The sequence below is a fragment of the Pan paniscus genome, chromosome 4 (assembly GCF_029289425.2).
Source record: "Pan paniscus chromosome 4, NHGRI_mPanPan1-v2.0_pri, whole genome shotgun sequence".
Classification (NCBI taxonomy): domain Eukaryota; kingdom Metazoa; phylum Chordata; class Mammalia; order Primates; family Hominidae; genus Pan; species Pan paniscus.
The window spans coordinates 110340998-110629355 of record NC_073253.2 but is presented as its reverse complement, the minus strand read 5'-3'; the positions used below and the strand labels follow the sequence as shown (position 1 = coordinate 110629355).

The window sequence follows — 288358 nt, the reverse complement described above, 5'->3', positions numbered from 1 at the left end:
AGAAAATACCTAAAGGGAGTTTATTAAGAAGAGAAATGATATGTTTCAGTTCTTGCTAGCAGTCTAGATGCTGGTGAATGTTAGGCCACCACCGTCCATATCGTGAACTCTCTGAGAGACAACTCTGTCATGGCAAATGACGTGTGATCATGTGCATTGACTCATGCAAATATAAGAAAATCATTGAGAGCTCAAGACCCTACTTTCAGAAGATTCATGGGAACTGCTAACAGGACCTTCCGGGTACCCTGCCAGCTCACACCTGTTAATTATGTACACCTGCCCAGGGCCAGCTGCCCATGTGGAAGGTTCAGAGGCAGGTCAAAACTCCACCTCTTTCAGCTTCTTCCGGCTGCTGAGTAGCAGGAACTAGCCTAATTAATCCTGATGCTTCCTAAGCATTTAGATTAGAGAAGTAAAAGGTATCAGGAAGTCAAAAGGTTTCTTTGGGGTTTTTTGTTGTTGTTGTTGTTGTTTTAACTTAAAGGTCCTACATAAACTGATGTTGAATTTATAGAAAATTTTGCTTTGGAGATTGAGGTGAAAAGAGTCTGATTTCTGAGGTCTAATTATGACTAATCAAACCGCCACAGGCACTAGATCAGAGGAATGCATACCTCGTCAGCATGAAAGCAGCAGTTGGAAACAGCTGTTCTGTGCAAATTTATCTGGACTGATCACAGCAGAAGAAAAGGAACTAGGTTTATGTCAGGACCTGGGCCAGAGACCAGAGTGACTTTTTTTCTAGGAAATGGCAACAGTGCCAGCAATCTTTTAGCACAAGGTATAAGAAAAACTAGTCATGCTCTACCTGAAATAACTTTTTAATTCATAATATTATTTATTCTGTTACTGGAAAAATAGAGATATTCTTTCTTTCTTCACTAGCTGTAATTTATAGCAGGCAGGAAGAGAGTGCTGGATTCCTAAGGGTTCTCTAAGGAAGTCAACTGCAATTCCCCACTTTTGTGCCCATAAAACAGCATAACATTAAACAGTGGACAATATAGGGACTTTCAAGATCATGGTTCACAAACTCCCAACTTGATCACACATCTCATTCTATATATTTGCCTGGAAGTCCACCTCTTAGACTATACTGTCTTTTCTTGAGCCATTTTTAAAGTGAAATTTTAACTGTACCTATGTGGAATTTTTCTGGATTTCTTCCCATCTACTCAGTATCAATATCTACTCCATATCCATCTACCCAATATCTACTCAGATCCCTGCCTTGGAAATTGGAAAATGGAAGATGGGAGTGGAAAACAATATCAATTCTTAGTTTTTGGAAATGAACCAATTTGCTCAAATATTCATTCTTCCAGAACAGTCTTGGAAATAACCACTAGCTACTCTGTCAGATAGTTTGTGCTGCAAGATAAACTACCCCAAAACTTGTGGCTTAAAACATTCACTATTTATGTAGCTAGCAATTTTGCAGATCAGCAATTTCAACTGAGCCTAACTGGGCAGTTCTGGTCTTGACTAGGCTCAATTATGGGTCTGCCGGGTTGACTGGGACCCATAGGGTGGCCTCTTGGTCAACTTGTTGTTTCTTCATGTGGTCTCCTCACCTTCCAGCAGGCTAGCCCAGGCTTTTCCACACTGGGGCTGGCTGGGACACTAGAGAGAGAGCAGAAGTGTTCAAGACCTCCACAAGGCTTACCTTGGAACTAGCACAATATTATTTCCACCACATTCTATTGGTCAAGTCACAAAGCCAGCCCAGATTCAGGGCCAGCCTACCACTTGATGGAAAGAGTTGCAGGGTCACATTACTAGGGGCACAGATGCAGGGAGTTATTACACTGTAGTCATCTTTGCAATCTACCACACATGTAACGGAGGAAAAGGGGATCCAAATAATTTTATCACAGGTGAATTTTCCATAGAAGAAAAATGAGCTGATAAATAAATTATATGGATTTGTACCTTTAAAATAGTAATAAGCAGTCATTCTTGCTAATATTAATGCCATGAAAACAAAAACTACAGGGGCAAATTCTCAGCTTAGTTTTAGTCTGGCTTCCCAGATTTTATACATGATAAATGGAAGACCTCTCCCCTTAATATAACTTTCATTGTCAATAGTTTGTATAGATTCTTATTGCAGGCTGGGTTTTCTGGGAAGTAGACTCTGAGGTGGAGTTGAGTGTAAAAAGTGTTTATTAGGGATTGTCTCTGGGATCAACACCTGTGGAGAAGTGAAGAAGGAGCAGAGGGAGGAGTTGAATGATCAGGCAGGTCCACAGCCTCAGTGGACCCTGTGAGAGCTCTGGATCTAAATGCCCTGTCAGAGTTGTCCCAGGTTAGGCCACTGTGGCTGGGCCTTTATAACCAACCCTTCCTCTGTCAGTCACTGGATGTGGGCCTCTTCTGGAAAGGACATAATCTTAGGCAAGGTGGCTTTCTGCATCTAAGGCATTTCCTGAAGGTGCCCACAGATGCTGTCTGCTAACAGCAAATTCTGGGGCTGAAGGCCCTTCCTTCCAGATCCATCACAATGCTAGTAGAATTATGATGAGAGTCTAGCTACATGCAACTAATTTCATCTGCAGGAGAAGCTACATGACGCATCATGTGATGATATTTATTGACTCTGTTGTTTTCCTCAGAGGGTTTCAAATAGCTTCAAGAAGTGTGGCTGACTCATAGTGCTGTTACCTTCATTTTACTGCTGGGGCTGAGCAATAAGTAGTAGGCTAACTGAGGAATTTATCAGCCATCCATGCAAGTAACTTTCATGCATATTTCAGGCTTCCTCTTCTCCCTCTGAAAAGAGCATTAATTTCTGCCATCCTACCCTCTGGCCAAGAATTTCTGACTTGGTGGATAGGGATATGGCTCTTTCTCCCTCTTCTGTCTGGATCACAAATTACCTTCATCGTCATGAGTGAGTGAATTTGTGCTAAGGGAGGACGGGGGCCCACAGATTATCCCAACTCTAAGGTAGTCATACATATAAAATGCTAAGCTTGGCAAATAAATCTATTGGAACTGATTGTGTACAATAGTATTACTTTTTTCTTTTTGTGAAGAAATGAAGCACGCTCCCTTGGTGAATTTAGAATAGGATTTGATTTTCAAAAACTGATTTACATACAACCTTTCAATCATCTTCTGTACATGTGGCTGGATTAAGAAAGCTTTAGTTGTACTTCCGGTCTGATTATGGGATTGCCCTTGTAAGGGCCTTTAAGTAGTCTTTGTTAAAGTTTGACCAGCCATAATGAGAGGCATAATTGTTTAGTGGTTAAGAGGCCAGGTTCTGGAGTCAGACAGACTTAGATTGCAATCCTCTCTCTGACGCTTTCTAGATGTGTGTTATTGGACAGATCAGTCAATCGCCTAAAGCCTCAGTTTCCTCCTCTATACAATGGGCATCATAATAGCTGCTCCCTCCTAAAAAGATTCAGTGAGGTGATGCCCACAAAGAGCCTGGAACGGTAGCTTACGCCTGTAATCCCAGCACTTTGGGAGGCCGAGGTGGGCGGATCACGAGGTCAGGAGATCGAGACCACGGTGAAACCCCGTCTCTACTAAAAATACAAACAATTAGCTGGGGGCGGTGGCGGGCGCCTGTAGTCCCAGCTACTCGGAGAGGCTGAGGTAGGAGAATGGCGTGAACCCGGGAGGCGGAGCTTGCACTGCAGTGAGCCGAGATCTTGCCACTGCACTCCAGCCTGGGCGACAGAGCGAGACTCTGTCTCAGAAAAAAAAAAAAAGAGCCTGGAACAGGCCCCGGCACTATCAATCTTAGTTCCTTTAGGATGAAGATGACAATGACGGTGAGACATTTGGTCTTTGCCTTCTGCTACATCCCCACAAACACTCCTCTTTATGGTCATCTTAATCTGGTGTTTCTTAATTTGTCTGATGCAGGAGATCTGAAGCAATAGGTAGCAGGTAGAGGTAAAAGAATATAGAGCAGACAAATGTATATTTGAAAATATATATTGAATAGATTCACCTTTCAAAATAGCAAGATAGCATAGCATGGCTAAATTCTAGGAGAGTTACATTTTAAAAAATAGCTATGACTGTTTCAGTGCTACCTGAAAGCAGGCACCTAAGGGAACATAGGGAGGGGTGTGGGGGTGCAGTGCCAGCCACCATGGGAGTGAATTTCTTGGGTTCAGGAGCGGGGTCAGGGAGTCAGCAAGAGAACCAAAAGTCCAAAGTTTGTGGGCCTGTGGGAGGGACACAAAACCACAGGCTTCTTACGCCAGATCCACTGGTGGCTGCCAGTAGTGACAGATTGAGAGGGCTGACAATACACAAGGCAATTTGAGAAGGTTTCTAAATATAAGGACTTTTGACGTCATCCATGTAACCTCAGCTGTTCTATAATGAGGCTTAACCTTTGTCCACTCTGGCACAAGACTTCATATGTCACAGCAGTTTGTCACAGAGAGGGACAATGCTAGATTTACAAACTATGAAGATATTTCAGGCTGGGCCTGGTGGGTCACGCTTGTAATCCCAGCACTTTGGGAGGCCGAGGTGGGTAGATCACCTGAGGTCAGGAGTTCAAGGCCAGCCTGGCCAACATGGTGAAACCCCCTCTCTAATAAAAACACAAAAATTAGTTGGGTGTGGTTGCACACACCTGTAATCCCACCTGCTCGGGAGGCTGAGGCAGGAGAATCACTTGAACCTGGGAACTGGAGGTTGCAGTGAGCCAAGATCACACCACTGCACTCCAGCCTGGGCAACAGAGTGAGACTCTGCCTCAAAAAATCAATCAATCAATCAATCAAAGATACTTCTTAGATATGAGCTTAGTATTCTACAGTGGAAGAGAATATCTCCAACTTTGGCCATAGTGATTTATTCATGCATTTCTAGTTTTGGTATACTCTAATTTAGTTGGCAGTGAGAGGAAACTGGTATGTTCTATTTTACCAAGCTGTTTCCTACGTTCATACTCAGGTTACCAACTTTCAAAGAGCTGGTTACCAACTTTCAAAGAACTGGAATTCAATGAAATGCATTAACATTGAAGCTATTAATTTATTCTTTCTTTGGCAATTTAGAAGAGCTTTGGGATCTGTTGGGATCTCATTGTTTCGTTATCACCGTGTAGTTCTTCAGGTTTAGAAGATGTAAGCAGCTGAGCCCAATATATGTCCAGAAGCTATCTTGTGAATATGTGCCTAGTATCTGATTCTAGACTTCATGCTACTTTCTCACAAAAGCACAAGCTTAGGAGCTACCGCTGGTCATTTGAGTCTTCTCCTTGTCTGGATTCAGAGTCAATAGGCTTCTCCCATTGAAGTAGCCCTCATTTTATGCCATCCCCAAGACATCTTAAAATGGAGCAACAGGCAGTACTCCTCAGGAAGGGAAATGTTGATGGCAAATGCTTTGCCTGGGGATCTCAGACCCACACGCCATCTCCAGGCCTTGTGACAGAAACCCTGGGCTTGAATATGGCCTGCCTGGTGTTTCAGTCTGATTCTGATAGCAGAACAGTGAAACTAGTCTGAAGGATTTCATTTTAAGCCTTCAAATAAAATGTCAATCACTTTCAGCTAAGCAGTTTACAGTCACAAACAAACATGACCCGTATCTTCTAAGGTCTTTTGTATCAAAGTGTTTTTGTTATTTTTGTTCTAGCTGTCTTATTACTTTTCAAAAGTAGAAAAAATATGTAATCGAGTTCTTGATCCTGCAGTGTGTAGAATTTAACTATAAAGTGTGATACTTATTTTCTTGGATGGCTGATAAATGGACTGATTTCAAGTGGGAGTCCTAGGAGGGATTTGAGCAACACACCAAGTGTACAGTCACCTTTAAAAAGGTATGGTTTGCCAAAACAAAGATCTTAAAGGACTATACCACCTATCACTTGGCTTGTACACCTACTGAGAGCTGGCCAAATTCTTCCCCGGCTAGATAGCCAATAGGAACAAACTTCTCAGCTCCCTGCCTTGGTTCCTGACCTATCACCTGGGCATCTCATCTTGTCCTATTTACTGCTCTTCCCCTAGCTGTTGACCTTCTAAGCATCTTAGCTATTGCCTTGCCTGCAGTCTCTGGCCTCACCTTTGCCCATCAGACCTGGTGCTTGATTGCTTCTCCCATTCCCTTGCCACCTACCTGGGACTCCAGTTTACACTCTGCTTGGATGACAGCTGCCCTCTGCTGCCTGTGGTAACACTTTCACCCAGTCTTTTCCCCAAGGCTAGTACATTTCTGGGGGTTGAGGGGTGCGGAGGGTACTCTTGGTTCAGGAAAAAGATACGGCTAAATTGGTTTCATCACAAAAATCTTTTAATGGATTCTAAACAGCTTTTACTTGTTCTGCAACATGTTTATTGTGAATTGAGTAGGTCCAACATTTTTTTCTTATCCACCGATTGGCAGACATCTAATGAGACCTACCAGGTGGCCAGTGCTAGGTTTGGCATTGAGAAGTTACCGTGTGATCTTAAACCCTGAGGAGGATGTAAGGGTGATCCCCTGGCTGTGAGATCCGTCTCCCCACATATGGAAGAGTTGACTGCACTTATCTTTACGGTTGGCAGACAGTCTATTTTCCATCCCTAGTCCCTGTGGGCATCTCCTGAAGCTGTCAAAAAAGAGCCAGCCTTCCCAGATAGATGGTTCCTGCATAAAGTGTATACACAACGTCAAATACAAAAACATGAAATAGAACTTTACATATAGTGTACTTAAGTCAGTTGCTAAAAATCAAGGGAGAGACTACATATATCCACATGGTACCTCTGAAAAACACCCAAGAAAATGATAACATTGGTTGCTTCTGAAAGGGAATTGGATAGTTGGGAGTCAGGGGAAGAAGGGAAAATTTTCACTGTATATTCTTTTGTACCTTTTGAATTTTAAACCATGTGAATATTATAGCTATTAACAAAACAAAACCGATTTTTAAATGTTAAGTTCTCAAAGAGGAGGGCAGGGGAGTGTTGGAATAAGCGGAGCTGCAATCCCTTCTTGTAACCTGCAGTCTTAAGCAAATTGATGAGAGATACCCAAGTGTAGATACACAAGGTAGATCCCTAGGAAACCATTGAACAAGGAAGCAGAACTCAGCCTTACGAATTATGCGTACTTTTTTTCCTGAAAAAAATATATCAAGATATCCCTCATGGATGTGTATGTGCTCAGGCCCCTTCAGCCCATGGCTGGGAAGCAGACAGGCATGCAGATGACGGGCTCAGGTCAAATGGTAAGGGGAAGCACCTGAAAGCCCTGGTGACACTGAGTGATTCAGCCAGAAGAGATAACCATCTGCATTAAATTCTGCAAAAATGCATGTGTGGGTTTCTGTGATGGCCACCACCAATTAGGGTGTTTAATATTTAAGGCGTGTTTAATATTGTAAGGCATGTTTGAACTTCAGGCCCAAAGATATTGGATTTTGATGATACTTTCACAGCATCTTCCTTAATGAATGAAATCTCTGAACTATTCTCAAGACAGAATAAATTTGTGTTCCCAGGTGTAAACAATAAATAATGTACACAGAAAGTGCCTTACAATATTGGATAAGGCCATGTCTGCAATCTGCTGTTTACACTTGTATCACTTTTTATTGGTGACATATGAGCTTAATACAGTAAAAAGCTGCAACTGAGTCCTGTGCAGGCCACAGAGGGTAAGTCACAATTCACCAGACACCTGTTTTTTGTCAAATTTTCAAATCAACCACAACAGGCTACCAGCACTAAAACTCCTCAGATCAATACACAAATATTAAAAATTTACATTTACTTAATAACTACAGAATGATGGTGCTGAAGTAGCTACTATGCACAATCTTTAAAAATAATGTTTTTTAAGAAAAGCAAAATGCAAGATTTCTTCTATTGATTGTGTTTGCTGGGAATTTAAAAGGTTCATGTGGGAAGATTCATACTGCAATTTCAAATCATGGAAAATTGGAACAATGGCAAATTCCTAAGATGGGCGGAACTCTCTAGTGAACTATAACCAAATGAGCCACCCCTTTCAGGATCACAAACCAATGCTGAACAGCAGAGACCTTCGTTTGCTTTCTCTTGTTACAGTCAGGTTGAACATATTTGGCTGCTGATTTATCTTCTCAGCTTAAGCAATTTACACAGATTACATCATTAAATCTTCACAACTACTGCTTGAGCTATAATTATTCTGTTTCATGGATGAGGAAGCTGGAACACAAAGAGGATAAGTCATTTATACAAAATCACTCAGCTGGTTGATGGTCAAATCCAGCCAGCAAAACTTCCAAATCTGTGTTGTAACCATCCCATTGTACTGCTGCTCTGAAGAAATATACTAGGTTCAATGGGCCATTTTATACATTCTATGTTTAATAGAAAAGTAATAACTTTATGCTTAAATATTAGAAGAAAAGAGAACTGTAGTAAACTGTGGCTGCCATGTACAGTTGTACAGATGAACACTGCCCAACCATAGGGCCCTCATCCATGTTACAGCCCCTAGAGGGGTACCTCTTAGATCTGGGCAGTGTATAATGTACACCAGTGTGTGCCATGGCCCTGAGTAACCTGAAGGGTTGATGAAAGTTGTATAAATGTTTCTTTACCACAGAAATATTATTTCCTATATTAGCCCTATAAAATTAGAAAAGTAGTTTATAGAAAAAAGAAAAACAAGGGAGGGCAAGAGATTATATAAAGCATTAAGTTGGCAAATTTATTTTTTATCTATATGCTTCAAATTTGACAGGCTGAGTTAAGTCATTTTGCTGAGACATATAATAATTAGAATTATCACCTATCCACTCACATTGCTTCTCTTTATCCTCTGTTTTTTTGTTAGTCATTTTATTATACATGATCAGGATTCATAATATTTACAGTCTATTAGGAATCATAATTTCCACAATTTCTGACATTAAATCCCACATCTAAATAGACCACCAGACCTTGTATCATGGCCTCTCAGTTTTTAAATTCATATTGGTTAATTTCTTAATTGGCTCCAAAATTATCACCGGGTACTAATAATTTTATGATTTTGTTTATTTCTGTGGGATAGATTCCAAGTGTTGGGTAATAGGGTATAAGCATTTTTTAAAATTCAGAGGCATTGTCAAATTGGCCCCTAAAAAGGCTGGATTAATTTGTGTATTCACTAACAGTCTATGAGAATATCTATATTCTTATGCCCTCACCAACCCTAAATACAATCACTGAAAAAATGTTTACTTATTTGAAGAATTGAAAAGACTATCCTCCCACAGAATCCAAGTCAGAGATAGTTACTATTAATGGTTTATTATATAGTTTCCATAGCATCTTGCTGTTATAAAACAATAAAATATAGACACACATTTGTAACATAAAAGGGCACTTACTATGCAAACTGTTCTCCACCTTGCTTTTCTCTCCATTACGGATCTTATAGAAAATCCCATATCAGCACATATTCAGCTAATTTTTAAGAGATGTACAGTACATAGATGTTCCATTTTACAGGTGTTCTAATATTGATTTAATATTCTGTTAATGGACTTGTAGGCTATTCTAGACTTTGATTTTAAATAATGCTTCAGTTACTATCTTATATCTTTCCACACATACATGAATATCTGTTGAGTAGATTCCTAGACGTGAAATTTCTGAGCGGAAAAGGCATGTGCATTTAATGTTTCGACTGATGTTGCCGACATCACCTCTAAAGAGGCTTCATCATTTGCAGGCCTACCAACAGTGTCTGAAATCGCCTGTTTCCCCATAGCCTCTGTAAAATAGTGCTCTGTCAGACTTTAGGAACACTGCCAATCTAGACATTGAAAGATGCTGTCTCAGTTTGATTTTAATGTCTACTTGTCTTATTATGAGTAGCAACGGACCAACTTTTTAGTATGTGTAAGAGGTAGTTGTACCTATTTTTCTATGAACTCTCTTCACTCATCCTTCACCCATTTTTCCACTGGTTTTCGGTAACTGCTATTTCTTTTTGATTTGTAAAACTTATCTATATATGGAGTAAATTAGCCCTAGCCATCTGTTTTGTTAATAATAGCTCCTAGTTGTAGTTTGTCTTTTGTATTTCTTTGAAGTATTTTAGGCTGCGAAGAAATTTTTTTACACTTACGTAGACAATTTTATCCATTGTTTGTGTTTCTATGTTTTATTTCTTCCTTAGAAAGGCCTTCTTCATTCCAAGATTGAATTTCAAGATTATTTTATATTTTCTTCAGGTACTTTCACTGGTGCTTTTTAAAAAATTTTATTTAAACATCTGACCCATCTGCTACTTATTTTGCAGTAAAAGGTAGGCATCCAGATTCTTTTTTCTCATTAGCCTATCAAATATTGAATAATCCCTCTTTTCCCCACTGTTTAGAAATACTGCTTTCAAGAAAATTCCAGAATTTACATCAGAAAGGTCCCAAGGAAGACACTGAGCTTAGTCATTCCCACACGGTGACTTGCAGATTGGTGCTCTGTGGGTCTCCTCAGGGTCTCACAAAGGTCCCACCAAAAATACAAGTTCCTGCCCCAGGAGCTTCAGATTCTCAGAGAGAGTTCAGGAAACTGTCTTTTTGCCTCTAGCTGTTTATTTTAAAATTTTTAACCCAACAGAAACATTGTTACAGGATCCTTGGGGTGTCACTTTGTCAGCTGGAAACCTCTGTGGCCAGTGGTTCCCCTGTCCGAGTTTTGCTCGGGCCCACTGGGTTCATTCTGCCCGCTTGGCCTGGCAGGCTGTGCTCAGCTCATGCTACCGGCCTGGATCCTACACCTGCCAAGGGCAAACCAGGCACAGAGCAGCGAGGAGTGTGTGACCGAGGGTGGGGTCCAGCCACTGCGCATAGCCAGACATGTGGGCTGCAGTGGGGTGGCCAGATCCAGGCACTGGCACAGGCACAGGCTCCCTGTGAGGCTGCAGCTGGGCTAGGCATACAGCAAGCAGCTTCCACGGCTGACACCGGGCAACATGGTGGTGCCTGGAAGCTTGGAGATGCCAGGAACCACAGAGCCCTAAAGAAGGTGTCACAGCCCTGGCTCCAGGAGCTCCTAGGTCTGGGCTCCCCAAAGGGCTGCAGCTCTTCTCTCCTTCTTGTCACCCATAACATGGTGAGCAAGGGCTCTGTTTCAGCCCTGTTTGGTTATAGCTCTTTTAGCCCTGCCATTTGGTGGGTCCTGAGTTCTTGTCCTACATCCAGAAAGAATGAGGTATGCAGACAAGTGGAGGGTGAGCAAGACAAACAGGAGATTTACTGAGCAATAGAATAGCTCAGAGGAGACCCACAGTGAGTAGCTCCTCTCTGCTAGGCAGGTCGTCCCAATGAGTGTTCAGCCCTCAGCAGAGAGGGTAGCTCCTCTCTGCAGACAGGTTATCCCATCATCTCTTCAACTCTCAGCCAAGAGGGTAGCTCCTCTCTGCAGCTGGTCATCCTCTCATCTCTTCGAATCCAGCTGAGTCTAGAGCTTTTATATGCCTCAGAGGGGAGGAAGTGCATGCAGATTGGTCTATGGATGGCTATGGGTGGGCCCGGAAAAAGCACCAGAAGTTCCCACTTGGGTCTGCGTGATTGGCAGCCTGGCCCCCAGGCTTCAGGCCTTCCCCAAATTGAAGATGGGGCTTCACTGAGGACCTGCCCCTTTCTGCCTAGGAGCCTGTCTGCCTCCTTCCATCATCCATGGTGCCCAGGCTCTTTGTGCTGAGGGGCACTGGCAGGCCAGCACTGAGCTGCCTTTAGCACCTCCTTGGCTTCCCTCCCATGCTCGTTGGCACCCAAAGTCTGAAGGGAGCCAAGGAAGAAGGGGGCTGGGATGTCAGCGCTGTCCCAAGTGTCTGTACACCTAGCCAGGTTGTGACAGCACCCAGGCTCAGCCTCAACTTGCAGGACACAGGGTTCCTACCACTGCCAATGCTGCTCCCACAGCCACTCCTGCTGCCACTGTCCACACCTCACCACTGCAGCCAGCATGATAGTAGTGGCTGCTCCAGATGGCCCGCCACTGCCATCATCATGAAAAGTTCAATTAAAAAACTGTATAAACTTTACCTAGATTCACTGTCATTAACATTTTCTCACATTTGTTTTATATCTCTTTATATATTTATGTGCCTATACACACACACACACACACACACACATACACACACGCACATCTATATTTTTGAATCTTTTGATAATTAGTTGCAAATGTAATTTCACTCCACCCTTATATGTTGACACATTTTTTTCTAAGAAAAGGATATTGACACATTTTTATTCTAAGAACAAGTATATTCACCTGCATAGCCACAATATAATTATCATGCAGGAAATTTAACAATGTAACAATACTACTATCTAGCAATCCATGTTCAAACTTTCCCAGTTTTCCAATAATATCCTTTGTAGTTGGTTTTTCATTCAGGGTCCAATCAAGAATCTGCAATGCATTTAGTTTTCATGTCTTTTTAGTCTCCTCTAACCTAGGACAGAACCCAATCTTTTCTTTTTTTCTTTAACGACCTTGACATTTTTGTTATTTTGCCGAACATCTCTCAATTTGGGTTTGTTTCCTCATGATTAGATTCAGATTGAGCATTTTGGGCAAGAATGCTACAGTATAATAATGATCTATGTCATACTAGGAGACACATGATGTCAGTTTGCCTCACAATTTGTGATGTTATGTTTAATCACCTTGTTAATGTGGTGTCCATCAGATTCCTAGGCAGCTATAATTTCTAGGTGCTACCCATGTGATTAGAAGTAGAACCTGGTTTAAGAGTCACTAGGTTAGTCAAATATCCTATTTAGAGATGGCATTCTCTTCTATGGTGTCTTTCAAGGCTGGGCATTTTCCAGAAACTTTATTAGCCCCAGTAAAGGAGAATTTATACACTTCAAGGGCAGACAGATCTTTCTTCTAGTTAAGTTCATTAGAAAATAGATTTAATGCCCAAAATAAAATAATTAGAAGCAGTGACTCAAACAGATATTTGTACACCCATGTTCATTGCAGCATTATTCATAATTGCCAAAAAGTAGAAACAATCCGAATGTCCATTGATAAATGAATAGATAAATTGAGTATATACATAAAACAGCATATTATTCAGCCTTTAAAAAGGAAGGAAATTCTGACACATGTTATAATGTGGATGGACCTTGAAAACATCATAATGTTTGATGTTCTTAAGTAAAAAAAAGCCAGACACAAAAGGATATATATCATATGATCCCATTTATATGAGGCAGCTGAAACAGTCAAATTCAGAGATAGAGAAAGTAGAATGGTGATTCCAAGGGGCTGGGGGAAGGGAAATGGGGAGTTATCATTAAAGGGTACAGAATTTCTGTTTGGAAAGATAAAACCCATGTAGACATGGATGGTGACAATGGTTGCACCACAATATCAAGGTACTTAATGCTCCTGAATGTGCTCTTATAAATGGTGAAAATTGTAAGTTTTATGTTATATATATTTTACCACACTAAAAAACCCTTTTTTACAAGCACACATTTGTTTATACCAAGAAAAAATTGCCGCTTTCTAACTCTTCTTCCTTTGTTTTGGCTTCTGGAACAATACAAAATGCACTTTTTCCTCTCTTCCTTATGATATCCTTCCAACTTGTCTCCAACCCATGCCTACACTGCCCCTCCCTGTCCACCTTCTCAACCTAGTGGGAAAAGTATAGACTTGAGTGGAAGTTTTACTTCTTCTAGATTCATTATTATTCTTTTTTAAAAGGCAGAATGGTTTAGGACTGCCTTAGGATGTTTTTCTTCTTGAGAAAAGTAAAATTAAACATTCTAGTACTAAAGTGGTCCACCAATTTCAGACATAGGACAACATGTATAGTACTTGCCCACAGCTCTCCTCTTGTCCTAAGCCTGCATTCCACCATGTGCCTGCAGAGGATTATGCAGCAGCTGCTTGAAAGTGGGATGCATGTGATGATTTATATCCAGCAAGCTGTAGAGAATGCCGAGGTCTTTTATCTCCTTGAGGCATTGGGGCAGACAGAATAGAACTTGGCCAACTGGAAACAGCTTGACATTCCTTGATAGGCTCACATAACAGTTCATAGGCACAAAGACAGTTACACTTTGCCATAGCAACAAACTCATTTCCCCCAGTGAGGTAGGCCTTGGCAAGGCTGTTAGCTGCCCTCATAGCTTAGCAGACACTTGGCCACTAGGCTGCAGGCTCTGTGTGAGGTGCCCCATGCAACTCCAAATTCAGGCCCAATGAGCTCTTCAATGTCATCAGATTTCAAGCTGATCAATGGGCCCAAGGCCTGGTACTATCATAAAGAAGTCATGGAGCACATGGTGGGATGGTGGGTCTCCCCCACTCCCTCAATGGTGATGTTCAGCTCTGTGTATTTCTGGGGAGGCTCCACCAGCCTACATTTACCAGCACTCCTTGGAGGAGTTTTGTGTCCTTTCATGGAGCAGATAGGAGAAAAATAATCAAAAGAGAGGAGCCCAAAATGAGGAGAAAAGGAAAGGATAAGGGATTCCGGAGCCTTACATAGGAACAAGTCTTTTTGCTTCTCAGGCCCTCCTGCATACACCACCTTGCAGAAAAGGCTCAGGGCTGGTGTATTAGTAAGGGTTCTCCAGAGTGACAGCCCCAATAAAATGGATGGATGGATGGATAGAGGGATGGATAGATAATGGATGGATAGAGAGAGAGAGAGCACAGCCCAGGGGTGAAGAGGAAAGGGTAGGCCTTTAGCATTAATTGGAGCCAGGCTGATCCTTCAGACCCAGAGATCTAGAGTCCAGTTTAAGTTGGAGATCAGACCTTTAATGGAGAGCTCCAGACATGAGATTAGGGAAAAGAGGCCCAGTATCCTGAGAGTAAGAACCTCCTCCTCCACCCAAACCCACCATCCTCTTTCTTACCGTCATCCTAGGCTGAGGTTATACTTGGTGAATTGGAAAGTTAAGATTCTTTACAAAAAGGAGAAGAGGCCACTGAGCAGGAAAAGAATTGAGGAGATGACACCCTGCACCCTGGTGGTATATTTTCCTTTGGTCCATCTAAAATCATGCAAGCATTCCTTCTTTATTTTCTTTGCTTATAAATCAACTGTCTGCCCTATAAGATGGTACTTTTCTTCTTGTGACAAGCCTCCTATGTATTACTCCCATCCAGGTAACCATCACCTACTCAACTGGAGGAGACTATTTTTGTGCCCGATTTGCTTGCTGGAAACTGCAGAACTTCAATGTCTGCAGTGAAAATGGAAAGAAAATAAAACCAGTTGTCTGCCTTGTTGATGAGAGCAGAGAGTCAAGAGCAGCAATATAGGGAGCTAACAAGCATTTAATGGTGAGGGAACAAGAGAAGGGAGGAAAGGCAGGGGGCTCAAGGTCATGGCCAAGATATGTTTTTCCTACTCAGAATTAAGTCTGGGCCTGACCATGTTCCTATAGACCAAATTCTGTCCTCCAGAAATAGGTACAGTGACCCACACATAAAAGGCATTATAAGCAAATGAGGTGCCTCTTTAATTCTTTGATGAGCTCTAAAAGTTATCTTTACAGGTTAGTTATAGTCAGAGCAACTGTTAGAGAACCTTGGTTTTTTTCCCAAAGAAAAAGAGTTGCCACTGTGAGAAATAACTGGGATTTCCTGACATTAAAAAATAATAACAGACATATTAGTCCCTTTATTGTTAAGTAAATGAAGGAAATGGGTAGGAACCACTATGCATTGAAAAGGAAAGTATTGAGCTTCCAAATATATCCTGGGAAACATGTAATACTTCCCTGAACATAGGGAAATGTGGCTGAGATTCTCAGCACAGAAATATGTTTGCCACATGCAAAGCACATAATAGAAGTGATAGGGACAGGGCAGAGAAATTCTAGGCAGAAAAAGATGGGTCCCCAGGGAAACCCCATCCTTATGCTGAAAAGCCTGAAACCACAGTCCAAAGTGGGAACTTATACCCCTGTTTTCCTGCTCAAATGTTGTCTTTTCCTAAAACCACCCATGGCTCCCACTCCACCCTATCCTGTGCCTATAAAAACCCCAGATTCAGCTGGTAGACAGGGCTACAGCTGGACATTGGAGAGAAGAAGCTTGACTTCAGAAGGACAGCTTGACAGCATATAACTTCGGAGAAGCATCCTGCTGGAGATAGCTGGGCTTCAGAGGAAGATTACCTACCCACTCCGTCCCCTTTTCAGCTCCCCTTCCCACTGAGAGCTACTTTCATTGGCAATAAAGTCCCCAGCATTTACCATCTTTCAGTTCATTCATGCAACCTCATTTTTCCTGGATGCTGGACAAGAGCTCGGAAGCCACAATTGTGCATACAAAAGGCAGTTGCACTGGCACTCTGCCCTCCATGGAGCCTGCACAGAGTTTGCTCCTGCCAGTGCTAAAGCATCTGGCCAGTTCCTGCACCTGCTCACCTTGCACTCCCTCCCACGAAGGGTGGAACACAGTGGGTCTGAGTGAGTAGAGTTTTATCTCATGGGTGCTGAAGCAGTGGCTGTTTCCAGTGCTCATTTGGTCCAGTTCCCACACTCATTCGCTTGCATGCTTCCTCCTGGGGGGAGTTGAGAGCGACACACTGAGTAAATGAGGCACTCCTGTCGTGAGTCCCACAAAGGGGCCAGAGAAATATCCTGCTTCAGAAAGTATCCTGAAAATTAAGTGAACAGGAAGCCATGGAGACCTCTCCCAATTACTCATTGTTCTAGTAAATACTATGAGATAATGTTCTGAGCATAAGCACCCTTAAGTGACACTGCCCACCATCTTGGAACATTTAAAGCAGTGCTGGTGGGAAGTTCGGAATGAGCTGGAAAGTCACCTTCCAAAATAGGAGCACTCCAGTCCTAGACCACTCCCACTGCCCTGCACTAATTGACATCAATGCCCCCACACTGCACTCTGCTGAGGCAAGGGGGAGGAAAGGGGGTGACACTAGCCATGAAGGAAATTCTGATTTCCTTCATGATATCTATCTAGGAACCCACGAGCTCTGCTGAATGATCACCAACAGGTGAAACCATGAGACAATATGTTGACAGGAAATTGCACAAAGTGGGGATCAAGATGACCTTACCTGAACTCACTGGAAACTCAACATCTCTAAGAGCAAGAACCACTAGACATGGATCTCCTGGTGTGGTGCCGCATCACCGATCAGATATTCTTGCCAAAACAGTTTAACCTAAATTCAATCAATCTTGTAGATCTAACTTCCAGTTTATATGAAATACATGGGTAGAGGAACGATTCCACCAAGAAGTAGTCAAAGCCATGCAACAGAACATTCTGCAAGACAACTGACCTTGTTTTTCCAATACATCATTGGGATTAAAAAGTAAGAAAAAGAAGTAGGAGGAGGAGGAAAAGAAGAAAAAGATGAAAGAGAAGGGTTTATTCTATATTAAAAGATACTTAAGAGACATAATACCCAAAGGCGATGCACAGACCTTATTTAAAGTCTGACTACTCCAAACTGATGGGGTGGAAGGGTTGTAGTTGAACTGAGGCAATCAGGGAAACTTATACATAAACTGCTATCAAATGATACCAAGGAATTGTTAATTTCATTGATTAAGATATTGGCATTGCAGTCATATAAGAAAATGTCCATAGTTTTCAAAGAGATATTCCAAAGTTTGCAGGATTAAATGACAAGACACCTGATATTTGCTTTAAAGTGCTTCAGGGAAATTAACAAAAAAAGGATAGATTAAGCAAGAATACTCTTTAGAATTCTTTTTTTTTTTTTGAGACAGAGTCTCACTCTGTCACCAGGCTGGAGTGCAATGGCATAATCTCAGCTCACTGCAACCTCTGCCTCCCGGGTTCAAGCCACTCTCCTGCCTCAGCCTCCTGAGTAGCTGGGACCACAGGTGCGCACCACCATGCCCAGCTAATTTTTTGTATTTTTAGTAGAGACGGGATTTCACCATGTTGGCCAGGATGGTCTCAATCTCTTGACCTCATGATCCACCCACCTCGGCCTCCCAAAGTGCTGGGATTATAGGTATAAGCCACTGTGCCCGGCGTATTCTTTAGAATTCTTATGAGAGATGCTTTTATCAAATTGTTCCTATATGAATATACATCGTGCACGAGTAAAACAACTTTGTTCTGTGACACACACATACTCCCACACACAACTGGAAACATATTAGGCCTGCTAGCACTCACGAGAGGAGAGTAAGCATTCTTCTAGTAGCCAGAAATGGGTCTGTTCTTTCTCCATCTTTTAAAATAACCAAAACAGAATGTTTTTAGGACAGAGACAGGCAGCTCATATACGAAGAAATATGTATGGCTTTTAAAAAATGATGATTTCTTTGAAAACCCACTGATTTCAAAGAAGCTTAAAGAATATTTATCTCAGATTGGCCACTTGGAACAAAATGGAGCTGGAGTCTTCCTGGTGCTCCAGCTTTCTCCAGGACAATACAACCTACTTGTCTTATTGAGCTTCACTTTATTGTATGTTGCAGATAGCGCTTTTTTTTTTTTTTTTTTTACAAACTGAAGGTTTGTGGCAACCCTGCATCAAGCAAATCTATCAGTGCCATTTTTTCCAACCACATGCACTCACTTCATGTCTCTGTGTCACATTTTGGTAATTCTCACAATATTTCAAACTTTCACTATTATATCTGTCATGTGATCTGTGATCAGTGACCTTTGCTGTTACTATTATAATTGTCTTGGGATGCCATGAACCATCACCATATAAGATGGTGAACTTGATTGATAAAATGTTGTGTATGTTCTAACTGCTCTACCAACTGGCTGTTCCCCCATCTCTTTCCCTCTCCTTGGGCCTCCCTATCCTGTGAGATACAATAGTGTTTAAATTAGGCTAATAAATAAACCCATAATGGCCGCTAAGTGTTCAAGGGAATGAATGAAATTCTTAATGAATTTCTTGAATGAAAAGCTAGAAATGATTACATTTAGTGAGGCAGGCATGTTTAAAATGAGACAGGCTGAAAGTTAACCCTCTTGTGCCAAACAGTTAGCCAAGTTGTGAATGCAAAGGAAAAATTCTTGAAGGAAATTAAAAGTGCTACTCCTGTGAAAACATGTAGGATGAGGAAGTGAAATAGCCCTATTCCTGTGGAGACCTACTGCTCAGAAGAAAAAGATTCCTTTCAAAATATTGTTGCTGATTGACAATACACCTGGTCACCCGAGATCTCTGATGCAGATGTACAAGATTGACTCCATATTTGAAAGAAGTTCTACTGTGGGTAAAATGTTATAAAACAGGATTGCATGCTACAGAGAAATCTTTCAGGAAAGAAAAAGTGAAGTGATGTGGCAAACTTCACGTTGTCTTATTTTAAGAAATTGCCACAGCCACCTCAACCTTCAGCAGCCACCACCCTGATCAGTCAGCAGCCTCACTGAGGCAAGACCCTCCCCCAATAAAAAGATTACAACGCATTGCAGGCTCAGGTAATCACTAGCATTTTTTAACAATAAAGCATTTCCTAATTAAGGTATGTACATTTTTTAGACATAATGCTATATTGCACACTTAACAGACTACAATATGGTAATCATCACTTTTGTGTGTACTAGGAAACACCAAATGTTGTATGACTCACTTTATTGTGATAATTCTCTTATTATCTAGAACCAAACACACAGTATCTCTGAGATATACCTGTAGTCCTCAAAACATCGCTTGGGCACTTTTAGGAATGCAAATTCGCCAGGCCTACCCCAGATGTATAGAATCAGAAATTCTGGGTAGCAAAGCCAGCAATCTTGTTTTAACAAACCCTCGAGTGATTCTGTGCATACTTACAATGAGAGCCACTGCCCTAAGCAAAGGCAAGTGTTAAGAAGGACATCAATTATCCAAATACCTGAGAGGATCATTTAGGGCAATGCAAAAGTAATGCACTAAATGACTCATCACTCTTGTTTGCTAAGTGGTAGGAGTTTATCCAGTGGTAACAGTCTCAGATCCCTTCCCGTGAATATATCTCAGCTGCATAGCTTTGTTAGGAAGTATGGTTAACAATCCTCTTTTAATCCAGGCCTGGCCAGGAGGTTAATGTTTTCAAAGGGTTTTAAATCTGGTTGCCAACTTGTGTCCATTTAACATGGAGCCGTTTCATTCATTATGCACATCGCAGCTCCTGATTTGACTGGCTGGACCGTGAACATCATCTTCTAAGTGTTACTGAGTGTTATCAGCTGTAGAGTATTTGGTGGGTGCTTTTAGACTCAGAAGACTGAACTTAATCTACTCCTTAGCAGGCCTCCACTCAGGCATTTTTATTTATTCAACTAGTTGGTTTAGGCATAAATTGGAGGAAAATTAGCAGAGATCTATGCTTACAATAGAAAAATTTTCTTTCTCTTGATGTCTTTGAGAAATGGGAAATGTTTATTCTGCAAGAAAAATATCACATTATGCAAAGGGATTAGAAACTCCCTTTGGAAAATAGAGTTATACTTCTAAAGCAGCAATCATTTGATTGCTAACTACCAAAGCAGAAAAAAGTCACCTGCTGGTTTCATGGACTCATGATGTCAGGTCTGAGCAGGCTGAGGCTGTCACTGGAGGGTGCAAGGAACCAAGATACCAAGTCTTCACCTTGGAGGAAATCAATGTGAAACAATCTTTAGGTTTGTGAATCCAAAAGTATCTGAGACAGGTCTCAATCAATTTAGAAAGTTTATTTTGCCAAGGTTAAGGACACACCCATGACACAGCCTCAGGAGGTCCTGATGACATGTACCCAAGGTAGTCAGGATACACCTTGCTTTTATACATTTTTAGGGAGACATAATCTATCAATTAGTACATGTAAGATTGACATTTGTTCTACCTGGAAGGGCAGGACAACTTGAAGGATCAGGGAGGGCTTCCAATTAGAGGTAGGTAGATTTAAATATTTTTTGATTGGCAGTTGGTTGAGTTATTATCAGTAGAAAGGAATATCTGAGTTATGATAAGGGGTTGTGGAGACCCAGGTTTTATCATGCAGATGAAGCCTCCAGGTAGCAGGCTTCAGAGATAATAGATTATAAATATTTCTTATCAGGCTTAAGATCTGTGTCTAAGAATCCCTAAGCCTAGCTGAGAAGGTGACCGCATCCACCTTTAAACACGGGGCTTGCAACTTAGCTCACACCCAACCAATCAGGTAGTAAAGACAGCTCACTAAAATGCTAATTAGGCAAAAACAGGAGATAAAGAAACAGCCAATCATTTATTGCCTGAGAGCACAGCAGGAGGGACAATGATCAGAATATAAACCCAGGCGTTCTAGCCAGCAACGGCTACCCTCTTTCGGTCCCCTCCCTTTGTATGGGAGCCCTGTTTTCACTCTATTAAATCTTGCAACTGCAAAAAAAAAAAAAAAAATCTGTGTTGATGTTAAATGCAGGTCATCTCTTCCCAAATGCCAAAAGATAGAAGGGTAAAATGAAGCATGTTCAACCCCCACTCCCAATCCCCCATCAATTTTCCACCCTTGCCTGAACCAGTTTTTCAGGTAACTTTGGAGTGCCCTATCTGAGAGGAGGGAGTGCATTCAGATGGTTTGGGGTGGGGCTTAGAATTTTATTTTTGGTTTACAGGTTCAAAGACATTGTTGATGTTGGTGAAAAGAATTGAACTCTGTAAAACATTTGAAGAGATTTATTCTGAGCCAAATATGAGTGACCATGGCCTGTGACACAGCCCTCAGGAGGTCCTGAGAACATGTGCCCAAGGTGGTCACGACTCAGCTTGGTTTTATACATTTTAGAGAGGCATGAGACATCAATCAAATACATGTAAGAAATACATTGGTTTGATCTAGAAAGGCAGGACAACTCAAAGCCAGGGGGCTTCCAGGCTATAGGTGAATTTAAACATTTTCTGGTTGACAATTGGTTGAGTTTGTCTAAAGACCTGGGATTGATAGAAAGGAAATGTTCAGGTTAAGATAGACTGTGGAGACCAAAGTTCTTTTGAAGTCTTATAGTGGCTGCCCTTAGAAACAATAGATGACAAATGTCTCCTATTGAGATCTTAGTTAATCTCTTCAGTATTGGGAAGGTCTGGAAGAAAAAGATCTTCCAGCTATGTTAATAGAGATTCTTTACAGATGCAGATTTTTTCCCCACAAAGAACGGCTTTGCAGGGCCATTTCAAAATATGGCAAAGAAACATGTTTTGGTGTAAAATATTTTGATTTTCTTCCTTGTCTTGCAATGTTATGCCAGAGTCAGGTTGGAAAGTAAGTCATGATATATAGGGTTAAATAAAGCCCATCTGATGAGAATTTATTATTTGTAGGGCATGACTCCCCAGACCCCTTAGATAGGAATTTGGGCAAGATAAAAAAAAAAAATCAGAGTTTAGTCCTCAATGACTATGTAAGTCCAGTCTCATTAGGGCCATATCTGCTTGCCAAGAGAAGGCTGGAGAGAGGTAGTTCTAAATTTCTAAAAGTGGAAGCTGGATTTTTAGTAACATTTCACATGATGGGGTAAAAAGAATGTTGATCTTAAAACCTGACGGTACAAGTTTCAAGTCTCAGCTTAACACTTAGATCTGTTTGAAATAGGCCTGATTTCTTATTCTCTGAGCTTTCATTTTCTCATTTATAAAATGAGAATAATATAATAACAGCTAGTTGGCAGAGGTTATGTGAAATTATACACACATACAGACATACATTGTGTTCTGCTACAGTCCTATATATATATTTTTTTTGTTTGTTTGTTTGTTTGTTTTGTTTTGTTTTTTGAGATGGAGTTTTGCTCTTGTTGCCTGGGCTGGAGAGCAGTAGCATAATCTCAGCTCACTGCAAGCTCTGCCTCCCAGGTTCAAGCTATTTTCCTGCCTCAGCCTCCCAAGTAGCTGAGATTACAGGCGCCTGCCACCACGCCCGGCTAATTTTTTGTATGTTTAGTAGAGATGAGTTTTGCCCTGTTGGGCAGGCTGGTCTTGAACTCCTGACCTCAGGTTATCTGCCTGCCTCGGCCTCCCAAAGTGCTGGGATTACAGGCGTGAGCGACTGCTACAGTCCTATTTTTGTAAATATTAGCTCCTATGTGATTGCTAAAGAGTGGAATAATGGCAGTACAACATGGAAGTCATGTTGGACTTTGCCAGCCTATTAGTGTTCTCCTCCATGAGTAATAGTAGCTGGTCCCAGAGTGTACCCCCACAGCTGAACATGGCAAGTGAGGAATATAGTAGTGCCTGTGATGTCCATTCACCCCTTGTTTTTATTTTTGGCTCAGTTCTACCCACTGTTCTGTCTGGAAAGTGTTCATTACATGGTTTTTCCCAATCTTTGGGCATTTTGCCCTTGCCACCATAGCTCAGCAGCCTCTACACTGTGATTTTTTTTTAATTAGGAATTTAACTTTTTTTTTACTGTGCTAATATTCTTATTAGTATTGTTCCCATTTTTGTTGATGCCCTGGTTACAAATATGCATAGATTTTAAGAGATGTGATTCTAATATTATTTTTCCCATAGGCCCTGTTAATTTTAGTGTCAATGATAATTTTATGTTAATTTTGTAGAACACTAGATGTATCAGAAAGACAAATATTATAACAATGCAGAAATGGCATAATGCAAAATAAATATTCCTTTATGTATACAAATGTTCCTTGACTTACGATGGAGTTACATCCTGATAAACCCATTGTAAGTTGAAAATATCATAAGTAAAAAATTCATGTAATACACCTAAACTATTGAACATCACAGCTTAGCCTAACCTACCTTAAATATGCTCATAACACTGACATTAACCTGCAGTTGGGCAAAATCATCTAACACAAAGTCTGTTTTATAATAAAGCATTGAATATCTTCTGTGATTTACTGAATTATACTGAAAGTGAAAATTTGTAGTATAGTATGCCTACTCAAAGTATGGTTTCTACTGAATGTAAATCAGTTTCCCATGCCAAGAGTCTGGCATGGGAGCTAGTAACACCAAAACCAAGGGGCCAGGAGCTCTCAGTCATATCTGTCATGGCAATGTCAGTGCTTTGCTCCCCAGATGGTTGGGGTCATAGCTTTAAGCATTCTCTCCTGCAAAATCTAGAGCTAGATCTTCAGGCCTCACAATGATTCAAGAGCTACCCACTGTCCTTTCAGAAAACTTTTCTGCTTCATTCAGCCAGAATTAGCTCCTCTTGCTTATGATGATACCTATTTTTCTAGGTATCTGTTGGTCTGTTGGTGCATCTAACAAACTACCCCCCGAATCTCAGTAGCTTAACACAGTAATGTACTATTATATTTCATCATTCTGGGGTTGACTGGGCTCAGCTGGGTGGTTCCCTCTTGGGCTTTCTTACACAGTTGCAGTCACATGGTGGGTGGATCTGGAACCATCTGAAGACTGGACTGGGCTGGTGTTCCAAAATGGTTCCTTCACCTACAGGCCTGGCTCCTTACCCTCTCTGTTTACACACAGTGTCTCATCTTTCAGAGCCTCTCCACATGACCTGAGGCTTTTTACAGTAAGGGGATTTCAGAGTAGTCACACAGGCAGCTGGATTCTAAGAGGCAGGAAATTAACACTTAAGAGCCACACCTGGAATTAACACACTGTAACTTCCACATTCTATTGGTCAAAGCCCTCAGAGGGTCTACTTGGGTTCAAGGGGAGAAGGGCTGGAGTTGGAGAAATAGACTTCAGTTCTTAAAGCGGGAGTAGCAAGGTTATGCTGCCACTGCCAGAGAAAGTTTTGTGGCCATCTTTGGAAAATACAGTCTGCCACACTGTGTTCTAGAGGGTAGGTACCAACAGAATAATATAGAAAACATTCAACAATGTGGATTTTAAAAGGAAAAGTGCCCATCCTTAGGCATCCATGAAGTGATACACAAAATCTACAGTGGTATGGCTTTTAAAGGAAGGTGTAACCTCTCTGTGGAGACACTCCCTCTCTCCCTTCACACCAATTCCTAATCTCTAATTAGTGGCAGATAATCCAGTGCAATTTGGGGACCCCTAAAAGTTTAAAATCCAAGAGGAAAGTTCTCTCCCTGTTATTGGCTTTTTTCATTACTTGGGGAAATCTACCAAGTGAAGAAATTGATAAGCACTGTCCTAGCCAGCCAAGCCTTGGACCTGAGTATTTGAAAATAAGGAAATAAAAAAGACAGTAAATAAACTGCTGCACTCCAGGCCGTTCCCCGAGTTATGTGATACGTGAGAGTGCCATATAGGAAGAGGAACAGCACTTCTGAATTCATTTTAGTGGTTAAAAACTGGGACTATGTCTAAACATAACTTGATTGAACACAGTGGCTGTCCAAATAATGGTCTGTTTGCCTTCATACCAAGCAATCATTTATTTGGGTATACTTCAGGGATACCAAGCAATCATTTATTTGGGTATACTTCAGGGATGCAAGAGAGTATAACTTTGTCTCTGATATCCAATATTTCTGACTCAAAGTTTGTTTTTCTTATCATTTTGACATTACTGCTTTAAGGCAAGTACCTGACAGAATTACCTATACTGGTTGCACAAAGCTAGTCTGAATCTAGCTTTTTAAAAAATCTGTTCTTCCTGGGGCACTTGCAAGCTTGACCAGGAAAGTGCTCTACTGTTCTGGAACCTGAGGGGTTTAGTATTATGAACCAAAAATAAAATTCTAAGGCCTCCCTGTTAGGGACAGAAGGCAGAGAAAGTCTCGGCAGAAAAGGGTGGGGTCCCTGGTGAAGCCCCACCCTTAAGCCTGGAACTGTAGCCAAAAGTGAGAACAGGCATTTCTGTTTTTCTGCTCGAATGTTGCCTTTTGCAAAATTACCCATGGCCCACCCTGACCCCCGTCCTGGACCCATAAAAACCACAGGCTGGAGAAGGCTGGACTTTAGGGGAAGAAGACCTTTCCACTCCATCCCCTTTTCAGCTCCCCTACCCAATGACAGCCACTTCCATTAGCAATAAGATCCTCCACATTTACTATCTTTCAATTCATTTGTGTGACCTGGTTTTTCCTGGATGCTGTCCAAGAGCTCAGGATACAAAAGGCTGTCACACTGACCCTCTACCCTCACGAAAAGGCAGAGGGTTCACTGAGCAGTTAATCACTTAACCTATCCACGGATGGCAAAGCTAAAAGAGTGCTGCCTGTAACACTCCTTCTGGGGCTTTCAGGGACGCAGGTACTACCCACTAGACCCTGCCATGAGACCAGCATGGAATTTTGCTCCTCCCAGTGCCCAAAAGCACTCACTCTGGCTCTTCCACCCGCTCACCTGTGTGCTTCCCCTCCCATGAGGGGTTGAGAGCTGTGGGCTGAGTAAGCAAGGCACCCCTGTCTCAAGGCCCACAAAAGGGTCAAGGAAAATTTTGTTTCACCTCCAACCATCTGAATGGACTTCCTCCTCAGCCATGGCTCTTTTAAAATTTATCCTGAGAGACTGTTTCAGACCATGATGGGAAGTGGGATCAGTCATGCCTCATTATATCTCTCTGGCATTAACATCAACACAGACTGGTAAGAAGCATTTTACAACCTATTCTCTCTGAAGCCTAGTAGCCAAAGGTTTCCTCAGCAAATAAAAACTTGGGTCTCCACAATGCTTTATATTAACCCAGATGTTCCTTTCCATTGATCCCAGGTCTTTAAGTAAACTCAACCAATTGTCAACCAGAAAATGTTTAAATCTACCTATAAGCTGAAACCTCACCCCCTTGCCTCACCCGCTTTGACCCACCATTCTGGATCAAACCAATATATTTCTTTAATGTATTTGATTAAAGTCTCATGTCTCCCTAAAATGTATAAAAACCAAGCTGTGCCCCAACCACCCTGGGCAAATGTTCTCAGGACCTCCTGAGGCCTGTGTCGCAGGCCACGGTCACTCATATTTGGCTCAGAATAAACCTCTTCAAATATTTTATAGAGTGTGACTCTTTTCCTCAACAGTATTTTGTGTGTAGTTTTTGTTTCATATACCCCACTGGGGCCAAGGTTAATTCCATTTGGCTAACAGAGTGAGCCAGAAGTTCTAAATAATATTTCCCTGCACTCTGGCTTATTTGCTTCTGCTTTGCTTTTGTCAAGACAAGGTTCCTACAAAAACTGTAAGGTCTTAGTATCTGATATGACTTTTCCCTTCACATAATGTTTTCACTGGCTTCCCCCCTACTATATTTGTGTTATTATTATCAGCATTATCATTTATATAAATTAGTTCTTCCTTAGTTTCAAGCGACATAGAACCAAACTCAAATTGACTTGAGAAAGAAAGTAAATTCATTGGCTCAGGAAGCTGTAAGGCCCAGGGACTAGGCTGGCTTCAGACATGGCTATGTCATTAGGACTCAATTTCTCTCTCCCTCTTCAATTTGCTGCCCACTGTTTTGACTTCATTTTCAGTCTCCATTTAGTTTCTCTGGAAGCTCCAGTCTCTCTCTTCACAGTGACAAGATTGCTGGGACAGCTTTCACCCTGTATGTTCTCAGGCTACTGTTTGGGTGAAAAGAGAGAATCTTTTCCGGTAGCTTGTAAACAAGTCCTGAGATTTATTCTGATTAGACCAGATTAGGTAGTGTGCCATCTCTGAATCAATGATTGTAGACAGAGGAATATGCAACATATTCTATGCGTTAGGCCTGAGTCATGTGTCCTTAGAACCAGGTGAATGAAACCCCTGGGCAAGGGCTGAATCTGCAATCAGAATCAGGATCTGTTGTTAAAGAAAGGAAAAGGAGGCTGAGCATGGTGGCTCATGCCTGTAATCCCAGAACTTTGGGAGGCCGAGGCCAGCAGATGGCCTGAGGTCACGAGTTCGAGACCAGTCTGGCAAACATGGTGAAACCCCATCTCCACAAAAATGCAAAAAAATTAGCTGGGCATGGTGGCATGCACCTGTAATCCCAGCTACTCAGGAGGCTGAGGCAGGGGAATTGCTTGAACCAGGGAGGTGGAGGTTGCAGTGAGCCGAGATCGCGCCACTGCACTTCAGCCTGGGTAAAAGAGCGAGACTCTGTCTCAAAAAAAAGGAAAGGAAAAGGAATTCTAGGGAGGCAAATAACAACTATTTATATTATTATTATTATTACCATCATAATCATTTTTTAGCTACCATTATATATATGATACCATTTAATCCCTGCTGCCTGGCACATAGTAGCTACATAATACATATTGAAGGAATGGGTATTTTACTGATGATAAACGTTTGTTCAACCAAACTGCCAGACAGGGTTGCCAAGAGTCAGGTGCATAAAAGAAAGCATACATTACTTCCTTGAAACATACGTTATCCATCAGATTTTAAAGCAGTTCTTCTTCAGACCTTTATTATTGGTTTGGATTATACAGGCAGCATTTGCACATGTCATAAATGAAGTACATTTTATATTTCTATGTACATGGATAGTTTTAAGTCTCTTTCTAGGCAAGTGAATCTGACACATTTCACTTTGAGCTGAACTGGAATGCTTCCAAAGCACACTTTCAGATGCTGCAAATGCACCTCATTTCTGGTGCTTCACTGTCTATGCAGAAAGCCTTCCTCTCCCTGGGGGAAAGGGTGGAAGTGAGAGAGAGAAGGGAGAGGAGAAGAAACTGTCAAGTCAGTGTCAGCAGTGCAGAAGCTAGGCAATCTTTCTTTTGTTTTTTTCAATCCTATTGCTTACCATTTTTTAGCCTTCTGAATGGAGAGAACAGCTCATCACTATCTAGGGCCATGTTTTTGATAGAGGACAGGGCATAGAAAATTATGAGAGTGGCTATATCTAAATTCTCCCAAGGATGGTACTAAGAATGGCACATAACTAGTACCATTCTGGATGCATACACACAAGTTAATTCATAACTAGTACCATTATAGATGCATAGAGTTAATTCATTATATACAATAAATGCATTAGGGTATTAGAAAACAATTCTCTCACAGAACTGCAGTTAAGAAAGGCTGAGTCAGATCTTGGTGCTTAGTCATCTTGTTGATCTGAGTATATTATTCTCTATTGAAGAAAAAAGGTATTTATTTATCTGGCCATAGACAAGAACGCAAATCAAAATCCACCAAACATACACACACACACACACACATACACACACACACACACAAATGTATAAATGTGTGTATGACATTTCATCTATACAATATATATTATGTTCAATATATATTTTATATATAATATATAAATTCAATATCCAATTCCTATTATATATTTCAACATACATGTATACATAAATATATATGTATATACATATATATGTGTAATTTTTACATAAATATACATATATACATAAACGTACATTGATATGGCTTGAATCTGCATCCCCAACCAAATCTCATGTCGAAATGTAATCCCTAACTCTGGAGGTGGGGACTGGTGGGAGGTAATCGGATCACGGGGGCAGTTTCTCATGAATGATTTAGCACCATCCCATGAGTACTGTATAGTGATAGAGTTCTCATGAGATCTGATTGCTTAAAGGTGTGTAGCACCTCCCTCTCTCTCTTTCTCTTGCTCTGGCCATGTAAGATGTGTCTGCTTTCCCCTTCACTTTCTGTCATGATTGTAAGTTTCCTGAAGCCTCCCCAGAAGCAGAAGCCACTATGCTTCCTATACAGCCTGCAGAACTGTGAGCCAACCAAACCTCTTTTCTTCATAAATTACCAGTCTCAGGTTATTTCTTTGTAGCAATATGAGAACAGACTCATACATACATAGATACATATAGAAATACTCATATATATACACATACGTATAATTTTTTTTTACTTCAGGAAGAAATAAGAAGTGCTGCCTCCCAAGTATGAAGGAGAGAAAACTCCTTATTACTCATAGACTACCCCTTGGAGATGGCAGAAATCGCCACTGAGGAGCCTCAGAGCAGTCCAACGTGAGCAGGGAATGGCAGTGCAGTCAGCTCCAACCATATGCCCTGCACCATCATTGAACTATTTAGGTCTGTACAAAGAAGAGGAGGTGCTGCTTTCCCTGAGGAGAGCATCTGTGGGTGCCTCTCCTTGGTGGCTGTGGCAGGGTCTCCACACCTTAGGGAGGAAAGCCAGGTGGATCTCTTGGAGAGGCACCTTACCTGCCTCCTTCCTGCCCATGATGGCAGCCCTGGTAGCTGGGAAGAGACTCCCTCCATTCCATAAGAGGCTGAACACAAGCAATGGCTTTGTCGTTTCTACTGTCTTGCCTTTTGACCATGAGGTACCTGAAGAGCTTACTTCTATGTATCTATTTTCACGTCCCTGGAATGAGAGCTGTAGAGAAGAGAATAGAGCCAAGCAGGCTTCTGACAAAGTGATAGGAGGTGTCAGAGCCACTGGACAGAGATAGATGGTACCTTCTCCACACTTGGCCATAGCCCCAGAGCAGTAAAGGGTCTAGAAACTAATTAAAAGTCAGATATGCTGTAACTCCACAGATAAGCAAGTGGAGTAGGAGTAGAAGGATTCTCTTCTTTCTTTCATGAAGCTCACAGAATAACTCTTCCTTTCCTCTACACACAGACCAAAGATGAGTTGGGCACCATGAGTTTACACAATGCCTTTTGTCTGGATACCTCAAAACACTTTCTTGAAGATAATTTCTGAAAAGAAGGGTCAGAGAGATAAGTGGGAAATCAAAGTGTGGTTCTGGAGCCCCGCCCTGATTTTATTATACAATGAGGAGAAATGGTCTAGCATGTCAGTTCATATTTCTGGGCATTTGTTTCTTTTCTCACCATGACTGCCTCCCAGGGGTAACTTAGCAAAATCTAGCATTCAAAGGACTTAATCAGTCAGGGCTACTTTGTGAGATTTCGACTCACTGAAGGCAGCTTGGTGAGTAATTTTTCAAAGCTGATTTTTCATTAGAAAGAAGATGGGAAGTTGGGAATTAAGTGGGAACAAAACACACTGGCAAGAATATGTATTACAGCTGCTAAATCAGACAAACAATGAGTCATCTGGTCTCACCACAGCCCTTCTCTGTGGAAGCTGCCCATGGACTTTGCCACGTGTTTGTATTTGTGAACAGCAAATAGGTTTAGAAACATTATCTAATAAACAATAAATTCACTTTATTCTTGTTCTGTGTAACTAAGATCTAACCTATGAGTTGAACTTGGGGATGGATTTTATTAATAAAAATTGTTCAAATATTCCACAGTTAAAATATTTATTTAATTCTTCTTCCTTTTTAGCTAAAATGAAACTGACCTATATCACATAGCCCTGGCCTAGGGAAAGATAAAATGTACCTTCTATTCTGATGGTATTAGTGTGAAATATTTGCTTCATCGCAAAATAAACTCAGAGGGCATTTTGAAATTAGGTCAAATAACATCATCAGGCAGGTGAGTAATAGTCTTTTTCTCTACCCTTGCATCCTTTTTCTCCTGCCTTACATTTTCCATAAAGAAAAAAATGCAACAACAGAGAAAAAGAACAAGAGGAAACAATTTCTTTTTTTTGAGACAGCTCTTATATGCAGGAGTGCAGTGGCACAATCTCAGCTCCCTGCAACTTCTGGCTCCTAGGTTCAAGCCATCCTCCCACCTCAGCCTCCAAAGTATCTGGGACTACAGACACATGCCACCATGCCCAGCTAATTTTTGTATTTTTTGTAGAGGTGAGGTTTCACCGTGTTGCCTAAGCTAGTCTCGAACTCCTGAGCTCAAGCACTCTGCCTGCTGCGGCCTCCCGAAGTGCTGGGATTATAAGCATGAGCCACTGCTCCCATTAGAACATGATTTTTAAAAAGAAAAGAATTGTATGAAAATATGTAAAACTTTCCTTGACCAAACTATTGTTGTGGCAAATGTATCTGTGTGTGGGAAATACAGCATTTGTTCCTTCATTGATTTGCTAAATATGTATTACATACCCAGTGTGCAGCTGCTATAGGAGAAATGTAAGCAAAATGATTTGAGGTCATGGGTCATAAACTCAGATGGCTCTAGGACTGAAACAACTACCGTGAATCTGTGATTGTGACGAAGCAAACAGGAGAATCCTCGCCCCATTTAAAGCATTCACATTTAATTTTAAAAATCAACAAAACCTGCTTCCAGTTTTCAATCCCTGGAACATAGAGGAGGAAGTTAACTATTATGGAAGGGTAAGGCTTGAAGAGTGAGTAGACTGTCAATAAAAGAGAAAGAGCAGGAAAGGATATTATAACTTGAGACAATTTTACAAACAGAAGTCTGGGCTTCAGGGAGAGAAGAGCCTGGGTGAGTAGGATAAGTTCTGGGCTTTCAGTGTGAGAGGTTGAGACTTTAGTACAAACAGAACAGAATTTTTTCTTTTGGTGTGAATGGAATTCTACATCCCCTTCAACCTGTTCTTTTTCCAGAGTACTATGGCTTAAAAATGACACTACTATTCCTCCTGTCCTTCTGGCCAAAACCTAAGAACCATAATTCTTAATTCTCTTTACTCTCAGACCCTAGAGAAAGAGTCCGATTTTGTGGAAATTGAATTGTATGCATTAGTGGGGAGGGAGGGGTTCTCATTAAGTAAAAGACTACAAAACCAGATACAAAGATGCATATTTGGATGGGCTGGTGCAAATGGCAGGCCCTGAAGCCTAAGTTTCATGGAAACTCACCTCTGCAAACCCTACATGAACCCCCCTGGAATCTGATGCCTCTGCCTTCAAAAATATATCCCAAATCCAACTGTTCCTTCTGACATTCGCTGCTAACCCACTAGATGAAAGCACCATTAGCTATGGCATAGATTCCGGCAGTTCCAGCCCCCTGACTTGTCCTCTACTGACACTCTTGCTTTGCTGCAGTGTATTCCAAACACATCAGGAGGAATGATTCTTTTTAAATCTAAATTGGATCACATCATTCCTTTCCTCAAAATTCTTCAATGGCTACCCATCACACATAGGATAAAATCTAAAGTTATTCCTATGGACTCCTATTGAAGGGGGCCAGCCCCTCCACACCTGTGGATATTTCTCATCAGGTGGGATGAGAGACTGAGAAAAGAAATAAGACACAGAGACAAAGTATAGAGAAAGAACAGTGGGCCCAGGGGACCGGCGCTCAGCATACGGAGGACCCACACCGGTGCCAGCCTCTGAGTTCCCTCAGTATTTATTGATCATTATTTTAACCATCTTAGCGAGGGGAGTGTAGTGGGGCAACAGGTGGGGAGAAGGTCAGCAGGGAAACATGTGAGCAAAGGAATCTGTATCATAAATAAGTTCAAGGAAAGGTACTGTGCCTGGATGTGCACGTAGGCTAGATTTATGTTTCTCTTTACCCAAACATCTCAGTGTAGCAAAGAGTAACGGAGCAGTATTGCTGCCAGCGTATCTCACCTCCAGCCACAGGGCAGTTTTCTTCTATCTCAGAATAGAATGAATGGGAATGGTCAGCTTTACACTGAGACATTCCATTCCCAGGGACGAGCAGGAGACAGAAGCCTTCCTCTTATCTCAACTGCAAAGAGGCCTCCCTCTTTCACTGCTTCTCCTCAGCACAGACCCTTTACGGGTGTCGGGCTGGGGGACGGTCAGGTCTTTCCCTTCCCATGAGGCCATATCTCAGGCTGTCTTAGTGAGGGGAAACCTTGGACAATACCCGGGCTTTCTTGGGCAGAGGTCCCTGTGGCTTTCTGCAGTGCATTGTGTCCCTGGTTAATCGAGAATGGAGGATGGCAATGACTTTTACCAAGCATACTGCCTGCAAACATACTGTTAACAAGGTACATCCTGCACAGCCCTAAATCCATTAAACTTTGATTCATTACAGCACATGTTTCTGTAAGCACAGGGTAGGGGCTAAAGTTACAGGTTAACAGCATCTCAAAGCAGAAACAATTTTTCTTAGTACAGATCAAAATGGAGTTTCTTATATCTTCCTTTACTACATAGACACAGTAACAATCTGATCTCTCTTTCTTTTCTCCACACTTATGGGCTCCAAGGCCCTAATATGCAGCATCTGCTCACTTCTCAGACATTTTCTGCCACTCTTCCTGCTGATCACTCCACTGTAGCCACGCTGGTTGGCCTCCTTGCCATTCCTTTATCAAGGCCTTGGGGTCTTTGCATTTATTGTTTTCTCTGCCTAGAACACCTTTGCCCAGAATACTTTGATGACTCTCCCCCCTTACTTTATTCAGCCTTAGCTCAAATGTTACCTTCAAATCACCCAATCCAAATGCACTACTTTAACCTCTATTTCCTTACTTGATTTATTATTTTTTATTTACTACTACTTACTTTACCATTATTTACTCATTTGGTGTTGCCTATTTCCCCTAGCAGAATGTAAACTCCATGAAGGTAGGGATTTTGTCTATTTTATTCCCTTCTGTTTTCCCAAAGAATACCATAGGACCTAGCACAGAGAATAATATAACCCTTCTCTGGAGGAATATGACATCCTCCAAGGCCTCTATGATTTTTCAAACACAATGTACGGCATTTGATTAAAAAATAAAAAATTCCAGGCATGTGAAGAAACAAGACCAAAAAAAGAGAAACTAACAATAAAAATAGACCCACGGATGACCCAGTTATTGAGAATTATCAGACACAAACTCTGTATTAACTGTAATTCATATATTTAAGAAAGCATATGACAAGATAGAGAATGTAATCAAAGAACTTGTATCTATACAAGAAATGCAATAGAGATTCTAGAACTAAAAAACTCAGTACTGAAATTAAGAAGTAGATTATTTCTAGTATATTAGATTCAGCAAAAGACATGATTACGAAACTGAAAACAATAATGGTAGAAAATATAGAGGCTGAGGCATGAAAAACAAAAGAGGTAGAAAATACAAAATAGGGTAAACATATAGGACATGATGCAGATACATATGTGATGTGGTAAAAAGGCCTGAATAAGAACCACTGGACTTCAAAAAAGGGAAGAGAGAAGGAATTGGGTCGAAACAATACTTGAAGAAATAATGGCCAAGAATTTTCCAAAAATGATGAAAGACATTAAACCACTAATTCAATAAGTTCTCCAAACCCTAAGTGGGATAAATACAAAGAAAACTACAAATAAGCACATCAAAGTGACATCATAGTGACTGCTAAAAAAATGACAAAAATAAATCTTTTAAAAGAAAGAGAAAGTCAGGAAAGAACAAGACAGGCAGATGAATTGTAAAGAGATTCATTGAAAGTCAGAAGGCAATATAATGGCATTATTAAAGTGCTAAAAGAAAACAATTGCCAACCTAGAAATCTATACCTAACACACATATTCCTCAAAAATGAAGGCAAAACAGAGTAATTTCCAGACAAATAAAATATGACAGAATGTTTCACCCAGAGGTCTGCACTAAAAGAAATGTTAAATAAAATTATTAGGCAAAGGGAAAGTTACTTCAGACATGTCCACAGAAATGAAGAAAGGGATGATGAACAATGGTGAGGGCATGTATAAATGAATATTATCTCTACTAAGAAATAATAATGTCTTGTGGCATCTAAAATATATGAAGGAAGCTGGGCATGGTGGCTCAGTCCTGTAATCCCAGCTTTTTGGGAGACTGAGGCAGGTGGATTACTTAAGGTTAGGAGTTTGAGACCAGCCTGGTCAACATGGTGAAACCCTGTCTCTACTGAAAATACAATAAGTATTTGTATTAATATAAATAAATAAGAAGGAGTAAAAAGTTAACAATGATAACACAAAAGTGGGAGAGGATAAATGGACTTAAAGTGTTCTAATAGCTTATCAACATCTGGGAAGTAGTAAAATAATTTCAGTAGTCTCCCCTTAATCCATGTTATTATATGTTTCCTTATTATATGTTCCAAGACCCCTAGGGGATGCCTGAAACCACGGGTAGTACCAAACCCCACTGCCAAAATTTGGAATGTCTGCCCGTAAATTTAATACTTTTTCCATTTTAACAAGGCTCATATCATGCACTGTGACTGTAACTTTTGCAGTTTGAAGTGCAGGAGCAAAACTAGCACATAATTTCCTTATTTGGCTTATAAAACTAGCCTGTAAATTTCCTTATTTACAATTTCACAAATAGAAGATTTTTTCTTCATATAGATCTTAGTAACTTCAATGTACTGTATTTTTTTTTTTCCTATTCAATTGAGAACTTTCACCTTTTCACTTGAAGGAAGCATTTTCTGGTTTCTCTTTGGAATAGCTGAATTGCCAACATCACTATTTTTGCATGTTGGGGCCACTATTAAGTAAAATGAGTGTGACTTGAACACAAGCACTGTGATGCTCAACACTGGGTAAGATAACCCAGATGACTCCTAAGTGACTAATGGGTGGGAGCCTCTATATTGTGAACATGCTGGACAAATAGATGATTCATGTACTGGGCAGATTAGAGTGAGACAGTGCAAAATTTCATCATGCTACTCTGGACAGCACACACAGTTTGAAACTTAGGAATTGTTTATTTCTGGAATTTTTCTTTTAATATTTTTGGGCCTTGGTTGACTGCAGGTAACTGCAATCACAGAAAGTGAAACCCTGGAAGAGGAGGGACCACTGTAATTTACATGAGACTGTAGTAAGTCAATGATGCATAGTATAATCACTGGAGTAACCACTAAATGAATAATATTTTTAAGACACACACACACACGCCAGGAAGTAGAGGGGAAAAAATAGAAAAATAAATTTTTACTCTCTTCAAAACAAGGCCTGAAGGGGGAGAAAATGAAACACTGAACAAATGAGACAATTACCAAAGAAGTGTAAGTTAGCAGATTTGACGAAAACATATCAATAATTATTTTAAATTCCTGATCAGTCATATACTACTTATAAGAGACATACCTTAAATATAAAGAAGCAGAAAGGTTGGCAGTAAAAGAATGAAAGGGGATTTACCATGTACACACTAACTAAAAGCTAATATAGCTATATTAATATTAAACAAAGCCAACATTAAAGCAAGCCCGTTATCAATTTATTGCCTCTCAGCTCCAAAGTCACCCTGAGATATGTTTTGCCACAATGGACAGAATTTCTTTAAGCATCTCTCCTTTTTTTTAAATTTAATTTTCTTTTATTTTAAGTTCTAGGATACATGTACAGGACATGCAGTTTTGTTACATAGGTAAACGTGTGCCATGGTGGTTTGCTGTACCTATGAAGTCATCACCTAGGCATTAAGACTCACATGCATTAGCTATTTATCGTGAAGACATCTCTCCTTTTTAAAGAGCATGATGTTAACTAAGCTTTCTCAGTGGGCAATCCTAGAGGAACACTGCAGGAGGAAGGGCCTCTCCTGCTGCTTCTGGCTGTTCCATGGCAGGTCAGTGGCATTACGGTGAGGATATTTGGTAGAGCTCTGCCCCAGCTATGTGCCCAGAATGCCCAGTCCTCTGGTGACCTTGCAGCCTCAGCTTGGCCTGGGGATAACCTGAGCCACCAGGCGGCTCACCTGTGGCCTGGAAGGTTTCCTTTTTCTTTTTTATTTCCTTGTAGGAAAACTTTTAATGAACAATTGACCATTATAGATTTTCAGCCTTAGTATTTATTTTTTCCTATGTAAAATCAGATAATTAAAACAGCCTATCTCAAGTATGCTAGAAGACGATAGTATGAAAAAGAATAATAGTCATGTTTGCTCCTACTAGAGGGTTTCTTTCAAGGCCCCACTCCTTCTGCATATCCACACATCCAGTTGCTGATCCCCTGCCCTGCCCTGCCCTGCATTCTGAAGAGTTGCTCCCTGTTTTATCCAGTGAAATCTGGACTCCTTCCAAGTTTGTCCTTTCTTGGATATTCTCTAAGCCCTAGGGTGCCTTGCAGAGTTTCCGCACATTTTATAGTCACTCTTATCAGAGCATGAAAGTCTTTATTAAGTCCATTCACTTTATTAAACTTCCACTGCTTAACCCACTGATTGGACTCAGACTAATACAAAGGATTAGTATTAGTATGGAAAATCAGCAATGCTCTTCCAAATTAGGGTTAACCTTCTGAGGGTTGGGGCTTATTCTAAATAATGCTGCTTTTGTTTAGTGTAGTTCAAAAACATTTGCATTGAAACTATCTTTGGATGTATTGGTGGACTCACCCATACTAAAAACACAGCCTGATTACTCATAACTTGTTACTTTTTTGCTATGTCAGATATTATTCAACTAGATCTATGCCCCACCCCTGGCCCTTAATCACAATATTTAACAGAGTGACTTTTGCATATTTCCAAAAATGAAATACACAGTTAAAGTATGACCGTTTGGTAACGTTAAGGATATTTTTTAAATGCTCTGCTTTCTCCATCTGGCCCCTCTATACCTCAGTGTTCTCACATACAAAATAAGAGGGGTTGAATTGGAAGTTGCTAAGGGCTTTCTATCCCTTAAGATTGTATGAGTGGATGAACTCTTTGTGCAAATATTCTATTTTAATAAGTACGTTGACCCCTGAACAACACAAGTTTGAACAGCATGGGAAATACATGAAGATTTGCTATCCCTGAGACAGCAAGACCAACTCTTCCACTTCCTCCTCCTCCTCAGCCTACTCAACATGAAGATGATGAGGATGGAGACCTTTATGATAATCCACTTCTACTTAATGAATAAGAAACATATTTTCTCTTCCTTATGATTTTCTTAATAACGTTTTCTTTCACTATAGCTTATTTTATTGTAAGAATACAATATACAATATAAATAACATATAAAATATGTGTTACTAAATTGTTTAAGTTATTGATAAGCCTTCTAGTCCACAGTAGGTTATTAGTAGTTAAATTTTGGGGAAATCATAAGCTATATGCAGATTTTTGACTGTGTGGGATGTTGCCACCCCTAATCCCTGTGTTGTTCAAGGGCCAACTCTCTTTGTATTATAATATGTTACCTGTCAAAACCATCAATTTAACTAGAGGCGAATGTAACATCTTCATTTACATTGATCCTTGGTTAAGAAAAAAAAATGAAGAGTCCATGTCATTTTTTTTCTGAAGCAGTGACAAATGCTTGAACTTTGAGGTGACTGAGGGATGAAAAAGTAAATTTTCCCTGTACAGGCATCTAGAAGGTACTGTGATCATGTGAACATGCTGATGACGATGTTTAAGATATTCCTGGGATGAACTCAGAACTGGGTCATGTATGCTCTCAAGATGGTGTAAACGTGAGAGGCTTTTCCTGGAACAGATTTCTGGTCATCTACTCTGACTTCAGCAGTCATATCTACCACCAGTCATCTCAGTAAATAATTTGAACATCATATATATTCCATTATATTTTCCTTTCCCTATATTAATATTATTCTTCAGCTAGATGAGTATGTTTTTAGTAGGAGTGGGGAGAATTCTCAATGCATACAATAAAGAAACACCAGTCTCTTTGGATTTTTTCTTGGCATTTTTAGTCTTATTTATTATTTCTGATAAAAATGACCAAAAATTTAAATGCAGCCTTTTACAGTTTGCAAAAAACTCTTCTCATATTTATTTGGTACTTGGGAACACTATGATGCATCAGAAAAATCAAGATGTTTAAGCCAGGAAGACTTGACTTTCAATTCTATTGTGGCTATGTACTTGCTCTGAGTCGTTGGACTAGTTACTTAATGCTTCAGTGAATATTTTTGACTGTAAGTAGCTGAAATCCAGTCCCAAACCGGCTTAAATGAAAAGAGAATTTGTTGTCTATTAATTGAAAAAGCCCAGAGAGAGAGGACCGCTGTTTGGTCATCTCAATCTAAAGGCTCTCTCCATCTTTCTGTGACCACCTTGATTCTGCCCTCCTGTGTGTGTAAGCTTCTTCCTCTGACTGGGAATGAGATGGATATAGTAGTTTCAGGCATCACAGCTGCACACTGAGTATAACAGTACTAGTTACTAACATATTAAAATACTTTGGTACTAGTTGATAATTACCCATTGCCCTGAACCTGATGAGGGTTCCCAATGTCCAGCCACTGTAGCTTCCCTCCAGGACTTCCTCACAATCTAGTACATAAAGAGGCAATATATGAAATTCAGGAATCCAGGTAATATATGGAAGCAGGAATTTCAGACCCTGCTTCAGTATTATGTTCAGCACTTATTCTGGTAAGTATGTATCAAATATTATTGCTATCACCCTGCTGACACATATCAACATTCAGATGGAACAAGAGAGCCTATCTTTCCTTATGGCCCTATAAAAGAGTAAGAAAACTTTCCCCAATGTCTCTAGTACACTGTCTCCCAATTTGCTTTGCCCAAACTAGATAATGTTTCATTTCCTGAACAAGTCCTATGGCAAGAAGAATGTCATTCCCTTAGGCTCACGCCTTAATCTAGAGGAGGGGACAACTTCTTTGCTAAGTGAGAGCCTATATTTCTCTATGGCTCTATGAAACAGCAAGAAAACTTTCCCCAAAGTCCCTAGTACACTGTCTCCCAATTTCCTTTGTCCAAACTGGATAATGTTTCATTTCCTGACCAAGTCCTATGGCCAGAAGAATGTCATTCCCTTAGGCTCACTCTTAAAGCTAAAGGAAGGAACAACGTCTTTGCTAGGTGAGAGTAAATGAAACAGAATGCAACTGAGCCGAGGGAAATGGATACTAAGAAGCCAACCAACAATGTCCATTTTTTGAATCTCAGTATTATCATCTATAAGATGATCATAATGTTTTATAATTCACAACACTGTTATAAAAATTAAATGAGATAATATAGTACATTACTTAGAACAGAATTTGGTTCATTTATTTTATAATAGGTGCTCAATAATTTCTGGTTAACAACAATAAGCACAATAATAATAATATTGCTGTTGTGAAGAACTGTGAAGGAAGTGTCTGAGATTTTATACCTTTCACTACCATAACAAGTCAGCCTGCCATGGTTTAACAGATCCTAGAAAAAGACACAACACACCTGGGTTAGAGATAAAGAACTTTATTACTCATACGCAGCACTAGCAATAGCCAGAGTATCAGCATCTTTTTCCCACCAGTTCCTTGAGCCCCATTTTCCACAGGGTGATTCACAGACTGTCAGGTGACATCTGCATATGCAGTGAGCTGTATTACAGGAGAAGAACCCTGCAATAGACTGAGTTAATGTCCCTTCAAAATTCGTTTGTTGGAATCCTACCCCATAAGGTCATGGTATCAGGAGGTGGAGCCTTTGGAGGTGATTCTTCGGGAGCTGATTAGAATGGAATGAGTACCATTGTACTTGTAAAAGTGATCCCAGAGAAATCCCTTACCTTTTCTGCCATGTGAGGCTATGATGAAAAGACAATGAAGAAGTGAGCCCTCCAAACACTGAGTCTGCTGGTGCCTTGATCTTGGAATTCCCAGCCTCCAGAACTGTGAGAAATAAATTTCTATTGTTTATAAGTCACCCAGTTTATGGCATTTTATTATAGCAGCAAGAACAGACTAAGATGGAAGGCAAGTTTAAATCTTCTTACTTGTAGCATTTGACTAATTCTCTCTTAATTTAAGATTTACAGTGTGTATGATGTGTTGGTGGGGGACCAAATGTTCCTGTACCCACATCCACATAAGCAACGTCTTAATAGATGATGTGAAACTTATTATGTATAGTCATTATCCAGGTCCCACTCACAGTTAAGTGTTCACCAATAATTGGCACAGCTCTGTCTGGAATGTCTGAAGAACATTACTCTGTTTAGGCTGCTGAAGGTTAGCATTGGTTCTATCATATGCCTGTAAAACCCAAGACAGCTCTCAACTGGGACAAGATAATGTGTCCTCACCTTAAATTAAATGGACACTTAAGGCTTGAAAGAGTAAGAAGAAGGGAGGATTGGGGATATCCAGGAAGAGAGAAAGAGACTGTACAACAGGTAGGGCCACAGTTACTGAATCCTATTTACTTAATAATAAATGAAGAGATATAAAATTTTCTGTAAATGTATGACAGGAATGGATCTCTACTCAAGTACCATGGCATGAGTTGAACTTTGCACCATCAGTTCCTATATATGGGACTCCAATGAACTTTAGAGCCAAACAGATATTTCAGCCTCTGCTGCTTACAGGCTATGAGTGTAAGCAAGTTTCACCACATTTTTCTTACTTAACTGAGAAAATAGGGATAATAATAGCACCTACTGCATAGGGTCATTATGAAGAGTAAATTCTGAAAAGTGCATACCATAGAGTCTAGTACGCATCATCAGTAAATGGTAGCTGATATACTTGTTTAAAAAACTTTAGTAATGATTGACTTAATGATATATTGGGGAAAAACTTGCCCTGTCCTCCTATCTATATTTCTTGCCAGACACATGTAGGGCAAAGGGTCACTCCATAAACCATCTGTGAGCTTTCAACTGATCATCAGAATAATGAGCCATCCCCGAGACCAAGTGCCACCCCTGGGCCAAATAAGATCTCCCTGGGTAATGCATCAATCCATTTCCCAGACTTTGTACAGCCATAGAGACAGTTCCCAGCTCCAGGAGATAGGTGTAGGGTGCAATAATCAAATTACAGAAAGTTGGATATTCATTCTGGTTCCACCTCTTATGAGGCTGACTTTACATTTCATCAATACCTCAACAAAGAGTTGTTGTAATATTTAAGGAAAGCATGTCTATAAATTTCCTACTTAGCACAGTTTCTTGCACGTCATACATTTGATAATTATTTATTCCTTACTTTCCACCCTATTGTATTAAGGTGGAACAGATGTTGTCTCTAAGTTATTACGAAGCTGTCACTTTTGAGGGGCTAGGGAAGAGGAACAACTTCAGCAAACTTTAAACATTTTGAACTTCAGTGGGCATAAGGATCACTCAGGGAGCTTGTTAAAAATGCAAGATTGGCCCCACCCATAAACATTTTGACTAAATAAATCTGGGGTAGTGCCCAGTAACCTGTATTTTTAACAAGCTCTCTAGGAGAGTCTTCTGATGTAGATGATGTTGTAATCACAAATTGAGAAATGCTGTCTGCGTCCAGTGCTATTTTAGGCTCAGCTATCTACCTCATATTACTTATTTCTATTTTCTTTTTACCAAATTACACAATAAAAAATTGCTTTTAAAAATAAGATATAGAAAAATGGCAGAGAGGGTCATGGCCAGGGGAGTGGAGCGCAACTCTTCTCTTTTCACTTCAGAATCCTTACTTAGTTATCAGCTGACATATAAATAAAAGATGAATTTTCCAATGATTAGGAGACTCTGTCTTGGTTTTAGAGAAGATGAATGGAGGAATTTTCTGACTTTAAGGACACAGAAATACATGAAAGAAAAGGTTTGTCAAAGAATAATTAAAAGGATTTTTACTAAATAAAAAGAATATGGTTCATTAATGTGGTCAGTGAGGACTCAAGTAATTATACGAGTAATTTTTATATGTTTTCAGGAATGAAAATTGACTCCAAGGTTCTAATTATGTTAAACCACAACATCAATATTTCCTGGATTTGGGAACAGAAAAATCATGTGCAGATAAAATTAATAATGTCTTACCCTCTTCCATGATGTAATTAATGCATATGGAAGTAGGGGATGACTGTCAGTTCTTTTCTACAATGTAAGTTTGGGAACAACTTTGGCATTGTTGCAAATGCCCAGCTGGCTATTTCTAAGAAATGAAGTATTTGCATGACAGAGACTCTGTGTTCTTAAAGGAAGTTCCCTATTCATTATTCAGATCCATGCACATCCCTGGAACAGGTTCAGCAACAGAAGTTTCCATGCTTTAAGATGGTGAGATATAAATAGTTTTGTAAGGTTGAACACCAAGATCATCTCATAATATTGAGAATGTTGCAATGTAGCTGTGAATCAGGTTTCAAGTTGTTGTACCATTTATTGGAAATAAAGAGTATACTTCTTTAACTAATTCATCCCTCAAAGGTCTAATGAATTTTAATTGCTCCTATTTTGAGCCTGGCTTCAAACAGCACACCCATTTAACCTGGCTATATTTAAAGGAGGTGGGGAGATCATTAAATCACTTAAGAAGAAAACATTCAGAAACACAAGACTGAAAACGATGTTATTCTTTCTGGAGTCATCTTTCAAGAGAAGTGACCTGGAGGCCTGATATCTCCAGGCCACCTTACATTCAAAGGTGAACATGAAAACAGTAAAATAGAACGAATGACTTCTGGAACCAGGCGGAGGGAAGCTGATCTTGCAGCCCAGAGAGGGAACAAGAGCCTTTCTACTCTGTCTCCAAAATAGACAATATCACACTTCCCATGCCTTCCTCCACAACCTTCCCAAATGCCATCACAGAGGACAGTTTGTACATGATGAAATTCAGAAAGTTTCCTACAATATTTTAAATGAAGAAATCTTTTTGCCAATTGTTTTCAATCTATAAAATAACTGAATTTCCATGCATACCTCTTCTTCTTTGCCTTCACATAGTTATGCCGTCCAGCCATCTGTCCATCTTTTGCCTCCCACCCTCAGACTTCTTTGAACAGGAAGAGGTTACACTTTCAACCCTTTCCACTGCGGTCACTTACACATTTAACTTCCTACTCCCTCTGTTCAAAAATTATCAAAGGAGAGTGATGAAACTCAGAAAGCTGTAACACAGCTTCAAGATGCACCATAATTACTCTATGCACTCATGAAAAGCATTGGATTTGAAAAGACTGGAAGAATAAGCAGCTGGTACTTTAGGAGTGCTTATCATATGACTAGCCTTGTTCTAACTTATTTAATCCCCATATCAGACCTATGTTTATCATACTGATTTTACAGAGAAGTAAATCTAGGAGAAAGAAGGATGAGTAACTTTTCCAAGGCCACAATTGCAAGGCTTGGAGCTAGGATTGGAACCCAGAAGTATGGTTATAGAGTCTGTGCTTCTAGCCACTATTTAAACAAGATGAACCAAACAGTTAAGACCTTAAATGGACTATGATGAATAAAAGTGGAGAAGCATAGAGCACTGCTGCTGTTACTCAGGAGACCCAGCTTCACCTCCACTTGAGAACCCTCTGAAGTAGCTGACAAAATGTTAGGTGAGTCTCCTCAGACCTGGGCTCTGGAAAAGAGGCCTCATTCTTTCCTGAAACCACAGAGCTCTAAAAGAGCAATTGTCACCACGCTGAGCAGAAATGCCGCTAAGAGGATGCTTCATTGCCTTCTTAGGTGTCAAGACCCCCACCATGTATGTCTTGGTGGGGGAGGGGGTCACTATCTTCTGTCTTGGCTCCTTGGTCTTGAGCCTTCAGTCCCTAAAGCTGAGGTGCCAAAGCTCCACCTCTCTCATCCCTCTGGTTGGGCAGGAGTCTTTCTAAACTTTGAGGACTTGATGCAGATGGAGAGATTTTTCTCCTCTGCGCAAACAGGATCCTCAAGAACCTAGTTGTGGCAATGAGAGGTGCTCACCAGAGAGTAAGAAGACACACTTCTGTTGGGACCTGGTCCAAATGGCTCTTGGGTACTCACCAAGTGACATAGTCGTCTTTCCTGCAGTCCATTCTCTGGACACCTTCTGGACCACAGGTTCCCCTTTTTAAATATATCCTAGGATCAGATTCCAAGTGTAGAAAAGTGTGATAGGCTATAAGTTAAACTGTTTTAATCATATATATGATCAAAAGTGTGTATATATGTGTATATGTATATACTCAGAAAAAAAATGTATCGCTGATGCTTTTTTTCTACTTTTCCTTTCCCATCTCTGTCTTTCTCCCACATAATGAAGACTCAGGGTAACTTCTGCTATTTGAGATAGCAATTTATTTTGCTTGTCTCTCCTCCAATGTCTTAATAATAGTTCCTCTGATAATTTTTAAACTTAAATACAATGCAAATTTTGCTTATGTTGGACAAGTAGAAAATCATTTTTGCCGAGATAAAATCAAACAAAAAGCGCATATTTATATTTAAGTATGTTCATATCAACATGACAAAGAAAGATGATAAGTGTATACCCCAGGCTATGAACATTTGTTGTCTCAGAAAAAAGCATGAGAACAGAGGGGTAGCAATGGTAGTACTTTTATTATTTAGGTTTTATTTATGTATCTTTTTATTATTTCACCTGTTAAAGTAACATGCATTGTTTTCTAAATTAAATAAAAATAGAGAACATTTTAAAAGGAAAAGGTAGACTTCCCTTTCTAGGAAGCTGAAGTAGACACATTTTTCCCTATTCCTCTCATTAAGTATAACTAAAAACTTTGGACATTATGTAAAAAAGGAGGCCGGGCGCGGTGGCTCACGCCTGTAATCCCAGTACTTTGGGAGGCCGAGGCGGGCGGATCACGAGGTCAGGAGATCGAGACCATCCTAGCTAACACCGTGAAACCCCGTCTCTACTAAAAATAGAAAAAATTAGCCGGGCGTGGTGGCGGGCGCCTGTAGTCCCAGCTACTCGGGAGGCTGAGGCAGGAGAATGGCGTGAACCCAGGAGGCGGAGCTTGCAGTGAGCTGAGATCGGGCCACTGCACTCCAGCCTGGGCGAAAGAGCAAGACTCCGTCTCAAAAAAAAAAAAAAAAAAAAAGGAAAATAAAAAGACTCTGAAATGTAGAGAAAAGGCAGATCATCTAGGAACAACAGGAACACAAGAAGAAATTTAGTGTTGAACTCCTTGGGTTTTCCTTTTGTTTCCAAGACTTGGAACTGAAGAAGCCAGCCACCCAGAAAAGTCAATGTATACAGACAAAAAAAGGCCCAACAAAAGCCTGTTCTCTCTACCAAAGGACCAGGAAAAGGACAACATAGCAAGGCAAAAAACTGCTCCCCTCCAGCCTAACTGCACAGAAAAAACTGTGGCTCCCTCACCCATACCAGCAAATATTGAGTGGGGTGCCCAGACTTCCACCTTCCCCAGGCTATAGTGAGGTTGTGTCAAAAAAGGCCAAGAAGGAAGCTGAGACTTTCATCCCTGCCAGAATATAACAAGCCTCTCCCACCATGGTGTCAGTTGAGGCCATGTGGGAAGCCTGTAATTCTACACTCAGTGGATGGTAGCAAGACATCCTCCTCCTCCCCGCTGGGCTAGTGTCAGAAGAGGCCTAGTGGAGAGTCAGCACTTTCAACACCACCCAGTGGTTTTGAGGCTAACCTTTTATACCTCCTTAAGTGGCACAGTATCAAGGGAACTTCTACCCCCTGCAGCCACAGAGGCATCAGTAGAGGCCTCATGGGAGTCAGAACTTCCACCCGTATGTAGCAGTAATGAGGAGCACAAATTACAAGGTGTCAACAAAGGCCAAGAGAAGAACCTGAATTACCCCACCCAGCAGCAATGAGGTAGCAACTCCCTTTCACTTTTGGAGCAGTGTCTGGAAATCCAGATAAAACAGAAGGCTTAAATAGGATCCAGAGCCTTGTAACAAAATACCTCAAATATCCAAATGTCAATTGTACCAAAAAGAGTTCAAATTCAATGGAAAAAAAAGCCAACATTAAGATGACAGAGATGTTAGAATTAGCTGATTACATTTTAAAGCAGCCACCATAAAAAATGTCTCAGCAAGCAATTACAAACATGCTTGAAACAAACAGAAACTTAGAAAGTGAAGCAAAGAAGTCCGGGTGTGGTGGCTCAGGCCTGTAATCTCAGCACTTTGGGAGGCTGAGGTGGATGGATCACCTGAGGTCGGGAGTTTGAGAACAGCCTGACCAACATGGAGAAACCCTGTCTCTACTAAAAATACAAAATTACCCGGGCATGGTGGCAGGCACCTGTAATCCCAGCTACTCGGGAGGCCGAGGCAGGAGAATCGCTTGAAGCTGGAGGCAGAGGTTGTGGTGAGCTGAGATGGCACCATTGCACTCCAGCCTGGGCAACAAAAGCAAAACTCTGTCTAAAGAAAAAAAAAAAAAAAGGAAGTGAAGCAACGAAATGGACAATGTTAAAAAAATAGAAATTTTTTAAACTGAAATGTACAACAACCTAAGTAAAAAAACAACAACAACAACAAAAAAAAACCAACTCAGTGAATCAGCTCAACAGCAGAACAGAGGCAAAAGAAGAAAGAATTGGTCGACTGGAAAATAGAATTAGCTAATCTGAACAACAGCAGAGAAAATGGACTTTAAAATGATATTTGAGTAGATGAATATCCCAATTATCCTAATTTGATCATTACATATTGTGTATTTATATCAAAATACCTCATGTATCCCAGAAATCTGTACAATAATTTTATATCAATTTGAAAAAGAAAAAAAATGAGCAGAGCCTTCTCCTCTTTAGTTTTCTAAATCATGTTTGAGGATTGAAGCAAAAATTATAACATTGTCTGGTATGATTCTAAATGTGTAAAAAGGAAGGATAAAGTCATGTAAGGTTTCTACATTTCACTCAATCTAGTAAAATGACAGTACCAATAGACTGTGATAAGTTATATAAGTAATGTTACTACTTACAGCAATGACCAAAAAAGCTATATACAGAGGCTCAAAACACTAAAAAACACTACAAATATCAAAATGGAATTCTAAAAATTTTTCAAGTAATCCACAGGAATATAGGAAAAGGAAAATGGAAACAAACCAAACAAAAAAAAGAGAACAAAGAGGAAATAAAATATAGAATGGCAGACTTAGGTCTTAAGATATCAATAATTACATTAAATGTAAATAGTCTAAATATGTCATTTAAAAGACTGGCAGAATGGATTTAAAAACATGACTCAACTATATACTGTCTACAAGAAGTTTACTTCAATAACAATATAGCAGATTGAAAGTTAAAAAAAAGTATCACCGAGAAAGATACATCATTTGAACATTAGTCAAAAGGAAGCAGAAGTGACTATATTAACATCAAATAAAGTAGACGTCAGAGCAAAGAACATTATTATCAGAAACAAAGAAGGACATTTAGAGTAATCCACCAAGAAGACATATCAATCCTAAATGTGTATGTACCCAAAAAAAGAGCTGCAACAGAATCTAATCAACATTTATAGAACATGCCAACTAGCAACAAAAAAATACCCATTCTTTTCATGTGCCAACAGAATGTACACTAAGCTGGAGCACAGTGAACAAGTCCCATCAATATGCTTAGGCCCATCCTGAGTCAAACAACACACCTCAACATATTTAAAAGGATTGACATAATACAGAGTGTATTCTCTGTCCACAGTGGTATCAAACTATTGACCATTACAGGAAGATAAGGGGAAAATCTCTAAACATTTGGAAACTAAGCAACATATTTCTAAATAATCCGTGGGTCAAGGAAGAAGTTTTAATGGTAATTTTAAAATTACATTGACCTGAATGAAAGTGAAAATACAACATATAAAAATTTGTAGGACACAGCTAAAGCAGTGCTGAAAGGGAAATTTGCAGCACCAAATGCCTACCTTAGAAAGGAAGAAAAATCTCAAGAACCTAGAAAAAGGGGAAAACCCTAGAAAAACCCAAAGCAAGCAGAAGGAAGCAAATGATAAAGCTATACAATGACTAAGCTGGTAAAAATTAAAAAAAAAAATTGCTTAGTTTTTGTATAAGGAGAAAAACATTGTTTTTGGAAAATGAAATTAAACTACAACACTGAAATATTGGAATGAACTTAAGCTAAATTATGAGGATTTGAGCCTGGCTTCTAAATTTGCATATACATTTCTAATCTCTATAAAAGCTCCAGCATGAAACCATATTGGTCAAGGAAATCAGCAAGTGCCAGGCAAAAAACTAAGAATTATGCTCATTTTTTTCACTCTTATTTATTTATTTATTTATCTCAACTTTTATTTTAGATTTAGGGGATACATGTGCAGGTTTTTTACATGGGTTTATTGCGTGAGGTTTGGGGTATGAATGATCCTGTCACCCAGGTAGTGAGCACAGCACTCGATAGGTAGTCTTTCGACCCCTGTTCCCCTCTTTCCCCACCTCCAGTAGTCCCCAGTGTCATTATTTCTATCTTTATGTGCATGTGTACCCACCGTTTAGCTCCCACTTGTAAGTGTGAACATGCAATATTGAGTTTTCTGTTCTTGCATTTATTTACTAAAGATAATGGCCTCCAGCTGCATCCATGTTGCTATAAAGAACATGATTTCATTCTTTTTATGGCTGTGTAATATTCTGTGTGTATATGCACCACATCTTCCTTCATCCAATCCACATTGATGAGCACCTAGGTTGATTCCACGTCTTTGCTATTGTGCATAGTGTTGCAATGAATGTACAGGTGCATGCGTCTTTTTTGTAGAATTATTTATTTTCTTTTGTGTATATATCCAGTAATGGGATCACTGGGTCAAATGATAGTTCTGTTTTAAGTTCTTTGAGAAATCTCCAAACTGCTTTCCACAATGGCTGAACGAATTTACATTCCCACCAACAGTGTATAAGTGTTCCCTTTTCTCTGCAGTCTCACCAGCATCTGCTATTTTTTGACTTTTAAATAATAGCCATTCTGACTGATGTTTTTACTTTTGTTCATGAGATTCATCATATGGTTATTTACCTTACTGTGACCTTGCTGAAATGATACCTCCTCAATTCTAGGCCAGTGTATTCTAAATGATACTTAAAGTAACTGCTATCACACACACGTGTGTGTGTGTGTGTGTGTGTGTGTGGTTTTAAGGAGCGCAGAGTTTAATAGGCAAGAAAGAAACGGGAAGAAAGAAAGAAGAAGCTCCCTTGTACAGAAACAGAGGGAGGGGGGCTCCAAAGCTGAGAGACGGAACTCCACACTTAGCTAATATCAGCCAGCTATATTCAATGGCTGGAGGAGGCCGTTTCTGATTTGCATAGGGCTCAGGGGATTGGTTTGACTAGGCATGTCATTCACGTAACCAGCGGAAAAAACTGGCCCTCCTACCCTAGCCTTTTAATATGCAAATGTAGGGCACCATGATGTTCCACACACGTGGGGATATGTGGGGGTGGCCATGCTGCCAGACACATGTGGGGGCAAGGGCAAGAGGACAGCTGTGGGAATCGCCATGTTGAGTGGACCCAGTTTCTTTTCTTTCTTTTTTTTTTTAGAACAGAAAGAAAACTGTTTTATTACACGAACTTGAATGTGACATGCATCATAGTCAATCTGCTTAAGAGACTGCCGAGACAGAAAGATGGTCACCAAAATTAGTCCACAAGTAGAAGAATTTACAGCACCATGTCATACATAGTTCATCCTAAATTCACACGGAGATTGAAGAGGCTGTCTGTGTATGCTAATTGTTTATATTCAATGACAAAAAAACTTTTCACATCTTCATAACAGGAGGTAGTTTAGCAGCTTGAAGCCAGGTACTTGCTGAAGGTAGGCTTTCACTCTGCTACAAAAATGGTTGAAAAGCATTCTATCCTTTTGGCTATTTACCTTTTAGAGCGGTGGCTCTGTGCTCCATGGCTTTGGGCTACAGCACTCCTGCTTGCTTTTTCCTGTTGCTAGTGTCCTCTCTTGACCTCTATCATCTGCCACTGAGGCACAGCCTTGAGCACAGCTCAGTTTATGTGAACCACATTTCCCACAGCAGCACTCTAGTGTCACATCAGAGAGGAAAGCCTGAGCTGCAGGAGGAGAGCCTGCAGGCCTCGTGGGTAGAATTGCACCTTCACAATAATGGGAATGTGACCAATGTTTCAGCCCTGTTTACCCAGTTTCTAATGACTTGCATTTGCATATTAAGGTTGCCAGCCCAGCCGTGCTGGGTGGACCCAGTTTCTAACGGCTTGCATTTGCATATCAAAGGTTGCTGGCCTGGGTTTAAGAGCCAGGGCTTTCATGCTAGAGAAGAGCTGTAAAAAAATTTTCCAAGGACCCCTTTTTCCTCTCTACCTTTCTAAAATAATTTCTTAATAACTCCTACCTCATTTCTGCCTGTGGAGATATCGCCCCAACGGCTGTTAGGGGGTTCTGGGCGACAACTCTACCTGGCTACTTCCTGCTGAAAAGGGGCATTGAATGGGGAACAGCATCTAAGACTTCTCCTGGGGTTGATCTAAAGGTCCTCAGAACGGCGTGTCCATGTGTGGTTCAGTTTGCAGCACCATTTGGAGTTTGATTGATTCTAGGTGAGAAGAAACAATCGAGTTACAGTATTGAGTATACAGGGTCCAAATATTAATACAAGATATACAAGCAAGAGAGGGATTAATAAAGGGGTCAACCAATTCCACGAAGAAGACTGGAATTCATTAAGTAAGGATTGTAGCCACCGGGGGCTGAAGCCGGCATTTTCTCTGAGCCTGTCAAAAATTTTGATTTGATCTTTTAAGCACCTGTATATTTTCCTCTTCTTTACTAGAGGTGTTAATCTAGAAGCGACATGTTTCATTTGAAAGTGCACAGGTACCTCCTACTCCAGCCATAAGGACATTAAAGGCCTGTCTATTTTGTGTTACTACTGAGGCTAAAGAGACTATAGATTGCTGTCGTGCCTCTATGGCCCCTACAGTTTCCTTCCATCCTCGTTGCATCATAACAGAGATATTAAGTATTGATCTTTCAAGGAGAGGTATGTCTGCAGACCAGAATAGACCTCTGGCTATAGAATTTCCCATCCATGGATTCTTCTAAGAAAGGATTGTCATGTGCATGCCCTCCCCAGTCTGCCCTTTCAGTTAAATCTCCATATGAGGGCATAGAAATGATAGATCTTTTTGTCTGGTGTTTCGAGATAGTGCAGTTTCTAGAAAAGAGCCTAAGTTAGGGATGTCCCCAGATGATGCTGCCATCTCATTAGAACTTAAAAATAATAAGTCAGGAACTACTGCAACTGTAGTACAAATTCCCTTCCACTTTCTTGGGAGGATTAAGTGTATCCAGGAGCCACACAGAAAATATAGCCCTGTTCCTTGAAGAGATGGTTTTAAGTTGTGGCTTGTGAGAGACACTGGCAGATTTTTCTCATATCTCAGAAGTTTTCCTTCTTAACATATAATAAGGACATCCTGGGATAAGGATAACCATATTTAGGATAGTCACTTACAGTGCCATTTGGAATTTGACATGCCAAATGAAAAGGGTCCACCTGACAAATGGAGTTTCAAAAAATTAGAGACATAATATGCCCTGGCCAATATCTCAGATGATCCTTGTGGCAAGGGCTGTCGGTCCAGATGTCTCCAGTTCGCCCACATATTTGTAAGCCACTACTATTAGCAAATGTCATACAAGGGTTTGGAGTTCCATGAGGGGGCATGTTTGGAAAGGCCCATGTGTTATTCTTTACATTACAGTCAAGGTGGTTATTTAGAGCATGCCATTCCCATTGAGACTTCCAACCAATGGGAGCAGCTAGATTCTGAAAGCCCCCTACTAGGGCTTCCGATAGTTGTAGATTATGCTTGTTGCATTCTCTTCCCCAAATCTTTGAATTTCAGCAATTACAAGTGTGATGTTACAATACTTGAGATCTCCCAAGCATGGTCCTTCCCTTTTACTTCTAAAGCAGAGAGAGGCATTTGCTATTACTTGGTCCACTTTTCCCAGCCTGAGGGTATCACACATACTTTTTAAACTATGATACATAATGAGACTAGGAATAAGCACAGTAAGGAATAATATATTTATCTGAAATCTATTAATTAAAACTTTATTAAGTCTAGCACTTTGGTTGTTTGCAATAGTTGGTTTCCTCTATGTTCTTAAAACTTTAATTTTTAAAAAAAATCACACAATACATAAGTATATTCTATTTCTTCAAATTCAATCTACACAGAAGCATGTTAAAAAAGAATGTAATCATGGCTAACAGTTTGATATATATATATATCCTTCCAGACAATTTTATATATATTTACACAAATACATACATATATTTATAGATTTACATACAGAAAATTAACCACTGGAATTTAAGATAAGCAGAATTAGGCTTTTAGGGTTAATTCTACTACTTTTTAAAAGCTTTTTTAAAGCTTAGCACAGTGTCATAGACATCTGTACATGCTAGTACAGGATTTTAAATGCCAGTAGTTTTTTTATTTCCCACTGTTGTAAACATATCACATGATTGTATCATAATTCAGTCAATCCTACAATGAATAACTTACTCATACTCTTTGTGCATGTATACATGTATTTTTCTAGGGAAAATATATAGAAATTGAATTTTTCATACATTGTTTCCAGTAAGTCACAAACTCCCCATAGTGTGTGAGTCTCATTTGTTCACATCTGGAGTCCAGCGTCTCTGTGCTTGGATGTACCAGAACAGCTCCCACCTCTGCAGCAGTCCTCCCCAGCTGTGGTCTGGGCTGCTATGATTTCCTTTATCAACCCAATCCTAAGTTCTTTCTGTTTTTCAGGTAACTTTCAAAATTCCTAGTACATTAATGGCAGTCATTCTTGTTTTCCGGCATTATATGCATTTATTTATTTATAAAATATGTATTCTGTTAATTGAAAGGATTTGGAGAGGTAGGCATATGTGTTCAGTCTATCTTGTTCTCTTTTCACTCTACAAAAAGGAAAGATGAGTGGATCAGAATAGTCAAAAGAGAGAGACTTGCTAAGAATCTTTACATAGAAACTCTCTATAACATTTTCCTCTTTTTAGAACCTCTGACCCTGAAAGCTGCCAGTGGGCTCTGTGAAACATCAACTGTAATGTTAGTTTTTCTGTTGAATGCCTCCAGCTGTGGGTCATGGGGCAGAGGACATAGATTTTTATATCATCCCAATGGATTAATGGCTCAAAATCAAATCCTGGCAGAGTATCAAAGACTGACATCAGAAACGCAAGGGTGAAAGTTCTCTCTCTTGAACATGCATAACTTTGGGTTTGTTTTTTAAATGTTGAATATATTTATTATATTCTTTTAATCTAAGAAGCCAAAAGAAAACCACATGGTACAAAAGAAAGCAAGCCTCCAAAGAATACCAAATTATTTTGGAAGCAATAAAATCTACTTTAAAAGATTTGCCTGTTTTAAAAAGCGGCTGGATGACCTCATGTTCCATATGAAATTCTCAAATCTGGACATAGCCGTTGTGTTTTCTATTTAAAGCCCAGTACAAAAGCCAAGCAAATGCTTTGTGCAGCTTGTTTGTGCCTTGAACTGCCTCTGCTCTGATATGGTTTCACCTACTTGAATCAGGCAGGAAGGTTTCTGGACACAATATCACATTGAAGTCTGGATCTCAAAAATGTTGTGAAGCTGAGGGATTTTTTTTAGCCTGGTTTCCCAGTTTGGGCAATCTTTTGCTTCTTTCTCCCAGCTGTTAGCAACTTTCAAAATTTTAATTAAGATTTAGGTGCAAATGACAGACTGACTATAGCTTAAACTTTTACTCCTTTAAAAACACCTGCATTTTAACATCAATGCTCTAATTGTGGAATCCTGGTGTTAGCAAGCAGAAGAGGAGCAGATGAGGTGGGACCCTTTGGGCACCTGGGCCTTCCAAGTACTCAAGTAAGTGAGGTGTGACCTCCTTCACCCTGCTCACCTGGGTACCACTTCCATTTTCTCAACAGGACTCTCATTCCATTGCAGCCAAAAGGATAATGGTTTTGTGCCTCCTAGGTTCAGAGAAAAAACAAGAGTCAGCAGGGCTTGGTGCAGGAGCTTCTTAAATATGAGCCCTTCAGGGGCCTCCATGGGAGGGAAGTGGTGAGAACAGGTGGGACTGACTCCTTCCCTACTTTATTTTTCAAAGAAATTCCTTGCTTTTCCTTTTTTTCAGTGTAAAATGTTTGACAAGGGGTTTTGGCCAAAAGAAAGGTGGAAAACAAAGATGGAGGAGTGGAAAGGATCTGGGTTGTAATCCCTGCTTCCTGGAGCTCAGATAAGTTCAATATGCAGTGGCTAGAGTAAGCCTTGGTGGTACATTTGGCCAGAGAAGATTGTATCCTATAGTTGCCTCCCAGCTCAGCCTACACATTTGTAAGAGAGAGAATGTGTCCATTCCATCTTCAAGACAGGAAAGATAATATAGATGAGAAAGACTCTTTCAGTGAACATGGAAAATGACTGTTGTAAATAACATGTTATATTTTAACTCCTCAGTCCTCAGTTTCCTCATCTGTAAAATGGTAATGCTGAGAGTGACCTCACAGAGTTGTTGTGAGGATTGAGTAACATCTGCAAAACTCTGCCCAGTGTTCGGCCCACAATCAAGTGCATGTCAGCCATTGTCATTAAGTATCTGCCTTTCTGTATCACTCTCCAGTCTCTTCATGCATGATCCACTGCCTCCCAGCTAGACAGGAAGGGTTTGGGTGGCATTATATTTCTTATCCTAAATCTTTAAACTCCTATCTCCCCACAGCCCCCATTACAGTGTCTGGCATATAGTGGGTTCTCAACAAATATTTGTCAGTTGAGTCATGGATATTGCAGTTGATCATGGACTCTTTTTCTTCTGCAGTCCATGAAATTGTGTCACCCGTTGTCCTAGTTTCTGTTTGCTCCTTATATATAGAATCCTACCTTTATTTCTAAGCACATTCTGACTTTTTTTAAAGTTCTTGAAATTTGATCTTTTGATCTACCTACATACAATATAAAGGAAGAGAAGAGACAAAAATCAAGTTCTTCTGTGGTTTTTAAATTTTACTTTGAGCCAACCCAATAAGGGCTTCTCCTCTTAAACTGTATGTTATTGGAAGAATCTTTTGGTTTCACTTTATTTATATTCTCTATTTATGAAAAGAGGAAAACACATTCTGTATAACCTTGGAGTGCAACAGCTTTTTTATAAGACTAAAGAGGTAAACATCAATAAAGATCAACTACATAAAGTATATTCAATAGCAGAAGAACACTAAAAGGATTACATTCTCTTCCTCTATTAGGTTAATTTTACATTAAAAATAAATCTCTAAGATGAACTTTGTAATTTACCAAGTGGTAAAATAAACAACTTGATTAAATTTAAAAATACACATAATAAATATTGCAGTTAATATGAAATAACAAAAGTGTTTTATTATTTAACATATACTTTAGAAAATAAATAGAAATAAAATGGTACAGTCACACTGGAATACAATTTGGCAGTTTCTTTGAAACTAAACATGCACATACCATATGCTATGGTTTGAATGTATCCACCAAATTCCATGTATTGGAAACTTAATCCCCAAGTTTATATGATGATTAGAAGTGGGGCTTGGGGAGGTGATTAGGATGAGATAAGCTTATCAGGATGGGGCTCTCATGATGGGACTGGTGGCTTTATAAGAACAGGATGAGAAACCTGGGCTACCATACACACATGCTCTTGCCCTCTTGCTATGTGATGCTTTCCACCATGTTGTGACACAGCAAGCAGGCCCTCACCAGATGCCAGTGATATGATCTTGGACTTCTCAGCCTCCAGAACTAGAGGAAACAAATTTCTTTTCTTTATAAATTACCCAGTCTTAGGTATTCTGTTATAGCAACAGAAAACAAACTAACACACCATACAGCTCAGCAATTGCACTTTTGGACATTTATCTCAGAGAAATGAAAACTCATGTTCACACAAGAACCTGTACATGAATATTCATAGCAGCTTTACTCATAACATCCAAAACCTGTAAACAACCCAAACATCCTTCAATGGATGAATGGTTAAACAAACTGTGGTACATCCATACCATGGAATACTACTCAGCAATAAAAAGAACAAACTATTGATACATGCAACAAGATAGATAATGCATGGATCTAACAGGAACTATGCTGAGTGAAAAATGCCAATATCAAAAGGCTACATAAAGTGTGACACCATTTATTGTAACATTCTTAAAATAACAAAATTATAGAAATGGAGAACAGATTAACAGTTGCCAGATTAGTGTTTAGGGAGTGGGGACTTAACTATTAAAGGATAGCATGAGGGAGCCTTGTGTGGATGAAACAGTTTTGTATCTTGATTATGGTCATGGTTATACTAATCTACACATGTGATAATATTGCATAGGACTATGTACACACACACACACATGCACAATTAAGGACATATAAAACTGGTAAAATCTGAATAAGCTCTGTGTGTTTTACCATTGTCCGTTTTTTGGTTTTGATGTTGAGTTACAGTTATGCAAGATGATACAAATGGAGGAAGCCGGATAAAGGGTACTCGGGACATCCCTGTCTACACATTTTTTGTAACTTCTCATGAATCTATAATTATTCACAATAGTTATAATAATTATAATTATTTCAAAGCAAAAACAAAAAATAATAAATAGAAGTTCTGCACAAAATATATTTCCATTGCACACAATAGTGTTTTTTCAAGAGACATATATAAAAAGGGAGCCCTATGGAAGCACAAATGATGTATAGAGAGTGAGCACTGAGGGACCTTTAGATTCAAAAAAGTAATCCAAAGGACTTCCTCTTTGACTTAGCTTCTTAACACAGATGAAGTGGATTTTATCATAAAAAGTATGCTCTCTAAAATAATATTAAACTTTAACTCCAAATGTTGTTATTAATCTTTTAAAAATCAAAGAGTTCCTGGCATGGCTTTTAAATAACACATACTTATCCATATTTTTAAAGAAAGAAAGTGAAGCATAAATGTTCTCACTATATGCATACGACATGCTTCAGAATTTCTGTTATCACAGAAATTCTTAATTCTCCACAATTCTCTGTATTTCTTTCCCTTTTATTTGGTCCTCAAAATAATCGCATGAAGTATATAGAGGAAAAAACATAAGCAGAAAAACCACGGACTGATAATACTACCATTCTTCTAGGAACTGCCAAGGCCAACACACATACCCAGTCACAGGTGTTCAGTGTAGCCCAGAGACTTCAGGTATTTCCTCAAATATTATACCAAAAGGACACACAAATGCACAGTGACTTGACAACTCCTCCAAAGCACGGTGCTGATACAAGAATTGTGCTGTCGGTTCATTTCATTCCCCAACATTTTATTCTCTAACAATCCTATGAGGTAGACATCTTACAGATAAAGAGACCAGATAACATAAATGTGTCAATTAAGTCTGTGGGTGACTAAGTATGGGCTAGCCCTGGCCCAGCCACATTCACAGTGAGTCAGTGCTTGGTTTCTGGAGCCACACTGTGTGAGTGTGAACCTCAGCTCTACAATGTCTGAGCTACACTGTCTGGGGCCAGTTACATGACCTCTCTCAACCACAAGTTCCTCACCTGTAAATTAAAAATAATAATAACAATCAGGGTATTTTGAGGATCAAATAATTTCATATATGTCAGTCATGTAGATCAGAAGTCATCAAACTATGTCCCGTGGGCCAAATCCCACAAATCCTACCATCTGTTTTGGGAAATAAAGTTTTATTGGAGCACAGGCGCATTCATCCCTTACATAATATCTGTGCCTGCTTTCTCATTACAACAGAGTTGAGTACTTGTGACAGAGATCATATGGCTCACAGCACTGAAAATATTTACTATCTGGTCCTTTACAGAAGAAGTTTGCTGACATCTGATTTAAATGATGGCTTGGCGAAATCTAAATGCTTAGTAAGTGTTTACTATTGTTCTCACTATTATTATAAAAGTTCACCCTGATATCTTGGAGAACAAACCTCTCCCATCCATTAAGAGCCTGATACAGTCATATTCCAAATAGTTTATCCTTCCATCATAATTCTGAAGCCTCTCTCTTAGAAAATCCATACCTGTTTTAGGCCTGTATCATGAGGGCAGTAGCTTGGTAGAATAAGGCTTCTACTTTCCGGGAAAACTACAGAGTCACTTTAATTAATCATGTATAGCTGACCTATCAAAAGGTCTTGGTTTTTGGCACAGTTGTAGCATGGGTTTTCCAGGTCAGACAAACAAATATGTTTGCTAGGAATGCACGAAGCAATGGGCTGATTTTTCCCCTATTCTAGGTCATTCTGGGCATGTTCTCTGAGGATAGGAAAGATTATTACCTAAAAAAGCCCTGCTATTTCTGCAAGTCAAGTGTAAAGATAAAAAAGAATAATGGGAGAGATCATAAACTAATCTAGATTCATAATAAAATAAAAATAATAATTATTTTACTGACCCAGGTAGAACTACTGGTTTAATTGGTGTCAGTGCAAAGTACAAGGCTAAAATGGATCTATTCTCCATACAGTATGCAGAGTAATCTTTGAAAACACAAATCAGATTGAAAACACAAATCAGATTAGGTACCTCCCTTGACTAAAATCTTCCAGCAGCTTCTTATTTTAGCATAAAGTCCAAATTCCATGATCCTGCTCTAGTTCCTTCTCTGACCTTAATCTGCCACTCTTCTCCCCTCACTCCCTTGAGCCAAGCTCATAAGCCTTCTTTCATTCCTAGCACATGCCAAGCATGCTCTGCCTTCGGATGTTTGCACCTGCTTTCGTCTCTTCTCTCTGCCTGGAAGAGTGTGTCCGTATATCTTCACAGGGCTGACTCCTGCTCACATGCTGGTCTTGGCTCAAATGGCACTTCCCCAGCCAACCTTCTCTCAAGACCACCCACTCACACTCTCCATCACATCTTCCCATTTTATTTCACTCATAGCCCTCATCACTAGCTGAAATTATCTTGTTTCTTCATTTGCCTCCTTAATCTTTGTGCATCTCCCTCCATTAGTACATAAGCTCTATGAGAACCTGGAATATCTTCTTTTATATAATAGGTAGCTAATAAATCATCATTAAATGAACGAATGAATGAACCAGCAGGATTTTTACCCTACAACTATAAAACATGTCTGAAGTAGAAAATAAGAAATTTTTAGGGAAAATTAATTTAGGTCAAAGAGCAATATGCAGTCAGAATGCAAAAAATAAGTGTCAAGTAGTAGAACTATTCAGAATGTGCTTTTGAAATGCATTCTCCTACATGGGTCCTATCTCCTGCCATTTAGGCAACATACTTGGAAAGTCTATGGGAGGTATATTTTAACTAGTAATTACATTCTTTCTTGTCAATCTTCATCTACCTGCCATTAAGGCCAGCAAAAAAAAAATGAAATTCCCAAGTGCTGAGCTCACTTAAATACCTGGGGGTAATTTTTCCCTTCAGTGTCTCTGGGATCATGGTTAAAAAGTCAAGTCCCTCTTTCAGAAGAGAACAAAAATCACTTATAAACACTCTTTGAACATTTTGTTTATAGTTCCCTTTGTAGTTTTTAAAAAATGCATGAGAAGCTATTAACATACAAAGCCTAGTAGGGAAAATAGCCTTGTACCTTAAACTAGTTCTCCAATATTTTCACAAAAAATAAAAATAGACTTGTCACATGGAAGAAATGCTGTCATTTATCCTTGGAAAGACCTCTAACAGACATTCATCTGTACTGTTACTAAACTTAGACAAACACTCCACAATAGAATGACAGACCTAAACAGCCCCTTAAGTTACCTACACACAGATGAACTAAGGCTGCTGTTCAGCAGACATCATATTTTTCAGGATCAACTCCTAGGACAAAACATATCTCATGCATTAGGCAGTAGCATATGGATATTATCATTAAAAATGGACTCATGTGTACATACAATGTAAATGTATGCAGTTCATACATGTAAAAGGTTCTAGATTTAACTTTAGAGATGAAAAAGGGGGAAGTTAAAATAATTTATTGAATTTAGAGAAAAACTCTTATTGCATTTAAATGAAAGACACTTAGTCTGAATGCCAACCTTATTTTCTAGCTCAGACATTATTTTTATAGTTGAATAGTGAAAATCTTTTAATTAATTTATTCAACAATGTCTTATTAAGTACCTATTATGTACTAAGTGAAATTCCAAGGTTGCACAGAGCTTATGTACTAGTGGAGGCAAACAGACAATTATAAAGTAAGCAAATAAATTTAATCCAGATTTAAATCTGGTGGTTCTAAATGTCAAGCAAGATCTCTGAAATAATAGTCCTGACCCATCTTTAATATTCTTCATGTAGATTATTTTATACCTATCTGGACAGATCTAGGAAACATTAACTCTAGCAAGAATTCAGAATTTCATTAAGATACAGATTCCAGTGAGATATGTGGGGCAGATGAGAAGTATGTCTTCCAGTAGGATTATATTTTTATTGAACTGAAAGAGGATTCTACCCAGATTTTACTGAAACAAATTAAATATTGGACATTTGTTCTAATCATGTAACAAAATGCATTTTCTAAATGGAGTTTATAGAATAGCTTTTACCTATTTGGTGGATAAGAAAGATTAGTGTTCACGGAGTGACATGTATTGTTGTTTGCATGGAGAGCATGCCCTGAGACCATCTCTAAAGAACACACACATACATAGGAAGACTCTGGGCTCTACCTGTCAACTGCACAGTCTCTGCCCAGTGCCAGGAACCATTACTTCATTTAAACCTTGCGAACAACCTGACCAGGCAGGTAAGAAAACAGACAGAAACTCAGAGTTAAGTGATGTGTGAAGATTCACATAGCTAGTAGGTCAGTGGGAGAGCCTAGATTTTTATTTAGGTCTGACTTTAGAGTCCATAAACATTCAACCATTCCACTCGGGTCTCTCAGTTGAGAAATGTCATTTAAACATAAATCTGAATCTAGACAGTATTATGGTCCACTTGGCTATTTTCCTAAAGTGAAGTGCCTAGATCCACTGGACAAACTCCAGAGCATCTGAAGAACTCATTTTGACAATGCCCAGCAAAGATATTTGGCCTTAGTGCTTTTGTTTTTCACTATGAGCCTTAATGCAAAAGAAGTATTGACATTGAAGCATGATTTCTGTATCACAGGAGGGCTCCTGGACACTTGGGAGGCATTTACACTAAAGAGTCTTCTAATTTAAATTTTTAACTAGGAAATATTTCAAACAAATGAAAAAGTAAAGAAAAATAATGTAACAGATGCCTATGTAACCACCTCCAAGATTAAGGAGATGCTAACTGTTGGGGTGGGGATGGGGTGCATTTTAATGCACTCTAAGGTTTGGGAGCAAGAACTACTCATTTCTCTTGCTGTTTTCTTCCTTTTGACAGCATGCTTGCCCACAGGGTACATATGTTCTTCATTGCTTTCTGCCATGTGACAAGCTACATTTCAAAGGCCCCTGTGTGGGAGGGCTAGCCCTGTTGGTGACTGGATGAGCACTCCTGTGTATTTCTATGGGTCCAATATTTTGAATTCCAGATCTGAGCCACATTTGCATCATCTATTTAGCTAGTAATAAATGTGGCATTTTGTTGACCACCTGTCTGACTTTGACTGCCTTCTATTTGGTCCAGAACTTAGGTGAGAAGAAGGGTGCTATTTTGAGGGACTCCTCAAATTCCAACATTAAAATTTGTCCATACTCAGAACTCTCCTTTTAAAAATGAATAAAAGTTAACATTATAGCTAAAGCTTTCTTCCATCCCACACCTCATTTTCTTCTTCTTCCCCTAGGGCTACCCACTAACCTGAATGTATCCTTCCTATACATGTTTTGGTAATTTTACTGTATAGTTATATGTCTGTAAACAATCTTATATTGTTTTATGTGTTTTACAATTTTGTAAAATGGCATCATCCTGCACACATCCTTTTGAAACCCACCTTTTTCACTCCATGTTATTGTTCAGATTTTTCCATGTTGATACATACATAGATCTAGTCATTTTAACTACTGTATAGTATTTAATCATATGAATAACCCACAGTTGTTCTTTCCCATTTTATCCTCAGAATGAGCAACACTACAATTAATTTTATTGTATGTTTCCTTGTATCAGAATTTTTCAGTGGTAGATATCTAGATGAGTTAACAAATACTAGCTGATGTGGTAAATAAACTCTGAAATGTCAATGGCTTAACATAATGAAAATTTATTTCTCACTTAATGTAAAGCCCAAGTCAATGTGGGGAACAGGGAGAGACAACCATTTCACAGGGCCATCCAAAGATCCAGTCTGAAGGATGTTCTGCCCCTTTTCAAGATCAGCCTGTTTGTCAACATCTAGCCAGAAGGTGAAGAAAGAAAAAGCGAAGATACACCAGCTTTTTAATCTCTCTGGCTCAGAAATTTCACACATTACTTCCACTTACCTTCTCTTGGTGAGAAACAGTAGTACACTTAAATGCTATCCAGCTAAGAAATATTGACACTGATTGGGCAGCCTCATTCCCAAGACTACCCTACCCGTGGAATGGGGAACATAATGTTTACAGGATAGCTGACCATCTCTGCCGCAACACCTAAAAGTGGTATTGCTGGTTCTTTCAAAGAAGAGTTATTCACTATAAAGTTTTTATTCTCTGGCCTTTTCCTTGTACTAAAGGGTGTTGTTATAGGCTTGCGAGGCTTTTTGGCAGCAGAAATAGGTGGAATCACTACTAGCTTCTCTTTGTTATCATCAAATCTGCTGGTATGAGGAAAGAGAGCCATTGTTGGTTGTTAATTGTTGGTGGTGGGGTGAGGGAAGGGTAACACAGCAGACTCCTCTCACTGTCACTTTCCCAGACTTTGAATGAGACTTTGACAGAGCCTTCAATTACTGCAATGCCTGTGATCTCATTAGAAAAATCTTATTAAATCTAAAGAAATAGACCAGAAGAATATCAGATTGGTTTTACCAAAACATTATGCCAACAAAAGTTCCAAAGGCAGATTTTCTGAGGCCAATATAGCTAAAGAACTTCTTGGGCTAGGACAGAGATGTAGCTTGGATTCTTCCTCTATCCTTCCAAAACTCTGGCTTGCCTTTAGACCCTTGTATACTCTCTGGTCATCTAACTGAGTGAGAACAGGAAGCACAATCCTATTAAAAAGACCTGGGGATAATGTAAAACTAATCCTACACATATTTAGATGAAGTAACAATTGGTGCCAAGAGGAGGGAAGGTATTTGGGAAAAATGGAGTTTTAAGTCTTTCTTTTAAAAAGAGGCTTAAAAAATACAGGGAAAACTAAAAAATATCTCACTTTTAGCAAAGTACCTTCCAATCACCTATAGAAAGTCATTTTCTATAGAAAATCCCTCTTCCTACCCAAGTTCTGGACCAAATAAAAGGAAGTCAGAGTCAGATAGATGGACAACAAAATGCTTTTCTACAGGTAATTGCTATTTGACTAATTGCAAATGCTGCCACAATCTCTAATTATGGGTTGACATAATTAGAGTTGACAATTACATGAGACTAAGGAAAAAGTAACATAACTACAGTTAAGCTAAGAGATTGTCAGGTTCTCTCTTACAAATATTTTGCAGCCATCAAAAAAGAATATCGTGTGCTGATACAGAATTCTCTAAGATATTTTTAAATTTAAAAAGCATGTGTAAACAGTGTATGTATTATGTAAATATTTGTGTAAAAAGAAGATATATGTATATATAAATACCTACACATGTATTTGCTTATGTAGGAAACAATATCTCTAGAATTATTAAAAAAAAAAAAAAAAAAAGAAAGAAACCTGTAACAATAGTTACTTCTAGAGAGGGGAATGGATTTCAAGGCAGGGAGGTCAACTAACTCATCACGATACACTCTTTTATGTTTGAATGTGCTTTATAAATGTGTGCATGTGTGTGTGAATGTGTTTGTGTATTTATGTTGAAGCATAGAGAGGTACAGTAGTCAATTGCACACCCTAGTGAGAATAGAGTTTCAAATTAAGGATTTAAGTCTAGTGAAAGTAGACATAGTTATCATTTGAAATTAAAGGGAAAGGAAAGCCAAATATTATAAGGCCTATCCTCAAATTGTTTTAAGTTAATGCTCCTCAATCTCATTTTGGCCCCAAACACATTGAAGGATCCACATTGTTCATGAAGAGCCACTCCTCTTAAAGGTGAGTCTCAGTTTAGTGCCACATACTTCGTAGGTCTAGGACATGTAGCCTTAAACTTGTTCCAGGGGCCATTGGCAGAGAGGGATGGGAGAGTAGAGCATTCCCAAAAATGTAATCACAGAATGGTTTGCTTTAAAGGAACATATCCTTAGAAAACTATTAGACAGGCTTTTGAACCATTATTGTTTTGTGTTCCCCTATTATAACTAAGATAATTTCTACATATTATTTCTCTCTCTCTCTCTCTCTCTCTCTCTCTATATATATATATATATATATGTTCTGCTTAGTGCCATCTTGCCAGCTAATGCATTTTGCATTAAAATGCTTCGATCAGCCTCAGCTAAACCCAATATAGGACCCTGTTTCTTTCCCATCCTGATCTAAAGGGTAGCATATGAAAACCTTGGGGAAGGAGAGGGGTAATACTATCCTTTGGTGATTCTGATACCAAGTCCAATTTAACATCTATACTTACTCATTCAGGCAGCCATTCTTGGTGAATAAATTGTTCAGAATCAAATATCAAACTGGTGGCCCATTGGGTCATTATAGCCTTCTACTTGAGGGGGAAATTAAACTGAATCAAAGGAAAGTTTCACCAGATTCTTCTCAAGGTACTAAAAGGAACAAAAACTACCATAACAATTCTAAGAATTTGTGATCCTAGTATAATACAGCCATGACTTACTGGGACATAACTGAACACTTTATAGAGTGACACTTTCCAAAGATTCTTGTGAGCTTTTACTTAAATTTTTCCCATAAATTTACTAATCACCCTTATCAAAAGGAAATTCATGACATAGCTCAATGCTAAGAGTCCAGGGAACGAAGTAAAGGCTGGAAATAGTGACCTGGTTTCACTAGAAATTGCAGGAAAGTACTGGTTTATAGGTCACTGGTTTTTTTGTGCCAGAAATGTCTGACTAAATTAGGTTACATCCTGCAGGCCCTTCACCTGTCTCTCACGTAAATAACATTACCCAAGGGTGTCCTCTCAGCCCTACTCATGACTGGCACAAAGACATTTCAGCCCACATAAATTACCTTTTGTCTAGTTTTGTGAGAAACTTGGTTCCCTCAAATGGTTGTGATATGAAAATTCGCTCAAAGCCAAAGGTGAATGATAAAATAAAATGGGCTCTAAAAGGATACTTCTACATCTAAAATTCAAGAATTCTATGATTCTAGGATATAGTATAAAAATTAATGGAATCTGTTTCACATAAGCAAGCAGATTTAGGATTAGAAGCATGTCATAACTTGAAGGCAACCCAAAATTTATTTTTAGGCTACATGAATCTTTCAGAGTTCTTGATTTCAGACAATGAAACTCCCCCTAGGTAGTTTAGGCAGAAAAAGGAATTGTATTAAAGATTTTAAGCAGTTCTTGGAATCTCAGTGAGGGCTACAGAATAAACCATGGCTGCTCTGAGGCTGGGAGCCATATGAAAGTTACACACATGGTTCCAGGGGGCACTCTATTGCTGCTGTGCCTGGGCACAGACAACCCAGCTTTTGCCCCGAGTGGCGGACACTGGAAACTCTGCCTAGAACCTCTGGCAACATCTCTAGAAGGTGGAGCCTCTCCCTCTATCTGCCATGATGGATTCTGTGAGGTGCCTCACTCACTTCAGCATGGAGGTCTCAATAAGATGGGTCTAATTGGCAGAACCTGGACACTAGATCCTCAAATTGAAGATGTCAGGAGAGTTTCTGACTTCATCTTTGAAGAACGAACTCTCAGAAATCAGGAAACTCTCCAAATATAAAATGGGCTCAAAGGTAATGGGTGGCCATGCCCACTTCAAGTAGTATAACCTTAGCTTCCCCTGGGGACCTGGAAAGCCCGGGTCACATCTTCCCGGGGAGTTAATGCCCATGGGCAGACTCTTGACCAGGGGCATATGTAGAATGAAATGGACTGGCAGATAAATTGTTTTACCTTCCTCACCCCTGATGGGCTGCCTTGATATATAGAGTTCATTTGGCCTTACTGAGCACATCCCATGAGATGGAACATGAACTATACTTGTTGCCAACAAGAGGCTGACTCAAACTTCCCTCATGTTTGCCCCTTTTCCCTCACTTCTGTTTCCCTGGGAATGTAACTCCCAAAACAGATAGCAGCACATAAGCCTTTCCTTTAGGCTCTGGTTTCTACGGGTGCAAAAGCGTCTCATTGCAGATGCAAAGTATTCTTATTAGAGCCTTTGCCTGGTCTCTATGACAAGCTTCAATTATTTTTCCTAGAAAACTAGTAATAGAAGCTCATGCCAATTTGTAAGACTGCATTTGCCATAACTGTCGTTCATACTAAAAATTTCTTTTCTACTATCTTTAGTTTTGTCTTATGTGCAAAGAAAGAATTATTCATTGGGGTTCAGGTTGTGAGAGTGAGGAGTAGATGAATGAACTGGTCAGCTCTCTCAAATTCAGTGAGAGTCTCCTCGCTGCTACATCAAATGGCATCATGCTTTGTTATAGCCATGCTGAATTTCTTCTAGTTCCCTAAACAAACTATTGTATATCATTTCTCCATGCTCTCTATCTCAGGTTTTCTCTCCTAAGAAGCTGTCTTCCTTTCCACTATTACTACTGCTAATAGTGGAATTAATACAGCTAACTGCGTCTGGTCCTTGAAAACTAAGCTTGGGTGTCACTTCTTTAAGGAAGCCCTGCTGAAGACCCCTTCCCACAACTCTAATTTACACCAAACTGCATATTCCTATAATACCCTGTGCATTGTATTTATTTGAGCCAAACTGGACTTCAGCTATTGGTCTATTGAACTGTCTTCCCTAACAAGAAAGCTGCTTGAGAGCAAGGATCATGCCTCATTTGGCTTTGTAGCCCTAGCAGCAAGCACTGTAACTGGCACATAATGATCATCTAATTAAAAGCTGTTTGAATGAATAAATAATGTTTATGGAATAACTGAATTACACCAGTCAGGGTCCCTGTGCCATGTTGTGGCAGTGGCTAAAAAAAAATCTATCCAGCCGGGCGTGGTGGCTCACGCCTGTAGTCCCAGCACTTTGGGAGGCCAAGGCGGGTGGATCACGAAGACAGGAGATCAAGACCATCCTGACTAAGATGGTGAAACCCCGTCTGTACTAAAAAAAATACAAAAAATTAGCCGGATTTGGTGGCAGGCACCTGTGGTCCCAGCTACTGGGGAGGCTGAGGCAGGAGAATGGTGGAGCTTGCAATGAGCCAAGATCACATCACTGCACGCCAGCCTGGGCAACAGAGCAAGACTCCATCTCCAAATAAATAAATAAATAAATAAATAAATAAATAAATAAATAAATAAAACAAAATAAAAAATCTATCCAAGCCCTTCCCTGGATTGAAGAGTGCTTCATCCTTCCACCCACCTGTGAGATACAGTCAATAACTACATTGAGCCATCCCAATTGAAAAATCCTGTAATTTCCCTAGGAAAGATGGCTCAATGTCATGTTTTTGGTTGATTCCTGAGTGAGTGAGGATAATAAAAAAAAATTACTATTGAAAAAAAAATAAGTGAAATGTATATACCTAGGACTTGCCTTAGATGACCAGTGTTTTTGTCATCTCCATCTCACGTCACCAATGGAACAAAAATAGTTATTAAGAAATGACATTTAACTGTTCCCATATTTAGAAGTTATCTGTCCCATATATCTGAAGCTGACCCTCATTCCAAATACTTGTCCAAATATGTCCTAATTTTTAGTTTAGAAAATACATACTCATTTATTTTTTCATGGATCCATCTAACAAATTCAAATTGATTCCTAAGATGGGCTGCCTCAGGCATAGATATGCAATAGTAAATGGAACAAACATCATCTCTTGTGGAGTTTGCATTTGAATGGGGGAGGAGTATAAACATTATAACCTGTATTCAGGAAGTCTTTCCTTCAACAAATATTTATTAAGTGCTCCTATGGACTCCGTGCTGAATAGCAGAGACACAGGGGTGCCCCATGGAGGTTGTCCTCTAGAAGGGAAAGAATATTAATCAAATCATCACACAAATAGATAATGAATTATGACAACTGTTATAAAGGGGAAAAATCAGATTAGATGGGATCCAAATCTAGATGTGGGTGGAGGTGGCCAAAAAAGGCTTCCCTAGGAACTGACATTCGAATTGTGTCAGGAAGCGAGTGTTAGAGACTCCCTCCAGACATAACCACTAATACAGGCTAAGGGATGCTGGCATGTTATGAGAGTTAAAAAAGCCCAGGGTAGCTAGAGAACCAGGAAAGATGGAGAGAGAAGCAGGAAAAGTGGTCAGGGACCATATCATGCAGGGTTTTACAGGTCATTTAAGAAGTCTGTTCAAATACATTAGGGAATAACTAATGAAGGTTGAATGAGATTGCAGGTAAAAATCAGTTCATGAACTTCAAAATTGCTAGTATCTATTGTTTTGATTTATATTCTGGTATAAGTAATTGAGGTGTTTTTTTAAAAAAACTATTTGTATCACATAGAAATTGGTAGCATTAAAAACTATTCTAACCATTTTTGCTAAAAATAATTATTAGATTTAGTATAAAATTTTGGGAACAATCCATTTAAGAAGCTAAATGTCAGTTGACTGTATTTGTGAGTCTTAATATGAAAGTAAATGTTTTTATTTATCTGCCAGGATTTCAACTGGTTTGCTCTTACTTCTATTACTGATATATTATAACAAGAACATTCTAATTTTCATGCCTAAAAGATGAAAATATTTTTTTCTTTTGGAAAGAATCAAATATGAACTGTATGTTTTCTACTGTTGCTCAGGTGACATCTGGTGGATAAAAACTGAAATGCAATTTTATATAGTTTAAGAAAGGTGAGGTTCTCAAATTCCATTGGTAGGAAGTCATTAAAGAAGTTGACCCTTACTGATTGATGATTAATTTTGCTTATATTTTTGGCATCCTATTATTCTCAGTAAGTAGAAATTGCGATAGAGATTTGATGGGAGGAACACTTCAGTGCCCTAGTAGATTTGGTAGGCTTTGGGTCCTGCTCAAACCTCTGGCAATAAGTAATGGCCTGATTTAATTTTGTTTTTTTAGGAGTTTTCAAAGTGAGTAAACAGATTAGCTACAGATGGGACAAGAATCAGATTAATATCTGACTTCTCAGTGACAGTAGTAAATAGAAAAAACAAGAGAACAATATCTTAAATATTCTGAAGAGAATTTTTACTCTGTCTAGAGTTCTCTGCTGAGCCAAACTCTCCAACAGATGTAAAAATAAAGGCATTTTCAGACATGCATGGGTATGAAGTTAACCTTGCATGAGTTCTCTTTGAAAGAATTACTATTTAAAGTGCTATTTTTATCATTTACTCAATTGTCAAATGTTTCTACTTGGGGAAAGCGAGTGTATTCCATTAAGTATTTATTAGAGCATGCCCCTCACTGTTATTGGTTTATTTTTCCTGAAAATTTCTGGATTTTTCTTTACTTTTTATTATAAGCTATAGACCAGCTTGTCTACTTAAAATATTTATGTTTTCGTTGTATTCTTTCACATATTCAAAAACCATAACAGTGAGCAGGCAGGCAAAGTCCTTTCCAGAATGGAGCTTACATTCAGTTTTTTTTTTTTTCACTATGTCAAATTGGGTCTTTATTTCTATTATGTTTTCTAACTGCTTGTTGTTTGTATAGATGAAGGTGATTCCTTTCTGCACACTAATTTTGTACCCATCCATTTCACAAGTTCTCATATTGTTCACAACACATGTATAATTGAGTTTCTTGGGATTTCCAGGTATACAGTGATCTGTAAATAGTGATATTGTACCACTCTTCCAATGTTTATAACTCTTATGTCTTTGTCTTGTCCAATTGCATTGGTTAAACCTCCAGAACTACACCAAATAATAGTGATGACTGTAGATACAATTGTCTTGCTGCTCATTTTAATGGCAATGCTTTTAGTGTTTCCTCATTGAGCAGACTGCTGGCTTTTGGGAAATATCCATCTTTCCCCTTTATTGTGATTTTTTAAAAAATCAAGTATGGATGTTGAGATCTATTGAATGCCTGTTCAGCATATTTGGAGAAAATCATGCATAACTTTTTTCTTTTTTAATCACTTTTATCAGACAAATTTCAGTTGCAGAAAACAGAAGAGGGTTTTATACAGGGAATTGGCTGCATACAAATCAGTAGAAAGCTGGAGGAGCAAGCTGTCTAGTAGTGGCTCCCGGAACCATACGGCAAAACTGGCCCACCCAGGGATCTGCCCCCTCTGTCACAGTCAGGAAGTCATGCTCCCATCCCACAGCTCGTGAGCATGTCATCTTAAGGTGATCTGGGAATGACAGCCTGCCACCACAATTCTTAGCTCCAGGAACACACCTTCTTATCTTTCACCTCTGGATCAGAAAACTGATAAAACGACTACCAGCTCCAGAGTCTTACTGTGTCTGCTACAAGCTACCCTAGCAAAATGGCTGCCTCAGGTGCCACCAATTGTATTCTGAAAACAAGTCTCACACAAATGCATCTGTCTGATTGTCAAACGTAATTTACATTGAAGACCCTGGCTGCAAGGGAGCCTAGGAAATGAAGATTCTGAACTTTCCAGCCTTTATGGTATAGGATGTCATACAAAAGAGAGATTGGGGTAGACCCAACCACTTATTAAAATAGTGAATAATGTTAAATCATTCTTGAGACCATAGGGAAAAAATTCTTTTTCCCTTAATTATTTTAAGGTGCTGCTGGATTCTGTTTGCTAAAACTTTGGTGAACATTTTAAAATCAGTATTCATAAGTGATTTTTGTGCTGTCAGTTTCTGGTAACAAGCGTATGCTACTTTCATTAATAGAATTTGGAAGCTTTCCTCTTTTGCCTCTGCTCTGGAACAATTTAAAAAGCATTAGATGCCAGTCATGGTGGCTCACGCCTATAATCCCAGGACTTTAGGAGGCTGAGGCAGGTGGATTGCTTGAGGCCAGGAGTTTGAGACCAGCTGAACAACATAAGGAGACCCCATCTTTACAAAAAAAAAAAAAAAAAAAATTAAGAGATAGCTGGACATGGTGGTGCAGTGTCTATAATTCTAGCTACCTGAGGCGGGAGGATGGCTTGAGCCTAGGAGTTCAAGGCTGCAGTGAGTTGTGATCATGCCATTGCACGTTAGCCTGGGTGACAGAGCAAGACCCTGTCTGAAAAACAAAAAAATAGCATTACAGCCTATTTATTTCTTCCATAAAGATTTTGTAAGATTAGCCTTTGAAGCCCTCTGAGCCTGATGCTCTTTGGGAGCCTACCTCCTTGACAACTGTTTTCTTTTTATTTTTCTTGGACATTTAATATTTAATGTTTACATTTTTAATTCACCAATTTCAGTAAATTGTGTTTTTTTAGAAAAAGGATTAATTTCACCTAAATGTTCAAATTTATTTGCAGGCAGTTGAGGGAAATAGGCTCCTATGATTATTTTATTTTCCTTTGTATCTTTTTATTATGTATTTTTGTGCTTTCTTAATTTTATTCTTGACCGAGTTAGCTAGTAGTTTATCTGTCTTGTTAAATTTATTCATTGGGATTATCATTTTTCTTAGTTTGATTTTATTATTTTCTTTTATAATTCATTTTTCTTCATCTCCTTTTTGGTAGCTGTTTTTTTCCTCTATATTTTTTAGCTGGGTAGTTAATTCATTTACTCTTATTCTTTTGTGGTTATTAATACAATTATTGAAAACCACTGTTTCTTCTGAGGGTTGCTTTAATTGTATTCCATGGATATTAGTATGTAGTGTTATCAATATTTTCTAATTAAGCTGCAATTTTAGTTTTGATATCATCTTTGACTCGAGTTTTAAGAGAGTTTTAAAATTCCAGATAATAGAGTCTTTTTGTCTTCTCAGTTGATTTGCTTTGTGATCAATGAAATATATCCACATTATTTCTGCTTTTTGGCATTTACTGAGGATTTGGGGCCTAAATTTTTGTGAAACTGTTAGAAAAGAAGGTATAATCCTTGTTTTCAGTGCATAGAGTCAATATGTGTCAATTAGACCTACCTTATAAAACATATCATTTAGTCTACTCTATATTGAAACCCCACTCTTTATACCCTTCTTCAGGTAGTCTCCCCACAGCAGCCTTAAAGAAGATCAGCAATTCTGTGACAGGTGTCTAACAGCTATAGCTCCAACCTCTGCCAAGGGAGTGAATACTCCTGCCTCCAATATTAAGAACCAAACCTTGCAGAAATATTGATAGGAAGAGAAAAAAAAATCAAGAAGTCATTACCTCTCATTCATTTACACTGACTGGCAGCCAGGTCAAGCACAGGCTTGCATATTTATATGCATATTTGCATATTTATTTGCATATGTATACAAAAACAAACCTCCCTAACTACATGCACTTTTTTGCTTTCTCTTCTGATTCCACCAAGGTTTCCATCAGGCACTTTCCTCAGACTGACCTGTAATACCCTAAGCAGTCTCTCAACATGGGCTGCTTCCATGCCCAAATCAGGGTGGGACATCCACTTCCTTGTATTTCTCTGTAGTAGGCAAACTGGTTTGGTATCTGCAGTCTTAATGCTTAGTAACAGCCTAATGTTAGTTGATTTTCCTTCCAACATGAACAAGCTATAAAATGTTTTTGTGTTCCAGATTACACCCATCACTAGATATTTCCTTTTTCTTATATTTTATAGATCCCAGTTAATGTTAAACTAACAGTATCAGTTGGGATTATTATATCTCAGACTATGTATAACAAAAATCCAAAAGCAGTGGTTGAAAAAATAGTTAATTGCTTTTCTCACATAAAAAGCAATTAGAGGTAGTCAGTAAAGCTGTTAAAATTAGTGCATGATAATTGTGAAAAATTCCCAACATTACCTAAGTCCCACCCATCCACTGATGTTTTATCATTTCTTGAAGTACATTTCTTACCTTCTATATTCTTGAAGTACATTTCTTACCTTCTATATTTATATATAGGGACCTGGTTTTTATTTAAAATTCTCAAGCAAGGGTAAATAATTTAAAACTTATTTTGTACCTATGAGCTAGAAGTTTCTGAGAATTTTCCTGTAATCCAAGGAAATATGTAGAAAGATGATCTACTGTACACATTTGATTTTCTAACTGTAAAATAAATGACTCTATAATATAATAACTGGAATAATTTTTAAATGGTAGGTTTGTGGTCAATCATATAAGTTTGAATTCTCAAAGAAAAATACTATATTGGGACTAAGTGGTGTAGTCATAAAACTATCATCCACATTGAAGATTTTTTTATTTCTCTGAGGATGGTCTGAGGGGCGTAAACTGGATACTATCAGCAACAGAATAATCAACATCCATTCAAACACAATTGATTGTTTTGTTTTCTACTGGCCTCCAAGAAATAATTATTTTTCAGAAGAAGAAAAATAGACTTTGAGGGTTTGGTGGTTTAGGAAAATAAGTATTAATGATAAAGGCAGGTTCATGGTTGATGATTGGTTCTGCTATATTTTAGCTATGTTGTCTTAAAAAAATGTATTAACTACACTCTCATAGTTAATTTATTTACACCAAAAGGAGATTATCAGTGTTAATAAGAATGTTTGACACATAACAGGCAATCAAAAGTAGGAATTATTATTTTTTAAATAAATATTTAAACTTTTTCCTTTTATTATACCTGCCCTCAAACTATCTTATCTTAACAGCTACACTTGAAGATTCACGGTTGTTGCTGCAGCTGTTACAGTTGTTAAAGAATCCATCTTTTAAGGCCCATCTTTGGGGAACTATAGTCTGTTAGAGAGTGTCTGGTTAGGGAACTCTAACATTACCAAGGAATTGTAAAATAGAAGCTAAATGACTGGGAATTATTTAAATAACTGTCTCTTTTTCATATCCAGAAATATTGTTTAAACAATAGAATATTTTATATGGAAATGGTGAAAAGTTGATAGAAGACATTCAATTGTTTTTACCTGAGATAGAGAATTGTGGCGGGAGCTATCACCCTATATGTAATATTGCTTAGCTTGCATTGTGATTTCACTAGTCAGTGAAAAACAATTTATTCCTGCCTTGTCCATTTATACTGGTGAATTCTAGAGGGCACTGTAAAATCATCCATTTGTTGGTGTATTTGAAAGATTAATACAAATATTTTGTTATAATTAAGCCTTATTTAAAAATCCAGTCCCCAGGCATACGAAGACATTTGATTTTGTGTAACTCTCTGGAACAATTCCACCCATTTTCAGCAAATTATTCTGTGACCTTAGAATGAATCAAAACTGTCTCACCATCTGTTCAATTTGCAATAGTGATCCTTATGTAAGGATCACTTTGATTTGAAAATCAAATCACTAGTTGCAACACTGGGCAACAAGTTCATTAATTGGGTTGAACTTGTTTGGTTATAATTGGAAAATAGCCTCTTTTTTCCTCTTACTGATTGCTTTTTAAACTTAATCTGTTAGATATCTCTTCCCTCTCTCAGATAATATCTTAGGTGGAGCCCATATATTTTCTGATCACCTTGAGTACTACTCATTTTCAGGCACTGAAACATCAGCGTTCCCTTAATCACAACCATCATATCATGTCCAACTTCAAGCTTTTCCTTATTCCTGACCCAGAATCAGTAACCAGCAGTGGAGAAGACAGGCAGAGCCTCTTCTTTCACTCTCCTTGACCTACCCCCTTTCTGCATTCAACACACTGCTACTGAGTACTTCAGGATCAAGGAAGGTTTGAGAAGCTAATGAAAAGTCAGGAATTGGTGACAGTAAATGTAGAGTATATTTTTTTCCAAAAAACTGACAATGAAATGGAATAGAAAAAATAGAAGGCTGTGACTTGACTCACATATTGGTCATGAAACAACACTGAGTTATATGGTGCAGATGAGAGCCAGGCCTAAACAAAGTGATTCTAAAATGTTGAAACTACAAGGCTGGGCAAAGGCGTACCAGAATAAATGTGAACAAAAAGGAATCACCAGACAGTGATTTTAAATATAAGATTGAATTCAGGGCAAAAATAATTAAACAGGAAGTATACTTTACAATAATAACAGGTGTAATCCACAATGAAAATCTAAGTTATATATTCTATACCCTAAATAACACAGCATCAACATTCATTAGAAGGACTACAGGAGATACAAGAAGAAAAAATAGAAACATAAGTATCAGAAGACTAAGACAGATTAAGAATTCAAAAAATTAAGTGAAGATTGGGAGGGAATATATAATGTGCAGTAAAACTGACTATAAAATATTTTCAAATAGCATTTTAATAATAAGTAGACTTAGAGGAAAAATAGGCTTGCACCCAAGCCTATTTTTATTAACCTTATGAACCAAGAAACAAGAACAATTAAAAAGACAGGTTGGTATGGCAGGCAATGCTAGCAACTAACCCACTCATCCTCATAATAACCCCAATAAAGTATATTTTCAGGATGCTTTGTAGCTAGGGGTGGCTGTGTAATTCAGTTATAGTCAATGATACCTAAGAGGAGGGCATTGGGTAGGGAGGACTCATAGGAAAGCTTTTTTAAATGTGGCAGGTCTGCTGTCATCCTCCTTTTGCTCTTTGCCTTTGTAGCAACACATTGTAGATGTCCTGCCTCTGAGTTCACCCATCCACACTGACGGCCTCCACCTGTGTCCATGCTGTTCCGCTTCTTGACCTAACAGCTTTCTCTAGAAGCTTGTTTAGCCATTGTATGGGCAGCCTATAAAAGCTGGTGTTTAATGTCCCCACAGCAACGCTCAACCAGTGAGGTTTGGGATTTGGTAGATAGATAACTCAGCTTTCCCACCCCTTAGTAGGGAAACTCTGAGGACAGTCCTATAAGATTCCTCAGAGGTCCCCAGCTGGAGTGAGGCCCAGTTGCCCACAGCACTAACCACTAAAACACTCTCTGTTGGCTTTTATCCCTTTCCTATTTCACTTTCTCGACGCTGTCACTTGGCTTCTTGAGATCACCTCCCAAACAACCTATCTCCTGTACCCAAGTCCTTGTCTCATGATCTAATTTCATGGGAACCCAAACTATGACAGCCCTTTTCCTTCTTCCTGTCTAGAATGTAAGTCTGAGAAATGGATAGAAAGAGATAGCATGATATCTATTTTCAGAGAGTATATACTATAAATGGAAACCCTAAGATAATCATTCTAAAAATAATATCAAAATTAAGAAAAATGATCCAAGTAGCAATAAAGAAAAGCAATTGTCTTTATATATTCAAAGAAAAATAAGCTAGAAGATATAAAGGAAGAGAAAATCCAGCTTACAGTTGCAGTAAATATTGTTAAACTCAAGAATAAACTTAAAATCTTTAATTTTCAAAGATGCAAAAGTGGACTAGAACAAATGTAAACAAATGTAAATATGCTTTGTTCGTGGATAGGACAACGGCACCTAATACACAATATTAATTCTTTCCAAGTTAATAAATTTAATGTGATTCTAATGAAAATGCCAAGCTTTTTTCCCCAAAGTAGACTATTGATTCAAAGTTTCTATGGAAAATGAGCAAGCAGGGAAAGCTAAGAAAACTCTGGAAAAGAAGAATGAGAGAAACTAGTCCAATAAGCTATTAAAACATTTCATAAAGTCCTTATAACTTAAAAAGTATCTATTCATTAATACATAAGTAGACAGATACAATGATAGAAGAGAATAGAAAAATTCAGGAGAAATAGGACAATTATATATGAAAAGTTAAGTGGCACCAAAAATTACCACTAAACATATGCTTTTAAAGAATAATGTCGAAATAACTGGATAGTCATTTGGGTAAAAGTAAAAATTGGGTCCATATTTCACACTGAATATCAGAAAGAAGTCCAAATAATCCAGATATCTAAATGTGAAAGGTGAAACCACAGAAGAAAGCAGGAATTCACTTCATTATAAACTTGGAGTTTATAATAACGCCTTTCTAGAGATGATTACAAATCCCAAAGCATTGAAAAAAATAATAAAAGACTGACAAATTTGACTACATAAAAATAAAAAGAACTTGCTCAAAGCAAAAAAAGGAAAAGTCATAAAACAAATTTAAAACCTGAAAGAAATATTTGCAATTTATACCACAAAATATATCATAATCTCCTAATTAACAAACAGTTCTTAAAAACTGGGAAGAAAGGCACCAAATACCAGTTGGGAAAAGATGTAAAGAGACAGTTAAAAAAAAAAAAAAAGTAAGCAATTGTCCTTAAACTTATGAAAAAGGCTGACCTTCCTCATAATAACATAAAGGCATACAGACATCCCTCAGAAATATTGCAGGAAATATTACACACAAATTTAAGGTTTCCAAGTGCATATAAAAGTTATGTTTACACTATATTGCAGTCTATTATGTGTGTAATAACATTGCATCTAAAAAAGCAATGTACATACCTTAATTTTAAAATACTTTATTGCTAAAAATGCTAACAATCATCTGAGCCTTCAGTGAATTATAATATTTTTTGCTGATGGTCTTGCCTCTATGTTGATGGTGGCTGCTGAAGACTGGGGAGGCTGTGGCAATTTCGTAAAATAAGACAACGGAAGTTTGCCACCTCAATTGATTCTTCCTTTCACAAAAGATTTCTCTGTAGCATTCTATGCTTTCTGATAGCATTTTACTCATAGTGAAACTTCTTTCAAAATTAAAGATGGAAGAATGGTCAATTGGTGGAGTAGTCAGAATACACAAAACATTTATTAAGTTCGGCATGCCTCATGGTGTCCCAAAACAATTAAAATGGTAACATCAAACATCATTGGTCACAGATCACCATAATAGGAAACAAGTTTGAAATATTGTGAGCATATTTCGAGAAATACCAACACATTACCAAAATGTGACACAGAGACGTAGTGAGCAAATGCTGTTGGAAAAATGGCACCAATAGATTTGCTTGACACAGGATTACCACAAACCTTCAATCTGTAAAAAATGCAGTGCCTGCAAAGCACAATAAAGTGGAGCACAATAAAAACAGGTATGCCCATATTAAACTTACTGAGAGATACCATTTTTCATCTCTTTAGATTTTCAAAAATCCAACAACTTAAATACTAAGATCTCAAGCAATAAAGAAGCAAGTACCCTCACACATTGTTAGTGGCAGTGCAATATGGTACAACTCCTATGGAGAGGAATTTAGCAATATCTAACTAGGTTGCATTTGCATTTAATCTTTGACCTAGCTATTCAACTGAAGATAATCACTTTCCCAAATATGAAATACTTATGAATCATTACTTGCAGCAACAAAAGTTTAGAAATCACCTAAATATCTATTAGCAGATGACTGGCTGAATAAAATAATGGAGGATTATGCATTTAATTTTTAAAATTTAAGAAAATTTCTGTGAACTGACACGAAGCAAGTTCCAGTATATATTGTTAAGCAAAAATTTCAAGGTGCAGTATACATTGTTAAGCAAAAATTTCAAGAGTATAATACATGTGTTATCAGTTGAATTGTGTCCTCGAAACAGATATGCTGAAGTCCTAATCCCTGGTACCTGTGAATGTGACCTGATTTGGAAATGGGGTCTTTCCAAATGTAATCAAGTTCAAATGGGGTCATACTGCATTAGAATGGGCCCTAAACCAGTGACTGGTATTCTTATAAGAGGAAAGTTTGGACACAGAGACACAGATATGTGTTGTGCAACGATGGAGGTAGAAATTGGAGTAATGCTTCTACAAGCCAAGGAGTCTCAAGATTGCTGGCAATCATCAGAAGCTGGGAGAGGGGCATGGAACGGATTTTCCCATTAAGCCCCCATGAAGAAACCAGACCTGCCCACACCTTGGTTTTGAACTTCTGGCCTCCTACACTATGAGAGAATAAATTTCTGTTGTTATAAACTACCCAGTTTATGGCACTTTGTTATGCAGCCCTAGAACACTAATATAATATGCTAGATGTTTTTGTAAGAAAAAAAAGAAAAATAAAAATGTATTTGTCTATTTACCTTTTTTTTCTTTTGCAAATGAAACATAAAAGAACCAGAAATTAACACAATTATTTACCATAGAGGATTAGTTGAAAGGCCATGGAGAGGATATGTTGGGGAGTAAGCCTTCTTTAAATATACCTTGTCATAGAGTTTTGACTTTATACATGTTATACATAACTTACTTATTTTTTAAAAAAAGTAAATTGAAAGAAAACAAAACAAAAAAGGAAACATTGAAATTGAACACAAATGTAATCAAAAGAACTAAAATATATATCAAATTGATTCCATAGCACATAGAGAAAAGGGTGATTTCAGAAAACTTCTGAACACAGTACTCTAGATATCCAGTGCAGGATATACTCTAAAAACAATAGGAAGTGCAAAATGATCTTAGGCTTCTCTTTATTTTTAGTGGCAGTATTAAAATTGTAAAAGACCACTCAACTCAAATCGTTGGTTGACTTGTTTTTTTCTGAGCTGCAAGATAATTCTGGACTAATAATTACAGGAATTCAGACAGTGCTATAGTAACAGGGCTCATTTGGATAAAAGGTAATACAAAAATTAAAAAAGTTTTACCTTCTCAATACACCCAAGTGACTTACTTCCTCCTACTTCACACAGGGGTGGGGAGGTGGGGCCAACCATCTCCCTCCAAATCTTCCAACTACCTTGTGCTGCAACCCATGTATGTAGGACTCTCTGGCCTCCCCATAGTCCCCACCCACTACCTCCCTGTGTCAGAAGAGTCTGTGCTTCTATCAAAGACCAAACCTCCCACTTATGCTCTGGACTCCATCAGCCTTACTTTCAAGAGGGTCTGACTGCCTCTGTCCTGCAGCATCAAACTTCTGTTTCCACTAGATAATTCCCAGCAGCATGGAAAAACTCCTTCTACTAGTCCCTACCTTGAAACACAACACAACAACAAAGACCCTCTTTGATCACACATCTTTCCCCAGCTACCACTTCATTTCTCTGATCACCTGCACCACAAAATCGATCAAAATCATAGCGAAAAACACTGTTTCTACCTCGTCACCTCCATTATCTCCTCAATGCAGTCAGCCAGGCTTTGGTCTACCTACCCCATAAGCCCACGGCTTCCCTGTTGCCAAATGCAACCATCATTTCTTTGCTACCCCTTCACTCAGCCTCTAGGTAGTGAACCACACAGCTGACCATTTTCTCCTCCTCCTCCTTCTTCTTTCTTTTTCTTCTTATTTCTTCTCCTTCTTCTCTTCCTCCTCCTCCTTCTCCTCCTCCTGCTTCTCCTCCTCCTGCTTCTCCTCCTCCTCCTCCTCCTTCTCCTCCTCCTCCTGCTCCTCCTTCTCCTCCTCCTCCTCCTGCTCCTTCTCCTCCTCCTCCTGCTCCTCCTTCTCCTCCTCCTTCTCCCTTCTCCCTTCTCCTTCTTCTCTCTTCTCCTTCTCCTTCTTCTCTCTTCTCCTTCTCCTTCTTCTTCTTCTCCCTTCTTCTTCTTCTCCTCCATTCTTCTTCCTTCTTCTTCTTCTCCCTTCTTCTTCTTCTCCTCCATTCTTCTTCCTTCTTCTTCTTCTCCCCTCTTCTTCTTCTTCTTCTTTTTTTTTTTTTTTTTTTGTTGAGACGAAGTCTCACTCTGTCACCAGGCTGGAGTGCAGTGACACGATCTTGGCTCACTGCAACCTCCGACTCTGGTTCAAGCAATTCTCCTGCCTCAGCCTCCCGAGTAGCTGGGACTAAAGACACGCGCCACCGCGCCCAGCTAATTCTTGTATTTTTAGTAGAGATGGCGTTTCACCATGTTGGCCAGGATGGTCTCCATCTCCTGACCTCGCGATCCACCCACCTCGGCCTCCCAAAGTGCTGGGCGTGAGCCACCACGTCGGCCTCTTCTGCAAAAACTTCCCTCCACAGACTTCCGGTTTTCCTCCCTTCTCACAGATCTCTCCATATTGGTCCCCTTCTCCTTTTGTCCGTGGTCACCTTCTCGGAGTGGCCTAGGCTTAGTTCTCAGACTTCAATTTATACTCACCCTGGGTGAGCTCATTCAGTCTTATCTCAAATATTTTCTATAGGAAGGTCAAATTCGTATCTTTAGCTCTCTCTCTCTCCTGGGCTCCAGAGGCGTTTATCCCGCTGCCTGTTTAATACCTCTACCAGGATGGTCTCTGGAGTCAGGCTGTCTAGATAGGTATCCTATCCTCTACCTGTGTAGCCATGTGATCCTTAACTTTATCACTGAAATGGAGATGATAATAGTACCTACTTCATGAAGTTATTTGTGAAGATTAAATGCAAAAGTGCATATAAAGCACTTATAACAGCCCTGGCATAAAGGAATTGCTCAATAAATACCTATTTGTTTACTTGTTAAAGGTGAAGGAACCTTACCTATGTGTCTAATTCAACAATGAATTCCCAAGGCCTAGAACAGTGCCTGACATATGCTGGGAGCTCCATATTGACTGACTGAATGAATCGATTTCTATAAAGGGGGAAAAGGTAGTACCTACAGAAATCAGCTCAGTTGCCACAGGTTGTCTTGACTGGAAGCGTCATCTGTGGCTTTTTTCCAACTTCCCAGCACTGTATTTTTGGAATCTGTCTTCTCATTGACCAAGTCCTAGGAATGTAACTGTGGCATTTCTGCCTCTGATATCTGGTTCTGTGTAGCAAGCTGGGTTTTTTTTCTTTAAAAATCTAAACTATGATTTATTGTTAGAATCCATTGATAATGTTTTTTCATTTAGACTCAGTCTCAGCAGCGCTAAGTAGAAACCTAGAAAGCGGATGTATATTAGGTAAAAATATGTATATATTGACTATAACACGAATAAAATTTAAGGACGATGTAAGACAATGAATTTTCTTGATAGGTATGGGACTGGGCTGGCACAGTCGGTTAAGTGCCCAAAGGGTATATAAACCCGCGACAGGGCAGAGCGCAGCCCCCGCCCCGCCCCGCCCCCACACCCGCCCGCCCCAGAACCCCAGACCCGCCCCTCCCCTGCATCCCGGCTCCGCCCGGCACCTTGCCCCTCCCTCGCCCCGCCCCTCCCCGCCTGAATCCCGGCCCCCGCCTCGCATTTCGGCCCCGCCCTGCACCCCAGTCCCGCCCCTCCCGCACCCCCACACCCCTGCACCCCCGCATCTCAGCCCCGCCCTGCATCCCGACCCCGCCCTACATCTCGGCCCCGCCCTGCATCCCGGCCAAGCCCGCAGCGCAGGGAGCTGTCTGCAGAGGCCAGGGTGCGCCTGCCACGAATCCCCAGGCACCGGTGGCCGCCGCGGCCCGAGTAGCTCGGCGGGTAAACATGGCCGCACTGACGACGGTTGTGGTAGCGGCTGCGGCCACCGCGGTAGCCGGGGCTGTGGCAGGGGCGGGCGCGGCCACCGGGACCGGCGTGGGAGCGACGCCAGCGCCTCAACAGGTAAATCCGGGAGAACCGAGAGCTGCTCTGGCGGCAGGCGAGGGGCTGCAGGCCCTGGCCGAACAGGTGCTCTCTGCAGCGCCGGCGGGAGGCGCGGCGTTCGCCTCCCCTGCTCTGGGCCTGGCACGCGCTGGGCGTTGCTCTTTGTTGGCTTGTGCGTTTAACAGCTTTTGCAGAGCCGCCTCCATGTGGTTTCGGAGTCGAGGAAGACCTGGGTGGGAACCCGGCTCTGCCGCTTCCTAGCCGCGTGATAAGAACATATGCTGTCGGCGACTCACTTTCTTCTCTAAAAATTGGGAATAGTAACATGCACCTCCCGAGCTTTGGACTAACGTTATGTCTGGGGAGCCCCTGGCACAGTGCTTGGTTGGAGGGGGACTCTGTGCTCAGTAATTGGTGGCAGCTCTGTTACTGTACCGGCGCTGGGAACACAAGGAGAAAGACAATATGGGATGGTCGGAGGCAGAGGTGTTTCCAGTGATCGGCTTAGGACCGCTTTCTAGGTGGTGAGGACAAGGTATCTTTGTTCAGATGTTATCAGCTCAGCGAGACTTTCCATGATCTCCCTAAACTGAATCCCCTTACGCGGCACACCCAGTCCCTGTTTCTGGTTTTATTTTTCCCCATAGCACTTAGTACCATATATTATATTACATATTTTATTTCTATTGTTTATGTTTCTCCTCACACCCCTCACCCTCCCTCGCACCCCCATGAGAATGTAAGCTCCATGAGGGCAGAAAGTATTGGAAATTTTATTCTTTATTGTATTCCCAGCACCAAGAACTATGCCTGTTGTGTAGTGCCTGGAACGTAGTATGCACTTACTAAATAATTTGTGGATCAATATAAACCTGAAGGAAGGCTGTCATGAGCTGAGGAGAGGTTCCATGTTTTTCCTCCTTTAAGGAAATACAGTGTCTTTACTCGTAGACCTTCAGGAAATTCCACCTACGGCAAATTTTCTCACACATCCTCTATAATTCTCTTTATTATTCTAACTCTGGCCCAAGTATCTCAGGAAAAAATATAAAATATATAAAAATACATAATACATAAAGTATTTTTAAGTACTATGCTCAAAAAAATGTGTGACACCATGTTGCTGGCTTTCTCCATCATTTCTCTAAATTCTTGTAGCAATGTTCTATCTTCTGATCTGCATTTCTTGCGAGTTGCCTAATGTTATTATTGATGCACACTTTTGTGATGTTTGCCTTCTCAGGGGTTGGATCAGATCACCTGTGGAGCTCTTTCAGATATTTTATCAATCCCCTAGAGGATATCTAGCAATGTTTGGAGACATTTTTGGCTGTCAGAGTGGGGAGCAGGGGGGTGTTGAGGGGCTGCTAGCATCTAATGGATAGAGGCCAGAGAACAGCCACCCATAACAAAAATCGTCTGGTCCAAAAGTTAGTAGTGCTGAGATTGAGAACCATGGTGTATACTTTCTTACCACTTTAGTAGGGAAAGCAGAGCCTCATTGTTGAGAATCTACCTCAGCATAGTTAGGTAGAATTCTTCACGTGTGTTTGGGCTTTTTTAAAAAAACAAAACGAAACAATACAGAATTACTGCATGCTATATTGTGATAATGTTTAGGAGTTTACATGTTATCCATTTTTGTACTTCCCCCAGCATACCACACGCACATACCTATACACACAAATTCTACAGCCTAACACCGAACTTGAATATTTGTCATATGATTAAATGAACGAATATTCCTACTGACTTTAACACTGAAACCAACTAGTATTTTCTTGAGAAGAGATAATTTTCCTGGTGGCAATCTCATGATACTAGAGATGTCTACCAAAATATCTAAAGTTCCTGTCAGCTAGGGCTTCTATAACAAAATGCTACAGACTTGGTGGCTAAAACAACAAAAGTTTATTTTCTCACAGTTCTAGAAGCTAGAAGTTCAAGATCAAGTTGCCCTTAGGGTTAGTTTCTGGTGAGGCCTCTCTTCCTGGCCTGTAGGCAGCCACCTTCTCACTGTGTCCTCACATAGTCTTTTCTCTGTTACAAGAGGAGAGAAAGAGATCTCTGGCATCTCTTCTTATAGGAACACCAGTTCTATCAAATTAGGTCCCCACCTTAATGACCTCATTTAACATAAAGGCCCCATCTCCAGATAGAGTTATTTGGGGATCAGGCCTTCTACATAGGAATTTTGAGGGAACACAATTCAGTCCATCACAGTGTCTTTAAATTACTTTGGAGTAAATATCTCTGAAGTTTTAAAACTATTTTATATTGTATTTTATTTTACAATATCCTCAGGGCGTGGAATCTCATAAATTCCTCACTCATTATGAAAAGTTAACACATTTTCCATGCTTTTTAATATTTGTATATTATTTGTTCATAACCCCTCTTAGCTATTGCCTTTCAAAACTGAAGTCCACAAATGTCTATCCTCCTCTCCAATGTCATTTCCTTCTTGTTACCAGCTGTTCTCTTGATCATTGTAGTTGCTGAATTATGACTTTTTTGAAGTATCTTTAACAGTATCACATTAGTGTGATGCTGGTTTTGTACCAGCATAAGGCTCTGTCTTGTGTTTTGTTTCTAAGGACCTTCCCTCTGATGACCTGAATTTTATGTTCCTTGGCTGCCTGAAATAACCCTTCAATAATAACTATTTTCACCTGTGACTGTGTACTCTTACATAATAAAAGGGACTTTGCAGGTGTGATTAAGATAAATTAAATACCTTAATTATCTGAGTGGACCTGGTATAATCACAAAGGTCCTTATAACAGAGTCGCAGGAAGATCAGAGTCAGAAGTAGGAGATGTGATGATGGAAGGAAGAGGATGGAGTGATGTGAGGAAGGGGCCATTAGCCAAGGAATTAAGGTGGTTCTAGATGCTGGAAAAAAAGGTAAGGGGGTGGATTCTTCCCTGAAGCTTCCAGAATGAATGTAGCCCTACTAACACCTTTGTTTTAATTAACATTATTTTTAATTGACAAATCATAATTATATACATTTGTGGGGTACAATGTGATGTTTTGATATATGTATACAATGTGGCATGATTAAACCTGGCTAATAATTAACATATCTATCACCTCACTTATTTTTTTCTGGTGAAACATTTGAAATTTACTCTGTTATTTTGAGATACACAATACATTATTACTGAGTATAGTTAACCTACTGTGCAGTAGATCTCAAAACATTCCTCCTGTCTATCTGAAACTTTGCACCGTTTGACCAACTCCCTATTTCCTTCCTTGCCCTCCCCACCAGCCTCTGGCAACTATTGTTCTACTCTGTGTTAGATTCCACGTGCAGTTTAAGTGAGATTATACAGGATTTGCATCTCTGTTTCACTTAGCGTAATGTCCTCCAGGTTCACACTTTGATTTTAGACTAGACCTCCAGAACTATAAGGCAATAAATTTGTGTTGTTTAAGCCACTGCACTTATGGTGAGTTTGTTACAGCAGCAATAGGAGACACCAGGAAAGACCTAAGAAGCTCTCAGTCCTCATCCTTGTTTGTCTTTGAAACACTGTGCTGGCAGAAAGTAAATACTAAGGTAGGGTTGTAAACTGCCTGCCTGCATGTAGGAGGTATGCTTCAGCATGCATACAGACCCCCTTTCCCAAAGGTAGCAAAGGCTAGGACACATAGTGGTTCAATGCATCTAAGGAAATCTCTGACCAATTATTGGCTGACAACTGAGCTAACCAATCAGAGATTTCACTGCCACACCTGACCAAGACTACAGACTTTACAGAATTAGTTTAAAGTGACCAAACAAACAGCAACAAAACAAACCCTGCTAAGGGGAGAGAATCTCATTTTTGGAGTTGTCCATTATATTATTTTATATGTCCAGTCTTTAACAAAATTATGAGACATGGCAAGAAAGTATGGTTCACACATGGGGAAAACAGTAAAAAGGAACTGTCTCTGAGGAATACTGGCTATTGGACATACTAGGCAAAGACTTCAAAACAGTTATTTAAATATGTTCAAAGAACTAAAGGAAACCATATCTAAAGAACTAAGAGAAAGTGTGGGAATGAAATAGAAATCTTTAAAGAAATTAAACATTTAAAAAAGAATCAAGTAGAAATTCTGGAGTTAAAAAATGCAAGAATTCAAATGAAAACATCACTAGAGAGACAACACCAGATCTGAGCTGGCAGAAGAAAGTATCAACAAACCTGAAGATAGGTCAATTCACATTATCCAGACTGAAGAACAGAGGCAAGAAAAGAATGAAGAAAAATGAACAGAGTCTGAGATCTGTGAGATACCGTTAGGCATACTACCATGTGCATAATGAGAGTCCCAGAAAGAAAGGAAAGGAGAAAAAAGGAGGAAAACCAATATTTGAAGAATAATAGAAGACTTCCCAAATTTGATGAAAAACATTAACCTACATATGGATGGAGCTCAATGAACTCTAAGTAGAATAAACTCACAGAAATTCATATCTAGACACATCGTAATAAACCTGCCAATAAATATGGACAAAAAGTCTTGAAAGCACCAAGAAAGAAATAGTTCATTACATATAAGGAATTCCTCAATAAGATTAACAGCTGTTTTCACATCAGAAACCATGGACACCAAAAGGCAGAGGGATGACATAAAATAGAAAAAGACTGCCAGCCAGTTGTTCTTTGTACAGCAAAATTATTCTGTAAGATTGAAGAAGAATTTAAGACATACTGAGGCAAACAAAAGCCAAAATAACTTATCATTAGCATAATTGCCCTACATTAAAAGGAGTCCTTCAAGCTAAAATAAAAGGACACTAGACAGTAACTTGAATCCACATGAAGAATAATGTGAATAGAGTACTGCAAATATATAGGTAAATATGAAAGTCAGCATAAATGTATTTTTGTTTGTAACAAATGTTTTTCAGAAAATAGAGGAGGAGGGAACATTTTTAATGAACATTTCTCATTCTGTAAGGCCATTATTACCCTGATACCAAAATCAAACAAAAAACATCACAAGAAAGAAAAATACAGAATAGTATCTGTTATAAATACAGATGTAAAAATACTCAACAAAATACTAGCAAACATATCTAAAAACATGAAAAGGATTATACACCATGATCAATTGCAGTTTATTCCAGACACACAATGTTGGTTTAATATATGAAAATCAATTAATATAATACTACATATTAATAGAATAAAGGGCAAAACTGCATAATCATCCCAATAGAAGCAGAAAAGCAATTGACAAAATCCAACACCCTTTCATGAAGATAGGTCAATTCAGATTATCCAGTCAACAAACTGTCAATAGAAGAGAACTTTCTCAACCTGATAGAGGCATCATTAAGTAACGTATTACTTAATGATCAAATATGGAAAGCTGTTTCCATATGATTAGGAACAAGGCAAAATTGTCCACTCTTACCACTTTACTCACTGAACGTTCTAACTAGGGCAATTAGGCAAGAAGAGCAAATAAAAGGCATTCATATTGGAAAGGAAGAAGTAACATGATACTTATTCACAGATGACCTAATATATATTAAAAATTCTAAGGGATTCACACACACACACACAAAACTTACTAGAAAACTAATAAACAAGTACAGCAAGGTTGCAGAATACAAGATCAATATACAAAAGTCAGTTGTATTTCTATACACTAGCAATGGACAATTCAAAAATGAAATTAAGAAAAAATACCATTGATAACAGTATCACAAAGATTAAAATACATGGGGATGAATTTAACAAAAGAAGCATAAAACTTATGCTCTAAAACCTATAAAAATTATTCAAAAAATTAAAGGAGACTTATATAAATGAATACTTAATGTTTATGATTTTGAAGACTTCATTTTGTTAAGACGGCAATAATCCCCAAATTGATTTACAGATTCAGTGCAATCTCTGTAAAGATCTTAGCTGCCTTTTAAAAATTATTTTGCAGAAATGTACAAGCTGATCTTAAAATTAATATGGAAAATGCAAGGCACCCAAAATAGCCAAAACAGTCTTGAAAAAGAAGAACAAAGTTGAAGGACTTACACTTGTTAAATTCAGAATTTAACTTCAAAGCCACAGTAATCAAACTATGGTACTGGCATAGGGATAGACAATAGACATATAGATCAATGAGAGTCAAGACATACACCTACAGATTTATGGGCAGATGATTTTCAAAAGGGTGCCAAGACGATTCAATAAGAATAGTCTTTTCAACAAAAGTTTGGACAATTGAATAACCACCTACAGAAGCTGAACTACCTCACACCATATTTGAAAAAATATCTAATCTGATCAAAGATCTAAATGCATGTCTAAAAAACTTAGAATAAAACACAGGCATGAGTCTTCATGACGTTTGGTCAGTCAGTAGTTTCCCCTGTATGACACCTAAAGCACAAGTAGCCAAAGACTAAATAGATACGTTGGATTCCATCAAAATTAAAAGACTTTTGTGCTTTAGGCCATGTGCAGTGGCTCATGCTTGTAATCCCAGCACTTTGGGAGGCCCAGGCAGGAAGATCGCTTGAGGCCAGGAGTTTGAGACCAGCCGGCCAACATCGCGAAACCCCATCCCTACTAAAAATACAAAAATTAGCCATGCTTGATGGTGTGTGTTTGTGGTCCCAGCTACTCAGGAGGCTGAAGCAGGAGGATCACTTGAACTGGGGAGGTGGAGGTAGAGGTTGCAGTGAGCCGGGATTAAGCCGCTGCAAAAGAACATTGTTAAGAAAGTTAAGAGATAAGTCAGAGTATGGGAGAAAATACTTGCAAATTATATGTTGATAAGGGTCTTACGTCTAAAATATATGTTGAACAAAGTTACAACAAATTTAGTTCAATTTAGATCGAACTGGCTTTTATCTGCGATTCACAAATTGGGGCAGCATCCCATTCTATCAAATAGAGTAAGAATTTCCACAGGGCATGACAGAACAGTGGGTTCTGTAAAGTAGGAACAAAAAACCCAGAAACAATAGAAAAAAGTGGGGATCTCAGCCGCTGGGGTGGCAGGAGGAGTGGCAACAGCCAGGTAGCCCAGCTCCACAGAGGCTCACATACCAGGGCTTGCAAGCACTGAGCATCAGGCAGGCGCCTTTCCTGCTGCCAAGAAGCCCAAGCGAAAAGTCAGCTCAGCAGAAGGGGAAGTGAAGGAAGAGCCCAAGAGGAGATTCTTGCAATTGTCATCTAAACCTGCTCCTACAAAAGCAGAAATGAAGCCAAAAAAGGCAGTCATGAAAGGATAAATCTTCAGACACAAAGTGCAAACCAAGGGAAAAGGGGAACAAAAGGAAAACTGGCCAAAGTGGCTAACCAATAAACTAAAGAAGACTTATCTGCAGAAAAAGAAGAAACCAAAACCAAAGAGGGTCCTGCCTTTGATGAAGGCTGAGGGAAAGAAGCCAAGTCTGTCTGGCAATAAAATGAATTTGGTCTAAAAAAAAAAGGAAGCCAGTGTGATTAATATCATCTACTGGGTCTTAATAGTCCCTGTCTCCCTCCTTGTACAATCCAGAGGAATATTTTTATCAACTATCTTGTAAATGCAAGTTTTTTAGTCACTCAGGGAACATCTTTAAGACGGAGGGAATCCCACCTCATCCTATTTTTTAAGTGTAAATGCTTTAAGAGGTGAAATCATTTGCTGGTTGTTTATTTTTTGGTACAACCAGAAAATAGTGTGGAATATTCAATTATGGGAGGCTTTGACTGTCTTGGGTGTCAGCATAGCATTCCATAGATGGGGGTTAGTTCTTATATCTTCTAATACTAAGCATACGAAATGGCGATATGGAGTCACGGTCCTGCATTTAATGTCTTGAACATTTTAAATTACTTCCATTCCCATGTTATTTTTTAGTAGAATTGTTTCCTTATAAAAACCACTCTTTGATCATGGCTTTCCCTGTCAGAATTGTGTGCACTCTGTGACATCTTTGGTTATGGTAGTCCTATATTTTCCTAATAACATTGTTAGTGTGTTGTGAAAGACTGAAAATTAGAGTTTGTAGTGTATATGGTATTAAATTGTGAGTTGCTGGGATGTATTTAACAGCTTATCAACATGTGAAGATACTGGTACTTGATCACCTCTTAAGGAAAATTTCCCTCCAAATTTAAGCTGGAAAGTCACTGGAGTAACTTTTAAAAGTACATGGTGGCTGGGTGCGGTGGCTAACGCCTGTAATCCCAGCACTTTGGGAGGCCAAGGCGGGCGGATCACCTGAGGTCAGGAGTTCGAGACCAGCCTGGCCAGCATGGCAAAACCCTGTGTCTACTAAAAATACAAAAATTAGCTGGGCGTGGTGGTGGGCGCCTGTAATCCCAGCTACTCGGGAGGCTGAGGCAGGAGAATTGCTTGAACTCGGGAGGCAGAGGTTGCAGTGAGCCAATATGGTACCAATGTACTCCAGCCTGGATGACAAGAGCAAAACTCCGTCTCGGGGGGGGAAAAAAATGGCATTTTAGATTTTTGGTACCTATGTTAAAAATTGTGTGCAAATTGAAATGTGTGTGTACTGATTTTCAACACAACCAATAAAATCTCAATTATTAAAGAATACTTTGAAGCAAAAAGAAAAATAAAAGAAAAAAGCAGATTGGAGTTGAGCACAGTAGCATGTGCCTGTAGTCTCAGCTACTCAGGAGGCTGAGACGAGAGGATCATTTGAGCCCAAGAGTCCAACCTGGGCAACATAAGAAGACCCTCACCACTTTAATTAAAAAAAAAAAAGAAAAAAAAAGGAAAGAGGATTGGTTAACATCTGTTTACTTTGGGTAACTTATGAAGGTAAAAGCAGAGGGGCTTTTCTTATTACTCGGGCTCAGGTTGACTGGACCCTTTCTGATTGGTTGCTGTGCATCTCTTGTTTTCAGGAAAAATTGGTCAGTTGGGGAAATCTACCTCTTTCCTCGAAGTTTCATTTTAATCATGTGGCACTTAGCATGAGTGACTATATTTTTATTTTGTCTGGTCTGTTGGGGCCTACTGCAGGAGCTCTGTTCAAAACAATAGCCTCCCATAAAAGTTGAGTAACATAAATAACTGTTACAATTCAACAATAAATAGACAAATAACCAAATTTTTAAAAAGGGAAAGGATTTAAGTAGACATTCCTTAAAAGAAGTGGCCAATAAGCACATGAAAAAAATGCTCAACATCATTAGTCATTATGGACTAATCAGAACCACTGTGAGAAATCACTTCATACCCATTAAGATGACTGTAATAAAAAAGACAGACGATAGCAGTTATTGGTGAGCTTGTGGAGAAATTGAAACCCCCATACATTGCTGGTGGGAATGTAAAATGGTGCAGCCACTGTGGAAAACAGTCTGGCAATTCTTTAAAAAGTTTCAAATTTTGGGGCTTCGAAGGCATTATCAAGAAAGTGAAAAGACAACTCAGAGAATGGGGGGATATATTTACAAATCATATGTCTAATAAGGGACTTTTACATCCAGTATATAAAGAATGCTTCCAGCTCAACAATAAAAGGGCAATCCTTTTTTGTTGTTGTTGTTGTTTTTGAGACAGTGTGTTGCTCTGTCCCCCAAGGCTGGAGTGCAGTTGTGTGGTTATGGCTTACTGCAGCCTTAATCTCCTGGACTCAAGTGATCCTCCCACCTCAGCCTCCTGAGGTGGCCTTCTGGTGGCCTCACACCACCATGCCTGGCTAATTTTTTTTTAAGTTTTTATACAGACAGGATCTTGCTATGTTGCCCAGGCTGGTCTCAAACTCCTGAGCTCAAGCTATTCTCCCACCTTGGCCTCCCAAAGTGCTAGAATTAGAGGCATGAGCCACCAGGCCCCACTATGCCACCCAATTTTTCAAAATAGGAAAGTAAAAAAAAAAATAGTTACTTTATGATCCAGAAATTCTGCTGCTAGGTATATAATGAAGAGAATTGAAAACATATATTCACATTGAAACATGTACACAAATGTTCAGATTAATTTGGCCAAATAATGGAAACACCCCAATTGTCCATCAGCTAATGACTGATGAGTAGATAAAGAAAATGTGGTAGACCCATATAATGGAGTATTATTCAGCTGTAAGAAGGAATGGAGTATTGATTCATGGTACAACATGCATGAATCTTGAAAACATCATGTGAAGTGAAAGAAGTCAGACAAGGCTACACATTGTATGAGCCCATTTATATAAATTCTCCAGAATATGCAAATCCATAGAGTCAGAAAGTAGATTAATGGTTGCCAGGAGCTGGGAGGAAGGGGAATGGGGAGTGACCTCTAATAGGTATGAGGTTTCTTTTTGGTATGATGAAAATATTCTGAAACTGGATAGTCATGATGGTTACAAAACTTTGTGAATACACTAAAAACCACTGAATTGTACACTTCAAACAGACATATTTTATGGTCTGTGAATTACATTTTGACTTAAAATATATTTCCTAGATTTAGATTTAATACTTTGTTCTTTTTTGCTCCTGGAAATTTGAAGCCTTGTTTCCTTTTCCCCTCATCCCCCACAACCCATTTTTATTGCTCAGCAATCCCTCTCGGTGATACCTCCAAAATACATTGAGTCTTCTTTTATTTTCTATCAGCCCAGTAGTCCTGGACACTGTCATTCCTTGTCTCTATAGCTGTACTAGGTACCTCATTGATCTCCTGCTTCCAGTCTTGCCTCACTCCACCCCCACACCTCCCATCAATTTACTCTCCAAAAAAATAGCCAGAAAATTGTTCTTAAAGAGTTAAATGTATCATGGCATTTCTCTGCTCAAAACTCTTCAATAAAATCCAGACCCCCTAAGTGACCTAAAATATCTGTATGATCTGGCACATACCTGCCTCTCTACTTTCATCTCCTGCCAAGATCCACACCGTTACTAATCTCATGACACAATTGGCCTTTCTCTGCTTGAACTCAGCAAAGTCTTTCATGCTCTAGGGCTTTTGCACATGTGGATCCCTTTGCTTAGAACACACTTTCCTACTGCTCCTGTCATGGCTGGCTTCAATCTTCCTTAAAGTCATCCCCTCAAATAGACCTTCTGTGACCATTGTAACTGAAAAAAGCAAACCCTTTCTCTGCTTTCTCCATCTGAGCCCTAATATTTATTTTCTTAATAGCATTTATTGCAGCTGGTGGAGTTTTCATTTTATTGCTTGTTTACTCTTATCTCTTTAAATCTGTTTTTCCTCACTAGACCTTCAGACAGGGGCCATATTATTATAGATCATCATTGTTTCCCTAGTGTCTAATGTAGCCCGTGTCACTTCATAGTGTTCAAAACATATTTGTTAAATAACCGACTGAATGAATTAGATTATTTTGCAAATAATCCCTGGATATTTAACATTTCTTACTCAGTTTAGCATTTTAAGATAGATGTTCCTTCATTTGATAGATACTCCTTCTTCCACAAATGTACTTTTAAGAGTTAAGTGAGATTGGCCCCAAAATTATCCTTCAAGAAACTCAACTATTGACATTTTATCTCTCTGAAAAAATTCCACATTTATGTCTTACTATTTTCATTACTGTTAAGTTTTTCTTGTTCTCAATGCAGAGTGATGGCTGTTTTAGTACTTCAGGTGGAATTCGTCCTTTTCATCTTCAAAACTGGAAGCAGAAAGTTAATCAGACTAAGAAAGCAGAATTTGTACGCACAGCAGAAAAATTTAAAAATCAGTAAGTATAAGAATATAATCTTCAAATAACATTACTAACCATTTTATAATGGACAATAAAAAATTAATTCTACTCTACACTACCTAGGCTCACATTAAGTTATAAAATTGTAATCACTAGCCTGTCAAATATAACAAGAGAAAGACGGGAGGTATGAAATAATAGGCTGTTCAATATAAAGTTAATTGTAAGTAGAGTTATTTCAATTTTCTTTATTTTTACAATTTTGAATCTGTGTATTTCAAGGGAAAAAAATAGCTGTTTCTTTAGATTTTATATAACAAATAACAGACTTAATCTATTTTCACTTTATAACTAAACGCCTGGTAAATGTTTTTGAGGAAGCGAATTGTTTTTGTGTTTTTTTATTACGTGTATATGAAAGTGTTTTATAATGTTTTATAAATGATGAACATCATATATTTAAATTGCTCTTCTTCCTGTTTTACAAATGAGGATGTTGAGGATCATAGAGGATAAACATCTTTCCATAGGTTACATGGTTAATAAATGGTGTTTGAGGGACTCTTAGGCTGGCTCCAGCCACTCTGAAAGCCATTGTTCTTCTTACTAACCAGTGATGTTCACCACCAAGCCTATTTGAATATGTGGGTGTGATCTCACTAAGGAAGACAGTGAATCATTTTAATGAAAAGTCTGTGCTCTTACTTTTTTTTTTTTTTGAGTGACTTTTTAATTGATCTCAATTCCTTGGTTTCTGCTCCTTTCAGATCCATTTTGCCCATTATGACCAAGCTATTTGAGAAGCTTCCATTTATTTTAAATTTTCAATATATATGAACTTTTTCTTTAAACAACCATTGATATTTATTGAATGTTAATGTTGTCAGCAGTACCAGCATATAAATATGAAGAATGTTAAAAAGAATTAGAACTCAAGGCACCCCACTCTACCCTACAGTTGAGAGCTTTATCAAAACGTTGCTTTGAACCTACATAGTATCAATTTGCCAAAGGACATGAGAAAAGGAGCCTATTATAAGGAATGGTCTCTGGATCAGAATTGGTGGCAGTTCTCTATTTAGAAATTCTACCAATGAAAAAGTGTACTGTTAGAATTTTGAAAAGCTTTACCATATTGTAGCTTTTGGAGACTAAATTCTCCTTGCATTTACATAATACTTTTGTCTTTTCCCCCACCTTTATTGAGGTATAACTGACAAATAAAAATTATATATATTTAATGTCTACAGTGTGATGTCTGGATGTACACATACATTGCAGAATGATTACCACAATCAAGCTAATTAACATATCCATCACTTCACATAGTTACCTTGTGTGTGCGTGAAGGGTTGAGAATATTTAAGATCAACTTTCTTAGAAAAGTGAGCTGAGATTTTCATTATGTTAAGTGAAATAAGCCATACACAGAAAGACAGACAATGCATGATCTCATTTATGTGTGTAATCTTAAAAAAGTCAAACTCAGAAACAGAGAATAGAATGGTGATTACCAGGAGTCTGGGGGTGATGAGGTGGGAGTGGGGATAATGGGGAGATGTTGGTCAAAGGGTACAAGTTATAAAATAGAAAAGATCTAGAGACCTAATGTACAGCATGGTGACTATAGTTAATAATAACGTATTGTATGCTTGAAGTTGCTAATACCTATATCTTTAGTATTCAGAATTTGAAAAAATACAATTCTTTATAATTTCCACAATGCATTACTCTAGATAGAATTAGATTCTAGGTTAGAGGTTCTGTTTTATGTTTCTTTCTAGATAGGGTAATGTCCACCAAATGGTTAATATCCATAGCTGCAGCAACCAGTGTGTTTTACAGTTCTGAGAAGGCTTCTTCATCTGTTTTAGGGCATTGAAAAAACTCACTGAAAGAATATTAGAAAAACTCATTGTAAGAGTGTTTCTATCTAACAATTCACGTAAACACAAACAAAAAACCACAATCTATAATATCTTTTTTTAAATTTTTAAAATAGGCAATATATTTACATGGTTCAAGAATCAAAACAAATCAAAGGGTACCCAGTGGAAAGTCTCAATTTTACTCTTCATCCAAGCTACCCAGTTCCTTTCCACTCAGATAACCCACTAGTTTTGGTTTCTTATGTATCCTTCCCCAGATATTTTATGTGTTTATAAAGAAATATATATTCAGATTTTTCCTTTTTTGTATAAATGATAGCATACCGTCCACATTGCTCTGCATTTTTTTTTAAAGTGTATATCTTAGATAACAAGGAATTGTAGATTTTGCTAGGCACAATAATGGCATTATAGTTAGGTAAGTCAAATATCAGTACTCTCTAGAGGCACACACAAAAGTTTGTTGGGGTGAAATTGCATAATGTGATGGATTTACTTGAAAATACTTAAGCTAAGCTAAGCAAAGCAAAGGTAGATGTAATGGATTTACTTGAAAATACTTAAACTGAGCAAAGCAAAGATAGATGGATAAATGAAATGAGAGGTAAAACTGCTGAATCAGGGTGAGATAAAATTCATATCATATGATGGGCGTCAATTTACCATTCTGTACTTTTGAATATGTCTAACATTTTCCTACAAAAACTTTGTTTTAAAAAGAGGTTATCTTGGAGATCTTTTCCTGTCAGTATGTAGAACACAGTACCACTCTATCATATTTCAGTGTATGAATGTAATATGATTTATTTAACCTGCTCATATTTATGGACATTTAGGTTATATTCAATCTTTTTTTAATAACAAACAGTGCTGCAATTAATTACCATACCCACATAGGTCAACATTATTTGTTTGTAAGTATATCTTCAGGATAAATTCCTAAAAGGAAATACTGGGTCAGAGATAAATGAATTTGCAAATGTGATAAATATTGCTAAATTGCCCTCCATAGACAACAGTTCCACCAACAATGTATGAGAAGACATGTTTTTCTCACAGTTTTGTCAACAAAATATATTAAATTTGTGATTTTTTTGCCAATATGATAGGTGTGCAGTGTTACTGTGATATAGTTTTAATTTGCATTTCTTCTATTGAGGAGGTTGTTTTCATTTTTGTCGACTTGTCTCCATTAATTAGCATATTTTGAATATCCTTATAGGTTAATATTTCTAATCCAGGAAAAACAGAAAGTAAGTTGAGTTTGTGATGAACTAAAAACTGTTGAGTGATATAAAGTTGTAGCATATCCCGTGTCCATGGCAGACGTTTCTTTTTGTCATAGTAATTTTCCCCATCTGCAACCAGAGCCTAGATGAACTTCCCAGTCCTCAACACAGGGCTCAGTCCATTAGAGTTGCCAGGTGGGACTGAAATCTATTTGGTATCTTTGTCTACCCATTATTTCTTCTCACAAACAATAGAAGCTACCTAAACACACATGCTAAGACATGATCCCCTCAGCCTTTGGAGTAGTGTGGTGGGCTCTGGGGCAGTCTCATCTGTCTACCCCCATGTGTCTTATGAATATTAAATTTTTCTCTATGGGCGGTCAGATGCGGTGGCTCATGCCTGTAATCCCAGCATTTTGGGAGGCCAAGGCGGGAAGATTACTTGAGGTCAGGAGTTTGAGACTAGCCTGGCCAACATGGCAAAATTCTGTCTCTATGAAAAATACAAAAATTAGCCAGTCATGGTGGCAGGCGCCTGTAGTCCCAGTTACTCGGGAGGCTGAGGCAGGGGAATTGCTTGAACCAGGGAGGCGGAGGTTACAGTGAGCTGAAATCGCACCACTGCACTCCAGCCTGGGTGACAGAGCGAGAGTCTGTCTCAAAAAAAAAAAAAAAAAAAAAAAAATTCTCTATGTATGGCAAAGTGGAAAAGATTGGGAAACTCTACGGTATAGATAGTTGCCTCTCAGGTTGTGTGAATTAAGTAAATGGCCAGCGATGCTCCACCACTTATTAAATCCAAGATTAGTGGAGAAATATTCATATTAATTTCCACCTGGGAGAAAGAAACACATTAAGAAAATTAATTTTGGCTGGGCATGATGGCTCACGCACTTTGGGAGGCCGAGGTGGGCAGATGACTTGAGCTCAGGAGTTCAAGACCAGCCTGGGCAACATGGCAAAACCCTATATCTATCAAAAAAAAAATTAGCTGGGCATGGTGGTGTGTGCCTCTGTAGTCCCAGCTACTCAGGAGACTGAGGTTGGAGGATTGCTTAAGCCAGGGAGGTCAAGGCTGCAGTGAGCTGAGATGGCACCATGGCACTCCAGCCCGGGTGACAGAGCCAGACCCTGTCTCAAAAAAAAAAAGGTAATTTGAGAATTAATTTCTTCGCCCAATCAAAAAAGTTTCTCAGTAGTGTTTTATTTTATTTTTGTTTTCTCTTAGGGTGCAAACTAACAATGAGAACTCCTTACTGTTAGATAGACTAAATTCAAGGGGCAAAGATGTGCTGAAAGAAGCCCTGAAGTAAATGTAGACAATAGTCATTAAATACCCGAAATTTCCTGTCTTTGTAGATGGTTAGTCTCTCGAAGTTTTAGTTTTATTAATAATATTAATAACTTGCATTTCCATAGTATACTTGTACTGTACAGAGATCTCCCACATATATTTTCTCATTTGATGTGAATAATAGCCCTATTAGATAGTGGAGAGCTGTTATTATTCACATTTTAGTGATGAGGAGGTTCATACCTGGAGAGGTTAACCATCTTGGCTAAGGTTACAAAATTAATAGTATCTACTATTGAAAGCAGTCATCAGCAGTGATGGCCATTTTCAGGCTCCAGTGAGATTGAGTTGGAATCAATAGTCAAAAGCTTATGCATTTTCAAAGCAAATGTATATCCACATTTTCTTAAATTATCATTTTATGATTTACCTAGAAGTTCAAATTATAGTTGTGTTTGATTGAAATTAACTCTTCTAGCTATTATTTTGACTAATGTTTTGATTCCTTAGCCTTATTAACCAAAGTAATTATTTTTATTCCATAGATGAATTAATCCAAATATAAAATACTGATTATTGAGTGTCTTCATATTTTAAACTATTAAAAATATATTTAGATCATATTTATACTATTTGTTTCTTTTCCTAAAGAGTAATTAACATGGAAAAAGATAAACACAGTCATTTCTACAACCAAAAAAGTGACTTCAGAATTGAGCATAGTATGCTAGAAGAATTGGAAAATAAATTGATTCACAGCAGGAAAACAGAAAGTAAGTTGAGTTTGTGATGAACTAAAAACTTTTGAGCGATATAAAGTTGTAGTTTTACCCTGTGCTTTGTCTTTGTGCATTGACTGTATTGTGTTCTCTATCAATAGAGTCAGTTCTCTATTGACTGTGTTATATTCTCTGTATTTTAGTTGGTAAAATTTGTCTTTTAGGGACATGTTTATTCTTTCGGGTCACTATTTAGTCATACTAACTGGATTGTTTTCTGTTGTATATTTTTTCCAATTTAACAAGAAAGAGAGGATTTGGGGATTTTTTTTGTTGACACACCACCAAATGCTATTAAAATTTCTTAAAAGCAGAGTGATTTCTGGGCTGTCTGATGTTAGCTCATTACCCTGGCATTGTTGACTGAGCCCTGGACTCAGTAAGCATCAACAGATTCAAAGCTATAATTAGCAGTTGTGTGAAGTGATCAAGTCAGATAATTGCATAAACCTGAGTTTCCTTGTCTACATTCTAAAACTTGTGATTTCTACCTCAGGAGAGCCGTACTATGCATCTGATGAGATAATATATAAAAATGTACCTTATAGATAGATTGTACATGACTATGTTCTTTTGTTTGTTATGAATATTAATCATTGTCAATAGTGTACTGAATGTTACCCTTAAAGAATTTGAGAATATTTGGTTCATTGTAGCGTTAGATTCTGTATGTTGTAAAATCTTTATAATAAAAAAGCTGCTTAGCATTTCTTAAAGGAAAAATAATGGTTATCAAATAACTAGGCTTTATAAAATATTAAGACTTACTATGTAGAGATGAGACTGCTCATGATACTCCCTTATCATCAATTAAAATAAATTCTTAGTGATTTTTTTCTTTCAAAATACAAGGTTGCACTATTTTTTAAAAGAAATGGTTACACTACTTTAAAAAGTTATCCTTTGCCAAGCAGTGGCAGGAATCATTTTCCTTCTTTGATACATTGAAAAACCGAGACACCCCTGATTCAATATTTCTTTATTTCTCTCAGTTCTTTTGTAGACAACTGGGAGGCTGATTTTTCTATGTCTCAGTAATGCCAATAAGTAAAATTTTGTGCAAATTTTAGGTCACTTGATTTTCCCTTTATTATGGCAACTTTATTTGTACCAATCTATTTCCCTTTGTTCTATAGTTTTGCATATTTTTTAAGTTATTTTTATAAGTTTTGCTCTTATAAAGTGTAGTGTTACTACACTTTATGTTTTTCCTGTCTAGGAGAGTAAAGAATGCTTGCCTTAGTATAGAGAAGCTTTCCCTTCATATATTACAGCTGAGCAGTAGAAATACCTATTCCTTACCTCCAATATCATACCTCAATTTTAGTCTGCATTTATGTCATATTGTACTTAAATGATTTGTCTATATATCCAAATGAATAAATAAAATAAAAAGATTATCAGCCCTGTAGTGATATTTTGGTAGCTGATCAAACTAAGGCTAAAATGAAACAACAAAAAACACTTTCCTAATTACTTTACTAGAGAGGTTTCATGACCTAAAGTTCAACAGTAAGACCCTACAAAGTAAATTACAAAAAGTTTCTGCCTTTATGGAATTCTTGAATTTTAATGAAAAACACAGAACAAGCCAAAGTTGTCATATACGTATTAAGAGGTTTATTTTGGATATTCACACTGACTGCAAACCTATAGGTAAACTTTTTCTTAAAAAAATAATTACTTTTAAGGACTTTTGTACAGAGCCTTTGGTGCTTTGTGCTTATTTGTGGAAAAGTTGCAAAAACAAAAAAGAGGAGGGTGCATAAAATACCCCAAGATGGTAAAATAATAATATTACTATTATAAGAATGTGAATATTTTTACATTAGCCTAGTAATTTAAGTAAATATTAAAGTAAGATTATTCCTTCAGAAAAAAATATGAAAGAAGAATCCTTTATGCTGATAAAGACGATTTGAAAGAATCGTTGAGACTCTCATTTATTTTTCAGGCTTTATTGTGGGCCTAATATCTTACTCCAGGCTGGTCCTTTGATTGAGCTTGGCAACCTGTGGCATAGTATACCACTGAATGATACCTGAGGCACCTCCTCAGGGCCGTGCCAGTGATAACAATGAGTATCACCTGCCCCTTTCCTAGAAGATTTGGTTGGATGAAATTAATTCTCAATGGGAAGTTTCTCAGTATTCACAGAATTAACTGAATAGTTTTAATATTCCCACAATAGAGTTAAGACCAAATTCTATTTCCATAAGTTATAACAAATTAAAAAGAAATGAAACACTATTAAAGAACAAAAACTATGCTGAAACTGCTAATATTTACATCTAAAACAATGTCCAATAACTCAATCTACACAGAAGGGGAAAAAAAGACATTTCCTTAGCACGGGTTATAGTAAGACTTAACCCATTATGCTTTTAAATATTGGAAGATATCGAAGGATGCTTTATTTAGAACAAAGGTACTTAAAGTATTAATGTTTTGACATAAATATCTTTTGTTCTTTATTTAATTGCTCTTGGCTTTTACTAACAGTGATCAGTCTTACATGTAGAATCCTGAATTGTAACCACATTTGTCACAGAATTATTTTAAAGTGCATACTTCTTTCTTATAGGAGCAAAAATCCAGCAACAATTGGCCAAAATACATAATAATGTAAAGAAACTTCAGCATCAATTAAAAGATGTGAAGCCTACACCTGATTGTAAGTAAATTTAGATATTATAATCTTTCTTATGTGTTAGTATTTTCTGTTTGGCATTAATGGAGCTAAACTCTACTTTATTGGTTAGGACTTAAGTTTATTAATGGAGCTAAACTCTACTTTATTGGTTAGGACTTAATAAGTTTATTAATGGAGCTAAACTCTATCGGTTAGGATTTAGTAAGTTTACACTGGAGAACTATAATCGGGCATTTCTGTGTGTATCCATTAAAGTATTATCAAATCCTTAGAAATTATAAGGTAGGCAGAACACATACTAGTGACATTTACAGGATCGGGAATCTATGTTATAGAAAGGTTTAAAAACAGCTAATTAAGGGGAAAAAAGATTGATTTCCTTAATCCTGTCCCAGCGTTTTCCCTTCATTTGCTTTCTGAAATAATTATCTTTGAGAGGCATTTCTAATACATAAGGAAAGGTTAAACTGATTTAGGACAAGTGCTAGTTTTTGGAAAAAAATCCCACAAATTATATCCCTACCTCCTTGCTTACTGTAATATTCATTCCTGAGAATCAAAGCAACAAATTAAAGGTCTCAGGGTGTATGGACTTAGGAATCAGACAGGTGTTGGGTCAAACCTTTGATCTGTCACTTGTTAGCTATGTAATTTTAGGCAAGTTACTTGATATCTCTGAGCTTTCATTTCCTCAGCTCTAAAATGGAGATAATTATGATATGAGTATATAGGGAAAATGTCTGTAATCAGAAAAAATAGCAATCATAAAAATTCACTTTTGAGCACAAAAGTGAATGCCTTAGGCTACGAAATATTTTAAAATTAGGAGAACATTCCACTTTTTCTTCCTAATATTTAACTTTTAGCCATATGGGAAAATGGCACAAAATAATTTTCCGTGTTTCTTTTACAGTTGTTGAGAAGCTCAGAGAAATGATGGAAGAAATTGAAAATGCAATTAACACTTTTAAAGAAGAGCAGAGGTTGATGTATGTTTTAAACTCATTTTAATATAAAATTATTGACCTTTATTTTTTAATAACTGGCCCCAGTACGTTTTTGTGTATAATGCATTCTGTTATTATGTATTTGAGTCTTATACAAAAGCAATATAATATCTTTCTTGTTTTCAGTTTTAGGTGGCTTTTCATATTTAAAGCGAAATTTTGTTCATATTTAGTTACTATAAAATCCCAAATAAGAATTTGAAAGATTGTTTTTATCTCTGAGGAGACTCTTTTAAGGCTTAAATTTATAAATGTTAATAATGTTAAGTGGAGAAGATGATATAAAGAGTCAGGTATCTTAAATTTGATGGAAAATGAAGGGTTAATATGGATTGTCTTCTTATTCAAACTTTATTTTTAAAATTTTAGATATGAAGAGCTAATTAAAGAAGAGAAGACAACTAATAATGAGTTGAGTGCCATATCAAGAAAAATTGACACATGGGCTTTGGGTAATTCAGAAACAGAGAAAGCTTTCAGAGCAATCTCAAGCAAAGTTCCTGTAGACAAAGTAACACCAAGTACTCTTCCAGAAGAGGTACTAGATTTTGAAAAATTCCTTCAGCAAACAGGAGGGCGACAAGGTGCCTGGGATGATTATGATCACCAGAACTTTGTAAAGGTGAGAAACAAACATAAAGGGAAGCCAACATTTATGGAAGAAGTTCTAGAACACCTTCCTGGAAAAACACAAGATGAAGTTCAACAGCATGAAAAATGGTATCAAAAGTTTCTGGCTCTAGAAGAAAGAAAAAAAGAGGTAATAATTATAATAGCTATTATTCATTCCGTGTTTCTATGTTCTAGGCACTGTACTAAACACTTAACATGTCTCATTAACTTTACAGCAATCCCATGAAGTGTGTTTATAGTTCCCCGCCCCTGACAATGTAATAGAAGATGAAACTGAGGCATTGAAAGTTAAGTAATTTTAGCCAGGCACAGTGGCTTACACCTGTAATCCCAGCACTTTGGGAGGTTAAGGCGGATGGATCACTTGAGCTCAGGAGTTTGAGACCAGCCTGGGCAACATGGCAAAACCCTGTCTCTACAAAAAATACAGAAAAATTAGCCGGGCATGGTGCCATGCACCTGTGGTCCCAGCTACTTGGGAAGCTGAGGTGGGAGGATTGCTTGAGCCTAGAAGGTTGAGGCTACAGTGATCTGTGATTGCACCACTGCACTCTAGCCTGAGCGAGACCTAGTCTCAAGAAAAAATAAAAATAAAAAAAGGAAGTTAAGTAATTTTACCCAATTAATAGAACAACATTTGGACTTTCTCATAGCCAAACATGTCTCCGTCACAAATAACATAATGGGACAAAAAGCCTCTGATTATGGGTCCAGTCCTCCGTATCCACTTCTCAGAAATGTGAGCAATCCAGATCCACTGAGACTTTTGAAAAAAGTCATCTTACCAGCAAAGGCCACATTGTTTTGAATAGAAAAATCAAGAGGCAGTAGAAAAAATGCTTTGACTAGTAAACATTTCTTTGAGATTTTTAAACTTCAACCATATTGCTTATTTTAAAGACTCAAAATGTTAGCTACCCCAGAAAAAAAAATAACGCCTGATTGTGGCAGATACCTAAAAAGGTCCATTTTTACAAAAATATTACTCTGGCTTTGCATTAGATCAGGATTTCTTAACCTTGATACTATTGACATTTGGAGCTAGATAATTCTTTGTTGTGGGGGCCTGTTCTGTGCATTATAGGATGGCATCCCTGGTTTCCAGCGAGTAGATGCTTATAATGTCTCCTTAATTGTGATTATCAAAAATGCCTCTAGCCAGATGTCCACTGGAGGGGAAAAATAGCCCCTAGTTGAGAACCACAGTAAGTCAGAGTCTTTTTTTTTTTTTGTAGAGTTCAGCGATGACGAAGTTTGACTTACCTGGTTTAACAAAAAGGTTGTGTTTATTCCATAGATGGTATACCCAAGGAGTATTAAAGAAATAATTGAGTCCATGTTTAGTCTAAAGTTTTAGAGGGAATAGCTGCATTTTTGTTGTTCTTGTCATTCTCCTCCCTCCCCCCAGCAATAAATTGAATGTAGGGAAATTGACTTCTCGGGTTTTAAGAAAAATGTTTGAAACATAAGTCATTTGGGCTTTTTTCCCCAGAATACTGAAAACATGGGATTCTCAAAGTGGTCCACAGACCAGCAAAATCAGCATCACCTGGGACCTTATTAGAACTTAGCGGGCTCCAACTCCAGACCTAATTAGCACTGTGAGGGTAAGGCCCAACAATCTGTGCTTTACCAAGTCCTCTAGTTTATTCTGCTAATGAAAACCACCTCTTTAGGAAAAAGAAACAGACACACTGCTTCTCGTGATAAAAGTAAACCATTCAGATTCTAGCTTATTTTCCTTGTTCCCATCTGCTCTATTTCCTGATATTTGATGACTGATATATCATCAGTTTGATAGGATATGAGCAGGACGTAGGGGTGAGATAGAAGGGTTTGTGAAAGTGGAGGTGCCATTTACTGAAGTAGGGCATGTTGGAGGAGGAAAGGGAAGTTTGGAGGAAAATATCAGGAGTTCAGTTTTAAATCTATGGAGTTTTAAGATGTTGAGTAGTAAATTTACCATTTTTATCTCCCACTTCCTTTAATATGTCTTGTGTTTTTAATAAGTGAAGATATTATTCTGACATTTTCAGACATGCTCTGAACTTTCTGGCCTGAATGCCTTTGCTTATCTTGTTCTCACTTTCTGGAACCTCCATTCTTTCTTTCCCCCTCCAATCCCAGCTTATCAAAATTGGCCCAGATCAGATGTTGCCTCCTCCTTGCCCACCCAAACATAAGTAGCTTCCCTCAGGATTTCACTGACACTTAACACCTTTTATATGATGTGTTGTGGTATGCCCATGTTGAATTTCACCTAGAACAGTGCTGCTCAGACTTGGTCCATGGACTAAATATGGGTTTGCAAACTGTTACTGGTTTACAGTGGGATAAAATAGTTGCACCAGAATTAACTATGCAGTGAGCACTGTTTAGTTCAATTGACTTTTTTTTTTCCGTAGAAAATTTTCACATTGAAAGAAGCAGTGCAGTGATTTGCCTTTTAACACAAATTCCCGATATTTTTGCAGACTGGTATTTTGAGTAGCACTGTACTAGATGGCATTTGGTATAGTTTTAATATTGTTTCATTGTTCCTATCACATTGCCTTGTTTATAGTATATATACATACCATAAAGATTTATTGAGTGGAATGAATGATACACTATAAAGAAAGATGAGGAAATAGTTTCTTGACTTGGAGGGAAGGTAATTCAGTGAATATGCCCTAAATGGCATGGAGAAGCCTGCTAGAATTTGAAATAATTTTTACATACCCATATGTAAAGACAGCTCTGTAGCTATGGAGCTGTTTTATTTATTTATTTATACATACTTCGGAAGCACTATGTGCCAGACGCTAACTCATTTAATCTTCATAACAACACTGTGCAAGAAATACTACCTACCACTTTATAGATGAGCAAAATGAAGACAGAGAAGTTTAGTGGCTCATCCAACGCCACACCTAGTAAATGGCACTGCCAGGATTTGGTCCCAAATAGTCTGACTTCAGTGCTTATGTTCTTAACCACCCTACTCTTAATTCTTCTTCTGATATTTGACCAGATAAAGATCACTCAGAAAGTATTCTAAGCCTAGAAAGAGAATTTGGAAGCAGAAATGAGATGATCAGAGGAAAGGGATGTTGCCCATGAAAATAAAAGGAGCAGGTAGGCCTGGCACGGTGGCTCACACCTGTAATCTCAGCACTTTGGGAGGCCAAGGTGGGTGGATCACCTGAGGTCAGGAGTTCAAGACCAGCCTGGCCAACATGATGAAACCCTATCTATACTAAAAATACAAAAAAATTAGCCAGACATGGTGGCTGGCGCCTATAATCCCAGCTTTTTGGGAGGCTGAGGCAGGAGAATCACTTGAACCTGGGAGGCAGAGGTTGCAGTGAGCTGAGATCGTGCCACTGCCCTCCAGCCTGGGCAACAAAAGCGAAACTCTGTCTCAAAAAAAAAAAAAAAAAAGGGCAGTAAAGAGGAGAAGGATCATTCATGAGTTGTAGTCCTTTTGAACTTGATTAAGAGAGAAAGAGGAAGGCCAAAAGGATGACCCATTATTCAGAGTTTTAAGAGACAGCAATTTTTAAAAAACAGAAGTAGAAAAAAATTGCATTGGTTAAAACAAAGCTGAAAAACCTAAGCATCCAGCATCCTGCAATCAATATTCTTTCTGGAAAGATGGAATTGATGTATTTTAAAATACTTTTGGCTATTAAAAAATTTTTTCTCTTGCTTTCTTTTTTTAAAAAAATCATTTAGTCAATTCAGAGTTGGAAAACTAAAAAGCAGCAAAAAAGGGAGGAAATTTTCAAGTTAAAGGAAAAGGCAGACAACACACCTATGCTTTTTCATAATAAACAAGAGGATAATCAAAAGCAAAAAGAGGAACAAAGAAAGAAACAGAAATTGGCAGTTGAAGCTTGGAAGAAACAGAAAAGTATAGAAATGTCAATGAAATGTGCTTCCCAGTTAAAAGAAGAAGAAGAGAAAGAGAAAAAACATCAGAAAGAACGCCAGCGCCAGTTTAAGTTAAAATTACTACTAGAAAGTTATACCCAGCAGAAGAAAGAACAGGAAGAATTTTTGAGGCTTGAAAAGGAGATAAGGGAAAAGGCAGAAAAGGCAGAAAAAAGGAAAAATGCTGCTGATGAAATTTCCAGATTTCAAGAAAGAGTGAGTAAATCTATTTCCTAAATAATTTTTAAATGCTACACGTGGAGGTATTACTTCCAAATTCAGTTCAGCAAAAATTGAGTATTTGTATATTGGACCTATGTATAGCATTAGTATACCAAAATGAGTAAGCCGTGCTCCCTAACTTCTAGTAGGTTATAGTCTAGTGGGAAAGATATGTGGAAGTAGGAGATTCCAGTATAATGTGTTAAAGAGTGTGGTGATTGAGGTATGGACATAGTACTTAGGAGGGAGTACAGGGAGGGACACTACCACAGCTATGAGTGGCAGAGAGAAGGTAATACTTAGGTTGAGTCTTGAAGAAGGGAAGGAAAAATGAGGTCCTTCCTAGCAGAGGCAACAGCATGAATAGCAGCTTGAAAGAGTGTAACAGTATGGTTTGTGATGGAGACTATTAACACTTCAATATTCTTAGGGCATTAAGCGGGAGAGGGGAACCAACAGATGATGAGACTAGAAAAGTAGCCATAGGCAAGACTGAATGATTTGTCTTCTCTGCCAAACTGGCTGGCTTTACCATATTGATGACTTGCCTATTTGTTCCTTTCCCCACCATAATGTAGGCTCCGTGAGGGCATTAGTGGTGTGTTTGCATTAGTGGTGTGTTTTTTTGAACATCCTTGTACCCTAGAGTTAAGTGCATTGTAGAAACTTGTCTTCTTAAAGGAATCGAGATTATTGCTGGGTGGTCAAATTAAAGGTGATTTTAAACAAACATATATAAGAAAAATGCTAATAAAGACATACTGGCAGAATTCATTCCAAAAAGTATTAAGACAAGGAAGGGGACTTTAAAATGAAAAAGGGTGCAAATGAGATATAATTTATGAATTGTTATGTGCATCAAAATATATAGCAGCAATGTTTGTAAAGCAAAAACTAAGGGAGGTACAAAGAAAAATAACAGACAAAAACACAGACAAAGCACATTAATACTGAAAATTTTAGTTCATTTCTTTTAGTTCATATATAAAAATCTTCCTAAGTAACAAAAGTTCCCATTCCTCCTCATACACCCCAAAAATAAACAGGACACATAATAAAATAAAAAAATAAAACCCACAAAACAGAAAATATAAAATAATGAGAGATCTGAAATCAGACATACCTGCATTGATGAATGGAAATGGGCTTAACTCACCTATTAAAAGGGAGTTTTAGGTTGAACCTTAAAGGAAAACAAGAGATGCCTAAAATAAAATAATACAGAAGGGATGTGCATGTGTTAACATTTATATTCAGAGAAAATAAAGCTCTTAGGCTTTGTTGGAAAGAATTAATATTGAAGGAATATTGATAGGTAAGGTAATTTAATTTTACTTGTGAACAACTAAATTTTGAACAAATTCTAGTTCACATGCTTTCTTAATGCTATGGGTTTTTTTTTTTTTAAGGATTTACATAAACTTGAATTGAAAATTCTAGATAGACAGGCAAAGGAAGATGAAAAGGCACAAAAACAAAGAAGACTGGCAAAATTAAAAGAAAAGGTACTCTGCACGAGATTATTTTCATTGTTATTATCCTAATTCCTTGATTTGTAAGGATACTGACATCAAATCTATTTCCTTTATATCTCACCTTATTTCTATAACATCTACTTTAAATTTCGTACTTATTTACATATTAGCAAGCATAACTTGGTACAATTTAAGCAACCATTATTTGAATTCTGTCATTTTACCTTATGAGCACCATTTTCTTTCACTCTGAATTATTGTTCCCCCTACTTGTCATTTAAAAATTTGTTTCTATATGAACCTTTATTTTAGATCAATGGCAGCTATGAGCATTGCTTAATCTCTCTTGCAGTACTCAGAGCTAAAGAAGTTGGTGACCCTCATGGATAAAACGGAAGACTTATTGGTAGTTACTTATCCTAAATTTGTTGTCTGGCTATATCACTAGCATACTTAGCTGCATTACATTTCTCTCATAATAGAAATAGAAAAATAGGAATAGAATAAAATAATAGAACTAAAAGAAATAAACTAACAGTTTATGAATAGATTGATGTAGTCTAAATTTTCTTTTAGCTATATGAGCCCAATGAGAAGTTCACTGAGGTTATTAATGGTTTTATTAGCCAATATCAACTATGTCTTTTAAAACTGCACTAAGGCTTTTACTTATTTACTAGTACAAACTGAGTTTGTATAATTAACTGGTAATATTTTACTTCTGATTACAGGTTGAAAACAATGTTAGTAGAGATCCCTCTAGGCTTTACAAACCCACCAAAGGTTGGGAAGAACGAACCAAAAAGATAGGACCAACAGGCTCTGGGCCACTTCTACATATCCCACATAGGTAAGAAAGAGTTAGAATTGGTGTTCATTTAGTAATTTAATTGCTGCATGTTTATATTTTATGCACTTACTATATGTAAATTATATTTTTCATATATATATGAAAATATAATATATAAGTGTGTATAATATATAAATGTTTTTTACCTAAATCGTTTTTTATATAAATATATAACATATTTATATAATATATAAGAATATATAATATCTATAAATATACGTATTTTTTCATATATATATGAAAAATATATATATATATTTGCCTTTCAGGTCACTTTTATTTAAAAATAAACAGTAGATAAAAGTAAAAGTAGGTCGGGTGCAGTGGCTTACGCCTGTAATCCCAGCACTTTGGGAGGCCGAGGAGGACGGATCACGAAGTCAGGAGTTTGAGACCAGCCTGGCCAACATAGTGAAACCCCATCTCTACTAAAAATCCAAAAAAAATTAGCCAGGCATGGTGGTATGCACCTGTAGTCCCAGCTACTTGGGAGGCTGAGGCAGGTAGAATCACTTGAACTTGGGAGGCAGAGGTTATGGTGAGCCGAGATCGTGCCACCTGTGTAACAGTGAGACTCCGTCTCAAAAAAATAAATAAATAAAGTAAAAGTAGTACCTGATGCCCTATATTACATTCATGTTAGTAGATGCCATTTTCTGCCTTTTTCACATTAATATTTATTTTTATAAGGAGAGTAGTATTGAAAAAGAATGAATGAAAGATTGATAGATTAATAAGTAGATTAACTGATTGGTTTGTCTGTCAATCAGTTTGAGAGCTAGAGCTAGAAATAAAACCTTAATGAGGGTTGCAAACCTACATGCCCATATGAACCAGCCAAACAATATGCAGGGTAGGTTATATATATATTTTAAAGTTAGCATTTAATCAGATAGGGTTTTTTCTTTTTAATTTCCTACATATTTACAATTGCTTTTCTCTTTTTCTCCTTAGGGCTATTCCAACCTGGAGACAAGGAATACAGAGAAGAGTATGAGATAATGAAATTGCTACTCAGTTGATAAGAATGTTAACATACTAAGTTATACCAGGGAGAGAGTGACTAACCACATTCTTTAAATATCAATAGCTTAGTCAGATTGATTATTGTGCCGTATTGTGAATTGAGAGGTATTAAGTTTCATGAGGCTTTGTCATTAGTATTCCTGCTTCTACCAAGAAGGTATTTAATATATGTGTTGGCCTATTATTGATGTAAAAGTTATTTAAATAAGTTAATGTTAGAAACATTATTCAATTTAAATACTGAAAACATTTCAAAGAGATTTTGTTTTTGTTATAGCATAGCAAAATAAATTGGAACAATCATACAATGACATTTTTTAAACCAAAATTTTGTAACTTTTATAACTTGGAGTTAAGTTAGCTTGAGTAACAAAAAGGTAAAGTGGTTTTTGTTTAGAGTTATGAAATGTTAGTACTTTTTCTATGTTTAACAAATTGGCAGTTTGTCAGTTATGACATTTTTGTGTAATAAATATTTTGTACTTGTTTGAAGCATGCTTTGTTTTATATAGAGAATATTTATTTAAAAAATATGTCTCTCATATACCCTATTAATTGTATTATTGATATAATCTTTTTGGTTTCCTTCAGCAATTCCAAATTTTCCTTCAGCCTTTCTGGATTTCACAGATTTATAAAATCTTTGTGTCTTTCACATCTTCCTGGCTAATGCAGTTTTCTTTTCTGCTTCTGTTTGCCTCAAAATAGGAAAATTCTTTGTTCTGAAACATCATCTGAAATAAGCCAGCTTTAAAATACTGTGATTTCTCTTGATGGCACTTAAAATGTTTTAGGTGGGGCATGGTGGCTCATGCTTGTAATCCCAGCACTTTCAGAGGTCAAGGTAGGAGAATTGAGGCCTGGAGTTTGACACTAGCCTGGGCAACACAGGGAGACCCTGTCTCTACAGAAAAAAAAAAAAAAAGTTTAATTAACTGGGTATGGTGGCACACACCTGTAGTCCCAGCTACTTGGGAGGATAAGGTGGGAGGATCACTTGAACCCAGGAGTTCCAGGTTGCAGTGAGCTACGATGGCACCACTCTACTCCACCCTGGGTGAGAGAGAGACCCTGTCTCTAAAATGAATGAATGAAGGAATGAATGAATAAGATCTTTTTAAAGCTGTTAGATTAACATATTTGGGCAAAAGAGTTAGTTCTTAAATTTCTAAACTTTTATACATGAAAACACAATGTAATTGAATACAGTTCAACTTTTCATATTATAAAATATTCCTTTCTAACGTTATTTAATTTGTTCTCATAGGAAAGATACTATATACATAAAAACACAAGAAATTTATCTCATAAATCTTTTTTTATCTTAATCTTTCATTGTTTGTCTTTCATTGTTAATGGGATGCATTTAGGTTAAATGACTCAGTTAGAAAGGTACTATGAGTAGCGGTCAAAATCTTTTCTTATTTTACAGTTAATATTCAAAATAGATGGCTTCCAAATTTTAGAAACTGAATTCTGATTTGTACAGTTATTAGTGCAGAATGAGAAAGTTGACATAAAAGATCCTTAAACAGCAGTGCTGATTTTGTTATCCAAAACTTTTTTGTAATGATTTGAAGTAGTTCAGAGATAAAATATAGAGGCTGGGTGCAGTGGCTCAGGCTTGTAATCCCAGCACTTTGGGAGGCCAAGGTGGGCGTATCACTTGAGGTCAGGAATTCAAGACCAGCCTGGCCAACATGGTAAAACCCCATCTCTACTAAAAATACAAAAATTAGCCTGGTGTGGTAGTTCACGCCTGTACTCCCAGCTACTTGGGAGGCTGAGGCAGGAGAATCGCTTGAACCCGGGAGGCGGAGGTTGCAGTGAGCTGAGATTGTGCCACTGTACTCCAGCTTGGGCAACAGAGTGAGACTCCATCTCAAAAAATAAATACATAAATAAAACATAGAGCAAGATGAGGAAATTAAAAGCAGAACTGAGAAGCTACAAGATACAGAAAATGTTTCTTACATATTGCTTTTTTATGTGTTGCTTTTTGTTGCACCGAAATGCAGCTTTCAAATTCCTGTATCCAAGGTAAGCATTCTGGATGATGTGATTCTTATGGCTTTGTTTTTTTATTTTTTTTTTAAATAAAGAAAAGTATGGAAGTTCCTCTGAAGAAATCAGTTTTTCTAGCTGAATCTGAAATAAATGATGAATTTATTATATAGATCCTTTATATAAAAGATGTAAGATAAACACAAATATCTTCAGTTACAGACTTCATAGAAGTTACAGGTTCATAAACAAGATGTCAAATAAATATTTCTTATACTGGTTTAAAAAGTACATTAGCTTTTTCTCTGAGAAAACACCAAATCGCGGATGATGCCGGTACAGCGGGGGACCTGGGAGGCCCGGAGGCCCGGGGGGCTCTGGGATGGGGAACTGGGGTCTCAGCCGGCCCTGGGATGGGGAACTCGTGTCGCGGCCATGGACGGGGCCGGGGCCAACTGCAGAGCTCGTGGAGGCAAGACCAAGGACAAGGAGTAGATGGTTGTCACCAAGCTGAGCTGCCTGGTCAAGGACATGAAGATTAAGTCCCTGGAGTAGATCTATCTCTTCTCTCTGCCCATCAAGGAGTCTGTGATCATTGACTTTTTCCTGGGGCCTCTCTCAAGGAGGAGGTTTTGAAGACGTGCCAGTGCAGAAGCAGACCCGCACCGGCCAGAACACCAGGTTCAAGGCGTTTGTTGCCATCAGGGACAGTGGCCACACTGATCTGGGTGTTAAGTGCTCCAAGGAGGTGGCCACTGCCATCTGCGGGGCCATCATCCTGGCCAAGCTCTCCGTTGTGCCCATGCGCAGAGGCTACTGGGGGAACAAGATCGGCAAGCCCCACACCATCCCTTGCAAGGTGACAGGCTGCCACGGCTCTGTGCTGGCGCGGGTCATCCCTGCGCCCAGGAGCACTGGCATCGTCTCGGCCCCCATGGCCAAGAAGCTGCTGCTGATGGCAGCTATCAATGACTTCTACACCTCAGCCAGGGGCTGCACTGCCATCCTGGGCAACTTCGTCATGGTCATTTTTTATGCCATCTCTAAGGTCTACAGCAGGCTGAACCCTGACCTCTGGAAGGAGACTGTATTCACCAAGTCTCCCTATCAGGAATTCACTGACCACCTCCTCAAGACCCACACCAGAGTCTCCGTGCAGAGGACCCAGGCTCCAGCGGTGGCTACAACATAGGGTTGTACAAGAAAAATAAAATGAAGTAAGCCTGGAAACAAAAAAACTACATTAATAAGAAATATAGAAAAAACACTAAAGAAGAAATGTTATAAAGTACCCATAATTCCAGGGTAACTTTTTCAAAAAACATACCTACATATTTTTAAATTGTTACAGTCATATAGTACATATTAATTACTATGCTATAATTGCATTACACATTTTCGTACATTTCTACCTAATTCAAACATTATCATGTAATGGCTAAATAACACTCAATTATATAGATGTTCTATCATTCCCATTCTGTTATGCACATGCCAAAAATCTTGTATGGATAAAATCACTCATGGAAAGCCTTTTACCGACCTAGGAGGCATTCTGTATTATCTCTGAATGAGTCCCACATTGCAAATTTTTCCTCTAGATTTGGATCAGATTGCTAGTCCTTGAGCTGAGAATCAGATGAAACATTTGGCTTCCCTAACTTAAGGGCCATGTTTATTAGAATTAATTTTCTGAGAATGTATAGAGTGTCCATAGCTGATTCCAGTAAGTTAAATGTGTATAAGACTCCACTTTAAAAATCTTCAGGCATTTGGGGGTATGTGTGCTAAGTGAGAGATCTTAATTTTAATAACAGTGGAAACTCCAGACTGGGAACACCTGAAGGGCAAGGACTGTGAGCTCCGTATTTGTAGGGAAGTACCGAGGACAGCCTAGAATCCGTCTGTGGCTGTTAAATGCGGTATTTTGTAAAGACATGCAGGAATACCTGTGAATAAGTAGTTAATAGTACCAAAAATTATTCAGAGCACTTTGGATTGTTGAATAAGTGTAAGATTACCCCAGCCCATAGAGTATAAGAATTACATTTTCTAAGAAAGCTAACAAAATTAAACCCAAAATTTTATTAGGTAAATTGATCACAGGGAACCTAGTTTAGTTATATTATTGGGTGGATCCCCCCACCCGCTACTCAGGAATGCCTCATGAAAGTTTAAAGGGCATAGTATAGCGGCTAAACAACTTAAATCCCTATTTTTGGAAAAAAGAACTAGAAGCATGTTTAAATTTTTTAGAATGCAGGTAATTGGAGAAGATATTGAGCTTATTTTGCTGTTGCAGATTGATGCACCATTGATTCTTGATAACACGTCGACTCAAGCAAAGTAAAATCTGTAAGATTTGTGAAAGAATGACGCAAGCAGTCATATATAGGTATGAATATGCATGTTGTATATGTTTGGGGGCATTATACACAGATTTTTAAGTGATTCCTGGTATCCAGAAAGGATTAAGATTAGGAAAGTCTCTGAGCTTTTGTAGTGTCAATAAACATTTATCTCCACTGGTTTGTTTTTCTGTTTCCCTAACCGTTCGGCTTAAAACTGGCCCTCCAAAAATGAATCTGTTAGCAAGTTTATACTGATCCATCCTCGTTTTCAGATATACCATCCTCAGGTTCTACAGAGCCAGAATTGTCTCAAAGCGTACTTGATGCTTTTGACCTTGCGCTTCCCAAGATAAAAATTCTGACGGAGGGATTTGTGGACTTGATTTTCACAAGGCCTGCGAGGTGTTTACAAGCCTCGAGGGCTTTGAGTAGAAAAGGTAGGGTCATGCGCTAGCTAGGGAGATATCGGAGAGTGGAAGTGCTGCACAGGACCCAGATGATAGCGGTTTCAAATACTGGCTTAGTCTGCGGCGGGCGCAGGTCCCCTAACCCGGCCCCTCTGGTTCAGCACAGGGGGTTTCTTTCTCTCCGCGGGCACTGATTCCGGGTCGCGGCGGACGTCGCTTCCGGAGCAGCATGGCGGCCACTGAGGACGAGAGGCTAGCAGGGAGCGGTGAGGGAGAGCGGCTGGATTTCTTACGGGATCGGCACGTGCGATTTTTCCAGCGCTGCCTCCAGGTTTTGCCGGAGCGCTATTCTTCACTCGAGACAAGCAGGTAACTCGTGGCACAGTCAGCCAGGCTGGCACAAGGCCCGGGCTCCAGCGGAAAGGCGCGGCGGAGTCGGACCGCAAACTGGGCGCCGGAAGGGGGCTGCGCGGCCGCCCACTTGGCACTGACTGGTTTCAAGTGGGCTTGAGGTTACCCCCACTCTCCCGCCGTACGGTGGGAAGGTCTGGAAGGCTGTAGGTCGAGGGCTGTAGCATCTCCAGTTTCCGGCTTTTTCACTTCCCTTTTCTTCTGGCAACTCTGAGCTGCTTTTTTACCCGCTCCCATAGCCTGTCACTTTGCCTCATTACTTCCGAGTGTAAAAGGAAAAGGACAAAGTTTGTCGTCGTATTTTTAGATGAATACTTCTGTGCATCCTTGTCCTCTCTAAAGTCATTAACTCTTAATAGAGTGTCTGTATGGTGTTTTATGTGTAGGAGCGGCAGAGAACCTCTAAGGTCTTAGAAACTTTGTGGGAACTATAAATCTAATGGTAGGCGAAAGAGGTGCGGTGTTGCGTGAAGCAGCCTGTTAAAAGTATTGCAATAGCTGAAGAGTGTGGTGCGGCAGAGACTAAGCGACTTAATTTACAGTAAAAGCTGGGGATGAGAAGAAAGAAAGGAGAAGGCAATCTTTGCTCCGCATTGCTGTGTTTTGAAGTGAGGCTCAAAAGCTGCTTGAGACTGGATGGGAGGAAAGAGCGGCTTGTTTTTGCTGTGTTCTCTCCCCACGTTTTCCAAATTCTGATTTGCTGGTGTATTTTGAACACTGCATGACCGGATCAGTTTGGGGAGCTTTGCAGATTACTTCTGCACACTTGGTCAAGAACTACATTATGGTAGGTGCCAGAGTACAGCTGAACAAGACAAGCATTTGTATAGAGTTCTGTGCTATATGTTAGTGTAGTGTTCATAGGAGTATATAGACAGGCATGTACATAATCCAGATATCTCTAGAGAGGCCTTCCTTAAACACCCTTCCTAAAGGGACCACTTCCAATGACCACCTCACATTACGTATGTATTGGTTTATTTGTTTAATGTCTTTCTATTACACTGGATTATAAACTTCACAAAGGTAACATTTTCGTCTATCTTGTTTACTTCTATACTTAGGACTGGGCTGCCCTGTCCAATCTGGTAGCCACTAGCCACATTTGGCTATTTCGATTTGAATTAATTAAATCAAATTAAAAATTAAGTTATTCTTTTGGTAGTAGCCACCACATTTCAAGTACCCAGTTGCCATATTGGCCAGTGGCAATTGTTTGTATTTCAACATTTGCAACAGCTTAGTCCTTTTGGTCAACATTGCACTAGGATCTTAAATAGTACCTGGTATCTGAGAAGCACTAAGAAATATTTGTGAATAATGTGAGCTGAGCCCTGAAGGATGAACAGATTCTTACAAAAGAAAGAGTGAAACGTTTATATTCCTTCCTCCTCTCATAGGTGTTGATCGATTAGCAGAGCCTATATCTTCACTGAAAGATTCAGATTTCCAAACCGAAAGGTTATGATTGTAGTGATATGAGATGTTTTAAAATGTTGATAAATCGTTTATATCTTAATAGGGATTAATTTTATGTGAATTCAAAGCGTTTAGATAAAAAGTCTTCCATCCTGTTTTTGTTATTGATACATAATGTGCATATTTATCATATACATACACTGCTTAGATACATGCAGTGTATAAGTCCTGTGAGCTGATTAAATTGTGATTGTTAAACAGTTGAACTTTGCTTGCAGCTATCACTATAAGTCTGTGATTGCATTTTCAAAATGCCAATGTGTTTGGCCTGTTTTATAAAATTCCAGCTTGGACAAATCCATATAGAATAATGCACATTGGCATTAAACTGTGTAATTCTGTTCACAGCATAAGTAAAACAGCACAAATTTTCTGACTTATTTAACTTTAGTATGAGCATAGGATCGACACCAGGTGTTATATAACACCTTGGTGCATTGGTTAAGCAATATTGTGTCCTTTTTTGTCTAATGTTTGTCACATGAATAGAATTTTTACATCATTTTGGTTTTCTTATAGCCTAGTTAACCGCATTTAAGATAACTGCATATGTCAGTTTCTGTAGTGATTTTAAGTTTTTCTCTTTCCTAACTCACAGACTTTATTTTCTTTAGCACTAAGTTCTTTTGTGGTGCATGTGATTCATAACTGACTTTAAAATGCTTGTGAAGAAACTCCAACCTTTTCAGCAAAGGTGACTGGTCACAAAGTTTCTGCTGATTTTTAAGACAAAACAGTACATTGGGCAAGCCACAACTCTTACCTGGTATTGCAGTTAAATTCCACAGTCATTCATAGAGTGCCTCCCCATGTGTCTAGGTACAGGTATACAGTGTTAAACTAATGATTCAGGTGTTCCTCTGTTCGTTTCTTTTTACCAATAGGTATGAAAAAGCTTTGAGAAGGCTAATATTAGACTGGATATTTAGACACTTATTTTCTGATTCACCATTTTGGCAAAATTTTATTTTCCTGTTTCTTTTAGCCTGACCAATAGGAATAATTTTTACTTTTCTAGTGACAATGACTTTATGAAAATAAAAAGTGTATTGTCTGTGGTTTCATCAGAGATTTTTCTTTTATATTGACTTCTTAAAATGATAGTTACTAGTTTATAATCCAAGTGAATATTAAATCTTGGGTTGGGAGCTTTGTCAATTACCAGGTTTCTTTTACAAGTAGTTTAGGGAGTTTAGTTTGGTTATGAGTTATTGTTGCCATTTGTATTGGGGTAATAGGAATTAGAGTAGTCCTTTTTATTAAGGAACAAAGTAGTGACAATTTTCTGTTATTTTTACAGTCACTTCTTCTAGAAGAAGGGTTTAGGCAGTTAGCTTTTATTTCACAAAGCATTTACAATCTAGCTAGTCTTTGTATTCTCATGTCCCTCTCTTTTCCCCTGTGTATCCTGTGTTGTAACCTCTCTGCTGCCTCCCATTCTGCAACTACTTTGTTCTTTCGTTTCCTCCCTTATCTTTTTTTTTTTTTTTTTTTTTGAGACAATCTCACTCTGTCACCAGGCTGGAGTGCGGTGGCACCATCTCTCCTCACTGCAGCCTCCGCCTCCTGGGTTCAAGTGATTCTCCTGCCTCAGCCTTCCAAGTAGCTGGGACTACAGGTGTGTGCCACCACGCTCAGCTAATTTTTTGTATTTTTAGTAGAGATGGGGTTTCACCATGTTGGCCAGGATGGTCTTGGTCTCTTGGCCTTGTGATCCGCCCGCCTCGGCCTCCCAAAGTGCTGGGATTACAGGCGTGAGCCACTGTGCCCAGCCCCCTTATCTTAAATATATCACAGTCTAGCAGTACATCTTTCAAAGTGTAGTGGTGGGAGACTCTAAGTAATGGCTTGTATGTGCTTATAAAAATGCACATACCTGGGCCCCTTCCCAGACCTTCATTGGATCCTGTGTGGGCCTTGAGAGTCTGCATTATAACAAGCATCTCAGGTGGTTCTAAAGCAGGCTAAAGTTAGAGACTGTTTGCCTTATAGGAGAAACAAATACGCAGTTATTACAGCAGTGATTCCCAACTCTAATGTGTATGTGAATCACTTGGGGATCTTGTTAAAATGCAGATTCTGATTGCATAAGCCTGGGTCATTGTATTTTTAGATGAATACTCCTGTGCATCCCTGTCCTCTGTAAAGTTATTAACTCTTAATAGAGTGTCTGTACGGTGTTTTATGTGTAGGAGCAGCAGAGAACGTTTAAGGTCTTAGAAATTTACTTTACGGGAACTGTAAATCTAATGGTAGGCGAAAGAGGTGCGGTGTTGCATGAAGCAGCCTGTTAAAGTATATTGCAATAGCTGAGGAGTGTGATGCTGAGTGTGAGCCGGAGATGCTGCATTTCTGACAAGTGCCCAGATGATTTTGATATGGCTAATCCCCTGACTAGACAAAATGATTGTGATATTCTGAGGGCATTCTGGAAGTGCCTAAGTAGCTCAGCCTGAAGAGAGACAGGGACTAGAGAATGCTTCTTGGAAGAAGTAATCCCAAAGCTAAATCTTAAAGAATGTGTTCCAGTGTTTTGTTGTTGTTGTTGTTGCAAATGGACAATAAGAAGAATAAAGCTGGAGAAGTGAGTGTTGAGCAGAAAACTTCAATTAGTTCTCTAGTAGTGGTTCAAAATGTAAAGGGATATGGTAGGAATGTAATCTGAAGAGGTAGGCATGCATCAGATCATGGAAAGCTTTGTGTGCTTGTCTAGAAACATGAGTTGGATATCATGTGACAGGAATAGTCATTTATATAGTCATATATCACATGGTACAGGACCAGAACCAGGGAGACCAATGAGGACACTCATGTGGTAGTCCAGGAGAGAGATGCTGAGGCAGTGAAGTAGGGCTAGAAAAGAGGGGATGAAGAAAAAGGAGGAGTCCCAGGATTCTTGAATTGGAACTGCTATCTGGTCTGGAGAATAAAAGGCAAAAGGAGCCAGTTGAGAAAGGAAGAAGATGATTTATATAATAGCACTTAACATGTAATCTCCTTAAGGTTAGGAAGCTTTATTCATTTTTGTGGTGACATCTAGTCTGTAGTAGGTGTTCAGTAGATGTTTCTTATTGAAAAAGTATGATAGTAGAAAAACTATTTTACAAGTTAAATAATTCCACAGATATGTGACTGTACTTAAAAGTATTTACCAGTTGAATCAGCCATTGAAAAATAATTATAAATGAAGAATAATGCTTAAAATTCCAGAATTCGTGCAGTCTTTCAGTCATTTGTTTCGAAGTATTATGGCAGCATCTATGTGCTAGTATTTTAACTTCATGATTAAGTCTAATGTATCGTCTAAGGCTCTCTCTTCACTGACATGGTTATCAATTTTATTTGTGTTCTTATTTCTTAATGTAGATGCTTATTTATAATTTTAGATGCAATATGATGTAGTCATAGGCCCATCTGGTATCTAGGCAGGAATGTAGTCCATTGTTTAAGACACTTGTTTAAGACACTTGGTAAAGGATGGGGTTGCACCACAAAGGGTCAGGACAAGGGATCCAAAGTTTGGGAATCTAGTCAACTCTCATAAATTAGTGTTTTCAGTATATTTCTTATATCAGTATGACTAAGTTCTTTTTTCCACTGTCCAGACTATAGACTGTTTTTCATTCTTTTTTTTTTTTTTTTTTTTTTGAGATGGAGTTTTGCTATTGTTGCCCAGGCTGGAGTGCAATGGCACAATCTCGGCTCACTGCAACCTCAGCTCACTGTAACCTCCACCTACTGGGTTCAAGTGAGTCTTCTGCCTCAGCCTCCCTAGTAGCTGGGATTACGCCCACCAACACGCCTAGCTGACTTTTTGTATTTTTAGTAGAGATGGAGTTTCACCATGTTGGCCAGGCTGGTCTCGAGTTCCTGACCTCAGTTGATCCACCCACTTTGACCTCCCAAAGTGCTGGGATTGCAGGAGTGAGCCACTGCGCCCATCCTTCTTGTTGTTCTTATTTAATCTTTGGGGTATGCGTGTTCTTAAGCCTGGAATATTTGACATCTTTTGGAGACACTTAGGTTAACCCTCTTGTCTGTGAATTGATTCTTTGGTAAAGCAACTTGATTGGGGGTTGGGGGATGTTACTTTTTCATCCTTGTAAGATAAACTTCTTATACTTATTGTTCAGAGTGAGAGAAGAGGGGTGAACAGAAAGATATTGTTTGCTTATTTACACTTCTCAGGCTGCAGATTCAGATTGAGTTCTAGGGAAAAGAAGAAACAGAATAAACAGATATTCTCTGAAAGAAGTAAAAATAACTTCATTGGCTTGATTTTAGGTGCGTGTGTTCGCACAATTACCCCTCTATACACCTGTGCTGAGTCAGGTTGCCCAGCAGTTTATTCCCAAGTAGAAGTCATCTAGGAACCATAAAACCCTACATTATACTATTTCTCTCGGAGGCCCACAGCCCAAAATTCCTTTGTGTTTTTTGTGGCTTGTTTTAATTCTCCCTCTTTCAGTTTTAGGACTACTTGAGAATTCTTATGTGATTGGAAGAGGAATGGTTTCCCAGACTATTTTAAAGGAGGCCAGATATTTGCCCCAAAGTGACTTATTGGTTCTGTCTGCCAAGCATTTCTGATGGGACCTCTTTTTATAAACATAAGCCATTCACCATAACTCTGTTACTCTCATAAACCTTATGGTCTCAACCTAAGTCTTCACCTATGAGTTGAAAATGCTGGACTTTCAGGAGCCCTTAATAATTAAGTATGCAAGATTTTAAAATACCATCACATGGCTGATTTCTTGTATTTGGCACTTACGCATTCATATCCAGCAGCAAGTAACATGACAAACAGATTATTCAGATAACGTATACAGATAAGAGTATGACCTTAAAGCAGGTTTTCTCAACCTCAGCACTATTGACATTTTAGGCCAGATAATTCTTGGTTGTATGGACCTGTCCTGTGCATTGTAGACATTTAGCAGCAGCCGTGGCTTTTACCCACTTGATGCCAGTAACTCCCTCCTCCACTGTGACAACCAAGAATGTTTGATTATGATATATTATGTTAGGGTCAGTGTTCCCAGTAGAGAACCACTGTTCTCGAACAGTGCTTCTGAAACCTGCCTGCACGTTAAAATTACCTGGGAAGTTAAATACGAAAACAAACCCAAAGGAAATACAAAAACAAACCCAAAGGGCCCAGACCCCACCTTACACCCATAGATTTGATTGTTAAGTAGGACCTTGATCTCTGTGTTATGTTGGTGGTGTTTTGGTCGTTTGTTTTTAAGCAGATTCTAATGAGCAGTTTTTAAGCAGATTCTAATGAGAAGCACCCCTGTGGAGAATACCACTTTGGGACTTAGACTTCTTGAGTAGTTTTGATTGTCTAGTGTTGAAATTTCAAGTAAATTACTTGAATTTTGGGGGCTTTATATTCTTCAGTTAGAAAATCAAAGAGATGGACTAGATCATTTCTGAATTTCTTAATTTTGAAAAAAATGCCAACTTGTTTTTATAGCCTTTTGCATAAATTCTCTTACTACATAGCTTTTACTGACAGGAAGATATTTGTTTTATCCATTGTCTGACCTCAAGTCCTTCATGTTTTCCTCCACTTTTGTCTCTGTCTTCTTTTTGCCCTTTTCCTTAATAACGCTTTAAATAAACTATATTAGTAGATGCTTAATTGTACCTGACTATAAATATAATCATTTACTTTATGTATTCTATCAAAACCAAAAAACCCTGTTAGAGCTCTCCGGGAGGGTTAGATGTAGTATTGCAGGTCCTTTATTAGTTCAGTAAATATTTGAGTGCATACAAACAAAGTGGACCTTATCTCATGAGACATAATTACCACCAAGGGCAGTGATTTTCACACTTTGTTGCTATTATGTAGAGGTTTTTCCCATGTCTAAAGGTTTATTGTGTTTGGAGAAGCACATTCCTCTGGGGAAAATGGTTACAACCAAGAGTCTATAGAAAAGGCCTGTAGTGTTATAGACTGTGATTAGATCCTAAAGTCGTTGTTACTCTTGTCCCTCCAAATCATGGCAAAGACCAAGGATAATGGCTTCCATTTATTGCGTGCTTATTGTGAGTAGGTAAGCACAATAACTGTATAAGGTATAGTAATGATTAAAATAATTATTGGAAGCTGATTAGAAAAGTTTAGGTATCCTGCCCAGAGTCATGTGGTCAGTCTAGTGAAATTGGCCAACTTGAAATTTGACTGCAGAGTCTGAGCTTTGAAGTAGTGTGCAACACTGCTTCCCACATAAAGGAGTTCCACTGCCCTTAATATAATCCTGATCTTACCTAGATAAATTACCTCTCTAATTCAAATAGATCTCAGTGTGTTGTTAGGATTAAACTGAGATAATATATGAGAAATGTCCCAGCTCAGTGTCTAATACATGGTAATAGTCTCTCAATAAGATGTTTCCCAAATATTTATTTCTGAAGTGCACCCAAATCTCTGTAGTTTTAGTTTTTGCCCTTAAGCTTTGTTTGGAATTAAATTACTTTCTGATATCTCCTCCTGTTATCTAATGGATGCTGCTAGTCTTTTTCCACCAGGGATCAGAGCGATAATTTGCCCTAAAAAAAAAAAAAGAAAAGAAATCACTATTTTCTCATCTCTCCTAAAGTTGGTACAGATTGAGCATCCCTAATCCAAAAATCTGAGAGACTCCAAAATCAGAAACGATTTGAGCACTGACATGATGCCACAAGTGAAAAATTCCACACATAAGTGCTTAACACTAACTTTGTTTCATGCACAAAATTGTTAAAGTATTATATAAAATAAGCTTCGTGTGTAAGATGTATATGAAATTTAAATGAATTTCATATTTAGATTTGGGTCCTGTCCCAGTGGGGTATCATCTCATGTATATGCAAATATTCTAAAATCAAAAAAAAAAATCTGAAATCTGAAACAGTTCTGGTCCCAAGCATTTCAGATAAGGGATACTCAACGTGTAGTACTATTCTAGATAATACTATTCTAGATGCACAGGAGAGAAGTAAATTTATTACATACAGTAGATACCTCAGGGCATTAAGGCTTAATTATTTCTTAGAATCTTCATTGAAAAGGTTACAGAATACATCAGGTAGCTCTGCTGTAAAATTTTAGACCAGATAATTTGAAGTGTTAATTTATTACTATTAGTCATATGAATTGTTAGATTATGGAAATGATGTAACAGTACTCAATCAAGCTATACTAGAGACTGCTTCTCAACATGAAAGGAATTATATATAACAAATTCTTTGTGTTCAAAGCCATCGGTAAGATACTGATTTTTATATGAAAGCAAAGGTTTAGGTTTCTGATTTATAGTGTACAGTCTTAGAAGGGGAAGGTTTTGCTCTATAGTTTTTCATTCTGCCAAAGAATGCTCCTCTCTGGGAAAATAGAGTGTAAGTACATTTGTATTTTTCTAAATGTTTTGTATTTCTCAAAGCTTATTATAAATCTTTTCCCAAGGAATCATGTTATTTGTGAACACCTTTGAATTAAGATATTATTCTCATATTCCTCCAGAATTAAATACAAGCTATAATTGATCCTGACAAATTAGTGAAAATTGACATTTTCACATATTTCTAAGTCCTGTACTATTTGTACTGATTAGTTGTAGAGAATCCTTTTTTAAATCTACTTTAGCCTTCAGTTTGGTGATATTCTGGCTTCAGTGGGTCTTGTTTGTGTCAATGGGGTAGGATTGGTTTCTTAACCCCCAAATGTCCCCTTTTGAAAAATTGAAACAAAAGTCTGGACTGACAGTATTAAGTTACAAGAATATGTATATATGTATTTTTTGCTTTTGCAAGGTGGAAGTATTGTTTAAATTATTGGAAAATTAGAATGATTTTATTATTTTTCTAGACCAGGAAGACTTCAGACTTAAGTGGTATGATAGTTAAGATGGAATTTTACATTTTTTTCTTTTAGGTTGACAATTGCATTTTTTGCACTCTCCGGGCTGGATATGTTGGATTCCTTAGATGTGGTGAACAAAGATGATATAATAGAGTGGATTTACTCCCTGCAGGTCCTTCCCACAGAAGACAGTGAGTGAGTTTTTAGCATTTTATTTTTAGTGTGACTGGTTGTACCTGACATAACATGTGTTGGACTAGAAAATCTTAGTACTTACTTGTATACTGTTAACATATTTTATTTATCTGTGATTTTGTTGTAATGCAGCATTGCCATTCTGTTGAAATACAGTACTTAACAAATCTGATCATAATCTCAAGAAAACAATCTAGAGTTATCTGGAATTTAATAGAGATTCACAACTGTGGCACCATACTATGTTGTATACTTCCACTTTGATGACTACTTGTTGATTATTTATAGTCAGTATTTATGTTTGATTAGTTCTATAGCATTAACTGTGTTTTTCATTCCCAACAATTCTTGTCTTTTCAGTGAAAAACTCTTTGCCATCAAAAAGTTTTCTTTCATTTCCTGATTATTTTCCCTCCAATGTTTCATTAGCATTTTTAATGGTTTCTTAAAGCTCTTATATATGCTTCAGTCATTTTTATACTTAACACTTAAAAACTTTTGATTAATTAAATGAATTCTCAGAGTTCATAAATTACATAATCAACTGCAAATATGCAAGTTTTTATAAACTCTGTTATTCACTCTATTAAGTATAAAATGTCTAAGATAGACATAACTTATACATGTTATAAATTCTAACCTTAAAAACATCAAACAAACAAACTCCTAGAAAATCATGCTTGTTTCTTTTTTGTGGTTCGTTGGTTAGAGTAATCATATGTAAATCTCATCCAGTGAACTTTGGAGAAATAATAAGCTAAAACTTTACTTAGAAAGAAAGATTTTCTCTGTTTGACAGACGATCTTGAACATAGTTTGCGGCTATTTTATTCTTGAAGTTCATAGTGTTTGTTTTTATATAACTTTTTAAATCTATGCCTATTTACAAAGTCTTATTAAAAATTGATTTAAGTATTTTGAACTAGGTCTATCAGAATTAAATATATAAATATCTAATCACTTTTCTGCTAGCCCCAATGAAAGCATGTATAAGTTTGGTCAATAGTTACAGATCTAACATGTTGATGTGTAGGATTTATTGAATTTCTGCTAAGAGTACTACTCTTCTAAACCTGTAGAGAAGAGCTGTGATAAGTTGCAAGTTATGGTCCTCATTTTCCAGGAGCACGTGGCTGAGGCCACGTCTTAGTCCTAGTCACTTGCAAAATACATGTCAATTGTTGTTTTCCCTTTTTGCCAGGATGTTTTTTAATAGTTTAAGTGAAAGTCTGGGATTTTTTAAACAGTTAATTATTAGACTGAGGTATGGTAGAATTATTACAGATTGTGCTTGGTATTTTTTTTTAATTATAAGTACATGCCCGGTTTTTAAAGAAATGTATCTTACATGGTACAGATAGGAAATCATATACACACTGTGGCACATACGAAAGCTATTCCCTAAGTTCTTGCCGAAATATATTTTTATATTATTTTTTAATTAAAAATTTACTGAAACTCATACTCCTGAAATAAAATAGCTATTGTCTTTATAGAAAAGGATGGACCATAACATTTAATGAGAGAACTCAAGCTGCAGGTTATAGTTTCCAGACCATTGGTCACTTACTCACCATGCTTCCTACTTTCTGTCTTTTCTTCTATTTCCCCCCACTATTAAGGATTATTTGGTGGCTCCGTAATTGAGCAATTTTTTGGTCTGTTCTTTAATAAGTGTTTACTTCGCCCTACCATTTTATTAGTGAAATGAGTTTTTTATAACGCTATTATATCTGTGTTGTTTTAAAAAGCTACATACTTCTTCTCATTATTTAATCTTGTGAGAGATTTGCTATTATCTGGAGTTTCATATTATCCATAATAATTTTGTTTGTTACATAATCAACAGAATGGCTAAAAATTAAAAAGGTGGAAAATAACAAGTGTTCACAAAAATGTAGCAAACTGGAACTCTCATTCACTGCTAAAGGAGCTTTATAGCTGCTTTGGAAAACTATTTGGTTATATTTACTAAAGCTGAACATATGTATGTTCTATGACCCAACAGTTCTAGTGTATACTCAGCAGAAATTAAAACATGTTCCCCAAAAGATATGTTCTAGCATGTTTATAACAGTATTTTTTATAAGAGCCTACAACTAGTAATTATACAGACTACCCATCTTCAGTATAATGGATAAAGGATATATTAGCATATTCACACCTTGGAAAATAATACAGTAATGGGAATGAACAGTCTACAACTACATTCAGTTATTTGAATGAGTGTCACAAGCATGTTTATGAGAGAAAGAAGTACATTGTATATCGTTCCATTTTTACAAAATACAAAAATAGGTCAAACCAGTCTGGGCATTTGGGGAGTACTAGAAGGAAGTGGGAGAGGCTTCTGGAGTGCTAGTCATGTACTTTTTCTTGAGCTGAGTGCTGGTTATACAGGTGAGTTTATTTTGAAAAAGTTCATGGAGCTTTTTAATTATTATAGGAGTACTTTTCTTATGTTTATTATACTTCAGGGAAAGTTTAAACATTTTTTGGAGTTAGAATTGCAGCTCACCACTCCTTTTGAGAACCATCAGAATTTTCTTTCCCATTAAACTGTCAACTCCATGGACTTCACTGGTTTGAAACCCACTGCCAATTTTTTTCTTCAGTCATTGCTGCTTAAGTTACTTAAAATATTTTTGCCTCCACCTGAATTGCAAACCTCTGGAAGGGAGACAAGTGAATGTGTCTTCTATTTCTTTTCCCTCTCAGTGCTTATTGTGTATCAGTAGTTGTTAGACTATTAAATCACCTGCCCCTTCTCCAACTTTTTTCTCTTCCTCTTTTATATATTTTCACATTTAGCCTAGGACCTCGTCTGGCTCTTCAAATATTTTCTAATTCATAAAGCATTTGCAAACTGGTAGAATATGCTTTCTGCAACTCATAGGTCTGTATTTGTCCTACTTTGAGATACCACATAAAATCTAGGGAATTATAACATCTAGAAATGTTAAACAAAACCTGGGGATTATAAAGCAAAAATTTGATAGATTTGACTAAATAAATATTTAAATACTTTATGTAGTAAAAGATAAATAAGTGATGAATTTGCAGAAAATTATGTCTTGTATAATATTAACATCGACTATAAAGAATTGTTAAAGATTCAGAAGAAAAAGATACATTGTCCTTTAGAAAATGACAAAATTTATTAAGTAGTTAACAAAAGAAGTACAGATACATAAAAAGATGATTAACCTTACTAGAAATCAGGGAAATTCAGTCAAAACAATGTTACAAAATAAAAGTTCATCAAAAGTGAAAGTTACATAAACTATGGCCCAGTAAAGAATATTATGCAGTAAATAAGGTAGAGCTCTATATATATACTGACATGAAACTGTCTGTCATATATATTAGATATGAGTTTTAAATTTCTTTTCAAAGAATCAATATGTCAGTATGTTCAATTTTTTGCCTTCTACTTTTAAACTTAACTTCCTCGTAAAGCAACCTTTTTCAATCACCTGCCCCACCCCGACTCATTCCGATTACCTGCTCCACCCTGACTCATTCCAATTACCTGCTCCTCCCTGACTCATTCCGATTACCTGCTCCACCCTGACTCATTCTGATCTACCCTGACTCCCACCAAACCACTCACCTTGTCTCTCTCTTTAAATTAGCCAGTTGGAATTAGTTTAGCCTGTTTGGTCTAACCCTAGCCAATAGGGGAACGACACAGCAGCAGGGGCCACCTGTGTCAGGGATGAGAACCCCTTCCCCTCCCTTGTCCAACTGTGCACTCACCATTGCTCCATCTGTAAGGGCACATCCTTCTGTAGAAGTAAATTGCCTTGCTGAGAAGAAAAAAGAAAATTTTATATTTGAGTGCTATTTCTTTTGTGGCACCGAAACTTTACTTATAATATATATGATTAAATGATAAATTTAAAACATATACAGAGGTGCTTTAACAATCTATATAAATGTGCAGGAAAAACTCAGAAAGGATACATAGAAAATCTTTGTGGAGGGGGAAGTAGATGGGAACAGAGGTGGGGGATGGCAAGATAAGATACTTTACTGTTTTTCTATATATCTGAATTGTTTGAATGTTTACCATAAGTAAATATGTTTCTGTATTTAAAGTTTTAAACTAGAAAAATACTTAGCTTAACCTCTCTTCAAAACATACAAAAATAAAAACTAAAAGTTCATAGCTATATGTAAATACTGATATTTTTGCTAATGGAAGAAATAATGCAATACATTATTTACTATTTTATAATTTTCAAAGCACTGCCAAATACATAATCAGATAGATTTATTCTTCACCTAATTGGCCTGTCCCAAGAAGAGGAAACTGAGAGGCAAAGTGATTCAGAGACCTGTCTGAAACCTCACACAAATGATAAGAGATAGAATCGGATTGACATCTGGCACTTCTGACTCCAAGTTTCAATGTTGTTTTACTGTTTAAGTATATGAGTGGAGACAATCATGTTTGGCATATAAGGACATTGTGAATATTTAATTAAAATTAGCCCTGGCCTCCACTTAACTCCAGGATTATAAAGACCCTAGTGGTTTCCTAGTAATAAGTGTATGGTGAGACCACTGGAGGATCGGGTCCTTCTCATTAACTTCAGGAGGGAAGTATTCGGGAAACACAATGGGTCAGGTTGGGAATTGTGTGTGCCCTTCTTTGAGGGCACAACCAGAGAATTTTAGACTTAGAACAGAGTGAGGACTATTACAGTCCATCATTTTACAAATGAGGACATTAAGGTTCAAAGAGATTAATAATTTGTCCACAGTAATACAGCTAGTTAATGCTAGAGGCAAGATTAGAATGCAGTTTTCTAGTCCTTTGGATATTTTACTTATATGTGCTGATTCAGTGCAATAGGTGCTCTGTTTACCATGCATGTTTTTCTGTGAGGTACAGATTTTTCTCATGGGAACTCAGAGACTGTCTTATAGCTTTAAAGGAAAATCTAGTATCTGTTCCTTAATAGATCCCATAAATTATTAGGATTAAGTGTTTGGAAACATAGATAAGAAGATTTAATATTAAAGGGTAAAATGTTTAATGCTTTCATTTTTTTAGTGGATTCTTCAGATGGCTCACTTTTTAAAAAATAACATGGGGGAAGTAAGTATGGTTTCATGTGGCTAAGTCAAGCATGTTGCATATTTTAAAAATTATAAGTCATCTGTTTTGGAAATATTATAGATCAAGACATTTTGGCAAAAATGGTTTTACAATGTTCATTTATATATCCAGCATTCCCAGGTCAGATGTCTGGTAGACCATTCCACAGACCTTTTCACAGTTCAGCTGCAATTCTGAATTCTCAATTTGCTATCTTGTTGAGGGAAATATTATTAAGTCTCTAATCTCTGTGAAAGAATATCTCCTGTCTGCCTTTTCTTTAATTGGTGTAGGTCCAATTCTAAAACAAATGTGTGAAATGTGGAAAATAGGTATATTTAAAATTTTTTTTAGCTATTGAATGTTTCATTTACCTTGTTTCATTACTTTCTTGACATCCTTAAGGAGTTGTGTAAGGCATGTGTTCTTACTAGGAAATTGTGTTTCTTGAGATTTATGCGGAATTATTTCTCTATCCATAAAATATAAATGTTCATTTTAAAATCAGAAAGTAGCCACATTCCTCACTTGAATTCTGTTTGCTTAGGGCAAAAACTTTTAAAATGAGGATTAGAAAGTTAAGAAGTTAAGAACATGAGCAAATCAGTTTTGAAATATATTTAAGAAGCATAATCATCATTAATAGTATGGTGATATTTTGGCCCAAGAGCTGTCCTTTATTATACCTAAATATAATTTTGAATGCAATTTTATATTTCACAATACAGTTTATTGCTTTTTATGAAAAGCAACTCCCCTGATTAAAATAAACCTCTTTAAACTCTCAAACTTTTATATTCCATAAGTTTATAACCGTTTTTTAAAGAATATCTAAATGTACTATCTTTCAATGCTTGACATATAGTTGGTTTTATGAGCTTAATAGTAAAACACTAAGTTTTAAAGTGACATATGACTCAGTCATCAGGCAAGAGTCAGCTTAATAAATTTTCATGTACAAACGTGCAAATAAATGAATTATTCTTCCTTATAGTTGATAACTATAGATACATTATATCATCTAATAACACACTTCCTGCATACTTACACATAAACACACACACATATTACATCCATGTACATACTCCCATTTTTGCTACCTTTCTCATCTACCCAGTTTTCATTTTTCTTCAGTAACCTCAATTTTTATGATATAGTGCTATCTAAAGTACTTATATTAAACAGCATAAACAAGTTTGACTCTATAGTTCTACAAAAGTATATTTACCAAATCAGTAGTTCTTGATTCTGACTATGTGTCAAACCGGGATTGTTTTTCTTTTTAAATACAATTTTCCAGGCCCTATCCTCATGCTTTTTAACAGGCATGGGAGGGGAGATGCAAGAGGCATCTCTGTTTTTTCAAAATAGGCAATTGATTCTGATGGGCAGCCAGACCACACAAAGAATTTTCAGTTTGTTTTGCAACTGTTAAATAGGAACACTAGATGGTGCTGTTTGATAACCTGGAAAGAAATTTATACTGTACCCAGAGTATGCATTCAGCGATAAATTTACAATGAATTGTGTGTGTATACTTTCTTAATTATCATGAAAAGGTATGCTTACTAGAATTCCAAAGGAAAGCACACAAGAGCAGACAAATATTGACAGAAACCACAAAAGAGTACCTAATAAATTTTTTTAAGTGGTGAATTTTTTTTTTTTTTTTGAAATGGAGTATCATTCTGTCACCCAGGGTGGAGTGCAGTGGCGCAATTTTGGCTCACTGCAACCTCGGCTCACTGCAACCTCCACCTCCCAGGTTCAAGCAATTCTTCTGCCTCAGCCTCCCAAGTAGCTGGGACTAAAGGTGTGCTCCACCACACCCGGCTAATTTTAGTACTTTTAGTAGAGATGGGGTAGAATTCTCCACGTTGGTCAGGCTGGTCTCGAACTCCTGACCTCAGGTGATCCACCCACCTCGGCCTCCCAAAGTGCTAGGATGACAGGCGTGAGCCACCGCGCCCGGCCTAAGTGGTGAAAAATTAAGTGGTGAAAATGTTACCTCCTAATGAGCATCATTTTTTAAAACATTAGGATTTAAGTGTGTGACTGATAACTCAATTTAGTAAATGAGTAATTTTCTTGATTTCTTAGTTACTTCATCATAGCTTTTCATAAGAAACAGGAGAATTCTCTTACTGTAGAATAAAGTATAAACTTTAGAATAAACTTCTTTATCCAGTTTCATAGTCCACAGGTGATTAAGAAGAAGGCAAAAAATACTACATTGTCTTTTCCCTATACTGTGACCGTGGTGCTTAAGATCCAAACACTTTTTTCATGACGGTATACAGTCTTTCTGGAAAAAAAAAAGAAAAACATTTTTACTTTAAAAAAACTTTCCTTGATAAATTGCAACAAAAGCTATTCATTTCTTCCTGTTTCACTTTTGATAAAATATAATTAACTGATTTTGAATGGTTACTGTTTATTAAGCCTTGTTTCACTTTGCTAAGTACAATCTAAACATGTCCTTTAACCTTTACAAGAAGCCTGAAATATATTACTTGCAATATGTTATTGTTACTAGTTCAAAAATGGAAGAAACTGGCTCAGAGAGGTTGTTACTTGCCTATAGAACTCATTGATAGGAAGAACTCATTGATAGGAAGAAACTCAAGATCCTGAGTTTGATTCCAAGTGTCCATGCCATAATCTCCTAACCTTATATGGTACTTTTAAGTATTGATATTTCTGCTGCTTTTCAGAAAAGTTATTTATTTAATCAGGCTAAAAACAGAAGTGAACAAACAGAAATGTCATTTATTGATTCACCTCTAAGAAGATGAATAAATTCATTTATTTCACTCAGAAGCAGATATTTTATTGAGCCACTACTATATGTCTGCCTCTATGTAAAACACCTGACAGAATTGTTTAAGTTGGTGGGGTACTCAACAAAGGTGTCCAGTTGCAAGTATAAATTCAGAACTGACAGATGGTATCAGAGCTGTCTTCCATCAAAAGTAGAAATGGGATCACATTTTTATGGAGGACTGTTAGCAAATTAGTAACTTGAAAGGATACCCTTTAAAAAAGACAATCCCAAGAACAAAAAGAGAAAAAAAAAGATTAAAAAATTTTTTAATCATATAGGAAAATACGCCTTTTGATACTGCCCCTCATCCAACTGGAGAAGGATTAAAAGAAGTGATGATAAAAGGATAGGCTGGGTGCGGTGGGCTCCTGCCTGTAATCCCAGCACTTTGGGAGGCCAAGACAGGCAGATCACTTGAGGTCACGAATTCGAGACCAGCCTGGCCAACACGATGAAACCCCGTCTCTACTAAAAATACAAAAATTAGCTGGGCGTGGTAGCTCATGCCTACCACGGACTACCATGGTAGTCCTACCATGGACTACCAAATAGTCCTAGCTATTTGGGAGGCTGAGGCAGGAGAATTGCTTGTGCCTGGGAGGCAAGGTTGCAGTGAGCCGAGATCATGCCCCTGCACTCCACCCTGGGCAACAGAGCAAGACTCTGTCTCAAAAATAAAAAGGATAAATGAATTCATAACTTGGTAAGAGAAAGATAACTTTTTATTTTTTTTTTAAGTATAGCATTATGTACAATTTGGAATATGGGGGGTGTGTTAGGTAGAATCCTTTTTTTTTTTTTTTTTTTTTTGTGAGACAGAGTCTCGCTCTGTTGCCCAGGCTGGAGTGCAGTGGCCCGATCTTGGCTCACTGCAAGCTCCGCCTCCCGGGTTCATGCCATTCTCCTGCCTCAGCCTCCCGAGTAGCTGGGACTACAGGCGCCCACCACCGCGCCCAGCTAATTTTTTGTATTTTTAGTAGAGACGGGGTTTCACTGTGTTAGCCAGGATGGTCTTGATCTCCTGACCTCGTGATCCGTCCGCCTCGGCCTCCCAAAGTGCTGGGATTACAGGCATGAGCCACCGCGCCCAACCTGTGTTAGGTAGAATTCTAAAGATGTTGCCCCAGGGTTTCTGTTCCCTGTTAATTCAGTCAAATACTAATCTGGGTACTGCTGTGAAGGGACTTTGTAGATGGGAGTTAAAGTTATACTAATCAACTGACCTTAAAATGTGGAGCTTATCCATAGGTGACATGTGTACAGGTGGGCTCAGTATAATCACATGAGCAGCAGACGAACACAGAAACGTTCGTCATGGAATTGCAGAGAAAGGGAGCAGAAAAGAGAAGAGAAGGTAGAGAGGGTCTAATGGAAAAGATTTGAGTGCCGTTGCCACTCTGAGATATGGGGCCCATATATGAGAAATGGCAAGAGAGGATCTAGGAGCAAAAAGGGATACCTACCAGCAAAGAAATGGAGAACTCAGTCACACAACTGCAAGGAAGTTGATTCTGCCAGCATCCTGAATGAGCTTGGAGGCAGATTGTTCCCCCAAAGCCTCCAAGTAAGGAAGGTAGCCCTGCCTACACCTTAACTTTAGCCTGATGATGCCTGTGTTAGACTTCTGATCTTACAAACAGTAAGGCAGTAGGTGTTTTAAGTTGCCAAGTTTGTGGTAATATGTTATGGCAACAGTGACTAATACAGAGAACAAATTTCAGCCTTATTCATATCATCTCACACCATTCATATTATTTTGTTTATTCCCTTCCAGTCTTTGTTGATATGTGCCATTTGCTTAATTATAAACATAAAAATGCACATTTATTTTTGGATCCTACTTTTTTGCTTAACTTGATCAAATACCTTTCTCTGTGTTGCTACATAGTTCTACTGATTATTATTTTTAATAGGAATATAGTGTTTCTTTCAGTACATGAGGCATGATATGCTTAACCTGCTGGACTTTTATGGTGCTTCTAGATTTTCACTATTATTAAACTGCAGTGTGCATTTCTTCTCATACTTGAAATTATTGGAATTGATTCTCAGATATATCATGACTAGGTCAAAAGGTTATGAGTGTTTTTATAACTTCTGTTACATATTGGCAAGTTTTAAGTAGCTTACCAATTTAAAAGTCCTTAGGATAAGAGAACCATAATTTGACTGGGTCAAAAGGATATGAGTGTTTTTATAACTTCTGTTATATATTGGCAAGTTTTAAGTAGCTTACCAATTTAAAAGTCCTTAGTATAAGAGAACCATAATCACTGAAATCATAATCACCATTAGTATCTTTTTTTTTTTCAAGACAGTTTGACTCTGTCGCCCAGGCTGGAGTGCAGTGGCATGATTTTGGCTCATTGCAACCTCCACCTCCCGGGTTCAAGCAATTCTCTTGCCTCAGCTTCCCCAGTAGCTGGGATTACAGGCAGGTGCCACTACACCCAGCTAAGTTTTGTATTATTAGTATAGATGTGGTTTTACCATGTTGACCAGGCTGGTCTGGAACTCCTGACCTCAGGTGATCCACCCTCCTCTGCCTCCCCAAGTGCTGGGATTATAGGCGTGAGCTACCACACCTGGCTGCTAGTATCTTTTTAAAATACATTTTTCGCCAGTAGGGAGATGATAATTGGTGGAGAGTTTAAATTTAGTGGTTCCTAATTTGTTCAAAGAATTAATGTGTAAGCTACCATTTTAAGTTTTTTGGGGGGATAAGAAGCTGAAAAAATATAGTACCTAATGAAGAAGTAGGAGAGTGAAAACAGTTAATAATGAAGTTAGTCATACACTAGTCATAATCTCTTATGAAGGTAGTTCTTCATATCAGAGACTATTTTTAGACCAACTCGATTTTTTTTTTTATCAGCGGTGCATTTACAGTCTGCTGATACTGCATTGTTATTTTCTGCATCTATCATACTGATTTTCTAATAGCTATTAAAACCATAATTGTTGTATAGTTGATTGTTCTTTCAAGTTCCCAACTTATATTCCATTGATATCTTGAGAAATGAAAATTTTTAGATAGAAAAAAAGTATGGATAAACATATTTTGATTGAGTAGAGAGAGACTAAGTGCTAACTTACAGTGTTCTACATACTTCAAAGCCAAGTGGATTACTGGACTCAGAACGAAGGTCTAGCTAATGTGGAAATACAAAGTACATATTTTCTCTGCAGCTTTAAACCTTTAGTTTGCTCCCATGTAAAGAAGCAATGAGTTAAAGTAAAAAGACACTAAATGAGTTAAAGTAAAAAGACAGTAGACCCTATTGTGTTATTAACCGTTACCTTGAACATTCACTTAACCTCTGGGCTTCTGTTTTCTGTTCTATAGAAAGGGGGATTGAATATGTTGATCACATAAAAATTGATCTGACAGGAGAAGTATGAAAGGACTTTATAGGCAGTGAGGTGGGCTATTAAAAAAAGGTACATGATAGAAATAATTATGTTTTTTGTGACTCATATGGAAATTAAGTGAGGAAATTCCCATAAGCACCTAGAATGGACCTGGCACATGGTAAGCATTCAGCATTAGCCAGTATGAAAATGCAGACTAAAATAGTCTGTTTCTGAAAGATTGTGTAATTAAACTGCTTTAGAATCTGTGCAAAAATAAAGTGTACTTTAAATAAGCACATGCTTTTATTTTCTAGGATCAAATCTAAATCGCTGTGGTTTCCGAGGCTCTTCATACCTGGGTATTCCGTTCAATCCATCAAAGGTTGGTTCTATTTGGTTCAGAAGGAAGTAGAAGGGATATAGGGATATTTTAATAAAAGAGAAAACTAAGAAGTTACACAGAAAAAAACAGGCTTCCAGATTTCAATGTGGCTAAATGTTGTCTAATAATATATATATATTATAAACTGAAATCCTTTAAAGGAAACCTATACCTACTTTACTTCCTCAAAGAAGTGCACTTTCTTCCGGGAAGAATACATGCAGTACATAAACACACACAAATTTCTATTAATTGTTACAAAAAATTGTCTCAGTATCATACATCTGTGTATAAAAGTTATTGGTGATTTCCTGAGTAAAGGAAAACAGAGCACTGAAGTGTTTTGATACCTGCTGTGTAAGAAGCCAGTAAACTTTATTGTGTTTATAGAAAGACTCTACATTTAGCTCACATTTCTTAGGAATAAAAGAAAAAGCCCTTCTAAAGGCAGTGATTGAAGACCTAGGTAGTGATTATTTTAATGACTTTTATTAGAATATGCAGAACTTCTTCACGGTTATATCCAAAGGCCTTGATACCAGCACATGCCAATATAAAAACAGTGAGTCCTAACAGAGGGAGGAACTTTATTTCTTCTTCAAAGGAGCAGACCCAGAAGAAACTTTGTAGTGTTCCATATGTACACAAAATACAAGTATTTTTCTACAGTAGAAAGTAGAGAAAAGCATCATTTTTTCTAAAGCGGCCTCACACCGTAGAAACTTTTTCCCTGATGGGGCCAGCCTGCTTATGTAATGGTTATAAGCCAGTATCTTGTTGGGCTGAGTATCCACTTGCAAGGTAAATGGAGAGCTACCGGTTTTTCCGTAATCAGCTTCAAATTTTTGGAATAAATAGCAGTAATGTTGAAGAAGATGACATACTTTGATAGAGGTACTACTTCAGCTTTCTTCCTCTGCCTTAAGCTGTAAACCAGCTTGCCTGTGTCAAGGTCATATGAATTTACCAGCAGGACTCCAATTATGGGTGCCCACTGCATTTAGCAGGGAATGAGAAAACAAAGGATTCAGAAAATTTGTCCCTTTTCATGCCTATCATATTTTCCACCTTAAGCTAATCCTGAATACAGGTAATGTCTTCATTTAGTCATAATGAACAGAATATCGTGCCACTAGTTATGACCGTTATATATACTATACTATATATAGTACTATACTATATATAGATGTCTACCTATATTTGTTGCAGTGCTTTAATAACATTACTTTTAAAGTATGATCCTTCCCCCAACCAACGCCTGCACCAAAACATTTTCAAAATAACAGGAGTAAAATTGAAGAAAAAACCATTATTGCCCTTGGTTCACAGAGTCTCCTGAAACTCCTTTTTGGGCCTTCATTCACTTGCACCCTGATATCTTCTGGGCAAGCTAGGTCTCACTTCATGCTGTATTACCTTCATCTGAATTCTGGGTGGTAAAAGGAACTAGATATTCCAAGTGGTATCACATAGAACCGTCACTGAGAGTGGTGGCTGAGCGTCTAGGAGACAGATTAGGCCAAGAGAATGTGAGGAGGCACATTAGATTGTCCAGTACAGTGTATGAATAAAATATTGTCACTGAGTTTTCTTCTGAAGCCACCAAACTACCTATGGACCATTCATTGACTTACCTGATAAATGCTTGGGACCTTCAATGGCTGTAGAGCACTTTTTGAGAAACACTGATGGATCCTCCCACTATTCTCACAATTTCCTTTCACAAATCCCATGCTCTCTAGCAAATTTTGTGTTGTCCTTAATGTGCACCCCAGAATTATCCTTCTCTAATTTGCTTTTACTTTTTCTTCTACCTGTAATACCTCCTCTTCATCTATACCTGCCCAGGCTCCTCTTCTGCCGAAAAGAATTCCTATTTAAACCCATGTTATTATTATCCCTCCCTTATGACTACTCATTACATTGTATTGTAATTATTTGAGTAGACTTATCTTCTGCTCTTAAGGTTAAGGTCCACATTTAATTTATGTTTGGCTTCCATGCAGTTGTTTTAACATAGCAGGTGTTTACTTTAAGTATCAAAAAGTTAAATATGGAATAGGAATTCTAAGAAGTCAGTTGTAAATGTGGAATAGGATAGCCAGGAGAACTAGAGCTTGAGTTCTAAGGAGGAACTTAGAATGAAAGACGTAAAGATGGAAATTTGCTTGGTACATTTGTGAGACCATATAAAGAACTGCATATCTGGCCAGGCACAGTGGCTCACACCTGCAATCCCAGCACTTTGGGAGGATGAGGAGGATGGATCACTTGATCTCAGGAGTTTGAGACCAGCCTGGGCAACATGGAAAAAACCTGGTCTGTACATAAAATACAAAAATTAGCTGGATGTGGTGGCAGGTGCCTGTAGTCTCGGCTACTTGGGAGGCTGAGGCAGGGCAGGAGGATTGCTTGAGCCTTGGAGGCGGAGGTTGCAGTGAGCGAGATTGTGCCACTGCACTCCAGCCTGGGTGACGGAGCAAAGCCTATCTCAAAAAAAAAAATGTGTATCTAAAGGTGGGTAGGTGGGGTGGGTTCAGATTATTATAAAAAGGGTAGTGAACACCATTCAAATTCATTCTGTGGGGAACCATAGAAGGTAAGTATGCAAGAAAATCTTACGATTCATGGGTGGTTTCAAGACCCTTGGATCTTGACTCCGAAGAACTAGTGGTCCGTCTGATATTTGCCTTGCACTTAGTCATCATTAAGATAAGTAACAGCTTTTTAGACAGTAACTTATTTAATCGTCACAATAACCTTGTGATGTACTAATATCTTCATTTTCTAGAATTAGGAACATTAAGCAAGCCAGTGAGAAATAGAACCAGGATTTTATGCATTTCAATGATTGTAAAAGTTTACATTTATTATAGAAGGCAGAAGAGTTTATTTTAATTGTATCGTTTTTTAGTTTCTTATATGGTGATCACTACTGTGGTATTTAATTTAGATTTGTGCTATATAAAATAAGTTTTGTTTTAGAAATCTTTTTTTCTGGAAGGCTATATGCTTTTCTGACTTTATAAGACTTAAATTATAAGTGATAGCGTGATTAAGTTTGAGGTTTAAATAATTTAGCCAGGCATGGTGGTTTGTGCCTGTTGTAGTCCCAGCTACTCTGGAGGCTGAGGCAGGAGAATCACTTGAGCCCAGGAGTTGGAGACTGCAGTGAGCTATGATTGCACCACTACAGTCCAGCCTGGGTGACAGATAAGACCCTGTTACTAAAAAAAAAAAAAAAAAAAAAAAAAAAATTCCAAAAAAATAAGTAATAAATAATTTGCTTTACCTGAATATCATAACTACTTCCATAATGCCTGAGGTATCAAAGAATTTAAAAATTAAGTAGCCTGTGCAATCATATTCATATTGAGACATACATAAAATGGAGATTTGTTTTTCTCAATAAGATGTCTATACAAATCAGTATAAGCCATATTTAATTTTACTATTTACTAAAACCTTATGTCAGATTTCTTAATGAAATAAGTTTTCATTTCACTTCATTAATTAGTACTATATTAATTTTGTATTTAGGCTCCTGGAACAGCTCATCCTTATGATAGTGGCCACATTGCAATGACCTACACTGGCCTCTCATGCTTAGTTATTCTTGGAGACGACTTAAGCCGAGTAAATAAAGAAGCTTGCTTAGCGGGCTTGAGAGCCCTTCAGCTGGAAGATGGGAGGTATGAGTGATTCTTTGTTACTTTTTTTGTAATATACAAAAATATATTGGAACTAAAAAATGGATACAGTACTATACTAGATCTTTAGAGGATCATACTCTATTAGAACCCCACCTAAAGCTTACGAGGTACATAATTAAGTGCATAGTCAAAAAAGTGACCTAAGATTTCCTCTGTGAGTGAAAATAATAGTAATTACAATAGCCAAACACCTTTATCTTCCTTCTTAATAACAATGGGTACATAAATAAGTAGTTGAATAATTTCAGGATTGGAATCTAATTTACATTCTAGATGAAAAATTGATATTTTGAAGTACGTATATGTTTAGTCTGGACCTCAGTTCCTTGCTTTATGGTGATTAGGGAAGAAAGGGGTGAACACTGAATATTGTTTTCCAGAGTAGGTAGTTTCCATGACATTTTTAAAGGATAGAAAAAGGAGTTCGTATGTTCATTGATATTTGGTGATTCACATAGTGTGTCTAAAGATGAATCTTCCTGGAGCTTTAAGGTAGAAAAAAATTTTTAAGTCTGAGAAGCGATAAAGCAGTAGTGAAAAGGTTAAGGAAAAGACTGCAAACAAATCCTACTGTGCTGTTAACTCTTTGTGTTCCATCTACTAATAGCTCTGTTTTCCCGTCAGTGTTTTCAAAACACTGCTCTTGATGAGGGAAAAATAAATGTAGACAAGTAGAATAAATTGACATTAATTGGAAACCCTATGAAACTAAATATTTACTTCAACCAGTACATATATGACTTATGTCTCAATATTTCAGTGTAGTCTTTGATTATTGCTTCCTTATTCTTGTTTATAAATACATACACAACATAGATTGCTGCCTCTCTACAACTAATATGTAAAATTAAAATACAATATGATCAATCGATTAAATGGTTATCTGTGTATACATTTAGAAGAAATTTCACATAGAAAAACTTGGGCTTGGAAATTTCGTACTACCCAGTAGGTCTCAGGTTTTACCTTTTACTTTTTCTGCCATTCTCAAGCCAGTATACTGCAGCTGTCCCTGGCTAGGATCAAATAAGCTTATGCTGAGTAAGCATCCAGGAGGGAGTAACATGGTAGTGTGTAAAACTACCAAGAAGTCAAAAGTTTGTAGTAGAATGATGATTTAGAGAAAGTTTTATATTATTCAAGTTAGTAGTCTTATTCTTTATTGAATAATAAAAGTAGAATATTGAATAATAAAAGTAGAATAATCAACAGATTTTTCTGTTAGTAAAGACAAACAGGAGGTGTTTCTAACCCCCATGCAAAAAAATCAGAGTCCAGTGTTAATAGAAAATCATATTGTTGTTATTATTTTCAGTTTTTGTGCAGTACCTGAAGGCAGTGAAAATGACATGCGATTTGTGTACTGTGCTTCCTGTATTTGCTATATGCTCAACAACTGGTCAGGCATGGATATGAAAAAAGCCATCACCTATATTAGAAGGAGTATGGTGAGTTCTGTTGATAAAATTGACTATTTAGGTTGTTTTTGCTGGTACATGAGGGCTGTATTATAGTGTATGTCTCATCTCTTCCGCCAACAATTTGTAAATAAGAGCATTAAGATTGCTTTTTAGGTAAATTGTGTATCAGAACACAATAAAGAAATAATCTTAAAGTGCAGATTGACTCCTTGGCCATTAAAATTTAATATGATTTTATTTAAAGAAGCAGTATCTTTATAAGAAAGGGATTGGTTGACTTAAAAGAAAAATAAGTAAAATCTGAAAGTCAAATATTGACAGCCTATTCTAGCAGGAGTTAGTAGAGAGTCCTGACAAGCAAACTGGAAGATTATGTTATCTTTGGTGAGACTATTTCTCTAATCTTTTTATTGGCATTAGTAAGGAAAGCTTAGTCTTAGCCAGAACTATCCTTTGCTCTACTGTGTCATCTCTGTATAAAAGGAGAAATAAAACTACTGCATTCCAGGTCTATTATTTCCCAAATATGAAGTTTTTCATTTTATAGATTATTTTGAGGCTGTTAGAATATTTTAGGCTGTTAATTTAACTTTTCATAGGCAATATTTCAAAATGAAAATGCCTGTGAGTTCCTAAGAAGAATGGAGTTGCATTTAAGTGAGTGTGTAACTGTGGATCATATTTTTGTAGATTCTACAACAGCCCAAATTTTAAAAAGCCTCTGGATACAGAAAGAAGATACCATTAAAGGAGTTTTAAGAGGAAAAGAGATTTATGTTTGATAGGAGGGTGGGTGATAAGAATTTTTGGTATGAATAGTACAGAAGTAATACTGTCTTCTCAGTGCACTGTATTTGGAGGTGCAGCAAGTTGATTTGCCCTGTGTCTGCTCACTTGGTTAAGGTGGCATATGCCAGAGTTTTCTCTGTAAAGTTAGTGCTTTTCCCTTTGTAATTACTGAATATCTTGTGGTGAGATACCTGGAGACTAAATATTCAGTGAGTCCCTAATCAAATTTTTATCCAATAGTGTTGTTAGTATGCATTGATGATTTTTCAGCTCTAGCATCCTTCCTATAAATATCAGTTAAAATTCTACTGTTTGAAAAAAACTTTCTCTCTGCATTTATTTATTTACTTATACTTACTTATTTATATCTGTATGGACTTCAGTTTCTTATTTTATTCAGTGGGTTGTAATCTGTTACTGTCATTATTTTGATGCTCAGATTGTCCTAGATTAGGCCTGTGGAACCCCTTTTAGTAGGCTCTATGCCCTTTTGGCATGTTACCCTCATTCTTTGAAGACCTCCTTGCTTTCTGGCACAAGATATTCCAGGTTTATCTTCTACTTTTCCATCCTCAGCTCTGGAATCAGTCATTTCTTTGAGGAGCCTTGGTTATTCTTGTTGGAGGATAGGGTTTAGAAACTAGAATCTGGGTACTAAGTATGCTCATTGGTATTGCGATATCATTACTTCTAGGCCTTTTCTCGGGCAGAGATAGGAAATGTATGTGTACATAGGCATCCCCTTACAGACACACAGAATCTATATTTCTGTATCTATTTATATGTCTATATATTAAAATCATGAATCTATCGTGATGCCTCAAATTTCAGTCTTAACACCACAGGGCTCATTTTAACTTTCGTCCTTTCATTTGTGACTCCATTTCTGATAGTGACAAGCAGTCCTGGCTCCTATTACCCAGAATACATTGGTTCTTTTTGTTTTGAGTCTGAGGGCATATAGTCAGAGTACTATATTTAAGAAGTACTCCAGTTACTTATTTTATTTCCCCCCTTTAATATGGTTATGTTATCTGTTTGAAGTACCATTAGGTTATTTGTTTCTCTTTGAATTCCATTTTAGGCTTTTCCTTCACTTAGCTCTCTCCTGCCCACAACTTCGTTGACTTTATTTATTTACTTAATATGTGAAAAACTAATTTGGTTCTTAAGGTCAGAACTATACAAAAAGATATATACAGAGAAGTGTGACTCCTTACCCCTCACCGTCCCTGTCTTCCCCCCTCTTCTTAACTCCCATACTTAACATCTTGTTCCCTGTCACCCTGTAGGTAACTATTCTCATTAGTTTTCAGTTTATCTTTCTTACATTTCTTATTGATGAGAAGATATGGATATTTTTAATGCTTTTCCTTTCTTCATAAGGTAGCATACCATACTCTTTTTTTTGCTGTTTGCTTTTTTCACTTAACAATATAGCTTGGGAGAAAAAAAAAAACACCAATACAATGTGAAAATTACTCCTTACCAGTTCAGAGAGATTTTTCTCTTTTTCTTATAGTTTCCTATTACATTACTCCACTGTGTGGATGTGCAGATGTACCATGGTTTTTTTCAGCTATTCTACATTTAGAGAATATATTTTGCAATTACAAATAATGCTGTAATTAATAACTTCCTGCATATATATTTATATATTGTTATAGATACATCTTCAGGGTAAATTTCTGGTAGTGGAATTGCCTGATCAAAAGGTAAATGCATATGTAATTTTATTAGAGATTGCCCATTTTCTCTCCAAAAAGGATAGACCAGTTTGTTTTCCTACCAATATAGGAGAGTGCCTGTTTTCACATAGCCTCACCAATAAAAAGCGTTATACTTTTTTTGTTTTTACCTTTTTTTCTGGTAGTCGAAAGGTGATATTTCAGTATATTTTTAATTTTGCTGCCCTCCTCTCATGATTTTTCATTTTATTATTTCTTTTATTATGAGTGTAATTGACCATTTTTTTAACTCGAGGGCCATACAAATCCAGACTGCAGGCCAGAGTTAGCCTTTGGGCCATTGCTGACCCCTAGTTCTAGTCCATTATTTTGCATTTGCTTTTTTTTTTTTTCCTTCTTTTTTTTCTTTTTAGGAATTCCATTTTAGTGTCTGTTCTTTTTTTTTTTGCCTGACCTTCTTTTCAGCCACTTTCTCTTTGACCTTTTTGACTTATCTCATTTTTATTCTCTTGGATGTTTTCTCCTTTTTTCAGTGTCCCTTGTATTTTCATTTGAGATTATTCTTCCTTAGTCATCCTGTAATTTAAAATTTATTTCTTATTTTGTCTTTTTCTTCTATTTCTTTTCTAACACTATTTCTCTTTTTATTTCTATTGTTTGTTCATCTGTTTTTAACTTTTAATTTCCTTTTTTATTTCCAAATGCTTGTTCGAGGATATGTATTTGAGTGTGGAGTGCTACGTTACAGTTTTCTTCTGATTCATGCCTATTTCTTGGGAGTAGAGGCAGATTTTCATATACTTAGGTGTTAGCGTTTCATTTGCTGTATTTTCATCTCAGAGTTACTTTGTATGTTAGTGATTTTTATTTTTTCTGATAAGAATTCCTAGTTTAAGATTGTTCTCTTCATTGTAATGCAGTATGCTTTCTTTACTGGGTGGCTTTTTTTGTAGCTGGGGTTGTTCTATGATTTTTCTGGTAGGAAAAAGGTTCTCTTTTGTTTCTCAGGTATCTAAATTTTGCTTTTTTGAGCTTTCCTTTATCACCTGATTTTCAAAGGGCTTCTCCCTCCTTTTTTAACTTTCTTCACCAAAATTTATACTCTTTGAGCCCTGCCACTTTGACTTGCACATTCTTTTAAGTGCCTTCCATATAGCCAGTGCTGTGTTTACCAGGCCTCTTTCTGAACAGGCTATCCTCATTTTGCATGATAGTGCCATACTATAATGATAACCACACAAGCTGAAATGATACAAGGTGATTTTAATCATCAATGGGAAAAATTATGATTGTTTTATGACCTTTAAAATTTTTGCCAAAACATTGAAAACTCTTCCTGTCAGTTATAAATGTATGATGTTTTAAATAGTAAAATCAGTATATAGTATACTATAATGTTTTAAATAGTAAAATCAGTATATGGTATACTATAATTTAAAACATTAGAAATATTGTGAATATTGCCTTCTTCTCATTATATAAATTATAAGATGGAGTATTTTTTCTGTGTCTTGGCAAATGACCACAATCTAAGTTTCTATCAGCTTCCAACGTTGTGTGTTTTGTGTTTTCAGTGTTGTGAAGTCGCTGAGAATTCCTTTTATGTGAAGTTTTTTTGCCCATAGCAGTTCCCTAGAACATCTTCATCTTTTTTTATCACAAGCTCTTCCCTTGCTTATAGATGTTTCACCTTCACTTAGTTCTTCTGGTGGTATATCTAGAGTCTCAAACAGCAATATTATCAACATTCCCGTAATAGCTGTTTCTTCTATAACTCTAATTTTAAGTTCGTACCCAGTGTTAATGCTTTTTATTTCTTTACTGCACTTTCATCTTTGTTTGCCAAGCCCCTCTTTCTGTTATGCCTTTTGATAAAATATCATGTGGGTTTATCACTGAGAGACAAAGAACACAACCACAGTCTGCTATCTGTGTGTGAACTGAATAACATGAGCAATGACCAATTCCTAACAGACTTTGAAAAAGGTGGTATGATTGATCACTGATCGCGATGCACATGTGTTATTTATGTAGTGATTTGCAGAGTGAAGAGCCAGCAACGGAGTTTTGTACTTTTTGCAATTATGGTTAATATGCTGCTGTGGTTACTGAAGTTTGTTGTGTTATTTAGCTAAACCATGGCAACTGGAATGTGTGCATAAGAGAACTGTGCAAAGTGAGAACTGCCTGTATTTCTCATATTTAGGGTGGATTTTCTCTTAGGCAGTGATTTTAGATCAATCTCAGAACTACTGTTAGCTCCCCTCCTCTCATGATTTTTCATAAATCACCCTTGCTCTCTGCAAAGGTGTGTAGAGTTGCAATAGACGGCTTGCTGGGATTTGATGTTTCTTTTTCTGTAGACAGGTAATCTGAAGCTTGAGTGTGTCTTCTTGCTTTGCTAAGATTTGAGATTTCAAAGTTTCATTGTTCTTCTTCTGTTTTGATTTTGGAGTGTATGTGGGGAGATTCAAATAATGGTACCCAATAATGGCTACCATTATTCTCAGTGACCCCAGACTGCCTCAGAATAGACTTGTTTCATGTTTATAATGTTCTATCAGTATGACATCCTTACATTTTCCTCCAACTCATGTATACTTGCAATTGTAAAGGAGTAAGGTTTGGAGCTTTTATTGAGTAGAGATTGAATATGTAGATAACTTTGAATAATCTATTCTCAGAATGTGCCTAGGGTATGCATTTAGTGATTTGGCTTGGTGAATAAGAAGAGAAAATCAGGTATTTGAAAATGCCTAATTCTACTTCTCCATGGGGAAAAACGCATATTTTGGAAGATATAAAGGAGAAATAAAATTAGAAGAGACCTAAAAAACTTAGTTCATTGGCAACTTATTTATTCATTTATTATTATTATTATTTCCCTATTAAACTGAACAATGTTTTTCTTTTTCAGTCCTATGACAATGGACTGGCACAGGGAGCTGGACTTGAATCTCATGGTAAGACATCTTAAATAAGTGAACATGTAGTTTCTTTTGTTCCCTTAGACAACATCTTGGTGTCTTCAGTATGGAGAACCTCAGAAGTTTTTCTCAACCCTTGGTGCAGCATAATTTTCTTCTTTGTCACTTTCCTGATTCTCTTTTGACACCATTTTGTCTATTTGAAGCCTCTTTGGTCAGTAATCATTCAGGTGTTGTTCAGGCTGGGATGTTCATATGATGTTTTCTAGTAATCTATTCAAGTGTTATCTGCATGAAAATATCTTGGGATTGTTTCTTACACTATCATTAGAAAACAACAGGTTTTCTTTGGCATAACTCTAAAAGGCTAGACCAAATATAGAATATTAAATATGAATGCACAAGTTCATGAAGAAATGAACATTTTTATTTTCCTTCCTTAACAAAATTATTATTAGTCATAGTTGTAAAACATTTTGCTGCTTAGCTTATATTCAGTGCAAACATTAATACGGTCTTTTCTTTCATGTTTTTTTCCACTTTGGCAGAGCTAGAATAATGATGTGATAGTCACTAAGTGTCAGCACATCAATAGCCTGAATTCTCTCAAGTTGAAATTTCCATTTGGAGATAAATAAGCTTCCATTCTTCTTTTCTAAAAAGAAAAAGGCCAGGTCATGGAGACTCTCTGAGTGAATTTCACTTTCTTCCTCATCACAGCAGTTTTCCATATAATTATTTGTTATCTCCATCCCTTCGCTAGCATAATGTAGCAGAAAGAACAGATCAGTGTTCTCGTCTCAGCCCTGACACCAACTGAGTGACCTTGGCTCCTCGTGTAATTTCTCGGAGGGTTTCCTCATCAACAGAGTAGAAAGAATTCCATCTTTCTTTAGGATTGTTGTTAGTATTATAAGAGATATGGGGGAAAGTGGTTTGTAAATCATAAACCTGTATAAAAAGATATTTCTAACAAATATTCCTTAATCCCATAGCCTTGTATACATTCTGGGATTTTGTCCTATCAAGTATTTCCTCCTCTTCTCACCTCTTCACTCCCTCCTTCAATTTAGGTAGTTGTAGAGTATGTGTCTCTAAGGGGTATATAGAACACTGTCCTGGAGTTTCCTCTGAAGCCATACTATAATTATGACACCATAGTTTTTGTGCGTGCCTGAGTCTCTATGAGATGGAGGGTGGGAGGAGCTGGCAATAACAATTATGTTACTAGTCATCACCACATGATCAAGAGGGATATAGTTATAGTTGTACAAAGAGGAAATCTGGCGGCTCTAAGAATTTCTAAGAAGACAGGATCTGGTGTTTACTATTGTAGGTGGTATTAGTGTACACTCTGGCTAAGGAGTCACCTCACCTGTGAGACAGCTGATATTATTTCCAAGACATTGGGATTATATTCTCTGGAATATGAAACAGAGGGGCTGCCCAAACATGACACTGTCTAATGGGTCCTGTCAGGAAAAAATCTTCCTGAGTTATACAAGTCATGATTTTGAATTGGTATGGCTTGAGTAGGCTGTACCCATTAGGATCATCAGTGATGGGCTATAGTTCATGCCCAAAGCATATATCTTCCTTCTATCTGTAAATTTGGCTTGGTAGGTTTGAGGCCTAAAGCCCTAGAGGAAGGCCTTTTAATCATAGTGTCACAGTGTATTTGTATATCTTAAATAGGTTATTATACCAAAGTATAGCCCCTTCAGCCTTTGGAACAACCAAGCAGGACCTGGGTATCTGGAGTCCCTGGTAAGGTTGTCTCCGGCCAGGAGCATCTTCCTCAGTATTACAGTATGGCCTACAAATACCAAATATTATAATTTTCTTTGTGTGCTATGAGGTTAGATAGGCTGGGAAGTACTACCCTAAAGGATTTTGGTTTAGTTTTCTTTCCCCTTCTCATCACCATCTATACTAGCAAGTGAAACCTCTTTCTAAAAAGTAGTCCTGCAATTTGGCAACCCATCAAGTCATCGTGTTCTCTCTTTTTCTTTTTTATTGTTACTGTCTTTGGAAAAGTGTTCCAAATGTACTATTCACCTTTCTTCACAAATGACTTGTTCTGTAATTCTCTGTGTAAGCCTTTAGCAACTTAGGAAGTTTGTCTTTGAAAGTCATGAGTGATCTGTATTTCAAATCCAATATCTTTTTCTCATTCCTCATCTTATATTTATTGAAGCATTTGAGCTATTAACCTCCCCACTTCTTTCTTAAAACGTCACATTCCACTTGTCCTACTTCCTCATGAATTACTTCTGGTTCCTTCACCATCTTTGTTTCTTCCTGTCACTTCTTTACCTCAGTTCAGCTTTCTTTTCTCTGAGTAGTTCTTCCTAAATCTCAAAGCTTTTGTACATGCTGTTCCTTGTACATAGAATCTTCCTCCATCATCCTCCACCCCCAGCATACACCTGGTTTTCTTTCACATCCTTCAGATCTTGGTTCAAGCTCGTGATTTAAAATTGCAAACCACCCAGATACACATGCAGTATTTATAATAGAATTGCAAACCAACTGCACATACACATCCCATTCTCTAACCCCCTTTCTAGATTTATCTTTCTCTATATCACTTACTATTTTATAAACGACCTATGTTTTATCTATTTGTTTATTGTCTGCTTCTTCTCACTTAAACCTCATGAGAACAGAGTTTTTTGCCTATGTTACACACTGATGTATCCTCTACACCTGTAACATGCTTGGCGCATAGTTGAACAAACTAACAGATGGTTCTTTATTAATTATCTCTGTGTTGATGGCACCCAAAACTGTGTTTCCCAATCTGTACTGTTACTTCTGTGCTGCATAGCCCTCTTTCCATTTGCTTGCGAGGCATCTTTCTCGATATGACTTCAGTATCTCAAACTGCATATTTTTAAAACTGTCATTCTCCTCTTCAGCCTGTTGATGCTATTCAGAAATAACGTAGATTTATTGATTTTTTAAAAAAATTTTTTTGGCCTGGGGGAAGCCAGCAATCTGGAATTTTGAGTTTAATTTTAATCTCCTTTTCAGTTTTTGTTTTTAATTTGCAAGTTACACCAGTTGTCCTCCATAAATTAGCAACTTATAATCCCTGATCTACAGACTAAGAGGAAAATAATGCATTTATTAACCAGCTGCTGTTTGCCCACTACCATCTGATACTTTACATACAGTCTCATTGAATCCCCATATCAACCCTCTGAGAATAGACATTTTTGTCTTAGTCAGAACTCAGAGAGGTAAAACCACTATGAGTATTAAAGAATAAAGGCTGTAATAGAAATATGATTTTATACACAAGTGTGGAAGAAGATGGAGAAGAACCTAAAAGGGGTAGTTGGAGGGTCAGGGAAAATCACTGACAAGTCTCCTGAAACAGTGGCACAGGTGGACAAGTCAGGCCATACAGGGAAATCTAGAAAGCCAGACACAGTCACCTGCCAGATTGTGACTGTGGTGGATAAGTCTGTGAAGGGCTGGTGCTCCTGCATCTGTATGTGGGCCTGACGTAACCAGGGCAAGAGTAAGAAGAATTTGGATGACAAGTATATGGGAGAATGAGGGCAAGCTGGACTCTACCAGCATCACTGCCTTTGTTGCTTACCTCCTCTAACCATAACCAGGGTAATGAGTGTTACTTGACTTCCACCATACAAGTCTCACACAGATTTCTCTAACTTTTGACCATACAGGGAAGTGGATCCTGGGGAACAGAATTCTAGCTTAGCCAAGTTGACACAGTAGAAAACCACAATAATTATTGTTATTTCACTCAGAGAAGTCACTTGCTTAGTGGGCTTACATATCAGGTTAAGTGTCATAACCCACTTTAAAACCCTGTGCTTGCTCAGTAATCTCATCCTGCCTACAATTAAGTCCCTTAGTTTATTCCTCTGTAATCTGATTCCAGTCTAGCTTTGTAGACCCACATCTGAGTGACCCCTTCCATGCACTCTAGGTTGTAAGAAAACATACTCTCCAAACATTTGTATGTGGCTTTTCACCTCTGGACGTTGCTAATATTCCTTTTCCTTTGCTTGAAATGCTTCCTTTCCACCTGCTTCTGCTTGTTTCTCTTTTCATAACCATCAGAGTTTAATCTATCTTTCTATACCTGTTTCCAGGGGTTCAAGTGTCACCTTCTCTATAGAATATTTCTTCATCTTTTGTCCCCCTTAGTTCTGAGCAAAATTTCCCTTTTCTGTATTCCCATAATACTTCATTCATGCCATTTTTATGGTACTTACCTCTGTTTATCTTTGCTGGATTGTAAGCTGGTCATATGTCTTATTCCATATGCCCTTGTACAATGTACTATTTGATGAATTGGTTATCCTGTATTCCACTTTGCATCTCTTGCTTGGAAAGTTGAATTTGGAATGTGTACTTCTGTTAGTTTGTTATTAATTTAGTTTCTTCATCTGCCTCTCTCATTCCCCAATTTAAATATTATTTAATATATATATATATTTTAATTCAACTACTCTTCTCCAACTGTAGCTTAGCTTGGAGCCCATTTTTCGTGAAAACTAAACAGACATATTTTATCCTTTTAGGCTGTGATCATCAAATGTAGTGATTCTCTTTATCCCCATGATTCCCTTGAGATAGTGCATGTTGAGTGTCCCTTATCCAAAATACTTGGGTCCAGAAGTGTTTTGGATTATGGAATATTTGCATTATACTTACCAATTAAGCTTCCCTAATCTACAAATCAGAAATTTGAAATGTTCCAGTGGACATTTCCTTTGAGTGTCATGCAGGCGCTCAAAAAGTTTCGGATTTGGGAGCATTTCAGATTTTAGAATTTTGGATTAGAGATACGCATCTTGTACAGTTTTAGGGTAAAATGTTCCTTTTGTTTTGGAAGAATTGAATTTTCCTGCTTTGTTAGAGATAAAACTATTCTCGCTGCCCCCACCCCCACCCCCGCCAACTCAGGATTCATAATGCAGAAGTTCAGATAAATTAATTTGGTTCCATGATTCTTTTAAAATATCTCTACTTCTTAATTATAAAGATAAATATTAAATCTAAATAATCAACTCCCTTGAATTTACTTCACTTGGCCGGGCATGGTGGCTCTGCCTGTTAATCCCAGCACTTTGGGAGGCCGATGTAGGTGGATCACTTGAGGTCAGGAGTTCAGGACCAGCCTGGCCAACATGATGAAACCCCATCTCTGCTAAAAATACAAAAAAAATTAGCCAAACGTGGTGGCACACACCTGTAATCCTAGCTACTCGGGAGACAGAGGCACAAGAATTGTTTGAACCCAGGAGGCGGAGGTTGCAGTGAGCCGAGATCACACCACTGCACTCCAGCCTGGGTGACAGAGCAAGACTGTCTCAAAAAAAAAAAGAAAAATTTACTTCACCTTTTTAATATGGTGTTTAGTTGTAAAATGATGTACTTATTTATGTGCCTATTTATTTAGTTTTCTACTTTAGCTATATGATTTTTGACTACCTTAAATTTCAGAGGACATGGATTCTTTCTGATAACTTAGTATATACAAGTACTAAGAGAATCTCTAAAACTGAGCTGGAAAACCTGTGGGAGCAAAATAAGTTATAACTGTTACACTGTTAAAATATAAGTAGATCATAACATAACAGAGCTGAAGTCAGGAACACCTCCTTTACCCTGCAGTTGGAAGAACTGGGGTAGGTTAAGAGAGAGTCTCTATGGTCCCTTTCATCTGTGATGTTTTATGACTGAAGTATTCTGCATATGCTAATTCTCCATATAACTGAAGCACATCACGTAGGTGGCAAACTTTTAACCATTTCAGATGAAAATCTTTCTTATTCTTTTATTTGTATTGGCCTTAATATTCTTACCATTATCCTTAAACTTTTGTTCATACTGTGTCTTCAACTAAGGCATAATGAGCACAGTTTCACCTTTTCTTGATGAATTCAAATCATTATAATAAAGAACAATTCTAGTATTGTACTTTTAATATAATGATATAGTATTCTTGAAATATTTTGAAGTGTGTACACATCATTGATCTAACCCCATTCAGCCCCAAAAAGATATTCCATTTTAGTTCTTGTGCCTGTTTTTAAATAGAATTTTGTAATCTACTTATCAAAATGTCACTTTTCTTTTCTTCCTGTTTTTATGTCTGCCTTTAACACTCTTCTAACATACTACTACTTTTTTATTTTTATTTTTTTGAGACATAGTCTCTCTCTGTCGCCCAGGCTGGGGTGCAGTCAAGGGATCCTCCTACTTCCACCTTCTGAGTTGCTAGGACCTCAGGTGCACACCACCATGCCTGGCCAATTTTAAAAATATTTTTTTGTAGAGACAGGGTCTCCTTATGTTGCCCAGGCTGGTCTTGAACTCCTGAGCTCAAGCAGTTCTCTCACTTTGGCCTCCCAAAGTGGTGGGATTACAGGCATGAGCCACCTTGCCCAGCCTAACATACTAGTTTTTATACAGGGTTTTATAACTAGTTTTTTAGAGATTTGTGTAAAACAAGAGACTTTAGGAGCAACAGGCTTACCTGTTGGTAAATGAATGTTAAAGCTAGACTTTGTAAATGTTTCTGGCAATCCAGAGTCCAAACTTACTTCTGGAGTTACTATGTTCAAAATCCAGTAGTTTGGACAAAGTAAAGAGTGTTTTTCTTTGAGTTCTGCCAGTTTGCATTAAGTAATCCTAATAAGTAGTTTGAGGAGTAATCCTTAATTGCCTCTTTTTACTTTTCGGGAGTTTGAAAGGTTACTTACTGTCTATTAGAGACTTTATATTTAATGATGTAATAAAACTTGAAGTCATGGCTTGGTTATCATGAAAGAAAAATTGGAACTAGTGAGTCATTTGAAAAGGAAATAAGATTACTAGTTGCTTAATAGAAATTATTTTAAAAGGTTGTAATAATTTTTTTTAGCTTTTCTTTTGATTCACTCAAGACTAACATAGATGTCCCAACTAATTCTGAAGATTAAATAGTTCTTAACTGACAGTAACACTTCTAATATGATAGCTACCTTGAGTTTTCTAGAGGGAATGCTCACCTTTCCTTTGCCAGAGAATACATTCAAGATTTGTAACACCAAAAGGAAAGTTAAGGCATGAGATATATTAGGAACAAGGCATTTAAATTGCTGAAATTAATAAAAATCACTAGGTGAAGTCATAATAAATTGCAAGTATAAGTATTTTCAAATTATTTGGAGTTGACAACAAATAGTGCCAGTAAAAAGTGTTGTTTCTTTTCTTATATGGAAAAATACTGACTTTTCATTTCCTGAGGAAAGTACCTTTGTGAGTGTATTAGTTTTCTATCACTGCCATAACATTTTAGCACAAATATAGGGGTGTAAAACAACACAAATTTATCCTCTCCATTTCCGGCCAGAGCTGTACATCTGTAACTAAGTCTGAACTGAGACTTACAGGGCTAAAATCAAGATGTCAGCAGGGCCGGCTCCTTTCGCCAACAGTGTCTCCAGAGGAGAATCTGTCCCTTGACTCTTCCCAGCTTCTAGTGGCTGCTGGCATTCCTTACCATTGGCTACAACACTCAAATCTCTGGCACCATAGTTGCATTGCCACCCCCTCTCTGTTAGTCTAATCTCCTTCTCTCCTCTTATAATGGCACTTGTGAGTACAATTAGGGCCCACCCAGATAATACCAAATAATCTCCCCATTTGAAGATCATTTAACTTAATCACATTTGCAAAGCCTCTTTCTCCGTATAAAGTAACATTCACAGGTTCCAGGGATTAGGACTTAAATATTGGGGAGGCATTATTCAGCCTACACAGTGGGTATGGATACGTTTTGAAGTAATGCTGTGCATCTGCTTTCATATTTGGTTTCCCTCTTTCCTACTGCCCCCATCTCCCACCATTCTTTTCTTCCTTAAAATTCTTTTTTTTTTTTAATACTTTAAGTTCTAGGGTACATGTGCACAACGTGCAGGTTTGTTACATATGTATACATGTGCCATGTTGGTGTGCTGCACCCATTAACTCATCATTTACATTAGGTATTTCTCCTAATGCTATCCCTCCCCGCTCCTCCCACCCCACAACAGGCCCCGGTGTGTGATGTTCCCCACCCTGTGTCCAGGTGTTCTCATTGTTCAGTTCCCACCTATGAGTGAGAACATGCGGTGTTTGGTTTTCTGTCCTTGCGATAGTTTGCTCAGAATGGTGGTTTCCAGCTTCATCCATGTCCCTACAAAGGACGTGAACTCATCCGTTTTTATGGCTACATAGTATTCCATGGTGTGTGCATTTTCTTAATCCAGTCTATCATTGATGGATGTTTGGGTTGGTTCCAAGTCTTTGCTATTGTGAATAGTGCCACAATAAACATATGTGTACATGTGTCTTTATAGCAGCATGATTTATAATCCTTTGGGTATATACCCAGTAATGGGATCGCTGGGTCAAATGGTATTTCTAGTTCTAGATCCTTGAAAAATCGCCACACTGTCTTCCACAATGGTTGAACTAGTAAATAGGAACACCTTTACACTGTTGGTGGGACTGTAAACTACTTCCTTAAAATTCTTAAGCTGACTAGTTGTAATATCTGTATATCAGCTTCTAACTTGTTTATGTTATTTGTGAAAACTTGTTTGTAGCTTAGGGTTGATGGAGCCTCAATTCATAAGCAATATACTGTCTTTAAGGGAGTTAAAAATCAGTCTCAGGTGATTGGGTCCTGGGCAGGGAGTTAGCAGTCCCGGACTTTAGTTCCAAATCTGCCGTTAACCATGTAATTTTAAACAAGTTCCTTAATCTTGTTCCAAGTCTTACTTTTTTTCATAAGTAAAATGTTTCTTATAGCTTTATATTCTCTGTTTTAACAAATATTGAAGACTTGTGTTTAGTGGTTATTTTAAAATCTCATCTTTTAAATTTAAATTTTATTTCACTATTTTCTAGAATTATATAACCACTTTTTCCCCTTGAACATTTTGTACTATTTTCATAAGCATCTAATTTGAAGTTTAAAACATTGTGTGGTTTTGATTAACAGGAGGATCAACTTTTTGTGGCATTGCCTCCCTATGTCTGATGGGTAAACTAGAAGAAGTTTTTTCAGAAAAAGAATTGAACAGGATAAAGAGGTGGTGTATAATGAGGCAACAAAATGGTTATCATGGAAGACCTAATAAGCCTGTAGACACTTGTTATTCTTTTTGGGTGGGAGCAACTCTGAAGGTAAGAGAAATAATAAAAAATGAGAAACCTATATTCTGTGTTCATATAAATTGTGCTAAAAAGGTTTGATCTTTGTAATGTGTATTAAATATTGTTAGGTTTAGGCTACTGGATTTTCTCTTTTGCTCTGCCAAAGCTAGTCTCTGTATGGTTTTTCCATAGAATTCAATGATCTCTTGTGCTGCTTGAAAATTTTCATTCTTGGAAAACTCAAGTAACCCAGAACTTGAGTTTTATGCCTACTTAAACCTTACATAGAACATATTGAATACTTACTTTCTTGTGGGTATAAGGTAATAAAAAAGTTGGAACTGACTAGTTCATATAAATCAGGGATCTGTCTGAAAATGATAGCAGTAAAGGTTTTATGGGAAGGTATTAATCTTAAAAGACAAACCATGGGTCATTTCTTCAAAAACCATGTAAGGACTTTTTTATTATTTATTTGTTTAAACCTTCTGAAACTCATCAATTGACATGCCAGCACATTTTTTCCCATCTCTACTACCTTTTAATATACCTAATTCCGTAAGGTTATTTAGTCACTAAATACACACAAGTTTTCTCTGTCTTAAAGTTGCCTTTTCATCTTTAAGAATTGTTACCTTGTTCTGATATTCTGCCATGTAACAGGAGTCTGTTAGAGGAGTCCATGTTTGTCTTCTCCATAATATCCTAATTTTTTCTCTTAAAATTTATGTATAAGGTTGAAAAAAATTTGGAAAAGAATGATTTAAAATGATGACAGTAGTCTCCCTGTCTCTCCTCACTTGTAGTACCATTTCTCAGGTGCATTTCAATTTTTTTTGACTGTGGGAAATTTCAAGCATATTCAAAAGCAAAGAGAAAGGTGTAATAACACCCATGTGTCCATCAACCAGTCTCAACAATTATCAACCGAAAGCTACCCTTTCTTCATCCATACTCTAATCCCTTCAATTCACTGAATTATTTTAAAGCAGATCCCATATATCATTTTTTATATTCTCTGGAAATTTTTTAATATAATCTCTAAATGAAAATAAATTTTTTAAAAAAACAGAACCTTAGTGTCATTATCACATCTAAACAATTAGCCATAATTTCTTATTATCATTAAATATCCAGTGATTTCCTGTTGTATCACGTATATTTCCTATTGTATCACATCAAGAGGCATGTAATATCCAATTATCTCTCCTTTTAATCAAAGAGCTCCAGAGTTGAAAATATACATAGCACATTATACTAACAGTTTAAACATTTGTAAGTATACAGTTCACTAGCATTAATTCCATTTACAATGTTGTGTAATCGTCACTATCATGCAAAACTTTTTCATTATACCCAACATAAATCCTGTATACATTAAACAGTAATTCCCTATTCTTCTTTCCCCTCAGCCTGGTAACCTCTCCTCTGCTCTCTGTCACTATGAATTTGTCTATTCTAGGTACCTCATATAGGTGAAATCATACAATATTTGTCCTTCTGTTTCTGGCTTATTTCACTTAGCATAATGGTTTCAGGGTTTATTTATGACATGGCATATATCAAAATTTCATTTTTTAATGGCTTAATAATAATATTCCATTGTATATGAATACCACGTTTTCCTTCTTCATTTATCTGTTGATAGTCACTTGCGTTGTTTTCACCTTTTGGCTATTGCAAATAATACTGCTAAAAACATGGGTGTATAAATATATGTTCAAGTCCGTGCTTTCATTTTTGAGGGGTACCGTATGTATATAGGAGTGGAATTGCTGGGTCATATGGTAGTTCTTCATTTAACTTTTTGAGGAAATGCCAAACTTTTCCACAGCAGCTACAACATTTTGTATTCCCTCTAGCAATGTATGAGAGTTCCATTTTCTCTACATCCTCACCAACATTTGTTTTTTCTGTTTGTTTTTATGTATATATATTAATATAATAGCCATCCTAATGGATCTGAAGTGTCATTTCATTGTGGTTTTGATTTGCTTTTTTCTAATGATATTGAGTGTCTTTCTGTGTACTTATTGGTCATTTGTATATCTTCTTGGGAGATATATCTATTCAACCCCTTTGCCTATTTTTAAATCTGGTTTCTTTTGTTATAAAGTTGTGGGAGTTCATATATTCTGGATATTAATCCCTTCTCAGATATATGATTTGCAAATATTTTCTCATTCCTTGAGTTGCCTTTTTACTCTGTTGATGGTGTCCTTTAATGCACAAAAGTTTTTTGATGCAGTACAATTTTATCAAAATTTTTCTTTTATTGATTGTGTTATTGGTGTCATGTCCATAAAATTATTGCTGAATCCACTGTCGTAAAGATTTTCCCCAGTGTTTTCTTCTAATAATTTTATGGTTTCAGGCCTTAATGTTGGGCCTTTTATCAATTTTGAGTTAATTATTTTATGTAATGTAAGGTAAGATCCAACCTCATTCTTTGACATGTGGATATCTAATTTTCCTAGCACCATTTGTTGAAAAGACTGTCCTTTTCCATTAAATGGTTTTGGCACCCTTGTCAAAAGTCAGTTGACTATATATATGTGAGGTTTGTTTCTGGACTTCTTATTTTATTCCGTTGTTTTATATGGCTGCCCTTGTGCCAGTACTATACTGTTTTAATTACTGTAGCTTTGTAGTAAGTTTCAAAGTCAAGAAGTTTGAGACTTCCAACTTTTCTTTTTCAAGATTGTTTTGGCTATTTGGAGCCCCTTGCAATTTGATATGAATCTGGTAATTGACTTTCCCATTTCTGCAAAAAAAGTCTTTTGAAATTTTGATGGGAATTGCATTGAATCTGTAGATCCCTTTGGGTAGTAGTGATATCTTGACACTGTTGAGTGTTCCTATCCATGAGCACAGGATGCTTTTCCATTTATATAGGTGGTCTTCAATTTCTTTCAGCAATGTTTTGTAGTTTTCAACATACAAATCTTTCACCTTTTTGTTAAGATTAAATTCTCAGTATTTAATCATTTTAGATGCTCTTGTAAATGAAATTGCTTTCTTAATTTCCTTTTGGATTGTTCATTGCTAGTCTATAGAAACTACCAACTTTTTATGGAATAGTTTTAACAGGCATTAAGGATCATTGCTTAAATCAATTATGGCATTAAGAGGTTACAAAACAGTGGTATTGTTTCATTCCTTCTCAATTTATTAACTAGCATTGTTTTTTAAAGAAGAATTTTACCTTACCCTGAGATATACTTTGTACAGAGAAGGACAGATAAATACTGAATTCTTTCCCTTAATAGTGTTCAACAAAATGAGTTGGTTCCCTACCATCCCCTCAGCTTTTCCAATAAAATATTAGATTTTAGAGTTTGGGTTTTTTTTTTTTTTTTTTTTGAGAATCATTGTGAACACATAGATTTTAACATTTTTTAGTCATATATTATATATAATATATATTAGTTATATATGACATATATATATATATATAATGCTTAAATTGTCCCATCTTTAGTCTATAGGAACCCTTTCAAGTTGTCCCAAGTCTTTTTTATTTGACGTCAGTAGTCTTTGACAGCTTTCTGAAGGCAACCACTTTTAAACTTTTTAAAAATGTTTTAATTCTTGTGGACATTACCATAACTTTAAATCACAGACTGACTTCTTATCACCTTTAGACATTATTGATGATTCCCAACTATGAGAAATTAAGATTTAGCCTCTCACTTTTCCAACAAATTGTTACCCGTTATAGTTAGTTCTGAATATTTTCCTCATCTTCTACCTTCCAATGCTATATAAGGTTACCTTTATTTTTATAATGTTAAGTTAGGAAACATTCATATATTTGTTCAGTATTAATAATCACATCTTTCAGCCTTGGCCTATAGGTTGATTCTAAAATTTAAAAACCAGTAATCAACACTTATTATGGGATAGTGAAAATATTGTTTATTGCTAAGCAAGTGCAGTGTTACTATTATAATTTTTTCATTTTTATGTAATGACCAGTGTGCCACTGATGGAAAATATTCCTAACATCAAGATTCAAAAAAGTCTTTTTCCTTATGTTTTATTAATTAAATCAATGTAAATGAATAAATTTGTTTCTTGTTTGTACCATAACTTTCTTATGAGTTTAGCTTTTCTTTTTGAGAAATAATGCTTCTTCATTAGTCACTAAAAGCTGTGGCTCTCTCTGGTTCATTAACATATATTAAATTGCTTTGTATCATCAGAAATGTCTTGAACCCACTTACCTACTGTGCACCTCATCTTGAACTTCACAGTATTATTTATTTATTTGTATTTTACTTTTATGGGGTCTTGAGAGAAAAGCCAAGTACATGTCCTAAATCATTAAAAACTATATAGTTTTTTATGTTGCAATCATTTTTGTCTTACCTTTTTCTTTCCTAATTAAAGAGCTATACTTTTTTACTATTTTCAAAACTGTCTGTAGCGTCTGGTTAGTAATTTTTGTTTGCTCTTTTTTTAAAAAATATTTTTAACTCCAGTTACTACTAGTTTATAACTAATAGCTCAAGAGCTTATCATAAGAGTTAAAATATGGGTAGATAAAATTGTACTTTTTAAAATGACTGATTATGTTGAGTGGATTCGAGTTGTCTTTTGAATTTAGCTTAATGTGATTTAAAGGGTTCAGTTGGCCTGGTTCAGAAGAAGGAAATAGAGAGTCGAGAAAAGGAGAGTAGATTTGATAAGAAAATTAAAAAGTTAATGTGATTTACTCATTTCAAAAGTGCTCAAGGCCCCAGAGACTTGGTCTGAGCACCTTAGCTAAAGAAAAGCATATCTAAATGACACGTATCTGAAATTTGAGCCAAAGGTTGATATGAGTTTTATGTCAGTAAATTTTTATTTGTCATGTCATTTCAGCTTCTAAAAATTTTCCAATACACTAACTTTGAGAAAAATAGAAATTACATCTTATCAACTCAAGATCGCCTTGTAGGGGGATTTGCCAAGTGGCCAGACAGTCATCCAGGTAATTATTTTCTTTGTGAATCAGAACAACCTTTATTTCCTGAATAGATCTTCAAGCATCTTTATCAGAAAAGGCATATGATAGAAAATATATCCAGTTGCAAAGTTACATTAAATAATATTTTTTAAAAGGTATATTGTGTAAGCTTAGGATAAATTTAGGGTATTAGAGAGTATAAATGAAAGAGTTTATTATCAAGATGCATGGGAATAGTGTGCATTTTTTCCCAAATATTTTACTTAGTAATGTTTTATTTCATTTGCAACAATAATGTAGATGGTCTGAATGGGTCCTTTCCAAAGAAGAGAATTATTTAGGCCATCCAAAGCCGTTAGGATTATTAGTCATGACTTGAACTAAGTATAATAAATTACTCCCAATCCTGAAGGGAATCAGTTCTTACTCTTTTCAGAAGTCATTAAATAGGCCGGGCACAGTGGCTCATGCCTGTAACCCCAACACTTTGGGAGGTCAAGGCAGGTGGATCACTTGAGGTCAGGAGTTCAAGACCAGCCTGGCCAACGTGTTGAAACCCCGACTCTACTAAAAATACAAAAATTAGCCAGGTGTGGTGATACGTGCCTGTAGTCCCAGCTATGCGGGAGTCTGAGGCAGGAGAGTCACTTAAACCCAGGAAGCAGAGGTTCCAGTGAGCTGAGATTGCACCACTGCCCTCCAGCCTGTGTGACAGAGCGAGACTCTTTGTCTCAAAAAAAAAAGTCATTAAATAAAATATTTCAAATCCTGAATATATGTGTTTCTCACTTCCCATACTCTTGTTCTCCAAATTTCAACAGATTCAGACAATATAAATGGCATGGCCCTCAAGGCCCTTCCAAAATTTGGCTCCTCTCCCACCTCTAGCATCATTCTGCAGCCTACACCTCACCCGACATATGTTTTCACCTCCAGCAAAATGAGTCTATATACAGCTTCCCTATAAAAATCCATTTAAGTGTGTTTTAAAATAATTTCAAACACTGACACTTTTGATAAGCAAGTAGTTAAAGCATTAGTTACAAATATGAAACTAGACACAAGGAATGATTGTTTTTGCCAGTATTGCAATAGAGTCGTGGTTTTTATTATCAGCCTGGAAAGTGCCTCATCAACTCATCTTCCATCACAGAACTGCTGTGGTTGGAATGTGTGATTGAATCAGAATATAAATAAGGAGCTCATGAAATCAATTTTTGTATCTGAAATGAGCAGGAATATTTCCTTACACCCCTACTTGCCTATATTTTCATATAAAACATGCTTCCTAGGCCAGGAGTTTTGGCTCACGCCTGTAATCCCAACAGTTTGGGAGGCTGAGGTGGGCGGATCACTTGAGGTAAGGAGTTTGAGACTAGCCTGGCCACATGGTGAAACACTGCCTCTACTAAAAATACAATAATTAGCCAGGCGTGGTGGTGGGTGCCTGTAATCCCAACTACTTGGGAGGCTAGGGCAGAAGAATTGCCTGAACCTGGGAGGCAGAGGTTGCAGTGAGCCAAGATCACACCACTGCACTCCAGCCTGGGCAACAGAGCAAGAGTACATCTCAAAAAATAAAATAAAATAAATGGCCGGGTGCAGTGGCTCACGCCTGTAATCCCAGCTTTGGGAGGCTGATGCTGGTGAATCACTTGAAGTCAGGAGTTCAAGACCAGCCTGGTCAATATGGCGAGACCCTGTCTCTACCAAAAATACAAAAATAGCCAGGCATGGTGGTGCACACCTGTAGTCCCAGCTACTCAGGAGGCTGAGGCAGGAGAATTGCTTGAACCCAGGAGGTGGAGGTTGCAGTGAGCCAAGATCTCACCATTGCACTCCAGCCTGGGCAACAGAGCGAGACTCTGTCTCAATCAATCAATCAGTAGTAAAACATGTCTTCTTAGAGAAAGTGTACATTGCTTTCAAAGTCGTAAGCCAAAGTGTGTTTTCAGAAGTTAATTTCTCAAACAAAATAATATCTTGAAATTTTTGATATCTCTAGTGCCTCAAAACTGAGAATTATTTTGGTCTTCATTCCATTTTTTCAATCAGTGCAGGGTACTGTTTTAACAAATAATGGGAGTAGGGAAATGACAGTCTCTTAGAAAACATTTCTTGTATAAACATACTTGAAATACTTTCAGTGTTTCCAATAGCTTTTTTAAAAGAAAGTTCTTGAGGCTTTTTCCGGAGAGTTCAGTTGCTAACTTTAACATTTGTGTAAATATTTGGATGTACTACTTACTTTTTACAGATACATTACAATGTTTTCAGAGTATGCAATAGAAAGCATAGAAAGGCTTTGCTAAATTGAATTTATGTGTAAAGATCTGGTCCCAGAATCTTTAATCATTTTAACAAGATTCTTTAAAATTAAGCTTATTCTTCATTCTAGTGAATTTAGTGGCAAATTTGATACAAAGGGATTTTATATACATTTATGAAAGAAACTTCAAAAGAATAACCTTTTATTGTGGAGTATATATTTCAACATCTAAAGTGCTTTATTATGGAGTAAACATATAGTTCCACATCTAAAGTGCTTGTACGTTGCCACTTACAGATAAGGAGTTTTTTTAAAAACACAATTTGAGGCTTGAAACAATTGAGTTCTGATCTCATTGGCTGTTACAAAAATCTTTTTGAGAAACAAATAAGTTTTATTTGTTACTTTACCCAGAGAGATTTTAGTTTTACACAGTTCTATTTTATGTTATTATAGATGTATATTTTCTGTTGTACTTTTTCCTGGAAAAGTTTCCTAGTTTCTAGAAAACAAAGCTTAATGTTGCTTTGTACCCTTTGTAGTTTTAGAATAACTATATGGATGTAATATGACAGGTGAAATCAAGTTTATTTTTTATAGTCTGAAAGTCAAAGGAAAGTGAGCCAGAAGAAACCTAAGTATTTTCTGAAAAGGCCTAAAAGGTGATCAACATGGGCCTCCATTAGTTAAATAATATTTTCACAATGGCATTGAGTAAGCACAGCTATTTGTCATTTCTGTTTTGAAAAATAAGTGATACTCTTGTAAGTAAAGCTTTTTCTTTAACTCTTTTGACAAAGTTTGATGTGGTAAGATGTTTTGAACTTTTTGTTGTTGTTGTTTTGAGACAGGGTCTCATTATTTTGCCCAGGCTAGAGTGCAATGATATAATCATGCCTCACTGCAGCCTCAACCTCCCTAGGCTCAGGTGAGCCTCCCACCTCAGCCTCCCGAGTAGCCGGAACTACAGGCGCACACCACCATACCTGGTAATTTTTGTATTTTTTGTAGAGATGGAGCTTCACCGTATTGCCCAGGCTGGTATCGAACTCCTGTGGCTCAAGGAATATGCCCTTCTCGGCCTCCCAAAGTGCTGGGATTACAGGTGTGAGCCACCACACCCAGCCTGTTTTGAACTTTAATAGCTCTTAAGGCCATAAATGTCGGCCAATTCAAAAATAGAAAAAAATTTTGACTGGTACAAAACTGTCTTTTTAATGTTCCTATAACTGCAAAGCTCTGAGCTCTTCAGAAGTCTACATAAGACTCCTAGGCAGGAATGGCCATGTGATTTCATTGGCCACTTTAATAGAAGAGGATCGCTGCCCCCTGAAAGATGGGAAACTAGTGAGCCAGTGCAGAATTGTCATGGTATGAGCACTCATATTATTTCAACCAAATAGAATGTGAGTTTGTTTTTATTGTCAGATCAGATATTTTTACAATGACTGACATTACCCTAAATAGGAGGATTAAATATGGCACAGCATTCCAGAATGGATTATTTTTGCATAAGCTCCTTTTATTTAACACAGTGTTAGGATAGTACTGCATATGGTTTAGGAACTTTCAGAGGTAAAACGTGGAGCGAGGGATATTGCAACTTAGATTCAGAGTTTTGTTTTCGTTTTAAAAGAAAAAAACTTAATGATATAGCATTGAAGCTACTCGTTTCCATGTTCTCTAGTAAGCAAGAAGGGAAACTCCCCAAAGTGAGAAGTCTTACATATGACTGCTGCTACTCCTGTCTTTTAATCACAGAGGTTATGGACAGTATCAGCTCTTCAGCTGGAAACTGTTTTCCTTTGTTAATGATATTTTCATGAATAAAATATTTTATTTTGATCATCTGAGTTTTTTTTTAAATTGGTGTTTGAGGCTTTGAGAAAGCAAATATTTTTAAAACTATATTAGCATTTCTCTAAACTTACTTTTAATGGAGTGATGGGCTGGTAAATATGTGGCTAAAATATTCTGTAGAATGTACAAGTAAGAATGCCTATTATGTTTTAAATGCCTTCTTTTCAGATGCTTTGCATGCATACTTTGGGATCTGTGGCCTGTCACTAATGGAGGAAAGTGGAATTTGTAAAGTTCATCCTGCTCTGAATGTAAGCACACGGACTTCTGAACGCCTTCTAGATCTCCATCAAAGCTGGAAAACCAAGGACTCTAAACAATGCTCAGAGAATGTACATATCTCCACATGACTGATTTTAGATTGGGAGGGTGGGGGGATTTGTAGCATAACTGTAGCTCAAGTTTAAAAGCCATGTATAACCAAGTGTGCTCTTTTTTTAAAAGGTAGAGTCTTACAATCAAATCTCCTGCTGATGTCACTTTGGGATATGGTCTTGAGCCAGTAATCTTTATACTGGGTTTCAAGAAAATCTTTGTTGAAGTTTGAACCACAACTTTGTCGTGGTTCTTAAATGTTTATACTGTATTTCTAAGAAGTTGTTTGAGGCAAATTAACTGTATGTGTGTAGGTTATCTTTTTAAAAACTCTTCAGTGCAAATTGTATCTTATTATAAAATGGACACAAATTTTCAAGTTTACACTTCATATAGCATTGATAATCTTCAGGTGAACACTTAGTGATCATTTAAAAAGCTCACTGCTGATCGTAGAAAATTTGCTTTAATTAATTAAGTATCTGGGATTATTCTTTGAAAACAGATGACCATAATTTTTTTTAAAGAAGAGTGACTTATTTTGTCTTATTCTTAAGTAAAGTGTGCCAATTAAACCTGTGTGGCCTATATAAATGAAGTTAATAACTTCATAGTAAGAATAAATAGGTTTAACTAATGTGATAGTTTTCTAAAAGGAGATTGTTTGAAGACAACTATTATGTAACTGAGGGAAAAGCAACTTAACTGTATGTGATTGTGAATGAGAAAGTTTTGTGCTATGTGGGTCATTTATTTAGACATTGCTGTGGTGAATACCAGTTATGTTTGATTTTATTCTCAAATCATTAGTTGCCTTTTTTTTTTTTTTTGCTTTCTAGGGAGAAAACAATCTTTTTTATCTAGAAGGAAAGATACTTTGTGTTTTCATTTTTAGCCATTTGAATTTTTTAATTTGTTGCCCCCAGTGTGTTAGCTGCTCTAATTTCAAACTAATACGTTTCTAATTTTTTTCAAATTAAATAAGTAAAAAATACAAAAACAGAACCATTCAAACAGATTCAGTGGTGTAACTCAATACATGGTCATTTTTATTCTCATATTTTCAGGTAAGTGAAAGGGGAATGCGACCATTTAGAGGGTAAGAAATAGGGTTTTGTTTTTGTTCATTGTTTTGTTTTAAGTCTATGAACTAGCTAATTATAAAGGAGGTAGTATAAAAACTCTTCATTAGTAATTAATTTATCAATAACTCATATCCATTACTTGCTCAGTGACATTCAGAACTATTGCATCTAGTACTGAAATGGGGAAAGAAATCTCTTCACTAAAGGAGTTGGCTTTAAGTTAGTCTTGGTGATAATAAATGTTGAAATACAAGTATCAGTATAGAAACTGGATTACTGGTATCACTGTTTAGGCATTGTAATACTTTAAATGTTATCTTTTTTTCTAAATCAGAGGAAAAAAATGTTGTGAAATAACAGTCCTTCCCAAGGGAAACACTATGTACTTGGAGAAATGATTGATTTATTATTGGCATGCTTAGTTTTAAACCTGAGTTTGCCAACTGTATGTTTTTTAATTAGAAATAAAATAAATCTTCTGATGGTGGGGGAAAAAGTAAGCTTAATAACAGATGTTATCCGTCTATGGGTTATTCCAGTTGCTACTATTTAAATCCTGGCAGATTAAGACATCCATATCTCAAACTAAGTCATCTCTTAGACATTGGAAGTTAAAGTAGCATATATATAATGGCTTTAGGACTATATAAAAAGCCCAAATTGTTTTTTCTGTATCACCAAGAAAGGTTAGAAGGCAATAAAGGTAGTAACAGTGACTTTATTCATAAATGTTAGAGAAAAATTCCAATCTAAAAGTATTTCATAAGGCTAAATATTTTCTAACTCCTTATAATTTAATACCATAAGATTATAAATTTTAGTATGCTTCTAATTGATACACTTGTGGGAGACTTTCTTGTGAAACTTTATGGACTAGTAAATGTTCACATTCCACAGCAACTGAATTGACCAGAAAATAGCAGGCCAGTGTGAATTGTGGAGAAACTATTTCTAACTTTTCTAAATAGTTATTTACAAGAAAAGTATTTATTGATTAAATAAATTATAAGCAATATTTCACATATACACTTTATTCCTTAACAGGAGCGATGTAATGAGGGAAAATATGAAGTCCGAAATCTCAAAAAGCTCTGTTTCCTACTCTATACTTGTCTCCTTCCTGCCCCCTAATTTTGTGGTATTTTTTTTTTTAGAAGGTAGCAGGAGGAGCTTTATTTTGAGCATCTGTGTACAAATGAGATTAATCAGATCATATGGCCTAATTTAACCTGTTTATCATTTCAGTGTTTTTAGATTTGATCTATAATATATATGTGTTATTAGATCTTTAGTTATTTATATTTAATCTAAATTCATATAGAAATCTTGCTGACAGTGGTATATAATTTGAAAACTGTTGGACCTGATCATTTTTGAGAGACAGTTAATGAGGAGGTGCTCTGGAATCAGATGACCTGGGTTTAAATCCCAGATTTGCCAGTTCAGCAGCATGATCTTGGACCCTAACTCTGCCGTGGATAAAATAAGGGTAAAACCTAACACACAGGGTTTAGGATTAAATGAGATAATACAGATAAAGCACTTAGGATAGTACCTGGAATACAGCAAATTTCAAATTATAGGTTCTTTATAATGATCATAAAATTATTTTTGTAATTAAAACCTCTCTTCTACAACAGAAAGAGGTCTTAACAGTTTAACCTCAGGGAAAATGATGACAACAGTGTTGTTTTCTAATCTCCCCATAAGAATACAGAGCAACTAGGATAGCCACAGACACTATTACAACGCTAGATGACAAGGTATCTCTATGAACTTCAAAATACAACTAAGTGAGGACAAACCACTGAACCACATAGTTTCAGTATCTGTGGGAGGAAGTAGAAGGAAGGCAGCTGGTTTCTGACAGCTCTGCAAATTGGAGAACTACAACACTGCCCACAGTTTCTCACTACAAAGTGCAGCGGGCCAATCTAAGAACAGACACTGAAACTGGGAAGTGACTACAGAATCTCATTTGCAGATGAATGTTAAAGCAATATGATAAGGTCTGCTGATTGCATTAGAGCAGTCTGGGTTTTACGCTGTGTACCTCTTGAAGCTTATGAGACAAAGCCCAGCACTGAGGACAAACTTCTAGAATTAGAATCCAAATGGGCAGGATGGGTAAAATAGGACAAAAGAAAGAAGATCTAGATAAGTATTGGGAAGAAAGGCCAAGACACAGAGACATTATATATATATGTATTTTCATATATATATATATATATATATATATATATTCTTTTAAATCACTGTGAAAATGGGAGCTCTAAGGCTGTGAAGTCATCCTAGAGCCACTCCTTCCTCCTAAAAGTACAGAAAAACTCATTTCAGTTAAGGGGAAAAAAAGAGTAACTGAGCCAGGATTACAGTCCAACTCCAGTCAAAGTTAGTCTAAGAAATAAGAGAATAAATAGATCAACATCCTCACAGACAATGAAAGCACACCAGAAGGACATGACCACAAGACAGATAAAAACCTAATATTTGCCAAAAAATAAAATGCAAATATGACAGGAAATTTATAGTAATTAGTACAGTTATCAATAAAAGTAGGAAAAGGTGAAAATTAACCAAGTACCAAACACTTGGAGTAAAAAGCAAAATAAAGCAGAAGGAAGGAATTAATAAAAGCAAAAAAGAATTACTAGTAGAAAACCAGAACAATAGAGGCAATAATAAATCCAAGTTGGTGATGGGTAGTGCGGGGAGTTGAGTCAGATAAACTACCAGCTAACCTATTTAAGAAAAAAAGGAGGAAGCACAAATACAAAAATTTAAATGACAAGGGGGAAATAGTAAAACAGGAAATGTGTTTAAATTGACTATTTTGAGCAATTTTACACAATAAATTCAAAAACTATTTTGAGAAAAATGCAAATTGCCAAAATTTACTCTAGGTAGATAAAGTCACAACAAACCAATTACCGTAGAAGAAACAAATAGTTAAAAGTACCCCTTACCAAAAGAAGCATCAAGCCCAGATTGTTTCAAGGGGATTTCTACCAAACCTTTTAAGATTAAATAATCCCATTCTTGCTTAAACAATTGCAGAGACTAGGAAAAGAATCTTGAACCTCAAAGTGCCAAAAAAAAAAAAAAAAAAAAAACAAAGAAAAACTCCTAAATTCATTTTATAAAATGAATGTAATAGCATTGATTCAAAAACCTGACAAAGATTGTACCAAAAAGAAAATATAGAGCAATCTCATGAATATTAATAAAAAGTTTTAATGATAACATTAGCAAACAATCCAACAGCACTTTCAACAGGTAATCATGACTAAGTTGGGTTTATTGTAAGAATGCAAGGGTAGTTCAATACTAGATAATCTGTTAATATTCATATTAAGAGTTAAAAAATATCTTCATCTTTGCAGAAAAGACATGATAGAATTGAGCACTCACTTATGTTAAATATACTAAGTAGAAATTGATGAATAATCTGTTAACATTGTACCTCTACCTAAAAGCCAGCATCTTAAATTTCAAAGCAAAAGAGACTTTCCAGCTGAAGTCAGGAACAAGACATGCCCACTAACTCCTCTGCTACTTAACAATGTGTTGAGAGTTATAGCCAATGAAGTTAGACAAAATAAAGACATGAATTGGAAAGGAAGAGGTAAAACTATTTGCAGATATGAATATGTATCTAGAAAGCCCAAAGGAACTTGTTGAAAAACTAAACAATAAAAGAACTTAGTAAAGTAGCTATTAAATACAATTTACATACAAATATCAGTAGGCTTCACCAGACACAAGTGCATACTTTGATTCCATTTCGGTGAAGTTCAAAACATACAGCATCTATGTATGGTGTCAGAAATCAGCACCCTCTTTCAGTCACTACCTCTCTTCCCAAAGGTAAGTGCTATCAAAATTACCATCAATTAGTTTTGTCTGTTTTTGAATTTTATAAGAGTGGAACCATATAGTATACATTATTTTTCAACTGGCTTTAACTCAGTAGGACTGAAAGAGGGTACAAGGGAGACTCTGCGGTGCTGGTAATGTTCTGTTTCATGATCTAGGTGCTGGTTACGTAGGTGCATTCACCTTATGAATATTTATGAAGCTGTATATGATTTGTGCACTTTTCTGTATGTATAATTATAGCTCAATAAAAATGTTTACTAAAAAGAGTAACAAGACTATATATATATATATATATATGTATATGCAAACCTAAACTAGTTAGAAGATACTTGAAGAGAAGACCACCTTTGTGATAGCAAAAGTAAAAAGAAAACTTAATGTGTAAATTTAAGACACATCTAAAATCTGTATGAGGAAAACTAAAAAAACTCTTGAGAGGCAAAAATGTAGATTCCACCAAATGAAAAGATACATGATATTCTTAGATAGAAAGACAACATCAAAACTTGTCTTTCCCCACTTAGGTTCATTTATAAATTCAATGCCATTCCAATAAAAATTATATTGTTATTTGAGAGAACATACTAGAATAACCATGGAAACTGAAAAGAATTAGAGGGGACCACCCATATCTGACACTAAAACATACTCTAAATCCTCCATGGCAGAAGCTATCAGAATTTTTTAAAGTGTGCACACTTTTTGGCCCAGATACTCTCTATCTATAGATTTAGCATAAAGAAACATGCAAATAGGCAATGATACATTTTCGAGGATCTCACAGCCACATTTTTGTAATTGTGAAAAATAAGACACTGATTATGATACATTTATGTAACTCAATACTATGCAACTGTTAAAGTATGGATATTGGAAGGCATTCGTAATGTTGAATAAATGAAAAGTTTTGTATTGGCACATAAATAGGAAGTCCAATGGAACAGAAGAGGAATTCCAGAAATAGACTCAGTGGCATTTAGAATACAGTAAAGGCAGCATCTCAAGTTAGTGAGAAAATGAACTTTTAAGTAAGTGCTATTGAGATTACTGGTGCTTAATTATTCAGATATTTACAATTTTAAAAAATATATAGCTTATTTCACTTTGAACCTTTTTTTTAAATGGACATTTAGTTTTATAATTTAAAGAAAAATGATAGTTCTCTCCCCATCCCAGCCTATACTATACCCACAGCCTATACTTCCTGGAGGTGAACACCACTGTTGCATACATCTTTCAGACCTTTAATCTCTGTATATAGAGAGATAAAAATAGAGAATATTCTTTAAATATCTGAACATTTAAGTATTACTCATCCCAATACAATATATACTTATACAAATATATGTATGTATACTATACATAAAGATCTGAGGTACTAAATATTCCATGGTTTTTTTTCATTCAACAATGTATTATGAATGCTTTTCAATAGCCATACTTTAATAGTTGCATAGTATCACGTTGCATAAACATATTAGGTCAGTGCCAAAGTAATTGCAGTTTTTACCATTTTAATGGCAAATGAGGCACTGATTATATTTAATCAGTGCCTTATTTTTCACGACTACAAAAATATTGCTGTGAGATCCTTGAAAATGTATAATTGCCCATTTGCATGTTTCTTTAAATTTATAGATAAGGAATTACTGGGGCAAAAAGTGTGCACAATTTAAATTTGATGTTTTTGTTTTTGTTTTTGCCAAACTGCTTTTTAAGAAGGTTGTACTAATGCACACTTTTATCTTGACACTAAGATTTTAAATATGATCAGAAAATGAGTTTCTGATAGTAAAACTGTCTACTTGTAATAATTGTGGCATTAGAAAAGACCTTTGTGGCTTCATTCCTCAAACTCATTTACAAATTATAAATCTGAGCTCCAAATATGAATTAACTCACACAAGATCTTTAACAATTAGTAGCAGTACTGTAACTAGAGTGCATGTTTTCTGTCTCCAGAAATAACATTCTTTTTATGCCACATTTTTTTAACTGAGGTGATCATTCTCCACCATCTTCTTTCCATGTTTTTCCATGTTTGTTCTAACTTTTCATTAAATATCTTGAGGCTCTAACTAAATTAAGGGTGGCCATTAAAATTGTATGTGGGATTCCCTGAACCAACTGGTAATGCACTACCAGCATATAAGGTGTCCTCATTAAAGCAGTTGGTGATTGGTACATGGGACCTCACTCATGTATGTTTACATCTACTTGTGAGTCAAAAAGTTTTCTTAAAGTATGGGTGGGATCATGAAAGACATATAATTCACTGGAGAAATTGTGAAAAAGTAAAAGATTATGAATTTAGGCTCAAAGCCAATTTCCCTCTCATTTAATCCTACATGAGCAAGTCAAGGAGTTTGGTAGAGCTTTATGAAATCTCTAAAGATTGAAGGAAAACAATCACTAAAATCGATTTGATAAAGTGCAACTAAGTAGTATGCTAGCCTGTTGATGGATTTTCATCTTGTCATTTAAGTTTCATCAATTGAGTACCACACTAGAACACCCACAAATGAGATTCTGTTACAGAGTATCTTTTTTCTACTACAGAACATACTGTAGACAGTTATTCAGTGGTTAACTTGTGGAAATAATCAGAAGATGGTTTTCACTTTTATGACTCGATACATTTTAATATTTATCATATTAAGAGAAACTTAGGTTACTTACAGCTCATAAACGTTGCTATGAATATCATTCATTTATTCACTTATTTACTTTTATGGTGTTCCTAGAAAGAATTTCCCGGACTAAAGGATTTGTGCTTTAAAAATATTGGTAGTTACTGCCAAGAATTGCCATCCAGAAACAGTGTAGCCATTCATAAACTCAACAACAAGGTATGAGAGTGCCTGTTTCCTCATATCCTTTGTGACACTGGATTTTATCAAGCTTAAAGTTTTTTCATTCTAGGTGGGTGAAAATGGTATTCCGTTATTGATAATGTGTGGAAATCAAGTTCTAATAAGTTTGGGGGGAGGTTAATTCTTTATATGTGCTGTATGAATTAATGCCAACTGTATGCCTTTAAGAGTGAAAACAGAATAATGTCTCTCCACTAAAGCAGGACTTAGAGCACTAGTTTTCCAAATGTGGTCTACAGATGGAAACACTAGCATCACCTGGGTACTCGTTAGAAAGTGCAGATTCTCTGGCGGTACCTTAGACCTCCTGAATTAGAAACTCTGGGGGTAGGGTTAGACATTTGTGTTTTAAACAAGCCCTCCAAGTGGTTTCAATGCACACTCAAAGTTGAGAACCAATCACTGATAGAGAAAAAGCAGCTTGGGTAGAAACAGTTGATTATTTGCAAATTTATATTTTAAAAAGATAGGATTCTTAACAGTAAGCTCTGTATAATTCAACAATGTGATCTTTACTCCTACCCCCGAAAAACTAATATGATTTTAGTGTGTGGTAGCAGGATCGAAAACATAATAAATACTCAGATATGCAAAGAAAACGTTTGCTCAAATGGATTTCATTTTTATTTACCCATATCTTTGGCTATTAAGGGATGGGGGGAGGCTAAGGAAAAGGGCCATTTGAATGTGTTAGCTAACAGTCTCTTCCGATTTCAGCAGTGTCTTTTTTTCCTGCTCCTTGCTGTCTGGGTATGTATGAGTCTTTGTGGGGCATGGGAGGGTCTCTGTTGCACACTGCTGCTCTGGTCTGGTCCCTGGACTGGTGCCTACTGAGGTGTCTGCTGCTAGTGTGGCCTTTTGAGGTGGGTTACTGTTTGCCTCTGATTTCAATTCCATGGCCTCTTCACTCCAGTCCCAGGCCTCTTTCTATCCAACGGATCTTAGTGACTCCATCTCAGTATCCTCTGCTCTCCCCCACTTCCCCTCCCCATGCACATTTACTATCTGGCAAATGCAGAAACTCTTAGATCTTGTTTATGCCCGAACACTGTCTCCTCTTCCTATAGCTACCTCCCTTCCCACCTTAATGCTACCTGGACATTCTGGATAGATAAGCCAAAAGTCTGATTCTTTTAGGACCGCACACAGCCTTTTCTAGGCTATGCCTGGAGAAGCAGGTCACAAGGCCACCCCACATTACCATGTCTAAATTTTAATTTTTAAGTTACAAATAAAACTAGCAAATTCTTATGTTCTATATTTTTAGGTTGGCAAATATATCTTCATAATGACAATTGAAAAAATAGCAAATCATATCAAATAACTGTTAATAGCACAAATTCAAAATTTACTGCATTTTCCACTCTAGGCCATGATTTGGCAGTGGCTGCTGCTGGGCTGGAGCAGAGTAGACAAAGGGAAGAGATTTCTCCCTGGCTTGTTGACTTGCCAGCCCTGGCTCCCTACAGTCACTGGGCATATCCACAAGATAAACATATGCTTTCTCTTCTTATAGAGGGAGCAGTGGTGTGGTCCCTTCTCTCCTGCTTAGTCTTCTCTGTCCACCTGCACCCTCTCCATCTGAGCACAGGCTACTTTTTACTCCACCCAGCCCGACTCAGGCAATCTTCACTCACAATATGTGCCCAGCCTCCAGCCCCCACCAACATCACCCTTTCGGGTGCTTTAAAGGAACCGGAAGTTAGAAGGCCAGGTTCCCATTTAGAAATCTTGGCCTTATAAAGTTCCCAGCACACTGCTGGCCTTTGTACTCCCATCCCAGAACCCCTTCCATGCTTTGAGAGCTCCCTTACATTTGTGAAGGAATCCTAACCCCTTTGTCTGAGCTCCATATTACCTCCAGCTCCCCCAAACTGCTCCTTCATCATACCTTGGACCTAGGGTCCACATACTTTGGCAGCCTAATCAAAAATGACCCAGGGAAGAAGCCCATGCAGGTTCTGTAAGTGGACTGAGATAGGGAATTCCAGTATCTCTGGTATGTGGGGCAGAGTCTAGAAAGGGGCCCCACTGATTCCTTGCCTTATGGACAGAAGCACCAGAATGGCATCCTCTTAAGTGCAGGAGACCCTCTTGCCCAGATCTAAGGGCAGCACTGGCAGGCCACCAGCCTCTATGTTCTTAGTTTCCTTCATGCCTGTCTAGACCTTGTTACTTCCACACGTATCCTCTCCTTTTCCCATCTTTCATCCTTCCCACCCTTTCCAGGGGTGGGAGTAGGAGGATTTCCCCTCTTCCTTTTTCTCCATTTCCTGAGTTCTCTCTACTACTGATTTTCATTTTAATTGGAGTTTAAGAAACTTAAAAAATCCTTTCTTAAGTGACAAAGTCTGACTATGATTCTTGTTTTGCTGCAAACTCAGAAGCTGCATATTTCCTCACTTTGTCCTTGCTGTAATATTCTAAACCTCTTAAGGTAAATGAATGCCTCTGATGGAATGGGAAATGCAGAGGTAAAATGCACATTCGAATTTTTCATATTTAGTATCCCTGCCAAATTAATAGAAGTAGGGTAGCTAAAATGAAGAGGGTGATGATACCACTGTCCTCTGTACTGTCCGGGTACCACAATAGGTTCAAGGTGACACACATTAAAAAGGTCAGAGAAGATCAGGCTTTCCAGGAGGGCAAGGAGAAATAGACCATATTTTTCATATTCAAATATATAAAGGTCTGTTCTCTGGAAGAAGGTTTACATTCAGTGGCAACTTTAGAATTCCTGTTTAGGAGGGGCTTAGGGGTGGCCATCAGTAAGAAAGTGAAGCTTAGAGGGCTTGCCATGAAGGTGATTTGCATATAACTGTACTTCTTATTTATTGTGTATTTGAGGTGGCTTTTGAGAGAGCAGGTGAATATTACAGGTTAATCTTAATTGTACATCCTTCCATGGCCACACTTTGGCTTCATCAGTAACTGGACTTCTCAAAACGTTTAGCATGCACAACTAATAGTATTTGTTGAATAAAGGAATTAATAAGTGAACTCATATTTAAGAACTATAAAGAACTTTGCAACATTAGAGTTGCATGAGGCCGGAATGGGTAGCCACAGCAAGTTCTCCATTGCTACTGCTGCTGCTGCTGGAGAAGGTGAGGCTCATTCTGGAAATCAGGAAAAGAGCATGAAGACTGCAGGATTGACTCACTTTTGGTTTTAGCAGGGCAATGTTTTACACACACACACACTATACAGCATCAACTCATTTCTCTAAAAAAAAAAAATTATATTGCTCATTTTAAAGAAACTGCATCTGCAGAGAAAACAAATCATCCTAATGATAAGGGAAGTTTCCTTTTTCAAAAAGTCTCAGTTCATAAATGGAGAAGCAATAATGGGGTTAGAAAATAACTATCTCACAAATGCTAATAGATTTTTAGGCTCCAACAATCAATGGATACTGAAACCATCAGGAGAAAGTTTGATGGAGAAGTTAAAAGTGGAAGGCTCAAGCTGCCACCACCTGAATCCACTGATCAATGCTGCCATCTCTAAAAGTGACTCAAGACATGCATGCCTCGTGCTATAATGCAATGTGAGGTACACAAGGTCATCTATAAAATATCCTTATCAAAAAGTTGAGACTGAATCAAGTCAGTCTGATAGATCTAACATCTAGATCAGGGATGTCCAATCTTTGGCTTGCCAGGGCCACATTGGAAGAACTGTCTTGGCCCACACATAAAATATACTGATACTAATGATAGCTGATGACCTAGAAAAAAAAATCTCAGTGTTTTAAGCAAGTTTATGAATTTGTGTTGAGCCACATTCAAAGCCATCCTGGGCTGCATGCAGCTCGCAGGCTGTGGGTTTGACAAGTTTGGTCTAGATCTAATAAGTGAAATGGGAACAAGTAAAATGACACCATGAGGAAGCAGTCAGCCATATCCTAAAGGCAGATATGCTAAAGACAAGTCTGGTTTCTTCAACGACTTAATGACAAAGAAATGGAGGGGAGTAAAGGTAGACTGTTCTAAAAATGTAAGAGACACAGCAGTCAAATACAACATGTTGACTTTGGGTCCTAATTTGAACCAACTTTTGAAACACTTTTGAGATAATTAAGAAAATGTAAATATGACCTAGCTATTAGGTATTAAAGAATTGTTTTTAATTGTTAGCTGTTATAGTCATTTCTATTATATAAGAAAATTTTCTCATATTTTTAGAAACATTCAGAATTTGGACTGGCATGATGTCATAGCTTTACTTCAAAGACTGTAGTGGAACTTCTACTTCCAACCAAGATGAAGTGGCAGGACTGGATTTTCCTCCCTTGTAAAAAAAAAAAAAAAAAAAAGTTAAAACCTGGATTAAATACATAAACCAGTGGTTATCAAGACATTGAACATAAGGAAATGGAAAGTGATCCCAGAGAGACAGAGAAAAAATGAGGTAAGCCCTATTATTGCCCTAGCTTACTGCCTAGAGATTTTCTAGGCCATAATACAGGGCTAAGAACCCCAGATGGAGAAGGTAAAGCTAAGGGTTCTGGGAATCCAAAGTGGCTAGCGTTCACAAGGCAAAGTGTTAGGAGAAAGCTGCACAGAAAGTATATATGGATATCTGCAAGGTATCCTTTTTGAGAGTTCAGTGTGTGGGGGAAGAAGACTACCCAAGACCAGAGAGAAAAGGAACATTACCTACAGCTTACCCAGGTCCAGAAATAGTTTCTGTTCCAACCAGACTGACTGGAAAACTTCCAAACTCAGAGAATTGAGTAGAACACTCCAAATGATCTTGACTCAGTCGTGGTAATAATTAGCTATTGACTAAATGCTACTCTAGTTCCACCCAATAAGCCTCAAAAATAAGCCACCAAACACCCAAGCTGTTTTCAAGCAATTTAACTGCATCCCAGAACGAAGCTCAAGAATAGCTGTAGGAATACAAAAATATCCAGTATTCAACAAGGTAAAACAGTTTCTGGCATTCAGTCAAAAATTATCAGACATACAAAGTAGAAAAATATGACCCCAAATGAGGAGGGAAATCAATCAATAGAAACTGACCCAGAAATGACACAGATGTTAGTACTAGAAGACAAGGACATAAACATAGTCATTTTTCTATATTCCATATGTTTTAAAAGCTGGAAGAAAGATTGAACATGTTAAGTGGAGACATGGAAAATATGAAAAAGACCCAAATCAGACTTCTAGATGTGAAAACTATTGTGTCTGAGATTTTTTAAATACACTGATGGTATTTTCAGGATATTAGATATTGCAGAAGAAAGGGTTAGAGGAACTGAATGCATAACAATAGAAACTATGTAAAATGAAATGGAGAGAAAAAATATTTTTTAAAAAGTGAAAACATCAGTGAGCTACAGAACAACTTCCAGCAGCCTAGTGTACATGTAATTGGAGTTTCAAAAGAATATTCGAAATGGCTAAAATATTCCCAAATTTTATTAAAAAGTGTAAGTCCACAGATCCAAGAATCCTGCAGACTCCAAGCACAAGAAACAAATTGCACAAAGCCAGTAATAAAGAGAAAATTTTAAAAACAGCCAGAGGAAAAATACCTTATGTATAGAACAAAGTATGACAGATTTCTCAACCAGAAACAATGCAAGTGACAAAACAGTGGTGGAGTATCTTTAAAGTACTAAAAGAAATAAACTGTTAGCTGAGAATTCTATATCCAGTGAAGATGTCTTTTTAAATGACTACAGAATGAGAGAGAAGAAAAAAGAGATTGATGTAACAAGTATGGCAAAATATTGTTAATAGTTCTATCTGTGATCTGCATGAATGGGCAACCATTATACTATTGTCTCTGTTTCAAAACTCTGATAACTGCAAAGTTTTGAAAATATTAATTTGATTGTGTTAGAATCCAGGCTCTCATCATTCTCAGTTTTACCACTTTCTTGGGTTTTACACAGGGCTGCCTCTCACACTTCTGTTAAGTTGCTGGCCACTGAAGGCATGTAAGTTTATGTAACAGCTAGAATTTTGAACTGATTATTTCTAAACATCTATCAGCACAATGAAAGGTTAGTTTCATTAGAATCACCTAGTAAATTTATAGAACATACAGATTACAAAGCCTCACCTGTGAAGCTTTTTATTCAGAAGGCTATGGTGGAGATAGAAATTTTTTTTTAAGTTCTACAGGTAATAGTGATAAGAAGCTAAGTTTAGGAATCCCTATATTAAAGAATTCATAAAGCCGTTTCTAACATGGAGAGTCCATGATCTTAAAGTGACTTCAGGCTGGTAATTATTGTACTATGTGTATTATGCATCTTAAATAGTGGTTTGAAGCAGTGTCTTTAGGAGGCAGTTAAGTTTCTGTCAAAAGTATTCTTTTCCTAGGAGGTTCATCAGTAATAGGAAGCCTGAAGATTAAAAAAAAAAAAAAAAAAGTAAAGACCAGCAGCTCTTGACTGTCTGCTTCAGGCCTAGCTAACTAGACTACTATGTTCAATACTGGAGAAGGAAGATGTTTTTATTGAAAACAATTACGAAGTGGGGTTGGTTCAATGTTAGTTATATTGAAAACGTTTATTGATTGATTGAGACAGGGTCTTGCTCTGTTGCCCAGGCTGGAGTGCAGTGGTGCAATCTCATCTCACTTCAACTTTGACCTCTGAGGTTCAAGCGATCTTCTCGCCTCAGCTTCTTGAGCTGGGACCACAGGCACATGCCACAACACTGGCTAATTTTTTGTATTTTTTGTAGAGACAGGGTTTTGCCATGTTGCCCAGGCTGGTCTCAAACTCCCGGGCTCAAGTGATTCACCCACCTCATCTTCCCAAAGTGCTTGGATTACAGACATGAGCTACCATGACCAGCCAAACGTTTATATTTTATCTCTACTTTCCTTATAGATGAAACCTTAAAAAGTAATTTCTAAATGAGAGGATTATAGTATATAAGCAGAAAAATGAGTTTCAGGAAGCACTGCTTTTAAGTCTTTTCAAACAACTTTGGATGTGAGGTACCATTGAATTCATCCTGCTCTTTGTTGCCTGTGTACCTTTGTGTTTTTTGTTATTTGTTTTTGCTTTTTAAATTGTATTTTTGTTTTATAGGTCCTGTGTGACTTATGCTTTAAAGAGGTTCTGTTTTGATGTGTTTCCAGGATTTGTTTCAAGATTTAGAGCTCCTTTTTGCAGTTCTTTTAGTGGTGGCTTGGTAGTGGCAAATTCTCTCAGCATTTGTTTGTCTGAAAAAGACTGTATCTTTCCATCATATATGATGTTTAGTTTAGTTTCGCTGGATACAAAATTCTTGGCTGATAATTGTTTTGTTCGAGGAGGCTGAAGATAGGGCCCCAATCCCTTCTAGCTTGCAGGGTTTCTGCTGAGAAATCTGTTATTAATCTGATAGGTTTTCCTTTGTAGGTTACCTGGTACTTTTGTCTCACAGCTCTTAAGATTCTTTCCTTCATCTTAACTTTAAATAACTTGATGACAATATGCCTAGGCAATGATCTTTTGCAATGAATTTCCCAGGTCTTCTTTGTGCTGCTTGTATTTGGATGTCTAGGTCTCTAGCAAGGCTGGGAAGTTTTCCTCAATTATTCCCCCAAATATGTTTTCCCAACTTTTAGATTTCTCTTCTTTGTCAGGAACACCAATTATTCTTAGGTTTAGTCATTTAACATAATCCCAGACTTCTTGGGAGCCTTGTTCATATTTTCTTATTCTTTTCTTCTTTGTCTTTGTTGGATTGGGTTAATTCTAAGATCTTGTCTTCAAATTCCGAATTTCTTTCTTCTACTTGTTCAATTCTATTGCTGAGACTTTTTAGAGCATTTTGCATTTTTATGTGTGTCCAGTGTTTCCTAAAGTTTTTATTACATTTTTCTTTATGCTAAGTATTTCCTTGAACATTTCTTCCTTCACTTCTTGCATCGTTTTTTGGATTTCCTTGCATTGGGCTTTGCCTTTCTCTGATGACTCCCTGATTAGCTTAATAACTAAGCTCCTGAATTCCTTTTCAGGTAAATTTTTGGGTTGGAGCCATTGCTGATGAGCTAGTGTGATTTTGGGGGGATATTAAAAAGCCTTGTTTTGCCATATTACCAGAATTGGTTTTCGAGTTCCTTCTAATTTTGATAGGCTCTGTCAGAGGGAAAGTCTAGAACTGAAGGCTGTTCAGATTCTTTTGTCCCATGGGGTGTTCCCTTGATGTAGTACTCTTCCCCTTTTCCTATGGATGCAGCTTCCTGTGAGCTGAGCTGCAGTGATTGTTATCTCCCTTCTGAGTCTAGCCATGCAGCAAGTCTACCCGGCTCCAGGCTGGTACTTCAGGTTGTCTTCACAGAGTCCTGTGATGTGAACCGTCTATAAGTCTCTCAGCCATAGATGCCAGCACAGTATTTGGGTGTCTCCTGGGTCCTGCAGGAGCAGTCCACTTTCTTCAGATGTTCTGTGGGTCCTCTCTGGATTTCTGGTTTGTTCTTGCAGTCGTTCTGGAGCAAAATTCATGATGAAAGCCTCTGCATGCTGCTCTGAGTCGGAGCTGCAATTTAGTCCTACCTCCCGTGTGCCATCTATTTTCACTGCAATTTATTGAGATGAAATTTTATGTAAGTCATAGGAGATTGCAAACTGGGTTATGACTGTTGAGTGTTTAATACTCATAGTATTTGTGGAAGATAATGCTTCTATGCTTGTAAATTTGTAATAGCATAATGGAAGTTATCCATTAAATGTTGCTAGTCTACACAACATGTATCTGGAATGTGCTTTCCTTCAGCATTCTATGATATTATAGTTGGGGGAGAGAGAAGGTGGACAGAGGGGCATCAATGAAGATGCTTGACTGCATCAAAAGCAAATGTTTTTCCCTCCAGTTCTTTTCATTTTGTAATGCTGCATCTCATTTTATGTTTCACTATTGTCTGAAGAGGGGGCAAAAATCATCAACTGAGAAAACAACTGAAAAAAATTCTTACGGGGAATTTTTTTATTTCAATAATTGGTTTCCTTACTAACAAACTTTAGGTAATTTAGCTTAAACTGGGCTTAAACTTCAGGAAACCTAAAGGCATTAATCTTTTCTCCTTAAACACAGTACAAAAAGAGTTTCAATACTAGATGACCCAGAGGAAAGGTATTATATTACCCAAACCTGCAAGTATTATCATACTTTTCAGTCATTGAGACAGTTCTTTCTTTTGTATTTTTTAAGTTAAGCCATAATATTAGAAAAAAATTTAAAACAGAATAGAAGAAGTACTATTGCCCAAAAGATCTCACAGAGCTGACCCTTCTCCCATTCCCCACTTCTCTCCAGACACAACACCTGTGAGCACTTTCTTTTCTAGAAATTGACCTGCAGGTACAATCTCATATGTGTGACTATGTTCCTACACACATACTTATATACAACGTTAACCTAAAGGCCAACTGACTCCACAGAAATTCACATTTCTTTCATTTGATACAGTCTCACATTTTCCTATTCCAAATATCTATTATAGGTTGTTAGGAAAAGTGACCAAATTAGTAATCATTGTCACAGTTTGAAAAAGGGCTAAGGAGTGACTTGGCAAAATGACTTATAATCTCATAAAAATAATTAAGCAATAATAACTGAAAGGTCATAGAACAAGAGTTTTATGTTTTAATTCTACTCCTCCTTTGTTGCCAGCGCATGACAGAATCTTTGGACTTTGAGCCTTGTCAGAGTTGGACTGCTGCAGAAACCACCACAGTCTGGCATGAATTAAGTCCCACTGCAGAGGTGAACTGGAGCCAAGATTTCAATCTCCAAATGATTACTACTGGGGGAAAAAGGCTCTGGGCCATGCTGACAATGAATATCAGCTGCTTTGGGTAACTGGGACTGTTAGCACTCCTCTCCCCGCAGCCGAAAAAACCAAATTGTGATTCTTATAGTACTGACTGGATTATTTGTGCTACATTGCTTCCCCACTGTCTTCACATCATAGAACGTGTAGAAAAAAATTATTGCATTTGTAGGGCACCCGCAGTAAACCCAGGAGGCAACTTATAGGCAGAATTCACCATCCTGGAAGCTCTAGTTGAATCGTGTCCCAGTTCCTCTCAAGGGCTGAAGGTATGTCTTAGTATATAGAATTCATTCCAGGTAGTAGAATTTGTAATTTGTAAATATTTGCTACTTAACACATGGTCTGTAGACCAACTTTATTGTAGCAGCACATCATCTGGGGCATTTTAGAAAAGCTGACGCTCAGGCCCCACCTGAGACCTATCTATGCTGCCCAGGCTGGAGTGCAGTGGCTATTCACAGGCATGATCATAGTGTAATAGAGCCTTGAACTCCTGGGCTCAAGCACTCCTCCTGCCTCAGTCTCCTGAGTAGCCGGGACTACAGGTGCAAGCCACTGTGCCCAGCTAGCATCCATATTTTAACAAGGTCCCCAAATGAGTCATACGAGCATTAAAATTTAAGAAGTGTTGGTCTACAGGGTAATGTCTACCTCCGTGGCATGCTTTAAAAGGCCTTGGAGATCTACTCCCTACCTACTTTTCCAGCCTCATCTTTGGTAACTGCCTCTCTCCAACCCAATGATAGTAAAGTATCTAACACCTGAAGGCACTGGGCTTAACCCAGAGCTGACCCTTCTCCCAAAGGTAGCCTAGTGCCTTTGCACAGGTGGTTCTTAGCCTAGAATTAATTCTCTTTACCTGCCCTTTTGAACTCTTATTTATCGTTCAACTCTCAATTTAAAAGTCAAGCTTCACCTGCCCCAGCAGATCTAGGCAGAGGGAGCGACCAGCCTATTATAAAGCCTTCCTTCCTCTTGCTTCCTAGTTCTGACTATGTGCCTTTATTATGGTACTTACCACATTGTACCATAATTCTGTTTATTCTCTATTTTCCCAAGCAGTCTCTGAGCTCGTGGTGTCAGTATCTTTGATTTACTCATTTTTTAATTTCTCGGAGGTAAACACAGTACATGATAGGTATGCAATTCATGCTTATTGGAGAAATCAGGTAATCTTGTTGGCCATTTCTGCTGGAAAATTACTTCCTCTTAAAAATGATAATGTATATAATATTTATAAGTCATTTCAAAATAATTGTTTGTAGTCCTCTGATTTGTGGCCAGTTTCACAAAATGCCAGAGAGCATATAAATCCATTTCTTATCACTCAGACCAGATATAAAATCAAGGTCCATCTTTTCAAGATTTAATGTATTTTAATGGTCAGTTTATATAATAAAGTGATAGCAATGAGGAACTAAACCATGTCAAAATAAGTTATGGAAGAAAACATCTTCTGATATGAACACTGTCTAGTAAATTGTTGTTCGGTGCTTTTTACCCACCAAAAATGTAGATATTGGTCAGTCTTTTGTTTTTGTTTTTTTTTTAGATACTAAGAAGTTCTTTCTAATTCCTAGCTGGTATATGTCAACTTTAAAAATCATGTTCTTGGCCGGGCACGATGGCTCATGCCTGTAATCCCAGCACTTTGGGAGGCCGAGGCAGGCAGATCACCTGAGGTCGGGGGTTCGAGACCAGACTGACCAACATGAAGAAACCCCATCTCTACTAAAAATACAAAAAAATTAACCAGGCGTGGTGGCACATGCCTGTAATCCCAGCTACTCAGGATGCTGAGGCAGGATAATCGCTTGATCCTGGGAGGCGGAGGTTGCAGTGAGCCGAGATCGCGCCATTGCACTCCAGCCTGGGCAACAAGAGCAAAACTCCATCTCAAAAAAGAAAAAAGAGAGGCATCCTACAAAATACCTGACCAGTACTCCTTAAAACTGTCACAGTCATCAAGAACAAGGAAAGTCTGAGAAAGTGTCACCGCCAAGAAGAGATATGAGAATTATTTGTAACGTAGTATCCTGGATGGGATCCTGGAAAGAAAAAGGACACCAGGTAAAACCTAAGGAAATCTGAATATAGTTAATAATAATGCATCAGTATTGGCTCATTAATTGTGGCAAATTTACCATGCTAATGTAAGATGTCAATGAAAGGGGAAACTGGTGCAGAATAGTTGGGAACTCTGTACTATATTTGCAATTTTTCTGTAAATCTAAAACTTTTCTAAATTAAAAAGCTTATTTTTTAAAAAAAAGTATACACCATGTAGTAAAGTCCTGTCCTATTTGTGGGATTCTACTGTGCTGGCTAATATACCATCTTCTTTATAGAAACCTTGAACCAAACCCATCGTTCTCTCCTCTGAAGAGCTTAGGGCACTTTATAGACAGGGATATATGTTTTTATTGTTTCTACTGATCCAGGTGGCAACTTTTATGGTTCCTGGGTTATATAGTAATGATATCTGCCATAGGGAAGGGCTTAGTAAAGGTCACCAGAATGGCAGCATAGCTGGGTGTGGAGCCTTGTATGGTACTTGTTCCAGTGCCATTCCAGGCTGGGCAGGAAAACTGGCCAGATGAATTCAATTCCATTAAATTCAACAAATATTAACTAGCACCTACTATGTATTGTAAGCACTGGGAAGCTATTAAGTTGGTGCAAAAGTAATTGCAGTGCAAAACTGCAATTACTTTTGCACCAACCTAATAAAACTGAAAAAGATTCTGTTTCCTGCTCAAGGACAGTGTGGTGTAATTGGGGAGAGACAAATTTATCAATAGACAATTTCAGTACAAGAAGTTATGTATCACGACAGATGTGTAAAAGGTGTTGAGGGAGCTTGGGAGGAAAGATACCTCACCAGGCAGGAGGTGAGTATTGAGCCCTAGGAAAAAAGTCCCAGCCTGAAGTGCAGGTGAATCCTGGTTAGGGGGAAATGTGTTTTAGTTCTGTAGGGGCTCTGCTGTGTCTGATTTCTTAAGCCTTGAGGGCTCTTCTGAAAGGTTTACTCAATAGCAGTAGTGGGACTACTTTAAAGCCAATTTTCCTGGCAGGGCATCAGTCTTACTTTCGGGAACTCAAGTTTTGTGAGAACATGAAAGCGCTTTGATATATACGAATAGCAAAATCATAGTTCAAATAACTTGTCTTACTCTTCTGTCTCTGAGGTATGAATAGGGAAGGGAGATTTGCGCCGGATTTTGTGGACTGTAAAATATGCTGGCACTCCTAGGAGGGTGGTAACCGACCTGAATTTTCTGTTTATACCTTTAGGAGTGATTAATCAGGACAATGGAGATTAATGCTATTTTCTTCTACCCTTTGATAGTAAGGCATAAGCATTTTTTTCCTTAGGCTGTGAACCAGATCTGGGAGACACTTCCTGGGCCCCTTTCCTCCCTGTGAGAAATTTAATAATCCACATTCTCATTAGATCTCTAGGTCTCAGTGTGAGGCACTGTACAAAGCCCATTTTGCAAACATGAGAGACTATTTTCTTTTCAGTAGTAAGTCACTGCATTAGAGAAGCAATTTCCTGATATGGAGGTTCCAAATAAATTGCCTGTGCTATCTAAATGTTTTTCCATGTATTTTGAAATTATTTGCTCTCTTTCCATGCCATTCTCTGAGGGATGAAGAGCAGCCAGCTGTTGGGTCCTCTTCTCCTTCTGCTTACTGTCAGCACCACCTCCCCTCATCCTAGGAGGTCCTTCTGTCAAAGGCAAACGCCCATGACATATCCTGAGACAGTTAACATCCTTCCTTTCATATCCACTTTCCTAAGCTAAGAAGAGTAGAGAAAGTATTTGCTTGGCTGTATTCAGCACCTTGTGTCTCACAGGCTACAATTCTTTGGTAAATTACGCCACTAATTGTTTAGCCATCAGGGAAAACTGGTCTTTTATAACATTTTCCTTTTCTGAGTCTCCCTAACACAATGAAAAGGCCCTAGTGTCCAGACGAAGATTTAAAAAGTGGAGTCTAGGGGATAAGTTTACAATGCTTGGGGAAGAAAAAGGATACCCCACGACTGAGAAGGCTGAGGCAGGAGGGGTGCTTGAGCCCAGGAGTTCGAGGTTACAGAACAACCTGGGTAGCTGATGCAGTGGAAGACATCACCTAAGGGATTTTATTATCTTTTGTGAGTAATGGAAGACTGGCATGTAGAATAACAAGATTCAAATATGACCACAATCAAAGGCACCTGAGCAAAGAAACACACCCAGGCCCTTCCGAGTGGTTGAGGCTTGAAAAGTAAAGGCAGATAGTGGAGAGTTTTTAAATATGAGACAAGAGTAGTGGGTGGTGGCTAGGACCATGGGGTCTCACCTGGCTCTGCCACCACCCCTCCTAGTGACTTTGAGTAAGTAGGTCACTCCACTGTTTGTGCCTCAGGGTGATTATCTCTAAAAGGCAAATACAACAGTACCTTGCGGAGTTTTGTGAGGATTAAGTAGGATGATATGAGTAAGCACTTAAAATGGTGCCTCGCCTATAATGAGAGCTTAAAAAATATTAGCTGTTATCATTATTATATTAAGATGTGAACAGATCTCACTGGGGAGTCATCCTAAAGTTAAGACCCAAAGGCTCAGAAGGCTTTTAAATAAATTAGCTGGAGGAAAAAATAGATTCCTTGAAAAAATTCAGGAAATTTCCCTTTAAAAAACAAAAAGGCTTAGTTACAACCCCCACACACCTGCTGGCAGGTGGAGCCAGTCACAGCAGGAGAAGGAAGATGCCTGGAGCTTCTCAGGAGCATGGCTCAGACCTCCTCATGTCTTCTCCCACACGATTTAAATTTAAAATCCTATTCAGAGGACAATTAACCAAAGCTAAGTATACTGTAGTGCCTAGGGTCATGAACTAGAACCAAGCCAACTTGGCCTTTATCGGAACAGTGAACTTGGGGCTCCAGCTCTTGAGCCAGCAAGCAAATGACCTGTTGACTCAAGCAAGATTCAACTTTCACCCTCATCTCAGAGCTCTGGTAAGGATTAGAACAACTCGAGTATCTTTACAGAATGACGTGTAATCTGCAAAGTGCTTTTAATTGAGAAGTATGATGTGTTATGTGTTCTGTTATGCTCTTTACCCAGGTCTTTCATCTCTGAAGAAGGCGGTGGGAAACAAATGTGATTTCTCCTCTTCATACTCCTTTTCTCATTTATTCTGCAGGTATTATATTATAGGTGGTACAAGTGAATAATAACAATAGAGGATTCATTGAGCCTTTAGTCTGTGTTGGCTACAATTCTAAGCTGTTTACATATATTAACTCATTTAATCCTTATAACAGCTCTCTGAGTCAATACTGCTATTGGGTCCATTTTTACAGATGAGTAAACTGAGGTATAGAGAAATGAGTTGCTAAAAGTCTCACAGCTATAACATGGCTATATTAGTTGTGACTAGGCTTGGTTGTATGTAAGAGAAAGCTCAAATAACATGGTTTAATCAATTAATCAAGTTATAGTTTAATTGTCTCTGGAGTAAATGAAGATAGAAGGTAGGTGGTCAACAGTTGGAATGGAAGCTCCACCATCCTTAGATTCAGGCTCTTCCCTCTTTCCTCTCCAGCCATTTTAGTGAATGACTTCTATCCTCAGGTTCTCCTCAGTAGTCCAAGATGGTGGTCAGATGCCACGTATCAGAACTGTATTTCAGTTAGCAGGAAAGGAAAGAGCGGGCAAAAGGGCTCTCCCAGAAGCTGGACATAAAAACTCCCATTGATACCTCATTGGTCAACCCTTTCTGCAGAGAAAGCTGCAAAATGAGTTTTCCTTTTTTTTTAAGTTGGGCACATTTCTCAAAGTTCTGTTACAAAGAAGGAGGGAAAGTGAATATTGAACCCATATACCATAAAATACAGTTCATGGGACTATAACTGTGGTGTTGGTTGGCAGGTGAAGACACAACTGTATTACTGTATTTATTTCCCACTTGGAATAGTCATTTAGAAAATATAAATAAGGTGGTACACATAATTTTAAAAATTAGAAACTTACTAAAGATTCCAGGTTTCCCTTAAGCACAATTTATTTATAATTAAGAAAATTCTTTAACTTCATATTATTTAAATGGTTATTTGAGACTCTTGAATTTACGAGTAAAGGAAAGGCAAAGTGGTGTTTGGGTAAAATTATTTTTCCCCTTATTTTTATTCTGAAATTTTAATCTGAAGCTTTTCTCCCCACAAGGCATTATTCTCGGGTTTCTCTTTCAAAATGTTCAGTACTAAAGCTTTCATTTGTCTTCTAAATAAAACAAGGGAAAACAATACTTGAATTAGATAGTTAGATAGTTTTTAGTTGGATTATAGTATACTAGATTGTGGCTAACACTTTTCTTTTGACCTCAGTTTCTCCCATTGTAAAGTAAGTATATTTATTCATTTGTTCATTTATTCATTGAATAAACACTTTTTGGACTCAAATATGTTAGATATTAACACTTGATATTTGATAGTCATTTTTGTTTCATTATTAACCAAAAAATGTGATAATATGTAACAAATTATTTAAAGCTTGTTACTCTTACTCAATGAGTACTTTTACAGTTAAATAAAAAGTGTTTCTTTTCATAAGGGTAAACCAAATTTGTCTTAATAGAATACTGAAAAAGAAAGGTAAAATTCCTTTTGGAATTATAGGAAATTCAAATAGTTCAAATAAATACGTATCACACAGAGAATATTTTATATTATAAATCTTTAAAGATAAGCATATTGGAAGGAAAATGTCAACAATTTTCCTTTTCGAGAATAAACAAATGCCTCGTGAAACACAAAGTTCTCCCCTAGCAAGCTGGTGAAATGCTGAAATAGATATATTTGCAGAAAATATGCTTCTCACTTATATTAATGTATCCATATCGTTTCTCTAAGGGAATATTTATAAATATTGCTACTGCATTCCAGAAATGTGTTGAGAAGAAAATCATAGTGGAAGATTCTTCTGCAATGGAAAATATAATAAAAATGTTTCCCCTGATAGCGTTCAAAACCATGCATGTCACAGTAAAAGAAGAGGTATAAATTCAGAAAAAGAGCCTCAGGCTGTGGCTGGGCTGTTGTGGGTTATATTCAGTCTGCTATTAATTCTGATTACCTTCTGACCCTGGACAAGCCATTCAAACTATTAAGCTCTTCATCTTTGTTCGCCAGAGTGCACAGCCAACAGAGCTGTGGGAGGAACTTCAGAACACCTAGGAGCTGCAGAGCACCAGTCAGAGATGTGCTTAAATGTTGTGGGCATTGGAGAAAGGAGCCACAAAAGTGGTTTGAGTCCTTAAAATAGGGTATATTCACTTAAAATTACAAAAGACACAGAAGCCTCCATTTCAAATACGGATTCAGAAAAGAAATTAATGAAGTAAAGCAGAGTCTGTGAGAAGGGAAGCATCAAGAACAGCAAGACTTGGAAAAAGATAGTTCTCTAGGAGGAGAATATGGTAGTTATTTTTTTTAGGCAGAAAATCAGTTAATAACTACAATTCTCAACATACTTTCCCATTTGTGCCCTTGATTTTACTCAGAAAAAAAGTGATTTAAAAACAAACAAATGACCGGGCGCGGTGGCTCACGCTTGTAATCCCAGCACTTTGGGAGGCTGAGGTGGGCAGATCACGAGGTCGGGAGTTCGAGACCAGCCTGACCAACATGGTGAAACCCCATCTCTACTAAAAATACAAAAATTAGCCAGGCGTGGTGGCATGCACCTGTGATCCCAGCTACTCAGGAGGCTGAGGCAGGAGAATCGCTTGAACCTGGGAGGCAGAGGTTGCAGTGAGCCGAGTTCGCGCCACTGCACTCCAGCCCAGGTGACACAGTGAGACTCCATCTCAAAAAAAAAAAAAAAAAAAAAAAAAAAAAAAAAAATCATAGCTCCCCACCTTGCATTGGCTGATCAGTGTGTAATTTAGGGACAGATGAAAAGATGCCAGCCTCTCTGCCAAGAATTTGTCCTTCTTGCTTCTCAAAGTCAATGTTATTTTTATGGTGTGATGTGTATAGAATCCTTTCTTAGCACTTTTTTTCTATTCTGTGAATTTCTTCCCAGATATTTTCCTCTTTTTGGTAGAGCTAGAACAACAGTGCTCAAGCTCTACCAAATACTCAGTTTAATCAATAAGTCGGTAGCATATATTGGTGTTATTAACATTTTAAATTTCAATTTAATGGAGATAAGAGCTGTGCCTTTTATTGAGGAACCCTGGCACAACAAGATTTTTTAAATATGTGTGAGTGGCAAAATAGAAAAATAGATATGATTTATCATTTTGCTGGAGCCAATGAACTCCATGTTTGTCCATCAGACAGTAGCCAACCCTATACTAATTACTACCTCCTAATATACCCTATCTCCTTACTCACTGCCCCTAAAAGGAATACTTGAACTGAATCTGAGATCCTATAAATTATCCCTCTTCCTCTCGCTAGCTTGCCTCCCTCTACACCCACATAACAAGCAATCTTCTAAAATAAATAAAGAACAACAGGATGATAGCTCTTAGGGTCAGCCTAATAAGAAACTTCATTATTTCTGGTTTAGAACATTTCAAAGCAACACCCAGGAACCTTCAGAATGGTAAAAAAAACATTGATGCTTAGCTATGAGGCATGAGGCAGGAGGAGTAATACAAAGTGGACCTTTGCCCCAGGATGATGACTGAGGTATGACTAGAAGGTTCTTCATCCTCTCAAAGAGCAAACTTTTGTGGCAGTAACACAACCAGGCAAGATGAGAGAAGCAGATCAAAGAAACTAAAAACAGAGTAAGTGGTTAAATTATTTATGATGATGCTGCAGCTGTATTGATCAGAGGCAGATTTCTCTCTTAACCCTACTTTCCTTGTACTTATAGAAGTTGTCATCGCCCAAAGAATTTTTGACCTAATGTGAAAGTGTGGGGGTTGATGGAGAGAGAAGTGGGGGGAGGGAGTGGGTGAATAGCTAGTCAGGACCTTAGTTAAGAGAACACTGGTTATCCAATATGGTTCTACCATATCTAATGACAAACTAACTGATGATCTCCACATATCTCATTTCCTAGGAAAGAAATGGTGTATCATTTCACTGTGTACCCTGCAGGGAAATAAAGGTTCTGCCCTACCTACCAAGATCATATTGCCTTAGCATCAAAAAGCCCAATACAAAATAAAAGCTTTCAAAACACAGCATGGTATTAAAAGGACATTTGTATTTTAAAAGTCTCGTTTATTTTGTTTACTGCTGAATCTCCATTGCCAGACACTGCCAGGCACACAGTAGGTGGTGACTTATATTTAATGGACTATTTAATGAATGAATAATATTGGCACATTGGGATTCCGTAGATCTAGTTGAGATTCAGGCACAGAGGGACATGAAGGCCATGTGCTCAACAGCATGTCTTAGGAGGCCACTGGCTCCTGTGATAGCCTGGGATGGCCATCCTAGGCTTGTTCCTGGGCAAAGTCTTGCTTGCTAGAGAAATATCATCCCCTGAGAATGAGGATAGCTTTAGGATATGTGCACACTGTTCTAATTCTACCATTTGAGCAACTCTAAGACAAGGAGTGATCCTTTGTTGTGACACAAACAATCCCAAGGAATTTTGTTGCTCTCTTTAGGCCAAAGATTGTGTGTAATAAATTTCTGGAGAAAACACACTGTTAAGGCTGGGCATGGAGGCTCATGCCTGTGATCCCAGCACTTTGGGAGGCCAAGGCTGGAGGATTGCTTGAGCCCAGGAGTTCAAGACCAGCCTAAGCAATATAGTGAGACCCCCTATGTCTACAAAAAAAAAAAAAGAAAAAGAAAAACTAGCTGGGTGTAGTGGCATGCACCTGTAGTCCCAGCTACTCAGGAAGCTGAGGTGGGAGGATGGCTTGAGCCCAGGAAGTGGAGGTTGCAGTAAGCTGTTGTTGCACCACCACACTCAACCTGGGCAATAGAGCAAGACCCTGTCACAAAAAAAAAAAAAAAAAAAAAGAGAGAGAGAGAGAAATAATCAACTTTACCTGACATTTGTAGAATACTTCATCCAATAACAGCAGAATATACACTCTTCTTAAGCACACATGGAATATCATCCAAAATAGGTGATATTCTAGGCTATGGGTTAGTAAATTACAGCCCAGGGGCCAGCTGCCTAGTTTTTTTTAAACCATTTTTAAGTGTTCAACTGAGTGACATTAATTATATTCAAAACGTTGTACAATCATTACCACTATCTATACCCAAAACTTTTTCGTCACTCCCAATGTAAACTCTATCCATTAAACAATCCATTCCAGACTCTCTCCAGCCCCTCTACTTTCTGTCTCTATGAGTTTGTCTATTCTAGATATTTCATATAAGTGAAACTATATAATATTTATCCTTTTATTTCTGTCTTATTTCACTTAGCATAATGTTTTCAATGTTCATCCATATTGTAGCATATGTTAAAACTTCATTACATGTTATGGCTGAAAAATATTCCATTATATGTATATATATTTTGTTTATCCATCTATTGACAGATACTTGAGTTGTTTCTACCTTGTGGTTATTGTGAAAAATGTAGCAATGAGCCCTGGTGTACCAGTATCTGTTTGAGTCCCTGTTATCAAGTTGTTTGGGTATATAACTAGGAGTGGAATTGCTGAGTCATATGGTAATTCTAAGTTCTAAGAATTCTAAGAGCATTCCAATTTCTCCACATTGTCATTAATACTTGTTATTCTCTCTGTTTTTGAGTCTAGCCATTCTAGTGAGTATGAGGTAGTATCTTATTGTGGTTTTGATTTGCATTTTCCTAATGACTAATAACGTCGAGCATCTTTTCATGTGCTTATTCAGCTGCCTATTTTCATAAATAAATGTTTATTGAAACATGTCCACATTCATTTGTGTACCTATTTGTGGACCTATTGTCAATGGTCCCTTTCATCCTGTAACAGCAGAGTTGAGCAGTGATATAGTTTGGATATATGTCCCCTCCAAATTTACTGTTAAAATTTGATCCCCAATGTTGGAGGTGCGGTCCAATGGGAGCTATTCTGGTAATGGAGGTGGATCCTTCATGAATATCTTGGTGCTGTCCTCGTGGTAATGAGTTAAGTTCTTGTTCTATTAGTTCTCATGAGAACGGATTGTTAAAATGAGCATGACACCCCCCCTCCTTTCTTTCTTGCTCCCTCTTGCCATGTGACATGCCAGCTTCCCTTCACCTTCTGCCATAAGTGGAATCTTCTTGAAGCCTTACTGGAAGCGTATGCTGGCACCATGCTTCCTGTAAAGTCTGCAGAACCATGAACCAAATAAACCTCTTTTCCTTATAAATTATCCAGTCCCAGGGTAATCTTTTGTAGCAACATGGACTAAGCCAAGTAGTAACAGAAATTCTATGGCTTCAAGTCTAAAATGTTCATGAATATCTTACCCTTTAAGAAAAAGTTGCTGACTTCCACATTAGACTATTAAAAAGCCTGAATATATTTAAAAACATTAAAATCATTCAAAGGATGATCTTTGCTCAAAACAGAATTGGATTAGAAATCAACACACAGAAAAACAGAAAATCTAAACTATTTGGAAATTTGAAATAATTTGGAAATTAACACATTTGTAAATAACCCATGGGTCAAAAAAATCACAATAGGAAATTTTAAAAATATTTCTAACTTAATTTTAAAAAAATCAAAAGTCATGGAATGTAGCCAAACCAATCAGTACTTAATGGTGAAAGAATGAATGCTTTTCCCCCAAGATTGGGAATAAGGCAAGGATGCCCACACTTGCTGCATGCATTCAATGGAGGTTCTCCTGGAGCTTCTAACCAGAGCAATAAGGCAGAAAAATAAAGGCATACAGATTGGAAAGGAAGAAATAAAATTGTCTTTAATTATAGATGATATTATAAGGAATCTGAAATTAAAATCTAGAATTGATAAGTGAATTTTGCCCCATTGTAAAACACAACTTTATGCAAAAATCAGTTGTGTTTCTATATAACAGTAATTAACAATCCAAGAAATGACACCAAGAAATCAATTTTATTCACAATACTATTAAAAGGAGTACCTTGCAATATGTAATACAATAAGTACAATATCTGAACATTAAAAGTGATAGAACATTGCTTGGAAAAATTAAAGAAAATCTCAATAAATGAATATTCCAATATTGTAAAACCAGATTATGAGATGGTTTTACAAATCCATAATTTAATAAAAATAACTAAGCAGTACACTGACAATTAGTGAATTTTATGGTATATAAATTGTACCTCAATAAAGCTTATTCAAAAAATAAGATTTTTTTTAAATGACCTTTTTGAGTACAGGTATCAGTCAAATTTTAGGTTTACATTTTTGAAATAAAAACTAAGAAAATGTGAGAGTTTATTAAAAGTAAGATATTTTAGGTTTCTTCAGTCTCTAACTCTTAAAAAGCTGAACATTCTTCACAGATTTTAAATTCAAAACCTTCAAAAATACAATTTGTGTGTCACCATTAAAAAGAAAACTTGGATTGTGTATTTTGTTGATGTTATTTGTTCAAGCTATTATGTATTATGCTGGTTGCCATCAGAAGGAGAAAATAGAATGTTGTAAATCTCTATGTAATACTTATTTCAATAATTGGCATGGCAATAGAGCAGTTGAAGAATTTTCTCCATTTGATGAAAGTTGGCAATTAGCAGATTTTCCACAGCAAGGGACCCTTTAATATTGCTGGTCTTCTCAGTGTGAAAAATTCACACATCATATAATCCCTCTATTAAATATCTTCCTCTTAGGTGGGGAAGTCCCCTGTGAAGCAGCATCTGTCATGTTAATTTCATTCTTATTTTTAGAGAAATATGAATTAACATTTTTCTTAATTTTGGTTCTTTTAGGGAGTGAAGTTTTAAATTTATATGATTTTAATCTTTTTTTCAGAAGAAAGGGAAATAATAAAGCAACTTTTATTCGGTACCTATTGACAGTCTGACCCTGTGTCTTTGAAGTGAGTGCATGCATAGAATTTCAGAAGAAATTTCAATGTGGTCTTCATTTTTGTATGCCTGTCTTCTTTGAAAGGTCTTTAATGCTCCAGAGTGTTCTTCACACAACGACAATAAAGAGTGGTAAATACCACCAGGCATTGGAGTAAGTAAATGCTCAGGACCCAACTTATGTTCTCTAAAACTCTTGCCTCCAGCACTTTCTTGGTCTTGGGTAGGAATCTAGGCAACTGATAAGGATATTTTGCCTGGAGTATTTTCTAGTAGCAAGTGATCAGGTGGACAGCCCTTTTTTAACAGCGATTTTTTCAGGGAGGAGAATGGCAGCTAATGCGGCCAGATGGCAAAGGGATCCTCAGATCAGAGATCTTAGGGTTAAGAACAGGAAGGGGTTAGAGACCATTTAGTCAAAACCAGTCGTTTTATAGAAGAGAAAACTGAAGCTCTGAAAGTTGAATGGACTTACTCAAGGTTAATAGAAACTAACAACCTTCTACCCGATATCTGTCTCCTCTTCTTCCTTACTAACAAATCCTTGATTTTGTTTAGAGTGGCAATGTTCCCAGAACAAAATAATCACCTCCCCAGCCTTCCTTGGAGCTAGGGGATGCATATTACCCATTTCTCACAAAGGTGTAAGTGGAGGTCACTGGATGGGGTTGGGGGAAGCTTTTTAAGGGGAAACAAATGTCTCGTGTGCTCTTTTGTCTCTACCTTCCTCCTTCCTGCTTGTAATGCAGACATAAGATTAGCTGTTCAGCTCTAACACTGTGGTTTTTAATCAGGTGCCAGAATCCATTCTGGGTGTGAAAAAATGTTCACTTTTAGAGCAATATCTCTTTCTGGTAATCCATCAAGTGTTGCTAATAGTAGGCAAGAACCCATTTATGGATGCTACAGACCTTAGTTGAATTCTACTAGTTTTCCTATGGACGCAAAGAGTATACATGAAGTTCTACAGAACTTAAGAGGGACAAGAAGCTTCTAGCTGTATATCCAAGAAGCATTATGATTGTGTCTTGCCTCCTACAGAGCCCTAATTGTGAACATCAGCATGTTAACTTTTGCTGCTTGTTCTAAGAGGTTTTCAGCACCAGCTCATAAAGTAAAGTAACACACCGAAGCAGCAAAGTTCTGGTAGAACCACAGTTACAGAGCAACACTATTGGAGCTTTACGGAGAGGTGTGCTGAAAAAAGAAAGAAATGTGTATGCTTCTGGATTTCTGGACCAAAGTGGAGAAATTAGAAAATGACAAAAGGAAGAGGCAAAAAAGAAAAACCCCCACGCCTCATTAAGCCTGCAAAACTCTTATACACCTGTAAAATAGGTCATTTCGACACACCACCCTGCCCACTGGTGCTGAGCGCAACGCAAACTCTGCCAACTTGCTTAAGGAAAGTGGTTTCACGAACCTTGTAGTAAATCTTATTCGTGTCTAATCTAATTATTGCTGGCAGCTTTTTTCTTTTCTTTTCTTTTCTTTTTAAAGAAAAAACATCAAGCCTTTAATCGCAAAGACTGCTTAGAGCAGAGTGATAGACTGGGACTGATTTTGTTCAGCCAAGTTTTCTTTTGAAGAGAAGCAAAGATGGTCAGGTATGGTCTGAGGCCGTTTCAGCTGTAGCCTCCTAGGGAAGCTGCTGTTATAAAAAGAAGTATAGAAATGTGAGAAGCCTGCACTGAATGCTTTAACTCAACCAAAGAAACAATTAGAAAAGTGGACTTGTGGTAACTAACGGTCAGAGTGTCCAGGAACCTGGCCGGCAATATTTTTTTTCTTTTCTTTCCTTTTCTTTTTTTTCCTTTTCTTTTTTTTTTTTTTTTTTTTTTTTGTTGTCGTTGTTAAAGGAAAGTTGAGTATCAAAAGGATATGGAGATACAACAGACCTTACACAGAGTGTTTAAAATACAATCCCTGTATTTGTTCTCATCTCCGAAGCGCGGGGCTTGGTCTTTATTACCTATTGGATTTCAGGAAGGCTGACTTGAGATGCGCCGTTGCCATTTTCCTGGCCTTCACTTATGTATTTATTTATTTATTTTCCGGCGCTGGCAGCCAGCCCCTTTGTTGCGCTTCCTCTGTATTCGTTTCTGTCTGCCCTCGCACCTCCAGACAGTGAGATGGGGCTTTTTTCCAGATCTTCGCGCCGAGAGCCGGGGACGGCCAACCTGCCGGCATGCGATAAAGGCCGGGGAATGTCTTGCTGGGGCCGCGCTGAGCCGAGTGCGGACCCGCTTTGTGTGCGCGTTTGTTTGTCTCCGCTGCGGTCCGAACCGCTGCCGCGACCCCCGAGGAGGCGGGGCCACCGCGCGCCCGGCTCCGCCTGGTGAGGGTTTCACGGCCGCTGCCGCCGCCGCCGCCGCCGCCGCCCTCGTTTGTTCCGTTAGATCGCGCAGCCCCGACCGCTGCACCCAGATCCTAGCAAGCCGGGCGAGGCTGCCCGGGAGCCCTCGATGGCCTTCATTTCACCCAAGCCCGCTTCTTGCTTTCCCCGGCGCTTCCCCTCTTTTCCTGGTTAACAGCTTATGGGCGGGGAGCTCGGCAAAACTCAGACTAAAAACAGAAAAAGAGAAAAGAAAGGACAAATTCGATACACCCGCGTCGGTCCTCCAGAGTTTGTGAAGGGGTGTAAACATGTCGGAGTCTGGGGAGATGAGTGAATTTGGCTACATCATGGAATTGATAGCTAAAGGCAAGGTAAGTGATGAGGCGCGCGGCGCCGCGGCCTGGGCCCCCGACTCCGGCACTACCTGGCCCGCCACTGTGGGCGTCCGTGTCCATTCCAGCGCCTGGGAAGGGCGGGAGGCTGGAATCCAGGAGCCGCGCTCGCAGCCCGGGCGTCCCAGCAGCTGCGGAATGCAAAGTAGCCGCCTTTTCTTTATTGCGTGGCATCTCTGAAATAAGCCAAGAGGGGATTTTCGGACGCTTTTGGGGCCAGCTGGGCAGCAATAAGGGCTCTCGGACGCCGAAGGGCGAGAGCCCAGCGTCGGAAGATGGAGAGGAGGGCGGGGCGTTGGCCAAGGGGGCGCTGCCCCACCAACCAGGGCTACTCAAACGTGGTGACTTCGAGTGGGTGACCTCGCCTGCCTGGACGCGGAGCGTGGAGGGAGGGTCCGCCCAGCGAGTGAATAGGCTCGAAGTGTGCGATCAGGGTCAGCCCGCAGTCAGAGCGTGTGGCCGGTAAAGAGGGACAGCACATTCGTTCGCCCTGCCCTGGCTTTTTCAGGCCTCTTTCCAGGTCCTTAGCTGCTGCTGCTCCAGGCCGGGAATATTTAAAGCAGCCTTCTTTTGGTAGGGAGGGGAAGATGCTGGAGGAGCGGGATTTCAGCCCCACACCTGTCCCGGAGCCTTTAGGAACCCAGGCTGGCGCCGTCGGTGGCGCCCGCGACCACGCCCTCAGCAGGCGGGGTGGTGCCGGGCCTGAGTCAGTGCGGGAGGCTGGGCTCCGCGCTGCATCCGAGAAATTGCCGGCAGAAGCTCCTAAGTGGTTTGCAGGCGGAACGTGTCGGGAAGTACGGAGGCTGCACAGTGCACTGCCCTCCGGAACTCGCAGACGGAGAGAAGGCGGGAAAGGGCGTCAGCGTTTGCCTTCTGCGCCTGGAGCTTCGAGAAGAGGTGATGGCACAAAGGAGCACTCGACTCCCTGTGCGCGGTTAACAGAAAGGAGGATGATTCTGTAGCCCTGATGTGAGCACCTGAAACCCTGCAGTCCCACACCCCACTAACTCCAACGCCGCAGATATAGCATATGAAGTAGTTTTAGATTCATGCCTGACAGTCCTATGGCCCCAGGGCTGGGGAGCTGGTTTAATGCACTCTTAGCCTAAAAAGTCCCAAATGAACCCTACGCCTCTCTGAATTCTCTTGTTCTACAGGCACTGAATACATTCATCAGAAACAGAATATTCATTAACATTTCGAAAGTGAGGCTGTGTCTTGGGCCTCCCCTACCATTTACAACCCCGGGCCAGAAGTACAAATGGAGAACCCTCCTTCCACTTTTCTTCCAAGCCCAGACTCCATCCTGCACCTCAAGGGGCCTTCAGCACACACTGTCCAGTATATCCGAGCTCTTTGTCGCCCCAGCAGCAGCCCCTTGACCACCCTTCGGGCCTAGGGTGCATATTGCGGCCCACCCTTCCCTCTGAAGAATGGACCCTGGGAAGAGAAGTCCCCGAGAAAGGGCTGGCTCTGAGCAAAGAGGCAGGCAACCAGAGGAGGGCCAGAACCACGGCCTCTAAAGAGCGAGAGGTGCAGCAGGACCCCGACTGCCCAGGTCTAGGGGAATGCCTAACAGGGGCATCTGTTTGGGAACGTTGAGGGGCTAGGGGGCAGGGAGGAAAAAGAATGCCTTTGGTTGAACAAAATAAATGGACTACTCTTGATAGGATGGAGAATAGGATGATCGATAGGTGAATTTTGTCCTATGGCGCTCAGATATTCTTCAAAGTAAGCCAGAATTGTATTAGTTGGCTATGCTTTCCTTCAATAGCAGACAAATCCTGAAATTCTGAGAGAATAATTTCGGGGTAGGACCCAGGGATTTGCATGTGAAGAACAGCCCAGGTGACCATGAAGCCAACTGATGGATGTCCTATGAACACGAAATGGGGAAGTAGGGCAGAACCATTAAAACTCCTTATAATCAAGTCAGGTAAACAAAAACAAAACCCTCTCAGAATACCAATGGGTTCATCACAGTATGCTCACTATAATGAAAAAACACAAACTAACTTTCTGGCTTCATTTACTGGATTTCTCTGCTCTCTCTCTCTGTCTCTCTCTTCACTAGGCTTCAGCAATGGGCCTGCAGCAAACCCATGAGCATTCCCGGTTGACTTCTAAAGGTGGAGAGGCCCGCTGTCCCTTTGAAATCTCTGAGGTTGGAAAGCAGTCTCTCCCAAGAAGAACTTGGGACAATTCCTCTCTCTGTTTTGTGGGGGTTGGAGGGGGAGAGTTGGTCAGGAGTAGCCTCCTAACCATTTCAACGTAAGCTTATTTCCTACCACTCTCCTCAGGCTCAAATCCTGCCCTGCCCCGCAGCCCCAGCACTAGCCCATTTAAGACCCCAGTTTTGTGTGTGATTATACAGGATTTGAACACGGAATATTAACCATGGAATAGCAGACCTTTGAGACTGACTTGCTTTATTTTCCTCTGTGGGGTTAGGTTCCACTTTGTAGTTCGGGTTTGTAATGTAAAGAATAATGGGAAACTGGTCTAATTATGAGAATTAAGAGAGCAGAGGCCTGTAGTTGGCCTGCCCTCCGCCCCACCATCCCTCAGAGTTGAGACCACTGAGTTAACCATCCTCTTAATTTCTCTCACTTTTCCCCCAGATTTGTTTCATCCTTGTACTGGACTTCTCAAACTCTGTACATAATTAAAAATACATAGCTTTACATTTTTACAAACTTAATACCTGAATATATGCTTGTTGTAAAATATTCAAACTTCACAGAAAGTTTTACAGAGTAAAAAGTCTAAGTTCATGCCCACCTCCAATCTCATTCCTTCCCCAGTGGCAGCAGTTTGTGTGTCTATTTCAAATTAAATTAGCATACCATATGTTCTCTGAAATGTGGGAAGTGAGCCTTTTTTCTTAGGGTAACCTAAAACCTACAGGACAAACTGGATCAGGTTATTTGCTCTATTGTGATGGCTACTTTAATATTTAAAGTACACAGTGATATCTGCCATTGTGACCTTTCTGCTCATCAAACAATACTGCATAAGTGTAGTTAATACTTATGATCATTCTCAAGAGGCTTAAAAATGAAAATGTATTTCCTTACATTTCAGTAGCAGTGAAACTTTTACCATTTCTGAAAGCTGTCTTTTCGTTTCTTTTGCAGCTAATCTCTTTGGATTAAAAGAGAGGTTTCCAAATCTGTGGTCAATATCTAAGGTTACTCAAAGCAGTATTTTCCAACTGTTTTGGTCTCTTGAAAGATTTGCCTCACTAATTTTTTTTATCACCGCTTCTGGAATCATATAATGAAGATTTGATGACAAGGAATATAGAATTCAAATTTTAGTATATCTCTTTGTATTTTGTGTATTTAGCATATTTACATTTATGTGTAAATAGCCAGAAGGTACATTTGGTTCCCATAATTTAATATTTACTGTTCAGGCACATCTAAGAAGTATAATGGTTTCAGCAAAATAAGAGAGGCTTTGTAAATCTTATATTTAATTTTGATACTGAAATAGGCAATGATACCATTACTTGGTGAATTATTTTAACTTTGAACATCTTTGAGGCACAAAAAATTCAAGAATTTTTACAAACACAAACTTTACCTTAAAAAAAGAAGACACTTACACTCTGAAAGAATTAGTCTTGGAAAGTCCTCAAATCTAGACTAATAAAAGGTCTTAAACATCTCCTGGGACCAAAACAAAAATACCACCAAATGATCTGTTTCAGAAGGACGAATAGATAGTTGCTCACACAACTAAAATCTAAACTGGGGTGATAATGGTAAGGTTGTGCCCACTGCATAAGTATTTTTATTTTTATTTTTATTTTTTTTGAGACACAGTTTTACTCTGTTGCCCAGGCTGGCGTGCAGTGGTGCAATCTCAGGCTCACTGCAACCTTCACTTCTGGGTTCAAGCGATTCTCCTACCTCAGCCTCCCTAGTAGCTGGGACTACAGGCACACGCCACCATGCCCGGCCAATTTTTTGTATTATTATTAGAGACAGGGTTTCGCCATGTTGGCCAGGCTGGTCTCGAGCTCTGACCTCAAGTGATCTACCCGACTTAGCCTCCCAAAGTGCTGGGATTACAGGGGTGAGCCACCGCATCCGGCCTACAAAGTATTTTTTAAAGGTTTTTAAAATATATATATTGAAATTGGGTGAAATGTATGTGCTGTGGGGAGTAGGGAAGGCAGGCAGGCAGAAGATTTAGATTTTTGTAATATCATTTGAAAAGAGCTACTTTCATAAATATCATAATTTTCCTCTGATTTTTTTTTACTATATTGTGCTAAAGATAATTTGAAAAAAAAAAGGTGTCTCCTAAAGTACTTTGTAAAAGGATGTTTAAATCAGATTTTTAGTGAAATTGTAAATTCTGTGTTGTATACTTACCTGTGGGCAGTGCGATAAGGATGCTGGACTGAGACCCAGGTTTGAATCCTGGCTTTTTAGTATATGGCCATGTAGTATATAGCCCATAGATTAAGCATATTACTTAATCTATGGGCGGAGGTGGAGAGGAATTTTAGTTGTTACATGTCTTCTCTGAAAAGATTTATACCTATTTCACAGGGTTACTGCAAGGGTTAAATGAATCTTTTATGCAGGTTTCCTAATACTGTTATCGACACATCATAGGCCCTCAATAAATGAAAGCTATTACGTCTAGCTTTTATGACAACAGGGTTGGGCCTTGAGACACCTTATATCCACATTGTGATCATTAAGAAGTGGAGGTAGGGCTGACAGATAAAATACAGGATGTAGACTTGAATTTGAATTTGAGATAAATACTTTTTTTTTTAAGAATATGTGCAATGTGATATTTGGAACATATACTAAAAAATTATCATGTATCTGAAATTCCAGTTTAACTGGGTGTATTGTGTTCTTATTTACTAAATCTAGTAACCCTACAGGGAAGAATAATAAGATGTGGTCAACAGAGAGGGACCTGCTAGATTGCCTCAAAATATTACCACTTTTGTTTACCTCAAGTTGGCCAGAAAACTTCTTTGCCCACTAGTTATGCAGCTAATACACTCATCATTAATGGAAAAATGTCCGTGAGAGCAGCACTGGGTTCCTCTCATCTTCCTAATTGCAAATTGTTGCTCTGGTGCTACTGTTTAGTAGATAAATGCTTACTAGATTTTGTCTTAAATAAAAGCTTAAATGGTCGAGAAGACAAAACATCAAACATCAGTGTACAAAGACTAGGTAGTTGTGTTAAACTGAGTGCTAAAAGCATTCAGAATAGAGGGAGATAATCAATGAAATCAAAACTAATAAAGGAGGCTCCAGAAGTGCAACTTGAAAGATGAGGAGGATTTGGCCAGGTAGTGGAAATCTGAACTTGCTGGCTCTCTGGACTCCTCTCCCCTGACTTTGTTCCCATAGAAACACTTTATGACTGGTAAGCTTGGCCTGTCAGTAGCTTGAGTCAATAATTGATAGACAATACCATTCATTATCCCTTCACTGGTAACCTCCTGATACCCAGCAGTATAGGTGGTCCGTGTGCCAATCTACTGGAAAACTCTGTAATTTACTTTATTTCTGTACTTTTTATTTTCTATAAGTCCAGGTGCTCTCTTGATTTTATACCTATGGTTGCTTAATTATTAGGGGTTCCCAAAAAGGGGGCAGAGTTTAGGGAATATGTGGCCATATTACCTTGTTTCTATTTCTTGTTTAGTATATACCAATAGAATGGTGGTACCCTGCCTGTCTGATCTCAGAGCAAACCAATTAATATGCACCATGGTCATTAGGACTTGACCCAGCCATGAATTTAATCTCTTGTTGGGTATTAGGAATCAATATGGAAAGAGACCAAGTCAGCTTATGGAGTAGTATATGATTTATAGGGTAAGAGGTTTATATTTTAAATATCAAGCAGTGAACATTGATTGAGGCTCTGTTTTATCAAAGCCTGAATTGTGTGTGTTTGGAGAGGGGAAACTTGACCTTTTGGACTTCATGAAGTAGATAGATGTGAGAGAGCTCATGCCCCCGTGATAGAAGAGCAATTAAGTAATACCAGAAGTAGAAAAGTAGATATCACAATGAAGGCAAGAGTATTGAAGGTCTGTGGACTTAGGGGGATAAGAATAGGATAGGTTTTCTTGTTTTGCATTTTAACCCAGATTTTAAAATAAACTATTGAAAAAGGAGGTGCTAGGATACTCCAAACTGCGGAGGAATAGGCACCAAGGGATAGCATATACAATGTAAAATAGGGGAATAATGATTTTTTTAAAGTTCAGATATTTCATGCCATTCCTGCTAAAAAGCCTTCAAAAGCTGCTCAACATCTACAAAAGCATAGAGGCCTTCCATACTTTACCAGACTTATTTTGTTACCACAGGTTTACCACCCTCTAACTCCTGCTCTTCAACACATGCGCACGCGCGCGCACACACACACACACACACACACATTCAAATACACACGTCCACACACCCCCAACCCCCTTATGTTCCAATACCAAGCTGCCTGTGGTCCAGGACTGTAGCTTATTCTGCTCCTTGTGCAAATAGAGGCATGAGGACAGGGCTACACATATGGAAAATCATCTGTAAATACTGAACTTATAGGCTACTGTTGTAATCTAGGCATGCGGAGAGGGGGCTTAGAGTGGGCACAGGAATCAGCTGTGAGGATGAGAAAGAACAGAATCTGATAACAAACTATGATTTAAGGCTGACCAGAGATAGACAGGGAAGAAGAAAGGAAGATAAAAAGCAAGCAAACAAAACCCACCAGGATTTTAACTTGAGGAACTGGGAAGGGTCTTGGTATCCTGGGAGGCTGGGATATTTGGATGCTGAAACAGAGAAGTTGATGACTTGACACACAGCACGGCAGCCCAGGGAGACAGAAATGATCAGGGAACTGGGAAAGCAGTGGTTTAAAATGGCAGTTTTCGTATTTGTCTTCTTCCCCTCACCTTTTGTTTTTAAAAGTTTATGGATAGAAAGGATTTTTAACCTTAAAAAGTTTTAGAAGTATAACATGTACATATAAGATGGAAAGATAATACAATGTGAGTGAAGAGTTAAATCTTGTATACCTGACTCCATCCCTTACTTCTCCACAATGGTTATCATATTTTGTGCTCTATTCCAGATGCTTATTTTTGTTTGCCTATAATCAGATATACCTAGTTTTTTGGCCAGAGTGGCAGCATTCAGAATCCTTATGGTTTTGTACTTTTTTTTTTTTTGAGACAGAGTCTCGCTCTGTCGCCAAGGCTGGAGTGCAGTGGCACAATCTTGGCTCACTGCAACCTCTGCCTCCTGGTTTCAAGTGATTCTCCTGCCTCAGCCTCCTGAGTAGCTGGGATTACAGGCGTGTGCCACCACGCTGGGCTAATTTTTGTATTTTTAGTAAAGGGGGGGGTTTCACCATGTTGGCCAGGCTGGTCTCGAATTCCCGACCTCAGGTGATCCACCTGCCTCGGCCTCCCAAAGCGCTGGGATTACAGGTGTGGGCCACCGCACACATTATATTTTAGAAATCCTTTCTCATCAGTACATTGATTTTAACTGCTGCATAGTATTCCATGGTATGAATGTATATTATGGATGATGTTTAGTTATAAATAAGGTCTCAATAAGCTCTTTGTACATGTTTTTGTGCACACATGCAAGTATTACAGTAGGAACATTCTTAGATGTGGAATTGCTTAGTCAAAAGGTAAAAATATTTAAAATTTTTGATAGGATTTGTAAAATGTCCCTTCAGATAAGCTGTACCAACATACGATATCACAAAAAGGTTTGAGCAAAATAAGAGAGGCTTTGTAAATCTTGTATTTTTGATACAGAAATAGGCAATGATACCATTACTTGGTGAATTATTAAACTTTGAACATATTTGAGGCACAAAAATATTCAAAAATTTTTACAAACACAAAATTAAAACAAGAAGACACTTATACTCTGAAAGAATTAGACTTAGAAAGTCCTCAAATCTAGACTAATATAAGGTCTTAAACATCTCATGGGACCAAAACAAAAATACCACCAAATGATCTGTTTCAGAAGGATGAATAGATAGTTGCTCACACAACTAAAACTTATGCTGGGGTGATAATGGTAAGGTTGTGCCCACTGCATAAGTATTTTTATTTTTTTGGAGACACAGTTTTGCCAAGTGTATTAACACTTGCCAAGTGTATTAACATCATGTTTGAATTTTGTGGATCAGGTAGAAAATTGTAGCTCAGTGAAGTCTGATTTGCAAAATGGAAGGCCATAGCAATGTATTTTCACCAAAATATTGTCTATACAGATTTTATCTTTAATTCCTGTTAATGGAGCCTTCTAATCACTTTTACTGTGTCAACTAATAAGTTTTGGATCAAAGTAGGTGTGCGGATGTGAAATTACAGCCCAAGGGGAATTATTTAGCTCAAAGGCCAGTATGAGAAAGACTTATAATGCTTTCTAATGGTTGAGCCTTTAAATATATGTATATATATAGGCACCTAATTCACGCAGGCATTTGTTAGTCTCCTCCTGATTAGCACTTTTCAGAACCTGTGGGAAGGAAGCCTTCCCAAGTCTAGCACCTGCGGCCACGCAACGGGCATTAATCCGGATCAGAACAGCCCAGGCATTATTACCTGGCAAAGCTTTCGTCCTCTGTTCACCTCATCTGTAAATGGAGGGTATTCCATTAGAGAAAATTGCTATAGTCCCTCAGTGTTTTTAATTCGACACTCCTTATTTAGATGCCGGATTGGAGACGAGGCTACCGCTGCAGACAGGGCTGTGGGAAGACGACGGAACTTGCCACAACGAGAGACTTCTCCCAAACAGGAAATAAAAGTGGGAAGCATTTTAAAACCTAAACGAGATGTCTCGCTACAGCTCTGTAGTCCCTACTTATCCAGCAATTTAGGGCATCTGTTCTTAAAGCCTAATACATAGGAATGAATTGTTTAGCTAGCCAGAAAGGCAGTGGCGTGATCTAATAATCCTAAATTAATTTGTTCTCCGTGTGTCCTGAAAACAACACCAGAAACCCACTTGGGCCGTGGCAGGTGAAATGTGCGCCGCCAGTCCTTGAGCTGGCGCGCGCCTTAACGTTCAGCAGCACTCCCCGCGGGGGTGCGGGGGTGCCGGAGCCGCTCAGGACCCTCTGTCCTGGTCCTCAGGAAGGAAAGCGTAGGCCCGGGTGGCGGGGGGTCGCTCCCTTGCCGCGGCCTTTTAACTTCAGTCCCTGGCCAGCATCCGGGAGAGGAATCTCCACCCTGCAGGCGGTCCCCGCGCCACTGGGCAAGAACGTGCGGTGACATCGCGACTTGGGGGTATAGAAGCAGAAAGCGGGATATGACTGCTCGGTGCCCAGTCAGGGACTATTAAGTTCACCCAGCAAGTGAAGCCAGAAGAGAACTGGGACGAGCCGGGCGGGGCCAGGGAACCCTAGGCCGCGCCTGGCTGGGGACGGCGGAGAGGGCGGGCGGGGTCTCACTCTGGTCGCCTCGCGCAGCTCTGCCGTGCTCGCCGCGGCCATTCAGGGAAGGTGGCTTAGGCTCGCCCTCGCCCGCACCGTCCTATGCCGAGCCTGGAAGCGGGGCTTCGAACCGCGAGTGAAGAAAGCGCAGTGAGAGCAAACTGAAGGGCGGAATGGCAGCGCAGGGCCAGGGGCCAGGGCTGCAGCCGGCTGCTCTGCCGCAGCGGAGCCTCCCCGCCCCGGCGCCGCCCTCGGCACCCGCCCACCGCTCCCCGCTGCCCTCACTTCCGTTCCTCAGAGCCCCCCAGCCTGGCATAGGGGGACGGGCGACTACCCGGGTGGGAGGGAGGGGCTGATGCGTAGGGGGAAGGTGGCGGCGGAGGGCGCCGAGTCCCAACCGCGTGCCACACCCACGCCCAGCCGAGTCCCGCTCAGCCTACCACTCAGACACCCAGCCTACCAGCCCCAGGCGGCCCCGCCTCTTTTGTGCGACCGGCGCTGTTGCCTGGGCAACGACCAGGCCACGCCCTGTCCACGCCCCGCGGTGCCCCGCCCAGGTCTCTGCGCGGCGCCGTTCCCAGCCGCAGTCCGCAGGAGCCGCTGCTGCAGCCGGCAGCTGGGCGGGATTCCCGGGGTAGTCGCTGGGAGCAAAGCTCGCTTCTCCCGCGCCTGTGCTTTTGCCTGCCCCGGCTTACTTCTCCCCGCGTCGGTCCGCTGGCCACGTACAGCTGACCAGCTCATCTTCCAGCTTCGGACCGAGGCTCCACGGCCGCCGCAGGGACCCGCCCACCAGACCCTGCGCTCGGTAGCCGGTGTGTTTGAGTGGAACGTGCCGCTGATGACACCTGGCAGAAGGCAGCCATGGACGGCGATGGCTCAGACTCGCCGGTGAGTGCGGAGGGGACCGCCGCCCCCACCTCGAGGGCGGTGTGCCGACCGCGGCTCTTTCTCTTTCCTCCGTCGGGAGCCCGGAGGGAGCCTCCTCCCGGGAGAGCAAAGGCAGGCGTGTGGGGATCCCGCTTCCTCTTCGCCTTCTCCCGCCCGGGGCTAGGTTCCGCAACCCGGGGCGTCCCCTTTCTATCCCCGAGAGCCGGACGTGGGGTCCCCTGGGCCAGAGAAGAGCGCAAATCCGATGGTTGCCCACCTGAGCACCTCGGGGAATCATGGAGGGTCTCTCTAATGGAGCTCAGGCTGTAGAATTAATTAGCGTTTGGGAGTCGGGTGCGGGCAGAAAGCTGGGGCGCGTGCCTCGCGCTTGCGGGGCCGCCCTTTGTCTAGGCGTCTTGACCCCCGCGGGCCCGGCCGGCTGCCGCCGCCTGTGCCAGAGGCTCCTCCCCGGCTTCGCCTTCCCGCGGGGGGGCGGGCCGGGGCCCGGCAGCTGTCAGCCTACAAGTGTTTTTGTTTAAAGGTGTCGAATGTGCAATTCTTCCGAAGTTTCTCGAGGAACTGCTTAATTGAGGGAGCCGCCACATCACACTTAATCAGTTTGTTTCTCCCTCAATGACAGATGAACTAAATTTTCTCTTGGGTAAGAAATACTTTATGTCCATTGTGATTAAAAAGTCAGATTCAAGACACTGCTTTATGTACAAGAAAATGGAAATGATTTTAGATCCTCCCCCAGTGAGAAGTAAACCTGAACTGACCATATTTATACATAAAATGGAATGTAAGAACCTATTTTGGATATCCCGGACAAGATTTTCTTTTGAATTAGGTGCCAAACCCTTTGTGAAATGAGATAGGATGTGAATATTCTGTATTCTTTGATGTGAATTGTGAGGTTTAGTTATCTTATTTCCAAATCTGTGAACAGTTGGTAGGTGATATGGCTCTTCATCACATATTTGAGTGATGCAGCAAGAGACTGCATCGAAACACCCACTGACAATGATAAAACCAGTTGGCTCTAATGGCAGTTAAATTGTCAGAGATTATTGAAGCGCTTGGTGTCACTTTAGGGAGAATAGGTTAGCATACATTTTAAAATTTCATTACATTTAGTTAAGTCAATTTTAATTTTCTATGTATTTCTAGTAGCTGAAATGATTGTACAAGGTTGTAAGTACTTTGAAGTTGGGCTGTCTTTAAAATTGCAGGGATGCTGACTATAGCATTCATAGATATGAAGTCTGGGATACATGGAAAAAACTACATAGAGAAATGATGGGGAAACTGGTATGAGGTCATCAAACTTTTTTAGTTGTGATGAGTCTAAAATGCTTCTCACTTAAAATAATGAAAGCCTGTAGTATTGAGAGCATTTGTAGTGGTGCTTATACACCTTTTTAAAGGGTCCCCTACATTCTTTTAATATTCTGTTATGGTTAGGCTTTGTGTCCACACCCAAATCTCATCTTGAATTGTAATCCCCAGGTGTTGAGGGAGAGACCTGGTGGGAGGTGATTGGATCATGGGGGTGGTTTCCCCCATGCTGTTTTCGTGATAGTGAATTCTCCCAATATCTGATGGTTTTATAAGGCAGTATTCTCTGTTCTTTCTCTCGCCTGCTGCCATGTAAAACGTGCTTGCTTCCCTTTCTGCCATATTTGTAAGTTTCCTGAGGCCTCTCCAGCCATGCAGAACTGTGAGTCAATTAAATCTCTTTTCTTTATAAATTAGCCACTCTTGGGTATTTCTTTATAACACTGTGAAAATGGACTAACACAGAGAATAGGTACCAAGGTAGTGGGCACTGCTGTAAAGATACCCAACAATGTGGAAGCGACTTTGGAACTGAATAACAGGCAGAGATTGGAACAGTTTGGAGGGCTCAGAAGAAGACAGGAAGATGTGGGAAAGTTTGGAACTTCCTAGAGACTTGTTGAATGGTTTTGACCAAAATCCTGCTAGTGGTATGGACAAAGAAGTGCAGGCCAAGGTGGTCTCAGATGGAGATGAGGAACTTGTTGGAAACTGGAGTGAAGGTGACTCTTGGTATGCTTTAGCAAAGAGACTGGCAGTGTTTTGCCCCTGTCCTAGAGATTTGTGAAGCTTTGAACTTGAGAGAGATGATCTGAAATTGCAACTTACGTTTAAAAGGGAAGCGGAACGTAAAAGTTTGGAAAATTTGCAGCCTTACCATGGAGTAGAAAGGAAAAACCTATTTTCTGGGGAGGGATTCAAGCTAGCTGCATAAATTTGCTTAAGTAAAAAAGACTCAAATGTTAATCGCCAAGACTATGGGTAAAATGTCTCCAGGACATGTCAGAGATCTTGGCAGCAGTCCCTCCGTTTGGCAGGGCCAAACGGGTGCATTAATGAAGAGAGCCCCATCACAGGCCTGGAGGCCTAGGAGAGAAAAATGGTTTAGTGGAGTGGGCCCAGGGCCCTGCTGCTGTGTGCAGCCTCGGTATCACAGGATCCTTAGGGTGTCGCTTCACCAGCCAGAAACCTCTGTGGCAAGTGTTGCCTTTGCCCAAGTTTTGCTCAGGCCCACTGGGCTTGTTCTGCCCACTTGACCCAGCAGGCTGTGCTTGGTTTTCACTACTGGCCCAGATCCCACGGCTGCCAACGGCAAGCCAGGTGCAGAGCAGCAAGGGGTGCATGAGTGAGCAAGCACGGGGTACAGTGTGCACAGCCAGGCATGGTGGCTGTGGCGGGGCAGGCAGGTCCAGGTGCCAGTATGGGCGCCGGCTCCTTGCTGTGGCTGGAACAGGTGTACCACAAGTGGCTCCCACTACAAGCACTGTGGAACATGGTGGCACCCAGAAACTTGGAGATGCCAGGAACTGCAGAGCCACAAAGAGGATGTCACAGCCCTGGCTTGGGGAGCTCCTAAGTCCAGGCTCCCTGAAGGGCTGCAGCTCTTCTCTCCTCTCTTGTCTCCTCCTCGTCACCCACAGCATGGCGAGCAGCAGGGTGTATTTAACGCAGTTTGTGTTACAGCTTGTTTAGTCCTGCCATTTGGCAGGTCCAGAGTTCCTGTACTCTGTCCAGGAAGAATGAGCTACATGGACAACTGGAGGGTGAACAAGGTGAAGAGGTGCTTTATTGAGCAAAAGAATAGCTCTCAGGAGACCTGTCATGGGTAGCTGCTTTCTGCAGGCAGTTCCTCCCAACAACTGCAGCTCTCAGCAGAGAAGAGACCCGGAGTGGGTACCTCCTCTCTGCAGGCAGGTCATTTTGTCGAGTGTGCAGCCCTCAGTGGAGAGGAGACCCAAGTGGGTAGCTCTTACCTGCAGGCAGGTCGTCCTATCATCTGCCAGAGTCTGGCTGAGTTTGCGGTTTTTATGGGCTTCAGAGGGGAGGAAGTGTGTGCCGATTGGCCCATGGGTGGCCATGGGTGGGCCTGGAAAATTCACTGTAAGTTTTCACTCCAGTCAGTGGAACTGGCAGCCTGGACCCTAGGCTTCAGGCTATCCCTGGCTTGAAGGTGGGGTTTCAGCAGGGACCTGTCCCTTTCCTCCCGGGAGCCTATCTCCCTCCCACTGCCATTCATGGTGCCCAGACTGTTTTAGCTGAGGGACGCCTGCAGTACCACGTTGAGTCACCCTCAGCCCTGCCCTTGGCCTCCCTCCCACGTTCATCAGCACCCAAAGTCCAGAGGGAGCTGAGGTGGCAGGGGGCTGGTGTGTCAGCATCTCCTCAAGCACACACACACCTGGCCAGGTCATGTCAGTGCCCGGGCTTGGCCACAGCTTTTCTCCAAAGTCAGAGTGGGCACTGGGAATGGGGAGAGGCCAAGCAGTAGGAGCAGACACTTCTGAGCATGTGGGGGAAGAGAGGCATCCTGGGCCCCCGAGAGCATAGGAATGCCCTAGTCCACAGCTGGGTGGCTGCAATTGCACCCAGGAGCATGGGGCTCCCTCCGCACCCACTCGGAAGGGAGAAGGGCTCCTGCCTGTTCCTGGGTCCCGCTGGCTCTGCAGAGCAAGCAGGTCCGGCTGTGCCTTCCCAACTGCAGCCAGCATCTTTGCAGCAGCTGCTCCAGATGGGCTGCAGCTGCCATCACTGGGACTTGGTGCCCTGTGTCCCAGCTGTTCCAGTACCAGTTGTGGCTAAAAGGGGCCAAGGTACAGTTCAGACCATTGCCTCAGAGGGTGCAAGCCTTGGTGGCTTACACATGGTGTTGGGCCTACCAGTGCACAAAAGTCAAGAGTTGAGGTTTGGAAACCTCTGTCTAGATTTCAGAGGATGTACAGAAACACCTGGATATCCAGGCAGAAGTCTGCTGCAGGGGCGAAGCTCTCATGGAGAACCTCCGCTAGGGCAGTGCAAAGGGGAAATGTGAGATATAAGCCGCCACACAGAGTCCCCACTGGGGCACTCCCTAGGGGAGCTCTGAGAAGAGGACCATGGTCCTCCAGACCCCAGAATGGTAGATCCACCAACAGCTTTCATCATGCGCCTGGGAAACCTGCAGATACTCAATGCCAGCCATGAAAGCAGGTGGTGTGTGGGCTGTACCCTGCAAAGCCACAGGGGTGGAGCTGCCCAAGGCCATGGCAACCCACCCTTTGGATCAGCATACCCTTAATGAGAGACATGGAGTCAAAGGAGATCTCACTTGTGAGCTTTATGACTTAATAACTGTCCTTTTGGGTTTCAGACTTTCATGGGACCTATAGCCCCTTTGTTTTGGCCAATTTTTCCCATTTGGAATGGGAGCATTTATCCAATGCCTGTACACCCATTGTATCCTGGAAGTAACTAACTTGCTTTTGATTCTCCAGGCCCCTAGGCAGAAGGGACTTGCCTTATCTCAGATGAGACTTTGGACTTGGACTTTTGAGTTAATGCTGAAATGAGTTAAGACTTTGGGGGACTGTTTGGAAGCATGATTGGTTTTGAAATGTGAGGACATGAGATTTGGGAGGGGCCAGGGCCACAATGATATGGTTAGGTTCAAATCTTATCTTGAATTGTAATCCCAAGGTGTTGAGGGAGAGACCTGGTGGGAGGCCATTGAATCACAGGGGTAGATTTTCCCCATGCTGTTCTTGTGATAGCGAATTCTCATAAGATCTGATGGTTTTGTAAGGCAGTATCCCTGCTCTTGCTCTCTCTCGCCTGCCACCACGTAACACAGATCTGCTTCCCCTTCTGCCATGATTGTAAGTTTCTTGAGGACTCCCTAGCCATGTGGAACTGTGAGTCAGTTAAATCTCTTTTCTTTATAAATTACCCAGCCTCAGGTAATTTTCTTTATAGCAGTGTGAAAATGGACTAATACATACTCATAAAGTGCTTTTAAGATAATTGCTTTGATATACAGCATGAGAACCTCAGGCATTAATGAAAAATGGTCACATTTAATGTAGAAAATTGCTGATAATTCAGCTTGTAAATAGATACCAACTAGGTTTCCATGAACATACTGACTCAGCCAGTGTTTAATAGCTCCTGTTATTTGTCAGTCACAGTGTTAATTCACTAAATAAGAATATAGTCTTACTCTTAGTGCTGTATTCAAAATTTTTATTGACGTGATCTACTTTTAGGATTTCACCGAAGTCCGAAATCAGTTCACTGGTGATGGAGATTCGAATGATGGCTTTATAATTTTTGATAAAATATCATGGACCCCTAATATTTTACATAATTTTTCTCTTCATTTTTGCCTTTTACTGTCTCATGTTCCTTCAGTTCTGGGTTATGGGTGTTGAGGGCAGTTGATGGTATCAAATTTTATTGGGGAAAATAAATTTAAAATTTAAAAAATCATTTTCTTAATTCTTTTTGGAAAAATAAACACATGTACTTATTCAGGAGGTATAAGAATGTTAATATATTTACCCACTAAGAGCCTTTAACTTGGATTATTTCACTCTCAAGGTTACCATTAAGAATATCGAAAGGGAGCTCATTTGCCCAGCATGCAAGGAGCTGTTTACCCACCCATTGATTCTCCCTTGCCAACATAGTATCTGTCATAAATGTGTAAAAGAACTCCTGCTGACTCTTGATGATTCATTCAACGATGTGGGATCAGACAACTCCAATCAAAGCAGTCCTCGACTTCGGCTCCCCTCCCCTAGTATGGATAAAATTGACCGAATTAACAGACCAGGTATGTGTTAGAACTGTGGGCTGGGATGGTAGTGGGGGTAAGCTGATAGATATGTATTCAGTGGTAACTGGAAGGAAAATTATTTTTGTCATCTTGAGAGTTAATTTTTCCAGGTGAATAAATTAAAACTGTAGTTATGAAGGGGCCTCCCCCACTGTTAAAATGTCAAAATGAACTCTCGTCTTTTGATACATACTTGAAGTAGATATTGGATATTGAACATGAACTTTGTGTTAAACTCCTTTTTAACTGTGTTTGTAAGTCTGGGCACAGTGGCTCACACCTGTAATCCCAGCACTTTGGGAGGCCGTGTCGGGTGGATCACCTGAGGTCATGAGTTCAAGACCAGCCTGACCAACATGGAGAAACCCCATCTCTACTAAAAATACAAAATGAGCTAGGTGTGGTGATGCGTGCCTGTAATCCCAGCTACCTGGGAGGCTGAGTCAGGAGAATTGCTTGAACCTGGGAGGCGGAGGTTGCAGTGAGCCGAGATCGCGCCGTTGCACTCCAGCCTGGGCAACAAGAGTGAAACTCTGTCTCAAAAAAAAAAAAAACCTATGTTTGTCTTTAGGAATTATTCTGACTGTGCGATGTACTTGATACATAGAATAATGGACTACTGAAATACTAACTAGGAAAACATTCATATTTGGTAATAGGAAAATAAATACTGCAGAGTTAAGGAGTGGAACTACCTAATGGCTAGTCCTAGATAACTTTTAAAGGAATTATTTTTTGTCATTTTGTCCCATCTGGTCCCATTTGAGGGTTTTCTTTTCTTTATCCCTCATCTTTTTTTTTTTTTTTTTTTTTTTTTTTTTTTTGAGACAGAGTCTCTCCCTGTCTCTCAGGCTGAAGTGCAGTGGTCCAATATTGGCTTACTGCAGCCTCCCTCTCCTGGGCTCAAGTGATCCTCCCACCTCAGCCTCCTGAGTAGCTGGGACTACAAGCAGGTGCCACCACGCCCAGTTAATTTTTGTATATTTTTGTTTCACCATGTTGCCCAGGCTGGTCTCAAATTCCTGGGCTCAAGCAGTCTGCCCACCTTGGCCCCCTAAAGTGCTGGGATTATGGGCATGAGCCACTGCGTCCATCCTCTCTATCCATTTTTGTCTATTTTTAAAAGAAGGATTTCGAACGTCATAAATAGTAGTAGAATTCTGTGGTAATGTATAGAAAATGAAATTGACGTACAGTACATATATCTTTATTACATGGCCAATGTTTAAATTGTTTCTTGTTGGGATAATGTTACTTTTTCTTCTGGACAGACATTTCAGGATTCATGTAGAACAAAATTAATTTGAAATCATTGGAGACACTGAAATTCAGGGCCAAATACTAGTACAGAAGTCAGCTGCAAGGACCAAAGTGAGTGGAAACAGCACAGTCTCATGTTAGGCATGTCCTTATGGAGGAGAGTCAGTGGTGGTCCTAAGTATCAGACTTCAGAGTGGCGCTTCCCATTTTGGGCTTTGAGGTTTCAAGTTTAATCTTTTTGTTCACTCTGTCAGTTTCTCCCTCTTAAAGTATGGGAGTAAGTTTTTAATCTTGTAAAAAAAATACTTTTCAGAAATAAATCTAAGTTATATTTTAGAGAATGTTATCTTCTTTTGGTCTGTCTGTGATAGGGAGTCTCCTTGGGTGATGCTTATGTGTGCTGCATCAGAGAGTGGAGAAGAGTAGATATGCTGTTTTTAAAACGTGTTTTTTTTTTTTAAATGGCAAAATGGCAATCACTAGTTACATGGATGATGTTTTGCACATATGGAAATTGTATGTATATACAAAAAAACAAGCAGCATCGCATCAGGCAAACAGAAAGCTCAGAGAGTATGAAGTTATAAAGGGTCATGATCATTGTGAAGTCATCACCTTTATGTTTCCTCCCTTGCTGCCAATCTGGCGCACTGAGGAGGGAAAGACAGCATCGCTTGAAATCAGTCCTACTAGATAAAACTTGATATTCTGCTGGTAGATCTTCATTGGCTAATTGGGAACCCATGCTTGATTGACCAAAGAAAACTTTTTGTATATTAATATTTAGCACAAACAAATAAAATTTTAGTTATGTACTAGATATTTCTACTTATAATTAGATTGCACTTATATACATATTTCACAAAATTCTGTAGGCTTTTAATGTTAAGATTTGGCTAGTTTTTTATGTGATTCATATGAAGAACAAGATGAATGATTTTCTGTTTTCAGGAATTTACCTGGCATGGTACTCTGTAGATGCTTAATAAATATTTGTTGAATGGATGTTGAATGAGAAACCTCTGCCACAGGATTTGTACAGAGCGTGCCACAATGGCTTATATTCAGTAATAATGGCATTTGTCTTTCGGAATATGAGCTCCATTACACCATACATTTCACTGTCTAGATCCGAAATAGAATTACTGGAATGTTTCTCCCTCTTCTTTAGGAAGAACCCTATGAAGTTAGATTATGTCCTGAGAGGGGAAACTTAGAATGGTGGAGTTTGAAAACTTTTCTCTGTAAAGAACAATTATAGGAGATGAGGAGGGATGACTGCAGAATATGATAGTTTTCTTATGGATAGAACGAGTATGCTGGATATCTCTAGCAGAGGTTCCAGGTCAATGAGTAGATGGAATAGGAAAGCAGATTTAACTTAGCATGAAAGAAGACACACACACACACACACCCCACTAAGGCTGTCCAGAAATGAAATGGGCTAAGTATATCAGACTTCTGCCACTAAATGTGTTTACATCAGGTGTCAAATTTAGATGCTGCAGGGCCAAGCAGGTGCATTAATGAAGAGAGCCCCAGGCATAGTAAATATAGGACTCTCCTTCATTTTAGTTTTTCGCTGTAAATATGGAGACAATAAATATTTGATTTTCCCTTTAGCTCAACTACTGTAAGAAAACCATCAGCCCAAAGTGACAGCAGCCAACTGATTTTAGGACTCCTTATTGGAGAAGTAGGGTGTGGTTTGGGACTGTGGAGACTGAAACGGATGCCTTGTTAAAGGGGGCAGTAACCACTTGGCAGTGTCAGAGTTGAAGATGCCAGATTGTCAGATTTATTGGTTTTTCACAAAAACTTGATGGTGGTTTCCATGTGAAATCTGTTTTTTAAATATTTTCAATTCAGATTATTTAAAAATACCACACCAGCTCAATAGGGCAGGACAGCCAAAACATATCTTTGGCTGTGACCCATGCAGCATTTGGGCCGTCAGTATCTGAAGACTTTGTTTAAAACAATGGTTGGGTGACCACTGTCTGCAATATTGTGGAGGGTATTTCTGCTGTGGGTGGTAGGTTGAGCCAGTTGTTCTGTCACATGCCATATCTCCAGCACTGAAGTTCTATGCCTTATTAAATACCAGTGGCATTCATTCATTCAACAAATATTTGAGCACCTGCTGGTTACCAGATATGGCTAAATGGTTAAGAACAATGAGCAAGATAGACCCACTTTCTTTCTTTCTTTTTTTTTTTAAAGACACACACCCCTTAGCATTGTGCAAAGCTTTATAACAGCTGTAATTACTAGAGCATAGTCCTTTATCACGAACATACACAGATCAAGTTAACAAAGAGAGAGCACCCAAAGGGTGAGAATGCTGCAAGTATGGAAATCATTCCTGGAGGTTTTAATGCAAATTTTAGGATTGTCCTTCACCAGTTTTAAACTAGTAGAAGTCATTGCAGTGCAAATGTGATGTTACTTGCCATCTATTTATTGGGCATTTGCATATAATTCTTTTTTTGGTAGATTCATGAGTAATATTCCTTTTTTTCTGACAGCTTTCTTCTTAAGTTTTTATCCTTTAGACATTTATTTGAGACAGGGTCTCACTCTGTTTGTTACCTGGGCTGGAGTGCAATGGCTTGATCATAGCTCACTGTAACCTCTAACTCTGAGGCTCAAGTGATCCTCCTGCCTCAGCCTCCTACATACCGGAGACTAGAGGTGCATGCTACTCACTCGCACCCTGCTAATTAAAAAATTTTTTTTGTGGAGATGAAGGTCTCACTTTGTTGCCTAGGCTGGTTTCAGACTCCTGGCTTCAAGCAGTCTTTGTGCCTTGGCCTTCCAAAGTGCTGGGATTACAGGCGTTATTCACCGCACCCGGTCTAGTTTTGCCACTGGTCTAATAAAGGGATTAATTAAACCCGGATTGTCCAGTATGGTAGCCACTAGCCACATGTGGCTATTAAGTGGTTGAAATGTGGCTAGTCAGAATTGAGATATGCTGTGAGTTAAAATACACAGAATAAAAAAGACTGTGAAATGATCTTTAATAATTGTTATATTGTTTATATTTTGAAATCATAGTATTTTGGATATAGTGGGTTAAATAACATTAAAATTAATTTCAATTTTTTAAATATGGCTACTGGAAAATTTAAACTTATGTATATTGTAATTTTGGCTCATATATTTCTTTTGGATTATTTTGCATTAGATTTTTGACAGTTTTTTTTAAAGGGTACCTTGAAAGGAGGGTAAGATTTGTGTGCATAACACAGTAGCATATTAAATTATGTACAAATAAAAGCCATATTACTGTATACTTTTGATCATAAAGTATACAGTAAGCTTTCCCCCCATTTTGTATTTTCTGGTTGTCTAAACTGAATATGTTCATTTTAGTTTTTTTTTTTTTTTTTTAACAGTTATTAGGTCAGTAAAAAGTCAAACAAAAGATGTTTGATTTCACTTTGTATTTGCAACATTTACCTTAAGTATGATTGTTTAAAAATACACATCTATATAGGACAAAGTATTGTCTCATAAGTGCTATACCCACAATGATTATAATAAGATTGCTTGATGTATGTTTTATGCTACTGGCTTCATAAATACTATGTGTACCAGGAAAAACACATTTTTACTGTTAATTCAATAATTGTATTATTTTCAGGACACAGTTACCGCTTTCTCTTTTGTTAACAAGTTGTGAATCTTCTCTTTGAAATTAAATTCTAAATCCAGCTTTCTGTTCATTGTTCACAGCATCACAACGGAGATCTGTGGGGTGGAGAGGTAGAAAATGTTTTATTGCTTTTGTGGCCGCAGGCAATATAGTGTTAGATTTAAATTAAATAATCTTGTGTAAGATTCTTAAACATCAGTGGTCAAGTCTTCAAAATTGTGTAGAGAGTGAACAAATTGGGCTGAAACGACTTAAAGGTCAACAGGACTAAATTTCCAAGCAAGTTCTGATGTTTTTAAAAGAAAACACTGATTATTGGTGCTTGCATTTTGTCAATATACATGACAAGATATTTTTGAAGAAAATGATTTATACCGCTTTTGTTTTTTGTTTATGATATCTTAAAAAATCCTTTACATTTACTTAGTGAACAAAGCTTGATATTGCTACATTTAAAGGTTAAATAAGCTAATGCTTTCTTATGTATTGAAAAATTTGATTAAAGGTATTGATTATTTTTCTATTTAATGATATCTTTGCTTGTTTTATACATATAGAGTCTTTTCTTTGTTGATGTTTTAAAGTACTTGGCATCAGAGTTTTAGCATTGAGGTCTTACCCACTTGTGGGTAAATGTACACTCCTTTATTAGACTTTCTGAAATATTTGATTCTATGTAAAAGATGGGGCAACCTATCTTATTAAAATTTATTTTTACTCCAGTTGACCTTTAAAAATAACATTGACTGCTTTTTAATGGAATGCTGGTGATACCACCATCTATTTCATGGGAGAATACTTAACACCTGAAATTTATCCCCTTTCTGTCTTTCTCTCTTTCTTCTGCATTTCTTGATTTAAAAATCTTACAGCCACAATTAGAAGCCACGTGTAATTCTTTTTCTTACAGGTTTTTGAGAATATAAATTTTAAGTGTTGAAATTTAGTAATTAGAAGGAAAGATAGGACCAGTTTGCTTTAAAAAAGCTACTACCCATTTTTGGTTCAGAGGGTAGTTGAGAGAAATAAATTTTACAGGGTGAAGAATGCTGATATAATACCCAAAAGGTAAATGTAACTCATAGGCGTCAAATAGTCAGAATGTACCAAAAGAAGCATTAAGGTGGCAGCATAAGATATCAGGCCACTGCCAAACACCAAAAGCCCAACAGTAGTGTCCACCATTGGGAGAGGTAGTTCATGAACTGTCCAGGGATAGTGATGGGGAAGTCGCAGCCAGAATACGGGAGAGGATGCAACCGGCAGAGGTTTGGAACCTGTTAGTTATGAACTGACTCTCTTCTCTTTGTTTTGAAATACTTTATTTTCTCTGTGATATTTAAATGGTTAAACAAATGACTGAAAGCTGACTTTTTTAGGGGATTTGCTGTAAACCAATTTGAAAATTTTTAGAGTCTTTATTTTAAAATTATGCTGACTTTTTAATCTACCTTCAAAGGAAAGATTTGTGGGAAAAAGAATAGATTCTGTAAGGTGCTGGTATATAATTTGCAAATATTATTGTCCCCACAGATTCAGTTTGATGTATAAAATTGCATTTCTTGGTCTACATTACTTCCTTACCTTTCCAAGCCATCATTACTTTTCTTTCTTTCTTTTATTTTTAAAATTTTTTTATTTCCATAGTTTATTGGGGTACAGGTGGTGTTTGGTTACATGAGTAAGTTCTTCAGTGGTGATTTGTGAGATTTTGGTGCACCCATCACCCGAGCAGTATCCACTGCACCCTATTTGTAGTCTTTTGTCCCTCACCCGCTTCCCACCCTTTCTGCCTGAGTCCCCAGAGTCCATTGTGTTATTCTTATGCCTTTGCATCCTCATAGCTTAGCTCCCACTTACGAGTGAGACCATATGATGTTTGGTTTTCCATTCCTGAGTTACTTCACTAAGAATAATAGTCTCCAATCTCATCGAGGTCACTGTGAATGCCATTAATTCACTCCATTTTATGGCTGAGTAGTATTCTGTCGTGTATATATACCACAGTTTCTTCTCAATTCATAGGCATTTGGGTTTTTTCCACGTTTTTGCAACTGCTACTTGTGCTGCCATAAACATATGTGTGCAAGTATCTTTTTTTGTATAATGACTTCTTTTCCTCTGGGTAGATACCCACTAGTGGGACTGCTGGATCAAATGGTATTTCCACTTTTAGTACTTTTTTTTTGAGATAGAGTTTTGCTGTTGTCGCTCAGGCTGGAGTGCAATGGCGTGATCTCGGCTCACTGCAACCTCCGCCCACCAGGTTCAAGCAATTATCCTGCCTCAGCCCCCTAAGTAGCTGGGATTACAAGTGAGCACCACCACATCTGGCTAATTTTTCTATTTTTACTAGAGATGGGGGTTTCACCATGTCAGTCAGGCTGGTCTTGATCTCCTGACCTCAGGTGATCCACCCACCCCAGCCTCCCAAAATGTTGGGATTACAGCTGTGAGCCACTGTGCCTGGCCTCTACTTTTAGTTCTTTAAGGAATCTCCACACTCTTTTCTGTAGTGGCTGTACTAGTTTACATTCCCACCAGCAGTGTAGAAGTGTTCCTTGTTCTCTGCATCCACGCCAACATCTACTGGTTTTTTTTTTTATTATGTCCATTCTTGCAGGAGTAAGGTGGTATCACATTGTGGTTTTGATTTGCATCTCCTTGATCATATAGTGATACTGAGCATTTTGAAATATGTTTGTTGACCACTTGTATGTCTTCTTTTGAGAATTGTCTATTCATGTCCTTAGCCCACTTTTTGATGGGATTGTTTTTTCTTATTGATTTGTTTGAGTTCATTGTAGATTCTGGATATTAGTCCTTTGTCAGATGTATAGATTTTGAAGATTTTTTCCCACTCTGTGGGTTGTCTGTTTACTCTGCTGACTATTCCTTTTGCCATGGAAAAGCTCTTTAGTTTAATTAAGTCCCAGCAATTTGTCTTTGTTTTTATTGCATTTGCTTTTGGCTTCTTGGTCATGAACTCCTTGCCTAAGCCAAAGTCCAGAATGGTTTTTTCAATCTTATCTTCTAGAATTTTTATAGTTTCAGGTCTTCGGTTTAAGTCTTTAATCCATCTTGAGTTGATTTTTGTATAAGGTGAGAGATGAGGATCCAGTTTCATTCTCCTACATGTGGCTAGCCAATTATCCCAGCACCATTTGTTGAAAAGGATGTCCTTTACCCACTTTTATGTTTTTGTTTGCTTTGTTGAAGATCAGTTGGCTGTAAGTATTTGGGTTATTTCTGGGTTCTCTATTCTGTTCCATTGGTCTATGTGCCTATTTTTATACCAGTACCATACTGTTTCAGTGACTATGGCCTTACAGTATAGTTTGAAATTAGGCAATGTGATGCCTTCAGATTTGTTCTTTTTGCTTATTAGTCTTGCTTTGGCTATGCGGGCTCTTTTTTGGTTCCATATGAATTTTAGAATTTTTTTTTTAATTTGTGATGAATGATAGTGGTATTTTGATGGGGATTGCATGGAATTTGTAGATTGCTCATGGCAGTATGGTCATTTTCACAATATTGATTCTACCTATCCATGAGCATGGGATGTGTTTCCATTTTTTGGTGTCTTCTATGATTTCTTTCAGCAGTGTTTTGTAGTTTTCCTTGTAGAAGTCCTTCACTTCCTTGGTTGAGTATATTCCTAAGTTTTTTGGTTTTGGGGGTTTTTTTGCAGCTATTGTAAAAGTGCTTGAGTTATTGATTTGATTCTCAGCTTGGTCGCTGTTGGTGTACAGAAGAGCTACTGATTTGTGTACATTAATATTGTATCCTGAAACTTTGCTGAATTTTTTTATCCATTTTAGGAGCTTTCTGGAGGAGGCTTTAGGGTTTTCGAGGTAAAAAATCATGTCATCAGCAAACAGTGATAGTTTGACTTCCTTTTTACCGATTTGGTTGCCCTTTATGTCTGATTGCTCTGGCTAGGACTTCCAGTACTATATTGAAGAAGGGTGGTAAGAGTGGGCATCCTTGTCTTGTTCCAGTTATCAGAAGAAATGCTTTCAACTCTTCCCCATTCAGTATTATGTTGGCTGTGGGTTTGTCATAGATGGGTTTTATTATATTGAGGTATGTTCCTTGTATGCTGATTTTGCTGAGAGTTTTAATCATAAAGGGATGCTAGATTTTGTCAAATGCCTTTTTAGCATCTGTTGAGATGAGCATGTGATTTTTGTTTTTAATTCTGTTTATGTGGTGTATCACATTTATTGACTTGCATATGTTAAACCATCCCTGCATCCCTGGTATGAAACCCACTTGATCATGGTGGATTATCTTTTTGATATGTTGTTGGATTTAGTTAGCTAGTATTTTGTTAAGGATTTTAGCTTCTGTGTTCATCAGGGATATTGGTCCGTAGTTTATTTTTATTTTTATTTTTATTTTTGAGACGGAGTTTCGCTCTTTGTTGCCCAGGCTGAAGTGCAGTGGTGCGATCTCGGCTCACTGCAACCTGTGCCTCCCCGGTTCAAGTGATTTTCCTGTCTCAGCCTCCTGAGTAGCTGAGATTACAGGTTCACGCCACCACACCTGGCTAATTATTTTTTTAAACAGTGTTTTGCTCTTGTTGCCCAGGCTGAAGTGCAACAGCACGATCTTGGCTCACCACAACCTCCGCCTCCCAGGTTCAGGCGATTCTCCTGCCTCAGCCTCCCGAGAGTAGCTGGGATTACAGGCATGTGCCACCATGCCCAGCTAATTTTTTTTTTTTTTTTGTATTTTTAGTAGAGACGAGGTTTCTTCCTTGTTGGTCAGGCTGGTGTCCAACTCCTGACCTCAGGGGATCTGCCTGCCTCAGCCTTCCAAAGTGCTGGGATTACAATCGTGAGCCACCACACCCAGCCTGGTCTGTAGTTTTCTTTTGTTATGTCCTTTCCTGGTTTTGGTATTAGGGTGATACTGGCTTCATAGAATGAGTTAGGGAGGGTTCCTCTTTCTCTATCTCATGGAATAGTGTCAATGTGATTAGTACCAATTGTTCTTTGAATGTCTGGTCGAATTCTGCTGTGAATCCATCTGGTCCTGGACTTTTTTTGTTGATAATTTTTAAATTACCATTTCAATCTTGGTGCTTGTTACTAGTCTGTTCAGGGTATCTAATTCTTCCTGATTTAAGCTAAGAAGGTTGTATCTTTCCAATAATTTATCTGTCTCTTCTAGGTTTTCTGGTTTATGCACATAAAGGTAGTCATAGCAGCCTTGAATGATCTTTTGTATTTCTGTGGTGTCAGTTGTAATATCTCCTGATTCATTTCTTATTGAGCTTATTTGGATTTTCTCTCTTCTTAGTTAATTTTGCTAATGGTGTATCAATTTTATTTATCTTCGAAGAATCAGCTTTTTGTTTGATTTATCTTTTGTGGGTTTTTTTTTTTTCATTTGTTTCAATTTCATTTAGTTTTGCTCTGATCTTGCTTATTTCCTTTCTTCTGCTAGGTTTGGATTTGGTTTGTTCTTGCTTTTCTGGTTTCTAGAGGGGTGTCCTTAGATTGTCTCTTGGTGCTCTTTCAGACTTTTTGATGTAGGCGTTTAGGGCTGTGAACTTTCGTCTTAGCACTGCCTTTGCTGTGTTCCAGAGGTTTTGATAGGTTGTGTCACTGTTGTCATGCAGCTTGAAGAATTTTTAAATTTCATCTTAATTTCATGTTTTTTTGACTCTGTGCTCATTCAGGAGCAGGTTATTTAATTTCCATGTATTTGCATGGTTTTGAAGTTTCCTTGTGGAGTTGATTTCCAGTTTTATTCCACTGTGGTCTGAGAGAGTGCCTGATATAATTTCAATATTTTTAAATTTATTGAGGCTCATTTTGTGGCCTATCATATGGTCTGTCTTGGAGAAAGTTCTATGTGCTGTTGAATAGAATGTATATTCTGTGGTTGTTGGATGGAATGTTGTGCATGTAAATGTTAGGTCCATTTGTTCCAAGGAATAGTTTAAATCCATTGTTTCTGGCCAGGTATGGTGGCCCGGCACTTTGGGAGGCCAAGGTGGGAGGATCACCTGAGGTCAGGAGTTCGAGACCAGCCTGGACAACATGGTGAAACCCTGTCTCTGCTAAAAGTACAAAAATTAGCTGGGCCTCGTGGCACCCACCTGTAATCCCAGCTACTCGGGAGGCTGAGGCAGGAGAATCTCTTGAACCTACGAGGTGGAGATTGCAGTGAGCTGAGATCATGCCACTGCACTCCAGCCTGGGTGACAGAGCATGACTCCATCTCAAAGAAAAAAAAATTCATTGTTTCTTTGTTGGCTTTCTGTCTTGATGACCTGTGTAGGGCTGTCAGTGGTGTATTGATACCTCCCAGTATTACTATGTTGCTGTCTATCTCATTTCTTAGGTCTGTTAGTAATTGTTTTATAAATTTGGGAGCCCCTGTGTTAGGTATATATATGTTTAGGATTGTGATATTTTCCTGTTGGACAAGGCCTTTTATCATTATTTAATGTCCTTCTTTGTCTTTTTAAACTGGTTTGCCTTAAAGTTTGTTTTGTCTGATATAAGAATACCTACTCCTGCTGGCTTTTGGTGTCCATTCACATGAAATGTCTTTTTCCACCCCTTTACCTTAAGTTTTTGTGAATCCTTATGTGTTAGGTGAGTCTCTTGAAGGCAGCAGATAGTTGGTTGGTGAATTCTTACTTATTCTGCAATTCTTTGTCTTTTTTTAAGTGGAGCATTTAAGCCATTTACATTCAGTTGGTATTGAGATATGAGGTACCATTTCATTTACTGTGCTATTTTTTTTTGCCTGTATACCTTGTTTTTTTGTTTGTTTGTTTTTTAAATCTTATTTTTGTTTTATAGGTCCTGTGTGTTTTATGCTTTAAAGAGGTTCTGTTTTGATGCGTTTCCAGGATTTGTTTCAAGATTTAGAGCTCCTTTTAGCAGTTCTTTTAGAGGAGGCTTGGTAGTGGTGACTTCTCTCAGCATTTGTTTGTCTGAAAAAGACTCTTATCTTTCCTTCACAAATGAAGCTTAGTTTTGCTGCATATAAAATTCTTGGCTGATAATTTTTTTTAGGAGGCTGAAGATAGGGACCCAATCCCTTCTAGCCTGTAGGGTTTCTGCTGAGAAATCTGCTGTTAATCTGATAGGTTTTCGCTAGGTTACCTGGTACTTTTGTGTCACAGCTCTTAAGATTCTTCCTTTGTCTTAACTGGTAACCTGACGACAGTGTTCCTAGGCAGTGATCTTTTTGCGATGAATTTCCCAGGTGTTCTTTGTGCTTTTTGTATTTGGATATCTAGGTCTCTAGCAAGGCTGGGGAAGTTTTCCTCGATTATTCCCCCAAATATGTTTTCCAAACTTTTAGATTTCTCTTCTTCCTCAGGAACACTGATTATTCTTAGGGTGGGTCATTTAACGTAATCCCAGGCTTCTTGGAGGCTTTGTTCATATTTTCTTATTCTTTCTTCTTTGTCTTTTTTGGATTGGGTTAGTTCGAAGACTTTGTCTTCGAGCTCTGAATTTCTTTCTTCTACTTGTTCAATTCTGTTACTAAGACTTTCCAGAGCATTTTGCATTTCTATTAGTGTGTCCAGTATTTCCTGAAGTTTTCATTGTTTTTTATTTATGCTATCTATTTCCTTGAACATTTCTTCCTTCACTTCTTGTATCATTTTTTGGATTGCCTTACATCGGGCTTTGCCTTTTTCTGGTGTCTCCTCGATTAGCTTAGTAACCTCCCAGATTCTTTTTCAGGTAAATCAAGGATTTCTTCTTGTTTGGGTCCCTTGCTGGTGAGCTAGTGTGATTTTTGCTGGTGTTAACCTTGTTCTGTCATATTACCAGAGGTGGTTTCCTAGTTCCTTCCCATTTCGGTAGGCTCTGTCAGAGGAAATGTTAGGGCTCAAGGTTGCTGTTCAGTTCCTTTTGTCCCACGGGTTGTTTTTGATGTAGTACTCTTCCCCATTTCCTATGGATGTGCCTTCCTGGGAGTCGAGTTGTAGTGATTGTTCTCTCTTCTGGATCTATCCACCCAGCAAGTATACCAGGCTCTGGGCTGGTATTGGGTGTTGTCTGCCCAGAGTCCTGTGATGTGAACCATCTTTGGGTCTTTCAGCCATGGATACCACCAGCACCTGTTCTGATGGAGGTGGCAGGCAGTGAAATGGACTCTTTGAGGCTTCTTAGCTTTGGTGGTTTAATGCACTATATTTGTGCTGGTTGGCCTCCTGCCAGGAGGTGGCACTTTCCAAAGAGCATCAACTGTGGTGGTATGGGGAGGAACAGGCAGTGTGCAGGGCCCTAGAACTCCCAAGATTATATGCCCTTTGTCTTCAGTTACCAGGGTAGGTAGGGAAAGACCACTGGGTGGGGGCAGGGCGAGGCGTGTCTGAGCTCAGACTCTCCTTGAGCAGCTCTTGCTGCAGCTGCTGTGGGGATTGGGGGATGAGGTTTCCAGGTCAATAGAGTTATGTTCCTAGGAGGATTATGGCCACCTCTGCTGTGTCATGCAGGTTGTCAGCGAAGTGAAGGAAAGCCGGCAGTCACAGGCCTCACCCAGCTCCCACACAGTCCAAAGGGCTAGTCCCACTTCCACTGTGCCCCCAACAACAGTACCAAGTTTGTTTCCAGGCAGTGGGTGAGCAGGGATGAGAACTTGCCCCAGTCTACTCGCCTCCCAGCTGCAAAAGCAAGTATGGCTTTCCTTCTCCCGCCTGTGGAGTCTGCACACTGGATTTACACCCTCCCCCAAGTTCTGGCCGGGAGGCTTCTCCATCAGTTCAAATTGTTACAAACTTTAGCTGGAGGTTTCCTTCTCCCTGTGGCCTTTTCCCAGAGCCTCTGGCCGTTCTCCGGAAGGACCCCTGTGAGGCCAGGCAAAAACGACTTGATGGGGGCCCAGTGAGCTTCCAGGGGTTTTCCCACTGCTTCCTCTACCCTTGTATTTCACTCAGCTCTCTAAATTGACTCAGCTCCAGGTAAGGTCAAAATCTCCCGTTATCCAGGTCTTCAGTTTCCCCAGTGGAGGTGTGTTCAGGGGCAGACAATCTCCCTTTCCCACTTCCACAGTTTGGGCCCTCGCAGTATTTAGCGTGTCTCCCAAGTCCTGTAGGAGCAGTCTGCTTCCTTCAGGGGGTCTGTGGGTCCTCTCAGCTTTCCTATTTCTGTAGTCGTTCTGGAGCAAAATTTCACAGTGCTAGCCTCCACATGCTGCTCTGTCAGAGCTGCAATCTAGTCCTTCGTCTAGTTATAGTCCTTCAATCTAGTTCGTGATGATCCCTCTGTTTTTCTTTTTCATTGTCTAATGCAATTGAGCAATACTATGCAGTAGAACTTTGTACTATAATGGAAATGTTCAACCCTGTGTCATATAATATGGTAGCCATTAGCTACATGTGTCTCTTGAGAATTTGAAATATGGCTATGGTAACCAAATAAGTGATGATTAAATTTTATTTAATTTTAATTAAATTTTAAAAGTCACATGCGGCTAATGGCTACTGTATCAGATGACACAGCCATGGAAAGTAGAAAGTTGACTCTTCCGTTTTGTTCTTAATTCCATTGCCTTGATTTTTTCATTAAGGATATTATCTCCCAGAATATCCTAAGATTCTCATTTTCTTTATTGCTCTGAACATCCACTGTTTGTTTTTATGAAAACAATGAAAGAAATATAAGACAGATGAAATAAAAGTTCTTTAGCATTTGTAAGAAATATTTAAGCACATTGGGTCAGGCGCGGTGGCTGAAGCCTGTAATCCCAGCACTTTGGGAGGCCGAGGCGGGTGGATCACGAGGTCAGGAGATCGAGACCATCCTGGCTAACATGGTGAAACCCCATCTCTACTAAAAAATACAAAAAATTAGCCGTGCGTGGTGGCGGGCACCTGTAGTCCCAGCTACTCGGGAGGCTGAGGCAGGAGAATGGCGTGAACCCGGGAGGCGGAGCTTGCAGTGAGCCGAGATCGCGCCACTGCACTCCAGCCTGGATGACAGAGCAAGACTCCATCTCAAAAAAAAGAGCTTTCAAGATCTGTTTAGAAAGATAGCCAAGATATCTATTTGAATGAGTTGTGAAAAATTACGTCTTAATTTAATGTCTGATTTAAGTTTAGTGTTTCACACCTTTTTTTTTTTTTTTTTTTTACACTGTAAAAACACATTAGCAGAGGTATACAGAAAAGGGATGAAACTTTTTTTTTTTTTTTTTTTCAAATTTCTGAGGACCCAATTCTGGGTGTCACCAGCATACATGTTAAAGCTTGATTTTGTTGTCATTATTTACTTTTCATTATCCCATTACTTTAATTGGTCATAATCTTCATAAAACCAAAAATAACTCATTTTTTTAACACTTTTGAGATTAGTTTTCTATTTATCTAAATTTTCATCACCTATTTCATGTGTGGAAACCTGCAATTATATATGAATTTCTATTTGTTTAAACTTGACCACTGCACCATACCATTTCCAGAATTGTTTGGCTTGTTTTCTTTCCTAAATGAAATTTTCATTGGCATGTGATTTAAAAGTAGCTTTGCTGCTTATTTCATGATATGCCTGCTGTGGTGTGAAAGAGTTTGGATTGTATTGCATGCTTTTAGAATTATTACCTGAATATATTTTAGGATTTTCCAATTTTTATGGGGCAGCTTTTTTGTATGCATTAATGTTTAAAAATGTAAAGGTTAAAATATCTTTAAATGAAGATATTAAAAATATTCTGCATGTTTGTTGTATAAGTAGATTTTGGGGCCCAATGCCATATAGCATGCTATTAACGTCACTTCCAATAAGTAATATTACGGGCTGATTGCTAAATTTTACCTGAACTGATATCATGTCAGACATCTTTTAAGATATTCTTTTGAGTGATGACAGTTATATGCAAAGGGTATATTGATGTAACTGTTTAAAGACCTTTTGTAATGTGGTATACCAAATTCAGCCATTCATTTTTGGTATTGGATACATGGTAGTATGAAAGAAGGTGTAGGTTAAGAAGTTTGTGTTTATGTTAAGGGAGTTATTTTTGGGGCAACTAAGACTACATACTCTTAAGAACAGATTTACGGCCGGGCGCGGTGGCTCACGCCTGTAATCCCAGCACTTTGGGAAGCCAAGACAGGTGGATCACGAGGTCAGGAGTTCAAGACCAGCCTGGCCAAGATGGTGAAACCCCATCTCTACTAAAAATATAAAAATTAGCTAGGTGTAGTGGTGGGCGCCTGTAATCCCAGCTACTCGGCAGGCTGAGGCAGATAATTGCTTGAACCCGGGAGGCAGAGGTTGCAGTGAGCCGAGATCACACTCCAGCCTAGGCGACAGAGTGAGACTCCATCTGAAAAAAAGAAAAAAAGAAAAAAAAAGAACAGATTTACAAATGAGGGAATGTGGTATGCATGCACCTGTGGTAAATGGACAACCCTGGATTCCTGTGAACCAGTGGGTAAGGACTGTCATGCATTGGTTTCTTGATTTATTAAAATTGGGATAATACTGAACAAAAATGTGATGTTTAAGGTCATTCATTGTTTTATATATGTTGTAAAATTATTTATAGTGTTTTTGGGGTAACTTTTGGCTTACTGAGTTAAGTAATCTTAATGATTCTTTGTTTCAGGTCATAAGAAGATATTAAATGGTTGGTCCCTCTTAAAAATCACTAAATTATAGGTCTATGAATGAATTTTTCACTCTTCTATAGATTGCACTCAATTAACTAATGGTCTTCCCTACTGAATTTTTCCAGATAAAACAATACTACGTGGGAAAGCTTCTATTGTAGTGTTGTTAAAAATTTTGTGGTCACATCACATATTCTTTTGAAAATCTGATAAAAGCTGTGGGTTTTTACCAGTAAATATGTATATGTATATAGATGGAATATTTTGTGCACAATTTCAAATAGTTCATGGATCTGCCTGGGCCTCTTCATGGGCTTTGTGCTAGGGACCCCTGCTCTTTTATGTATCGATTCATTTCCTGTCAGTCAGCAAAGACCGTTCTTTTAAATGTCTTTGGATATGGTGTATAAAAGTAACTATAAATGCTAATTATATAATTTTAAAAGATCTTAACCCCATGTAGTATTGTATTACGTGTTTTATCTTTATATCTATGTTTGATTAATATGGGTTCTATGTGGGTTTACTATAGAATATTTTCTTTTTTGATTTGCTATTTGATTTGATAACTTGGGCTTTTTTTTTTGTATACTAAGGAAAAATTTTTAAAAACATTTTCACAATACAAATTTCACGTGGAGCCACTTCGGATACTGTTTTTGTGATACATTTGTAGATATGTCTCTAAGACATGACTCCTCTTTTCTTCATTCTAATCATTTTCCTACAGCTGTAACTAAACAAAGACTTACTAATTACACAGGCTGGAAGCGCAATTCATTGACCCCGAGGACAACTGTTTTCCCTTGCCCTGGCTGTGAGCATGATGTGGATCTTGGAGAACGAGGAATCAATGGTCTGTTTCGAAACTTCACTTTGGAAACTATTGTGGAAAGATATCGTCAAGCAGCTAGGGCAGCCACAGCCATTATGTGTGACCTTTGTAAACCACCACCTCAAGAATCCACAAAAAGCTGCATGGACTGTAGTGCAAGTTACTGCAATGAATGCTTCAAAATTCATCATCCTTGGGGTACTATAAAAGCTCAACATGAGTATGTTGGTCCAACTACTAACTTTAGACCCAAGGTAAGTGAAGTTTTTATTAAGTTAGAATGTTATTTTAACTTAATGTTATGAAACTTTTATGTACTTAATGTTATGAAATAAATTATTAAGTCTAGAACTTGACAGAAAGGAAATAACTTTAAAAGCAGGTATAAGAACTTAAGGCCTAGTTGGCTGGAGTTACTTACTATGGGGCTAAACATCCCCACCAAAGGAGGGCAATATTGTGGTTTATTCTATTACAATCCAGTGTGATATAATACAATAAATGCATGTTTGTAATGATAACTCTGATTAAAGAAAGGTTATCTCAGATATACTCTTTAAGATTGAAATGGTTAAAGTTAAAAAGCTTTTTTGTGCTTTAGTGTCATAAATCCATAATTGCTTAAAAGGTTTGACTGCGAAACATATTTTTGTTGCATTTGGCTAAAATTGTACAATGAATAAAAGTAATTACAGCCTAATATTTTGTAGTTTGTGATATAATGGTTATATGTTATCTGAAGTAGAATTTGCATTTCTTAAACATTCTGAGTAATTTCTTTAATATTGCTCAAAAGAAATTTATGTATTGTTTGCCCTGCTGTGTGCCTGGAAAGAAACTGATCTTTTGATATCTTCACTTCTTTCTGATGTATATAGATTTTAAAAACCTATGGTTGAGTTTTTCAAAGTTCTTACTCCTTATAACTTAGTGACTTGTGTATGAAAATCTACTTGCATTTTTAAGTGTAAAACCTTTAATTTGTAATAAAAAATGGGGAAAAAAATCTCAAAAGTGGTTTTGAAACTGTGAGCTATTTCTTATATTAAATAGTAAAGGATTGGTAGATTAAGGCAAAAACAATCTGTGCTATCACATTTTGAATGACCTTTCTCAAACTGTGTCAGTCTGGCAGTAGATTCATCAGATAGCTTTTAATCCTGTATTATGTTCCTCATTTTAAATGCTCAAGACCATCAATTTTTAAAAATTTGTGACTTCAACCTGATGTTTCTATTTACAAATATAATAAAAGATTGATAAGAACACCAAAGAAACATGGATAGGTTATACTGAGAAACATTTCATTTTCCAAGTAGTTAGTGCTACTCAATATAGTAAAATTCTAAAACGGTGTCCAAAATGGTATAGGCAAATGCTATGGAATATTTGCCTATAATGTTGAGTTCTTTTGATCATTTCTTGCAGATGGACAAACTTTGTATTTTATTTTAAATGTAATGGCTTTGGGGATGTAGAAACTTGGACATGCTGAAAAACTTGAAAGCTTTTCTGATTGTTTTTCTCCTGAACCTATATATTGGTATTAGGACTTTCTATATTGTACTTTTTGTTCGTTCCTTTTAAATGTCTATAAGTTACAAAATTAGCTGGGCATGGTGGCACATGCCTGTGATCCCAGCTTCTTGGGAGGCTGAGGCAGGAAAATTGCTTGAACCCAGGAGGTGGAGGTTGCAGTGAGCGGAGGTTGCAGTGAGCCAAGATTGCACCACTGCACTCTAGCCTGGGCGACAGAGCAAGACTCTGTCTCAAAAATAAATAAATAAATAAATAAATAAATAAATAAATAAATGTCTGTAAGTTATCAGACAAGTTACAATTGCTTAAAATCTAATCTATTGGAATCTTTAACAACTTTTGATTTTATTAACATACTAACTTAAAGGAATCTCCCCTTTCTTTCAAATGAAAACAGTTATTTTACATAAAATTTTGTTATTTGATAGCTTTTAATCCTCTATGATAATAGTTTACAAAGTAAATAAAAAGGTAGACAATCAAATCAGAAAAACAGTTCCAAATTTGGTCAGTGCATTTGTAATTAATTTGTAAAAGGAAACACATCTAGAAGCTTATAAAGTTTTCTGAGACTCTTTTAGCAACAGATTTCTGTTACTGAGGCCATGAGTCTCATAAATTGTTATGGTACTTCATTAAAAATATTGACTTTGATCATTAAGAATTGCCTCATCAGTGTGGTCAGATGGCCATTCTAACTTGGTTAAGTGTTCATTCCATTTGAATCTGATAGGAATGAAACTCTAACTTAACAAGTTTTGGAGAAATAACATCTGTATATTATGACGAGATCAGGCATGTTCAGAGGGGTATGGCCGTAGACAACATCTACATATTAATCATTTGAACCCTCAAATTGAAAAATAGTAATTCCAGTATAGAGAATTTTCATGTGATGTATCAACCATTTTTCTTTTTACATTCATATTCACTTAAATGGCTTTATTTAGTGATTTTATAAGGCAAATCTTTGTATTTTGGTAATTTGTTAGATTACTTGAAACCTAGATCCTTAATCACACTTTTATTCTTTACTCAATAGATTTTAATGTGCCCAGAACATGAAACAGAGAGAATAAACATGTACTGTGAATTATGTAGGAGGCCAGTTTGCCATCTATGTAAGTTGGGTGGTAATCATGCCAACCACCGTGTAACCACTATGAGCAGTGCCTACAAAACCTTAAAGGTAGGACTTATTTTTGGAACAGAATTTTGATTCTTCGTAACTTTACTTTATGCCTTTAACTTTTCATTTATAAAATCATGGTGTGTTATATGGTCTCTTTTGTACTAAAATGAGTTAAAGTGTTACTTAGCGATCTACTAATATTAGGTTGTTAGTATTTCTGATCAACAATTATTTGTGGTACTGATAAGGCCCGGCATATATTGACACCTATGTTGTATTAGCTCTGAATTCTGAGGGAAGAGAAGGATGAAGGACACTTCATCATGATACCCAAATGAGCCCAATGTCTATAATAATGGATGTATACATAGGATTGACATACTTTAAAGGGTTGTGGCTGTTTTAAGACATTTGATTCTTATTTCTTGCCTGTAGAATTACTATTTTGTTCATTCTGGTGGCACACTTACCATTTAAAACTGAATTACTTCCGTGGCTCACACCTGTAATCCCAGCTCTTTGGGAGGCCGAGGCGGGCGGATCACGAGGTCAGGAGATCGAGACCATCCTGGCTAACACGGTGAAACCCCATCTCTACTAAAAATACAAAAAAAAAAATTAGCTGGGCATGGTGGCGGGCACCTGTAGTCCCAGCTACTCAAGAGGCTGAGGCAGGAGAATGGTGTGAACCCAGGAGGCGGAGCTTGCAGTGAGCTGAGATCGCGCCACTGCACTCCAGCCTGGGTGACAGAGTGAGACTCTGTCTCAAAAACAAACAAAAAAAAACCTGAATTACTTCCTTTGTGTTAGTTTTATTGATGATGTTTAAAACTTTCAAATTTCATAATCAACAACAAAGCAGGCAGCAGTACACTACTATCTTTTTGTTTTATTCTTTTTCCCTTTAAACAATATTTTTAAAAGAAATCATCTATGTACCTACTACCCATTTTGTTTCTTTCCTCTGTTTAACAGTATGTGTATGCATTTTTTTGCCTCTGTCTAATTGCATATATGCAAACTTTTGTGTTTTGCATTTTATATTTATGTTGTGCTCTACCTTCTCTGCACATACGAAATACAGGTATAATTGTATAATTGTTCTTGCCTACTAATTCTCTCATCTGTTTCACTACTAGGTCAGTTTTGATTTTTTTTTTTTTTAATTAAAGTTTATATTTCTCTGCTACCTTGCATGCCTGGTAATTTTTGATTGGCTGCCAGCTATTGGATAGTTTTGTATTCCTACAAATGCTATTTTCTTTGAGTATGTGATTAAGTTACTTGGAAACGTTTGGGTCTTTTGTGAGGCAGGACAGAACAGCATTTAATTTTAAGGGCTAATTTTATCTGACTATTGAAGTAAAAGCCTTTGATTACTCTTTTCAATGCCCTGTGAATTTTGAGATTTTTTTTTTTTTTTTTTTTTTTTGCCTGGCTGGTGGGGAACAGGCACTCTTTCCAGCCTTGTGTAAGCTCCTGGGATTGTTTCCTTGAACCTGTAGGGTGATTCTTTGCCTGGGCTTGGACAGTTTCCTCACACACAAGAGTTGATGAGGACTGCTGAATATGTATGGGAGACTGTGTCTCTGGAGTTCTTTCTCTTTACAACAGTCTCTTCTTAGGTACATACCTTACAACCTATGGTACATGCCTTACAACCTATGGCCTCCTTGGACTCAGCTGCATCTCCCCAGGGTTCTTGGTTTGCCCTCAGGAGACTCTGATATACACTAGTGTTTGAGAACCACTGATCCAGAGGAAAGCTTCTGAGCAGTTTTGAAGTCCCTGAGAAATTAACCTCTGATTAGTTCCTAAAGAACTGGGGTCCGGATTTATCTAAAGGAGTTAAGAGGTAGCCTTGTCTTTTTACATTTTAATCTTCAATGCCTATTTTCAGTGTGTGGTACATATACTTTTTAGAGACCTGTGAATAAATGGACATCCTGATTCTTGGTTAAAACTGATCTAGTCTTTTAAAACAAACTGGCTAGATTTGAGGGGACTATTATGACTGGAGCTGTCTCAGATAAAAGCTATTCTCAGATAAACGTATAGTTGGCCAGATACTTTGAGCATTAAAACTCAGAGAGTGTGGTGCTTTTACATCATGTGTCCGAATTCTGCCATCTATTCTTCTCTGGTCCTTACCTCTTTGAGTCAACTAACTTATCTTTTCCTATCTTGTAGTTCTAATGTAAGCTGCTATCATACAACTAAGCCTTACTTCAATTTAAATGGCCAGATGTATCTTATTGCTACCCTAGTTAAAAAAGAGTACCACCACTTTGCACCTAGTACTTCTGATCTCCACATAGGCCTGTTAGGGATGGTATTATTAGAATTGCCATTTTACTTTCAGCTTGGTGCTGAGACGGACCTCTCAGCCTGTGGAATAGTGTTTAGTGTTTAATAGTGCCCTCTTGTTGAGCACCCTTTTTGTTTCAAGTCATCGGTGGTAATTAAGCCTGAAATGCTCAGATTGGCCTTTAAGAGCTACAGCTTGAAAGGTGTTTTCTGGATGTTCTTATACTTATTTAGACTCTCAATACATTTTTCTGTTACAACTTTTTACCCCATGGTGTTTCGGGGCTTTTGTGTTTTGGTTTTTGTGTATTTCAGAGTAGGTTTTCTGGGCAAGATCAGGGATCTCACCAAAACTTATGATGGTATTTCTGTGGGAAAGAAACTATACTTATTTAAAAAGGTCTTCCTTACAGACAGATTATTCAATGAGCTCTGGAAATTGCCTATTTTTATAAAACTATATTTTCATTATTGTGTAATTATTTAATAGGCTGGGATGAACTGTCAATATTATTTTGGAAGTCTCTTTGTTGCTACTCCTATTGTGTATAGGTGTGTGTGTGTGTGCACGTGGGTGTTTGTGAGAGTAAATTATAAAATCTGAAGACAAAGCTATTTGAATTGCTGTTCTTCCATTTACTTAGAAGCCTTAGGAGCAGGAGCTCTAGGAATGATAATGAAACAATAAAAATGTACTATTTTTATATTCAGAAGTTTTGACTAATTTAACCATTATTACCTTGTTCTTTTTTCCAACTGATTCTAATCTTTCATACATCCTTTGGCCCTCTGTGCCTAAGGCCATTAACTGTTTACTCCGGGTTAATAATAATAATTGCCATAGTTGATTTTATTATGTTTATCAGAGGCTGTAGAAGAGGATGAGTCCTGTGTAATTAAAAAAAAATTCTGCAAAGTCTTTGCTAAACTCCCGTTTTGTCCATTTGTCTTATGAATATGTTTCAACAGGAAAAGCTTTCAAAGGATATTGATTACCTTATTGGTAAGGAAAGCCAGGTGAAGAGTCAAATATCTGAACTAAACTTGTTAATGAAAGAAACAGAGGTAAGTGATAAACTAGCTTGCATATTTTAAATTATTGTTATTTTATCTAGACATTCATTCATTTGTTCATAAAATCCTGAGAGTATTATATGAGCTGGGAATACAAAGTTGTGTTAGATTTCACCCCTGCTTTTCTGGGGCTATGGAAGCAAATGTAAAAAATGAATTATAATGTTGTGTGGTCACTTCTGTGGTAGAGCTAGTGATTAAACGATATTGGAACACAGGGAAAAATGACTATTTGTGTGGCAACTAACAAGATCTCAAAAGTATTTAATAGTAACATAAGGGAAATGATAGGTTTTACTTATTTTTATTATATTTTTAAAAATCAATAGATCACTTTTGGAAAATGCGCTGTATGCAGATTGGGCCAGGTTTATTTTAAATTCCCGGTATTCCTGAGTGTATACCCTATATATGTTCCCCAAAAGACATATATTAGAATGTTGGTGGCTGCCTTGTTTGTAATTGTCACAAAGTGGGATCTACCCACATGCCCATTAACAGTAGAATAAAAATAGCAATAAGAATGAATGATCTGCAGCTGCACACAGCAGGTAGATTAATCTTGCAGTAATGTTGAAAGGAAGGTGCCAGATACAAAGGAATACATACTATGTGATTACATTTCTAAAAAGTACCAAAAAAGGTGAAACTAGATGATGATGTTAGAGTTGAGGAGAGGGTAGGTTAGTGTCTGGAAAGGTTATATGGAGGCTTCTGGGATACTGGTAATGTTCTTTTATCTAATCTGGATTTTCTGTTGGATGCTGGTTATATTGAGTGTGTGGGTACAGATTCATTAGTCTTTATACTTACATGTACATTTTTCCATTTGTGTATTATGTTTCAATAAAAAATTAGAAAAGATAACAGCATTTTAAAAATAATAGTAAAAGGGGATTGGATTGGGTTGTTTTAAAAGTCCAGATATTCTTCACTGACTTTGTTGTACACTTGTTTTTCTTTTCCATTTGAAACAAAGTTGAGCCATTACTCCTGATTTTTAGTAATTAAATATAAAAATATCCCAGCTAGTATGACACTGTTACTTGAAGAAATTTTTTTCCAATATAGGTTGAAATTATTGAGAAATCACGTAAATTAACACCACTACCAGCAGTGCTTTTGTTTTTAATATTATTTTCCTGATCTTTACTGATTCACCACCCTAAGTCAGTCATTTTTCCATGCAGTTTGGGGTTTTCTTTTTCATATTTTTGTTGGATTAAGTGACAGACTGTTTCAACACAAAGCAGATGATCACCTTAGTAGGTTGCTTCAAATGTTGCATCTTTGGTCATTTTATTAATAGCCTTGTTTGTTGGTCCTCTCAGTCCTGCTGCTCTTCACTTCTGAAATAAAGACCCGGAGTCTGTTTTGGGGTTTGTCATCAATAGGTTAAAAATTGAGGAACTTAGGTGTCAAGTATTCATGTAGACACTGATTCCTTGGGATAGTGGGGACATTACTGAGTTGTTTTGTATCATTTGCCTAAGTTGTATCTGTAGCCTTATCGATAAGAATTTTTTTTACGCTAGATAACTTGCCTCCATTCTCGACATTTACTTAGTGATGATGGTGACACTGTCTTTTTTTCTGTAATTTTACTTAGCTGAAAAAAATCTATCTATAATGATATTTCTGAGTTGGATGTTGTGATTTGTCCGTGAAATACTATCAAAATGTCACTACCTTCTGCTCCTTCTCTTTTAAAAATATGTGGCTGTCGGGGTTAGGAAACAGGAGATCTGGAAAAAATTTCCTTTCATTATAGGTGTTGGCTGGAAGCCAATGGATAATGCACAGTACGCTTCTGCCATATATTGTCAGCTTTTAAGAATGTTCTTAGCCAGGCTTAATGGCTCACGCCTGTAATCTCAGCACTTTGGGAGGCCGAGGCGGGCAGATCACAAGGTCAGGAGTTCAAGACCAGCCTGGCCAACATGGTAAAACCCTGTCTGTACTAAAGATACAAAAAAATTAGCCTGGCGTGGTGGTGCACACCTGTAATCCCAGCTACTCGGGAGGCTGAGGCAGGAGAATTGCTTGAACCCGGGAGGCAGAGGTTGCAGTGAGCCAAGATCACTCCATTGCACTCTAGCCTAGGTGACAGGGCAAGACTCCGTTTCAAAAAAAAAAAAAAAAAAAGCCGGGTGCGGTGGCTCACACTTGTAATCCCAGCACTTTGAGAGGCCGAGGCAGGCAGATCACGAGGTCAGGAGATCAAGACCATCCTGGCTAACACGGTGAAACTCCATCTCTACTAAAAATACAAAAAAAAAATTAGTAGGGTGTGGTGGCGGGCGCCTGTAGTCCCAGCTACTCGGGAGGCTGAGGCAGGAGAATGGCGTGAACCTTGGAGGCGGAGCTTGCAGTGAGCCGAGATCGCGCCACTGCACTCCAGCCTGGGCGACATAGCGAGACTCTGTCTCAAAAAAAAAGAATGTTCTTGAAGACTTTTTTTCTGTTGGCTGCTGTCTGTGAGTCTGTTATAATAAGTGCTTAGGAGTGTTTGCCAGTCTTCTCAAAATCATGAGCTCTGATTTTATAGGAATTCAGAATGTTTAACAAACACTAGGGTCATTTTATGACAGTTTGTATGAATGTTTATTTACAGTATGTGACATTGTGGTATATACTTTATGTAAATAACCTTTTAAAATCTCTTCACAAAAACCTAAATGGTTTTTCTTATCCCCTATTTTCAGAAGAGAAAAACAGAAGTGAAATGATTAGCATATGGTCACACAGCTAAGTCAGGATTTAATTATAATTATATTAAAGTGAAGAGGATACTTTTATTTTTATATCTTAGTAAAGAATGTCATATTTTAGAGTTTTGTGGCTAAAAACTTTTTTAGGCCAGGCACGGTGGCTCATGCTTGTAATCCCAACACTTTGGGAGGCCGAGGCGGGTTGATCACGATGTCAGGAGATCAAGACCATCCTAGCTAACACTGCGAAACCCCATCTCTACTAAAAATATGGAAAAAAAGCTGGGCGTGGTGGCATGTGCCTGTAGTCCCAGCTACTTGGGAGGCTGAGGCAGGAGAATCACTTGAACCCAGAAGGCGGAGGTTACAGTGAGCCGAGATCGCGCCACTGCACTCCAGTCTGTGCGACAGAGCGAGACTCTGTCTCAAAAAAACAAAAACAACTTTTTAAAAAGTTGGAATAGCGTAGAAAGGGTGAAAACATTTGTGAATTTGAAATGAATTCAAAATTCTGGAATTGTGTTTTCCTGTTTTTGTTTAAATCAGTTCATTTCTCCTTCATATTCCTTTATATACCACTGAAAGATTGTTCTCTTATTTAATTGACTAAATTGTTTATTGCCAGACTTTGGAGATGAGAAGCTTAAGGAAGTATAATATTATAAAATTACAAAGTAAATCTGAATAAAAGTTGTCAATTGTTCTTTGCTAAGTGTATTTGATGCCAAAATACTGTTCTGAAAATTTCAGAGTTAGATAAAACTTTTTTTCTTTATAATATCTAGGTTGGTTTTATCAAATTTTGATAATGCTGTCATCACATAGATGAAATGTAATTATGTAGAACTTTGTGGAAAGCCATTTGGGTTTAGCAGAAGAGGCTATTCTTTGTTTTATCTTAGTGTAATGGAGATACTGTTTTTTCATAGTGTAATGGAGAGAGGGCTAGAGAAGAAGCAATTACACATTTTGAAAAGCTCTTTGAAGTTCTGGAAGAGAGGAAATCATCTGTTTTGAAAGCAATTGACTCCTCTAAGAAACTAAGATTAGACAAATTTCAGACTCAAATGGAAGAGTACCAGGGACTTCTAGAGAACAGTGGACTTGTGGGATATGCTCAAGAAGTGCTAAAGGAGACAGATCAGTCTTGCTTTGTGCAGACAGCAAAGCAGCTCCACCTCAGGTATTCTCTTTTACTTCTAACTTTAGAACCTATTGAGCAATGTTATTAAATGCTGCTGTGTATTCTCACTTTAGCTCTGAGTAGTCCATAATGCTGTGTTAATGTGAGGTACATCTTGCCTCATTCTTAACTTTAATTTTGAGTGAAGTGTGGGTTTTATTTTGTTAATCATGTTGCAGATATTTAGTCTGATTTGACTTCTTAAAGAAACATTTTTATATAAAATATCTGTCTGCAGAATACAGAAAGCCACAGAATCTTTGAAGAGCTTTAGACCTGCAGCTCAGACTTCTTTTGAAGACTATGTTGTTAATACCTCTAAACAAACAGAACTTCTTGGAGAATTATCCTTTTTCTCTACTGGTAAGTCTTAATGAAGGCAAAAACCTCATTCTTTTTGTCTGAATTTATATTGTGTGGAAGAAAACGCAAGTTCTCTTAAATTTGACATTATAAAGCAGCATCTCACTTGCCCAGGACTATCACAGCATCCTGAAATCATATCCTATTTATGTTTTTAAAACTATATTTTTATGCACAAAAACTATGTTCCATTAGTTTGTGTGTTTTTAAACATTGCATAAATAGCATTATGTTGTATGTATTTTTGTAAATTGCTTTTTAGAAAATTAACATAAATACTTGTAAATATATGAAATTTTGATTTAAAGCAATATTTTAACTGTTTACAGTATTTCATAAGTAAATAAATCATTTTCCTACTAAGAGACTTTTTTTTTCCATTTTTTTCCTCTTTTATGAGCAACGCTGTGTCGCACATCCTTGTCAGAATTTTTTGGGCAAGTGTATGTGAGTTTCTTGGACAGAAGCCTAGGAATGGAATCTGCAGGCTGTTTATATTGCTGTATTAGTTTGCTTGAGCTGCAGTGACAAAAGTACCATAGACTGAGTGACTCAAACAGATTCATTTTGTTACATTTCTGGAGCCTACAAGTCAGAGATCAAGGTGTTGGCAGGGTTGGTTTCTTCTGAACCTCTGTTCTTGGTTGATAAATGATAAATGGCTGTCTTCTCCTTGTGTCTTCACATGGTCCTCTGTTTGTGTGTGTGTGAGAGAGATCTAATCTCCTCTTTTTATAAGGACACCAGTCATATTGGAGTAGGGCCCATTCTAATGACCTGATTTTAATTTAATTTCCTCTTTAAAGACCCTATTTTAAAATACAGTCACATTCTGAGGTACGTACTGGGGGTTAGGACTTCAACATGTGAATTTCCAGTGGCGAGGGGTGGGGTCTGGGGGACTGGGGAAGGATGCAATTCAGTCCATAACACTTGCTTATGTTTGTATTTTGCTACTCCCTAGCAGGGAGGTCTTCCTTGCCTTTTTTTCTTCTTCTCACCTCATTCCTCTCCCTAAGATTTCTCTTCTAGTGATGGTGAACGCTAGAAAGATATATTTATAGTATAATTACTTTATAGGTGCAGATTTGTAGATTTGTACATTAATACAAGGAAATTTGTCTTGTTAAAAGTTTAAAACTCTGAAGGATTACTGTGACCTCCTTTTCAAATCTATACCTGAATCTGATACTTACTTACTATGACCATCTTATTTTTTCAAATAGATATTTGTCATCGCTTAAAATGCTGATTGTATTTCATACACTATACTGTGTTTCCAAAATGTATGCTTGAATAGTATATATACAAATAGATATTTGCTTACTTGTGAGTCCTAGGTCCTCCCTCCCTGTGGATCCCAAAATGGTTGCTGGAAAGGTAAGGTTGAGGGTGGGTTATCCTGGGTTATACCATTGTATAGCAAGGAACCAATAAAACAGGTGGATGAGAATGGGATAGTAGTCACCTAGCTTCTGGCTGATGGATCTTCCCCTCATTTTTTGCTACATGCATTTTTTTTTTTTTAGTAAGCTATGTTTCAAAAAAAGAAAAAGAGTATGGGGTAGGCGACATACTATTTGTTAATCTGTAACTTTTTTTTTTAATTTTAAAATGTATTTTGAATAACTTTCCAGATCTCATTATGGCTGCATAACATTCAGTTGTATAAATGCAGCATACACAGACATGCTTATGCATTGGGGAATAAGGAGAGGAAAGAGACTTCTGCTTCTTATTCGTGTCCTTCTCTGTGATTTGTCATAAATGTGTGTGTGTAGCTTTTATAGCGTGTTGTTCTTAGCATATGATTCCAGCAGTTAAGCTTGGGAATTGGCTCTATAGAAAGGACTATGCATATGAATAAAGACTTAGAATCATTTTATTTTTAGTGAAAAACCAGAAACCTGTTTCCAAAACTAAACAGTTAAATGTTGATATATCCATGTAGGTAGTATACCATTGAGGGGGAAAATACTGGCGAGATCTATACAAAAAGGTTATAGTAATTACCTTTGAGTTAGTTAAAATCTTTTAATGTGTATTTTTCAGTTTCTGATTTCCTTATGAAAATATGTACCATGATTTTATTTAGAAAAATTAATTTGCTTTGCAACTCTACAGAATAAACTATGCAAAGAAATGATAAAATATTCATTGAGAGGCCGGGCATAGTGGCTCATGCCTGTAATCCCAGCACTTTGGGAGACCAAGGCAGGCAGATCATGAGGTCAGGAGATCGAGAACATCCTGGCTAACATGGTGAAACCCTGTTTCTACTAAAAATACAAAAAATTAGCCAGGTGTGGTAGCACGCACCTGTAATCCCAGCTACTTGGGAGGCTGAGGCGGGAGAATCACTTGAACCTGGGAGACAGAGGTTGGAGTGAGCTGAGATCATGCCACTGCACTCCAGCCTTGGCAACAGAGCAACACTCCATCTTAAAAAAAAAAATTCATTGAGAGTTTGATATTCTTACCAGACTTAGATTTTAAAATATTAAAATAATAGTTTGTTTAGGGGAGGACATAGGTAAAAAAACTTCAAGTCCTGGGCTGTTATTCAGTAGGTAGAAGGCATGTGGTTAAAAAAAATTTACTTGTGGCTTTGAGTCAGTTTTTGTCTTTTTTACTCTTCTTTCTCCTTTCAGTTACAAATATAGATATACCTTTTAAATATAAAAAATATTTAATGTATTTAATTTTTGTGCTTTCTATATATAGTATTATAAATTTAGAAAAGTATTGGACAGTATAGAAATCATTAAATACTGTTCATATGTCATTTTATTGAGGAAAAACACTGGTTTTCAAATGTCAATATTTTAATGTTGTTTCTATTTCATAATTCTTTCAGGCATAGATGTGCCAGAGATCAATGAGGAACAGAGCAAAGTTTATAACAATGCCTTGATAAATTGGCACCATCCAGAAAAGGATAAAGCTGATAGCTATGTTCTTGAATATCGGAAAATCAATAGAGATGATGAAATGTCATGGAATGAGATAGAAGTGTGTGGAACAAGTAAAATAATTCAAGACTTGGAAAACAGTAGTACCTATGCTTTCAGAGTAAGAGCTTACAAGGGTTCAATCTGTAGTCCTTGCAGCAGAGAATTGATTCTTCATACTCCTCCAGCTCCAGGTATGGTGAATATCAGGAATAAAAAAAGCATAGAGTTGCAAGAGACCTTGATAAAATAAACTAGTCAGTATCTCCATGCAGACCTGCACTGAAACCAGCTCTTGTTTTTAAAAGACTCCAGAAAAGTAGCTTCTATCCCAGCTGGGCTTTAGAAATGAACTGAGTACTTGAATTTTTACCTTGTAGGCTGAGAACAGGATTAGGTTTTAACTGATGTCAGATAGGGAAAAACATGGAAGGAAGAAATTTGAGTGAGCAGAGCTAGTAAGTTGGGAGTTAAATAGCATAAATGCTACTTTAAAAGTTTTAAATATATAATTCTGTATTTTTGGTTTATGGAAATCTCTAAAACATAATTTTTAAAATTTATTGGTCTAATATCCTAAAATATAATTTTGATTTAACCTAATTCTGATTTGTCTGGATTTTTTTTATCTAACTTGGCACTTCTCAGATAATAGGGATGGAAGCCATATATTAGAACCACATGAATAGCTTTTCCTCCCACGCTAAAAGCTCCTTATGCCCAGTCATCGCCCCCTCCCTTCCCAAGTTAAAAACCACTGATACTGCATATAGAGCGCCTAAAGATTTTTATAGAATGTGAATGACTTTAAAGGTTTGTTGACGTTCACTATGATGTCTCCATGAACAAGGGACATTTAGAACCAAAATTGTGCTCAGCCTGGTTAGCAGGAAAACATTTTCCCCTTTCAGTCACTGCCTCAGAGATGCCTTTAATTGGATTTTAGGTCCACTGTCCCTTGCCTCTTTTTAGTGTCTTATGTACCCATATTTTCTTCACTCTCCCCTTTCTTCCTTTTTTGTTCAAAACAGAAAAGCACAATTTGTTTTTCATGCACATTGTAGCTTTTAAAAAATTGGAATACAAACATGTAAGATTGGCTAAAATTATGTTTCTTAAATTTTAATCAAATCCAATAGAGAGTTTTGGGATGAATTTGTAGGTATTAAGTAAGTATTTTATGGTTTATGCTATTTCTGCTTCCTTTTCTAGTCTTTCTGCCTGAAAGTGGAAGAAAAACCTGGACATAACTGCTGTTTTCAGTCACATAGTGGAGGGGAAGGGAGGAGAGGAAGTGTTAACAGTTGTCTTCCTTTTTATGAGAGAAGATATGTGACTAGGGTGACCCTTTAAATTTATTTTGCAAACTGGGAGACTTTTGAGATTGAGAGCAAGCACAAATAATCATGCCAGGAAAAGAGGCATTAGCAGGAAGAATGGTCAGCTCACATGTGGGTAATGGCTGTAGTTTGCTAGCAGCCTTTTTTTTTTGGAGGTGGAGTCTGGCTCTGTCACCCAGGCTGGAGTACAGTGGCACCATCTCAGCTCACTAGCTCACTGCAACCTCTGTCTCCTGGGTTCAAGCAATTTTTCTGCCTCAGCTTCCTGAGTAGTAGCTGGGATTACAGATGCAGACCAGCATGCCTGGCTAATTTTTGTATTTTTAGTAGAGCCAGGTTTCACCATGTTGGCCAGGCTAGTGTCACACTCCTGACCTCAAGTGATCCACCCAGCTCGGCCTCCCAAAGTGCTGGAATTATAGGCGTGAGCCACCGGGCCCAGCTGCTAGCAGCCTGTTTAAAATATATATATATACACACACACACACACACACATATAGAGAGAGAGAGAGATGGGGTCTCACTATGTTGCCTTTGCTGGCCTCAAACTCCTGAACTCAAGTAATCCTCCTATCTCCCATGTAGCTAGGACTAAAGGTGTGCACTATGATGCCTGGGGGTCATTTTTTAAATTGTGGTGTAATAAAGATAAAATGTATTATCTTAACAGTTTTTAAGTATACAGCTCATTGGCATTAAGTACATTTACAGTATTGTTTAAATATCACCACTTTTACCTCCTTAACTTTCAGTATTTTAAACTGAAACCCTGTACCCATTAAACAGTTACTCCTATTTCTCCTCTCCCCAGAGGCTGGTAACTTTGATTCTAATTTCTGTCTCTATGAATGTGCCTATTCTAGGTATCTCATATAACTGGAATAATGCAATATTTGTCCTTTTACATCTGGCTTATTTATCCATGTTGTAGCATGTATCGAAATTTATCCATACATGTTGTAGCATGTATCATACATGTTGTAGCATGTATCCAAATGTATGTATCCAAATTTATCCATGTTGTAGCATGTATCCAAATCTTTCCTTTTTAAGGCTGAATAATATTCCATTGTATGTATATACCACATTTTCTTTATTCATCTGTTGATGGACTTTCTGTTGTTTCCCCATTGGCTAGCAGCCAATGTTATGCTTAATATATTTGAGTTGATATAGACTTATGGGAGTGGTATCATCATTCTGCAGATGAATAAATTAAAGTTTGGATGAAACTCTAGTTGAATGCTTGAGCAGGATTCAAACCCAGGTCTGTCTCAACCCAAAAGCTGTGTTTTTGTTTTTGTTTTTTTACACTGTCCCATGTTTCTTATGTCTGCCATGTTGGTTGAAAAAGAAAAAGCTTTATTAAAATAGCTAAAATGACCCAAATTAACAAAACTTAAAATAAGAAAATATAGAACTATTTATGAAAATATACAACTCTTTATTATTTTTTATCTTTAATAAAGATAAAAGAACAAATTCAATAGTGTGAAATACCTGTGATAGATTTGCTATCTGTATTCCAAAGAGCTGTTTTTATAAATTTTCACATATATTTAAAATATTTTCATCTGCTTTATGAGATGTCTGAAGATTTTTAGGTAGAGAATATACTGGATAAGATATATTGCTAAGTTGGGTTTTGGTTTGTCATAGTTGTCCGGGGCAGTGTGACACCTCCTTCCTGCTTCCTGTCTCTCTTCAGTAATTTCTGTAAGAAAACCTATCAGATTTAACAAACTAGAGCAATGATAATTTTTAGCCTGATATTAATTGTAAGCTCCATTTAGTTTTCAGCTTCCTCTTTGATGAAAAATGTGGCTATAATAATGAACACCTCCTGCTGAACTTGAAGAGAGACCGTGTAGAGAGTAGAGCAGGATTTAATCTTCTGCTTGCTGCAGAACGCATCCAAGTGGGTTATTACACAAGCTTAGACTACATCATTGGAGATACTGGCATTACAAAAGGAAAACACTTCTGGGCCTTCCGTGTGGAACCGTATTCATACCTGGTAAAAGTGGGAGTTGCTTCTAGCGATAAACTACAAGAATGGCTCCGTTCTCCCCGGGATGCAGTTAGTCCAAGGTAGGTTTTCATATTGATCTAGAACTTGATAATTTTTTAAAAGTAAGCCTGAAAATAGATTTGGCTTTGTTACATTTGGAGTATACATTTCTTATTTCTTAGATTCTAGTATTTTGGCTGTGGCTTGATTGAGAAAAGGAGCTGGGTATTCTTGTAATCACACATTGAATAAGGAGAGTTAGCAGTTACTTTTTAATATCATGAGGAAATCCGTTTTGGATATCTCTTAATTGTGATATAGCTTCACAGTTTTAAATTTTGAAAGTCTTTAACATGTTACCTAAATTATGTCATAAAAATTACCCACATATATAATACAATGCGTCTGATTGTCATACTTCACAGTTAAGTTGTTCTTTTCTTATGGGACACAGTTTCTTTAAACTTTCCCATAAGTCCTTTTCAAAATTGGGTCATGGCAGACATATTTCCGCAGCAAAGACTTCCAGTTTTTTAAGAGATTGACTAATGAAGATTGTACAGTTCAGTTCTTTTAGACGGAATAAGGTCAACTAGCTTTGAAAAATAATTTTTGACCACTCATGTGAACAGTATCCCAGCTTAACAATCTGAATGATAGGAAAAGCTTTTTGCAGAAAGATAAAAAATTTATATAATGCTGAAAATTGTAACAGTAAAACATAGTGACATGTCCACTTGATAGAAAATTAGTATTAATGTTTAAAAAGTTCATAACATGAGAAATATTAGAAGTGGAGAAACCTAATAAACATTGTTGATGCAGTATTATCCAAAATATATAAAAAGCAACATAGGCATATTGAAAAAAATGGGGAACATGTTTCAAAATTGTATATAAGTTTTTTATTGTTTTATGATAAAGGTGAAAAAGCTTCATAATCTTTGTTTGCTTCATACATCCATGATGAAATCCCAACCAGGAAATAGAGTTCTTAGGATGAGAATGAAACATGCTTTTTTCTCTTGCATTATTTTACAGTGCTCATATATTTCACTTAGCCTGGTAATCCTTGGTTTAGGGCATACATCTTATCTTTGTATTTTCTTTTCTTTTTTGAGACAGAGTTTTGCTCTTGTTGACCAGGCTGGAGTGCAGTGGCGCGATCTTGGCTCACCGCAACCTCTGCCTCCCGGGTTCAAGCGATTCTTCTGCCTCAGCCTCCCAAATAGCTGGGATTGTAGGCATGCACCACCACACCCGGCTAATTTTTTTTTAGTAGAGATGGGGTTTCTCCATGTTGGTCAGGCTGGTCTCGAATTCCCGACCTCAGGTGATCCACCTGCCTCAGTCTCCCAAAGTGCTGGGATTACAGGCGTGAGCCACTGCACCTGGCCTGTAGTTTCTTATACATTTATGTATTAGCTTAGCAACAGGAATATGTTCTGAGAAATATATTGCAAGGCAATTTCATTGTTGCGAGAACATCATAGAGTGTTCTTACACAAACTTAGATGGAATAGTCTCCTACACCCTTAGGGTATGTGGAACAGTCTTTGGTCCTAGAATACAAACCTGTACAGCATGTACTGTAATACTGTAGGCAATTTTAATGCAACAGTAAGTATTTGTGTATCTAAACATAGAAAAGGTACAATAAAAATAAGTTATAAAAGATAAAAAATTGTATACTTGTATAGGGTACTTACCATGAATGGAGCTTGCAGGACTGGAAGTTCTCTGGGTGCATCCATGAGTGAATTTGAAGGCCTAGGACATTGCTGCACACTACTGTAAGCTTTATAAACACACTATACCCTTAGGCTGCACTAAATTTATTTAAATGTATTCTTCTTTAAGAAATTAACCTTAGCTTTATAAACTTTCAATTTTTAAAAAAACTTTTTAACTCTCTTGTAGGAACACTTAGCTTAAAACACAAACACATTGTACATCTATATACATTGTTTTTTTTTTTTTTTGAGATGGAGTTTCGCTCTTGTTGCCCAGGCTGGAGTACAATGGCATGATCTCGGCTCACTACAACCTCCACCTCCTGGGTTCAAGCAATTCTCCTGCCTCAGCCTCCCGACTAGCTGGGATTACAGGCATGCGCCACCACGCCCAGCTAATTTTGTATTTTTAGTAGAGATGAAATTTCCCCATGTTGGTCAGGCTGGTCCCGACCTCAGGTGATCCGCCCTCCTCAGCCTCCCAAAGTGCTGGGATTACAGACATGAGCTACCACTCCTGGCCCCCCCCCCCCAATTTTTTTTATAGCCTTGTTCTACACTTTTTTTTTTAATTTTTTAAATTTTTAACATTTTAAGCATTTTTGTTAAAAATGAAGACACAAACATAATAGCCTATCCAGGGTCAACATCATCAATATCATCGTCTTCCACTTCCACGTCTTGTCCCACTGGAAGGTCTTCTGGGGCAGTAACATGCATGGAGCTGTCATTTCCTAGGATAACAGTGCCGCCTTCTGGAAAACCTCCTTAAAGGGCCTGCCTGAGACTGTTTTACAGTTAACATTTTTTTTAAATAAGTAGAAGGAGTAAGTCTACAATAACAATAAAAGCATTGTATAATAAATACATGAGCCAGTAACAGTCACTTATTAAATATTACATAATGTACATAATTGTATGTGTTACACTTTTATGTAACAACTTTAAGCACTGTTTACACCAGTATCACCACAAACATGTAATGGGTTACACTACAGCCTTACAGTGGCTACCACGTCACTAAGCTATAGGAATGAATGAATGAATGAATGAATGAATTTATTTATTTAAGACAGGGTCTCACTCTGTTGCTGGGACTGCAGTGCAGTGGCGCTATCTCGGTCCACTGCAACTTCTGCTTCCTGGGTTCAAGTGATTCTTATGCCTCAGCCTCCCAAGTAGCTGAGACTACAAGCGTACACCACCATGCCTGGCTAATTTTTGGATTTTTAGTAGAGATAGGGTTTTGTCATGTTGGCCAGGTTGGTCTGGAACTCCTGGCCTCAAGTGGTCCTCCTGCCTTGGCCTCCCAGAGTGCTGGGATTACAGGCATGAGCCACTGCGCCCAACTGAAATATTTTAGTTTCATTATAATCTTACGGGACCACTGTGGTATATGAGGTCTGTTGTTCACTGAAATGTTATGTGGTACATGATTGTACATGATTGTGTGCTATAAAAATTTAACATTTGACCAGTTATCACTGCCCGCTCCCTCACTTTTTGGAAGGCTAAAATTATCAAGGATTTTCTAGGGTTTCACTTGTGTATATAACTAAAGCAGTGTTTAATGACAGGGAATTTGGGGCTGAGTCTGTGGTGTAATTCTAAATTGCAATGTGTCATTTTTATGTCTTTGATTTTGTTTTAATAGAAAGCTTTTGATGTAAAAATTATTTTAACTTTACATCAATGTATATTATCCTGTGAAAATGTTTTGAAGATACTTAGATCTATGGTTGAAGATACAGATACTTTGTATTATGTTTCAGATATGAGCAAGACAGTGGGCATGACAGTGGAAGTGAGGATGCCTGTTTTGATTCTTCACAACCATTTACCTTAGTTACTATAGGCATGAAGAAATTTTTTATACCCAAGTCACCTACTTCTTCTAATGAACCTGAAAATAGAGTTCTCCCTATGCCAACAAGTATTGGGATTTTCCTTGACTATGATAAAGGCAAAGTAAATTTCTATGATATGGATCAGATGAAATGCCTTTATGAGCGCCAAGTGGACTGTTCACATACACTGTATCCAGCATTTGCATTAATGGGCAGTGGAGGAATTCAGCTTGAAGAACCCATCACAGCAAAATACCTGGAATACCAAGAGGACATGTAGTTGAAACATCTGATGTGACTCAGGATAAAAACTAAACAAAGCAATGCCTTAGCATTAACCTTCGTAACTAATTACATATCGCTGAGTGTTCTGTCACCCCACTTGTGTTTGAGTATGATTCTTCTTGAAATACAGAAAATCTAAACAGCCTTGTGTCTTCATGTCATTGTTCTGCCTTTCACAAATGATGAAAGTGAAGATGTTCTTTCCAAGTTAATAATGAAGTGGTTAACTTTGCAACTGGACTGTCTTTTACTTTATGTACAGGATATCTAATTTATTTCTGTCAGCTGGTGTTGCTGACACTTTCCTTATGGTGGGGGGGATACAAAAGTATTTATTATGATTCTCTTGTGTTTGATTTTTCATTTTTATATCCTGTTTATGTCCTAAGAGAAGATATTTTTTAAATGCCTTATGGATAGGAATTAGTACTAAGCAATGTGTCTTGCATTTGTTTTCAATAGGAAAACAAAGTTCTAGATAGGTTAAAAGAAAAACACCATAAAAGTGGTAGTATATTTAAGTGGAAAATTATGTATTTTAAAGTGTGTAACTATTAAAAATATATTGCCTGGAAAAGGAATACTACTGTTTTGTTTTGTTAAGACCACAAACTGTATTGTTAAGGACATTTTAAGAGTCTGCTTAGCCATAACACTCATTTAACAGCATGGGTAGTAAGCATGGTTTCTTGCAGAAAACACAAAGTTCTCAGCTAACACATTAAACTTCTCACTTTATATACTTTTTTCAGAGAAATTTATCTTCAGTTTTTCTTATTCTGTGAAAATATTTGTTCTTATATCAAAGAATTATTTTTCAGATATATTGGTAAAGATGGACTGATATTAAAGTCATATTTATTCTTTTACCCCCTTACTGTGTTTTGTGATTTTCATTTTTGGCCCAATTATTACATATCAGGTTTTCCTGATTTATATTTACATGTTTGAAAAGTTCATTATATATTTTAGTAGCGTTACATATATTATAAATTTTTGTAACATTTAAATGTTCACTTATGTGGCATTTTCTGTTTCTCATTGGTAATAAGCATTTCTAATATAAGCCAGTAAAAATATAAATTTAATTACTTAGAAATGATAACTAAGATCACAATGACTGTGTACCCTTTAAAATATCTTTTAATTTGAGGAATTACATTCTATCTAAATTGTATGTCTGTTTTTGAAAGGTGTTGCTTTGAAGTAGGTGGTTTTTATTTAAAGTGCGTATTTTTTTGAGGTTAAAATATTCAGAAACTACTTTTATGCATTGTAGCAGTAATCATTTATGGAATGCTTTTGACATGTTTTAACAGGGTAACCAAAACTTTTAGGCCTGTTTTTTTTGGTTGTCCTTGTTGTTATATTTTTAATGGAAATCTGTTACTCAGGCTGGTAGCATTAAATTAGCTTTTTACCCTCAACTCAAGTAGCAAATATCATGGAGAACTTCAGTGTTTAGCAGGCTGTTAATTTCCCATCTATGAATAGCACTTTATGATGTAGGCTAAACTAAGCAAATAATGCAGCATTATGTGGATCATTATGCAATAAAGCTGCTAAAGTCACATTTGTGGTTGATACTCAAGCCTTGTACAAGCACATATCATGTAGACATTTTTAAATATGAAGCTTTAACAGGAATAGGATAGCCGTTTCAAACCTTGTACAATTGTAAATAAATTGTTTAGCTGTGTTTCTTTCATTTTAAATAAAAAATTAAAAAGAATTCATGTGTAATTATTCAGATCTGCATTCCAGGAATTTTTAGTATGTTTACATGAAAAGTTGAAACAAACTGATTATGAAAAGATGATTAGCTGTACATATTAACTCAGAGCTATAGTTTTATATGAAATCATTTTGAACATTTATTTATTATCTTAATTTCTGTGAAAGTGATTATTAGAGAAGCTTAACATAAAACTTCAATTGTTTCATATATTAAATTTTTTAAATATAAAACAATATAAAATTTAATTTTTTTATTACATAAGCTAATAATAGTGCAAGTTTGTTCTTTTATCTCCAAAGGAAAAATATGGTAAAAGTTATATCTTGATTAAGGATCTGAGGGTCAACATTTTAATACCAAAATGCTGTGTTTATAATTAATATATTCAAAATATACTCATCTTTAAACCAAATGGTATATACTATAAGACATCAGAAAGTATCTACTAAATAGTACAATATAGTAACCACCTTGTAACACTGTACTTAATATAGCCCAATTTTATAAAATACTGTAAATAGTTTTACCGTCTAAGCAATTCTAGATTTTATTTTTCCCTTTGTGCAGCAAATCAGAATGCATGATTATAGAATGCTAAAAGCTCTTGGAGATACTTTGCCAGGCATCTTTGAGGAGAAATTTTAGAGAATCAACGACACTTGATTAAGCATTTATGAACCATAAGTTTTTCTTCTGCTCTCCTGTGGAAAAAAAACAAACATAAAATAAAACAACAAACCATATTGGCAATTGCATATGTTTATAAACATTCCATTATTTTTTTTCTGTTTTAATTATCTTTTAAGATGAAATAATCTGTCCATAGGCTAGAGCAGCAAGTTTATGCAAGAGAATATGAAAACATCCTTCCTTCTAGTAGAATATGTATCCATAGTGCATGATGTCCACTGAAGTTTGTAATATTTTTACATGCAATGTTACTATTGCAATTATTAACAACCTATAATGTTTTGCACATAGTAGGCTTTCAAATGCTGTTAGGATTCAACATGGGACATAAAGCCTAAGAATGGAACCAGATTCCCTAGGGTTTCAGTATTTGAGTTCTAGATGATTAGAAGACTGCCCTGGTGTAATCTATGTGTTTTGGAATTTTTTTATGGTGATGAACAAAGTAAACATTTGACCTGGAAATCACTGGAAATATTTGAACCAAACAAAAGAGTAATAAAAAGTAAACCTATCCTTAACTTTAAAACCAAACATGGGTTCTTCTGGTTGATGGGTGTATAGTTGAGAAAGCATTTTTCTCCAGAACTATTCAGTTTCACTGACAGGGAAGTCTTTTTTGACACAATAACCAATTATTGAATTATTTTATTATACTTAAAGTTCTAGGGTACATACGCACAACACGCAGGTTTGTTACATATGTTACATATGTTGGTGTGCTGCACCCGTTAACTCATCATTTACGTTATGTATATCTCCTAATGCTATCCCTCTCCCCTCCCCCACACCCCACAACAGGCCCCGGTATGTGATGTTCCCCACCCTGTGTCCAAGTGTTCTCATTGTGCATTTCCCACCTATGAGTGAGAACATGTGTTGTTTGGTTTTCTGTCCTTGCGATAGTTTGCTCAGAATGATGGATTCCAGCTTCATCCATGTCCCTACAAAGACATGAACTCATCCCTTTTTTATGGCTGCATAGTATTCCATGGTGTATATGTGCCACATTTTCTTTATCCAGTCTATCATTGATGGACATTTGGGTTGGTTCCCAGTCCTTGCTATTGTGAATAGTGCCGCAATAAACATGTGTGCATGTGTCTTTATAGTAGCATGATTTATAATCCTTTGGGTTTATGCCCAGTAATGGGATGGCTGGGTCAAATGGTATTTCTGGTTCTAGATCCTTGAGGAATTGCCACACTGTCTTCCACAGTGGTTGAACTAGTTTACACTCCCACCAACAGTGTAAAAGTGTTCCTGTTTCTCCACATCCTCTCCAGCACCTGTTGTTTCCTGACTTTTTAATGATCGCCATTCTAACTGGTGTGGGATGGTATCTCATTGTGGTTTTGATTTGCATTTCTCTGATGGCGAGTGATGATGAGCATTTTTTCATGTGTCTGTTGGCCACATAAATGTCTTCTTTTGAGAAGTGTCTGTTCATATCCTTTGCCCACTTTTTGATGGGGTTGTTTGATTTTTTCTTGTAAATTTGTTTAAGTTATTTGTAGATTCTGGATATTAACCCTTTGTCAGGTGGGTAGATTGTAAAAATTTTCTCCCATTCTGTAGGTTGCCTGTTCACTCTGATGGTAGTTTCTTTTGCTGTGCAGAAGCTCTTTAGTTTACTTAGATCCCATTAGTCAATTTTGGCTTTTGTTGCCATTGCTTTTGGTGTTTAAGTCATGAAGTCCTTACCCATGCCTACGTCCTGAATGGTATTGCCTAGGTTTTCTTCTAGGGTTTTTATGGTTTTAGGTCTAACATTTAAGTCTTTAATCCATCTTGAATTAATTTTTGTATAAGGTGTAAGGAAGGGATCCAGTTTCAGCTTTCTACATATGGCTAGCCAGTTTTCACAACACCATTTGTTAAATAGGGAATCCTTTCCCCATTCCTTGTTTTTGTCAGGTTTGTCAAAGATCAGATGGTTGTAGATGTGTGGTATTATTTCCAAGGACTCTATTCTGTTCCATTGGTCTATGTCTCTGTTTTGGTACCAGTACCATGCTGTTTTTGTTACTGTAGCCTTGTAGTATAGTTTGAAGTCAGGTGGCATGATGCCTCCAGCTTTGTTCTTTTGGCTTAGGATTGTCTTGGCAATGTGGGTTCCTTTTTGGTTCCATATGAACTTTAAAGTAGTTTTTTCCAATTCTGTGAAGAAAGTCATTGGTAGCTTGATGGGGATGGCATTGAATCTATAAATTACCTTGGGTGGTATGGCCATTTTCACAATATTTATTCTTCCTATCCATGAGAATGGAATAATGTCCTTCCATTTGTTTCTGTCCTCTTTTATTTCGTTGAGCAGTGGTTTGTAATTCTCCTTGAAGAGGTCCTTCACATCCCTTGTTGGTTGGATTCCTAGGTATTTTATTCTCTTTGAAGCAATTGTGAATGGGAGTTCACTCCTGATTTGGCTCTCTGTCTGTTAATGGTGTATAGGAATGCTTGTGATTTTTGCACATTGATTTTGTATCCTGAGACTTTGCTGAAGTTGCTTATCAGCTTAAGGAGATTTTGGGCTGAGATGATGGGGTTTTCTAAATATACAATCATGTCATCTGCAAACAGGGACAATTTGTCTTCCTCTTTTCCTAATTGAATACCCTTTATTTCTTTCTCCTGCCTGATTGCCCTGGCCAGAACTTCCAACACTATGTTGATTAGGAGTGGTGAGAGAGGGCATCCCCGTCTTGTGCCAGGTTTCAAAGGGAATGCTTCCAGTTTTTGCCCATTCAGTATGATATTGGCTGTGGGTTTGTCACAAATAGCTCTTATTATTTTGAGATACGTCCCATCAATACCTAGTTTATTGAGAGTTTTTAGCATGAAGGGCTGTTGAGTTTTGTAAAAGGCCTTTTCTGCATCTATTGAGATAATCACGTGGTTTTTGTCTTTGGTTCTGTTTATACAATGGATTATGTTTATTGATTTACATATGTTAAACTGGCCTTGCATCCCAGGGATGAAGCTAGCTTGACCGTGGTGGATAGGCTTTTTTATGTGCTGCTGGATTCGGTTTGCCAGTATTTTATCGAGGATTTTTGCATCGATGTTCAACAGGGATATTGGTCTAAAATTCTCTTTTTTTGTTGTGTTTCTGCCACACTTTGGTATCAGGATGATGCTGGCCTCATAAAATGAATTAGGGAGGATTCTCTCTTTTTCTATTGATTGGAATAGTTTCAGAAGGAATGGTACCAGCTCCTCTTTGTACCTCTGGTAGAATTCGGCTGTGAATCCGTCTGGTTCTGGACTTTTTTTGGTTGGTAGGCTATTAATTATTGCTTCAATTTCAGAACCTGTTATTAGCCTATTCAGGGATTCAACTTCTTCCTGGTTTAGTTTTGGGAGGGTGTATGTGTCCAGGAATTTATCCATTTCTTCTAGATTTTCTAGTTTATTTGCATAGAGGTGTTTATAGTATTCTCTGATGGTAGTTTGTATTTCTGTGGGATTGGTGATGATATCCCCTTTATCATTTTTTATTGCATCTATTTGATTCTTCTCTCTTTTCTTCTTTATTATTCTTGCTAGCGGTCTATCAATTTTGTAGATGTTTTCAAAAAACCAGCTCCTGGATTCATTGATTTTTTGAAGGGTTTTTTGTGTCTCCATCTCCTTCAGTTCTGCTCTGATGTTAGTTAGTTCTTGCCTTCTGCTAGCTTTTGAATGTGTTTTCTCCTCCTTCTCTAGTTCTTTTAATTGTGACATTAGGGTGTCAATTTTAGATCTTTCCTGCTTTCTCTTGTGGGCATTTAGTGCTATAAATTTCCCTCTACACACTGCTTTGAATATGTCCCAGAGATGCTGGTATGTTGTGTCTTTGTTCTCATTGGTTTCGAAGAACATCTTTATTTCTGCCTTCATTTCATTATGTACCCAGTTGTCATTCAGGAGCAGGTTGTTCAGTTTCCATGTAGTTGAGCGGTTTTGAGTGAGTTTCTCAATCCTGAATTCTAGTTTGATTGCACTGTGGTCTGAGAGACAGTTTGTTATAATTTCTGTTCTTTTACATTTGCTGAGGAGTGCTTTACTTCCAACCATGTGGTCAATTTTGGAGTAAGTGTGATGTGGTGCTGAGAAGAATGTATATTCTGTTGATTTGGGGTGAAGAGTCCTGTAGATGTCTATTAGACCCTCTTAGTGCAGAGCTGAGTTCAATTCCTGGATATCCTTGTTAACTTTCTGTCTTGTTGATCTGTCTAATGTTGACAGTGGTGGGTTAAAGTCTCCCATTATTATTGTGTGGGAGTCTAAGTCTCTTTGTAGGTCTTTAAGGGCTTGCTTTATGAATCTGGGTTCTCCTGTATTGGGTGCATATATATTTAGGATAGTTAGCTCTTCTTGTTGAATTGATCCCTTTACCTTTATGTAATGGCCTTCTTTGTCTGTTTTGATCTTTGTTGGTTTAAAGTCTGTTTTATCCGAGACTAGGATTGCAACCCCTGACTTTTTTTGTTTTCCATTTGCTTGGTAGATCTTCCTCCATCCGTTTATTTTGAGCCTATGTGTGTCTGTCTGCATGTGAGATAGGTCTCCTGAATACAGCACACTGATGGGTCTTGACTCTTTATCCAATTTGCCGGTCTGTGTCTTTTAATTGGAGCATTTACCTCATTTACATTTAAGGTTAATATTGTTATGTGTGAATTTGATCCTGTCATTATGATGTTAGCTGGTTATTTTGCTCATTAGTTGATGCAGTTTCTTCCTAGCCTCCATGGTATTTACAATTTGGCATGTTTTTGCAGTGGCTGGTACCAGTTGTTGCTTTCCATGTTTAGTGCTTCCTTCAGGAGCTCTTGTAAGGCAGGCCTGGTGGTGACAAAATCTCTCAGCATTTGCTTGTCTGTAAAGGATTTTATTTCTCTTCCACTTACGAAGCCTAGTTTGGCTGGATATGAAATTCTGGGCTGAAAATTCTTTTCTTTAAGAATGTTGAATATTGGCCCCCACTTTCTTCTGGCTTGTAGAGTTTCTGCTGAGAGATCTGCTGTTAGTTTGACGTGCTTCCCTTTGTGGGTAACCCGACCTTTCTCTCTGGCTGCCCTTAACATTTTTTCCTTCATTTCAACTTTGGTGAATCTGACAGTTATGTGTCTTGGAGTTGCTCTTCTCGAGGAGTATCTTTGTGGCATTCTCTGTATTTCTGAATTTGAATGTTGGCCTGCCTTGCTAGGTTGTGAAAGTTCTCCTGGATAATATCCTGAAGAGTGTTTTCCAACTGGGTTCCATTCTCCCCATCACTTTCAGTTACACCAATCAGATGTAGATTTGGTCTTTTCACACAGTCCCATATTTCTTGGAGGCTTTATTCATTTCTTTTTACTTTTTTCTCTAAACTTTTCTTCTTGCTTCATTTCATTCATTTGCTCTTCAGTCACTGATACCCTTTCTTCCACTTGATTGAATTGGCTACTGAAGCTTGTGCATGTGTCACGTAGTTCTTGTGCCATGGTTTTCAGCTCCATCAGGTCATTTAAAGACTTCTCTACACTGTTTATTCTAGTTAGCCATTCGTCTACTCTTTTTTCAAGGTTTTTAGCTTCTTTGCGATGGGTTTGAACATCCTCTTTTAGCTCAGAGCAGTTTGTTATTACCGATCGTCTGAAGCCTTCTTCTTTGAACTCATCAAAGTCACTGTCTGTCCAGCTTTGTTCCATTGCTGGCGAGGATCCGTGTTCCTTTGGAGGAGAAGAGGCGCTCTGATTTTTAGAATTTTCAGCTTTTCTGCTCTGGTTTCTCCCCATCTTTGTGGTTTTATCTACCTTTGGTCTTTGATGATGGTGACGTACAGATGGGTTTTTGGTGTGGATCCCCTTTCTGTTTGTTAGTTGTGCTTCTGACAGTCAGGACCCTCAGCTGCAGGTCTGTTGGAGTTTTCTGGCGGTCCACTCCAGACCCTGTTTTCCTGGGTATCACCAGCAGAGGCTGTAGAATGGTAAATGTTGCTGTCTGATCCTTCCTCTGGAAGCTTTGTCTCAGAGGGGCACCCTGCCATATGCAGTGTCAGTCGTCCCCTACTGGGAAGTTTCTCCCAGTTAGGCTACTCAGGGGTCAGGGACCCACTTGAGGAGGCAGTCTGTCCATTCTCATATCTCAAACTCCATGCTGGGAGAACCACTACTCTCTTCAAAACTGTCAGACGGGGACGTTTAAGAAGTTTCTGCTGCCTTTTGTTCAGCTATGCCCTGCCCCCATAGGTGGAGTCTACAGGGGCAGGCAGGCCTCCTTGAGCTGTGGTGGGCTCCACCCAGTTTGAGCTTCCTGGCCACTTTGTTTACCTACTCAAGCCTCAGCAATGGTGGAAGCCCATCCCCCAGCCTCATTGCCACATCGCGGTTCAAACTCAGACTGCTGTGCTAGCAGTGAGCGAGGCTTCGTGGGTGTGGGACCCTCTGAGCCAGGCACGGGATATAATCTCCTGGTGTACCATTTGCTAAGGCCATTGGAAAAGCACAGTATTAGGGTGGGTGTGCCCCATTTTTCCAGGTATGGTCTGTCACGGCTTCCCTTTGCTAGAAAAGGGAATTCCCCAACCCCTTGCACTTTCTGGGTGAGGTGATGCCCCGCCCTGCTCTGTGGGATGCACGCACTGTCTGACAAGCCCCTGTGAAATGAACCCGGTACCTCAGTTGGAAATGCAGAAATCACCCGTCTTCTTCGTCACTCACGCTGGGAGCTGCAGACTGGAGCAGTTCCTATTCGGCCATCTTGGAACCTCCTTGGTTTATTCTATTAAATTGTTTAATATTTCTTTTCTGACACATAATAGATCAAGTTTTGACCAGATGAGCGGTCCTTTGTTCACATTCATACTCTTTGATCTGTGATTCTGGTAGTTGTGGTGGGTTGTGGATCACATTGAATCTTTACTAATGCTTGATGGGTCTTAAAGTTTTTTCTTTCAAGACTATCCCTATGATCCTTGATAATAACTTAGTTGTCATGTGCACAGTTGCTCTCTTGAAAATAATATGAGTCAGAGCTATCTCCTTTTGGGGACTGAACACAATCTGGGCCTGTTAAATCTTTTGCCACAGCCCATAATCTGATTAGGCCCTGGAAGTGTGTCTCATGGAAATATAATCAATTGTATTGCTACAGTATTATAGGCAAGAATACTCTTAAGAAAGAAATTATGTTCTACCAGAGAGATTTGCATTCATTTTAAAGGAGTTTTATCTGCTTGTTTATGGGAATATCCTAAAATGAGATTTTTTCTTGAGACTCTTTTGCTTTAAAAATAAACTTGAAGATATTTCATTTTGTTAAGTTTAATTTGGAACTATTTCATTCATTTCACAAAAAGTTTTTAACTGCTGCTGTTTATAAAGTATAGTGCTGTGTAGTGGGCACAAAGTGAAGAAGACAGCCCTGCTAGGTTCCTGTTTTCATGGAGTTTACCTTCTAGCAAGGAGAGATGATAAAAACAGGGAAGGGGCTACAGACTGCTGGAGGTGGGAATTGCCGTGCATAATATGTGTGAAAAAGATTTTAGGCTGGTGAATTGTTCAGGGTTCTGGCAGGAAATAGAATTCACCAGATATGATTCAAAGGAAAAGTTCATGAAAGAATTGCCTAACAATATGGGCAGCGGTAAAGAAGCAGCAAGCACTGGTGAGACACTTAACACTAGCAACAGCCTGGAGCCATTATTGCCTCTGTCGCAGTAATGTGGAAAGAAGGACAAGAGGAAAATACTGTGTTTCTTGGATCTCAGAGTTAGAAGATTAAGGAAAGATTTCCTGGCAGGAGCTGAGGTCTCCATGAAAGGCAGCTATTGCCAGAGATATGATGCCATCCTCCACCTGTTCTACTGGTGCTGTTTATTGGCCAAACCCAACTGGAAGCCAGCCAAAAAGGGCTCTCTAGGGATGCAGACAGCAGGATTTATCTTCCTGGGGGAGAGAAGGGGAAGAATATATGTGGTGGTGGCTGAGGGGGTGTTATAAATTGGAAAATGGACATTGTGCTGACTGCTTAAATAAGGGTATTTATAATGCTCCAAGATGTTAGAACAACTCAAAAGGAACTTTTGAAGACTTGGAAAGCTATTGCAGCTTTTTGTTTCAGCTTTCTGGTATTTCTGTTCCCAGTTGGCCTTTCCATGCTGAGATAATCTGTGAGACTAATGGAGTTGCTGCTTCTCTTGAGTTTATACCTCTTATCTGCGGTCTTCTCTTTGCAATAGAGAAGAATAATTGTTACAGTTAAAAAAAAGAGTATCCTTAAAGTTCTGGCTGGACTCTGACCTGAAAGATTGTACAATATTGTCAAAATACAAATAAGTTGAAATATGCCATATGTGAATTATAGACTATAGTCTGAATACCTATGGATAACTTAAAAATCCTTCAGAATAAAATTCTTCTTTTTCCCTAGATTCCTTTTTTTAACCTATCTGAAGTCAGTAGTTGGCTTATTTCTTTTTATTTATTTTTGTAATTTCAACTTTTATTTGCAATTTGGGGGTAGGTGTAAAGGTTTGTTACATGGGTATGTTGTGTGATGCTAAGGTTTGTGATATGAATGATCTCGTCACCCAGACAGTGAGCATAGTACCCAACAAATTTTCATCCCTTGTCCTCTCCCACCCTCTCTTCTTTATTAGTCCCCAGTGTCTGTTGTTGCTATCTTTATGTCCATGAGTACCCAGTATTTAGCTCCCACTTGTGAGAACATGCAGTAGTTTTCTGTTCTTGTGTTATTTCACTTATGATAATGGGTTCCAGCTGCATCCATGTTGCTGCAAAAGGAATGATTTTGTTCTTTTTTATGGTTGCATAGTATTCCATGGTGTATATGTACCATATTTTCTTTATCGAATCCACTGTTGATTGGCATCTATGTTGATTCCATGTCTTTGCTGTTGTGAATAGTGCTGTGGTCAACATATGTGTGCATGTGACTTTTTAATATAATCATTTATTTTCTTTTGACCATATATCCGGTAATGAGATTACTGAGTCAAATGTAGCTAAGTTCTTTGAGAAATCTCCAAACTATTTTCTTCAGTGGCTGAACTAATTTACATTCCTACCAACAGTGTTTAAGCATTTCCTTTTCTCCGCAGCCTAGCCAGCGTCTGTTATTTTTGGACTTTTTAATAGCCATTCTCACTGCTTTGAAATGGTATCACATCGTGGTTTCTGATTTGCATTTCTCTGATGAATAGTGATGTTGAGCCTTTTTTCATATGTTTATTGGTTGCTCGTATATCTTCTTTTGAGAAGTATCTGTTCATGTCTTTTGCCCATGTTTTTAATGAGGTTATTTGTTTTTTGCTCATTCAATTACATTTCTTATAGATTCGGGATATTAGAACTCTATCAGATGCATAGTTTGCAGATATTTTCTTCCAACATGTAGGTTTTCTGTTGACTCTGTTGATAGTTTCTCTTGCTGTGCAGAAGCTCTTTATTAGGTCCCATTTTTCACTTTTGTTTTTGTTGCAATTGCTTTGGAGAATACAGTCATAATTTTTTTCCCAAGGCCAGTATCCAGAGTGTTTCCTAGGTTTTCTTCTATAGTTCTTACTGTTTGAGGTCTTACATTTAAATCTTTAATCCATCTTGCATTAATTTTTGTATATGGTTAAAGGGGAATGGTTTCATTCTTTGCATATAATGGTGCAAAGTTATCCCAGCACCATTTATTGAATAGGGAGTCCTTTCCTCATTGATCATTTCTGTAAACTCTGTCAAAGATCAGATGGCTGTAGGTGTGTGGCTTTATTTCTGGCTTCTCTATTCTGTTCCATTGGCCTATGTGTCTAGTTTTGTACCAGTACCATGCTGTTTTGGTTACTGAAGATTTATAGTATAGTAAGAGGTCAGGTAAAATGATGCCTCTGGCTTTGTTATTTTTGCCTAGGATTCCTTTGGCTATTTGGGCTGTTTTTGGTTCCATATGAATTTTACTTTATTTTATTTTATTTTATTTGCAGTTGCAAGATTTAATAGAGTGAAGACAGAGATCCCATACAAAGGGAGGGGACCCAAAGAGGGTAGCCATTGCTGGCTCGAATGCCTGGGTTTATATCCCGATCATTGTCCCTCCTGCTGTGCTCTCAGGTGATAGATGATGGCTATTTCTTTACCTCCTGTTTTTGCCTAATTAGCATTTTAGTGAGCTCTCTGATTGGTCGGGTGTGATGATGTCAGGGACAAAAACTTCCTGCCTTTTTAATGACTGTTATAGATCCCCTTTATTGTCCTTTGTTTAGACCAGATGACAGAAATCTCATGACTGTTACACCCTCTGTAAAAAATGCTAAGCGTACCCTTCCCAAAAAGAAACACTGCCTGTAACCAAATATTCCTGTAACTATGCACCAAACTTGTATAAATAATGTAATAATCCTGCTAAAAACTCCTCTGTCTCTGCCTACATAAATGAACCTTAACTTCTCTACTGTAGATCACTGACTCCATTCCTTTGGAGTTGGTGGTTCCAGATGAGTCATCCTCGTACATTTTGCTTGAATAAACCTTTAAATTAGATTTTCACCCTTTTGATTATTTTAGGTTAACATATTTGGTCAGGGGATTTAAATTGGATAAAATTTGAGAGTTTCGAGGTGCTGCATAACACTTTGTTATTTGGATTATTTATACCCTAGATTGTCCTTGCATTTCTTAAGCAAAGCATATCTGTACTATGTGGAAGTATTTGTAATCCAGAAATTATTTTCCTAGTAAAATTTCTTGTGTTACCAATTCTGCCTGTAGCTTTTACATGCAAGTATTTAAATTCCTTTTTGGAGTACACCTTAAGTGCCTTAAAGTCGTTGGGTGATAGGGAATTCTAAAAACTTCTTAAAAAGTTGTGACGGTGGCCAGGCACAGTGGCTCATATATGTAATCCCAGCACTTTGGGAGGCCGAGGTGGGTGGATCACTTGAGGTCAGGAGTTCGAGACCAGCCTGGCCAACATGGTGAAACCCCGTCTCTACTAAAAATACAAAAATTAGCCAGGCGTGGTGGTGTGCACCTGTAATACCAGCTACTTGGGAGGCTGAGGCAGGAGAATCACTTGAACCCGGGAGGCAGAGGTTGCAGTGAGCTGAGTTCACGCCACTGCATTCCAGGCTAGGCAAAAGAGGGAGACTCTGTCTCAAAAAAAAAAAGGTTGTGAAGGTTAGTACATTGTAGTATATGTCTAAAAGGTTGATCTCAGTAGTATACAGGTTTTAAGAAAGGGAGAGGATTCCATGAGCAAACAAGTTTGGGATGATATTCAGCTAGGCAAATTAGATATTTCTTTTAGTTTTGACTGCAGGAATTCTTACAGCATTTAGTGCCCATTTGGCTTTAAATCTAACAGAACAGTCCATGGAACACCTTGTGGAAATATAACAGTAGTAGTGGTTACTACACTGGTAGTTAGGCACCAAAGACCCCAGTGGATGCTTGAAACTGTGAATAGCACTGCCATCAGTTTGAAAACATCCAAATGATATGTTTGAATGTCGGACATGAATTCATACCTAAGTGTTTTGAATTTATATCTGAGCTTTGTTTCTTAATAGTTGTGGGACCTTACACATGTCATTAACCTCTGAGCTCCATCTTAACTGTAAAATAGTTCTAGTGCTATATACTTTAGGTAAATTAGATAATGTGTACAAAGCATTGTGTTGTGGATACTAGGTAGTCACTATACAGTGGCTTCACATAAATATTCTGTTTTCAAATAGCATTTCTGGAGCTGGGTGCAGTAGTACCTGCCTGTAATCCTTGCTACTCAGGAGGCTAAGGTGGGAGGATTCCTTGAGCCCAGGAATTTGAGACCAGCCTAGGCAACATAGAAAGACCCTGTTTCAAAAATAAATAGCATTTCTGAAAATGAGATGTAACCGCCATAAGATAGCTTTTTACAAATGATTATATATTTGAATAGAAAGTTGGGCTAGGGAAATCGTCAGTATATTCAACAGCTATTATTAGTTTATCATGACCAAAACCAAAATGGAGTGATATGAATAATTAATTTGAGGTAAAATTTAATCCATCAAGTAAAAATTAAATCCTGTTTTCTGAGAGATCAAGATACTATGATCCAGGTGTGTTTTTAATATTACATAGCAATGAACAAGAGCTCATAAAATGCAAAAGAAAAGGATTTATAGAATCTGTGTCAAGTATTAGTATCTAAAGTAAACTTGGCTCATGACAGATTTCTCTAGTGGCTCCTAGAAACTGCTGATAGCCTTGTTAGTTAAAAAGCAGCGTGTACTACAGAGCAGTGCTTTTCAAACATTAACATGCATAGAGATCATCTGGGATTCTTGTTAAAATGCAAATATGATTCAGTTGGCCTGAGGCAGGCTCGAGAGTCTGCATTTCTAACAAGCTCCATCCAGGTGAAGCTGGGCTTTATAAACCAGAAATGTTGCTCTGCGCATGTGTGAAGGGGGAGCCAGAATAGGAGGTATGGGAACATACACTTTAGTTTACTAGGAAAAAAAAATTTTTTGGAGACGGAGTTTCGCTCTCGTTGCACAGGCTGGAGTGCAATGGTGAGATCTCGGCTCACCGCAACCTCCGCCTCCTGGGTTCAAGCGATTCTCCTGCATCAGCCTCCTGAGTAGCTGGGATTATAGCCATGCACCACCACGCCCGGCTAATTTTTGTATTTTTAATAGAGTCGGGTTTCTCCATGTTGGTCAGGCTGGTCTTGCACTCCCGACCTCAGGTTATCTGCCTGCCTCAGCCTCCCAAAGTGCTGGGATTACAGGCGTGAGCCACCGCGCCTGGCCTACTCGGAAAATTAAGTGGATCAACTGAAATGAAAACTGTCATCTGAGGTAGCCCTCGTGATATTTATAGGTAAGGCCAAAGTTGTTTCTTAAGCTTTGAATCGGCTTGGATTTTTGGGCAAACATTTAATTGACTCTAAGATACTATGTCATACAGCATAAAGGAGAGAGTTTGGACTTCTCAAATTAAGTGCAGGGATTATAAATCACCTCAACTATGTAAAACAAACCAAGCAATCTCGGCATGGATCTTCCAGAATGTGTCTGAATAGAATTTAAGTGATTCTGACCCTTTGTCTTTGATGATACTAGAATGAGTCAATTGCAGAATACATCCACAATTAGCTGAAAGATTTGTTAGGGTTTTTTTTTGGTTGTTGTTGTTTTTTAAAGGCAGGCTCTTAAAAGAACTCTTTGCCCAAGCTGGAGTGCAATGGCTATTCACAAGTGCTATCATGGCGTCCTTCAATCTCAAACTTCTGGACTTAAGCGATCCTCCTCCCTCAGTCTGTAGCTGGGATTATAGGCCTGTGCCATTGTGCCCAGTTTAGGATTTATTATTTCAAAAGTTTACTATTTGTTGAGTGCTGTGTTCCAGGAACTATGCAAATTGCTTTTTGTAGATCTTATTTTAATTCTCATATCTTAAGTGTATCATTTTACCCATTTTACAGGTGAGGAGACTGAGGATCAAAGGGGTTAATAACCTGTCTAGGGTCTCAAACGTTATAAGTGGGATTTGAATCCGAAATTTATCCCAAAATCTAAACTTTGAACAATTATCCAACCTTCCTATTAAAACCATTTAAATATTGAGGAATGTTTGCTAAATATAACAGTAATAATAATTGGAAAAATTGTTTCTACCATTAACTCTTAGAAGAAAAGATTTAAATGACTGCATGGGATTTCATTGTTGGATAATTAGGTTTTTTAGAATTTGTTCTTATAAATAATACTTTAAAGAATGTCCTTAGTATAGGAGTTTCAAAGTGGCTACTCTAGGAGGAATATATCTGTATATGTTTTGTTTCCTCACCTGTACATGGGAAAAATACTTACCTTGTTTAAAAAAAAAAAAAAAAAGCATGAATTTGAATGCGTTTCTACTTTCCAGCAGGACATGCCCTCTTCAGCATCAGGCTCACGTCATGCCTTTGTTACTTGCTCTGCCTCTGAAAGCCTGAGTTTCAAACTCACATAGAGTTTGAAGAGATGTGCAGTAGTTCCCCCTTATCCTCAGGACGATATGGTCCGAGACCCCCAGTGTTTGCCTGAAACTACGCATAGCACTGCCATCAGTTGGAAAACATTTCTGTTCACATCTTCCACAAACTTACTGCCTTTTTCATGTTAACTAAGCACTTATTACTCACTGTGGCTGTAACTTCTGCAGTTTGAACTGCAACAGCAAAACTAGCACGATTTTCTTTTTCCTTCTTCACGGCGTCATAGATTTGTTCTTACTGTAGATCTTAGCAACCTCAGCATACAATTTTTTTCGTTCCTTATAAAATCGAGAGCTGTCACCTTTTTACTTAAGGGAAGCACTTTACAGCTTTTCTTTGGTATATCTGAATTGCCAGCATCACTAATCTTGCTCTTTGGAGCCATTATTATGTAAAATAAGGGTTACTTGAATATAAGCACTGTAATACCTCAACAGTTGATCTGATTACAGAGATGGCTCCTAAGTGACTAAGGGTGTGTAGTGTCTACAGAGTGGAAATGCTGGACAAAGGGATGATTCAGTCCTGGGTGGGACAAAGAGGAATGACGGAAGATTTCATCTCGCTACTTAGAATGGCAAGCAATTTAAAACGTATGAATTTTTTATTTCTGGATTTTTCCACTTATTTTCAGACTGAAGACCATGAGTAACTTCAGTTGTGGAAAGTGAAACCACAGATAATGGGGACTACTCCATAGCTAACTGGGAAAATGAGAAATTCTCCATCTTTTCAGTAGCTTTAGTAGACTTAAGCATTTTCAAAGGAAACTTGTAAAGTGGTAATGCAGATGAATTGACAAGGAGCCTGGTGATCAGAAGTCATCTTCATGGGCCATTTTCAGATTTAGATGATTCATTCTAAAATGGGTGGAGTTACTGGATTCTAGCTAGGAAAAACCCCGTTATCTACAAGGTGTAGAATTGTTCTCAGTAGCACCTTGTCCACCATTAGTAGAGATGCGCAGCACTTTGGTGACAGTGCCCCCAAATCTGTCATAATTATCAGCTTAGTTTATTACACTCTTCACTGTTTTCCTTTGCACTAACATAGAAATTAATTAAGAATGGATTTTATTGTGTGAGTAGTCTAACTTGAAGTCTGTTTGAGATAATTTTGCTAAGTTCCCCAAAGATATTTTGCTTTATCAGTTTTTTTTTTTTTTTTTTTGGAAACAAGATCTCACTTCGTCACCCAGGCTGGAGTGCAGTGGCATGATCTCAGTTCACTGCAGCCTTGACCTCCTGGGCTTAAGCGATCCTACCACCCTAGTCCTCCAAATAGCTGGGACTATAAGCATGCACCACCATGCTCAGCTAGTATTTTTGTATTTTTTGTAGAGATGGGGTTTCGCCACGTTGCCCAGGCTGGTCTGGAACTCTTGAGGTCAAGTGATCTGCATGCCTTGGCCTCCCAAAGTGCTGGGATTAAAGGTGTGAGCCACCATGGCTGGCCTGCTTTGTCGGTTTTAATTTAACCAAGAGCCACAATAATCTCTCTCCAGAATTATTATTTATTTTACTTCCAGAATCCAGGTAAGAAAGAGAGAATTAAGTAGGCATAAAAGCCTTCAAGGCAGGTTTGAGCCTGTCCACAATTTGTGTAGTTTGAGAACTAAAATTATGTAATGCTTTAAAAGGTTGTTTATGAAACTACAAAGGTTTTCAGTCTATACTGACCTTCTTATTTCCATATCCCAGCATTCCACTTCATTCCATTTCTATTGATTTAGGGTCAATAGAAATGTAAGAAGCATTGATTTCAAAGAAGTAATCGCATTGAACATTGTCCAAACTATTTTGTTAATGGAGCTAAGTGAAATAAAGTTAATTATGTAAATGAATTATGTTAGTTCCTAAATTAATCTAGAAATTAAATTCACTCATTTAGACTCAATGTATGACTTTTTACCATTCTTACATTATGATAATCTATTACTTGGCCCTTTTCCCCCAAATGACAATTTTACTAAAGATATTTTTAAGTATTTGCAATCTAGAATCCCTGTGAGTAAGGTCATTAGATGACCTTTGACATTTGGATGGTTGTTAACTTGGATCTAGACATCTGAGGAATCTAAAGTAGCATTAATAGAAAAGATGGATGCAGTATGACAGGGTAACTCAGACTGAAGGATTAGGTTCCTACATGTGCTGTTAATGTATTAACTGAAATTAGGCTGGCTACCCTCATCTCCTTTACTAAGAGATTAGATTTCAAATATGAGGAAATCTGATATTTAAAGATCAGATCTCTTATAAACAGATGACAGATGAGTTAAGTCTTTAGAGGAAGATTAGAGAATCTGGATCTTTGCATTTTTCTCATCTTGACATTCTGTGAGAGAGTTTTAGTCATTTCACACCATCTGTGTTTGTTTTTGGAGTTTTAGGATTTCATAATTCCAGTGTATTAACTAACACCACCAACATTGTGGACCCCTCACTCTTGGATGATCCCAGTCCCTTGGATGCTCATATCTTTGCACTTGCCTTCACCTATTTGCCAATTGCTCTACAATTTAATGTTTCCAGCCTCGACCTCTCCTCTGAGCCCCAAGGCCATTTATGTAACCACCAACTTTGCATGGACACTTGGATGTCTCAATGGTGCCTTAAAATGAAACTTATTTCCGAGGGCTCTTGACCTTTCCTCTCAGCCAGGCAATTCATTTAAAAGAAAATTTTATTTCAATAGCTTTTGGGGTACAAGTGGTTTTTGGTTACATGGATGACTTACATAGTGGTACATTCTAAGATTTTAGTGTACATGTCACTTGAGTTGTATATATTGTACCCAATATGTAGTTTTTTATTTCACACCCTACTTCCCACTCTTCTCCTTCTGAATCTCCAAAGTCCATTGTATCACTGTATACCACTGCATATTCATAGCTTAGCTGCCACTTGTGAAAATATATGCTATATGGTTTTCCATTTCTGAGTTATTTCACTTAGAACAATGGCCTCCAGCTCCATCCAAACTGCTTTAAAAGATATTATTTCATTCCTTTTTATGGATAAGTAACGTTCCATTGTGTGTATATTGTATGTGTGTGTATATTGTATATAACACACATTTTCTTTATCTACTTATTGGTTGATTGGTATTTAGGTGGGTTCCACATCTTTGCAATTGTGAATTGGGCTGCAATACACGTAAGTGTACATGTGTAATTTTCATATAATGACTTCTTTTGCTTTGGGTTGATACCCAGCAGTGAAGTTGCTGGATCGAATGGTAGATCTACTTTTAGTTCTTTAAGGAATCTGTATACAGTTTTTCATAGAGTTCATACTAATTTACATTCTCCCTAGCAGTGTGTTCCCCTTTCACCACATTCATGCCAACGTCTATTGTTTTTTGACTTTTTAATGCCATTCTTGCAGGAGTAAGGTCGTATCGAATGGTGGTTTTAATTTTCAGGCAATTTGTTGTTAAAAGAAGAGCTATTAAAAATCTTCTAAGAGTTAGAATAGTGGGTTGAAAAGATAATTTTGATAGAGGGTCATTTTGGTATCCTCAGTCGCTCATCAAAGTACATCAGAAAATTGTGTCAGCAATTTGCCATACCACTTCTGAAAGTCTAAAGAATAACAGCTTCTATGGTAGATTATCTCCTCTCCCCCACCTCATCAGTGTCATTTAAATTCTGGCTTAATTGCTCCCCTAGATTTTGCCAGCTTTGCATTTGGCACTCTTTTTGAATCCACTCTCTAGGGATTGTGGTGCAACATGGAGAACTTTGACGCAAGCTAGACTTGAACTCAAATTGCAGCTCCACTATATTTATTAAGGAATAACCTTGGCAGCTTCATAACCCCTCAGAGCCTTTGTTTCCTCATTTGTAAAATGGGAAAAATACCTTTCTTGTGGGATTTCTGCAGATTAGATTAAATAATGTATGCCTGGCATAAAAATACTCAGTGAATGTTAATTCCCTCCCACCTTTTCTTTTCTTTTCTTTTCTTTTTTTCTTTCCTCACCCAGGCTGGAATGCAGTGGTACGATCTTGGCTCACTGCAACCTCCACCTCCCGGGTTCAGGCAATTCTCGTGCCTCAGCCTCCCTGGTAGCTGGGACTACAAGAGTGTACCACCACACCCAGCTAATTTTTTTGTATTTTACTAGAGATGGGATTTCACCATGTTGCCCAGGCTGGTCTCGAACTCCTGAGCTCAGGCAATCCACCCACCTCTGCCTCCCAAAGTGGTAGGATTACAGGCGTGAGCCATTGCACCCAGCCCCCCTCCTGCCTTTTCAAACTGAGAATAAACTTCACAAGGCTGTGATTCCTCTAGAAGCCCTTGAGTTTCTTTATAATTCTCTCACAGGACGGAATTTACTTGTTGGTGCCTACCAATAATATGAACATTTCCTTTGACCTTGTTAGATTTGAAGAGTGTTTCCCTGTTTTTAGTTTTTTTGTTCTCTGGTGGTAAGTGTTCTGTTAATATGGATTATACCCAAAGCAACGACAAAAAAATACATTTTTCTAGTAATTTAACAATTTTATTTTTTGAACTACACCAATATATTGGATTAGATGATTAAAAAGTTGCCCTTAGATTGTTGTGTTGCTTCTATTGACAATTACCTTGGAGCTGCTTTTTGAGGTGCATGCTCTTGGTAGCTTGCTTGGCATGGTTTCTGGCATATAATAATTGCTCAGCAAATGCCAGGTCTGATTAGCCTATGGTACAACTATCGTCATGTCAATGTTAATGACTAAATTATAATGACTCTTAACCACAGACTGGGAGTTCCCAGAATTATCAGACATATCCTCAGGACTGGATATGCTTGTGTCCTTGCACAATCACCCCTGACCACCTTTGTTGTCAGTGACACCAGAAAAATGCTGCGTTCCTTGCTGGGCTCAGCTACTCTGCACTGTAGCTTTTAGCAGAGTGCAGATGGTCCTCTCTCCAGCTATTGTCATATTTGACTATCTGGGTCCTGAGTCATTGCTGCTTGTGTCCAGGCTTAAGACAATCCTTCAGTTGGGGTTAGCAGGGAAGGAAATAGAAGAAATGTATTACATATTCCTCTTTCTCCTCCCCCCGCCCTTAAGCCAACCATCCCTCTACTTCCCTCCTTAGATTTTCAAAAGTCTAAAAGCCTCTGTATTCATTTCCTAGGGCTACTGTAATAAAGTACCACAAATTGGGTGGCTTAAAATGACAGAAATTTATCTAAATCAGGCTGTCAGCAGAGCCATATTCTCTCTGAAATCTGTAGGGAAAGGATTCTTTTTTGCTTCTAGCTTCTGGTAGCCCCAGGTGTTCTTTAGCTTAGCATCACTCCAGTCACATGGCCCTCTTTTCTCTGTGTCTCTACATCATCTTCCCTCTGTGTACATCTATATCAGTGTCCATATTTCCCCCCCCCCCTCCATTTTTTTTTTTGTAAGGACACCAGTCAGTGGATTAGGGCCCACTCAAATGAACTCATTTAACTTGTTTACCTTGGTAAAGGTCCTATTTCTAAATAAGGTCACATTCTCTGGTACTAGGGGTTAGGACCTCATCATATCTTTTGTGGGGATCCATTATTCAACCCACAATAGCCCTCTATCTTTTAACTCAGGGGCTCCTGACAACCTCATTCTCTAACATCTATATTTGGAATCTTTACTTGAGCTCTGTAGGGATATTTGCATGGACAGGTAGAAGACTAAAACAACGATAAAGTGTTAACAGATTTTTTTAAATGATGACTCTCATTAAGACTTAGGCAGCTTAACAGTGGGGCGTGATGGCTCATGCTTGTAATCCCAGCACTTTGGGAGGATGAGGTGGGCAGATCACCTGAGGTCAGGAGTTTGAGACCAGCCTGGCTATCATGGTGAAACCCTGTTTCTACTAAAAATACAAAAAATTAGCCAAACATGGTGGCACACACCAGTAATCCCAGCTACTTGGGAGGCTGAGGCAGGAGAATCACTTGAACCCAGGAGGCGGAGGTTGCAGTGATCCGAGATGGCACCATTGCACTCCAACTCAGGCGACAAGAGTGAAACTCCATCTCAAAAAAAAAAGAAGACTTAGGCAGCTTAAATTTTTCTCTTAAAATTTTCTAGTAATCTGTTTTCCTCCAGAAGTCTCTTAAGAATCCCAAAATGAGTTACTTTGGCTTGAAAATCAATACTAGTTCACTCATGTAAATGCCACTGCATTTAACAGACTAAAAGAGTACACAGAATTTACATGTGTAAATCATCTTGGAACATACCATGGCTTTCTGATCGAAGCTCATATTACCAGGTAAGTTTCAAATGTCTCTAAAGTCATAAGTAGGAATACACTATCTCGAAAGACATTTCTTGCTCCATGAGTAGAATGCTAGGAGGTCACTCCAAATCCTTATTCCTTCAGTGTAGATGATTCTTCCTAGTAGTAGTTTGTGTCTAGAGTGGTGAGGGTCCAAGCAACCATGCCTTTCCAGTTACTAAGTGAGGAAGTGGAAATCTCAGCATTTACTACTCTTCGAAATCTTGAGAAGGATTTTGTTTTCAAATAAAATAGCTGAATATTTTTTCAAAATGATATTATCAAGTTTAGAGTGACTTCACCTCACTCCATCCAACTCAGTGGAGAAACCTGAGCCTAGTGGAAAAATTGCAGCACAAAAATATACATTAAATTGATTTGTAGGGAAAAAGTCACACTGAAGAGGTAGAGCATTTCTTTTGGCTGGTAAACATATTTTGTATACCATGTATCAAAGCTGTAAACATAGTAAGACAACTCATACAATAAAGAACAAAAGACTTGAGTGTATCACAAAAGAGGAAATTCAAAAGACCAATAAACATTCAGAGATATGCAAAATAAGATCACATTGAGATAGCAACACACCAGAGTGGCAAAAATTTTAAAGTCGGACAATGCCAAGTATTTGGAAGAATTTGGATCAATAGGAACTCATACATTGGTGGTAGGAGTATAGATTGATACAGCCATTTTTGGAAAATAGTTTATTACCTTGTAAATTTGAAGATTTGCATACCCAGTGTGATGGTTAATACTAAATGTCAACTTGATTGAAGGATGCAAAGTATTGATCCTGGGTATGTCTTTGAGAGTGTTGTTAAAGGAGATTAACATTTGAGTCAGTGGGCTGGGAAAGACAGAACAACCCTTAATAATCTGGGTGGACACCATCTAATCAACTGCCAGCAAATCTAATAAGGTAGGCAGAAAAATGTGAAAAGGCAAGACTGGCCTAGCCTCCCAGCCTACATCTTTCTCCCGTGCTGGATGCTTCCTGTCCTTGAACATTGGACTCCAAGTTCTTCAGTTTTGGGACTCGAACTCGCTTCTTTGCTCCTCAGCTTGCAGATGGCCTATTGTTGGACCTTGTGATCCTGTTAGTTAATACTATGTAATAAACTCCCCTTTATATCTATATATCTATCCTATTAGTTTTGTCCCTGTAGAGAACCCTGACTGATACACCCAGTGACCCAACAATTCTACTCAAATGTATATGTCGCGGGGAATTTCATACTATATTATTTAGAAATGTATTTGTAGGTACAAAAAATATTTGAAAATCCCCATTACAATAAAAGTCAAAATAGTGTGACTGGGTGCGGTGGCGCATGCCTGTAATCCCAGCTACTCAGGAGGCTGAGGCAGGAGAATCACTTGAACCCGAGAGGCAAAGGTTGCGGTGAGCTGAGATGGTGCCATTGCCCTCCAGCCTGGGCAACAAGAACAAAACTCCATCTCAAAAAAAAAAAAAAAAAAAAAAAAAAAGAAAAGAAAAGTCAAAATATTGTTATTTCTAGGGATGAGAAAGAAAGCTGTGTCTGGGAAGCAACTAACTGGGGAGTATCTTCTGAGATGCTGGTAATTTCTTAATCTGGGTGATGATTATACGAGTGTTCACTGTAATTTATTCCTTAAAGTATGTATTTGTTTTTGTGTGTTTTCCTCTGTGTAATATTTCATAAAAATAGCTAATGCAATAGACTTTTACTGTATTTTATTTTATTTTTTTCTGAGATGGAGTCTTGCTCTGTCACCCAGGCTGGAGTGCAATGGCACGATCTCAGCTCACTGCAACCTCTGCCTCCCGGGTTGAAGCAATTCTCCTGCCTCAGCCTCCCAAGTAGCTGGGATACAGGTGCCTGCCACCACGCCGGGCTAATTTTTGTATTTTTAGTAGAGATGGGGTTTCACCATGTTGGCCAGGCTGGTCTTGAACTCCTGACCTTGTGATCTGCCCGCCTCGGCCTCACAAAGTACTGTGATTACAGGCATGAGCCACTGTGCCTGGCCACTTGGTTTTATTTTTATATGCTTATTCTGGAGCATAAGTGAGAGGAAGGTGCCTATGGGACTTTGGAAAGATAATATGGCAACCGTTCTCACTGGGACTATATGTGCACATGTGACATTGGTAACCACGGGGCTGTTCATTGTACCAGGACATCCTGGTAGTGGCTTAGGCAATAAAGACACCTGGGTTCAGTTTCTCCTTTTTTTCCCTTTACTACTATTTAACATGGGAAACCTAGAATTAGGCAGTTTCCCCAACTGTGAAATAGGGCTCAGATGAGCCACCTCATAGGACTGTAGTGATTAAATGAGGACTAAAATCAGATAACGCATGAAAGGCATTTTTACCACCAGGGCCTCAGTCTGCACCTGTAGTGCTTTTGTGTGAATTAGAGAGGCACCTCCTCCTGCAAGACACTGCTGGGCTTGAAGGTACACAGCTTGGAAAATAGACAAAGCCACTGTCAATTTAAAAAGGTACACCTTCCAGGCAGAGGCAATAAGTGGGTTTTGGGTCCCTGTCTCATTCTGCTGAGCTGAGTACTGCTGTGGTAAATTGCAGAACCATGTAGCAGCCTTGACATTAGGCATATAGTAAATGTTTAATGTAATTGCCATGATATGGATCCAAATTCCTATCCACTCGAAAGATGAGCTATATACTAGGAAGCAGATGAGCTTAAAATATACAGAGCCTCAATTTTTCCTGTTGGAGAAGTTTAACTTTTTGTACCAGCCTGAGGAATCATTTTCTGTTGATTCTGTTGTGTTTTTAAATACAACTTGACTGGAAAGAACAGTTTCCTCATCTTCAAAACAGGAGTTGAGCTGGAACTACAGTTTATGTAACTTGCTGGCAGGAAGCCCAGGGATGCTTCAGGGTAGCAAAACAAAATGATTGGGAAGCAGGGGTGGGGTGTGGCTGCTGCTGAATGGGTGAGGCCAGAGGTCTCCTCTCTCACCCGCTCCAGCTAAGAACATTACCTTTTAAGTTTTTTTTTTTAATTTGAGATTCTGTGTGAGAGTTCATTTGAAGATGAAATTTCACTAGACCCTGCTTTCGAAAGTCCCTGTGCTCTAGCATTCTCTGTCTCTTAAGACTTCTGGATGACAGCATAATATAGAGACTAACATGTGAGTTTTGGTGTCAGACTCTGTTCTACTCACTTATCCATTCAACTGAAATGACCTTGAGCAAGTTATTGCTTCACGGAATTTACGTTGCTGTGAAGGTAAAATGAGTAACATGTTTAGCAGAAAAATAAGTGCTCTGATATTGATGCAAAAACAGACACATAAACCAATGGAACAAATAGAGAGCCCAGAAATAAAGCTGCATCCCTGCCACCAACTAATCTTCAACAAAGTTGACAAAACAAGTAATGCGAAAAAGACTCCCTATTCTATAAATGGTGCTGGGATAACTGGCTAGCCATGTGCAGAAGATTGAAGCTGGACCCCCTCCTTACACTATATACAAAAATCCACTAAAGATGGATTAAATACTTAAATATAAAACCAAAAACTATAAAAACCCTGGATGATAACCTGGGAAATACCATTCCGGACAATGGCCCTGGCAAAGAATTCATGACAAAGATGACAGAAGCAATTGCAACAAAACCAAAGATTGACAAATGGACCTAATTAAACTAAAGAGTTTCTGCACAGCAGAAGAAACTATTAACAGAGTAAATAAACAGACTACCTACAGAATGGGAGAAAGCATTTGTGAAATATGCATCTGACAAAGGTCTAATAGCCAGAATCTATGTGGAACTTAAACAAATTAAGAAAAAAAAACCATTAAAAAGTGGACAAAGGACATGAACAAAAGACATACGTGGCCAATAAGCATATGAAAAAATGCTCAACGTGACTAATCATTAGGGAAATGCAAATTGAAACCACAATGAGATACCATTTCATACCAGCCATTTTTAATAACGGCTATTATTAAAAAGTAAAAAAAAAAAATAACAGATGCTAGTAAAGTTACAGAGAAAAGGGATCACTTACAAACTGCTGGTGGGAATGGTTCAACCATTATGGAAAGCAGTGTGGGCTATTCTTCAAAGTACTTGGAACTACCATTTACTGCTAATGGAATTACCATTAGCAGTTCCATCACTGGGTATATACCCAAAGGAATACAAATCGTTCTACCGTAAAGACACACACACACCTATGTTCATCACAGCACTATTCACAATAGCAAAGACATGGAATCAACCTGAATGCCCATCAATGGTAGACTGGATAAAGAAATTGTGATACATATATGCCATGGAATACTGCACAGCCATAGAAAACAATAAGATCATGTCCTTTGCAGCAACATGGATGGAGCTGGACGCGATTATCATAAGTGAATTTAGGAACGGAAAACCAAATACTACATGTTCTCACTTATAAGTGGGAGCTAAACATTGAGTACACATGGACACTAAGAAGGGACAACAGGCACCAGGGCCTACTTGAGGGTGGAGGGTGGGAGGAGAGAGGATAAAAAAACTACCGCTGGGTCCTGTGCCTACTACCTGAGTGACTAAATAATCTGTGCACCAAATCTCCATGACACACAATTTATCTATATAACAAACCTGCACGTGTACCCCTGAACCTATAATAAAAGTTTTTAAAAAAAGAAAAACAAATGCTCAAAAAATGTTAATTTTGAGAAGTGGACAAATCCCTCTATCATAAACTATGACTTTCCATAAACCTCATAGTTACTCTCCCAAGACAGTTTTCCCAAAGAGCAATCTGACTTTGTTGAGTGGTTTGTTAGGTAACCTGTATATATGCAATTTTAGATATGAGAGAGGGCCTTTAACTCTGGAAAAATATACAATATTTCCCAAGCATTTGGGTAGTACAAAGACTGGTTTCATGCTTTTCCCTAATGAAGCTTAATTAACAAATTTTCCATCCTCCCTCATTCCCTACCACTGAATTAGGCTATGTCTAATCGAGTCTAGAAATGTCAAGGAAATTACCTCTCCCTTTTTAAATTCAGCATCTGGGTGAAATTAACTCTTGAAAAAAAATAGTTTTGATTTGATGGCTGGTTGATAGGCAATGACAACAGAGGCTATGAGAGTTTTGGGCTCTGCTTACAGAATCATTCACATGGAAAATGACAAGCTGTAACTGCCCAGGTAAAAATCAGAATTCAGCAACTACTGTTGAGAGTTTTCAAAAATAACTGGAGAGCAAGTTTTCCACAGCTCCCAAGTGAATTTCGGATGGCATTTTATTTTATGTCCTCTTTGGATTCTTTAACTGAGAAATCCCCTAGTTAGGAGGAAAAAAGCAACAACAAAAATGTGTTAGGCATGTGCAAGTGGAGAGTAGATTCTAAGTGAGGATATTGCCCCCTAGTGCTGAAATGTAGCCCAATCAGGAGCACCCCCACAAAGCACAGCTGAATACGGTTATGCAAAAGTCTCAAATTATTCATCTGATTTGACTTATTTGTGGATGCTCAAAAGAATTAACATATTAGACAGTGTTAGGCAATCTGCAGCTAACAATAACTCTTGCCCGTTTGAGTACCAGTTGGAAAAATTCCAGGGACTGTGATCTTATGTAAGTATAAGGTAGAGGTGATGACACTTTTAGAAGTAGCAGCTCATTTTGGTGAAGAGTTTTGGTTCATGAAGATTTTCTTTCACATTTGTGGTAAGTGGTTAATAATTTTACTGTTTGAATCTTGCCAATAGGATTTACAGCCAATTGTCTTTCATGAAAGATAAGCTTGTTATACTTTTTATATAACTTGTATTAAGTATTGCTAGTATTAAATTCTGTATACAACGTCAGGATATTGAATTCAGTTTTTTAAATTTGGCCAACATGTGAGTTTGTCTTAGGTATCGCCAACATGTGAGTTTGTCTTAGGTATCAGGCAAACGGCTTATTTGGGTTTTGTTGTCAGGGAGAGAAAGTTAAAATGGCTTCTTCATCTCACAACCTGTGTTGGTCAGGGGCCAACCAGGAGACAAAAACCACACAGTAATTTGAAAAGGAAAAGCTAAAGTATTAACTCTGACGAAGGATTCGAATAACAGGGAATTGGCTGGTAAGAAGTAAAGAGAATGTTAAAGAATACAGAAATAGCAGTTACAGGGAACAGCCACTGTCCCTGGCACTGACAGAGAGCACCAACAAAGGTGCAAATTTCAAAAAAACATCCCCAAACCCCACCACCTCTACCGCCTGTCAGGTCTCCTGGCTGAGATCCAGACCTCAGTGGAGAGGGTATGGGTGTGGCCATGGTGCTAAGATGCCAGGATGGTGACACTCCTTAGAAATGCTAAGGGAGACTGGGTGCTGTGTCTCATGCCTGTAATCCCAGCACTTTCTGAGGCCAAGGTGGGTGGACCACTTGAGGTCAGGAGTTCAAGACTAGCCTGGCCAAAATGGCAAAACCTTGTCTCTACTAAAAGTACAAAAATTAGGCCGGGCACAGTGGCTCATGCCTGTAATCCCAGCACTTTGGGAGGCCAAGACAGGTGGATCATGAGGTCAGGAGTTCGAGACCAGCCTGACCAACATGGTGAAACCCCGTCTCTACTAAAAAAATACAAAAATTAGCCAGGCATGGTGGCGTGCGCCTGTAATCACAGCTATTCAGGAGTCTGAGGCAGGAGAATCGCTCAAACCTGTGGGGCAGAAGTTGCAGTGAGCTGAGATCGTGCCACTACACTCCAGCCTGGGCGACAGAGCAAGACTCTGTCTCAAAAAAAAAAAAAAAAAAGGAACTGAAAGTACAAAAATTAGCTGAGCATGTTGGCAGGCGCCTGTGATTCCAGCTACTCAGGAGGCCGAGGCAGGAGAATTGCTTGAACCCGGGAGGTGGAGGTTGCAGTGAGCTGAAATTGTGCCACTTCACTCCAGCCTAAGTGACAGAGCGAGGCTCCATCTCAAAAAAAAAAAAAGAGAAGATTAAAAAAAAAGAAAAGAAAGAAATGCTAAGGGAGCTGTTCAGAGGGAGGTATTGTGCCTTAGGGCCAAAGTGGGTGTCAGAGAAAGCTGCCTACAGGGAACTGCTATAGACTGTGTGCTGCCAGTTGCCTGCTGCCACATGCTGTATGAGCCAAGAGTGGTGGAAGCTGCGTGCTTCAGAAGCCTACTGAGAAGAGCACACCAGAATCTGAAAAGCCATGCTTTTCCCTCCTCCTGTGTTCCTTCCATGTGCTCTACTGACAAAGCTTAACAATGTGCCAGCTGGCAAAAGGAAGATACAGGTTCTTTCTCTTTTATTATGGAGCAGGCAATGAAGAATGGATTTGAACCGCAGTCAATAAATGAACAACTGTACAGGATATTTTAAATATTTTTCAGTATTGGAAACATGCCTTTTTTTTTTTTTTTTTTTTTTGAGACAGGGGCTTGCTCTGTTGCCGAGGCTAGAGTGCAGTGGCGTGATCATGACTCATTGCAGCCTCGATCTCCTAGGCTCAAGCCATTCTCCCGCTTAAGCCTCCTGAGTAGCTGGGGCTGCAGGGATGCACCACCAAGCCCAGCTAATTTTTATAGTTTTTGCAGAGATGGGGTTGTGCCATTTTTCCCAGGCTATTCTTTTCTAATGCAAGCACTTAACGCTATAAATTTCTCTAAGCACTGCTTTAGCTACATCCCACACATTTTAACATGTTGAGTTTGATTTTCACTCAGTTAAAAATGTTTTCTAATTTTCCTTGTAATTTCTTTTTACCCATGTGCTACTTAGAAGTGATTTCCTTAATTACCAACTACTTGAAGATTTTCCAGTATCTTTCTTTTATTGTTTCTAGTTTATTTCTGTTGTGATAAGAGAATAGACTCTATATGACTTTACTCTTATGTATACTGAGACTTGTTTTATCATGCTGAATATGATTTATCTTGATGAATGTTTCATGTTCATTTAAAAAGAATGTTGCTGGGTGAAGTGTACTACAAATTTCAACTAGGTCAGGTTAGTTGATGGTGTTCACATCCTTATATCCTTGCTGAGTTTTTATCTACTTATTCTGTGAATTACTGAGAGGGGAGCATTGAAATCTTCAAGTTATGATTTGGATTAGCTTATTTTTCCTTCCAATATTCTCAGCACTATGCAACCTCAGAAAATGCAAGTTCTGATTCAGGAGGTTTAGGGTAGATTCTAATAGTCTGCATTTCCAGAAAGCTCCTTGGTAATGCTGTGCTGTTGCTGATTCCCTTATTACATTTTGAGTAGCAACATTCAAATCTACTACTTTACAATTTCCTTGATGAGAAGAACTGCTTGGTTATTAAAATACAAATTATTGGGCCTCATTGCAGGCAGGCCAAATCAGCATTTCCAGGGAAGGGCCCTGGAAAGCTGGATGTCCGATCAATATCTGTCAATTTATATCAGGTAAGTTTTGGGTGGGTGGGAAAATTGAGCATGTAGGGGGATAACTATCAGCTTAGTTCTTACAAGTTTAGTTATTTTCTTGATCATTCAGCTACCAGCTTTCCTTTGGCACAGAAATATTCTCAGTTAAGCACACATTTTCTTTGTTTGCTTTGGATATTCTAAAATTCGTCTATTTTTCTGTGATGTATTTGTGTAGACCATGAAGGTAGGTAGGCAAGGCCAAACTTAACTTAGGTTTAGTCTGCCCATCTGAAATTTGGAGTCCAAACAATTCTCATTTTGCTCTAATAGTGTATGTAATTGTGACACGAGTCAGAGAAATCCAAATGCCCACATCAACAGTTGTCAAAGTACAGTCCTTAGAGGCTGGTTGGGCTACTGGGGAAACCAGGATGCATGAGGCCCAATTGACTTTAAAACTGCTTTTGTCTCTGGCAAATAATGAGTGTTCCTGTAAGATTTTAATTGAATAGGCTCTTCTACTAAAACCAGATACCAACAAAAATAACAATAGGTATAACTTTTAAGACCTGTGCCCTAGCTGATTAAAATACAATTTCTGATGAACCTCCCATTCTCTCTCATGTCCACAGAAGATTAGAATGTAAGGCAGGCACCAGGAGAAACTCTTGAGATACAGGTTCTTTGGTGATGCTCAGTGGCATTTGGTCTATTTTCCAAGCTCCCAACTCCCTTACTATAAATCATGGAAAACTCCACAAGATGTGAAAACCAAAGATCTCATGTTCCAGAACAACTGATAATAACTATTCTATATGAAAGTGACCATGAGTCATATAATATACCCTGTTAAACACAAAATAAATGTATCCCCAACTCAACTTGCCCTTAGCCAGATTCCAAAATTGTCCTTGGCAACACCAGTGCCTTTTAACAGAAGGGAAGTCAAAGTGAAAAGACAAATTTAATAGAAGTCTTAGTTTTACCTTTGTAAATTTTACAAAAACATATGAACATGTGAATATCTTGCTAGTGCCCTTTCTGGAAATTTTGATGCTCCCGTGTAAGTGAGGGGCCTTGAAATTAAGCTTCATTAGCCTTATGGTAAATCCAGCTCTGGCCACTAATTCACCAAAATGTTTCCAGGTGCAGGTTGCCAATTCCAGTGGTCACATCTTGGTCCTCCTTTTACTCCAACTCTATCAGCATTGGGTTATGACCTTCTTATGGAAACACCTTTTCTCTTGATTTCCACAGCTTCTTCCTATTCTCCTGGGTTTTTCCTATTTCATAGGCTGTTCCTTCTCTGTCTACTCTGTGTGCCTCAGGGCTCAGTATTTGGGCCAAGAGAGAGTGAGCATTTGCACTCACTCTCTCATGATCTCATCTAGCCCTATTATTGTACATATTGGTTATAAAAATATACCTTTCAAATTTATACCTCTGTCCTGGACGTCTCCCAAGGCTTGAGACGTGTAATTTATCTGCCCACTCACTACCCCACTTGGATGTCTAATGGGAATCTCAAAGTAATTGTGTTCAAAATGATCCCAATTCCAAAATTATCTTCCCATTTTAGCAAATGCTTCCATTCAGTAGGTCAGTCTACAGCCTAGGACTTACCTCTTGATTTCTCTTTGCCTCTCATGTCACATAGGTCCATGAACAAGTGCATCAGTACTACCTTCAGAAAGTCTGAGTCCGACCA

At 38.2% G+C, this 288358-nt stretch overlaps 3 protein-coding genes and 2 pseudogenes across 21 annotated transcripts; all 5 read left to right on the top strand.

Moving 5' to 3' along the window:
* Nucleotides 1-83351: 83351 nt before the first annotated feature.
* Nucleotides 83352-112941, top strand: CCDC112 (coiled-coil domain containing 112). Of its 4 annotated transcripts, XM_034960360.2 has the most exons (10): nucleotides 83352-83857; nucleotides 95389-95510; nucleotides 100541-100662; nucleotides 103253-103342; nucleotides 104235-104310; nucleotides 104698-105088; nucleotides 108679-109092; nucleotides 110508-110603; nucleotides 111305-111423; nucleotides 112378-112941. In XM_034960360.2, exons 1-10 carry the CDS (start codon nucleotides 83741-83743, stop codon nucleotides 112418-112420), a joined length of 1590 nt encoding a protein of 529 aa, XP_034816251.1. In that variant the 5' UTR covers nucleotides 83352-83740; the 3' UTR covers nucleotides 112421-112941. The 4 variants fall into 4 exon arrangements, with proteins under 4 accessions (XP_034816251.1, XP_054968528.1, XP_034816252.1 ...); XM_055112553.3 differs by lacking the exons at nucleotides 111305-111423; nucleotides 112378-112941 and adding an exon at nucleotides 110926-111036 and having other exon boundaries at nucleotides 83550-83857; XM_034960361.3 differs by lacking the exon at nucleotides 110508-110603 and having other exon boundaries at nucleotides 83554-83857.
* On the top strand, nucleotides 90882-95377 carry LOC129397848 (non-histone chromosomal protein HMG-14-like; annotated as a pseudogene).
* A 411-nt stretch (nucleotides 112942-113352) lies between the features above and the next one.
* LOC100988860 (small ribosomal subunit protein uS5-like) lies at nucleotides 113353-117316 on the top strand (annotated as a pseudogene).
* Nucleotides 117317-117404: 88 nt separating this feature from the next.
* PGGT1B (protein geranylgeranyltransferase type I subunit beta) lies at nucleotides 117405-169503 on the top strand. Of its 5 annotated transcripts, none has more exons than XM_008952069.5 (10): nucleotides 117405-117580; nucleotides 127029-127147; nucleotides 138751-138818; nucleotides 142359-142510; nucleotides 143847-143979; nucleotides 149347-149392; nucleotides 158373-158557; nucleotides 163394-163502; nucleotides 167776-167858; nucleotides 168052-169503. In XM_008952069.5, exons 1-10 carry the CDS (start codon nucleotides 117441-117443, stop codon nucleotides 168079-168081), a joined length of 1065 nt encoding a protein of 354 aa, XP_008950317.1. In that variant the 5' UTR covers nucleotides 117405-117440; the 3' UTR covers nucleotides 168082-169503. The 5 variants fall into 5 exon arrangements, with proteins under 5 accessions (XP_008950317.1, XP_008950315.1, XP_003826773.1 ...); XM_008952067.5 differs by having other exon boundaries at nucleotides 167776-167939; XM_003826725.6 differs by having other exon boundaries at nucleotides 167776-169503.
* A 4543-nt stretch (nucleotides 169504-174046) lies between these two features.
* Nucleotides 174047-256444, top strand: TRIM36 (tripartite motif containing 36). Of its 12 annotated transcripts, none has more exons than XM_055112547.2 (12): nucleotides 199056-201252; nucleotides 217510-217744; nucleotides 222749-222778; nucleotides 235028-235353; nucleotides 237681-237827; nucleotides 241047-241142; nucleotides 244792-245045; nucleotides 245284-245408; nucleotides 248266-248553; nucleotides 251493-251790; nucleotides 253411-253503; nucleotides 255216-256444. In XM_055112547.2, the coding sequence occupies exons 1-12, from the start codon at nucleotides 201190-201192 to the stop codon at nucleotides 255568-255570; spliced, it is 2310 nt and encodes a 769-aa protein (XP_054968522.1). In that variant the 5' UTR covers nucleotides 199056-201189; the 3' UTR covers nucleotides 255571-256444. The 12 variants fall into 12 exon arrangements, with proteins under 12 accessions (XP_063460666.1, XP_034816245.1, XP_054968522.1 ...); XM_055112549.2 differs by lacking the exon at nucleotides 199056-201252 and adding an exon at nucleotides 211274-211620; XM_055112548.2 differs by lacking the exon at nucleotides 222749-222778.
* Nucleotides 256445-288358: the final 31914 nt, after the last annotated feature.

Coding starts and splice junctions, on each gene's coding strand:
- CCDC112 (XM_034960360.2), top strand. CDS start 83,741: ATGGCCGCACTGACGACGGTTGTGGTAGCGGCTGCGGCCACCGCGGTA. Junction 83,858..95,388: donor CGACGCCAGCGCCTCAACAG/GTAAATCCGGGA, acceptor TTCTCAATGCAG/AGTGATGGCTGTTTTAGTAC. Junction 103,343..104,234: donor TGTGAAGCCTACACCTGATT/GTAAGTAAATTT, acceptor TTTCTTTTACAG/TTGTTGAGAAGCTCAGAGAA.
- PGGT1B (XM_008952067.5), top strand. CDS start 117,441: ATGGCGGCCACTGAGGACGAGAGGCTAGCAGGGAGCGGTGAGGGAGAG. Junction 117,581..127,028: donor TCTTCACTCGAGACAAGCAG/GTAACTCGTGGC, acceptor TTTTTCTTTTAG/GTTGACAATTGCATTTTTTG. Junction 149,393..158,372: donor AGCTGGACTTGAATCTCATG/GTAAGACATCTT, acceptor TTTGATTAACAG/GAGGATCAACTTTTTGTGGC.
- TRIM36 (XM_055112547.2), top strand. CDS start 201,190: ATGTCGGAGTCTGGGGAGATGAGTGAATTTGGCTACATCATGGAATTG. Junction 237,828..241,046: donor GTGCCTACAAAACCTTAAAG/GTAGGACTTATT, acceptor ATGTTTCAACAG/GAAAAGCTTTCAAAGGATAT. Junction 245,409..248,265: donor ATTATCCTTTTTCTCTACTG/GTAAGTCTTAAT, acceptor TAATTCTTTCAG/GCATAGATGTGCCAGAGATC.